Source organism: Galleria mellonella, unplaced genomic scaffold (assembly GCF_026898425.1).
Source record: "Galleria mellonella isolate WM207_F2 unplaced genomic scaffold, CSIRO_AGI_GalMel_v1 utg184, whole genome shotgun sequence".
NCBI lineage: Eukaryota > Metazoa > Arthropoda > Insecta > Lepidoptera > Pyralidae > Galleria > Galleria mellonella.
In genome coordinates, this window is record NW_026442025.1 from 1,562,294 (window position 1) to 1,804,030 (window position 241,737).

Consider the following 241,737-nt stretch of genomic DNA (forward strand, 5'->3'; position numbering starts at 1 on the left):
GGACATAACAGAGTATACTGTTTCGCTCATGATACCCCCATGCGTTGCCATTCCTGAGGACTCAGGTGTTATTCCTCTGTACCTAGTAAATTCACGCCATATCCCACCCTTCAAACCGAAACACAGCCATTCAGGTTCCTCATTCAGAAGGAGTGAGATAAAGAAAGATTTAGTACGAGATTGTATAATTAATAATATTTACAGTAAATAAATCCAGATATAATAAATCGCGATACAAAATATAGTTCGCTAAAATTGCTAAGACAATCAGATTGTCAAGAACGTCACTATTTATTTTTCTATAACTATGTAGGTTTGAAAGAGGTTGGTAGCCTACAAATTAAAGGAGCCTCACGCCACGATAGAGCAGCCAATAATCTCTAACACAATCCACTTACCGATATACCGAGGCGGTACACATAAACCGTTGCGGTTCACCCATAAAGTCGTGTTTGCGTCGCGGGCCGAAAGCCGTAGCCGAGGCCGAGGCTGGGGGCCGAGAGACGAAAATATTGTTATATAGTGCACCGCGGCTTATTTCTCCTGAGGCGTGTTTTATTGATAATATCGATATGAAAAATCGTTGGAGCATTTATTACCTGAACGCTATTGGTCAGAATAAATAAAAGCACGCTGTAAACACACGGGCGTATATTGCACATATTTGCAGCGAGTACGTGGGTATGTTACAGATTTTTATGTGTGCGAATGATTTTGGAACATATTATACTTATATTACTATATAAATTGTGACGATTTTTTTTTTCTTTTTTACCTGATGGAAAATGGTAACCGTCGCCTATAGACACGAGCAGTACCATGGACATAACAGAGTGTACTGTTTCGCCCATGATACCCCACGTGTGTTGCCATTCCTGAGAACTTGGGTGTTATTCTTCTGTACTCTGTACATTCACGCCGTGGTGGGACCATTCAAACCGAAACACGGCAATGCAAACACAACTGTTTCACGGTATAAACACGAATGGGACAGAGGTGCCAAGGGGGAAACCCCTGTATTGGGAGAGACTGTGAAGCTCACCTAATTGATGAAATAAATAAATAAATCATGGCCATGGCCATAATTGGCCCATGCGTATTATAATGGAAATAAAAAAGTTGACAGTATTTGTACATTTTGAAACAAATTTTTATATATCTATCTCTCTATATCTATCTATTCCGTATAATTTTTGACTAAAATTTTATTATTATTATTTTGGCCTAAATTAGTCTTATTAAGACTCCTTATATAAACTTATCTTGAATATGTACAGACATCATATAGTTACAATTACTATAGTTACAATGGTTTTACAAATTTTATTCAGAGATTTTTTCTCAACGAACACTCAGGTCTCTCAATGAGCTCCCTGCCGAGGTTTTCCCAAGAGATATATAAAAATATATATCTTAATAAGAACATAATTAAAAAGAATAATATTCTTCAGGTTTAACGCGCGCGAAACCTCTGGTATTGCAGGCGTTCATAATCTACTGAACACTTACCATCTGTGGGCCGTATGCTTGTTTGCCAACAAAGTGGTATAAAAAAAATATTAATTAGTAATACAAGTTTATTAATTAGGATTGGAACAAAGGTAATTTTGTCTCGTATGTATGAACGATGTATGGAATCCTTCGCATGCGATTGTAACTCGCATCTGACCATTTTTTTTTTCTTATAAAGTATCATTGTGCGTTGCGATGTCAAAATATATCGTCGTATTTTCCATACACACAGGAAATGACCACTTCCACACGAAACCTCATTTTAATGACAATCATTTTTTCCAACGCAATACTATATGGCAGGGGTGGTCGACTCGGATAGATCAGAGATTTTTTTTATACAACTTAGAATGGCAAACAAGCTGACGACCCACCTGATGGAAAATGGTTGCCTATAGATATGAGCAGTACCATGGACATAAAAAAATGATGCGAATGCCATTCCTGAAAATATCAGATGTTATTCCTCTGTACTGGAGAGATTCGCGCCTTACCTAACCCTTCAAACCGAAACACAGCCATGCAAACACAACTGCTTCACGGTTGAAACACGAATGGGACAGAGGTACCCAAGCAATGGACTTTTGTACAAAGTCTTCCTCTGGTAAAATCTACTGTTTACTGACGAAACCCTGTGCGATCTACCAATTACATACTTCTTGAAATCTCAAATGAAACGACATTTTTTGTGCATGCAAATGTGGGCCGATCGTAGTGCGTTGATGTCATCAAATTGTGGCCAAGGCTTGTATCGTATTTTCTCAAACACACGGAAATGAAAAAAACACAATTTTACTTTTTAGGTTCAATAACGAATAACGAACTATAATTATCACGCACCATATTTGCTAGCCAGTTCGAAATTTAAATAAAACCTTTTATTAGTTACAACTCCTTGGTAGCCATGTTTTAAATCAAAAAAAGGTCATTCCATTTTTAAATACAGGACAGATATGAATTTTTAGTAATTTATCTGGTCGCAAAACACGACAGATATGGATTTTCATATCTAAGATCCGTGCGTTTTGCAAGGCACTATCTTCCACGCACGGCAATTTTGATTTATCTCGAAGAAGATTGTCAAAATAATGCCCACATTTCCAAGCATATTTAAGAAAAAGAACATATTCCCTTTTAAAAGGCCGGCAACACACCTGCAATGCCGTTGGTAGTCACTTACCATCAGGTGAGTCACATATATATATATATATATATATATATATATATATATATATATATATATATATATATATATATATATATATATATTTTAATCTGTACTTTACTGTATTTCACTTGAATTATTTACATGTCATTGTTAATTTTTATATTTCTGGTGCAATAAATAAGTGATTTACTTAAATTATTTTTGACAACAGAGATAATTTCGACGACACCACACATCAGTTGGCAAAAGTTATGAGCACTCTTAAAATCATTTCCGTTTGGGTAACTTTTAATTCGGGTCGCGACCACATGTGGCAGTTTTATTGTTTCGCGTCTGATTTACGGTTGCAGCGTCCATCTGTCCATAATATGAACATTATTTCCATACGCATGATAAATATTCATTTTCATTTGTAATGGACGCTGTTTTTAACCGTGCGTGCGGGTTTATTTTTTATTCGACTGCCGAAAAGGAAAATAGTAAGGGCGTGTAATATGTGGTATTGTACTTATATATTGGCCCTATAACAGATATATTAGATGTTGATTATCCATACTTATAATAAATCTGTAGAGAGTGATTCAAATATGGACGTTTTCTTGTCGTATCGTTTACCGTATTACCAAAATTTCGTAAGCGAAAACTACTTAAAAATAGAATTCCGAATAGGTTAGGACATAAATCGGTCATATGTATAATTGTATTTTCCATTGAGTGACTATCTACAGTTACCTGTCGATTGAGGTTGGGAATTAGGGTTGCCAAATCCGGATTTTCGGTACACATTGCATAGAAATGCAGTGTAACGTAAGAATTGCATATCTCGGATTACGAGAACGAACAGACGATACAAATGGGTAATTTATAGTGGACTTGATAGACTAAGGTCTCGCTGCTGCTTTCTGCAGGTATATCACTTTTAAATAAAACTTTGTTTAAATAATATGTGTTAAAATATAATGCACAATGCACCCAAGTTACCTAATGGGCCGGTAAAGTAACTGAAAATATGGTTGAGCGAAATGATGAATAGCTCATCCGTCATACTCGTGAACGGGTGCTGCTTGTGGGGACTGGTCTGCTCATGTTTACTTGTTTATATTCCATTTTAATAATACATATAGATAGAACTAAATTCAAATTATAGTCGCAGTACCCATGTAAATGTAAAATTATCTTGTACATAATAATTTTCAAAGAGTAACTGTAGAGTTTCATGCGCGTTCTTCTCAGTAACAACATCCTTAACCCAGTAGTACATTCTTAAAAAAATTTAGGATACAAAAGAGCTTGTAAACAAGTCTCTTTGAATAACCTATGAGTAATGGTTAAAATATTATCAAAGCTTAACTACAATTGCAATCGGCCTGTCCAGCGTGACAACAATTGGCATAACTCCCCAGTCAATGAGGAATGCCTATGTCCAACAGTGGACAGTTGACAGTTGATATATATATATATACACAATAGATATTACTACCTACAATAGAAATTTATTTGAATGAGTTTAAAGTTTGACAGTTCAATTAGAAAAATGAAAAGTTAAGATTATGACTCAAGGGAAAGAAAATGTAATTTAGGTAGCTAAAAATTTAAAAATACATATTCACGGGTAACAAAACATAATGGAATTCCTATGGTAATTATATTGCGCAATATTGTAAAATCATTATGCAAGAATGAATAGAGATTGCACAATGATTTCCAAACATTATGCAATGATAATGTTATTTGCCAAGATAAAATTTCATGTTATTGCAAAATACAATGCAATTATAATATTTATTTATTTATTTAAAGGAACACCAACAGCATATTTCATTATAACAGACACATATAACATACATTAAATATAATACAATATTAATGCACATGCCTATTAAAGGTATTCACAGCATTTGCTTCAACATAATTATACAGTTATAGGAAATGAAATAGCATAAGAAATAATAAAACAATTTTAATACTATTGCAATTGAAATTTTATAAAAAATATTAATTTATAATATTTTTTTTTTATATATGAAACACTTTAAAAACTTTTTCTTTTTTTAATTTTTACTAAATTTATTTTATAACTTTAATAATTATGCAATAGCAACTAAAAAAATAATCAGTTTTTGATATTTTAAAGTTATAAAAATATAACAAATATTTCTTTAAATTTTCATCGTATTATTATTAAAATATATATTTATAATAAATAATATAAAATACGATTTTTTTTTATACTATGCAGGACTATGATTATATTGTTACGGTGATTGGTTATTTTTTTTTTTCATTTATTAAAAAAAATAACAGTTAAAATATATAGTAATAAGATAGGACAATATATAAATAGATAAGTGTACATAAAAAATCAAAACCAATTTCACGAAAAAAATACTCTAATCTGAACAGAAAAAAAATCTTATTCAAATACCCTTGTTTACAAGCTCTTTTAAATTATCATTTTTTATGATTTTCCTGCTGAATTCGGAATATTGTTATCTGTTAAAAAGACCCCACAAGAAACTCAACAATTACCTTTTCAAATCTTTATTAACATTATATGAATATATTTAAATGAAAACCATGACCATGTTTATTTGTCTAAAAAAACATGGTCATTTAAAAGTTTGTGCATGATCGACTAACACCATGCAGGTTTGTAGGCATTAAATAATCATATAGTGCATAATAATTTTAAATTTATTAAAAGATAAATCAAAATTGTCCTCTGATATCTTATTTATTACATTTAATGTCTATTCCCATAAAAGTATAATATATATATATATATAAAGCTACCATCGAAACGTAGTTTTTTATCTTGGCATAAATAAAACGTATTTTTCTTTATTATTTTTTCTTATTTTCTTTTATCTAAAATTATATGTAATTTATAACTTAGAGTAGATTTCACAATTTAGGGATAAATTTCATAATATTATGCAAATAATTGTATGTATATATATAAAGGCGTCACTAGATTACAGTATCAGTACGTAGGCAACATCGAAAGAAGTGACATCTCGTATTTTTTAGAATTAAATTTATATAAAAATGAGAGGACATTTCGTATGCGGTATGCGAATGCCTATGGACTTCGAAAGGGAAGGTTTTGGTACCTATCCAGATCATGGCTGTGGACACGACAGGCAGGAGAAACGTCCCCATGGCTGTCACCATCATCACCAATGTCGTGGACATCATGAGCGACACGGATCTCCTAACTGCAAAACATTTGGGCCATTCGAGTTCCCTGGACATTTTGGGCCTCAACGTAGGCCGTTTGGACATCACCGCGGTCTGTTTTGGCCATATCACGGCCCATTCCGGCATCATGGCCCGTTTGGACATCGTGGCCCATTTGGACGTAGTTCATTTGGTCCTCCCTGTGGGCCATTTGACTACAGAAGGCATGGATTCGATCAATTTGAACCATGCATATGCAGACCTTACAACAGATCAGATAATGAAAATGTCTGTGGCCATCGACGCCGAAAAAGTGCAAAGGAAAATAAGACTTGTATTTCTATTAATAAGGATAAAAATACCGAAGCAGAAGACACGGGTGACGAGACGGTGCTAATCCAAAGAATCGTTGTTGATAAGGGGCCACGCTGTTATTCAGTTTGAAGTGAAATATTTGTATATATATAGACTTATCTATATAGATTGATTATATTTATATAGATATAAATTTATTAATTATTAATTAACTTCAGATTAAAAGTTACTTTATTTTTTATTTTTAATTGATGCAACAATCTGTAAATAAATAAATAAATAAATAATATCAATATACACATTTTATTATTTATCAATGTTTTTTTAAACTACAAGAACGGCAAACAAGCTGACGGTCCACCTGATGGAAAGTGGTAACCGTCGCCTACAGGCATGAACAGTACCATGGACATAACAGAGTATACTGTTTCGCCCATAATACCCCCCATGCGTTGCCATTCCTGAGGACTCGGGTATTATTCTTCTGTACCCAGTAAATTCACGCCATATCCCACCCTTCAAACCGAAACACAGCCATGCAAACACAACCGCTTCACGGTTAAAATACGAATGGGACAGAGGTGCTCAAACAAAACGAGTTTTGTACAAAGTCTCCGTCTACTTTCACCCTCACTTATCATCCCGCACCTGTGCCCTGCCAGCGTATACCGATAGCGCAGACGGATTTACAAAACCATAGTCACCCATTGAAAAAAAACTATAAGGAAGTACTATCTGTACATTATCTGTATATTTTTTATCTATATTAAAATGATTATCCTATTTTAGCATCGTCCAAATTATACGATAAACTCAAGTCGTTCCAATACACTCTATAATTTGGAACGTACCTCATTACTGTTCCAGAGTAATGTGGGGACATAATAACAGACTTACGCATCGTAACTCTACGTGTGTTCGGTGCAGATAACGTGAATAAACAGGCTATTAACAGGTACACACGGATTGCGCGTTCGACGAACAGTACAGCTAATTCGGTGGAATTAATGAGGTACATGTATTTACTACTGAAATATTTATATAATTAATTTATCAAATATTGCTTTTTTTTTCTCTATTCAAAAATTCACCGCCTACGTATTTCTCGGTTTGCGCAATGGTTGACTGGTAGAGAACACCGTCCGATGTTAAATCCGCCAAATGTACATAGAATTTTACTATGCATTAATGTTTGAATAAATAAAATAAAGAATTAAATGTCAGAAAGACTAATATAGACTTAAAGTTTACTGTATTGAAAACCTTTAAGATAAACTTTAAAATACCAACGGGATTCCAATGAGCATTTCTCAGCTATCCGGGCTGAATGCCTTTCCAGTAACAGTACAGTTTATTTTTACATTTCGACTTATTTCTAAACAATTTCATTAAAGAGGATAATTTGTCTGCGTGACTGGGTTTATGTTGATTGCTTAAGATAAAAACTAACAGATCCTTCTTCATACTGAATGGTACACATGTGCCAAATTTCATTACAATTGGTTAAGCCAATGCCAAGTGCTAATAAATAAACACATCCATTTAAATTAATAAGAATACTCGAAAGTGTTGCCTTAATTATCGTTCTAAATTTAAAATTGTGTCCCACAAATTAACCGACTTCAATTGTGACAAAATAAGTTATTTTAATCTAAATACTAAACTGTTTAATCGGTTTTTTATAAAAAAAATTTAAAGACCAATCTTTAATTTTCCAAATCCGTTTAGAACTGACGGAGTCGTGATGTTATAAAAAAAACAAATAACAAACTTTTTTATTTATTTATTTAATACTTTATTGTACACATTAGTTACAAAAATATGACAGAGGTAAACAAAAGTACAAAGGCGAGCTTAACTCTGATAGAGTTTTCTTCCAGCAACACCCAAAGTGGAAAGGAGCATCAATGTCAGCGGATACAGCAATGTAGAAATTTTAAACAGCCAAAATTTATTTTTTTATTTTTAATGTAGTTTGTAAAAATAATCTTTACTTCTTTATTTTCATAGATCTGTGTGTGGCCGACTTGAACCGGGGTTAGTTAAATACCTATAACAACAGTAGCTATTTGCATAATAAATCGCTACATTCCAGTACCTGAAATAGCTTGTTAATATCTAAATTGCATCGTACTCAAACAAAATACTAGCCATATCATTTAACAAATGCATTATACTCCTTTAATAACACTATTATACAAATAGCCAATTAATTTTTATATCCCATTATATATATAAACTATTCACGTAATAGTGAAGGAAATAGAGGGAGACAAAAAACTAGACGGGAATATGACCTCAAGGAAGTAGCAGGACCAAAATGGCGTCAAACCGCACAAGGCAGAGAGAAGTGGAAACAGTTACAGGAGGCCTATGTCACAAGACAAACTGATAGAAAATAATATGATAATAAAAACGTAAATAGTTGAAATCCTTTATAATAATGTATTGTGGATGAACCATACAATGTATGTATGTATGTATAAATTTATCTATTTGTTAACAGTCGTGAAATATATATTTTATATGAAACTTTACTATCAATAATTAAAGACTATTAAATAAAAACAAGAACTAATCGACTATTATCGTATTATTGCCATGTGGTCCCGGCATAGAACAGGTTACTCCTTCCTATTCCACAGGTGTCGTAAGAAGCGACTAAGGGAACTTAACGGTCGAAGGATGAGCAACAGCGTCCTTCTTAAAACATCACCAAAACCTAATTGGCCTAACCTTCAAAGCGGGGGGGAAAGGGATTGTTAGCAATGGAGTTTGTCAGCCCCATTGCTAGCAATATGCCTTATTAGGTCGACCTTCACGTGGTTCCCCCTGAAAACCATCGTGAACAATTCTTGTTGAATTCGTCACGATGGGCTAACTGACCTACTTCATCCTCACCTATCATCCTTCACTGGTGCCCCGCCGGTGTATACCGATAGCACAGACGGGGTTACCATTCCATTATCACCCATTAAAAAAAAGACTTCCACTTGGTTCCCCTGGAAACCATCGTGGCTAATTCTAGTTGAATTCGTCACAATGGGCTAATAGACCTGCCTTTTCATCCTCACCTATCACCGCTCACTGGTACCCCGCCAGTGTATACCGATAGCGCAGGCGGGGTTACCATGCCATTTTCTCCCATAAAAAAAAACCTTCAAAGCGTGGCAATCACTAGCAAAATCTCCTTTTACATGGGAATTCTGTATAATTTGCTACACATTTTTACTGTCCGTGTGTCAGCGCAAGTAACTCTTGAATATTCGTACCTATAACGACAGCATTCATTTACATAATAAATCGCAAACAGATTTCAGACGTAACTTTCTTAAATAAACATCTAATTAAACGCTAAACGCTATTATAATGATACCACCACAGTTTGCTTGTATATTGTTTGACAGTTTGAATTAGTAAACAGTTTAGGTTAGGGTTTTATTTCTGGTTGAGAATGGAATAAAGAACGCGGCACATACCGCTGCTGAGTCTTTTAATGGGTGATAATGGAATGGTAACGGGGGGAAAAGGGATTGTTAGTAATAGAGACTGAGAATCTCATTGCTAGCAATATACCCAACCAGGTCGACCTCCTCGCGGTTCCCCCTGGAATCATGGTTAATTCCTGATGAATTCATCATGATGGGCTAACTGGCCTGTTTTCATTCTCATCTATCACTCTTCACTGGTGCTCCGCCAGCGTATCCCGTTAGCGCAGGCGGGGTTACTATACCATTTTCACCCATCAAAAAAAAACTCACGTTCCTATGGGTTTCGTAACAGGCGAGTAAAGTAATTTAATCGTCGAAAGATGGACAGCACCGACTTAAAACATCACCAATGTTTAATGCAATTATTGCATTTGCTTATGGGGTAGGACTATGTTATAGTCCTACCCCATAAGCAAATAGTTAATAGTGAATAGTTAACGGCTGATATAATAATACTAATAAATCTATAAAAATAGATTGATTTGGGTTCAACGTTCCCAGTAACTATAATAGGTATAAATACATACTTAGTTCTCATTAAAATTATTTGACTTCGAAGGTTCTCGGTATCAATCTTAATATAGTAAGAGAAATTTATTTGCTCAAAAACACGATCTACAAATGTTAGTAATAATATATTACAAACACGCGTGTTTTGCCAAAACAATGGCACAATATTTAGGTACAATAATCTCAATAAACAGGATACACCAAAAAAATTTCACAATAATTAAACAGACTAGGTCATGTAAGTAAGCTTAAGGCTCGACAGACATATCTATTAGAGGCGTATACAGCTATCTATGTTACAGTAACAATCATACAATTAACGAAGGCTCAGTTATTAATCTATATTATAAATAAGCTTAACAAATTGCATTAAAGTATTACTAAAGATGTCGATATCATGGTATCGTATCGGTAGCCCATTGCGATGAATTCAATGATAAATTGGGCACGATAGTTTCCAGGGGAAACCGCGTGGAGGGCGACCTGATATATATATGATATATATCTAATATATAAAATTCTCGTGTAGCGGTGTTTGTTACCAAACTCCTCCGAAACGACTTTACCGATTTTTATAAAATTTTGTATGCATATCGAGTAGGTCTGAGAATCGGCTAACATCTATTTTTTATACCCCTCAATCATAAAGGTGATCAACTCCTATTTTTTTTTTATGACCAAATTTTGTTTTGTTATGATTTAGCATTGAAAATACATACAAATTAAAATTTTCACGCTTTTACGATCAACTCCTGTTTTTTAATCGCAATTTTTATATGTCGCAATAGGGTTGCAAGATGACAATCGAATATAATAATTGTAGTACGCTTACATGCATAGTTCTCGAAATAATATATATGGTAAAACAACGTTTGCCGAGTCAGCTAGTATATATATATATATATATATGTTTCGATGTAGTCTAAATCCAAATTCCACCAAATCATACGATATTGTATCTACTTGTTAATAAACTTGGTTCATTAATAAAGTTAACGTACGTTCTTAGGAGGTCAGTGATGTCTTGCGGTTAAGTTAAGCAGATTTAAGCAATCATTCAGTAAGTATTAATACAGGGTGAATATATTATATATACAGGGTACAACTAAAATTATTGGCATTATTTCGAGGCAGAAACAATGTTTTTCTTAAAAAAACAATATTTTATTTTCTATAACACAGAGGCGAACGAGCATTTGGATCACCTGATGGTAAGTTACCAAGCGCAAGATTACCTGCAACAGTAGAAAGCATTGCAGGTGTGTTGCTAGCCTTTTAAAAAGGAAAATGCTCTTTTCCTGAAGGTTACGATATCGTATCGGTTCGGAAATACTGCTGCTGGAAGTTGGATCTAAAATAAAGTTGTACCTGAAAGAGTCTTAAAAAATGGCGGGTTGGCAACCGCGTTTAAGCTTTTGGTGATGTTTTAAGAGGGATGCAGCGGTCCATCCCTCGCCTACTACATTCCCTTAGCTTCTTACGATATCCACTGGAAAGAAAAGACTATATTTCTGTAGACTCTAAAAATTATTTGTCAATAAAAACTATTCTATCTAACATTTGTAAGTAACTAAGTTGGAGCAAAACTTATTGATGTATCTGCTACCCTCTTTTAATAATAATGTAGCATAATTATATCTACCTATATATATATATATATATATATATATATATATATATATATATATATATATATATATATATATATATATATATATATATATTAGTAATGGCAGACTTGATGCGCTGTCAGTAATAAACCAGTATTCTTTCATACCAGTTGTTATTACTTCGCAAACCATCCTTAAAACATATCACTTATACATTTACAAAATTTCATTAAAATCGGTCGTGCGGTCGTGCGGTCGTGCGTTTTTGGAGTCAAACGAACATGCAGCTCACTTAATGGCAAGTGACTACCGCCGCCCATAGACACCCGTAACTTTATAGGAACATTACATTAAGAAGAACAAATTTTAGACTTTTTTCTCCCTTGTTTTTTTTTAATACTTCTTAGAAGGCAAACAAGCTGACGGCCCACCTGATGGAAAGTAGTGACCTTCGCCTATAGACATGACATAACATGGACATAACAGAGTATACTGTTTCGCCTATGATACCCCCCATGCGTTGTCATTACCATGTACACACTTACCATCAGATAATTCGCAGGCTCCTACCCTCTGTGTTATAAAAAAACGTTTTTTTTTCGAAACGAGGTCAATAACACCCGCATAGTGAGAAATGGGTATTAAAAATTAACTGAATAGATCAATAATCAATAAATCCCCATAAAAGGGTTCGAACACGTAACACTTTAAGCCAAATGGATATCTCCTTAACATTTATTAGTGACAGTCAGTTAATAGTTTCCTTGTATAATCCTCAAAGGTACCGACTTAATTGAAAACTGTCTTAATTCGATTACGTGGGCTTAATAACTTATGTTTGAGATCGGCGTCATCGCTTTGTTTCCTGTTAATCCAGGATTTACCGGTGAACAAGGGAGAGTTTTGGATTGTGATGAAAATATTTTAAAACTGTCGATCCCGGCATAGATTTGGCCACCCTTTCTTTTCCTGTGGATGCCGTAAGAGGCGACTAAGGGAACTTGTGATCGAGAGATGGACAGCAGGCTCCCTCTTAAAACATCTCTAAAAGCCTAACTGCGGTTGCCAACCCGCCTGCCAAGCGTGGTAAGTACTGGCAAATCTCCCCTTATAGGGAAGGCTTCGGTGATGTTTTAATAAAGACGCTGCTGCCCATCCCTCGACCATTAAGTTGGTTAGACGCCCGTTACAATACCCACGAGAAAGAAAAGAAATTGAAACAAAAACCGTCGTCCATTGTGACAAAAGTAGTTATTATGATCTAAAAACTAATTTACTGAATTGTTTTTGATAAAGTTAGTCTTAGTTGCCTTCTTACAATACCCACAGGAAAGGATGGGGTAACCCATTCTATTCCGGATTACACGACATTTTTCCATTAGTCCCATAGAAACTTCATCAAAAACCACTTTAAATCAAAACTTGTTTTACCAAGGGTAGGATATGGCATTACTGGGTACAGAGGAATAACACCTGAGTCCTCAGGAATGGCAACGCATGGGGGGTATCATGGGCGAAACAATATACTCTGTTATGTCCACGGTACTGCTCATGTCTATAGGCTATGTTTACCACTTTCCATCAGGTGAGCCGTCAGCTTGTTTGCCCTTCTAAGTCATATAAAAAAAAAGTTTTGAAAACAATTGTTTTTCTGTTTTGCGGAAGAAAATCCATTATTGTATTAAAATATCAAGACAAAGTAAGGAGATATTAAATTGCCTTCTTACTTTATCTATAGGTATTCATGTCTGTAGATTAGGTACCATATTCCACCAGGAGCAGTGTCAGTTAACTTCCTATTCCCGGAGGTATGAAAAAAATACGCAGACATCTCATAAAGTTCCATTCAACCTCATGGGACATGGGGGGCTGAGCTATATCGAACTCTATTGCAAATATATTGTAGCTTCCATATGTCAACATGGAGGCAGAAATAAATATACACGTAACATGTATGGGCGTACCAAATACTCGTGTAATTTAGACAACACCCCTAATAGAATGAAACTTGTTTCTGAGAAACGATTTCTCTAGATTTTCTTATAGAAATATCTATTTTTTTATACAACTTAAAATGGCAAACAAGCTGACGGCCCACCTGATAGAAAGTGGTAACCGTCGCCTATAGACATGAGCAGTACCGTGGACATAACAGAGTATACTGTTTCGCCCATGATACCCCCCATGCGTTGCCATTCCTGAGGACTCGGGTGTTATTCCTCTGTACCCAGTAAATTCACGCCATATCCCACCCTTCAAACCGAAACACAGCCATGCAAACACAGCTGCTTCGCGGTTGAAACATGAATGGAACAGAGGTACCCAAGCAATCGACTTTTGTACAAAGTCTCCCTCTATTTTTCTAAATACAGAAATGAGTGGACGATCTCCTGGTTGGAGACTGGAAACATAAGCATGGACATTTATGCCTTAAACATACCATTTATTAGTATGAAGTGTTTCACGTCATCTTTAATCGTGGTACTACAGCATGGGGTTCTTCAAAAGGGGGTGAAGAGGTTGTTGGATGAAAATGGAGTGGTAACCCCGCCTGCGCTAATGGGATACGCTGGCGGGGCACCAGTGAAGGGTGATCGATGAAGATGAAAACAGGCCAGTTAGCCCATCATGATGAATTCATCAGGAATTATTCATGATAGTTTCCAGAGGGAACCGCGAGGAGGTCGACCTGGTTGGGTATATTGCTAGCAATGGGGGGTGAAGAGGTTTCTTCGTTTCGGCAACGCACGCGTAATACCCATGGTATTGTAGGCGTTCATAGGCCACGGTAACCGCTTACCATCAGGTGGGCCGTATGCTTGTTTGCCACTTCAGTGGTATAAAGAAAATAACAAATATTTTTTTATTTAAATTAAATATAATTATAAGCGTTTTTAATAGTCTTTTTTACGATTCTATCGCCTATTCAGAATACAACTTCGGTCAAGAAGAATAAACAAGGAACTCGGCTGTTTCCTTTTTTATAAAGTTTTTTATAAAGTAATTATATAAATAATGAATTTGTATGAATACAAACTATTAAACTGTATGAGATCATAAAATGAAAGAAGAATACAAGCTACTTTTTATCCTGGTCAGTGAACATACCCCGATTATGCGGACGAAGACGCAGGGAAATGCTAGTATTAACATATTATTGTACATTTGTAAGCACCTCTCAAATTACATACGTATTTATAGTCCACTGATACTTCCCGAGTGGATAAGCTTTGAATGCTGAAACCACTGCTAAATTCACTTTAGGAACGGTTCAAGTCATAAGCTGTAGCGAGAAATACTGCCAATTATAAAAAAAAAAGTCTAAGAAAGAAACAAACACAATATTGACATAATTAGTGGATATATTTATTTAAAAACTAATTTTAAATAAATGAATATAGATTTAATATTAAATATTCAACAAGAGCTCCCTGCCGAGGTTTTCCCAAGAGACTACAGCATGGGGTTCTTTAAAAGGAGTAAAGAGGTTTCTTCAGGGTCGGCAACGCGCGTGTAATACCTCTGGTTAGCAATGAAGTTCAACATTGCTAGCAATATGCCCTATCAGGTCGACCTCCACGTGGTTCCCCCTGGAAACCATCGTGAATAATTCTTATTGAATTCGTCACGATGGGCTAATTGGTCTGCTTTATACTAACCTATCATCCTTTACTGGTGCCCCGCCTGTGTATACCAATAGCGCGGGTGGGGTTACCATTCCATTATCATCCATTAAAAAAAAACCTAACTGCGGTTACTAACCTCAAGCGGGCATTAGTATTATCAAAATAAATAATAATAACATATTTACAATAGACTTCTTTAGAAGCTCTCTAAATTCGTCATTTTTTCATTCTATCGCTGGATTCGGAATGTTGTTATCCGCTGAGATTAAGCCATTGCTCTATAAATACACGCTACAGCTTATGTTTTGGGCCAGTACAGTGGATTAGTTCCGGCACTAGGTAGCAAATAGTCCCGCCCGATTTATCCGCACCTATGCTATAATGGACACGTTGCGGGCCAATTCTGATCGCATGAAATATTCTATATCTATTTTTAAGTACAGTCGAACACAATAATATGTGAATATTATAGTCTTTTAGAATTAAAAATTTATTTATTTACACTTTATTGCACCAAGTAAGAAGAGAAATAACAAATACAGTAAATGATAATGAGAAGTGATAGAAAAGGCGGCCTTATCGCTAAGCAATCTCTTCCAGACAAACTTTGGGTAGAGGACATTGAGAAAAAGACAAAGGGCAGGTGGCGCACTAATATATAAATATTATCATATACAAACATATATATATACACACATACACATACATATATAACATATACACAATCAAATATATACATAACATACACATACTTAACAGCACACATGCAACAGAAATAAATGACGAAGGACAAGGAAGAGAGAACACAGGAAAATAGTACTAAAGGGAGAGGTAGTAGGATTTAACAGAGGTTTTGAAGCAAGAGTTTGAGCGCACCCATATAAATTTATAGCAAGGCAACATATTGCAAGTTGATACATTTGTAAAATAAATATTACATGAAACGGCATTAAATTTGCACTCCAATAACTGCTCTGCATTACATTCGATATTATATACATTAAAAGAATAACAACTATAGATGTAATGTAAGTATTATAAATGTAATGTTTGTGTTGTGTTGCAGGTGTCTATAGGCTACAATGATCGTTTGCCATCAGACTGGCCGTATGCTTGCTTGTCACTTTTGTGGTGTCAAAAAAAGTAAAATTTTGATAAGAACGGATGAATAGATTTAGATAAAATTTAGTACCTACATGGAATAATATTAATATATAATTAATTAATTACTCTACATATTGCTTTAAATTATAATCAGTATTCACGAGAACAAACCACCTTTTTAACCGACTTCAAAAAAGGAGTAGGTTCTCCAACAACAACTTAGAATGGCAAACAAGCTGACGGCCCACCTGATGGAAAGTAGTAACCGTCGCCTATAGACATGAGCAGTACCATGAACATAACAGAGTATACTGTTTCGCCCATGATACCCCCCATGCGTTGCCATTCCTGAGGACTCAGGTGTTATTCCTCTGTACCCAATAAATTCACGCCATATCCCACCCTTTAAACCGAAACACAGTCATGCAAACACAACTGCTTCACGGTTGAAACATGAATGGGACAGAGGTACCCAAGCAATCGACTTTTGTATAAAGTCTCCCTCTGGAAAATTGCATTATTTTAAGTCTGTTACCGTAGAACTCCGTCATTTAAAATCTCATCTAAAAAATTCGTATTACTTGAAAAAATACATTTTCAAATTGGTTCCATAGAAATTTTATCAAAAAAGTCTTAATAATTTGATTTTTAAATAAAAATAAGTAGTTTTGCCACGACAGAAGCTGGTGTTTCTTTTTTGTCAAAGAATCTACTTGTCCAAATAAAAAGTGAACTAAATTGTGTACAAGATCAGTGCGAAAGTAACTGCATTGCGGAGATATCCATTCCCTGGATGCACTTTCATTAGGAATGGTCCATTGGGAACTTAGTATTTGGCTGGAACTCCACTAGGCATAATATTTACTAACATTATAAATCTGAAAATGAGTTTGTTTGTATGTTATTTCGTAACGTCTTAACTGTTGAATCAATCACTATGAAATTAGGTGTACATTTACTATATGGGATGGCGATGGACGTAGGCTTGTTTTTATCCTGGTCATATTTCGCGAACGACGAAGCGACGAAATCATGGGAAGTCTGAAAATCAGGGCTGCATATATGCATGCATATTGCTGGATGTATGCATACATTTTTTTTTTTTTTTATTTTTTTTTATACAACTTAGAATGGCAAACAAGCTGACGGCCCACCTGATGGAAATTGGTAACCGTCGCCTATAGACATGAGCAGTACCATGGACATAACAGATTATACTGTTTCGCCCATGATACCCCCCATGCGCTGCCATTCCTGAGGACTCAGGTGTTATTCCTCTGTACCCAGTAAATTCATGCATAATATATATAATATATGTAAATTAATACATATGCAAACAGCTGACCTATTGCCAGCAAAATGTATTGTTTTTTTTTATTTTATTGTTGTTTATTTTAAATTCAATTATTGTTTTTATTGCTGTTGATAATAAAGGATGTATCTTTCTATTTATTTATTTAAAAATTAGAACATAAACATGAAAATATATTAAGATATTTACTCAAATGACTGTACAAATTAGAATGAAATTTATCATATTATACCTTAGTTAGACCAGTTTTAGAGTAACACCAAAAACACTCTGTCCCACTCGGGTGTCTGCCGTAAATGAACCATGCTTGTTGTCTTTCAGTTTGAAAGATGTGACATGGCTGTGAAGTTACAGGGTACGGAGACCTAATACCATCATTATGAGGGGAAGGGATTGTTAGTAATGGGGATTAACAACCCTATTGCTAGCAATAAACCCTATCGGGTCGACCTCCTCGCGGTTCCCCCTGGAAACCATCGTGATTGGTTTATTGTTGAATTTGTCACGATGGGCTAACTGACCTGCTTCACCCTCATCCAACATCCCTCACTGGTGTCCCGCCAGCGTATACCAATAGCGCAGACGGGTCTAACATTTCATTACCATCCATAAAAAAAAAATACCATCATTATTTCATTATTAATTATCAACTTCTTTATCTCATTTATTTATGTAATATTTACATTTTATATAGCTTTCTAGTTGTGTGTATATATGTGTACGTATGTACGAGTATATACATACACTACTCGCAAAAATTAAGTAAGTTTTAATAATTAATTAATTAATTAATAATATATAATATTTAATTAATTATTAATTAATTAATTAACTATTAATTAAGTAATTAATTATTAATTAAGTAATTAATTATTAACTAATTAATTAATTACTATTTATTTATTTATTTATTATTAATTCATTAATTAATTAATTATTAATTAATTAACTATTTATTTAATAATTAGTTAATTATTAATTCATTAATTAATTAATTATTAATTGATAATTAATAATTAATCAATTATTAATTATTAATTAATTATTAAATAAAATTCAAAATTTTGAGCGATTTTTAACAAAAGACAACTCGGACATAAATCGTTGTAGATTATCTTTAAAAAAAGGAAATTGTAGTTCTGAGTGTTTAGTTTTTATATTTATTTTTTAAAATTCTCGGAACGGTGAGATCGCGCTAAGCGCCTAAGCGTAGAAAAGAGTCAACGGAATTAAAATTATTTAAATTTTTTGCTCGTCTAATGAGTTAAAAAACATAGAAGTGCCATGCGAGTTTAAGGAATGTTATGGTAAATATTGTGATCATATAAACCACAGATATATTATAAATAATATATATAAAAATATTGTAAACATACTATGCCAAGCTGCTACTAATACTTACATAAATAATATTAATTTAAATATGTGTAACAAAATGGGTGATAAACGCACTTTGGCAGGTTGGAATAGGCATGTGAGCGAGGCTCATTTGAGTGCCAGGCGACATTTTAGTGAGTGGTTATTCTTTGGAAAACCTTCCAGTGGGCCATTCTATGAACGTATGATCGAGTCACGTAAGATATTTAAGGGTAGACTGAGATGGTGTCAGCGCCATCAGGAACAAATCAGAATGGACCAAATAGCCACGCATCACTCTGGAGGTGACTTTAAGAGATTCTGGAAAGCCACCAACAAGCTGAATGTTAAGCCTGGCACTCCGGTGAGTGTTGATGGCGCTTCCAGGCCTGCACATATTGCTAAAATATTTAAGGAACATTTTACAGTGCACTCGCCTTTGGGACCATCGTCTCGGGGGTCTCTCATCGTCTCAATGTTAGTGGTCAATATACAGTGTCAACGAAAATTGTAACCAAAGACATTGAGTATGCAATTAATAAAATGAAGAAAGGTAAATCACCGGGGCACGACCACCTCAGCATTGAGCACCTGAGACATGCTGGCTCTCATCTTCCACGGGTACTCGCAATGCTATTCAATGTATGTGTGAGTCACTCGTATTTGCCTCCAGATTTGATGTCGACTCTGGTGATACCCATTGTCAAGAGCAAGACGGGAGATATAAATCAAATTATAGACCCATTTCCTTGGCAACTATTATAGCCAAGGTGTTTGATAGTGTGCTGAACTATTACTTACATAATCATATAAACCTTCATGACGGACAGTTTGGTTTTCGGCCCGGATTGTCTACCGAGACTGCTATATTTAGTTTAAAGCACACTGTCAAATATTATACTGACAGACAGACTCCAGTTTATGCCTGTTTTCTAGATCTCTCGAAAGCTTTCGATATGGTGTCGTATGACGTTTTATGGCAGAAATTAAATGATACCGGGCTGCCTCCAGAGTTGATTTCGGTTTTTAAATATTGGTACCTTGAACAGGAGAATCGTGTGAGATGGGCAGATGAGCTCTCGGAGCCATACAGATTGGAGAGTGGGGTGAGACAGGGAGGGTTAAGCTCACCTTTACTTTTTAACCTATACATGGATTCACTGATCGAGCGACTCAGTGGCATGCGCGTTGGCTGTTACGTGGACGGCGTTTGTGTTAATAACCTCAGCTATGCTGATGACATGGTGTTGCTGGCTCCCTCGGTCAGTGCATTAAGAAAACTGCTCGCTGTGTGCGAGTCGTATGCTATTTCACACGGTTTGATATACAATGTAAAGAAAACTGAGTACATGGTCTTTAAGGCGGGTACCAAGTGTCCAACATATATACCTCCTATTATGTTGGATAGTGTTCCAATTAGAAGAGTGCATCAATTTAAATACCTTGGTCACCTGGTGACCACCAGCCTTAGAGACGATGTAGATATGGAGAGGGAGCGTAGGGCTTTGTCGGTCCGAGCCAATATGTTGTCTCGCCGATTTGCGCGATGTACAGATGCAGTAAAAATAACACTATTTAAAGCGTATTGTACATCGTTGTATTCGGCGAGTCAGTGGTTCCAGTATACTCGGGGGGCCTGCAATGCCTTGCGTATCCAATTTAATAATAGTTTCAGGTTACTGTTGCGGCTTCCGCGCTTCTGTAGCGCCTCAGCGATGTTTGCCGACGCTCGCACAGATAGTTTTGACGCAGTCTGGCGAAAAAAGACAGCTTCGTTTTTACGTCGAATACGCGGGAGTAGCAACAGTATCCTGAACATGTTTGTTAATAAATTGGATAGTCCTCTCGTGAAAATGCTCTCCGAGAGGACTAGATCATTATTAGTAATTAAGTATTAACATAGTTTTTAAGTACACTTACTAACAAGAATGGATCCCAGTTATCTAAAAATAAATAAATAAATAAAAAATAAAAAAATGATCTGAGGACTTCAAAAATTTCTTTATTCACAGTGCGAAAATTTAAAAAGATTTCATTTGAGCTTTAGTTCAGCTCTGTATGATGATTTGGTGCAGTTATCAACGATCAAAGCAAAAAAGTCCATTTTAAGTTTGACAATCAATTACTTGGGAACTAATGATGGTACAGGAAATTAATGTAGGGTTTTGGAAACTGCGAAAAATTCTACGAAAAAATATTTTTTTTTCGAAGTGATAATGTTGACTGAAAAAAAGTTAATTTATTAAAATTAAAAAAAAGTTATTACAAATTGTAAAATTATTAAAAGTTATTTCTTGAATTTAAGTATATTCGGAAAAATTCGTATAACTTCGGATATAATGTACGAACGAAGGATATCGCCGATCAAAGTGTCCATAATAATCTCTCAAAGTTGCAAAGCGCCGCGATTTTGTTTTCTTAGTACCCCGAAAGTTTAAATTGATCGTTGCCGTCAAAAATTATGAAAACAAGCAATTTTTTTTCATTTTTACCGAAGGTGACAATACTCAGGCAGCTCTTTATCTAAAAGCTCATCAACAATAAGGTTCCACAACGTGGGTCCACAAACCGAATCCTGCATGCATCCCCGAGTGAGCTTTTTTTATGCAACTTAGAATGTTAAACAAGCTGACGGCCCGCCTGATGGAATGTGGTAACCGTCGCCTATAAACATGAGCAGTACCATGAACATAACAGAGTATACTGTTTCGCCCATGATACCCCCCATGCGTTGTCATTCCTGAGGACTCAGGTGTTATTTCTCTGTACCCTGTAAATTCACGCCATATCCCACCCTTCAAACCGAAACACAACCATTACATTGTGTCAAAATGTAAGATTTTACAATGTAGCATTAAATTGAATATTACAAATAATGAATAACATATATACATATATATTTATTATATTTTACAATCAACAATGCTACCTTCATCCATAATACATATACATCAAACTTATTTGTAAATTCAAGTATTTACGTTAATCACCAAGTACAAAAATCATTTACAGAGTAATAGCATTGTTCCAATAAAAGGGAACGTAGTTTAATTTTAAAAGAATTACAATTTTGTACAATTTTCAATTGTACAGGTAATCTGTTTAATAACACTACTATCTAATGACGTGTACTGTATTTGACAATGTTCAGACGAGATATAAACTTAGCACTAACATCCTACCTCCTAACGATTTTTTATCTCTTATTCTTTTTTTTATTTTACAACACATGGGACAAACGAGCATGCGGCTCCTCTGATGGTAAGTGACTACCGCCGCCCATGATCACCCACAACACCTACGGCTTTGCAGGTGTGCTGCCGGCCTTTTAAAAAAGGAATATGCTCTTTTCTTGAAGGTTATGTTGTCGTATCGGTTCGGAAATACTGCTGCTGAAAGTTGATTCCAAAGAGTGGTTGTGCGTGGGATAAAGTGCCTTGAAAAACGCACGGTGGAGAACCGCCACTCGTCCAGATGGTTGGGATGAAATTTTAATTTATGGCGGGTTGTTTTAAGAAGCGGTTTCAGTTTTAAGAAGAGTAATCAAAATCAGTAAGGACAACTAGTATATAAAAGTTTAGAACCATTAAAATTGCGATCTTTTTAAAATATTCTCTGCAGAATTTAATTTAATTATCTTTAATAGATTAGAAGGACAGTCTATATGTACAAATCTCTTGGTTATCGCCGGTCACCAAGCGTGGTCGAACGCGCCCTCAATATCCAATGAAATAACAATGGCTTGTTCTTCGTTGATCCGGAATTTCTTAATTTTATTAAATGCGCTAAGCAGGGCATCAATTGTGGAAGTGCCAGTTTTGAAGCCATATTGTTTGCAATTGTGTTTGTTGCACGTTTACATAAATCAGTCTCTGTATGATGAGCTTTTTAAACGTTTTAAGTTATTTATTAGACCAATGAATTTATATGCATTTAAGTTAGTCTAGAGCAATTTTTTAGGCGTCGGCAAAATTTGTATTATAGCCGTTTTCCATACGTCTGGAAAATAACCGAGTTCTAGCCAACAGAATCGCAGATAGTTGCTGCGTTCGGATTTATTCGTGTGTTATCAGCCGCTCTCGGTTACCATTGAAATGAAATTGCAACCGACGGCTGACTGGGCTGTACAGAGCGAGCGAATACAGTACATAGGGGGGAAAGGGGTTGTTAGTAATGGAGACTGAGAATCCCATTGCTAGCAATATACCCAACCAGGTCGACCTCCTAGCGGTTCTCCCTAGGAACTATCATGGTTAATTCCTGATGAATTCATCATGATGGGCTAACTGGCCTGTTTTCATTCTCATCTATCACCCTTCACTGGTGCTCCGCCAGCGTATCCCGTTAGCGCAGGCGGGGTTACCATACCATTTTCACCCATCAAAAAATAATACAGTACATAGGAGTTATAGCTACCTCCCGCAAATACTTAGGTTGTGGAATGATCTTCCTGCCGAAGCTGTCCCTAGAGATTACAGCATGGGGTTCTTCAAAAACGGCTTATCAAGGTTTCTTAAGGGTCTACCTTGATGTTACATGCATCTATAGGCTACGGTAACTCTGTTTACCATCAGATAGGTCGTATGCTTCTTTACCACTATAGTAATATAAAAAGAATAAATGGAATTTTTCAAATGGCTAAACCCATACAAACCCATAGAATACTTAAAATCCTAATTACGCGTCACAGGTAATAAATAATAATGCCATAATAAAGTAAGATTTACCCAAATTCACCCTGAAATATATTATCTTGTGGATAGCACTCGTTTGATATCGTAAATTATGACATGTCAGCCAAATGAAGCGATTAGGCGCGAGGGATTCACGTTCCACGGTACATATAATGCGATTGAACAATCTAGATAATTTCCTCTATTTAAAAATGCACCGCCTACTTATTTCTCTGTTCGCCCAATAGTTGACTGGTAGAGAACACCGTCCGGTGTTAAGTCCGCCAAGCAATAGTGTCTCTTTAAACATTACCAATGTATGGTAAGCGAAGAAACAATTTATGAAAGTTAATAGAAAATCAACTATTAAATAGATATATAACTGTAAGTATGTACATTATTCTAAGAAGATTTAATATTACATGTAAATAATATCATTAAGTCGTCAAACTGAGATACCCAAATCCCAGTAATTTCAGAAAAGTTCATTTTTTTACGCTACTTAGAATGGCAAACAAGCTGACAGCCCATCTGATGGAAAGTGATAACAGTCGCCTATAGACATAAGCAGTACCATGCACATAACAGAGTATACTGTTTCGCTCATAATACCGCCCATGCGTTGCCATTTCTGAGGACTCAGGTGTTATTCCTCTATACCTTGTCAATTCACTGTTATATCTCACCCTTCAAGCCGAAAGACAGCCATGCAAACACAATTGATTTAGGGTAGAAACACGAATGAGACAGAGGTACCCAAGCAAGCGACTTTTGTACAAAGTCTCCCTCTAGTCTAGTCTAGTCTCATTTGCTAAACTAGACTCGAGAGATTAGTAGATTGGCCCTATCAAGAGTCGAACTCAGGACCTCGTTTACGTAAATCAACTGTACATACTGGTTCTTTTATTTATGTTGTTATTAACTTTAAATAAAAATACAGTCTATTGACGTGATTATTGATGAATTATTGATATGATATTTATGTTATTAATCATTTATTTTCAATTTTCTTTTTATAAAAAACAAAAATTATAAATGTATATGAAGGTTCATTTTGTTCAAACAACAAAAAGTACCAAGACTGTTGATCGCCGTAGACGAAGCGGCAAGCTAGCGTTGGGATGCAGTTGGCGTGACACTGCAAACGTCCTTCAGGAATTAATTATGGTTGCATATCTGTTTTGACACTACTCCATACAGCTGGTAGCTATTTATCAGCTACTTACAGCTTCTATTAAAGGCTCTTACGATTAATAAAGGACAGCTGTGCATATAATTTATGTTATGCACTTACAATACTCGCCGTGTGGTTCCGGCATAGAATAGGCCATCCCTTCCTTTCCCGTAGGTGTTTTAAAAGCCAACTAATGGAGGGCGAGGGATGAGCAGCAGCGTCCCTCTTAACATATCTCTAAAGCCTAACTGCAGTTGCCAACTTGCCTGCCAAGCGTGGCATGGCAATACTGGCAAAATTCCCCATATGGGGAAGGCTTATGTCCAGCAGTGGACATTTAACGGCTGAAATAATAATAAAAAACTTACAATACAGTTTAAAAGTTTATTTTTGCCTATTTTAAATGGAAAACAAGCGACTGTACAATTAATGGGAAGTGATGACTGTTATTTATGAACATGTACAGTGGCATGGGTATCATGGAATAATTTACCCATGGTACTCTTACGCGTAATCAGAGAACTAAGGTATCATGCTTATATGCTTTATACCATATCAGCCATCATGATAAACATAAGCATCTGTCGTAGTAATTTTTTTTTAATGGGTGATAATGGAATGGTAACCCTACCCGTGTTATCGGTATACACCGGCGGGGCACCAGTGAAAGATGATAAGTGAGGATGAAGCAGGTCAGTTAGCCCATTCCGACGAATTCAACAAGAATTGTTCACGATGGTTTTGGTTTCCAGGGGGAACCACGTGGAGGTCGACCTGATAGTGTATTGCTAGCAATGGGTTCATTAGACGCCGTTACTAATAATCCCTTCCCCCCTGTCGTAGTAGTTGCTATGCTCAGCAGGCAGGTTAGCAAACGCAGTTAGACTTTGGTGACGTTTTAAAATGGTCGCTGCTATCCGTTCTTCGAGGATTAAGTTCCCTTAGTCGTCTCTTACGACGTTACTGGCAACATTTGACAAAACTTCCTAATTGGAGAAGCCTATGTCCAGCGGTGGGCAATTGACGGCTAATATAATAATGATAATTAAAAAGCGTAATGAGTTATATTAGTATAAGAGGATCAACATTTTTTTTTTGTGACAAAAACTACAACAAAATTGACATAAATTTTTTTTTTATACAACTTAGAATGGCAAACAAGCTGACGGTTCACCTGATGGAAAGTGGTGACCGTCGCCTATGGACATGAGCAGTACCGTGGACATAACGGAGTATACTGTTTCGCCCATGATATACTCCCGTGCGTTGCCATTCCTAATGACTCAGGTGTTATTCCTCCGTACCCAGTAAATTCACTCCATATCCCACCCTTCAAACTGAAACACAGCCATGCAAACGCAGCTGCTTCACGGTTGAAACACGAATGGGACAGAGGTACCCAAGCAATCGACTTTTGTACAATGTCTCCCTCTGGTAAAAATGTTGAACAAACAACACAAAACAATAAAGGAACATTCCTTTGGTGAAAACGTTTAGTTTAGTTGATAACGCTCCGTTTAAAGGATGCTTACTATTTCGGTATCACCCTGTGTATGTAGTAGGTGGGAGCCAATTAAGAAAAGCAAACTTGCTGTAACTGTAGACTCAGTTTACTTTTCCAAAGTGGCTCCATCTGGTGAGCTGTGGCCTCAAATGTTCATTGTTAACTTACTCATAATACTGACTATCTTAAGGGCTAGACGAATTATATAACTGTATGGTACATTGCAGATATGAGTGCATTAAATTTTATTTTACTTTTAACGCTGCAAGAAACACGTAGATTTTTTTTTTATTTTATTAAAGTTAACAAACAGTAATACAATATATAATTATAATAAGATTACATTTAAATGTGATTAATAGTACTACCAACAACGTTAACTACAGATTGCTATATAAAGAAAGAAAGTATATAAACATGCAAATATTGCCTAGAATAGGAGCTGACCATTGTATCTATTAATTAAGTTAAATTTATAAATAACATTGACACAACCACATCACCAAATTGTACAAATTGTATAAAACAAACAAAAGAAAAAGATATTTAAATATACATATGTATTTTATAATTTACTAATTATGTGCACGCATTACTAAATTCGTGAGAGAGGGAGGACGTTACTAATTGTTTAGCTACCATTTATTTTAAAGTTTAGTAGCAAATATATCAATATTATAAAATTTGTCAGTATATATTTTTAAAATTAAAATTAATTATAAAATAATAAATATATATAATAATATGGAAATAAAAATGACCAGGTCAACGCTTTATCCTATTTATTTTTAAACTTAACTTGCTTACACCTTCTCCGGCAAAGCAACCGTTTCAAATTAAAAAAATACTTGTTCATTCCGCAATTATGTTACATTTTATTCTTTCCCATACATCCATTTCCCTCATACATGTTGTGTTTCGATTCACTATATATATATATATATATATATATATATATATATATATATATATATATATATATATATATATATATATATATATATATATATATATATATATAATAATCTAGCCATGCAAAGCCGGGCCGAGTTTCTAGTTTTAAAAACGAAAACAGACCAATAGATTATAAAATATTTTATCTGAATTGAAAATCTAATTTATTCTTGTCTTATTTGATAAATAATATTGTCGCGTCACTTCAACGAAATTATTCTTTTAAATATAATATAAGACAGAAACAAAAAAATAATCCACAGCAATAAATAAACATTTGTTCTAATAATTTACTCAATTTATTACAAATAAGTATTTCAAATAGAAAAATATCCCGAGACTGTTTAGTGAAATAGGACAGTACGGATTAAGTGAGGATTAAGTTAAATTTACATTGACAGATTAGACAGATTCATATTCTGAAATGGCAAATTTTTTAACTGCCATATTTTTGTATCTATGATTCCCTCTATTAAAATAAACTATTAAAGTATTATTTTTACCAGAGGGACAGAGAGACTTTGTACAAAAGTCGATTGCTTAGGTACCTCTGTCCCATTCGTGTTTCAACCGTGAAGCAGTTGTGTTTGCATGGCTGTGTTTCGATTTGAAAGGTGGGATATGGCGTGAATTTACAGGGTACAGAGGAATAACACCTGAGTTCTCAGGAATGGCAGCGCATGGGGGGTATCATTGGCGAAACAGTATACTCTGTTATGTTCATGGTACTGCTCATGTCTATAGGCGACGGTTACCACTTAACATCAGGTGGGCCGTCAGGTTCTATGCCATTCTAAATTATATAAAAAAAAATGTATTAATATATTAAGTATGTGAAATACTTTTTAAAATTAGGGTACGATGGGACTGACATATCTTTATAGAATAAAGGCCTCTAAATAAAAAAAAAGATAAAAAAAAAAAAGATTAGATAGATGATAAAACAGCCAGACTTATCAGATGGAGTCTTTGTCCAATTCATGTTTCTGTCGTGAAGCAGTTGTGTTCGTATGGATGTGTTCCGGTTTGAAGGGTTGGTTATGGCAGTGAAAGTATATGGTACAAAGTGCATAATACCTTAATCCTCGGGGGGAAAAGGATTGTTAGCAATGGAGTTTGACAGCCCCATTGCTAGCAATATCCTAGCCCTATCAGGTCGACCCCCACGTGGTTCCCCCTGGAAACCATCGTGAACAATTCTTGTTGATTTCGTCACGATGGGCTAACTGGCCTGCTTCGTCCTCACCTATCATTCTTCACTGGTGCCCCGCCGGTGTATACCGATAGCGCGGTGGGTTATTATTCCATTATCAACCGTTAAAAAAAAATGAAAAATATAATATGTAAAAGTCATGCGAACAAAGTCGCAGGCACAGCTACTACTTTACACATTCATAGGCGTTTAGAAAAGTAATCTTGCTATTTTCGGTGATATCAAATATCTGAATACTTTGCAGATGACTTTGGCAGTCAATAATGGCAGAAAACAGTTTAGAATCTTAGCAAATACACCCTTACTGATCTCAAATACTATTTAGACACTTAACGCTGAGGTGGCAAGGCTCAAATTTGCATAACGATTTATTTTAGTATCAGTAGAAATTCATGTACTTCGTGGGATTTCATGTGGTCTCACTATAAGCGTTTTATCTTTATGCGATTTCTATGATGACAGTTCTTAATTCACCTACATTTTTTGCATATATGCTGCGTAATATCTTTAGCAATTCTGAACCGATATTTGAGTAAATCGAAGAAAAAAATCCCGTAATCGGTTTTTTTTTTGATGGGTGAAAATGATATAGTAACCCCGCCTGCGCTAACGGGATACACTGGCGGAGCACCAGTGAAGAGTGATAGATGAGAATGAAAACAGGCCAGTTAGCTCATTATGATGAATTTATCAGGAATTAACCATGATAGTTTCCAGGGAGAACCGCGAGGTCAACCTGGTTGGGTATATTGTTAGCAATGGGATTCTCGGTCTCCATTACTAACAATCCCTTCCCCCCTGTGATCGGTTCATATCTAATTTTATCACGGTAGATGCGGCTGTTTTTTATTCTGATGAAAATCATACCGTACCGACTTGCGAAACAGTATTATTCTGTAAAACATATAATTTAAATTAAGCGCATATTGTCTGTTCAACCTTGCTTTATAGCAAAATTTATTAATATTTACTAAATGTAAAATACCATATATAAATTTTATATTATATGTACTCACATTGTAAATTTCTTGTATTAAATAAATAAATAAATTATAATAAATAAATAAATCCGAGATGTTTAGGCGGTATCAAAAGTCTTATATTATGTATTTGTATACACTTGTATGATAATTACTCGTAAATTAAATAAAAAATAACAATTATCGCAAACGATGATTATAGTAAATCCATTAAATTCGTATTAAACTTATGAAAAACGTATTAATACCGTGTGGTTCCGGCATAGAATGAGCCACCGTTTCCTAGCAGGTGAGTGTTCTAAGAGGCGACAAAAGGAATGGACAGAAGCGTCACTGTTAAAATATTACCAAATTCGAACTGCAACTGCCAACCCGTTTGCCAAATGTGGCAACGACTAGCAAAACCTTCCAAGCAGAAGGCGTATGTTCAGCAATGGATAGTTAATGGCTGATATGATGACGATGATAAACATACAGTAATTACTGAAATTATTTTCAGATTTCAATAATAATTTAAATATATATATATATATATATATATATATATATATATATATATATATATATATATATATATATATATATATATATATATATATATATAATTCTACATTGAAATATTTATTATTAAAATTTATTAAATGTACAAACTCGCTATCACAGAGGCCATACCCGTAAGCGTCTTCGAGTAAACGACTCCAGACGCCATCTTGCGGCGGAAATTATCAGCTATGCGGCAAATGCTCTCTCGATACCGCTTATCTGCTCCGTAGTCTTGGTACCGATGAGCTGGATAAGGTTGGCCCTGGAAGGTAAGAGGTACCTATATCCGTTTTTGAGTTGATATTTTCTTGATGTCTCAACACAAAATATGTATTATCTATTTTTGGAAAAATACATAATGTCCTTATCATTTCAGCCTTTAATTGTCCACAGCTGAACATAAGCCTCCCCTTTGGGGGGTTTTACCATGATTTAGTAGTTGCCACGCTTGGCAGGCAAGTTACCACCGCAGTTAGGCTTTGGTGGTGTTTTAAAAGGGACGCTGCTGCCCATCCCTCGACCATTATGTTCTTTTAGTCGCCTCTTATAACACCCACGGTAAAGGAATAGGTAGCCCATTCTATGTCAAGAGCACACAGCATATATGATTTTTTTTTATACAACTTAGAATGGCAAACAAGCTGACGGCCCATCTGATTGAGAAAGTGGTAACCGTCGCCTTTAGACATGAGCAGTACCATGGACATAACAGAGCATACTGTTTCGCCCATGATACCCCCCCATGCGTTGTCATTCCTGAGGACTCACATATTATCCCTCTGTACCCAGTAAATTCACGCCATATCCCACCCTTCAAACCGAAACACAGCCATGCAAACACAACTGCTTCACGGTTGAAACACGAATGGAACAGAGGTACCCAAGCAATCGACTTTTGTACAAAGTCTCCCTCTGGTAGTACTAACATTCTACTAATTAAATTTAATATTTGTAAAGTTATTTATTACGCCATCACATTTCACCGACTGATCTGAATGGAACCCAATCATTATTGTGTTCAGGGACAAAACACCGTCACAGAATCACTTCGCAACGCTTGATCATTTTCAATAAAACACCATTGCTTATACCCGAAATTAAATAGAAACGAAACAAAGATAAATTTGGATCTATTCTACAACTCCGCCCGCAATTCCTAATTCGTTCGGACAAAAGCAGTCGGCTTCAATGGCGAATACCAAATAATATCTTAAAGCGAATCTCATTCGGCTAAGTTAAGACACTTATTTAATGTCCGATCATTTGGCCGATCGCTCTTCATTTCCTCACTAAGATGGGATCATTTGGGCACCCGCGTTTGCCCCGGGAAAATGATAAACCCTCCTTTGAGCTGAGTTTTTTCGACTTAGTCAAGATAATTAAGGTCTCACTGGTTAGATGGTGCGAATTCTGTTGACAAATCTAATGGTAATATGTTAGAAATGAAGACTCGACTGTAACATCTATTTTTTTATTACTTGGCCACAACAGAATATCAGAGTTTTTGCTCTTTTGAAGGCAAAGCAATAAACTGAGTTGTGACCTTTTTGTGTTACTATGGCACGTGCATGAAGAAAACAAAAAGGAAATATTTGTTTTATATATTTTGCTTTTCATTCTTTTATCTCTGTTATTATCTGTGTATTATGTGTATGTTTGTATTGTCATTTGTATGCTGTAAGTAATGTAAATAAATTACCTAATTAAATATTTTACCAGAGGGAGACTTTGTACAAAAGTCGATTGCTTGTGTACCTCTGTCCCATTCGTGTTTCAACCGTGAAGCAGTTGTGTTTGCATGGCTGTGTTTCTAAATGTGTGTGTGTCTAAAGTATTATTCATAACGTATTATATTTAATTTATCGTGTATTGCATGCTTTCTGTTTTTACTTAATAATTAGCTGATAGTGAATGCCCTACGGCATCAAGCTCGCCATCTGTACAAATATTATTGGGCAATAAAAAGTAAATAAATAAATAAATATCCGCGCAAACTTTCACGTTACTAATAGTAGTCGATTTCTTAATGTCTTACTCTATTAATTTACTAATGAGGGGTAAATTATAGAGAAGTTGCTCATTGTATTTTGCTACCAATTGTTATCAATGTACTAATCACAAAACAAATGATCGGTTGTTAATTTCAAAGAAAAGCTATTTTTATACTACCGAGAATAGGAAACGAGTTGACAGCCCACCTGCTAGTAAACAGTAACCGTTACAGTAGAGATTACAGAATATACTGTGCCACCCATAGTGTTTGTTCTTACATTATATTAGTAAGAAAACAGATCAGGTTCTTCTAAAATGAATTAGAACTGCTTCTTAATATTCGACTAGTTTGAAACTTTGCATACACCTTTAGTTCTGGAGTTCGAAACCGTATATTGGGAACTTAGATTATATAGATAGAGTGTCTTCATACAAATGTTTCTTGAAAAGCGGCTCAACTTTTTCATACGGGGGAAAAGGGGTTGTTAGCAATGGAGTTTAACAGCCCCATCCTTAGCATGTGGAGGTCGACCTAATAGGACATATGCCCTACACATGATTCCTCCTAGAAACCATCGTGAACAATTCTTGTTGAATTCGTCACGATGGGCTAACTGACCTGCTTTATCCTCACCTACTATCCTTCATTGGTGCCCCGCCGGTGTATACCGATAGCGCGCATAGGGTTACCATTCCATTATCACCCATTAAAAAAAACTTTTTCATACAGTTTTGTGTGATAAATAGTTATGAATGTTTCCTTTATAATTTCTATAATTATTATGTGTTATAATTTTTGCATCATTTTAATGGGTAAAAACTCGTTTTATTTATTAAATAATTTAATATAGATACGTCAAGATACATTATGTGCATAAGTATATAGAATGCTCATAATTTATGGTAACAATTAGCTGATAAAAACTTAACCCGTTTTTGAGACTCGATGCTCTAACTATATAATCAAAATAGAGATATTAACGAAATGGCCGTCGTCACAAGATGGCGGTTTGTATATATATCCACCTTACTAATATATATATTAAACAAAATAGCTTAGGTTTTAAAGACAAAAATCCTCAACAATTAATAAAGAAAAAGAAAACAATTAAAAAGTTTAAAAAGTAAGTAACAATAAAATAAATAACATAATTTTAAAATGGCCGCAGTCATAAGATGGCGGATTATTTAAAAGTTTGTAAATAAAAGGAATGTTTTTAAACAGCCTTGTATCGCAATATCATATCAGAATACTTCAGTTATCCGTTTATAAGCGACTCAAACATATTAAAACGACCAAGTCAATATAAGAGTTAATAAAGCCGGGCTGTTGACCGGATATATATTAAATTACGATACGATATTTCGTAAAAGCAAATAATATAAGAGACGACTCATTCGTTGGTTCAACTATGGGTACTCTCGTCCGTAGCGATGTTTGTCAATTTGTAATGTCGAAAGGTTGTAACGATGGATGAATGTTTGCTGTTCTTTTACGCAAACTCTACAGAATAAAACTAAACTAATTTTGATACAAAGGTAGGTTATATCCAAAATTAGTACAATATGATACTTTACATACTAATTGACGTAAGTATTGTACCAAACACAACTTATTGTTGTATAATATTGATATATTTGCTACGAAACTTTCAAAAAAATGGTAGCTAATAAACAATTAGTAACCTCCTCCCTCTCTCACGAATTTAGTAATGTGTATATATATATATATATATATAATACAAAAAGCTATTGTTTGTTTATTTAATCGAATAGTGGCGACTCGACCACTTAGACGGTATTACTCAGGTCGAATTAACCAATACATGAGATGGCATTGTACGAAACAACTTGTTATCTACAATATGAAAAGATCCTGTTTGTTTGTTTAATCGAATAGTGGCGACTCGATCACTTGGATGATATTAATCCGGTCGGGTCAACCACATCATGAGATGGCGGTGTACCAAACACAATTTGTTTCCTGCGATAAGAAAAGCTATTGTTTGTTTGTTTAATCGAATAGTGGCAACTCGACCACTTGGACGATATTACTCAGGTCGGGTCGACCAATACATGAGATGGCATTGTACCAAACACAACTTGTTATCTGCAATAGGAAAAGCTATTGTTGTTTGAACGATTCCAACAGGATATTATTTTATTTTTTACCAGAAGGTTACCACGCGGATTCGCTCGCGTGTAACCGGTAATCCTACTATCCCGATGAGTATTTATGGGAAATACACCCCCTTGTTATTTTTTTGTTTATAACCTTGCTGGCTGTCCTTCGCGGCTTTGCTAGCATGCTTCAGTATATAAATTATCCTATGTGTATTAATCCTAAATTTGATCCAAATCCGTATAGCAGTTTAGTCGTGATTGAGTGACAAATATTCAAACATTTTTACAAATTTTAAGTATTTATATATCAAAATATATAAATCTGTTGTATTTGTTAGGCTAGTGGTATATACAGAGCATCTTCAGTCATTTGAAAATCTACCTACCAACCAACATGTACCTTCTGCCAAAATATACAAATACACAAAATAATATATATTTTATATATTGTGTTTATTAATATGGATCTAAAAATATAACAACAAATGTAAGTAATTCAGTATCAGTACAAAACCGGTAGCAGTAATAGCAGTAAACGTTTTGACAACCCTAATAGTCAAAGAGCCAATCACTTAAATGTCCTTAATTGACAAAGTAATAACATTTTATTGTACACTATGTCGTAGTGTAAAACGTGTAATATGAATAGAACGTAATTCAAAATTTCAAACAACTTACGTTATCCCATATGGTCTAGTGGCTAGGATACCTGGCTTTCACCCAGGAGGCTCGGGTTCGATTCCCGGTATGGGAATTTCCTCTTTTATGTTTATTTTATACCCTATATACCTATATATCTTTTTTCAGCGAAATACTTTGATCTAATCTTAAATAAGTACAAATTTTGTTTAAGTACAAATCTATATTTTAAAATGACTACAAAATGGAAGGAAATTTTCAATTCGTCTATTTGTGTTTGTGTTAGATCAATATAGATGTCGCTATTCTGAACAAAATTTAATAAATTCTCTTTAAAATTGTTATCGTGCTTACGTATTTCATTGCGAAGTAGAAAAATATTTTGCTCCACAGCAATATGGAGCAAAATCTAGTGCAAACATTTATAATAAACATTATTCGTTTTAAATTAAAAAATCGTCCAAGTCAATATTATTTTCAATATATTATATTATTAATAATATATTACAATTAACTCTAATTATCATAATATATATTTTTTTAATATTTTTTAATTCAATTCACTCATAATTGTATTTTCTGATATTGCTCACAACTTGGGTTACATGTTTATTTTTATTATTTACTTAATTTTCTTGCACTGTATAACTATGTTAAAGTGAATGCTGTGAATACCTATAATAGGCGTGTGCATTAATATTGTATTATATTTAATGTTGTTATACCTATATGTTATAATGCAATATGCTGTTGGTGTTCCTTAAATAAATAAATAAATAAATAAATAAATAAAAATATTTTTTGTTTTTTTTTCCGCTTCTTGTTTTGACGTTGTTTGTCTTGAAACAAAATATACTGCTTATATGTATTGTAAATTATTACAGTAGTTGCAAAACCTATAACTTAACATAGAAATATATTAAGTGCCCAAAGCGATATAAAACTAAACTTGTTTGCATAGGATAACATGAATTTATGTGGGTTTATTGTATTTTATGTCTCTCGACCATTAAATTTGAATAACGCTTTAAAACACCATTACCAGAGAGAGACTTTGTACTAAACTCGTTTGCTTGGGTACCTCTGTCTCATTCGTGTTTCTGCTGTGAAGAAGTTGTATTTAAATGGCTATGTTTAAAAGGAGTAAAGAGTTTTTTTTTTTTTAATAGATTACAATAGAGTAGTTACCCCGCCTGCGCTAACGGTATACACTGGCGGGGCACCAGTGAGGGGTGATAGGTGAGAATGAAAAGGTAAATCAGTTAGCCCATCGTGCTGAATATACCTGAAATTTAGTGCGATTGTTTCCAGAGTGGACCACGTGGAGGTCGATCTGATAGGGTAAATTGCTAGCTATGTGACTGGTAGTCCGCATTATTAATAAACCCTCCAGGGGTAAAGAGGTTTCTTCAGAGTTCGGAACGCGCGTGTAATACCCCTGGTATTGCAGGCGTTCATAGGTTACGGTAACTGCTTACCATCAGGTGGGCCGTATGCTTGTTTGCCACCTGTTATAGTAGATACTTATCAACTATTACGACACACCTTCAACGGCGATCGGATCGGACCACCTAGCATGACGCAAGAAGGTGCGCTACCGAGAAAGACACCTGCGTCGAGTGAGCATTTCAATTCCCGCAGCAAAAACACCCATTTCCTTTACGTTTGATTTGATATAACTTCACTTACGGATCACACATCGATCTGAAGACACTTATTATTGTAATAATTAATTTTAGAAATAAATTTAGTTATATTTATAAAATTGGTTTTTTTTTGGTTCTTCCGCCAGCGACTTCAATAACTCACCTTAGTGGTTTAAAAAAATAAACATATATTATCTATACCTATTTAGAAACATATATGTATAATAAAATCGTTAACGATACAAAAAAACTACGAATGTACCGATACTATAAAACATATTGGGACAGAAATTTCACGAATCCAAAAATTAAAAAAACTACTTTTGAGTCTTCTTTTTGGGAGCGTATTTGGAAAGGTTGAAAACTTTCAACCGCTTTTCGACCAATGTTTCTTAGATAAAAATGTTCAGTTACGCTAGTAAAAAAAAACTCCTGATCAGTGCATCGATTTGACCCTATATTTACTGTAAGCACTACCATATATCTAAATTTCATACGAATATTTTTAAATAAACATGAATAACTATACAATCGCTCCCACTACACTTTGGTTCGTGTACCCTCAAATTTGATATCCATACATGTCCATGAGTTTACGGCCCAAGGCTCACAGTTTATGGCCACGTAAAAACTTCATTATTTTTTTTATCCAACTAAAACTTGCTTTCGGATAGTTTACGACTTTATGGCGATCGTTATTCGGCCGCTTTTGATAGGATAGGTGGGGTGTATTTTGCCTTTATTCGTATGTATATGTATATTAAAGCATCGTGGTAATTTATTTAATCCATTTATTACACATTGAAACATCATAGTGTTGCAGGCGTCTATAAGCTACAGTGACTGTTTACTATCAGACGGGCTGTATGCTTGTTTGCCTGCTTTGTTGTATAAAAAAAAACATTCACAACATTATGAATTATGCTAAAAATATGCAATACTAGCGGCCCGGTACATGTTTCGCTATGTATAAAGTGAAATAATAAAAAAATAATTTAATCACCGTTTGTATGAATGCACTCAACAATATGTTAAAAAATATAAACATAAAGCAATAATTATCGGTGACAATTTGCTTTAATCGAAGCACGTCCAAAATGAAATGCCCTCATGAATGACATAACGACATGCTTGTACTGTCAACACTGAAAAAAGTTTCAATTTGACAGCACAATCCCCATCTTAAAAAAAGTTTAAATTTGACACAAAAATCCATCAATTATTGAATTTTTTGAATTAATTTGTTAAAATATGTGATAAATGAAGAACCGCTCGACCGATTTTGTGCAAACTTCATCTACTAAATAGTCCGAACAAAGCGTAAACATTTGGTTTGGATAGGTGAGCACGTTCTTGAGTTATAAAATTACAACGAAAAGTGGCATTAATTTATATATATATATATATATATATATATAGATAAAGATTTTGACAAGTCCGTAGTGATAATAATTATAAATTTAATTAAATCCAGAGGGAGACTTTATACAAAAGTCGTTTGCTTGGGGACCTCTGTCCCATTCGTGTTTCAACCGTAAAGCAGTTGTGTTTGCATGGCTGTTTCGGTTTGAAGGGTGAGATATGGAGAAAATACATTACAATGGACGGTCTTATGGCTAAGAGCGATCTCTTCCATACAACTTTTGGATAAGTAAAATAGAAAACAAAAACAAACCAGCAACTAAACTAATTGCATAACATAACAAGCACGTGGTAATTACTAACCAGTTAATTTAGCTAACAGTTAGTTGTATGCGTTAATTACGATTTAACGAACAGCCGGCCTATGCGCGACTCGATTAATTTTCATTAAACCTTTGTACAGTCGAAAGAAAAGTTTAATTGACAAGACAATGATTAATTAAACCGGAACGGGTTGAGGTGTCCGAAAAAAATAATCGTAACCCTTTCATTTTATCAACCGACTCCAAAAAAGGAGGGTTTACAATGCGGTTGTATTGTTTTTAATGTTTGTTACTTTATAACTCGGTCAGCTCTGAATTGATTTGGCAAGTTCTGTTTTTATTTTTAAACATTTTAAAAAAGTTTCCTTGTAAGAACTGAGTGTTCGTACACGTATGATCGGGTTATGGAATGAGCTCCCTGCCGAGGTTTTTCCAAAGGGTTTTTCAGAAAAGGGGTAAAGAGTCTTTTGTCCATTAAGGATTACAATGGAGTGATTGGAATGGAAATTCCGTAAATCAAAAATTCAATAACGACGATAAATTTTGAATCTCCCATACAAATTTATTTGAACGCATATATCAATATGGAAGGCTTGATATTTTCTGTCATTTATCGAATCATATTCCTTTGGGAACAACTTTTTCATTTTGTGTTATGAATACAAAATGAAATCCAATTTTGGAAACTAAAATGCTGAAACCACTTTATTTTAGGCATCAATTCCCAAAAGTACTCAAGTTCGGCGATTATTAGATTAACCTTTAGAGTGGGGAACTAACCTGAAACCAATCGTGACCCAATTTAAATTAACGGTTATCGACAAAAGTATCAGATATTGGATACTAATGAATTATTGCCAGTAGTTTCGGGTCGCCAATTCGAATTTGTTCCCTTGAGGTATCGTTTGGTCTAAGTTATGAGATTATCACCAGAAAGGGATTGAACAAAGTTGTTTGATCAACTATGAAATCCGCTACAAGATATTTTATTCATATATTGTATTTCATACTATAACTCAATTGTGACCTTTTGGAGAAAACTGTGGTTAGGTTTTGGTGACGTTTTAAGAGGGACGCTATTATATCATCTCTCGACCATTGAACTCTCTTAATTGTCTTTTACGACGCTCACAGGAAAGGAAGGTGTGGCCTGTTCTATACTAGAGCCATACGGCTACAGGCTAATACAACGAAATAATTACACTTCTTCTCCCCCTTTTACAAAAGAACATTAAGGTAAAAAATAACCCTACTGTTCTCTTTTGTATGAAAGCATCAATACGCTATTTCGACATGACCTCGTTCATCTTATTTATTTATTCTTAAGTACAAATATGTGTACATGGCGGACTTAATGCTAAAAGCATTCTCTCCCAGTCAACCATAGAGAAGTGTCAGAATACTCGAATGCGGTACTACTAATTATTGATATACATACATACTAAAATTACATATATAAACGAATAAATATATATCATATATGATATATACTATATTATCATTTAAAAATTTTACGCCTTTTTTGAAAGATTGACAACAATGAAAAAAAATACTCATATAAAATTTTAGGAAATTAAAAAATTGCTATTAAACAATTCTTCTTCTTAAGATACCATCTCCTACCGGAGGTTGGCAATCACCTGGCGATCTTTATCTTATCCACCACCATTCTGAAAAGGGATTTGGTGCTAATTCAGAACCAATGCCTTAGCTTTTTTTTAACCTGGAAATTCAACATCTTCCCAGATGTCAGCATTCTTGGATTAAACAATAAAAAGGTTCTAATATAATTTAACTTTTGAAGTAATAAAAAAATTTATATAGAACCAACATGGCAGTAAACCCTAATTGAATGGATACAAACATTTATTTAGCCCACACATAACAATATCAAAATTGGTTTAGAATTAAGAAAAATCTCAGTTAACATACACAAGAAATACATATGCATGGAACAGCTACCTCCTTGAGGGGGGAAAGGGATTGTTAGTAATGAGGTCTAATAGCCCCGTTGCTAGCAATTGACACTATCAGGTCGACCTGGAAACCATCATGGTTAATTTTTGTCGAATTCATCATGGTGGGCCAACTGACCTGCATTCATTCACACCTATCATCGTTCCATTGATGCCTCGTTGGTGTATAACGATAGCGCGGGTGGGGTTACCATTCCATTTTTATCTATTAAAAACCTACCTCCTTAAAATCGATGAAAAAAATATGTCTTTCTGTAAACACTGTTGATTACTTATCACTTGTACCACACCCCAACCAGAAAGGATCACCCGAAACTTGTAATCTGAGGAGTAACTCTCAACATCTCAAATGTCTGCGCCTACTTACTTCCAAATGGAGATGACATTTTGATTTGAACTCTCAAGTGGGAGTGAGACGGTTTAATTTTGTACGCCATCTGCAGAACATGTAGGAACATTAGGAATGTAATAGTAATCCCATCAAAAACATAAAATGTAAAAAAAATGCCAAGTCTCCCAACGCAGTTCTTCTACTACAAAAAGTTGTGAAATTTCATATAAATCGATTACAATTATTTTGGTTAATGTCTATGGAAGTACTTATCCAAAAACTTTGTTATAAATTGTTATGTAAACAATTACCTATCAACATATACATACATATCTACATATATATATCAATAATGCACCATCTAATTATTTTTCGGTTTGCCCAATCGTTGACTGGTAGAGAACACCGTCCGGTGTTAAGTCCGCCAAATGTACAGAATTTTACTGTGCATTAAATTTTAAAAAAATATATACTACACGTTTTGGGATACTATAAGTGTGGTAAGTAATATATAAATCAATATAGTGGCATATCAATATTAAACGTTATTTCTATAATATTACTATAATTACTTGACAATTGCACAACAACATATTTTAACTAATAAAAGACACTATCCACAAGTACATTGTTCAGATTTTCTAAGTAATATTTTTTTTTTGTATATGTATGTTGTAATTTGTGTGCTGTAATTAATGCAAATAAAATTATCTATCTATCTATCTAATTTAAATAGTCGATTATGTATTAGATTGTTTTTATAATTATGGTGCTATTTTTTCCATTTTATGTAAATAAATAATGTATCTTCGGGATTTTTCACTTTTTCCCTACTTTATAGGCTAAACGCTAACTAAAATTCAAAATTTTAATTTTAATTGATTGCTAGAAGTACCTCAAACTTTTGATGATCGGTGAGTATTTCAGTGACAAAATAAAAAAAAAAATTGACTAATGATAATTTGTAAATTATAAAATGCAATTATTAAGTATATTAGCAATATATCTAGAATAGTATGCCCTCTTGATAATTAAATATTCAAATTTCTTGCTTTATTTACAATGAAGTCACAGATACATCAAGAGTGCCATGAGTCGCTACGAGAAAAGGATGGTACGGCTGCGTACTAGACTCGGCCGGAGCACTGCCGTGCCCCCTGATAACAATGCCTAGCTCTAGACATTGTAAATCTATCTTGTACTAAAGTAGGCGGAGTTTGTACTACTAACTTGGAACTAGATAATTAAGATATTGTTCTAAAAAAATCTACTTTAACGGTGACAAAACCAGTTATGTTGATTTAAAAACTGAACCGATTTTGATAAAACTTCTATAGGATCAATATGTAAATATATTAATTTATTAAAAAAAATATATCTTTTCATATAAAATAGAATTTTCTAAATTAATTCATAGATAACGAAGTTATGGAAGAAAGAAACGTTATTTTGAACAAATATACAACAGCACCCATACAAAAAAAAAAATATTAAAACTAAAAATAATAACAACAATAAAAAACTACGAAGCTAACTAAAAAAACTTTCCATCAGGTGGGACGTCAGCTTGTTTGCCATTCTAAGTAGCATAAAAAAACTGATAATTAAATACGTAGAAGAAAAAAATGATGACGAGGAAACAAAGAAACAAAAACATAATTGAATCCAGAACCTTCTTCTTTTTTGAAAAGTTTTCAAAAATAAAAAAAAAAAAAACAATGAAATAGAATACCTCCAGATAGAGTATCAAAATAAAACATACACTAGATTTTAAATCAAAAACTGCATCCAATTTGGTGTAATAACTTATGCATGATACTAAAACGGCATAATAAGAGCAAAGGAGCGAAAAAAGATTGATGCTCTCGAGATGTGGTGCTAGCGAAGGATGCTGAGAATTCCCTGGACAGCAAAGCGCACAAATATATCTATCCTGACGCGATTTCGCATAAAAGATAGGCTCTCGACAGTCTGCAACTTCGGTCATATTGCTCGACGACATCCGACAATCTGGACAAATTAATGGTTGTAGGCAAGATAGAGGGAAAAAAACCACGCGGACGATCGCCTAGTCGATGGTCAGACCAAGTAACCGCCGTTACGGGACTGTCGATTGCAGCTGCCCTACGTGAAGCTGAAGACCGTGCAAAATGGAATAACATCATAAGAGAGGCAACATATACCTTTCAAGGACACGACCTACAGTAATGAAGAGGACGAAGAGAGAGAGAGAGAGATACTAAAACAAACATACAAACAGACAGACAGACAAAATTGGACTGGCTGAAAACCAGCGCTGTGCAGCTGTACACATTGCGCTGGGACACTCACAGCTTCAGCTGAGCCGGTTCCTTTTGCCTAGTACGGGACACTTCTTGTATATGTTTTTTCTATATTTTCTATTGTGATTATGTGTTTACTGACCATAAATGTTTTCTATTCAATTCTAATTTCTAAAATTTATGGTTTAGACTTCCATTGGTCTTATTAAGACCCATAGGTACCCTTCTTTGCATAATGGTGGAAATTTCCATTGTAACATTGTATGCCCAAACATTATATAAAAGACCAAGTTCACTTTAAGTTGACCGTGTCTGATTACCTTTTTAATGTCCATTGCAGAAAAAAACGTAGCGGTCAAATTTATTGTTCAACCATTTTTCCTTTAATTTTGAAAGTGAATTATATCACCTTGATTTATTTCACTTATAAAAAAATTATACAAAGAAGGGTTAATGAACTTCGAATGTCACAGGACATAAATCATAAACCATGTCGACTTCAAAAATCTATTATGAATTGTCGCGCAACATGGCCACAAAAAAGACAAATTGAAAACCTGCTCCCTCCGCTCGGAAGCAGTGAGAAACTGAGAATGTTCGCCCCCCTTCACTAACGACATCATTAGGGTAAGTTCTTACCCAGCAGTATTACGAATGATTCCTTTCAAAGGGTCGAAGAAAGAAAATTATGAATAATAAATTATTTCCTTGGGGTCGCTAACAAGCGAGTCGCCTCAAAATAAAGGAGCCCCCGAATTTGGGATCTTTAGATATTCGTTATGTAATAATAATTGAATAAGACAAATAAAAAAAAATATTGATTTATTTAAAAAAAAAAACTAAAAAATAGCAAAAAAAATTAAACGAAAAATTTCATAGTATAACTAGCTTTGGAAAAAAAGGTTTTTTATACAACTTAGAATGGCAAACAAGCTGACGGCCCACCTGATGGAAAGTGGTAACCGTCGCCTATAGACATGAGCAGTACCATGGACATAACAGAGTATACTGTTTCGCCCATGATTAAGAGGCGACCTCGTATAGGCAAACACAGTGTAGGACGACGAAATCGGTTTACAACTAACGACGACGTCATGTAACAACATTTATATGTACAAAGAAATTCAAATTTAGAATTACCATTTCGAAGTAAACTGCATATCATTTTGGACTGTCATCAAATTATTTGCTAGCATAGTGCAGTCATTATCATCGCTCCGCATTGCATATTAATCAATGTCGGATGCACTCGGTGTCTGTGTGTCTGTCACTAAGAGCTCGTAAATTACAGCTGACTGTTATTACAATACTGTGTTTAATGTTGAAAGAGTTAAATAGGACACTTCTGTGTATCCGTCGACGGGCATAATTAGTTTTTAATTACGTGTTAGCAACTATAAACTCAGTTTTATTTTTAAAATGGCTTAATTGAATACTTTGTAACTGAAATATTGTTCTTCTGAACTGAAACTCTTTGAGTTGTAGAAAACATTTTTTTACACAAGTTAAAAATAAAAAGAAATTTACAAATAGATACTACACAAAAAAAAACTGGCGACTTAAATCGAAAAAAGTAAGTTAATTTTGCTCCACTAAAATGGCAACTGCAATCGTGGTCAAATAATTATAAAACAAATACATTTTACTCAAATATTGACATTATAATAAATTAAGCACATTTCATTCCGTATGACTTATCGATGATTTGATTTTTTTTTGTTATTAAAACATTGTTACAGTAAATAGTAATTAATACTACTCAAATAATTTAATTTAAATATATATATATATATATATATATATATATATATATATATATATATATATATATATATATATATATATTATACAACGGAGAATGGCAAACAAGCTGACGGCCTACCTAAAGTAGTAACCGTCGCCTATAGACATGAACAGTACCATGGACAACAGAGTATAGTGTTTCGCCCATAATACCCCCCATGCGTTGCCATTCCTGTGGACTCAGGTGTTATTCCTCTGTACCCTGTAAATTCACGCCATATCCCTTCAAACCGAAACACAGCCATGCAAACACAACTGCTTCACGGTTGAAACACGAATGGGACAGAGGTACCCAAGCAATCGACTTTTATACAAAGTCAAATTTAATTATTATTAGCCTCCTTATTAAAGTCGGTTAAAATTACAATTAAGTAGGCGAATCCATTATATAACACAATAACGAGTTCTATACAAAATTCATATTGAGAGAACTCCTAAAATCAAGGAGAATATTCCAAGAGATTGGTAATAAACAACGTCATACTTGTTAAACAAACTTTCTGGAGCATTAGTAATTCGGAAATATTGATCTACAATGGCATGTAGATGGAGTAACTGCCAACAAATGCTTCGACAAAAACAACCTGACGTTTTTGAAAATGGCGCGCTTTTAAATTTCTATTAAACTTGTAATTTTATATTCCCTTTTTAATTTCGTCGCAACGCGCTTGTAATGACACTGGTATTGCAGGCGTTCATAGACTACGGTAACCGCTTTGTATCAGGTGAGCCGTATGCTTGTTTGCCACCTCAGTGGTATAAAAAATTTGAATGTTCAATATGAACTTTAATGGTGAATGTACCGATAAACAAAAAAACGTTCCGTTCCGTATATATATATATAGATAGATAGATACTCTTTATTATTTCCTCCAAACGATCACAATAGTAAACTTATTATAAATATAAATAATTACAAGAAATAATTACAATGAGAAAACAATAGGCGACCTTATCGCTAAGAGCGATCTCTTCCAGGCAACCTTTGGATGGAGAGGAGTAATTATAAACAATTTGGTGGGAGGCACGATGAAAAATTTTGTTAGTTCTAAATATGGAAGATGTGATATATATACTACTAGTCATTTATTGTATTTCTCATACGTATTCCAGTCATATTTATATATTTATGCATTGTAGCCTGTTTTAACTCGTACCTGACTAATTTTATTTTAAATCTAAACAACTTTATTTAAAGTCTAAAAACTACGTACTTGACTGTCCGTTTTTGACACTGTAGCATGCTCCATCTAAAAGTGTACAATCTATGACAAATACTAATAAATAAGTGTGCGCGAGAATCATTAAAGGTGTTACATACTTTGGAAAACAATATGCATAAATTTTAAACAATAATTACGCCATGAATAAAAGATTCCCAAAGTTCAGTTAGTAACTTCAGTCTTCATATTAAATGTACAATTTTGTAAATTGCCACCGAACGGTATTGTTGTATTTTAATAAGCGGCGCCCTTCAATACGCACTGGACAATTTTTATTCAATCAAAATTTTTCTAAATCTAAAAGACATCTAAAAGAAGAAAGTTCGCTATAATTGGTTTGTTTTTTTTTTTATTATTATTTCATTCTTTTATACGTTGACAGATATTTTCATTAACTCTGGTTGGATTTTATTAACATTTCAATTGACTTTAAAATGGTTTATAATTGTATTGTATTTTTTTTTTTACGTTTTTTACTCTCATTACTCCGTCAGCACAATTGAAGTCAGTTTAATTTGTCTAATTTGTATTAAATTTAATTTATAATAATTTTTATATAGATTTATATATATTATAATTTTATATTTTTATAATAATTTGTAATTTGTATTTAAAAATGTTTTTAAATTATTTCTAAAATTATAAAAGATTGTTTATTTATAAATAAGGGCTACTATATATATGTACATTTAGTAAATTAATATAATATAGGGAAATTAACTAATAAAGGAAATTTAATGTTCATAGTAAATAAAATGGTAAAAAAAGCAAAATATATAAAACAAATAATAATTTCATATAATTTTAATATAAGGTGACTAACATGCAAAAATACAATCGAACTGAGAACCCCCTTTTCGAAGTCGATTAAAAAGCTGACTACACTCATCTTAATTTTGACCATGCTACTCTAGCTACGAGAGAGTAATCTAAATTTACAAATAATTAATACCTGACAATGATAATAAAAATCTGAGATTTATAGGACAAGAATGAATGGAGATGTCGGTAGGGATCGCCCTAGATGGACATACGAGTATGTCGACCAAATAGGCGACGTGCTATGAAAGAGCCAAATTAAAAGTACCCGTAACCGGCGAGCGTGTATGAAAAGCTTGATGAATGTGAAAGAAGCGAAAGAGGCTTGTTTAAATCGAAATAATAGTAAAGGCATGACAGATATATATTGTAGCCTAAGGAAATGCCCTTTATTGAATCCTGAAGTTACACATTAATAATCGCCGAGGATAGCCGTGGTTTGGTTTTGGCATAGTTCCGCAGCGACATAAAAACTCTCCAGGCGCCCAAAATTAGTTTTAGTCCAACATAGATTTAAGTTGTGGTTTAATTTAAGTTATCAGTTCATCCATTATATTTTGTACAAAAGTCGATTGCTTGGGTACATCTGTCCCATTCGTGTTTCAACCGTGAAGCAGTTGTGTTTGCATGGCTGTGTTTTGGTTTGAAGGGTGGTATATGGCATGAATTTAATGGGTACAGAGGAATAACATCTGAGTCCTCAGGAACGGGAACGCATGGGGGTATCATGGGCGAAACAGTATACTCTGTTATGTCCATGGTACTGCTCATGTCTATAGGCGACGGTTACCACTTTCCATCAGGTGGGCCGTCAGCTTGTTTGCCATTCTAAGTTGTATAATATATATATATATATATATATATATATATATATATATATATATATATATATATATATATATATATATATATATATATATATATATATATATATATATATATATATATATATTTGTAAAACCTGACACTGGCGTGGTAACAGTACAAAATCAACCAAACGAAACTTGTAAATTCCTTGACTGGAAATTGACTACACGGTTTTTCAAGTCCACTTGTAACATAATAGTTTTTGAGTTTGAGAGTCTCGCCACTATCGCATTAAGAATTGAGAAAACAATGATACAAAACCATTGATATAAGACAAAAGCATAGATTCACAATACCGTCAAACAGAGAATTAATGTAAAACCATCCCAATTCTAACTGCGCTGTCGGTATTCGCTAAAAAGCAGCTGGGCTCACAGAACTGTCGATTTGAAGACTAGGATGTGGTAATTTTTTAACTTAGAATGGCAAACAAGCTGACGGTCCACCTGATGGAAAGTGATAACCGTCGCCTATAGACATGAGCAGTACCATGGACATAACAGAGTATATTGTTTCGCCCATGATACCCCCCATGCGTTGCCATTCCTGAGGACTCAGGTGTTATTCCTCTGTACTCCAGTAAATTCACGCCATATCCCACCCTTCAAACCGAAACACAGCCATGCAAACACAACTGCTTCACGGTTGAAACACGAATGGGACAAGGGTACCCAATCAATCGACTTTTGTACAAAGTCTCCCTCTGGTATGTAATGAAATTATAGAGCAAAGAAACATAATGTCTCAGTCCACAGGAATGGCAACTCGTCAGAGCTATCACCTCAAATCACCAGCATTAATGTTTCCGAAGGATAAGCAAGCTGAAATGGCAATGGGCTGGTCATATAGCTCGAAGAACCGACAACCGATGGGGAAGAAAGGTTCTTAAGTGGTGACCGTGTACGGGTAAACGCAGGGTAGGACAGCCCCTCCCACTGGATGGAGTAACAACCTGAAATATGTTGCATGGAGTCAGTGGATGCAGGTGGCTTAGAACCGTTCTTTATAGCAGTCTATGGGGGAAGCTTATGTCCAGCAGTAGACGGATAATGGCTGAAATGATGAAGCTTGTTTACAATCGTGGTAGTAGAAAAAAAAGGCGCTCTATTTCGCGTAGAAAATAGAGAGCATTTTTGAAAGCCGATTGTGTATCTAGAGTTTTTTTGTTTATCAATGTAAAAACACAATTGTACCTACGTTATACCCTTAAGAATACTTCAAAGGAAGTTAGCTTTGCCGAGCTCTGTTACTAACAAACAGTTGCAGTGTTCTTGTACTATTCTTTGAACTACAAAAGTTGTTAAGGCAGCATACAAAGGGAGTTACGTCGCTTCCTTATTCGAATTAAAATCCAGTCTCGGACTCACGCTGTGGTTCATAATTGAAGATTTTTTTGCTCCACAAAAAGGAGCTACTTAAAAAAAAATAAGTAAATAATGCCTAATTAAATCCTTACTAATATAATAATGATAATAATAAGAAATCTAAATAATAATAACTTTATATTAACTTAATATAATAAAAATGAAATTGAGTTTTTTTTATACAACTTAGAATGACAAACAAGCTGGCGGCCCACCTGATGGAAAGTGGTAACCATCGCCTAAAAACATGAGCAGTACCATGGACATAACAGAGTAGACTGTTTCGCTCATGATACCCCCCATGCGTTGCCATTCCTGAGGACCCAGATGTTATTCGTCTGTACCCTGTAAATTCACGCCATATCCCACCCTTCAAACCGAAACACAGCCATGCGAACACAACCGCTTCACGGTAGAAACACGAATAGGACAGAGGTACCCAAGCATTCAACTTTTGTACAAAGTCTCCCTCTGGTTTGTTTGTTTGTTACGTTATAGAGCCCTAAACAGAATTAAACAATAGATGCTGCTGGAATCGAGGCTTACGGTTTTTGTCGATTATTTTGTAATTAAAGATAATTTGAAAGTGGCAGATGATACGCGAACTTTTCCTGAATGAATTATAAACCACACAATCGCAATATTTATTGCAAATATATGTGTTTTATTTACAAAGTTGAAAAATACAAAAACATAGAAACACACATATATATATATATATATATATATATATATATATATATATATATATATATATATATATATATATATATATATATTTAAAAGTATATAAATACAGTTAAAAAAATTTTGCCTCAAATTTTCTTTAATTAGATAACAATCAACAAAACATTCTAGTCTCGATTCTAGCGCCATCTTATTTTTCGTGTCCAGGGAGCCTACCATGAAATGAAATTCCGAAGTTTCGGACTCAATTTCGTGTTTTCGTTCATACCTAATATGGCCCAATTAATGGAGTTTTACATTTTGATCGTCATAAATCCTATCATAAAAGTCCAAACTAATAATATTTTAATTGTTTAATGTTTTTAAACGGTATGTATTATGTAATTTGAATATCAAATTTGTGTTTCGTTCGGCTCCGAAATTTCGGAAAACATTTCATGGTAGGCCCTCAGTTTTGTTTAGTGACCAACCACCTCAACCATTTCATTAATCACAATGAAATTTAATATACACGGAATATACAGTGTACAAAGACGTAGGTAAAATCTAGTAACCTACAATAGGTTATTAATTTATTATTTGTTATAATTAGTTTTTTTTATTTATTTCTTTTTTTTTATTTATAATGCAATGTGCATTATAAATAAAAAAAAAAGAAATAAATAAAAAAATCTGCAATAAAATTCTGTAATAAAATTTTATTTCGTAAAATGCAGTCTTTTACTCCGCAAAGTAAAACTTACACGGAATAAAATTTACACGGAACCAACACAAGCATATTGTTTATAAAAAGTATTATACCCAAATTGATTCGAAATTCGCTTCACAAACGCGTGAAGCAACCACAAAAAATACGAACGAATCGAGACTCTCCTCGTTGTGGAAGTCGTTTCAAAATGTGTGTGAGATCTTTAAATGCCTTACCTTTTATCCCAACGGAAGCTCCATCAAGTTTAGCACGACGCCATTAACTTGCCGGAAACGCGGCCATTTTTCCAGTTCCTACTTCCTGTTGCTATCTTGATTCAGTAGTGGTGTATGTACCAATTGTTAGGGGATAGCGGATTTATGAAACAACATCGTACGCGTGATCAGGTGGCCTACCATGAAATGAAATTCCGAAATTTCGGGTTCAATTTCGTGTTTTTGTTCGTATCAAAATAGACCCAGTAAATGGAGATTAACATTTCGTTCATCATAAATCTTATTCTAATAGTCCAAAGGAACGATATTTTACATTTTTAATAATTTTAAACAGCATGTATTATGTAATTTTGACATCAAATTTCTGTTGCGTTCGTGCCCGAAATTTCGGAAAATACTTCATGGTAGGCCCTCAGATTATATTGAATGATCGGTTCCCTCTCTCTCTCTCTCTCTCTCTTGGTCCTCTTCATTACTGAAGGTCGTGTCCTTGAAAGGTGTCTGTTGCCTCTCTTATGATGTTATTCCATTTTGCACGGTCTTCAGCTTCTCGCAGATCGATTCCAATGTAGCCTATATCCGTCTTCATTTCAAATACTACTAATAATAATTAATTATAAACGTATAACATTTTTTACATCGGTACGTATATATTTAAAAAAATCATTTCTTTAATTTTGATTTATATCAATCAACTACTAAGGGTACAAAATATCATTAATTTTTTACCAGAGGGAGACTTTGTACAAAAGTCGATTGCTTGGGTACCTCTGTCCCATTCGTGTGTCTACCGTGAAGCAGTTGTGTTTGCATGGCTGTGTTTCAGTTTGAAGGGTGGGATATGGCATGAATTTACTGGGTACAGTGGAATAATACCTGAGTCCACAGGAATAGCAACGCATATATAGGGGGTATCATGGGCGAAACAGTATACTCTGTTATGTCCAGGGTACTGCTCATGTCTATAGGCGACGGTTACCATTTTTCATCAGGTGGGCCGTCAGCTTATTTGCCATTCTAAGTTGTATAAGAAAAAAATTCCTTTACATCTATTCTCCGATATCACATTTCATGTTTTTTTTAAAGTTAAATAAGTATCTATTATTCTATGGTGCACGATCTCCAATTTTATTTCATTACCTCACATCAAGTGGGATTGAGATTACTCTCTACTGTAGTAAAATATAAAAGTAAAATAAAAACAAAATATAAGTATACCTGTAGTTGAAATGAGAAACTGCTTCGTTATCATCATATTAGCCGCTATCTATCCAGTGAAGAACATAGACCTCCCATACATATACATATATACATATGTATGGTATTTGTGTGTATGTATGTATATATATATGTGTGTGTGTATGTGTATATATATATATATATTCTTATATATATATATATATATATATATGTATATTCTTATCTTTCATGTTTATATATATATATATATATATATAATGATTTATAATTTATGTAAATATTTATTTTAACTTCTGTTTTAGCACTACTACTGCCCACTCACTACTTCCTATGCCACTGTGTTAGGTTGACTGGAAGAGATCTCTTTTAGAGATAAGTTCGCCTTTGCTAACATTGTTATTAACTTATTGTTGTTACTGAATGTTTTAGTGTAATAAAGAATATATATATAGACTGGCATAAAGAACGGTCCTGCGGTACCTGCATCTACTATAATGTAACTCCATCTAGTGGGGATTTTTTAAACTAAATTGATTACTATAAAAATTACACTAATAATTTATCCAAATTATCATAATTATTAATTATTCAAGTTGTTATATTAATTACTATTATTAATGCAATTAACAATGCGATTCGATGTAATATACATATGTTACTTATTATTTAATTTTATCTATATGTAATCAAGTTTTTTTACTGAAGTATATCAAAATCAAAGGTTCCGAATCTACAGGCACAAATTTTTGATAAGATAAAAATATTCCTAGACTGTATAGCTGATAAATAAAAACTCCCTTTACCAAGATATTTATCTAAAAAGATTAGATTTTGATTAAGAAAGATAAAACCAGTTGTTAAAATATTTATTATGATTTTTTTACTTAATAAATAAAATAAATAAATAAATAAAATGTTTGGCCACCTACTATTTCAGACTTTATTCTTTCTTTATTGTACACAAAACATACTGTTAATCACAATTCATTATAAACATAATGTACAAAGGCGAGCTTATCTCCAATAAGAGATTTCTTCCAGCAAAACTTTTCCATGTTAATTGTTTTATTTTAAAAATAAATATATAATGTATAAACACATAAGATCCACAAAGAATAATACAAACTACACATTATAAATTACACTTTAATTCCTTCTACCCAAAGGTTGTATAAAGGAGATTGCTTATCAGTAAAACCGTCTCTTGTACTATACTAAATTTATTGAGACTCCTTCTTCAATTCATGTAAATTACTGCAATAAAGTACTAAAATTGCAGTGTCGTATTTTGGAAACACCGCTACAGAAATTGTGTGTTTACAAAAAGCTTTGTACTTCAGGCAAAGAATAAGTTACCCCTTCTATTCCTGTAGGTGTCGTAAGAGGCTACTAAGGGAACTTAATGGTCGAAAGATGAGCAATAACGATTCTCTTAAAACATCACCAAGGCTTAACTGCGGTTGCCAACCCGCTAGCCAAGCGTGGTAAGTACTGGAAAATCCTACCAATAGAGATAGGCCTATGTTCAGCAGTGGAAAATTAACAGCTGATATGCTATGGGGTGGTAATATGTTAAATAAATAAATAATAAAATTCAACGTGTCCTCAGTTCTTCTCTATAATTATTATAATACAAGTAACTAACAATTGTCGTAAAACGACAAAAAGGCAGTGAGTTCATTAATTTCCCATTACTTATGTATATGGACTAAATAAAAATAAATAGCCCATAAAAAGCCCTCTAACAACCGCATTCATTTTTCAAAACCTTCCCATCTCTCAAACACATTAGATAGATACATAGATACTCTTTATTGTTTCCTCCAAAAGATTACAATAGTAAACTTATTATAAATACAAATAATTACAAGAAATAATCACAATGAGAAAACAATAGGCGACCTTATCGCTAAGAGCGATCTCTTCCAGGCAACCTTTGGATGGAGAGGTACATACACATTTACGAAATTTTATTAAAATCGGTTAAGATATCCTTTATCATAATTCTTCCAGAATTTTGTTTTGTCGCTGTCGCTTATAACTTAGGGCTCTGCATCTAGTATGTAAGGATCCATGGACATACTTAAAAATAACAAAACAAAGATGACCTGAAGTATTTGTCCTGTCTACTTATTTTCTTTTAATAATTTCCCACTTATATAAAGCTAGTTATACACATAAAGTATCCAATAAATTAAGTTTTAAAATGTAACCTATTCGTGTACTAAATTTCTTTCAAATCCATTTATTTGCGCTTGTGTGCCCATTAAAAAAAATATAAACAGGTTGTGTCGAGCTATTATTATTGATATAGCTATTGATATATAAATATCATTAATATATACCATGGACTGCAACAGAGTATACTGTTAAATGCTTCTGAGGACTCGTATTATTTCTTCCTCAGGTGTAAATTGTGACAAAACTTGCAAACACAATACTTTACGAATGGGACATAAGCCAATCGACTTTTGGTCTCTCTCTGTGCTAATAGACAATCTGAATATATTTTTCGAGAACATATTCGCATTCAATATATATTTAAAATACCTGTGTTAATATCAGGCATAAAAATATCATTTATATTTACTCAAATTAAAAGTTTCTTCCTCATTGTAATTTTTCTTTTTGAGCATAAGCCTAATGTGCTTGTTTTTTGAGTGTCCAGTAAACTCCAAAAAGCCCTTGTTAATATATCAAGGCTTTTTACATTAATATTTAGATTTTTTAATAAATGTAATTTTTTTATACCACTGAGGTGGCAAACAAGCATACAGCCCACCTGATGGTAAGCGGTTACCGTAGCCTATGAACGCCTGCAATACCAGGGGCATTACGCGCGCGTTGCCGACCCTGAAGAAACCACTTTACCCCCCTTTCAAAAAACCCCATGCTGTAGTCTCTTGGAAAAACCTCGGTATCGAGCTCATTCCATAACCTGAGTGTGACTAAAACCGCGCAATACGTGACCATCTAGACTGTAGGGTATGAGGGTGAACTCCCTATCGATGGCGAGCCTTACGATGGTAAAAAGTGACCGTGGGCATCATATTGAACAATTTCTCTTTGCACAATCCGTTGTACACGCAGAGTGAGGCAAAATCTCTTCTAAGATTCGTCTTCTTCTAAGATTAAAAGATCTTCTAAGGGTTCGATACCACTTGCAAGCATGGGATCATCGACAATTCTCATAGCTCGTCGTTGCACTGAGTCGAAGGGTTCAAGCTGGTATCTAGATGCTCCCGCCAATAAGTGATAGCAATACTCCATATGGGGCCGGATTTAAAAGTGTGTTTGTTTGTTATGACATAGTAGACCAAACCAATCATTATAAAATTTGAAATATATGGGATGGAAAAGGATATAGATTTACTTACTTCTTGGCTACGGTCAACGAATATACGCTCACGCGAACGAAGTCGATGATAAAGGCTAGCCAAATACATAAAACTATAAATAAATGCTCAAGTTATTATCCTACCGCAATCTTTTATTTCCCGTTTGTTTATGATACTCTATAGAGGAATATTACGACAACAAAAACGGCCATAAACTCTAAGTCGTCCAACTAAGAACTTTATTCAAAGTAGAACAATGAAAGCGACTTATATTGCTTCGTCTAGCCTTAACTATTTAAAGTTTCGCCATAAATTTAAATATGAATATGTCGTTTCAACAAGAAGGAAGTACCGAGCGAGCTTGGAATAAAATAAGGTTTAAATCACACCATTGCGTAATTGTGGGGTCTTATACACAAATCTTTACTAATATTATAAATGTGAAAGTGATTTTGTTTGTTTGCTACCTCTTATCGTCATAACTGCTCTACTAATCACTATTAAGTTTGGTATAAATGTACTATATAGGACGGAGAAGAGCATAAGTTACTTTTTATCTCGATATATGAATATATCCCAGTTACGTGAAGTCGCGAATGACAGCTAGTTTCATTTAATTTTTTTTTCATTTCATTTCATCCAGAAATATTTCATTTCATTTCTAGTAATAAATAAATAAGTTTTAATAAATAAAAATTGTGTGTGTACATAATCTGTATTATCTGTATCATTCTTTGAAGAGAACAGTAAAGTTTTCAATCATTCATTCATTTACAACAATAATCTTTGATATGGTAGTCAGAGATATTGTTGTGTGTGTGTGTGTGTGTGTGTGTGTGTGTGTGTGTGTGTGTGTGTGTGTGTGTGTATGTGTGTGTTTGTGTGTGTGTGTGTGTGTGTTTTGTCGTTGTGACGAATGTAACACGTTTTCAGATTTTACAAAGCATATTAGAATGAATCGTACACAAGCGCTGTCACTTGGATTAATTTTCTATGCAAATTTGCCGTCACGCTTGCAGTAGTTGCAAATACTAAGCTCCGAGTAAAGATCTAATAATTTGCCTGAAGATGCTTCATTTAGAGGTAAAAGAAAATGGTAGTAACAGTGATGGTCATTCTTCGAGTGTTGGTCGTTAGACAAACAGTAACGGTAGAGTAATTAAACAAAATAATTCTAATCAAATAACCAGTAATATGGACTTCCGCAAGGTAATACCTAGTTCAGTAAAATAAAAAACGAGATGAACTTGACAATGTGAAGGTTTCCTTATGGCAACATAAAATAAATGTTACTATTATTAAAGATGATACTAACTATCTACTTCAAAAGATGCTCAAGAATCTTTAATTACTCTTCGAAGAAGTTTGTACAGCAGGTAACTGGCTATCAAGCACAGAAAGGAGCAAGCAATAAACGTTAGCGAAAAATAAATATACAAGTCTTTAACCGAGTTAACCGAGTAACTCGCTAGTTGTGCTTTCAACTTGTTTACGGTGTAACAGGCGGTTGATTTTAACTTTAGCGCTAAAATTGTTTTCTATAGAATATTCTCAACTAACATCCAGTTATAATTGTTTAATATTTCAATTTTATTTAACTGCTTTAGTTCCGTCATGATTTTATATTATTCCAGCAATTGTAATGCACGCAACATTATTCATCAACTGCTCTGTGAAGTTCGTCCAGATTAAATTCGAATATTCTCTATTCTATTTGTACAAGTTGTGTGTACGTTTAATCAAAGTTTAACAGAAGTAGAATAGTAGTTTCTATTGTCAGAGCTGTTTTTTTTTTATCGTGAACTTAAAATAACACTCAATTTCTCTAAATTTCACTAAGCATATTTCAATTTTACATTATAAGCGAGTAAACTTAGTGAACTTGGTCCATAATGATATTTGCTATATTTAGTGAAAAAAATTGACAAATTAAAAATTACAAGATCTTTTTACGACGTGGGTACATCTATCAGACTGGTACCAGCTAAAACATGATGGTGTTCTATGTTTTCAAGGCCATAGATTGGTTTTAGCATTCGATCCTAATCTATGTAGTAACATAGGTTAGGATTCGGATTATATAATAAACCTGCTTCTCACGTATGATAACATTTCCCAGTTTCCCTTGCTCCACCGTCATTCTTTGGACACCTATAATGAAGATAAACTAAGCAAGAGCTTCCACAATATAATATCCCAAGACAAAAATCGCTTCTCGATAAAACTTCCAACTAGATATTTGCCTATAGCCAATAATATTTTCGAAGAGTTACTTACTGCCGCTGAGAATACTTGTACACATATAATCCCTTATAGAGATATCTAGGAGAACAAGTGGTCTAAAAATAGTTTAACAGACACCATTTTTCAATCACAAATTTACAAATTTGAACAAAGTAATATTTTATTATTATACATATAAAATGCCACGGTACACATGTAAGGTACAAAACCTTATCTATATATGATTATATTAACAATTAGAGATCACTATCAAGATAATTTATAAAATGCATTAATGTTATTAATAGATAAGTATATTAAAATAAAACTATATAAAGACAAAGCTTCCGAAACAGTATTGACAGTGATAAAATGGCGCTCTGTAGAATTGTATTTGTGCTTGTTTTATTTGGTTTGGTATCGGCCAAACTTAAACAATACGATGGGTAAGATATGTGCTTATTAATTAGATAACATAAATGAGATATGAAATACAATAGATTCGAAATAAAGCAGTAGGCTTAATTTTTACCAGATTGGATTCAAACTTGCCTTGAGAAATGTTGCAAAATTGAAATTAATGTTCAATTTAACGACAATAATAGATATAATTTTGTTTATTATTTACAGTTTCACACTATACGAAGTTGTAGTAGAAAACACAGAACAGGAGATGGTGTTTAATAAACTGGAAAGTGAGTTAAATTTGGATGTGTGGTCTCGTGCAACGCCAGAACAATCGGGGCGGATTCTTGTATCAAAAAGTGAAAAGACTGAATTTGAAAATGAACTTTCCACAGCTGGAATAAAACACACAATTGTAGTGGAAAACATGGAAGAGTATGTATGCATTAATTAATTAATTTTAACATTTTTAATTGTATCTGTTCCTAAGATCTGTCTAAGGATGTAAGCGAAAACTAACTAAAAATCCACTAATACTGTCAATTTTTAATTACAATACCATTAGGTTCCAATGGGATTAATATTTTTAAAAGTATTGCTATCTCATACAGCTAGTTCTTATAATTGATTAGTACTTCCTAAAATTCTGACTAATCAATATTGTTGATAAAAAAATAGTTAATTATTTTTACAATTTCATTACCATTAACTGATTATAAGTACGTCTAATTACCACAGAATAATTTGCATTTGCACAAGTCAGAATTACAGGTCAAGACAGGTCAAACCAGAGGGTGACTGTACAAAAGTCGTTCGCACACGATGATACACGAATGGAATAGAGATGCCCAAACCTCTATCCCATTCGTGTTTTGGTTTGAAGTGTAGGATATGGCAGTTAATTTACAGGGTACAGAGGAATAACACCTGAGTCCTCAGAAATGGCAATGCATGGGAGTATCATGGGCGAAACAGTATACTTTGGTCATTGTACTGGTCATGTCTATAGGCGACGGTTACCACTTTCCATCAGGTGATCCGTCAGCTAGTATGCCATTCTAAGTTGCATAAAAAAGGCAACAATTACTACTTTCTAACTAGTAATCGACTTGTTTAATATTCTTGAATTAACAGTCATGTGAAATAAAAATTAAATATTGCAGACTTATCGAGCTAGAACGAAAACAATTGTCAGAAGCTGACGAAATGAGTGCTGGCATAAATATGTATGGTATTGCTATAGATACGATGCATACGTACGATCAGGTAAAATATAAATTCTTATTTCTTCCCATAAATATGCCTGAAGATAATGTTTCGGAATCAGTTGCTAGTGTAAATAATTAAACAGTCAGACTAAGTTAAAATGTTTAAATCAAGAAGTTTGGCTATAAAAACTAAAAATAGAGTGTCTATCTGGTATTCATAACTACAACATAAGACATGATAAATATTTATCGCGTATATGGTAAACTCAATATCGATTAAGATGTAAACGTTAACAGAGATGAGACCTTATTTCAAACAATATATTACCACAGGGAGACTTTGTACAAAAGTCGATTGCTTAGGTACCTCTGTCCCATTCGTGTTTCGACCGTGAAGCAGTTGTGTTTGCATGGCTGTGTTTCGGTTTGAAGGGTGGGATATGGCGTGAATTTACTGGGTACAGAGGAATAACACCTGAGTCCTCAGGAATAGCAACGCATGGGGGGTATCATGGGCGAAACAGTACACTCTGTTATGTCCATGGTACTGCTCATGTCTATAGGCGACGGTTACCACTTTCCATCAGGTGGGCCGTCAGCTTGTTTGCCAATCTAAGTTGTATATAAAAAAAAGAAGAATCCTTGCAAAAAGACAACAAAAAATCAGTCTTTAAATGAGACTAATACTAACAACCTAATTCATTTTCAAGGTTAACTCTTTTCTTGAACAATTGGCGAATAACTACACATCTGTCAATTTACTCAGCCAAGGAACGACTTTTGAAGGCAGACCAATTAATTATATCAGAATATCGTCATCAAATTTCACGGTAAGTTATGGTAAGTTGTTATGCCATATGATCGTACCTTCAAACTTTTGGTACTTTGGTACTCTCCCTCTCTATATCTCTCTATTTTTATATTGTAAAACGTTTATTATTTTAATTATTTTAAATGTTAATTGTATTAAATGTATGAAATGCTATCTTTTCCTATATGGAGAAGATTTTAGCTTTTATTTACAAAACTGGGCTGATTTCTTGGAATATTTTAACTTTTCCTTCTTTTGCTCTGTTAAATGTTATTTTAGTTCTTTACTTGTCACCTATGATATCCAAGAATTAAAAAAAGTCATTTTTTATTCATTTATTTATTAAACAAAGGAAATATACAACAGGAGTGCATTGGTCTCCGCACTAAGCAAACCTGTTTTGCGGGAGTCCATAAAAGTTTTACCAAGACAATGTTTTACAAATATAGAACAGTTAATCAATTTTACAGAAGCAAATATGACAGAAGGACATCGTTGTATGATAACATTGCTTAACATTTGTATTCAAGCCTACCTAGATGGTGTGACGACCCCAAATACATTGTAGGGAATCAGTGAAGTGCAAGTTTTTTTATGCAATTAAAAATGATAAACAAGCTAGCGGCTCACCTGATGGAAAGTGGTAACTGTCATCTATAAGCAGTACCATGGACATAACAGAGTTGTCATTCCTAAGGACTAAGATGTTGTGGCTCTGTGTACTGTAATTTCATTACTATATCTCACCATTTAAACCGAAACACAGCTATGAAAACACTACTGCTGCAGAAACAGGAATGGGCCAAAGCAGACGAGTCTTACAGAAAATCTCCCTTTGATAAGTGGCTTAAAACCGTTCTTTTAGATAGTCTATGATGGATCCATGTATTCAGCAGGGAACAAATATTTTTTTATGGTCCTAATTTTTTTTTTAATTAATTTGTTAACACACGAAGTTATATGTAAAAGGCGCTTGAACCTAAATGGTCATGTACAAAAGAATTTTTTCCGCGAACGCTCAGGCTGTGAAACGAGCTCCCTGCCGAGAAGATTGGTATATTAAGGTTTCTTCACGATGGGTAAAGCGTACGTGACACTCCTAGTATTGCAGGCGTCCATAGGCTATAGTGATCGTTTACTATTAGACAGGCTGTATGCTAGTTTGCCACCTTCAGAGCATTAAAAAGGAAGATCAATAAACTAAGAAGTTTTTTTCAGGACTATAATAAGCCAGTTGTTTTCATACAATCTCTAATACAAGCCCGAGAATGGATCTCATTGCCGGTTGCATTGCATGCAATAAATAAATTAGTTACAAATATCACTGACAGTGACCTCGTCAACACCATTGATTGGATCATCTTACCAATAGCCAACCCTGATGGATATCATTACAGTTCGGTAAATAATACAATTATACTCATATATTGTAAACTATTGAAAATTATAATCGATACTGTTGAGGCTGAACACGGTGTCATAGGGAGAAAAAGGATTTTTATTAACGGTGGTGTAAAAGCCCCATTGCCAGCAATATATAATAAGGTCAACCTCTACGTGGTCCCCTTGTAAACCTTTGTAGTTAGTTTTCATGGAATTCATCACGATGGATCAACTAATCTGCTCACATTCTCACATCTTATCTCTCTGATTGCGATTGCCAAAGACGGTTACTATTTTAGTTTTTTAAATTTACCAAAAATTCACCACGTTTTCAAGAAAATGAAATATTTTCTCCAACAATTTCATTTCTCCAAAATTTACCTATCTTACGAAAAAAATATCCAATCTGGCGGTGCTGCAGTATACGACTCACCTAATGGAAAAGAGTAACAGTCATCTATCAAAATATAGCTTAACCAGATCATCTATTTACCGTACTTCTTTTCTCATTTATTCATTTTTATTTCACACATTTCTTGTCTGACAAAAAGTGGTAACCATCCCCTGAAGTCATAAACATTGTTGTACTTCTTGAGAAATAACATGATATCCCTTCGTATCCACCTACAAAACTGAAACACAACCATGATAATACAGCTGTTTCATGGCAAAACACGGATGAAACAGAAGTGCCTAAGCAGACAACTTTTATAAAGATTCCCTCTACATAATTTAGGATTTTATTATTATTATTTCAGCCGTTAACTGTCCACTGTTGAACATAAGCTTTCCCCATAAGGAGGGTTTTGTTAGTAGTTGCCATGCTTGGCAGGCGGGTTGACAACCGCAGTTAGGTTTTTAAAGATGTTTTAAGAGGGTCGTTGCTGTCTTATATTGTGTACATATATAATTACATTGTTATTATCATCTAATATATAAAATTCTCGTGTCGCGGTGTTTGTTACCAAACTCCTCCGAAACGGCTTTACCGATTTTTATGAAATTTTGTGTGAATATCGAGTAGGTCTAAGAATCGGCCAATATCTATTTTTCATACCCTTCTATGATAAATATATTTTTTAATTTTTTTGAAAAATATTTTTATTTTTATTTTATTATGATTTAGCATTGAAAAATACACCCAAGTTCAAATTTTCACGCTTTTACGATCAACCCCTGTTTTTTAATCGCGATTTTTATATACCGCAATAGGGTTGCAAGATCACAATCGAATATAATAATTGTAATACGATATATTTTTAGATATAATGTATATGGTAAAACAACGTTTACCAATTCAGCTAGTCTATTTCTAATATTGTTTGTTTTCTAGATTTTTCTTTATTCAAAAAGTCAGTATTGTTAGTGTTTAAAACTTTATCATAATTTTACCTTTCTGTTAACAGACAATTTCAAGGCTGTGGACTAAAAATCGACGTGCCGTTGGTAGTGAATGTGTTGGCGTTAACATCAACCGTAACTTTGATATCAATTTCGGTGCCCATTCCAGCAGCAATATTTGTTCGGACAATTACCATGGGCCCGATACTGAGTCCGAAATAGAAACACGCTCGATACGTGATATTTTGATTTTACACCAAGGCCGCATAAAACTGTTCTTAAATTTACAAAGTTTCGGCAGTCACATTTTGTATGGATTTGGCACTGGCGGATTACCAGGTAACGCGTTAATACTCAATTTTCTTGGCGTCCAAATGACCAGTATTATCAATGCATTCAACAGTTCCAAGGATAATGATTATACAGTTGGCAATATAGCTGCCGTTGTAGCAGCGGAATCTGGTAACGTTATGGACTACGCGACACTTGTACGAAATGTACCATATTCTTATACAATCAAACTGCCGAGTTACGGAAATTCCGGAAGTGTTAGTGATAATGGTTATATAGTAGATCCGAGCTATTTCACCCAAGCTGCTGAGGAAACTTGGGAGGCGATTAAATACTGCGCTAGATTTGTGCGCGACAACCCATTTTAAAATATGTATTTTTAAAATAAATTATTTCAATAATTCAAGTTGTTTTTTACTTTGCACGCTTTATATAGATTTGAGACCATAGTTTCTCAACCTTATTTTGCCCATCGCCCACTTTCCCAATGTGTTTTTTCTAGAATTCCTTATCTTAATTTTGTTTTCTAACTGTCTTTTTTATGATCTCATCTCTTGTCCCCCTCATCTGTCGTCCTTTAGAATAGAATAGAAAACCTTTCTTGCCAGAAAAACATAATAACGACAGAAAATACATACACAAGAAGTGTCCCATACTAGGCAAAAGGAACCAGCTCAGCTGATGCTGCGAGTGTCCCAGCGCAATGTGAACAGCTTCACAGCGCTGGTTTTCAGCCAGTCCCTCTGTTAACAAATTATAACAAAAATGCAGGCTACAACTGCAATTGTCTCTTACAAGAATTATTTCTTAGATAATATACTAAGTAAAAAGAAAAGAAATTATCATTTGGGCTTACATTTGGCACTTACAGGATAGGCTCAGCTTATAAATATTCATGTAATGTATATTCATGGATTGAGCCTGTCCTGTAAGAACCAGGATGACAATTAGCTGAGAAAAAGTTGACCCGTTTTTGAGGCTCGGTACTCTATCTATATAACCTAAGACATTATTGTAATTTTCGTAGAAATCCCTATTTTTTTTAATAAATATATAGCTTATTTTACTCGCTGATTGTTTAGCTTTCCATAGGTGAAATAATTTTAAAATTGGTCATGTAGTTTTTAAATTTATCAATTATAAACAAACAGTTTTAAACAAATCTTTCCTCCTTATTATAGTTAGTTTAAAAGTAAATAAAATTGTGTATATACACACACACACACACACACACACACACGACACAACAGTCGAATCAAGTAAAAGTACTCGTAAAGAGTTTGAGAAGGCAAGAAAACTGTTACTTCAAATATTTGATACTGCAATGTTCACGATTGGTTTTTATTCCCTACTAGCGGCCCGTCCCAGCGTCGCACCGGTGGACATTTTTACATTTTAAAAAGTGACCAGCTGCACACGCGACGTAAGCTTAAAAATGGAGTAACTTCTCCCGTTTTCCCAACATTTCCCTTCACTGCTCTACTCCTGTTGATCGTAGCGTGATAAAAAGTATACTATAACCTGTCCAAGAGTATGAAGAATAATTGTACCAGATTTCATTAAAATCCGTCGAGTAGTTTTTGTTTCTATAACGAACATACAGACAGACAAAAATTTTACTGATTGTATTTTTGGCATCAGTATCGATCACTAATCACCCCCTGATAGTTATTTTGAAAATTCATGTACAGAATTGACCTCTCTACAGATTTATTATAAATATAGATAGATATAGATAAATATATCAATATGAGGAGTCGCATGCCTGCATTTAAGTCCAGATGCAATTAAAGGGGTGCATCTCTAAACTAGGTACTCGAAAATTTAAGAATAAAAATTTGTTCAAAGTTCCTTCTCGTTGAACCAATTTGGGGTTACATGTACCAACACTGGTAATCACTTATAATAGTCTGCATAATTTTTTTAAATATATTTCATGATAAAACACAATCAATTAAGGCTAAAATATTATCTAAAAGTCTACTCCAAAAATTTTTTATGTAATTTTTAATACTTATAAACTTTTTTTTGTGTCGATGTATTATTTCAATGTTGTTCATGTCATCATCATACCAGCCTTTAACTGTCCACTGCTGAACATAAGCCTCCCCCTTGGGGGGTTTTACCAGTAGTTGCCACACTTGGCAGGCGGATTATCAAGCGCAGTTAGGCTTTGGAGATGTTTTAAGAGGAACGCTGTTGCCCATTCCTCGCCCTCCCTTAGTCTATTACGACATCCACGGGAAAGAAAGGGGTGGCCTATTCTACGCCGGGACCACACGGCAAATGTCTATAATTGATGTAAATACTATATTTTGTTTCTTAAAGTATGTTGTATGTGTGTATTTATATTGTTGATATGCCTAAATAAATAAATCTTTATAAAAAAAAAGTAAAATGAACTCAATGTAATTGATTGAATTTTAACTACAACTACGAATAGGTAGTTTTTAGATGGTATTGGTTATCATATAAAAAAAAGGCCGTCAAGTGTAAGTCGGACTCGCGCAAAAAGGATTCCGTAGGTACAAAATTATCAAGATAAAAAAAAAGTGAAATAACTACAAATTTACTGCTTTCGGATTTTTTTCCTTTACTTGTGCTACATAATAATGCTATTTACCAAATTTCATGATTCTAAATCAACGAGACCTACCCTATAGGTTTTTCTTTTTATACAACTTAGTATGGCAAACAAACTGATGGCCCACCTGATGGAAAGTGGTAACCGTCACCTATAGACATGAGCAGTACCGTGGACATAACAGAATATACTGTTTCGCCCATAATACTCCCTATACGTTGCCATTTCTGAGGACTTAGATATTAATCCTCGGTACCCTGTAAATTCACGCCATATCCCACCCTTCAAACTGAAACACAGCCATGCAAACACAACTGCTTTACGGTTGAAACACAAATGAGACAGAGGTGCCCAAGCAAACGACTTTTGTAAAAAGTCTCCCTCTGGTAAGATTCTCTTTGATTCCCTCCCCAAAAATTTCCTTTACGAACGTCAAAATATGCGGTATAAATGAAACATAAACGGCCGTATCTTTTGATCGCGTCGATTTAGAAGCTTGATTTTTTCACTGCTTTAAGAGATTGCATACCTGAATATATGGAATTAATTTCAACTCGATACCTCCACGCGTTCCTAAGAAAAAGGGTCTTGATAGACGGATGGACGGACGAACAATGAACGGATATAAGGGTTCCGTTTTTGTCTTTAGAGATACGGTACCCTAATTAATAAAAATGCCTTCCTATCGAATCTGAAAAATCAAGTTACCGATTACAGATCATAATCATACCACAATCAATTTATAAATTATTAACTGATAAATAAAATACAGTATATAAAGGCAATGAATTCAGAATATTCGAGTATTCACAATTACAAAATGATCATAAAAGCTTTATATCTATTCATTGTATTTAGTTTGGTGTTCACCAAACCAAATCCGGAAAATGGGTAAGATATTTTCTTTAATAAAATCTAAAAAAGGAAGAGATTTTTTTATGTAACTTACAATGACAAACAAGCTGACGATCCACCTGATAGAAATTAGTAACCGTCGCCTATAGACATGAGCAGTACCATGGAAATAACATAGTATACTGTTTCGCCCATAATACCCCCTATGCGTTGCCATTCCTGAGGACTCAGATGTTATTCCTCTGTACCTTGTAAATTCGCTGCCATATCCCACCTTTCAAACCGAAACACAGTCATGCAAACACAACTGCTTCACGGTAGAAACACGAATTGGATAGAGGTACCCAAGCAAACGACTTTAGTACGAAGTCTCCCTCTGGTATACTAAATATCAAACATACAGCCCGTCTGTTGGTAAACGTTCACTTTAGCCTGTAGACGCCTATAACACTAAGGCCGTCAGATACCAGATTAAACATACAGTAAGACAGCTAAATGGATAGTAAAATTTCTAAAAAAATATTGTATTGGCTTCTATGGCTCATATTAAGTCATAACAATTTTCTTATAGTTAATACTTCCCATGTACAGACATCGTCTAGTTACAATTTTACATACATACATATCTGTCACTCCTGTCTCCCATTAGGGTAGGCAGAAACAATGGAAGGCCAAATGCTAAGTTACAATCAAAAGTTACAATTTTATTATATTACTAATATAAAAGCAATACATTTAGCCAAAATTAATGTATTAATATTATTTTTAGTTTCACTTTATATGAAGTCGCAGTAAAGAATGTAAGGCAGGTAAAGATTTTAAGTGAACTAGAGAGGAAGCTCAACTTAGATGTGTGGTCCCATGCATTGCCGAAACGTTCGGGAAGGGTGCTCGTACCGAAAGATCAGAGGATGTTATTTGAAAATGAATTCTCTGCAGCTGGAATAGAGTACAAAGTCATTGTGCAAAACATGGAAGAGTATGTACACTTTATTTTTTTTTAAGTAATCTTTAAATAGTGTAAAACATAGTCACTGTACGCGTGTTTGTAGCTCTGTCTGCTTCATCTGAACCTCATAACGATTTTGATATTTCATTATGTAAATTTTTTATATAAAAAACAACCTAATTTATTAGATCAAAGTTAGGGTAAGACTGAATTTTTTTAATAAAGTACCATACAAAGTTATGTACCTTTTTATCCGGTAAACCATTACCTTTCGAAATAAAACTCTTGTAAACAAATTTGAAATATTTTTAATTAAAGGCATTTTGTTATTTTTTATATTGAACACTTATTGAATATGTACTAAACATTAAATTATATAATTACATAACTATATATATATATATATATATATATATATATATATATATATATATATATATATATATATATATATATATATATATATATATATTGTTTTTAGATTATTCGAGCTGGAACGCAAACGGTTATTAGAAGCTGCAGAAAGGAGCTCTAGCAGAGATGATAATGGGAGTATTGCTATAGATAGGATGCATTCATATGACGAGGTAAGATCACTTTCATCATCTCAACCATTCATCTATCCACTGCTGGACATAGGCCTGGCCTATAACTATAGACTGCTATAAGTCTTGAGCCACCTTCATTCGATTACTCTCTGCAATGCATTTGAGGTCACTCAAATGAGAAGTCATACTACACTCAAGAATCTTTCTTCACTTTAGTTTTATGTCAAATAAATATGAAGATCATATAAAGCTAACTGCCCATTATTTTGTTTGCAGCTATCACGACACACAAGAATTTTTCTATTACAAATAGTAATGGATATAATAAAAGATAAACTATTGATGTAACTGTTGGCCTTTCATGTGACGTTTTTTTTTTGTACAACTTAGAATGGCAAACGAGCTGACGGTCCACCTGATGGAAAGTGGTAACCGTCGCCTATAGACATGAGCAGTACCATGGACATAACAGAGTATACTGTTTCGCCCATGATACCCCCCATGCGTTGCCATTCCTGAGGACTCGGGTGTTATTCCTCTGTACCCAGTAAATTCACGCCATATCTCACCCTTCAAACCGAAACACAGCCATGCAAACACAACTGCTTCACGGTTGCAACACGAATGGGACAGAGGTACCCAAGCAATCGACTTTTGTAAAAACTCCCTTTGAAACTGTTCCCTTTATCTAAAAACCTCTGATCTTTTAAACGTAGCGTAAAGAAAAATTTCTTTTAAATCGGTCCAATATTAACGAAGAAAGCGGTCGGTATACATAAACAATATACGGTCTAATATAGAACCTCCTTTTCTGAAAACAGTTAAACAGCGCTTAATGAGTTGACCAATCGTAAAAAGTTTAGAGTACGAGAAGACCATAGTATCCTTGAGTTCGCTTAGGATGGTGTGGTCAATTCAAAGACTAATCATTTGTAAATTATTTTTCAAGGTTAACGCATTTCTCGAAGAATTAGATAAACAGTATCCAACTGTTAATTTACTTACTCAAGGAACAACTTCCGAAGGCAGACCAATTAATTATATAAGGATATCGTCATCAAATTTCACGGTAAGATGTTTATAATACGCTATAATACAAAATTGCTGGGGAGAAAGGGATTGTTAGTAATGGAGACTGAGAATCCCATTGCTAGCAATATGCCCAACCAGGTCGACCTCCTCGTGGTTCTCCCTGGAAACTATCATGGTTAATACCTGATGAATACATCATGATGGGCTAACTGGCCTGTTTTCATTCTCATCTATCACCCTTCACTGGTGCTCCGCCAGCGTATCCCGTTAGCGCAGGCGAGGTTACCTTACCATTTTCACCCATCAAAAAAAAATACAAAATTGCTCTAACTTTATTATGCAATGGCAAACAAGCTGACGTCCCACTTGACTGAAAGAGGTGACTGTCACCTAGAGATATGATATGAGCAGCACCATGAACCTTCCAGAGTGTACTGTATATTTACAATTTACTGTTTCCTAAATTAGGGATTTAGAATAGAGGCGAGAGAGATCTAAAAAGTCAAACATGGCAGACTTTAAAAATAATAACTTAGATATATTGCAATGAATCCGTAATTCTTGGTTTCAGTTCCATAACTGACCACAGACTTTACTAAACACGAAACAAACAAGTCCTCAGGAATAGCAACGCTAGGGGTATCATGGGGGAAACAGTATACTCTGTTATGTCCATAGTACTGCTCATGTCTATAAGTAACGGTTACCACTTTACATCATGTGGGTCGTCAGCTTGTATGCCATTCTAAGTTGCATAAAAAAAACTGATCTCAAATACTGTCTAACTTATGTTAGAAAGAAATAGCAGTTATTATCTGCTTCCCCATAAGGGAAATTTTGACAGTAGTTGCCACGCTTGGAGGGCGGGTTGGCAACCACAGTTTGACTTTTGATTATGTTTTAAGAGGAACGCTGCTTATCATCTCTCGCCACCTTAGTTGCCTGTTATAACATCCACGAGAAAGAAAAAGTGATCTTTTCTAAGCCGGGATCTACACGGCTATTCATGTTTCAGTTTCAAGTTGTACGAGTATAATTCAGTTGTGTGAAATGATTGGCTTGACAATTACTATTGTTCTTGTATTTTTATAAGTAACATATATCTTGGTCTACACCAATCCTATAGTCTTAAAGCTAAGGTACCCTGTCTAATGAGGAATCGCATTCAAAGTTAGGCAGCTCGAATTGTTGACGATCGGCGTCTTACTGTCCGACTCGACCCACTGAAACTGCGTAGAGATGTTGCATCTCTATGCATCTTCTACCGAATTTATCATGGGGAGTGCTCTGAAGAATTATTCGGATTGATACCTGCTGCTGATTTTCATCATCGTACAAACCGCCATAAACTAAAATTTCATCCCAACCAGCTGGACGAGTGGCAGTCCTCCACCGTGCGTTTTTCAAGGCACTTTCTTCCACGCACAACCACTCTTTGGAATCGACTTCCAGCAGCAGTATTTCCGAACCGATACGACAACATAACCTTCAAGAAAAGAGCATATTCCTTTTTAAAAGGCCAGCAGCACACCTGCAATGCCGTAGGTGTTGTGGGTGACCATGGGCGGCGGTAGTCACTTACCATCAGGTGTGCCACGTGCTCGTGGCACACCAATTCAGAGAGGTTCGTTTTCTAAATTGGCCCGAACGGGTATCGAACCTCATCTTTATATTCAAACTGTATGATGATAATATGAGCATATTTTATTTTTGCATCTTTGTGATAGCAATGCAGACAGATAATAATGGTTGACTGGGAGAGAATACTATGTAGTTAATTAATCTCGCCTTTTGCTCCAAGTATCTTTACACAATGAGGTTAATTAGAAATAAATAAATAATTAAATAAATGAATAAATATGATTTCCTTAAACATACTCGTATATTTTCAGGATTACACCAAACCAGTAGTATTTATACAATCTTTAATTCAAGGCCGAGAATGGATTTCTTTGCCAGTCGTGTTGCATGCGATAAACAAATTAGTCACAGACGTCACTGAAGAGGATCTCGTTAAAGATATTGATTGGATCATCTTACCAATAGCTAACCCTGATGGATATCATTACAGTTCGGTAAATATATGCTTTTTATATATTTCTCTATCTCAAATAGCATATATATACTAAATATACTATACTATAAAATATACTGGCCGTATGGTCCCGACATAGAATAAGTCACCCATTCCTTTCCCGTGGATGTTGAAAGAGGCGACTAAGGGAGCTTATGGTGGAGGGATGGGCAGCAGCGTCCCTTTTAAAATATCATCAAAAGCGAAAGTGCGGTTGCCAATCCACCTACCAAGCGTGGCAAAACCCCCGTTATGGGAGAGGCTGTGTTCAGCAGTGGACAGTTTACGACTGATACAACATGATGACGATGTTTCATAAATTTCAATTTCGATCTTTCAATAGACAAACTCAAGGCAGTGGACTAAAAATCGACGTATCGTCGACCAAGAATGTATTGGTGTTAATATCGACCGCAATTTTGGCATAAACTTTGGAGATTATTCCAGTGATAATCCATGTTCAGACAACTACCATGGGACTAGCGAGGAATCGGAAGTAGAAACACGATCGATACGTGATATTATGATATTAAACCAAGGTCGGATAAAACTTTTCTTGAATTTACAAAGTTTTGGTAGTCAAATTCTATATGGACTCGGTACTGGCGATTTACCAAGTAACGGATTAATATTACATCTAATCGGAATGCAAATGGCTACAGTAAAAAATGAAATCTTCACATGTAAAGACGATGACTACGTGGTTGGTAATGTGGCTGCTGTTTTAGAAAAGGAATCTGGTAGCGCTATTGACTATGCGACGGTTGTACGTAATATACCATATTCATACACGATTAGACTTCCAAGCTATGCTAATGGTGGAACTGTGAATAATGATAACGGATACATAGTTGATCCGAGGTATTTTAAGAAAGCCGCTGAAGAAGCATGGGAAGCTATTAAAGTCGGCGCCGAATTCGTGCGAGATTTTGCATAATTTCTACTGATTTTTTTTTTCTGTTTATGAAGAGTAAAACAATTTCTTAATTCAATTATTCATTCCATGTACATAAATACTGTCATCAATTTCTTTAATATTCCGAAGCAATTTCAGAATCGGTAAAACAACAAAATTATTAATACAGCTCGAAACTTAAATAATTAGCATGTTTTAACATGATACTGACTGCCGTGTAGTCCCAGCATAAAATGGGCCATCCCTTTCTTTTCCGTAAGTGTCGTAAGAGGCGACTAAAGGAACTTAGTGGCCGAGAGATAGAGCAGCCTTCTTAAAACATCAAAATCTAACTGCGAATTCCAACGCGCCCGTCGAGTATGGCAACTATTAGCATAACTCTCTCAAATGTGAGGCCTATATATTCAATGGTAGTTAACAGCTAATATGATAATGCACATAAAACAGCAAGACCAATAAAAACAGACATACAAATACAAATGTCTGTTTGTGCAGGGTTCGAACCTACAATCAATGAGCAATGTGTTTAACCCCTAGACCACCAAGGTCATTCATAATTTAATTAGGAAATTAAAAATTGTTCTTTTTCATCTCATGTTTCTTCAAGGAATATATTCAATTTTACTAATAGAAAACTTTCTTAAAAGAAAAATGTTAATAATTTCGACTTCTGTATAAATTCAATGATATGCCAACGCAATCACTAATTTCACACGCTTTAGTTACCTGGAAACAAAAACAATAATAAGGACAGACAGGGGCACTAACTCCGGGGTGCTCGGAAACTCCAGTACCTACGAGAGGTAAATAGCCAATGCGGAGCACCCATGACGATAGACGTAACTAAAGTAATCCTCACCTCATTATACCATATATTATTTAGGTCGCGCTTACTTATCTACCAGCTGTGTACGTCTTACCAAAAAAGAATGAGCATCCATGAAGTTTTCTAGAAGCCGGTGCGGCTAGAAGAAGGATAGAAGTACCAACTCGATTGTCTTCTTGTATAAAGATATTTCATTTGCAAAAAAAAAAAAAACACGTTCATGAATTATTTATGTCTTGGTCCTACGAGAATACAGAGAAAATCTTAAAAAGCGCATTGTGATTCATGTGTTAGAACTAGAAGTTTGCGACCTTTATATATAGACACACCCACATACTTACGCACACATACACACGTACACACCTACACCTACGCAAATCCAAACTTACATTAAATGTTACATATTTAAATTAGCCCTGTTCGCAGCACCATTATTGTTAAATTTCTTGCTTTGGCTACCACAATACAGTCTTTGCCTAGTGTGGAGTCATAGCTATATTGTACCATGGGCTAATTTTGTTTAAGGAAATAAAGTTATTATTATTATTATCAAATACAATAGGAATTTATCAGTTCATTTTTTCTTATGTATAAAACCCTGCTAGTTGAAAAGAAAGAAATACAATTCTACATTCAAAAAATATGCCATTTAAGTATATACAGACATTTTGTATTAAAATCAAAAAAATAACATCAATCAATTATGTTTAACGAATGTTCACTGTGCATTAATAAATTAAACTTACAATACAATTCCTAAATAATATTTAATTTAATTATAAATATTCTCCCAACGCACCACACCTAGGCAACGTACCCAAGAAACTGGCAACATAACCGCGGTAAAAACCAAAATTGTACGTTCTAAATTCAAATAAATAATTAATTAGTGAAAATAAAACGATGTCCTAGTACAATTACTTTAAATGACGGGATACCAGCAAAGTATGAAATAATAAGGATAAATTTAGGTTGTGAATGTGAAATTAACCACAAAGGTTTTCCGAAAACCATGTGGAAATCATCCTGATAAGGTACAGTCCTTTCCCCACTACTATCCAAACATTTATAATACATACATAGTTATCACGCCTGTCTTCCATTAGGGTATACAAAAACAATGGAACACTAAATACTACGATTGAAACGTTCATTCGAAACTCGACTCATTCGCTTCTTCCACGTTCATCAACCCTTTCATACACGCTCACTGGTTACAAGTACGTTTAATTTGGCCGTTCTTCTGAACGTCGTCTGTTTGGTTAATATGTCCTACTAGAGCAGTCCCTCCTGACATCCCCTTCCATTGGTGCTCGATAAATCTCTTTCGTAATTCTTCTTTCATTCCCTTTTCCATCTATATCATTATTTCGTCTTTCAATATACATATCTCTCTAAACACTATTTCTCACTCTTTTCCACTTTTTTATTATATGGGAAAACAAGGGAGACATGACTTGAGTCGTGGCATAGCGGATCGCCGCCGATGAGAAATTTGCCCCCCTCTTATTTATAACATTAGTACAGTAACTATCATATTATTAAAGGGGCAAAACCTTATCAATGCATCAATAAAATTAAAGATTTCTAATATGATAATATACAAAAAAAAAACATTAAAATATTAATTGATAAGTATAATTTAGTAAAAGTATTTCAAACCTTTGTTATTAAAGTTAATACTGATAGTTTAAAGATGGCTGTCTTTGGAGTTTACTGTGTCCTAATTATTGATTTAGTGTCTGCTAAATCGAAAACAGAAGACGGGTATAACTATTTTAGAATGGACTTAATTCGTAGTTTTATTTAAATATTGGAAAACTTTGTTTTGCATCACAGAAAGTCAATTAACGTAAATTATTAAACTCGATTTTCCATCTCAGTATTATTAGTTGTTTCGAAAGAAATATACACTAATTATTTTCCTAGATTAGAGAGTTTTGTGAAACAAAGAGAATTTTTAGTTACAAAATAATGATCACTTGTTTGATATATTGCGTAGCGCCATCTAGTTATCTTTTTAAAGAGTTTATAATGTAGTTATTAAATAATTAATCATTATCATTATGTTAGCAGTTAACTGTCCACTGCTGTACATAGACCTCGCTCTTGAAGAGTTTTGCCAGTAGTTACCGTGATTGGTATGCGGGTTAGCAACCGCAGTTAGGCTTTCGTGATGTTTTAAGGGAGGCACTACTGCCCATGTCTCGACCACTGAGTTCCTTTAGTCGCCTTTTACGACACCCACAGGAAAGGAATGGCCTATTTTATGCCAAGACTAAACAGCTTATATAATATAATAATAAATAGATATACATAAATATATGTTTTTTTTTTATATATACATTATAGATAGAAAGTCTGAGTCAATTCATGATGAATACAATTTTTTGTTATTCAAAAATCTACAACCAACAAAATTTGTGAATTAAAGAAAGAAAGAAAGAAAAAAATAAATATGTTTATTCAAATAAACTTTTGAATTTTGAACATTTTTGTATATTTATTTTTTAATTACTTCTAAACAAATTATTTTTGCTTATATTTTAAGTTATTTATTCAATATGACATTTCCTACCAATCACAACAGTACTACATCGTATATTATACTCTTAGATTATATAGATAGAGTATTTCCATACAAATATTACCAGAAAAGCGGGTCAACATTTTCATACAATTTTGGGTTTCATTTATAACTTCTACATTTATTTATTATTTTATAATATTTTTAATGCGGGAAAACTTATTTTGTTTATTAAATAATTAAATAGAGATGCGTCAAGATACATTATGTGCGTAATTACAGTAAGAACACTGATAAAAAAAAGTAATTTTTGTGCAACTTAGCATGCAAACAAGCTGACGACCCACCTGTTGCAAAGTGGTAACCGTTGCCTATAGACATGAGTAGCACCATGGACATAACAGAGTATACTGTTTCGCCCATGATACTCATGCGTTACCATTCGTAAAGACTAAAGTGTTATTCCTCTGTACCCTGTAAATTCACTACCATATCCCACCCTTCAAACCGAAACATAGCTTCTTCACGGTAGAAACACGAATGGGACAGAGGTGCTCAAGCTAACGACTTTTGTACAAAGTCTCCCTTTGGTAAAAGTCAGCTAATTTGACAATTAGCTGACGAAAAGTCGAACTGTCTTTGAGACTCGATGCTCTATCTATATATTCTAAGATTATACCATATTCATTGCAGTACAACACTACAATTCACAAACAATCCCTTCTCCGTACAGTCTATTGATATTGAGGTTTCTTATCTCTGTAACTATGCGTTACTTATCAAATGAATTATTATCACAATGGTCATAATTTATTGTAGAACAAAAATAATTACTATTAACTAACTAATATAGAAAAAAAAAATATCAACAAATATTGAATACAATTTGTTACTAAACACATCACTTGAAAATTCTTTGTTTTTGTATTTATGTTATACCATGATGCCCCACATGGAGTATTACTGTCACTTATGGGCGGAAGCACCTAGATACCAACGTTATATGTTGTATAAAAATAAATAAAATAAATTTAAACTACAGTGAAAAAAAAAAGGTTCTTTATGAATAACAGATATCGTCTCTGTTGTATGAAAAATACTATTTTTCGACACAAATTGTTTGCTACAGAAATACGACTTGTGCCACTCGACGTTCGAAATTGATCTCAAGATAACAATATGAATATACACAAACATATTAATCGCGGATCATCAATCATTATCTAGAGTTTTATTGTATTTTTATTTTTTAATAATATACAAGTACATTGATACACTAGTGTAGAATCGTTGTTGGACATGAACGGACAGTAAAAATGTTAATTCTGTTCTTTGTAATTACTTATGTGACGTTGGTGTTTGGAAAGAATGACGAGTACAAAAAGTGAGTTTGAATAATGAATTATTTACTAATATTTATCCGACTTTAAAAAACAAATAACCAGTACTCGTTTGAAGGTGTCTTCTTCACGTGTCGAGGGCTGCAAGACCACTATCTTTGTACGCTGAAATCTTTGATGTGGCTTACGTAAGACCGCTGCTCGTGGACCCGAAGCACGAAGCGGAATACAAATTAAGCAATTATTTCTGATTTTTTTATACGAATTACTATGGCAAACAAGCTGACAGCCTACCTGATGGAAATTGGTAGCCGTCGCATGTAGACATGAGCGAAGATACGAAAGTATACTGTTTCGCCTATGTTACCCCCATACGTTGACTTATTCCTGAAAACTCGTTTTTTTTCGTGTTTAGTAAGATCTATGTGATCAGTATTCTAAGTTATATTTTTAAAGCCTGCTAAGTTTGACAATTTAGATCTCTCTTACCTCTATCCTAAATCCCTAAATATATAATGACATTACAGAGTATACTGTATTGCCCTTGATACCCTTCATGCGTTGCTATTCGTGAAGACTAAGGTGCATTGCCTCTGTACTGCGTAATTTCACTGTCATATCCCACCTTTCAAACCAAAACACAGTAATGCCTAAATATCTTATAAAATGGGATTGGATCTAAAAGCCACGTCACATCTACTATATATATATATATATATATATATATATATATATATATATATATATATTATTGCGCTTATAAAAAAAGATAAGGTGAGGATGAAATAGGTCAGTAAGCCCATCGTGACGAATTCAACAAGATTCAACAAGAATTGTTCACGTGGAGGTCGACCTAATAAGGCTATTGCTAGAAATGGAGCTATCAAACTCCATTGCTAACAATCCCTTTCCCCCCACTGTATAATATTAGGTATATTATGCATATGCGAGAAGCTGAAGACCGTGCAAAATGGAATAACATAAGAGAGACAACAGACACCTTTCAAGGACACGACCTTCAGTAATGAAGAGGACCAAGAGAGAGAGATGCATATTAGATCTACTTCCATGTGGATAAAGTACATAATACATCTTTTTTACAGTTATAAAGTGTACAGAGTAACTTTTCATGAGCAACAGCAGCAGGATAATTTCACATTGTTAAAAGACGATCTAATTGACTACTGGAGACTGCCCTCTTTGGAGTATGGAATCACTGGTCTCGCGATGGTCCCACCAGCACGTATTGATTGGTTCGAGAACAAACTCCAACAATTGAATATCAACGTAGATGTGCATATAGAAGATTTGTACGGGTAAGTTTGTTCATTTCAAACGATTTCCAAAAGAAGGTTGTACCTTCTTAATTTGGTTGTATTTCCTTTTTATGTTTATTGTCACATAACTCCGTCATTTTTTTATACAACTTAGAATGGCCAACAAGCTGACGACCCACCTGATGGAAAGTGGTAACCGTCGCCTATAGACATGAGCAGTACCATGGACATAACAGAGTATACTGTTTCGCCCATGATAGCCCCCATGCGTTGCCATTCCTGAGGACTCAGGTGTTATCTGTACCCATATCTCATCATTCAAACCGAAACACAGCCATGCAAACACAACTGCTTCACGGTTGAAACACGAATGGAACAAAGATGCTCAAGCAAACGACTTTTGTACAAAGTCTCTCTCTGGTATATGATTTGAAAGATTCTTGGTTTTATCTGAAAGGATATACTTAATTAGATTGGTGTCATAGATATTATATCAAATACGCTACAGTAGTTCAGTTATTAAATCAAAATGACTGATTTTGCCCCAATTGAAGTCGGTTTTTTGTATAATATTGTAGAATTTTGTATTGTCGTGTGGTTCCGATATAGAATAGGCCATCCCTTCCTTTTCCATGAGCGTTGTCAGAGGCAACTAAGGTAGGACGAGGGATGGTCAGTAGCGTCCCTCTTAAAACATCTCCAAAGCCTAACTGCGGTTTTCAATCCACGGACCAAAACCAAACGTGGGAATTACTAGCTAAATCCCTCAAGGGGTAGGCATTAGGGGTAAGTATTCGGCAGTGGACAGTTGAAGGGTGATATGATGAATCTTTCTCTTTATTTATTTTTTCTTTTTAATAACCTCAGTAGTGTAGTAAGTACACCCCCTCATCCAACATTTGTAAGTTCGATCCTCGCACAATACAAGCATTGTGTATTCATAAATATGTTTCTTTGCTTTGGTCGGGGTGTTTACAATATATAATATATATTTACCTGAGGGAGACTTTGTACAAAAGTCGATTGCTTGGGTACCTCTGTCCCTCAGGCGACTAAGGGAGTGCGTAGGATAGGCAGCAGCGTCCCTCTTAAAACACCTCCAAAGTCTAACTGCAGTTGCCAATCAGTCGGCCAAGCGTAGCAATTACTGGCAAAACCCCCCTTGGGAGAGGCTTATGTTCATCAGTGGACAATTAAAGGATGATATGATAATGATGAAAAAACATACAAAATTGTAAAAAAAAATCATCTCACCAAGCTACTAGCAACAAAAATATTATTTAAATAAATTAATGAAGTTCATTTATTTTTTTCAGTTCAGTATTTTTTACTTACATTTACAAATTAGACTTATTACACGAGTAATAATAATGTTTTTATTTACTCGAATTTACATTATAAACTCATTGTAACGGTGATTATGATCGTTATCAGGATTAGTGATGTTATATTTAATATCGTCACAGTTATGGTGTGACCACAGTAACCGAGTCTATCAAGACTGATGTTTACTTACTAATATTATAAATATAATTACGAAAGCGAAAGAAAGTATTTTTCGAGTAATAATAAATGTTTTTATTTATTCAAATTTACATTATAAACTCATTGTAACGGTGATTGTGATCGTTATCAGGATTAGTAGTGTTATATTTAATATCGTCACAGTTATGGTGTGACCACAGTAACCGAGTCTATCAAGACTGATGTTTATTTACTAATATTATAAATATAATTACGAAAGTGAAAGAAAGTATTTTACGAGTAATAATAAATGTTTTTATTTATTCAAATTTACATTATAAACTCATTGTAACGGTGATTGTGATCGTTATCAGGATTAGTAGTGTTATATTTAATATCGTCACAGTTATGACGTGACCACAGTAATCGAATCTATCAAGGCTGATATTTACTTACTAATATTATAATAATAAATGCAAAAGTAAAAGAAATTATTTTACAGGTAATAATAAATGTTTTTATTTATTTGAATTTACATTATAAACTCATTGTAACGGTAATTATGATCGTTATCAGGATTAGTGATGTTATATCGTCATGATATGGCGTGACCACAGTAACCGAATCTATTAGGACTGATAATTGCTTACTAATATTATATATATAAATAAGAAAGAGGGTTTTTTGTTTGTAACCTTATAGTGCCTTAACAACCTAACCAGTTACTATGAAATTTAGTATATACGGACTGTGTGAGATGAAGAAAGATATAGGCTACTTTCATCCATTTATCAAATTATTATGTAATTATTCTGAAAGTAACGTAATATAAAAAATAAAATAGTTTTGCAAATGGCATATGGAATGTATATTTGAACTGGCTGTATACCGCGACTACGCTCGCATATATCAATACATAAAGTATCATACAAACTATGTTAATATATAACTTACTCATGTACTAAATTTCATTCAAATCCATTCAGTCGTTTTTCCGTGAGAAAGTAACAAACATATATCCATCTTTACAAACATTTTCATATATAATGAATTACTGAAAACCCCTGTATTGTTCCCTTCAAAGAATAATACAGACTATAAAGGTTAACAATATGTACACAAACAAAATGAATAACTAATTACATAAACCTAATAACATATTAATAGATTTTTCTTCTGAATTCAGTATAGGTGTATATTTGAAATTGTGTTAATAATATCATGTAAATACATAACAATATTCATGTTATCTGTTGTAAATAAATTACGATAAGTTTATAGTCTAGGATATTATCAAAGGTCTTTTTTTATAAGTGCAATAATAATAATAATATATATATATATATATATATATATATATATATATATATATATATATATATATATATATATATATATATATAATTAATAATAAATATTTTCATATTAATATTAAAATAAAGGATCCTAGAAATTAACTATACAAATATGCTTAAAATTATTTATTTCTGTTATATTTTTGACTAACTTTTACATGCAACTTTTTACGCGTGAATTTTGGAAGTACGAGTAAGCAACCATTTCTCTAAAATACATGTACTTGGCGTACCAAGATACTATTTCCATTCTGTTTATATATATATGTAAGTTTATATATGTATATAAACTTACAGCACATTTCAAGCTAAATCTTTCAGAATAAAGCTGTAATAACAGCATTCAATTTATTAATATAATACAAGAATAAACAAAAAGACAGAGCAAATTACAGAAATAACTTGTTTTATATTTTTTGTTCTTATTATAACCTCCAGTTACGATATTATTACATTAACAAAAAATTATTAAAAATTTAATAAAACTTAAATTGAACAGATTTTATTATAATTTTTTTTATGCAACTTCGAATGGCAAACAAGCTAACGGCCCACCTGGTGGAAAGTGGTAACCGACGCCTATAGATCATAATTTAGATTAACATATAAAGTTTTTATAAATTAAATGCTTAGTTAGCTAGTTATTTATATTTATACAATATATTTATTATTTTCAGATACTTATTTGAAAAGGAGAAAGCATTGTCGAAAAGATTAAGATCGGATAGCGAAAGCACGTTTAATTTCGAAGGATATTATCGCTATGATGAGGTAAATAGTTTTTTTTTAAGACATTGAATAACAAATTGACGATTCAACTCATAAAAAAATATATACAGTAGAGTCTGGAACTAAATAAAAACACAGGTATTCCATATAATCGAAAATCCGGATAATCGAATTCCGGAATTCGAATTGAATTTCGAAGTCAAAACAAAAAAAATTAATTTTAATATGTATTTTTTTATTATGTAAAAAATTTTACACACGTCATTTAGACAACACGATATCAAAAAATTACGAGCTGTTAAGATAATGGTTAACATAATACCTATTTACCCAACTAATACATATTACTATTTCTAAATGTGTAATTAAAGTCATGAAGAATGAGTCTGAATAATCGAATATTCGGATAATCGATGTTCGAATAATCGAGTCTATACTATACAACAATTTGGGTACCATGGCAAGGTATTAAGAAAAGTATTAAGTATGAATGTGGATAACTGTAAGAACAGAGGAAGACCCAAAAAGACTTGGATGGACTGTGTTAAAGATAATATGACTAAAATTGGAGTGAATGCGAAAATAACTGCGAATAGAGACGAATGAAAAAAAAAACATGTCTACCCAAAGTTATAATTAAGATAAGATGAAGAGACAATGATGAATTTTGGGACCAATAAGTAGGTTCTAACAAATTGATATTAAGACTCGCGGTAATCTTTACTGATACTCCAAATTTGAAAGGGAATTTGTTTGTTTGTTATCACTTAGTCTCAACCGCTCAATCAATCGTGATAGAATTTATCATATATGCAGTATATATGTATATATTATGTTTATCAAACAATATATCTCGATTACACGAATAAAGTCAACAGTAAATACTAGTTATAAACACATACCAATAAGTGTTATTTAAGTAATCATACTAATAAAATAAAATAGACTTCTTTACAAGCTTCGGAATGCTGTTATCTAATCGCTTGATCCACCAGCTAGACAACTAGCGTTATGAAAGAACATGTAATGTATATACAGGGTGAAATAGAAGTTGCTATCGGTATATGGAACTAGGAATTTGCCCATGATATATAACATATTAGGGGCAGAAATTTTGTGAATCAAAAACACAAAAATTTTGGGTCTCTCATACTAACTTAAGGGTTGAACAAGAATACATGACAAAAAATGCTAAACCTTAATACTAATATATGCCATATTAGTTTTTTTTTTTTTACAACACAGGGGGCAAACGAGCATGCGGCTTACCTGATGGTAAGTGACTACCGCCGCCCATGGTCACCCACAACACCTACGGCATTGCAGGTGTGCTGCTAGCCTTTTAAAAAGGAATATACTCTTTTCTTGAAGGTTATGTTGTCGTATCGGTTCGGAAATATTGCTGCTGGAAGTTGATTCCAAAGAATGGTTGTACGTGGGAGAAAGTGAAAGTGAGTTTAGCATTTTTTGTCATTTATTTGGTAAAGATATTTAGATTAGCTGATAGAACGCGCCATTCAAAAGTTACAACCTGTAAAACTAAACCATCAAACCGACTTTGATAAATTTCTATAGAACCAATCTATAAATGTATGCTTTTAGATAAAAAAATATTTTTTCCAAATCGGTTTCACAACTGACTACATTATGAGGTGACAAACATAAAAAATACAAACTAATTGAGAAACTCTATCTTTTTGATGTCTAACCAAAATCCAACCAGGAATTTATTTTGCACAAATTATTTTAAGTACCTACCTCTGCGGTGTAAAGGCGTCAATTATATAGATATAAAATTAATACATTTTAAATTTATTATATATAATAATTTATCCTTTGTTCCTACAGAAGAAATCGATTGAAAAAACGAATTCTTAGTTGAAACCATTCGATGTGAAAAACCCTACACATGATGTACCATCGTTGAAAAGTTAACGTTGCAGACAACTACAATAATTTACAATACTAATAAGGTATATCTTATTTATTTTCAGATACTGAAATATTTATATACATTAAAAGAATCGTACGCTGATTCAACTGAAGTTTCTTTAGAAATCATAGAGTATGGTTCAACAGAACAAAATAGACCTTTAGTATATTTGAAAATAAAGTCAAGAAATGATAATTCTGAAGATACAAAACCGCTAGTAGTCATAGAAGCTGCAATAAATCCAAGAGAATGGATAACTGTACCTGCCGCTATAAACATTGCAAGCAAACTATTAGAGAGTGATCAACGAAGATTTTTGAATGATTTTGAATGGATAATAATACCGGTTGTCAATCCCGATGGATACGAATATACGCATACAAATGTGAGTAGAAACAATTTAGTAAATATATAATCGAATCAAAAATATAAATGTGAAATGTGAACCAAGTTCTATATTACGAATATGTGTCGTTTCGACTCCGCCGAAAACAGAATTGATACCTATATAGATGCAAAGTTCTGTGTAGAAAATCTTAAAATTTACAAGTTACATGAACGTGCAATGTTATAAAATGAATCTATATATTTTCTTATTTCATGATACCAGTATCATATTTGCTACTTAACAGATATTATAAATTTATAAATATTAACAGACAATTATTTATCTAATGCATTTATTTCACTTGGGACAGTTCAGTTTTTGTACACATAGATATAGAAATAATTTCCTAATTGGCGAAGGTTATTTCATGTGCAAAATAATATCTCCACAAAAATCGAATGCGGTCGTAATTTTTTTTTTGTAACTTAGTATGGCAAAAAAGCTAACGGCCCACCTGATGAAAAATGGTAACCATCGCCTATAGATATCAGCGGCGCCATGGACATGACAAAGTATACTGTTTCGCACAAGAAACCCCCCATGTGTTGCCATTCCTGAGGACTCAGGTGTTATTCCTCTATACCATGTAAATTCACTGCCATATTCCACCCTTCAAACCGAAACACAGCCATTCAAATACAATTGTTTCACGGTAAAAACACGAATGGGACAGAGGTGCTCAAGGAAGAGACATTTATACAAAGTCTCCCTCTGGTAAATATACATATGCCCTCACATAAGAACAAATAACAATATGTCTTGTAATTCTTTTATACTGTAACTGTTCAACCATCACGATTTTGATTCATACCGACCAATTTTTTACTTTTACAAATAACTGCTTCAGAAATGCCGGAGTTCCCGGAGATTCCCAATCGATTGCAAAAAGATTTATGAAAATCGGTTCAGAATTGGTAAATTAATCGTGTAATATATTTGCACAAAAAATGTATAAATGAATGAGAATCACTTTCTTTTGTATGGAACTTAAAAACCATTTGCGAACATGTTTTCAAGTTTGTTAAAATGTGATAATTGAATTGTCATTAGAGGAGGGGAGAATGGTAAAGGAAATTACGCTAACTTAATGAGACCTAATAAGACGGTTGAGAAGGCATAAATAAAAGATATACCTGTTTATCCGCATTATTTATTGCATTTGTTTTGCCTCTATCATCCAATCCACTTAAGGATACTAATTTTATATAATTGCTTCTAGCTAAGGTTCTGGATGAAAAATAGAACTACGAGGAATCTTGGTGCTCTTGACTTTATGTGCCCTGGTGTGAATATAAACAGAAATTTTGATATTGAATGGCGAACATCTGGAACCAGTACAAGTGCATGCAGCCATCTCTATGGAGGACTGGAATCTTTTTCAGAACCAGAAAGCCAAATGTTGCAGTCTATAATAGACGAATATGGCTCAAGAATTCGTCTTTACGTATCACTTCAGAATAACGGAGGATTTCTTTCTTATCCTTGGTATTATGAAAGAGCTGCTACTGGTTTATTCAGATCTCATCACTTATTGGGTCTTGAAATTGTTAATTCAATGAATGGTGATTATAAATTAGGTGTGGCTTCCATAAATCTCGATCCAGCTTCTGGTACGAGTAGCGATTATGCTAGAAGCAAAGCAATCAACTATGCATACAACATAGATATAATACAAGACAAAGAAAACGGTGTTGAAATACCAGCAGAAGATATTGTATATATCGTCGATGATGTATGGACAGCTGTTTCAGTTGCTGCTGACAATGTGTTAGAAAAATAAAAGAATTTTCTCCAAGAAGTGTTTTCTTAACAATTGTTGGGTGACACTAACCTAACTGATATTGCCAATCTAATTCATGAGTTGAACTTTTTAATGTAATCTTTATGTAAAATAGTAGAGAAAAGAACCGTAAATTTAAGTCCGATTATTTTTCTAATGATGTGTTTTTAACATTGTATGAAAAATTTAAATAATTTATAGGAACACGATAGATTTTAGTTAAAATATTATAGGGATATTTAGGGATTATCAAAGATTAGCTATATAAGATTCTTATGGGATAACTCCGCCATTACATATATACCTACTTGTAAGTAGACTTACATACAAATCTTTTTAATCTATTTAATGTATAGTATACACGATTATTATATTATATCAGCCGTTATCTGTCCACTGCTGAACGTAAGCCTTCTCCATAAGGAGAGTTTTGTTAGTAGTTGCCAAGCTTAGCAAGCATATTAACAACCGCAATTATACTTTTGGATGTTTTATGGAGAACGCTGCTGCTCATTCCTCCATATTTAGGTTCCCTTAGTTGCCTCTTACGATACCCATGGGAAAGGAAGGAGTGGACCTTTCTATACCGAGACCACACAGAACGGTACATAATTAGCAATATAGAAATTAGGAAAAATCAGGGTACTTCTATCATCTATAACTTTATTAAAAAGTGTATACTCTTTCGAACAGAAATGACCAAAAATTGTTCAAAATCATTGTTCTTTCACAAACTCCACATCTGCTAAATGTAGTGACAAAACTATACAATATAGTGTTGTCCCGGCATTGAATAGGTCAGCCCTTCTTTTCCCGTGGGTATCATAACAGGCGACTAAGGGAGGACGAGGGATGGGCAACAACATCTTAAAACATCCCTAAAGCCTAACTGCGATTGCCAATACGCTTGCTAAACGGGGCAACTACTGGCAAAATCCCCCAAGAGGGTTATATTTAGCAGGGGACAGTTAAAAGCTGATATGATGATAATAATGATGATAAATACAATATAATGCAATACAGTACAGTGCAGTGCAATACTAATAACATGTAGAAGGCATCACAGCTTGATATGTATACTATAAATTGTATAGTATTATTATTACATATTCGGTACAAAATATTTGATATTTTGGAGGAACTTGTTTTCTATTTTGTAGAATACGATTGAAAATATTTTTTTATATATATATATATAGTTTTATCTTTTATATATTTATATAACATTTTAAGTATTTCTATTTATATTATGCGTTTGCTTTTAATGAATTACTCAAGCTGTGCACATCATGTAATTGGATTATAACCTAGCCTTAAGTTCTTTATGGTTGTAATCTGTTTTATGTGGCAATAAAATAAAAATAAAAAAATAGTCGACCGAATAAATGAAAGGCGTTAACACTCAGTATAATTTTCTCGCACCAAAATCTGAGTTGAAGACAATAATGTTGTGGGATTCAATCAAATCACTTCCGAATCGAAAATTGATCAGTGTCCACCCCCGGCAAAGGGGGAATCTAATTTTAAAACACCCTCAGAACGAGAGCGGCCGCAAGATTTAATATACCGAGATAAAACTCGCAACTTGAATGCTCTTTATGAAAGCAACTTTACTTTTTCAGCTCATTTGGAACGGTGTCAATTTATTGAACGATTTCGATTCCAATTAGAGGAGTGTATTATTTTGTAATTTCAATGATGATTCTGATATAACAAACTACCTAATAATACTGATTTCTGTTTAAAATGATTTAATAGCAAATTATTCAAATGGCTGACTAATACTCGTAAATGTTTTTAGCCCATTATGAATACATAATTTCATGAAATTAATGATATAAAAATATTAAATTGTATATTGAGATGAAATACACATTTTTTGGATAATCGTTATCGTATGTCATAATCCAATCGCAAGTCCCAATCGATTTCTCTTTGTAATGTTTTTTTTTTAAATTAATGATTTTACAATTGTAATTTAAAAATATTGTAAATTTAACAAAATTGTAACTCCAAACCTTAATAATGCATTAATTAATTGCATGGCTGTGTTTCGGTTTGAAGGGTGGGACATGGCGTGAATTTACTGGGTACGGAGGAATAGGATATAGCGTGAATTTACTGGGTACGGAGGAATAACACCTGAGTCCTCGGGAATGGCAACGCATGGGGTATCATGGGCGAAACAGTATACTCTGTTATGTCCATGGTACTGCTCATGTCTATAGGCGACGGTTACCACTTTCCATCAGGTGGGCCGTCAGCTTGTATGCCATTCTCAGTTGTATATAAAAAAAATAAAAAAATCTTAATCCTATACACTAAATATCATCAAGTTTCATTTATTTATTGTAAAAGAAGCGAGGAATTTCGTTTAATACGGAGCGTGCCCGGAGGAAAATCTTTTGTTGCAAATTTGAATGTATGAGTACTTCCAGATGCTGGAGTCACATAATTATTGTACATTATATTATTTGCAATCGTCTTATCTTACAAATATAATAAAATTGCAACTAAACGACGTTTGTACGTGAGAGATATTTAAGAAGAAATAATATGGGTGGTCTTGGTAAGGGTAATGCCAAAACAATTTTTTTTTTTTAAATTCACATCAACATCTGTGTTTATCTGTTTGTTTGTTTCAGCATAACGCAAACTACAGCATCAAATTAGATGCAGCTTTCCCAGTTGTATTCCTGAAGGTCAAGTTGGGCCTTAGAAAACTAAACTATTATTAGACCTAAAATTTTGATACACCATCTAGAATGATCTGTTACATTGACTTATCTACTTTTGAAATCCACGGGAATGAAATAACGAACAAGAAGCTTAGTTGTTTTTTATATATTAATTTTTTAAAGATGAAATAACATTTGCTTCACGTTTACTATTTCCGAACCAGTACGACATCATAACGTTCAAGAAAAGAGCATATTCCTTTTTTAAAAGGCCGGCAGCACACCTGCAATGACTCTGGTGGTGCGCGTGATCATTGGCGGCGGTAATCACTTACCATCAGGTGAGCCGCATGCTCGTTTGCCCCTATGTTATAAAAAAAGGGACCATTTTATATTTTCTATTCGTATATAACTTATCAAAAGTAACGTTCCAGTTTAAATATATTAACTGCAAACTCAATTGGATAATGTATAAGAATTTGTAGTTTCCTTTAGGCTTGACATATTCGTTCGAACTCTCTGAACGTGTTCTCGCTGCATTTCTAGAATGTTCCACGAAGGATAGAGTTGCGACAGGTATCGATAAAATGTTTTTAATTTATATATATATATAAATTAAAAACATTTTATCTATATATATATATATATATATATATATATATATATATATATATATATATATATATATATTTTGTTTTTATATTTTTAGAAAATAAGAATCCTAAGGTTGACTGGGAGAGAATGCTTTTAGCATTAAATCCGCAGAGACAGAGAGAGAACAGTTTATTATATTGTTACTTTTTATAAAATTTTAAAGTATATTTAACTATATATACTTATTGGGCATATGGTCCCGGCATAGAATAGACCACCTCTTCCTTTCCCGTGGATGTCGTAAGAGACAACTTAGAAAACTTATGGTATAAGGATTGGCGGAATGCCAACCAGCCTGATAAGCATGGCGGGGGGAAAGAGATTGTTAGCAATGGATTTTAACAGCTAGCAATATATATTGCTAGCAATATATATATATACTATATCAAGTCGACCTCCACGTGGTTCCCCCTGGAAACCATCGTGGATAATTCTTGTTGAATTCGTCACGATGGGCTAACTGACTTCATCTTTACATATCATCTCTCACTGATGCTCTGCCAGTGTATACCGATAGCACAGATTGGGTTACATTGTCATTCATTAAAAAAAAAAAGATAAGCATGGCAAACCCCCCTTACAGGGGAAACCTATATTCAGCAGTGGATAGTTAGGGACTGATATAATTTTAATAAAATCCTATTTCGTTATTATTATTTTTTTTATACCACTGAGGTGGCAAACAAGCATACCCACCTGATGGTAAGTGGTTACCGTAGCTTATGAACACCTGCAATACCAGAGGTATTACGCGTGCGTTGCCGACCCTGAAGAAACCTCTTTACCCCCCTTTTGAAGAACCCCATGCTGTAGTCTCTATTAATCGACAATCACAAATTCCAATAATATCCAATCGATATTTCAAATACCTATCGATAGTACAACACCACTGCTACCCAGCGGACAGTGTCACGTCTTAGCTAGAGGCAATATTTTCCACTGAACGAACCCCTCCGAACCCCCTTACCCCACCGATACCCGACACGCGACGGCATCCAACGAATTCTTTACTTATTGCTTACCTGAACAGGGCAAACAATGCTAGATTTTCTTACAGTGATGTCTATTTTCCCCTCAGACTTTACTGTGATCCCTAAATACTTTATCATGAAATACGGTTCTTTTATTTTTATTTTACTGAACTAGATGATATCCTGCGGAAGTCACTGGTTATTTAATTAGAATAATTTTGTTTAATTAGTGGTAAATATAATCTCATCATTTGTAAACTAGTAAATAACTCTAAAGTTTCATCCCAATCTTCTGGACGAGTGGCGGTCTTCCACCGTGCGTTTTTCAAGGCACTTTCTTCCACGCACAATCATTCTTTGGAATCAACTTCCAGCAGCAGTATTTCCGAACCGATACGACAACATAACCTTCAAGAAAAGAGTATATTCCTTTTTAAAAGGCCGACAGCACACCTGCAATGTCGCTGGTGTTGTGGGTGATCATGGGCGGCGGTAGTCACCATCAGGTGAGCCGCATGCTCGTTTGCCCCCTGCGTTGTAAAAAAAAACATTTTTAAACATTTCCGAACACAATATTCTTCTACCCTCCTTACCTATCCATATTCCCTATCAAATCTGGGATCACATTGGAGGGTAGATGGACAAAATCAGTCTATAATCCAACTGCGCGTCGAGCTGGTCAAGTTCCGCCAAAATCACGAAAAATCTCCGCCAGTTGCGAATTATTCAATCGGCCACGATCTCCGCGCAACATACAGTGGTACTTAAGCAAAATCAACAAAAGTGTTAGATATTTAGAAGAGAGAACGAGAACGCGTACAAAAGACCTACACGCGGGGACTAAGTGAACCAGGTTTGTCATTTACCCTTCTTTTTATCCAACAATTAGTATATGTGTGACTGCCAACAGCCGAAGGTTTTTTTTTAATGGTTGATAATGGAATGGTAACCCCGCCCGCACTATCGGTGTACACTGGCGGGGCACCAGTGAAGGATGATAGATGAGGATGAAGCAGGTCAGTTAGCCCATTGTGACGAATTCAACAAGAATTGTTCACGATGATTTCCAGGGGGAACCACGTGGAGGTCGACCTGATAGTGTATTGCTAACAATGGGTTCATTAGACCCCATTACTAACAATCCCTTCCCCCCAACAGCCGAAGGTTGACACCACTATCACTACCAGGATTGATCTACCACAACCTTTCATATTAGCTATCAATCGCCCACTGCCATTTTGTTCACGCACGTTTCGCGACATGTGATTGGCCTAAACAAGGCATCTTCAGTCAAATTATTAAATCGTTGCTCGGGTCCTAACGTTAACCATTCGGGGTCCAAACTGCGAAAATAATCCTGTGTTTATATCAACATTGCTCTTATCGAATATTTTTTTCTGTACAACTTAACAAAGTAACTGATGGACCCCACTTGAAATTCATCAATGTAAATTATTAATTTAAACATCATTCGGATCAATATTATTGATAATGATTGATGATAATAATGATTTCCTTGAGTCTCGGAGGTTTTTTATTTATTTTTTAAATTGTTTTTCTTTTAAAACCCTAATAACAAGTATATACTCGTAGATATTTTTTAATGATTTCTTATTTAATCTTACTTATATAATAAAATTGTAAATAAAAACTAGAGGGAGACTTTGTACAAAAGTCGATTGCTTGGGTACCTCTGTCTCATTCGTGTTTCAACCGTAAAGCAGTTGTGTTTGCATAGCTGTGTTTCGGTTTGAAGGGTGGGATATGGCGTGAATTTACTGGGTACGGAGGAATAACACCTGAGTCCTCAGGAATGGCAACGCATGGGGGGTATCATGGGCGAAACAGTATACTCTGTTATGTCCATGGTACTGCTCATGTCTATAGGCGACGGTTACCACTTTCCATCAGGTGGGCCGTCAGCTTGTTTGCCATTCTAAGTTATATAAAAAAAGAAAAAGTAAATAGATGTGAAATATTAAAAAATAATAAGAGCAATAAGAACTAAAACAATTTTTTTTTCAATCTCTCCATCATTCTGTCTGTTTGTATGCACTTTACAGTTGTATTCCTAAAATTAAAATTTGGTATTTGTTTTATTTTAATATACCATTTTTTTTGATGGGTGAAAATTATATGGTAACCCCACCTGCGCTAACGGGATACGCTGGCGGAGCACCTGTGAAGGGTGATAGATGAGAATGAAAACAGGCCAGTTAGCCCATCATGATGAATTCATCAGGAATTAACCATGATAGTTTCCAGGGAGAACCGCGGGGAGGTCGACCTGGTTGGGTATATTGCTAGCAATGGGATTCTCAGTTTTCATTACTAACAATCCCTTTCCCCCCCAATATACCATTTAGCAGTGGCCAACTTCATTGGTTTTCTTACGGAAAGTCTGCACGTATGAAGTGTCGTACAAAATGCAATTTTTAATTACCTACGATTAAAATGTATTCCAAAAGAAACTGTAAAACAAGTCCTGTTCAACAGTATAACTTTTTCATTCAGGATTTAGCGACATCGTATCATTACGGGCTTTTTGCTCGTGCTAAGTTAATTGGACGTTCGTCTGAATATACTTTAATAATGAACAACTAAATAGCCTATTAGTTGTAATAGAGCCTATCTAGGTTCAGTCTGTATGGATTAAAGATATTAGAAGGGAACGTTGATGATATTATTTTCACGAAAATGTACATTATATTAATAGATATACAAAAATGCTCCTAGAATTCGTGACGTTAAATTACCAGAGGGAGATTTTGTACAAAAGTCGATTGCTTGGGTACCTCTGTCCCATTCGTGTTTCTACCGTGAAGTAGTTGTGTTCGCATGGCTGTGTTTCGGATTAAAGGGTTGGGATATGGCGTGAATTTACAGGGTACAGAGGAATAACACCAAAGTCCTCAGGAATGGCAACCCATGAGGGGTATCATGGGCGAAACAGTATACTCTGTTATGTCTATGGTACTGCTCGTGTCTATAGGCGACGGTTATCACTTTCTATCACGTGGGCCGTCAGCTTGTTTTCTATTCTAAGTCATATAAAAAAAATATTTATTTAACTATTTGTTGCACCAAAAACATAAAAACAAACAATTTAACTGAAATACAGCAGCATGGAGTACATACTAAAATATGCATATAAAGGTACAAAAGGCGGTCTTATCGCTAGGCCAAATTACAGGCCAAAACGCAAGTCTAGACTTGCCCCTTAGTTTTATACTTTCAACAAGTATGCTCATAGTAAGGTCTATATATATATATATATTTACTAGCGATCTGCCCCGGCTTCGCACGGGTGCAATATTTGCTTGTGAAACTTTTAAACTGTTCAACACATTTTAATAAGGCTGGTATTTTGGCGTGTCTGAAAATACTACACCAATATTCTTTAAGATTGTAAAAAGAATGGCTTGTAACATTTATTTTACTTTCAACATAAAAAGAATCTTTTTGATATTAAACCGTTCAGGTAATGCACACTATATTATAGATTGTTTGCCGACTTCGATTACATTTATTACGATTAATTATTGAAAATATATAATTACCAAAATAGAAAGTAGGCTACAGCAGTCAGAGATAATATATTTTTCTCACAGTGAAAGAATTACCAGAGGGAGACTTTGTACAAAAGTCGAATGCTTGGGTACCTCTATCCCATGCGTGTTTCTACCGTGAAGCAGTTGTGTTTGCATGGTTGTGTTTCGGTTTGAAGGGTGGGATACGGCGTGAATTTATAGGGTACAGAGGAATAACACCAGAGTCCTCAGGAATGGCAGCCCATGAGGGGTATCATGGGCGAAACAGTATACTCTGTTATGTCCATGGTACTGCTCATGTCTATAGGCGACGGTTACCACTTTCCATCAGGTGGGCCGTCAGCTTGTTTATCATTCTAAGTCGTATAAAAATAAAAATAAAAAAATTTTCAAAACCGGAACAATAGTAACGGAGATTACACCGAACATCAAAACTCACAAAGTTTACCTCTTTATAATATTAGTATAAATATAAATGAGAAGTCATTGTTCAATACTGGGCAACAATTAACGGGTGATGTGATAACGTGAAGTGGTTGTTTGCATGGCTGTTTCAGTTTGAGGAGTGGAATATAGCAGTGAAATTACAGAATACTGAGTTAAAATTTTATTCCTCAGGAATAGCAATACATGAGCATGCATCATAGGCGATGCAGTATAATTCAGTTATGTCCATGGTACTGATCATGTCTATAATTGACGGGTACCACTTTCCATCAATTGGGCTATCAGTTTGTTTGCCATTCTAAATTCCATAAAAAAAATATACGGTGTTACCTGTGATTATCTATATCTGTGATTATATAAATTCCCTTTTAAATCACAGATATATTATATATATCTGTGATTTAAAAGGGAAGAACTTGAACTCTGATATAGTTTACTATACAGCTGCTTAAGGAAGAAATGCTTATTCCGTAATCCACAGTTAACAAACAAACAAACAAAAACTATTCTGTAACAAATAATAACTAAAGGGTTACTGGTTTCGCTTCAAACTCTTTTCTCCTACATTCTTCGCGGCTCTGAAACGCGCTTCCTGATGCCACTAAAAGATTAACGACTAAACCGTCTTTCAAAAAAAAAAACGTTCACGCTCACTTTAATCCGAGCAGTAAGTGTTTTATAGTATTCTCAGTTTCGTGTATAAAATAATATATATGATATATGTGCAAGTATATTTGTTATTTATATATATTTATTCGTTTATATATGTAATTTTAGTATTTATGTATGTATGTAATTACTAGTACCGCATTCGAGTATTCTGACACTTCCCTATGGTTGACTGAGAGGGAATGCTTTTAGCATTAAGTCCGCCATATACACATATTTGTACTAATGAATAAATAAATAAAATATGAATGACAGCTTTAATAAAAAAATGTAATAACTTTAAGACACTACAATATTACACGAATGAAACAAAACAAAATATACAAATTTTTACTCGCAAATAGAATTAAAATGGAACAAATAATAAAAGCAAATCTATACAAGTCTCAATTCGGTGTGACAAAATATCATCTAACAATCAATAAAAATGAAATTATTGCATTGAATTACATTTTGCAATTAAAGTCATATACAAATTAAAAAGACATACATTTATAAATATAAATCAATAACCATGTCTCCTCCTAAAATTGTCTCTCGCGTATCTAGCTCCCACTTTAATACCTTCCCAAGTTTCAAATCCAGCCTGTTCAATGAAATCAGGGTCAACAAGGAAACCGTTCAAGCCACTGCTACCTCTGTATCCTGGCAGTTCATAAGTGTAGGATAAAGGTGCACCAATACCCAAACCATAATCACTGGCGCTACCAGATGCAGCGTACAATACGTAGTAGGTATTACCTACGGTATAATCAGCATTGGATGCCCATTTAACATTGTCAATGGCTTGAGCCATAATAACTCCAACATAATTGATGACTAGAGCATTTGGTGGTAGTGTTCCTGTTCCCCAACCGTACAAAATCAAACTTCCAAAACTGTGGATGTCGAGGAAGAGCTCCACACGAGATGCGTCCTGACCAACAATGTTTTGAAGTACAGTCGTTTCTGGCTCTGAAGATGGACCTCTGCCGTGGAATGTTTCGGAGCAAACGTTGCTGCTAGAGGCTGTTCCCCAGAGGATATTGAAGTTACGGTTCAAGTCAACACCGATGCAGGCGTTTCCAGCTGAATAACCGGTGGCACGGTTCTTCCTCCAGAATCGGGACTGAAAAACAAACGTACATAAATATTTCCTTTTATTGTTATTTTTGTACGTGGAGAAAGATGTGAAAGACATGAATTTGGATTGGATAAAGATGCATGTAATAGAAATAGCTGACCTCGAATCGGAAAAGGCGAGGCAAAGGAAGAAGAAGAACACAGACTTGGATCGTTAACATGACTAGGATAAATCGTGGTATACTACTCAACCACTTATATAAAATATATTAAAAGATAGTTGCTTTAAAATGGCCTTTGGAATACTTCAATGTGAGCATTAGATAAATAAACATTCTTAAACAAGTTAAAATTAAATGAGTAGGTAATATATATTAGATGTACTATCGTTAAATGAATCAATTTTATGTCTTCTGATACGCAGCCGAAAACTAGATTAATTCTTTCAAAATGATATAAACATATCAGAACAATTATTAAATAAATTTTTATCGGATAATCTGCTATTTACTCTATTTTTAATATTATACTTATATTATTCAACTACTATCTCTTTTGTTTTCTTCTTATTTTATGTCCCAACCCTAATATGATTGTTACAAATCTAAAACACCAATACTTAGGATTTTAAAAGAATTGGTGACATAAGGCTACTCATCACCTCAAGTCAAGTCAAATGTCCCATACGATACTATTATTATTATCCATATGTAAAATATGTGACGCAAATTAAGCATATTCTCTCTCTCTCTCATTGGACTTACACTGGTGTGCGTGTACTCATATCCATCAGGGTTGGCAATAGGCACTATGATCCAGTCAATATCCTGCAGCAGATCCTGCTCAATTACATCGATGACTAGCTTTTCAATGGCATATAATGTTGCAGGCAGGGTAACCCATTCACGAGCGTGTAGAAGTGACTGCATGTACACGATGGGCTTAGTTCTATCCTAGAAATGTAATTTATAAATTAACTAAGAACTAGAAGTAATGTTTAAATTTATTTTAGAGATTCAAACCAACTCATTACCATCAAATTGTGCGATAATTATAAGGTAATTGTGAAAATACTTTATTGGGCATACAAATTTTTTAATTTGCTACCCTCATTCTTAGTATTAAAATTTTTGAAACATAGTTATATGTTATTATGTCATTTTACAAATCTATATTATCACGTTATTATTCTAGTATGGGATATCCAAGAAATCGAAATCAAATATTATTTGCTTTAAATATAAAAAAAAATTATAATAAAGGTCAAAACAAACAAAAGTTATAAATTAAATAAGTTGACAGTTTCAAGAAAAGGTGACAATACTAGATTATGAAACGTAAAGACAGATGATGCTTGCATGCATTTCTTTCTGTTTACGCGGTAACCATCTGAGATGTAGACAATATGGGTGATTTTCAGTAAATGCAATTCAAGTCTTTAAAAAAGTGGGTATCCCCAAAAAGTATTTCATAAAATGATTCCTTCAATATTTCTGGAATATTGGCTTTTCTGAAGACTCAAACTTGAAAGCACAGTTGAAAGTCCACTGAAAAAATTACTAAAAGAGATTGCACTTGCTGAAAATCACCCAAATAGATACATTCAAATTAAATACAAACCTGGAAGTTGGTTGTGGAGATTCTCAAGTATTTAATATCCCTGCCTTCAAAACTTCTTCCACCAGATACAACGGTGACAATATCAGGATACTCGTTGGCTAAATCCACTAGATATTGGTCAACCTAAAAATGTTGTACCATTTTATAATTGATATGAATTTAGAGCTCCACCGACAAGAGCGCAGCTCTTAAATAGATAGATAGATGAATTTAGAACTATTGCAGTAGTTATATCTAATATAGATTGCTTATAATATATATCGGTAGCAATCTATATATGTAAAAGAGGATGTTGATTTACTGACTGATCCGTAACAACGCACAGCCGAAAGCGTGCGTTGTTACGGATCCAGAATCTTGAAATTTTGCAGATCTTTATCATTATCACCATTATCATTATGTCAGCCTTTAACTATCCACTGCTGAACATAAGCCTACTCCTTGGGGGTTTGCCATTAGTTGCCATGGTTGGAATTGATGACTACAGTCATGCTTTGGAGACGTTTTAAGAGGAATGCTGCTGCCCATCCCTCACCCTTTCTTAGTTGCCTCTTACGAAAGGAAGGAGTGGCCTATTCTATCGTGGAACTACACAGTTAGATAGGTTCTTTATAATCTAAGTTATTTAAAAATATCCTAAATTTCTACAGAGGTCGTCAAATTATATACTCACAACTTCATATCTGTGAATTGTGTCGAAAGAGAGACCAATCCTACTAGATTTGTTACTTTTTTTCGATGCAGCGGCCAGCATTTCATCTTCAAGACGTAGTTGTCTGTAACCAACAATTATGCCATTTTATTGTAAAATGTCTTATAAATGCACATTAATCTTTTCTTAACACAAACAATATTTTTTAGAAAATGTGTCTGTTTTTGTGCTTGTTCTAGTATGACGCAAAATCTACTATATTAAATTAAATGTGATTTTTACAGTTGTTTTCGAAGTTCTAACTTAAAATCTGGTATATATATATATAATAATACGCTATCTAGAAATAGTATATTTTATATCATTGGTTAAACTACTTCTGGATGCCACGTTTCGAAAGTAGTGAGCGAAAAGCTATTTATAATTTATTAAGGAATATTTACACGAAATATAGACGAGGTTATTTACTTACTCAACAACATTTTCAGTTACAATATTGAACTCAATCCCAGAATTTAATAGTTCATTTTGAAATTGCTCCCGCCGATCTTTTGGGACAAGAACTTGTCCAGTTCTATCGGGTCCGACGTAAGACAGGATGTCGATTTGAAGCTGTTCTTCTAGCTGGTTCACGAATAGTCCTTGCTCCCTAGTTGTAACTGTTACATCGTACACTGCATAACTGTAATAACAATATAAAATGAGAGAAATACAATTATTTTGTTTTCTATCACTATAATCGTCATCAACATATCAAACGTTATATTATTATTATAGAAAGATGTACTTTTACAGGCAGAAAAACTAGTGACGTTGCGATTTTTCCATAATCTTTTGTGCATGTTCTTTTTTAAAGTTCGCTGCTAATTTCTATTAATGATAGGAATCCTAAGATGTATTTTGTAACGATTTCTTTATCTCCTCAGGATATAGAGTGTATCTTTCAAATGAGATATATCGTTTATGTATGAGTGGGCTACAGCCACACTTCAAGTGCTGCGGCGTTTCTTCCTCACTGTGACAAAATCTGCAAACTGGAGACTGTATTAATATACACACATTATTTTTACTCAAGATAATTAATTTCTTACAGTAATTTTCTGAAAACTTAAGAAGTTTTATCAAGAATCAGACTTTTGACTGATTTAATTCTGGCAACAAGAGCCAGCTATTATTTGCTGCTTCTAAGCTATCAAGTTTGAGATGTCTGAGCTTTAGGCTACGAGGTATACCACAATAATGTTCTGGTTTTATTTGGATATTCTTTGCCCCATTGTTTTGTTGATTATCAGGCGCGTACTGTCCGTCATTTAACATAGGTCTCCCCATAGACTGCCATAAGAAACGGCCCCGAGCCACCTGCATCCATTGACTCCCTGTAATGTATTTTTGGTCATCGCTTCATATAATAGGGGATCGCATTTCAGTTGTTATATTATTATTATTACCAACCTCAAAACTTTTTAAAGACGACTGCAAATTAAAAAAAACCTACTTAAATTTCGTAAGAAGTCGATATGGGACTTATGTACCTTCGCTAGCGTTCGTCTCATGTCGAGTAAACTTCTTTTCGTAAAATTTCTTTTATAAGTAGTCATTTTAACATTTTTGTCTTAATTGGATTTTTTTATATTTTTTTATACAACTTAGAATGGCAAAGAAGCTGACGGCTCACCTGATGGAAAGTAGTAACCGTCATCTATAGACATGAGCAGTACCATGGACATAACAGAGTATACTGTTCGCTCATATATGTTTCGGATATGAAACGTGCGAGAAATGCAGAAATTTTGTAAACTTTATGTCTTCTCTTAAGATAGTATGAAGATACACTTACCATCAGGTGGACCGTCAGCTTGTTTGCCATTCTAAGTTGTATAAAAAAAAATGTTGAAGACTTTCGAAGAGTATTCAAATCTTTAGTTTGCCAAATTGTGACAACGTTACATTTATCTGTCAATTATGAAAAACAGTTTAATAATTTACACTCTTTCTGCTGATTATTCAAAAGTTTTCTGATAACGTTCTAAAACTTTAATTATGCAATAATCTTATCTAATATTTTAAATGCGAAAGGAAGTTTGTTTGTTTGTCACACTTTCACGCTTAAACCTCTGCATCGATTATAATGAAATTTGCTATAAAGACAGATGTGACCCTATAAATGGTTATAGCCTACTTTTTCTTGAGAAAAACTTATAGGTTAGGTTAGGGAAGGGTATTTTTTGTATGAAAGTTTTTATAACGTCGTCGGTTTGCTTCATACTCTGCAGAAATATTGTTTATAATTTCTAATCAAAGTATTAATTAGAATTGTTGAACAAAATCAATATTAACGTTGGCAAAGCCGTGAGTAAAAGCTAGTATTCTTATAAAGGCTGCATTGAACGTATAGTACTAGATACTAAGAGTGTATTTGAAAAATTCCGAAGAAAAATATGAAGCAGGTGCCAAGTTCTTAATGGTAGATTTATATTATGCGACGTATTTTATTTCTTGACATTGTGGCTCGCTAGCAGAATAACTAAAATATAAAAATAACTGAAATAAATCAATCAGAAATTGGAAAATACAATTCAGTAAGTTAAAGTATGGTCGCTCTTAGTATTCTTTGGCAATTGGCAATAAGTTGATATTTCACCCGACTGAGTAATTTTAATCATTTCAATGGAAAATCCTTCAGTTTTATACGAGTTTTTATTCATAAAAATCTTTAAACATCTAATAAATCTATTTCAATTGTTCAACTGTTTTAAACACTTTTTTCTTTATAATAAATTCTTAATATTTATCATGTGAAAAAAGAAAAGTCTGTAAGAAGTTTTCATTGTTATAACAATGAAAGATCAGTTACTAAAGAGTATCTATATTATTGAATAAAACACGTTTCTACTTGACTAATCCGTATTTTATGGTGAAATAAGAAGGAGATCTATATTCATTGTGATGATAATGACTATCTAGAATAATCATAAATAATAATAAATAAGCAAATACAAAACAATCTTATCAATCGCTTAATTTCCGGGAGAGACATTGTTAGTCATTATTTACCCCATTTATACTGAATCTACCCCATTTATATCAAATTTACCCCATTGGTATCAAATTTATTCCATTTATATCAAATTTACCCCCATTTATATCAAATTTACTCCATTTGTATCAAATTTATTCAATTTGTATCAAATTTACCCCCCATTTATATCAAATTTATCCCGCTTATATCAAATTTAACCCATTTATATTAAATTTTACATACAATTATTTATTATATATAGAATTTGATAGGGTATAATTCTAGCAATTATTATCATCATCATATCAGTCGTTAACTGTCCACTGCTGAACATAGGCCTCACCGATAAAGGGGATTTTGCCAGTAGTTGCCACACTTGGCAAGCGGATTGGCATTAACTCTTGATTAATTTGTCTTTATGAGCCAATTAACCTGCTTTCATTCACACCTACCACTTCTAACTAAAATTGGTGGAGCAGACAACATCAACCAGAATATCATATATCGTCATAATCGTAGAATACCGACGGATCTTTATATGTAACCTTTGTCAGATCCGTCAGTATTCTACGAGTATGACGATATGACAGACGGGACTACCATTCCGTCTTCATTCATTGAGAAAAAATTGCATGATCCTCGACCTAAAATATTGCCTGGTTCCTCATATCACAGAATGTACAATGAGAAATCAGGCAACAAATACCTGAGGGTACAATCCAAAACAAAAAAAAAAATGTTGGCCTAATTTATTATTTTATTCTAAGGAATCAATACCCAGCAGCATTATTTTCGAACTAACAAGATATTGAAATCTTAGAAAAAATATGTACCTGCCTAAAAGACCGTCGACACATTTGCAATTTCTCTGATGTTGCTCTGATATCTGTTGATCTGATAGACGTCCATGGAGCAGTATTCACTTACCATCAGGTGAGCCACATGCTCGTTCATCCCCTATATATATAATAAGGCAAAATATAAAAGAAAATATTTAGAAATACATACCCTTCATATTGCTCGTGTTTGGCGAACACCACATAAAATGACAAACAAATAAGAAATATTGTCTTATACATTGTACCCTAGTATCCTCGTGGACTCTATTGTGAAATGTGACTCAAGTAATGCAATAGGTTCCCTTGTAATCTTTATTATCTAACAAAGTAGACAGTTCTTACCTAACATTTATTAATTAACTTGATAAGTCATGATCAATTAATTCAGATTAACCTAATCTCTGTCTACATATTTTACTAGTTTTTTTATCGTGTATTTGTTTACGTATTAAAATACTATCTTCTGCATGCAAATTTGTTTGCTTGATTGCTATTTTTTATACTACTATGGTGGCAAATACGCATACGATCAGTCTGATGGTAAACGGTCACTGCAGCCTATGGTCGCTAGTAACACTAGGGATATCTCGCAGGTATTGCTAAATCTTAAGAAACCTTAATACGTCCTTTTTGAAAAACTCCATGCTGTGGTCTCTAGGGAAAATCTCGGCAGGAAAATTATTCTACAACCTAAGTTTCCGCGGGAGGAAGTTCCTGTGAAACCGCACTATGCGTGTTCATTCTGGTTCTGTGGTGTAAGGATGGATTCCCTGACGATGACGAGTGGTACGATGGTGAAAGGTAAGTTTATTATTGACTGAGATCAAGTAAACAATAACAGTTCAACCGATCGTCTTGAAATTTAGAAATGAAAAGCACATACGCTGTTTTAATTCGGTCAGTAAACTTATTCCGGTCACGTGAACGAAGTCGCGGGTAAAAGCTGATATCTTTGTTGATAAGGAATACTGAGTTATCTCTTTCTGGAAGTCGCTAATAATTATATTAATATTACAATTGCGAAAGTTTGTAACGACGAATGGATGGATGTTTGCTTTAAACGGATGATAATGGAATGGTAACCCCGGCTAAGCTAATGGAATACGCTGGCGGGGCACCAGCGAAAGATGACAGATGGGCATGAAAAGGAATGACAGTTAGCCCATCACGATGGTGTCGAGGAGAAACCGTGAGGAAGTCGACCTGACAGGGTTTATTACGAGCAATGGGGCTACTATCCCTATTTTTAACAATCCCTTCTCCCCTCGACGGATGTTTGTTACTCTTTCACGCAAAAACTACTAAACGGATTTGAATGAAATTTGGTAGGTTATATCCTAACTTAGCACATATGATATTTTATGTACTAATTTATGTGAGTGAAGCCACGTGATACAGCTAGTAACAAAATATGTATGTATTTAATTTCATTTATTTCACAACTCAAACATGATTGATAAAGTTTTTCACAATTTTTAAATAATACTACCCCGCTTTGTCTTCACACGTATGACCTATTAAAAAAAATACAACAAACTGTTTCTTTTACAGCACGACCGTCTGTCAAATCTGTCAAAATTTTTAAAGATCACCCACTGGTTTTGTATCACACATGCTCACGTTTTACATGGATTTTTTTTAACTTTTCCTTACGATTTTTTATTTTTTTTTTTTTATATATACCTCATCCTGACAATTAGGAACATAAGTTCAAAAATAACAAATCAAATAGGTGTCTCCGTTCTGAAATAATGCACAAACATACATTTAAAAATATACTTATATACATTATTAGGATTACGCAGTAGATACGTTACGGATGTCGTTGCGATCGCTAATCGTAATTATCTTTAAAATACATATGCAGTACGATGCTACATCATTATCTCTGATTAAAAACAGTACTGGATGAAAATCGTTGATTTTTAAAAGATTTTTTTTTTATCCAACTTAAAATGGCAAACAAGCTGACGGCCCACCTGATGGTCGCCTATAGACATGAGCAGTACCATGGATATAACAGAGTATACTGTTTCGCCCATTATACCCACCATGCGTTGCCATTCTTGAGGACTCGGATGTTATTCCTCTGTACCGTGTAAATTCACGCCATATCCCACCATTCAAACCGAAACACAGCCGTAGAAACACGAATGGGACAGAGGTACCCAAGCAATCGACTTTTGTACAAAGTCTCCCTCTGGTGAGAGAGACTTTCAGAAACAAAATATTTTTCTAAAGAAACTTCGGTTTCAGAAGCACAAATATTATTTGTAATGTTGCATAGTCTTTTACCTTCCTCAATTAAACAAACGAATACAGGAACATTTGAAAGAAGTTTTTCAATATCTACTGGTAGTTTTAGAGGTTAGCAATGTTCATACAAACATACAAACTTTTCCGCTTTATTGTATTAACATAGATTATTTAAATCAGTTTAGAAGTATTGAGGATAGGGTGTAACATAGACACCAAATTTGAATTTTCCTTCAAATATATCGTAAATAAAAAACATTTGGTGGGTCGACATAATGCAGGCAACCTTCGATGGCCTTTAATGAATCATATAGTTATATTCTTCGATGGATAATATTGTCTCTATTGTCAATTTGGTCCCAGCATAAAATGTCTACCCTTTTCTTTTTTTCCCGTGGGTGTCGTAAGAGGCGACTTAATGGTCGAGGGAAAAGCAGCAGCATTCCACTTAAAACATCACCAAAATCTAACTGCGGTTGCCAACCCGCCTGCCAAGCGTGGCAACTACTGGCAAAACTCCTCCTTATGGGAGAGGCTATATTTAGCACTGCTAAACAATTAACGGCTGATACAAAAAAAATCATTACATTTGACTACAAATCTGTTTGAGTCTTAGCATCACAGTCAAGCGTTGTTAGACTATTAGCACCCAAAACCTACCGTATTTTAAAAAAATCATCAAAATATTCCATCTTAAAATCAATTTAGGCAACAAGTAACAACTGAATAAATTATTGCAGCGGTTACCAAACAGTTTATAATTAGTTCTCTGCGTTTAAAAGTTCTTTGGAAGAAAGCATAGCGATGAAGTCATCCATTGTTTTCTCTACAGAATCTTTTTCTCTTATAATTTTTATGCAATAAAGAATATTGCACTTGAAAATTATATTGTTAATGTATTTATAAATATTGCGAGCAAGGGTAAACTTATCTCTGACAGAGATCTCTTCCAGTCAACCCAATACAGTTGGAAAGCGTGTCGTTAGCGGGCAACTAAAGTGTAACAACTAACTAGAAAATGTAATTCCAACTTTTTCTTGAAAGAGGTAATAGAATTGTCAATTTTTGAATGAAATAATAAATAGGTGTATAATAAAACAACATATATTTTTACAAATTATAATAATGCAAAAAATACCCTTGTAATTATAAGACAAATAAATCTCCAGCCATCCTTGCACCCACGACAATCCCTTGCCAAGTCTCACGGCAAACCTGCTCAATGTATCTTGGATCTAGAATGAACCCCTGACCAAGACTCGGTAGCTCAATGGTATACGATAGAGGAACGCCAATAGAATGAGCATAATCTTCAGCTGCTCCAGATGCTGCATACCCAATAGCTAATGCAGCATTACCTACCACATATCTAGGGAAGATAGGTAACGTATGAGCCAAAATCTCATCAGCTATAGCAACACCTACCAGATGGAGGTTCAAGGCATTGTGAGATAGACTGCCATCATTGCCCCAAGGGTAGAGAATTAGGCTTCCAAAACTATGCATGGTTAGGTATAACGCTATTCTGTCAAGATGCTCGTGAAGAATACTACGAACTACCCTCGTCTCAACTTCAGAGAAAGGTCTGCTGCCCGCGTAAGTGATAGAACACGGATTACTGCTAGTTCCAACTGTATTCCAGAAGAAATCATAATTGCGGTTGCCGTCGACTCCTGGGCATGTTATGCTTGTATTGGTTTGGTCAGTGGAACGTGTTTTGCGCCACATGCGCTCCTGAAATAAAAGAGCTGATGAGTGTTTTTAATCAACATCCAAAACAACTAAATTCTCAAATTTTATAGATTTTTTTAATAGATGATAATGAAATGGCAAGCCCATCTGCACTAACAGTATAAACTGACGAGGCACCAGTGAGAAATGAGAATGAAAAAGACAGGTAAATTAGCCCATCGTGAAGAATACCTCTGGGATACAGTATGACGGTTTCCAGAAAGGACCAGGCGGACCTGACGCGTCGACCTAAGAAAGTATACTTCTAACAATGGGACTGGTAGTCCGCATTACTAAGATCTGTTCCCCCATAATCTTATAGATGTTACGTAATTACAAAATTCACAACTGATTCTCTTAATTATATCTGCTGCCAACAGAAATCTACTTGGCAAAAATATATTTAAAGTCCCAATGTTATTGTTCATATCGAATGAAGTCTATATTGAATTTAAACAATTTCTATATATCTGGATCACGCGGCCTCACTCATGTACTGATCCACATACTCATTAGATATAACCTTTTAAGTATATTTAGGTATTTTTTTGTAAGAAAGAGTATGAAACATTCATCCATCCACCTATCTTTCATATAATATCAATAAGATTACTCACATTTGTAAAAGTGTATTTATATCCATCTGGATTAACTACAGGTAACAGGATCCAGTCGAAACGTTCCAGAAGGTCGGGTTCCGTCACATTTTCTAGAAGCTTGTGTATGGCCCAAGTGACTGTAGGCGGAGAAATCCATTCTCTTGCGTGAATGCCACCATCAATAAAGATCACCGGCTTTCTGGTATCTTCGAAGTTAGTAGTAGAGATTTTTAGATAATAAACCGGTCGACCTTCGAAGGAATCGGCACCAGAGACTAAAGTAGTTCTGTCTGGATATCGTTCAGCAATATCAGTGAGGTAAGCCGCAATCTAAAACAATTGTATACATATATCTGTCTAAATGCCAAGTCCCATGTGAGGAAGACAGAGAGAACCCAGTGCCAAAAACCTTTAGCCCTTACATACATGTCTTGCTTCCTGGGTTTTCATAAGTCACCTTAAGCAGGCATGCCGGTTCCTGAGACTCTTGTGCTATATATTTTCGGATAATAAAAATTGCTCCAAAACCTTTCGCTTGTATAACTTATAGAAATATTTGTGTAAAAACAGTGGGACTAAATACAGATATTTTGAATAATATTACCTCAGATTATATAGAAAGATACACAGACAAATACTTCGAGGAAAGCAGCTCAAATTTTCCATTCAATTTTGCGTGATAAATAGTCATGAGTGCTTCCTTTATAACTTCCATCTTTATTTTATTTGATAATTTTTCCATCTTTTTAATGCTTAAAAACTCATTTCATTTATTAAATAATCAAAAATAGGTACGTGAAGATACATTATGTGCGTAAGTACATAGGATACTTATAAAAAACGAGTCAGCTAATTTGACAAATTGTTGACCCGTTTTTGAGACTTGACACTCTATCTATATAGTCCAAGAATATTACATAGTCAATGTAATGAAATTCCATCAAGAAGTTACAACACAAACAGAGAATTAAATAAATAGTAGCAAGTAATAATGGTAGTTATTATTTGAAGCTATTCGGGAATCATTTGACTGCCCAATATTAAAATATTGGGTTACAGTTAATTTTAACCGTAATCGTAAGTGATATTGTGTTTGTTTTTTTATGTGATAACATTTTATATGGATCAGTCAGTGCCTGAAATAAATGATTAATGATTATTTTGAACTTTAACAAAATTTAACTCCCCATTTAAGGAGATTATTATTATTATATAAATTAATACAAAATACACTACAGTACGTAGAAACATTAAATTTGTAACTTTTCGAATATAAAATTAATATGGTATAATTATGGGGATAAAAATTCGCCTTTGTCCTTCTTCATCCCAAATATCTTTTCATGGCGTTTGCTTGAACCTTTAAACCGGCGAAGAGATAACTAAAGATTTGAACACTCATAATATTAACAAGGATTTTAAAACGAATAATGATAATAAATGCATTTTTATATCTGTTTTATTTATTAATATATTTCATTTAGAAGTACCCGAAATTGTTTTATTTACACTTACCTCTTCTATTTCTTGGTAATTGTCGTAAGGCAACTCTTTGCCTTTTCGTGCAAGATTTTCACGCCTTTTTATCTCAACAGCTATGTCGTCATATTCAAGAGCTCTGAAATATACATGTAAATGGGTACGTAAATATACACAATATATTTGGTTGAAGAACGGAAAAAATATTTTCTATTTATGTTTTTCAAATGTTAATAATGGTTGCGAGTCTAAGTGGAATGTGTTTTTTTTTTTTTAAATATTAATTGGTCTCCTTACGCTAGTATGCCAAAGAACTTTTGAGTGAGGAAGGAATTACCCTATTACTGTTAGCGGCTCTAATCTTTCAGAGGCAAGTACTATATAAAATTCATCTGTTTTTTTTTTTTTTATGGGCGAAAGTGGAATGAGAATCCGCCTTCATTAACAGTTAACGCTGGTGGAGTACCAGTGAGGGATGATAGGTGAAAATGAAAAGGTAGATTAGTTAGTATCATGGGCGAAAAAGTATACCCTGTTATGTCCATGGTACTGCTCATGTCTTAAGGCGACGGTTACCACTTTCCATCAGGTGGGCCATCAACTTGTTTGCCATTCTAATTTGCATAAAAAAAACTCTTATTCCCAATTCTAAATTGCGTAAAAAATATTGGAATTGTGAAAATAACAAATTTTTACATTTTACCATAAATGTCATGTCCTTTTAAATAAATAACTTTCACTCACGTCTTCACATCAGCAGAATGGATCCTGTAAGCAATGCCCTTCTCTTCCAATGCCCTGGTGAATCCATCTTGGTGTTCTGGCTTCACGAGGACCACACCCTCTCGTTCCAAGTTTACGTAGCTGAAAACGTCTAACTCAAATTGCTGGACTAAGGGACCAATAGATTGCAATTGCTCTTGGGATTTTGGTCCTAAGTAATACGATTTCCACCTGAAATTTAATTAAGTTGTAAATAAACAAATAGCCTCGGGGAATTATCATTAGTTTATTAATTATTAGTTTACCTCAAACTCTAGCAGAATTTGTGCTACAGACAAACAGATAGATGTACTTACATTATTTTTAAAACATATGGAAGTGATCATGCAACCCTCGTTTTGCATTGCAATGCAAATCGTAATGCTCGTTTGCCCATTATGTTAGAAAAAAAGAAAAGTAAACTTAGATTTTCTAATACATTAATACAGGGGGGAAAGGGATTGTTAGTAATGGAGACTGAGAATCCCATTGCTAGCAATATACCCAACCAGGTCTACCTCCTTGCGGTTCTCCCTAGAAACTATCATCGTTAAATCCTGTTGAATTCATCATGATGGGCTAACTGGCCTGTTTTCATTCTCATCTATCACCCTTCACAGGTGCTCCGCCAGCGTATCCCGTTAGCGCAGGCGGGGTTACCATACCATTTTCACCCATAAAAAAAAAAAACATTAATACATAGAAGTACCAAAGTTGAAAAGGTTTTTTTTTAATAGATTATAATGGAATGGTTGCCCCGCCTGCGCTGTGATACCATGGCGGGGTACCAGTGAGGGATGATAGATTTTAGAACAAGTTAGTTAGCCCATCATGACGAATTGAACAATAAATCAGTCAGATTGGTTTCCAGGAGGAGGAACGTGTAGATCGACCTTGCTAGCAATGGGATTGCTAATCCCCCAGTTGAAAAGGTTAGAAAAAGCTGAATCCCTCAAAATATAAAAGCAACTAACCCCTCGTACTGGTCATGCTTAGCGTATACTATCACAGAGAGAAGCAACACCGCCCACGCCTTCATCTCCTTACCACAATGACGATAATACAAAAAATGACTAGAAACTCTAATGATATAATTATACAATTTCTGTTATTAAATTCTTACACTCCTAGTATCACTATGTATCAAAGATAATGTGATAATTATAGATTTCTGTTAATGTAACATAAGACGATTTAAACGAGGGTTTTTACCATATTAATGTATAGATAAGGACAATAGAGGACAAACATACCTGTGTTTTATCGACGTTCGATACAAAGTAGGGTAATTTGTTATTTATTAAATTAATAGGGGTTAATTTGCAATATTTATTAAAGTTTTAACGGAGGGAGAATTTGTACAAAATTTTCATGGGTATCTCTAACTTCATCATCATCACATCAGCCTTTAACTATCCACTGCTAAATATTATTATGCCTCCCCTTCGGCGGGTTTTGCCGGTATTAGATTTTGCAGTATTAGATTTGCATGCCTACAATTTTAAGGCAATTAAACAGATGCCAAAAAGCTTTGTCACATGGCCCTTATAATGTCAAATGTCTGTTTAAAGCAAAAAAAAATTAATAAAACAAAAAGTAATTGCTTATGTTTCTGAAGATCTAACATCTGGTATATGTTTTACTAGAGGGAGACTTTGTACAAAAGTCGATGGCTTGGGTACCTTTCGGAATAGGCTAAATAATAACTAAATTTTGTTTTAGTTTCTATTGCAGCCTTTAACGTTACATTGCTGAACATAGGGAGGCTGAAAACCATCGTACTGAATTCCAAGTGTATTCGTCACGATGGGCTAACTGACCTGCCTTTTCATCCACACCTATCATGGTTCCCTGGTACTCCGTCAGCGTATACCGATAGCGCAGACGGGGTTACAAATCCAGTATCATCCATTAAAAAAAAACACAGGGAGGCTTATATTCAGGAGATGACAGTCAAAGGCTGTAATAGAAGCCAAATCGATAATCAGTTATAATTTTGCCAATTCCAAAGGCGTAAGAATATAATAAATATATACATTTATATCAGTAAAAGGTCACGTTTATACTTGTATTTTATTATCTCACTTTTATACTATGTTTATTTGGTAGTTAGGCACGTCGGAATGGGACTGAAAAGTGGCTACGTGCTTCAAGTCTAAATGATTTTACCTTTTATATAGCTAACTTTAATCCCGATTATGGAAAATGGAATGGTCGTTTTAGGTTTATTTTATTAGTTTACGAGTATTTCAAGTAAATTACTGTTAACACGAGCGTATATTCAGTAGTAAAAAGTGAAATTGATTTGTGAATAGATTAAAAAATGTTTAGATATACAATATTTGAATTTAGAATGCATTATCATCATCAAATCATCATCATCATCATCATCATATCAAGCCTTTAACTGTCCACCGCTGAACGTAAGCCTTGGGCGGGTTTACCAGTAGTTGCCACACTTAGCAGGTGGATTGGCAACCGCAGTTAGGTTTTACAGATGTTTTGAAAGGGAAACTTCTGCCCATCCCTCGACCTTCCTCAATCGGCTTTACGACACCCACGGGAAAGGAAGGGGTGGCCTATTCTATGCCGGGACCACACGAGCATATAATTGTATGTTTACAATTTAATTTTGTTACGTCACAATCAGTTTTTGCTCCGCGAAGACAACAGCAGCTTCAAAATGGACCAACCAATACAGAAGGAAACCCTAACAATTGCTAAGACACTGTATACCAGATTTGTGCCCGCTACTTCGTACGTATGAAATTCGGAAGTAGGAAATCTAATATAATGAAGTAGACAACTTCTAGACAGCTTATGAAGTTACAACAAACAAACTTTTATACAACTTAGAATGGCAAACAAGCTGACGGCCCACCTGATGGAAAGTGGTAACCGTCGCCTATAGACATGAACAGTACCATGGACATAACAGAGTGTACTGTTTCGCTCATGATACCCCCCAGGCGTTGACATTCCTGAGAACTTAAGTGTTATTCCTCTGTACCCTGTAAATTCACGCCATATCCCACCCTTCAAACCGAAACACAGCCATACAAACAAAACTGCTTCACGGTAGAAACACGAATGAGACAGAGGTATCCAAGCAATCGAATTTTTTGTACAAAGTCTCTCTCTGGTCAGTTAGCTCATCGTGATGAAGTCACTAGGAATTCATCACAATGATTTCCAGGGGGAACCGCGTGGAGGTCGACCTGATAGGGTGTATTGCTGGCAATGGGTTCATTAGACCACATTACTAACAATCCCTTTCCCCCGAGGTTCTTGTAGTATTTCGCTTAACACCTGTCAAGTGGCACCTGGCAGCACTAAACTGCTGCTAAGATTAAACGTTATCGCAACAAAATTAATAGATTAGGATTAACCGGATCGATTAATAAAAACTGGGTTGAACTCTGTCTACTTATATAGATAAAATAGATTACAATAAAACCGTTTGTTTTGTTCTATATACAGTTTATTTTTGAAAAGTGGTCAAGGACATCGGTCTGCAATGTTGAAGACAATATTTTCGACTTGCCTGTTTTTTTCTGTGGTGATCGCCAGGCACGAGCAATATGAAGGGTAAGAATACTTTTAAACGAATAACAAAAAGAGTATATTTGTTTATTCACAAGCTGTATCCTGCAGCTTTGCCCGCATGTAAGTATATAAAATATCCAAAGTTATAACCTGTATATAAACTTTTATTAAAATCCGTTCAGTTGTTTTTACATGAAAATGTAATAAACATCTATCTATTCATTTATCCATCGTTATAAACGTTTGTATTTATTATATTAACCAGCTTTTATTTGCAACATCGTCTGCATCATCGGTATACGTTCTCAGACCCGAGATAAAAAGACTTTTGAATAAATATTAACTCAACTAAGAATATATTTTGCAGTATATCTCCGTGAGTGAGTTGGTTATTTCTTGGCATCTTAACTGCTCAAACAATTCCTATAAAATTTAGCACACATATAGTATTAGTAGCCATGTAGTCCGGGCACAGAATAGGCCACCCCTTCCTTTCCCATAGATGTCGTAAGAGGCGACTAAGGAAACTTAATGGTCAAAGGATAAGCAGCAAAATCCTTCTTAAAATATCTCCAAAGCCTAACTGCGGTTGCCATTCCATCTGCTAAGCGTAGCGACTACTGGCAAAACTCCTTGAGGGGAGGCTTTTGATCAGCAGTGAACAGTTAAAGGCTGGTATGATGATGATGTAGCTTAGTATAGAAGGATTTATACTGCTTTTAATCCCTGTCAATTAAAATACCTCGGCCGCATGGAGAAAGTCGCAGGTATAATAAATACACATACATTCCAGCTATGCCCTGTATGAAGTTACAATAACCAATGAAGAGCAAGCGAAACTAATCAAGCAGTTGGAGAATCAGATTCCTGTCGATGTCTGGACTCATCTTGTACCCGGTAATACTGGACAAATCCTCGTCCCAAAAGACCAGAGGAAGGAGTTTCAAAACGAACTCTCAGCTATTGGAATAGAATACAAAATTGAAACAGACAATATTAGAGAGTAAGTATATAATGTAGTTTCAGTAATTATTAATCTTTAAAGCTTAGATTGTATAGATCATGGAATGTAAAAAACACGTAAAAATTTACTCTGCTAAAAATCACTTTGATTGAATTTTGACTCATTTTTTTAACATCAAAAGAATGCGCATCATTTTTTTCAGTATTCCAAGTAATTTGAGTACAAATTTCCAAGATCAGTATTAGAAACTACTTTTTTTATATAGTAAAAACATACATATGAATATTTCTTTGCTGTATGGTTACGGGATAGAATGGGCCACCCCTTCCTTTCCTGTGGGTGTCGTAAGAAGCGACTAAAGGAACTTAATGGTCGAGGAATCGGCAGCAGCGTGTCTCTTATAACATCACCAAAGGCTAACTGCGGTTGCAGTTGCTTATAGGTAGCGATAATCACTTGCCATCTGGTGAGGAGCATACTCGTTTGCCCCTATTCTATTGTTCTCTTGTCAACCCATGGTATCCTACTACTGGGCAAAATTCTCTCCCATCTCTTTCCAAAATTTCCAATTCTGCGCTACTTCAAATAGCTATATTAATTCTTCCTTTTGGAAACGGCTTTAAAAGGATATATCTTTTTATCTGTTATAGACAACTGCTACTTGAAGATGAATTGCTTGCGGCTGCATCGAAAAATAGGAACGGGTTCAGTTCCAGAATTGGTCTCTCTTTTGACACCATTCACAATTACAGTGTGGTACGTAAAAGTATTATGTATACGAGCTTTATATACATATTTTTTTTTTTACTTTTTTTTCAGTCGATCTATCTAAATTTGAGGTCACATTATTTTGCTTTTCTATTCCTTCCTTTCCTTTGTTTATCAGCCGTAGTTTGTTTATCTGTTTTTCCTTTGCCTAAATATTAGTGTAATTCTTGCTACAAAAATTAAAGGTAAAACATTAGATTCCTTTCGGTATATTCAAAACCAAAATGGTCTGGTTATACGAGAAAGGACACGTCACAGCAGTTTGCATCAAATGATACCAATGAAACTTCAATGCGTCAAAATAAACAAATTCCTTTCGTCATTATTAATAACTAATTTCCAGGTTGATCAATATCTGGTGGACTTGGCTAGTCAGTACCCTGAAACAGTCACCGTGGTATCAGGTGGAAGAAGTTTCGAAGGCAGGGACATTAAATACTTGAAGATTTCTACAACTAACTTCGAGGTACATGTAATAATTGCATACATGCAATATTTATAATAAGAGGAAATAGTCATGCATGTGATATTGACGTTTTAGGTTATACGATTGTTTACTGTATAACTAGCTCCAATCCTGATGATTCTTCATGATTTTCTTTGTATTAATCTAAGTTTCTTTACCACATCACCAAAATTACCTTGACTTAAAAATGTCCTTTAAATTTTTTTTTTATACAACTTAAAATGGCAAACAAGCTAACGGCCCACCTGACGGAAAATGGTAATCGTCGCCTATAGACATGACCAGTACCATGGACATAACAGAGTATACTGTTACGCCCATGATACCCCCATGCGTTGCCATTCCTGAGGACTCGGATGTTATTCTTCTGTACCCAGTAAATTCAGGCCATATCCCACCCTTCAAACTGAAACACAGCCATGCAAACACAACTGCTTAACGGTTGAAACGAATGGGACAGAGGTAGCCAAGCAATCGACTTTTGTACAAAGTGTCCCTCTGGTTTTTAAAGTTCTCAGGATTATATTCAATTGTAATATTTCCTTAAATAAAATAATTATCAATTAAAAAAAAATCTTAGTGGTCATAGATCAAAATCTGAGAGGGCAATTAATTCTGACATTGGCAACAAATTTGGTCCAAATTGTCTAATCCATAATCCAAAATGTATGTAAATATTAAATATCTTCTTTTATAACGATAATTAAAACTCTTCTATAAATATTATAGGAAATTATAAAAAAAAATTTAAATACTTAAAACATTAGTACTCTCACAGTAGATGGTAAGAATTCTCACGAATTTTTAAGAATTGACGAAAGCAGCGATAAAATATATTTACAATATTACAAAGCAATCAATTCTCTTATTCGTATTACTTCTAAAAGCAATACTAGTGAAAATATTTTCAGAATGTTCCATTACCGCTCTAATATATTTCTAGGATAGAAGCAAGCCCATCGTATACTTGGAATCACTTATTCATGCTCGCGAGTGGATCACTCTCCCCGCAACCTTATACGCAATTGAAAGACTCGTCATCGATGTAACAGAACAGGATCTTCTAGAGGATATTGACTGGATTATTTTACCTATTCTTAACCCTGATGGATATGAATTCACCCACACCGAAGTAAGTTTGATGAACTAATTTTATTATTACCATTTCAGCCTGTATTTATTCACTGCTGGAAGTAGGCCAGCCCCAATACTTTTCACTATAAAAAACTAAATTACTTTGTAATTGTAAAAAGTGTGAATTATTTTAAAAGATAAAAAGGAAATGCTGAAAATTTTAAATGATTAGAGAATATAAATAAGTGATTAGTATAGGGTCTAATATTCTAAGAGCTTCCTATTTGTTAAATAATAGGTGAAATTATATGAAAATTTTGTTAAGTTAGAATTAAAACTATCCATGTCGTGACGGAGTAACTATTATAATATCTCACCACTCCTTTTGATTACCAAGATGTCATTAAAACTGCCTAGGGGACCTGCACACTACATTAATACAAAAAAGGAGACAAAGGAAACCACGAGTGGAAATTGAAAATATATTATAAGATGGAACTTAGAAGTCTAGAGCCATGAAGGGAAGCCAAAAGAAAACAATAAAAAGATTTTTCAGTTTCGAATTTAGTAAATAATAATATTAAAACTATAGATAAAATAGTTATGTGGCCTGTATTCCTACAGAATACTCGAAATTAAACCCCATACTATGCTTCCTATCCAATATAATATGATAGGCAAATTGATCATCTGGTGGAGAAAAGCCCCCAGCAGTGAAATGTTATAAGTTGTTTTGATGTCTTAAAGTTTTAATCTTACAAAGTAATAGTAATAAATATGTGATTTTGGAACTAAAAATGTTATTATTTATATTTGAAAAACAGAATCGATTTTGGAGGAAGAACCGTGCTACTAATTACACGGATGGAGACAGCTGTTTGGGTGTGGATCTCAATCGCAACTTCGGTATCTTCTGGGGGGAAGCATCTAGTGTTAACGTTTGTTCTGAGACCTTTCATGGTTTGGGACCATTTTCCGAATCAGAAACATCAGTTGTCCAGAACATTTTAGCAGAGTACGGTTCTCGAATTGAAATCTTCTTTGACATCCACAGTCATGGTAGCTTGATCTTGTACGGTTATGGACTAGGTGCATTGCCCCCAAATGCCCTTGTTATTAATTATGTTGGAGTTACTATGGCTCATGCGATCGACAATGTTAAATGGGATTCAAATAAAGATTATACTGTTGGTAATGTTTACTATGTACTGTACGCCGCATCAGGAATTGCCAGTGATTATGCTCTAGGTATAGGAATACCACTATCATATACTTATGAGCTACCATCTTACAGAGGTAGCAGTGGTTTGAATGGTTTTCTTGTTGATCCTGAATTTATTGAACAAGCTGGCTTCGAAACATGGGAGGGTCTAAAAGTAGGAGCTAGGTATGTGAGAGATCTTGATAAAAGAAGACACCGTCATTGATGTATTATAACTGATTTTATATTATACTGGTTATATATTATATTGAGTGAAATAAAATTTTAAATGAATTAACAAATTTATATTGTTTCTTTTTTATTTCCTTATATCCTTTGACATATTTCTAAAAAGTACTTCGTTTCATTATACTTTATATTATATATTTTTCCTAGAAATGTAATTTTGCAACTGATCAAGTTATTAATGCTAGTTCCGGCATTATCTCTATACCTTTCTTCGAAAACTTCTAAACATTAATAGGATTTCCTCAGTTTAAGAGCTAAGATGTTGATTTTTAATTATTCTTTCATAAAAATTACTTTATCGTATTGGTTACCAGTAACCTCAGATATATAGATGGACTATTTCCATATAAATGCTTCGTGAAAACTTCGTACAACTTCGGATCAACTTTTTCATACAATTTTGTGTGATAAATAGTTAAATGTATTTCCTTTAGTACTTATATTATATTTATTTGGTTCTATGATTTTTACACCTTTTTAATGCATAAAACTCGTTTTATTTATTAATTATTTAAATATAGAAACGTCAAGATACATACTTACGCACATAGAATACTTATAAAAACGAGTCAGCTAATTTGACAAATGGTTGACCCATTTTTGAGTCTTGACGCTCTACCTATATAGTCTAAGAAAAATGAAATGAAATTCTATCAAGAAGTTACAACACAAACATGGAATTAAATAAATAGTAGCAGGTAATAATGGTAGCGATTATTAAAGATATCCGGGAACAGTTTGACTGCCCAATATTAAAATATCTGATTACAGTTAATTTTAACCGTAATCGTAATAATATTGTAAGTATATAGGACAACAATAACGCTCAGCACACAGGCTTTGCACACCTGCAATGCCTTTAGTGTTGTGGGTGATCATGGGCGGCGGTAGTCACTTACCACCAGGTGAGCTGCATGCTCGTTTGCCCCCTGTGTTAAAAAAAACTAATTTGACAATTAGCTGATAAAAAGTTGACCCGTTTTTGAGACTTAATGTTCTATCTATATAATCTAAGCCTGTAACCTACAGTTTAGCTTTATTAATAAAATTGTCTCATCTGTATATTAAAGTCATTATTGTCTTGCTCTTTTATTTGGACAGTTGGCACAGTATGTCTCTTTCTTTCACAAATCTCTGCCAACTATCATTTCATTTATTAGTATTATAATTTAAATATTCATTTTAACATTGACCAGACTAAATTCTAGATTAATACGTCCAAGTGTACCAACTTAATCAGCATATCAGCTTATGCCTAATACTTTACCAGAATTTGATTGATTCGAAATATTTATTCTTTTACAATAATTGTTTTTTTATCAAAATTCATAATGATTTTACACAATTTATAGAACAGCCATAATCCTATATTGCCTGTTTGAAGAAACTCAATTAAGGGTGTATGTGTTTATTGCGTTTGCGGGTAGTTAATAAAATACTTTCTTATTATTCTCGATTTGTTCTGTTGATAAAATAACATGATCATACAGCCCATGCATGATCGACTACCAACATGCATGTTTGTTATTCAAGTAAGCATTTAGTGCATAAAAGACTTTATGCTATTAAACAAAACCTATTAAGAAACCTTATTATGTTTCTTAATTACAGTTTATTTTATTTTATTTTATAATAGTTAACAAACAGTAAAATATAATATAATTATAATAAGTTTACATTTCAATGTGATTAATAGTACTACCAACAATGTTAACTACAGATTGTTGTTTTAGTTTTAAATATATAGTTATTTTAAATATATTAGTTTTAAATATATTAAAAGGTAGATCCAAAATATCCTTTGGTACCTTATTATAATATTTAATATCTACCCATTCCCATAAAATACCTATTAACTTTTTCCAAACGATACTTCGGAACAGCGAGTTTCTATTTGTGTCTATTAAGATTGTTGAGAACACTTATTGCTGATTTACGGTAAAATCAAATTTTACAATTCTAAATGTCACCATATCGTCCCATATTATTATAAATATGAAACGTACTTAATCACGTTTTACATTATCACGGTTAATCGCATTGGATAATACTTTAATTGGAAAGATAACCTAAATCCAAGGTTATTCCAAATCACGATATGAAACTCAGAGAAAAAGATATTAAATTGTTGGGTTTTTCTTCCTTTTATGTTTTCGTACCTCTAAAAGAAAAAACAGAACCCTTATAGGATCACTACGTTGTCTGTCTGTCCGTCTGTCAAGACATTTTTTCTTAGGAACGCGTAGAGTTGAAATTAATATCATACACTTAGGTCTGCAATTTCTTAAAGCAGTGAATAAATGAAGCTTCTAAATCGACGCAATGAAAAGATACAGCCGTGTATGTTCCATTTAATTCGTATGTTTTGACATTTACAAAGGGAATCAAAACCTGTTGACCTAGAATCATGAAATTTGGCAAGAAGCATTGTTAGATAGCACAAGTAAAGGAAAAAAATTCAACAAACAACAGAAACTATTGTGTGATATTTTTATAAGATCTACTAGCTGACCCCGTAAACGTTGTTTTACCACTTATTGCGAAATATAAAAATCGCGATTAAAGGACAGGGGTTGATCGTAAAACGATGAAAATTTAAAGTTGTGTGTATTTTTCAATGCTAAATCATAATAAAATAAAAATGGAAAAATTTGTTAAAAAAATAAAAAAAATTTTTTTGGGGAGGGTCACCCTTATCATTGAGGGGTATGAAAAATAAATTTTGGCCGATTCTCAGACCTACCCAATATGCACACAAAATTTCATAAAAATCGGTAAAGCCGTTTCGAAGGAGTTTGGTAACAAACACCGTGACACGAGAATTTTATATATAAGATTTATAAGTTGAAAAAATGACTGAGTGCAATCACCTATTCATCTTATATTGTAAATAGATGTATTTCCAAGTTTCACGATGATACCTAATCCGAAGAGTCACGTGTTGACTGCACAATCAATCTTATCCTACACATACAATCTTGCATGCCATTCGTCCACATTATTTGTAACCTATTCATATTCAATATTATATTCAATTTTATTTGAATACCCTTCCTTTACCTTTGTTGTTAGAGGTAACTAAGGGATCGATCGATGATCGAGAGATAAGCAGCAGCGTCCCTTTTAAAACATCATCAAAGTTGTTTATCAGACCACCTGTCGAACATGGCAAATACTCAACAGTGGATAGTTAACAACTAACACGATGATGATTTCTCGTTTAAGAAATATTAAGATTTGCTAGAAACTGAAATCAAGAAGGGAAAATAAATATGGCATATTCTGATAATTTCTGAGTATTTAATAAAACATTGCAAAATATGTCACAAATTACAAATCAAGTATATTCAATTTATGGAACAAACAAATCGCCAGCTCGTCTTGCACCAACTACAATACCTTCCCAAGTTTCACGGCACACCTGCTCAATGTATATTGGGTCCAAATGGAAACCATTAAGACCCCCGGCGAGTCCAGGCAACTCATAAGTGTAAGATAGAGGAACACCAATCAAATGAGCGTAGTCCTCGGCTGCTCCAGATGCTGCATATCCAATCGCGAGTACAGCATTACCCACTACATATCTTGGGAAAAAAGGTAAGGCATGGGCAGCGATGGCATCGGCCATAGCGACTCCAACCACGTGGAGTGCGAAGGCGTTATTGGACAAACTACCATCATGACCCCACGGGTAGAGAATCAAGCTTCCGTAGCTATGCATAGTTAGGTACAGAGCTAGTCTGTGGAGGTTCTCCTGCAGAATACCCTGAACTACTCTCGTCTCAATTTCAGAGAAAGGCCTGCTACCGGCGAATATATCGGAGCATGGATCATTGCTAGTACCAACTGTGTTCCAGAAGAAATCGTAGTTGCGGTTACCGTCGACTCCAGGACACGAGTTACTTATTGGGCTCTGATCAGTAGAGCGAGTTTTACGCCAAAAGCGAGTCTGAAATAAAAAAATCTAGATGTTCAGAACTGCTTATAAAATTATAAACTTGCAAAAATAAAATTTATATTTTGTGTCGAATTTTGGACGAAATTATTTGAAATATTTAAGGAAACGTGGCAATGAAAAGTCAATGAACAAAGACGAGTTCAATTATGCAAGAGTTCTCTTGCAGCAAACCCAAAGCGGAAAGGAATCTTAATTATAGGCCATTTCATTTCAGAAATTATCACTGATGTTCCAAGTTTCATGACTCATAGATTTAAATTAAAAAGGATTTTCTACAATATCACTCACAGTAGTAAAAGTAAATTCATATCCGTCTGGATTAACTACAGGTAACAGGATCCAGTCGAACCGCTCCAGAAGGTCGGGTTCTGTCACATTTTCTAGAAGTTTGTGTATGGCCCAGGTCACTGTGGGAGGAGAAATCCATTCTCTTGCGTGAATGCCAGCGTCAATGAAGATGACTGGCTTGCTTTCATCCTCGAAATTGGTGGTAGAGATCTTCAAGTAATTGATCGGACGGCCCTCGAAGGTATTACCTCCAGAAACTAGAGTGGCTCTGTCTGGATATTGTCTAGCAACATCAGCGAGGTAAGAGTTAATCTAGAATGAGTAAAAATATTTTTTTTTGTACTACATCCCTGTCTGATGGTAGACAGTTATCGTGGCCTAAAGTTGCCTGTAATACTAGGGGTGTCACGAATGTGTCACTACCCGTTAAAAAACCTTATAACACCCTTTTTTAAGAGCTCCGTACTTTAGTCTCTAGAAAACAGCTCTGAAACCTCATAGACCTTTGGAAGTCATTCCACAACCTGAGTACCTGGTTCGAGGGTCCGTTTATTAATTATTAATTCCCTGTTTATCTCATTATCCCTTGGAATTTTAATCTACAGATAGTCGCTTATAAAATTCTTATTACAATTGTTCAAATACATATTAATGAAAAATAATTTAATATTGTATTCTACAAAATAAATCCACTTTATTTGTGGCAAATTAAGTTATTTTAATTTCAAAACTAAGCCGATGTTGATAAAATTTCACTGGAACTAATTAACTATAATCTTTCAAATAAAAAAAATTTTGCCAGTCAGTTTACTTATGAGGCAACAAATATAAAAAATACAACCTTTTTATTTTTGAATAAATAAATATCTTTACAGATACAAAATAAAATTGTATAGTATATTAGCTTCAATTGGAAAATAACTAAATAAAATATACTGGTAAAATAAAATATGTAAAGAAACTATATATTCAACCTCATTATTTTCCATTATCATTCTCCCAAGATTTAGCTTCACTTCGGTAATTTCTTTTTTGGATCATAATATGTTCATAAACTTTAATAACAAGAGTATCACTGTAATATGTTCATACATAAAGAATAATTATGATTTACGGAACTATAAATTGTTTAATAAATACTGTTCAAAATAAAGCCTTAATCTCTTTGTAATAAAACACAGATTGTTTACAATATTGGAGTCCGTCATTATTATTTTTCTCCCACCTTAGTTTAACGAATAAAAAAGAGTACTGAGTGGAGGCGTGTGCGCGGACACTTGCTCCTCTAAAACAAATGTAATTTGTATGTTTTAAACTGTATGTGCCCTGAAGAACCTGTAAGAATTTGTGTGTGCGTGCATATAGGAGTTGAGGAAGAACTGCCGATCACCTACAGCAGAAAAACTCACGAAGCCAATGCCAGGTTAGTCCTCCTCGACAGACAAAATCTTTTCCTTATAAAACACTTTTACTGCGATGTTTTACCTTACACAAATACTAATAAATTGTTCTCAGTTTTTGAAGCTGAAGTTAAAAAAAAATTCTCGACTGATCAAATTGACCAAGTTGAGCAAGGTTTAGTTCATTTTGTTTACTTATGAGTAAGTGTAATTTCTATGATAATTATATTTTCACTCACCACATCTAAATTTGGATAATTGTCATAAGGAGATTCTTTGCCCTTTCGGGCAAGATTTTCACGTCTTCTCGATTCGATGGCTATATCATCTAGATCAAGGGAACTGAAAATATATACAAATAAATGTAGTTTATAAAGCTATTTGGCCACTACTTCATACTCGTCGTTTGAGGAGGAAAATCAATTAAACAGCTCACTTTTAAATAAAATATAAAGATATAACATTTCAAATTTTAAATTAGGCTTTCAAAAATACAACTGTGAAAACCGTATTCACTTTGGTGTAGTAATATTTGCATTTCATTTTCATTTAAGAGTTTCCTCTTGTCGGTGCAACTAATTCATGCATCTTCCTCCAGCCAGCTCTATCCCAGGCCATATCCTTTATCTCCCTATACGACATGACGCCTAGTGTTTCCTTTATCTGTCCCATGTAGTTAATCCTCGGTCTTCCTCTTCCTCTTTTGCCCTCTATCTTTCCTTCTATTATGCTCTTAAAAAAATCGTCATGTCGTATAAGGTGGCCCAGCATTTTGCCAGTAATATTTGCACTGACAATTTTTTTTAAATTACTATTTTGACCTCTATTGTTCATATTAATACTACTCATTTTAATTTTTCTTAAATTAATCGCGTGAAATATTAGTAATATGAGATGAATTAAAATGCAAGTATTAATAAAAGACCTATTATTGATCCCTGTGAAACCACAAATGTAATCTCAGAAGTACACAATGTTTACCAGAGAGAAACTTTGTACAAAAGTCGTTTGCTTGAGCACTTCTGTCCCATTCGTGTTTCTACCGTGAAGCAGTTGTGTTTGCATGGCTGTGTTTCGGTTTGAAGAGTTAGAATACGGCAGTGAACAGAGTACAGAGGAATAACACCTGAGTCCTCAGGAATGGCAACGCATGAGGGGTTTCATGAGCGAAACAGTATACTTTGTTATGTTCATGGTACTACTCATGTCTATAGGCGACGGTGACCACTTTCGATCAGGTGGGCCATCAGCTTGTTCGCCGTTTTAAGTTACAATGATTGATTAATAAACACTCTTGAAATCAATCGGTTCAAAAAGCTTAAACTTGAACTTGGTCATTAATTATGCATATATTTTTGTAATCTCTTTATGGACTGGTAGATACAGTTTGTACCAACCTTCATACTTTAAGAAAGAGAATTGTACAATACAGTGATAGCACATTCTAAACCAGATTTCTCTGTGATATTATTGTAAAATAATTATTTGTGATTTACTTTATTTATTTAATTAAATTTATTTGCATGCCACATGGTGCAAATTAGTTATTATAATATAATAAGTAAGCATATAAGACATGTGACATCCCGTAGAGGTACTGCAGTTTACAAAGAGAGAGAACCATTCACTTTTGATGACAGTTGTAACCATACATTGTATCATGCATTATTTATTCATACTTTAACATAAAGTTTAATTTAATTTTGTATATATATGTCTATAGATTAGATTATTTAAATAGAATGTTTCCATACAAATGCTTCGAGACAGCGGGTCAACTTTTTCATACAATTTTGGATGACAAATATGTGCGTTTCCTTTATAACTTTTTTTATACTACTTAGAATGCTAAACAAGCTGACGGCCCACCTGATGGAAAGTGGTAACCGTCGCCTATAGACATGAGGAGTAGCATGGACATAACTGAGTACTTATACTGTTTCGCCCATGATACCATCCATGCGTAGCCATTCCTGAGGACTCAGGTGTTATTCCTCTGTACCCAGTACATTCACGCCATATCCCACCCTTCAAACCGAAACACAACCATGTAAACACAACTGCATCACTTCTAAGTATATTTATTTTACTTTATAATTTTTGCGTCTTTTTAATGCGTTTAAACTCATTTTATTTATCAAATAATTAAATATAGATACGTCAAGATACATTATGTGCGTAAGTATATAGAACGTTGATAAAAAAAGAATTAGCTAATATGACAATTAGCTGACAAATAGTTGACCCGTTTTTGAGACTCGATGCTCTATCTATATCTAAATTCTGTAGCTATTATCTTAATAAACTCATTTATTATACATGTTGACTCGATTGTATATTTTCTGTATTATTAAACTATATTTATGCTAATATTTTAATAACTTTAACTCACGCTTTCACATCAGCGGAATGAATCCTGTATGCGATGCCTTGCTCTTCCAATGCATTGGTGAGTCCATTTTGGAATTCTGGCTTCACAAGAAATACACCCTCTCGCTCTATGTTTGCGTGGCTCAGAACGTCCAACTCAAATTTCTGGATTAATGAACCAATAGACTGCAGTTGCTCTTGGGATTTCGGTCCTATGTAATAAGATTTCCATCTGCAATTTGATGCATAAGTAAACTTCTAATATTAGATTACCATGTTTAAAAAAAAGGAACCCATTTACATCATCACTGCTGGACATAGGCCTCCCCCATAAACTACCAAAAAGAACGGTCCTGAGCCACCTGCATCCATTGACTCCCTGCAATGCATTTAATGTCGTCAATCCATCTAGTGGGGGGTCGTCCTACACTGCATTTGCTCGTATGTGGTCGCCACTCAAGAACCTTTCTTCCCCATCGGTTGTCGGTTCTTCGAGCTATGTAATCAGCCCATACATTTACATTTACATACATACATTTAATTACACTGATATGACAAACTTCAATAGATACAATTTCGATATATTTTAAAGTATAGGTAATATGAACTACATATGTATATATATATATATATATATATATATATATATATATATATATATATATATATATATATATATATAGGATAAAATATATAAAATTTCTAACTGGAATTTTTATATAATATAAACACACACATAATATATTAAATTATATATATATATATATATATATATATATATATATATATATTTAAAAGCTAGTTTACTTGGAGCAGATCTGGCAAGCGGGAGTGCGTTACAGTGTTTAATAGATATAAAATTAATAAATAAATATCTATGGTAAGAAGAACAATGTTTTACATTTCATTTCTAACGGGATTGTAAAAATAAAAACTGAAGCAACTAACCCCGCGTACTGTTCATGCTTGGCGTACACCGCCGCGCAGAGAAGCAACACCGCCCACGCCTTCATCGTTCCACCACATCCACTATTTAATAAAAAAATCTACAACGTTATAGGCCTTATAACGCTTCGTACTGATAAAATAATATCAATTAATTAGATTATGCATGTATTATAATCTGATAATTGTGACTGTAAAATTAATAGAATTCACCAGAGGGAGACTTTGTACAAAAGTCATTACCTCTGTTCCATTCGTGTTTCAACCGTAAAGCAGTTGTGTTTGCATGGCTGTGTTTCGGTTTGAAGGGTGGGATATGGCGTGAATTTACTGGGTACAGAGGAATAACGCCCGAGTCCTCAGGAATGACAACATGGGGGTATCATACGGTGTACTCTGTTATATATGGTACTGCTATGTCTATAACACACACTTTCCATCAGGTGGGCCGTCTATTCTAAGTAGTATAAAAAAAATTAATAAAAAAAAATGTATAAACTAAAGGCCACGTATTTGTTAACAGCTACTCGCTTGGTTATTATTTCTATTTATAGTATAGTTACTTCTGTCTAAACTTTGTGTAAGTGTAAAGTAATAAAGTATTTTCCTATGGAATTCTTCATCATCATCATATCCGCCTTTAACTAACCACTATTGAACATAAGCCTCCCCATTAGGGGGTCTTACCAGTAATTGCCACGCTTGGCAGACGGATTGGCAACCGCAATTAGACTTTGGAGATATTTTAAGAAGGACGCTACTGCCCATCGCTCGCTCTCCCTTAGTCGGCTCTTACGACACCCACGGGAAAGGAAGAAGTGGCCTATTCTATGCCGGGACTACACGACTATCACGTGTTCATCATATCACATCCTTTGGAATTACTATAGACTATCAATTGGATCCATCTGTGACCTACCATAATGAGTACTTTTTTTTTTAATGGGTGATAATGGTATTGTTACCCCGTCTGCGCTATCGGTATACGCTTGCGGGGTACCAGTGAGGATGATAGGTGAGGATGAATTAGCCCATCGTGACGAATTAAATAAATATCACGATATGGAGGTCGAAGAAGAATAATGTATTTGACCCCATTACTAACAATCCCTTTCCCCCCAAACCATAATGAGTACTATCTACAGCTACAGTCTCGAGGAATTAACAAACCTACAAAATATATAATACCTACGCATGAACATACTTACGTAGAAAGCATTATTCAACTTTAATGGACAGCACTAATGCTGTCCATCAAATCGCATCCCTCTCTCTCCCTCTCTCTCTCTCACACACTCACTCAGTAATCTTAAAAGATTCCGATACAATCAGCCTACTATAATTTTAAGCCAAAATACAGGTATTTTTTTAATAGTTACTACGTAACCCAAAGTACATTATAGTTTAAGGACGCTCAATATATATATATATATCTGATATTAAAATCCGTGCCATTCAGCAAACTGCTCGAAGATTTCAAATAACATCGTATTTAAATTACAAGATACAGATACATAACGCTTTAGTTCTCAAGAATAGTAATACAATACGATGTCGTCACAGAGTATTCTGTATTAGCTATGGTGCTATTCATATCTGTGGACATCAATTTCTGCATTCTATTAAATAGCTTCACGTACGCCTATTAGACTTTCTAGACCACACTGAACCCCTTAAAAAAGAACAAATAAGGTGTTTTATTGAAATAGAAGTACAAAAGAACAATAAATAAATGTTATTTATGTTTATTTATATGTTTTTGTACATTCACTTATAGATATGTTTTTTCTTTAATGGATGACAATGGAATGGCAACCCCACCCGCGCTAATTGAAGGATGATAGGTGAGGATGAAGTATAATCGTGATAATTAAACTAGAATTGTAAAATGGAGGTCGACCTAATAAGGCATATTGTTAGCAATGGGGCTGTCAAACTCCATTGCTAACAATTCCTTTCCCCCCACTTATAAATATTAGGTTATATCAAAAATGTACTTATCCCTTAAAGAGATTTCTCCTAGTAAATATTGAGAACCCGAAAGGAGTAAGGAAAAGGGTTTTTATGTAAAGCATAACATTGCTATAGTATAATCAAATAAATTGAAAAGTGTTTAATTTAATAAAAGATTACTTATTATTATTATTTTATTTTATTACTATATAATTATGGAACAAATAAATCGCCAGCTCGTCTTGCACCAACTACAATACCTTCCCAAGTTTCACGGCACACCTGCTCAATGTAAATTGGGTTTAGATGGAAACCATTAAGACCCCCGGCGAGACCAGGCAACTCATAAGTGTAAGATAGAGGGACACCAATCAAATGAGCGTAGTCCTCGGCTGCTCCAGATGCTGCATATCCAATTACGAGTACAGCATTACCAACTACATATCTAGGGAAATTAGGTAAGGCATGGGCGGCGATGGCATCGGCCATAGCGACTCCAACCACGTGGAGTGCGAAGGCGTTATTGGACAAACTGCCATCATGCCCCCACGGGTAGAGAATCATACTTCCGTAGCTATGCATAGTTAGGTACAGAGCTAGTCTGTGGAGGTTCTCTTGCAGAAGGCTTTGGACTACCCGTGTCTCGACTTCGGAGAAAGGTCGGCTGCCAGCGTAATTGTCAGCACAAGCAACATTGCTAGTTCCGACTGTGTTCCAGAAGAAATCGTAGTTGCGGTTACCGTCGACTCCTGGACAGGTGGTACTAATACTGCTTTGGTCAGTAGAACGGGTCTTACGCCAAAAGCGAGTCTGAAATATAATATACCAGAAATCAAAACAAAATTTTAAAACTAGAAAAGTTTATCAGTAAAATACCTATTCAACAACATTGAAAGACTTAAATAAATCTTACTAGCTTTTACCCGCGACTTCATTCGTGTGATAGAATTATGTTCACAGTTCGTGATGAAAGGTAATATTTGTCCTTTTTTTTTTCATCTCATATTTTTTTTTTTTTTATATAATTTAGAATGGCAAACAAGCTGACGGCCCACCTGATGGAAAGTGGTAACCGTCGCCTATAGACATGAGCAGTACCATGGACATAACAGAGTATACTGTTTCGCCCATGATACCCCCCATGCGTTGCCATTCCTGAGGACTCAGGTGTTATTCCTCCGTACCCAGTAAGTTCACGCCATATCCCACCCTTCAAACCGAAACGCAGCCATACAAACAACTGCTTTACGGTTGAAACACGAATGGGACAGAGGTATCCAAGCAATCGATTTTGTACAGTCTTCCTCTGGTAAATGCTTTGTTTGTCATCTCTTAAAACTCTAAGTGGAAATAAACAAACTGACTTTCTTATTTTTTTTTTTTTTTATAGAACTTAGAATGGCAAACAAGCTGACGGCCCACCTGATGGAAAGTGGTAACCGTCGCCTATAGACATGAACAGTACCATGGACATAACAGAGTATACTGTTTCGCCCATGATACCTGCGTTGCCATTCCTGAGGACTCAGGTATTATTCCTCTGTACCCAGTAAATTCACGCCATATCCCACCCTTCAAACCGAAACACAGCCATGCAAACACAATTGCTTCACGGTTGAAACACGAATGAGACAGAGGTACCCAAGCAATCGACTTTTGTACAAAGTCTCCCTCTGGTAATAATATTTATAATATTAGTACAGATTGATTACGTTCTGTTTTTTTTGTTGTTTATTCGTTGCCCTTAATCTGGGAATGCTCTGATTTTATTTCCTAATCTCACAGAATAGAAGTTATTTTATTATAGATATACTTACAAATGAAATTGGTATTTTTTTAATGGATGATAATGAAATGGTAACCCTGCCTGCGCTATCGATACACGCCAGGGCACCAGTGAGAGTTGATTGATGAGGATGAAAGGGCAGGTCAGTTAGCCCATCGTAATAATTTCATTAGAATTAACCACGATGGTTTCCAGGGGGGACCACGTAGAGTTCGACCTGTTAGGGTATATTGCTAGCAATGAGTCCCCGATTACTGACAATCCCTTTCCCCCCTGAAATTGGTATTTATAGGAAACAAAGGTTTAAAAATGCTCTAAACGACTAAACCGGTCAGGTATTTATTATAAAACATTTTTTTTTTGGACAAGCACAAGTGTTTTATATAATCAATATGTACACAAAATTCCACCACGTGCCCACAGTCATGACTGTTGACAGAAATCGTAGATATTATTTACAATTTGTTTACGAAAACAGATTACCAAGAATTACGTTAAAAATGATTTGCAAACACTGAAGTTAATGTGAACTGAAATTAACTCCACAACAAAACTGAGAAGTCGAGGAATCCTTTGAAATAAGCAACTGCCGTTAATTCGCTTCCGTTTCTACATATATTTTTGTGCATTTATTTTTAGATTATTAATATAAGCTTTTTTAAATTATTCATGCAATTGTCTTCATGTGTATTTATCGGATTTAAAATGTATTTCATATATATATATTCGGTAAAATATGAAATACCAGAGGGAGACTTTGTACAAAAGTCGTTTGCTTGGGCATCTCTGTCCCTTACGTATTTTAACCGTAAAGCAGTTGTATTTGCATGCCTGTATTTCGGTTTGAAGGGCATATGGCAGTGAATTTACTGGGTATAGAGGAATAACACCTGAGTCCTCAGGCATGGCAACGCATGGGAGTTTCATAGGCGAAACAGTATACTCTGTTATGTCCATGGAACTGCTCGTGTCTATAGGCGAACGTTATCACTATTCCATCAGGTGGGCCGTCAGCTTGTTTGCCATTCTTTGTTGCATTAAAAAAATATCAAGCAATGCATTCTCCACAATAAATAGATAAATATATAGTTAGATATTTAATACTTGAACACAACATACATGAATGGTAAACACAGCACAAATAACAAAACTTATAACTAATTATTTAAAAAAATATGCATATACATATATACATACAAACACATACAAAAGCATACAAAAAAAAAGAAAGAAAAAAAAACAGAGTAAATATAACAAATAGGAGTGATTCTGTCTATGCAGTATACACTTCTCTTTATTTTTGGAGCGATGGTCAAAGTATGGGACCCGTCTCAGCATATGTCACGGCTGGGCACAACAAAGCCGCAACGTTGGTTTTCAGTGGACCCCAGGTGTAAAAGATGTGAATGACGGACGGATGCGCCTGTTTCGATTTATATGTATTTTACATATATAAACCATGTTAACTAAACGTGATATGTTTATTGACATATGTATCTCAAATAAAGATAAATAACATGCCTACCCAAAATGTTAAGAACTTTAAGTGTTAAGAAATGTGGACATGAAGGAGAATGAAAAGGGCATGCTGGACAGAAGTAACGAACAAGGAAGTCTTGACAAGGGTAAATGAGAAACGAATATTAATAAAAATAATAGAGAATAGACGAGGCCAAATACTGCGTCACCTTATACGACATGACGATTTTTTAAAGAATATAGTAAAAGGAAAAATAGAGGATAAAAGAGGAAGAGGAAAACCGAGGAATATCCTTATAGGACAGATAAAGGAAACACTAGGTGTCATGTCGTATAGGAAGGTCAAAGATATGGTCTGGGATAGAACTGGCTGGAAGACGATGCATGAATTAATTGTACCGATAAGAAGAAACTCTTAAATGAAAAGAAAGATATAGTATCTAAATTGAATGTGTGCATTTTTTTTGATGGGTGAAAATGGAACGTTAACCCCGCCTACGCTAACGGGATATGCTGGCGGAGCACCAGTGAAGGGTGATAGATGAGAATGAAAACAGGCTAGTTAGCCCATCATAACGAATTCACAAGGAATTAACCAAGATAGTTTCCAGAGAGAACCGCGAGCAGGTCAACCTGGCTGGATATATTGTTAGCAATGGGGTTCTTAGCCTCCATTACTAACAATCCCTTTCCCCCCAAATGTGTGCCATTATTGTACTTATCATTTCATCATATCAGCTATTAAATATCCACTACTGTACTAGACATCTCCCATAGCCTTTGGGGGTTTTGACAACAATACCCTATACCATATACCATACCATAGTAAAATTTGATAAATGTCTCTGACTACCCCAGGAGTTATAATCATTCCAATGTTTATCTTATTATTAAATTAACAATACATCCGTTGAAAATATCTATAATTAACTTAGCAAAGAATTTAGCGCTCATAAATCATGCAGCGCAAATGTCTAAAAGTTAATTTAATTCTCTCCAACAACTTACTTGCAAGTATTGTACGAAAAGGTGAAAATCGTTTTTACCAACTTGCGGACTCTGTACACTGATTAAGTAAATCGTCAGATGTAAAGTAATATAACAACAAAGAATTGTTTCAATACATAAAACAGTCTTTAATGAGATTGGTCACTACGCAAAATTGGACACGATATATGTACTAGATGGCGCTGAAATCGCGACTTGTGGTTTTGTTGATTATTTTGTAATTATAGATAACTTGAAGATAATTACTAATTTCTAAATTAGTGAGTGGATTTCATTATTATGCATTATTTGTGAAGTGACAGATAAGACGCGATCTTTTCTTTTGTTCCCGATCATCGCTCTCACAGACTTTGTAAATAGTTTGAAATGTTTTTTAAATTTTTCTTAATAGACATAGTTTATAATAGTAACATTATAATAGTACAAAATAGTTAATAGTTTATAAGAAAATAGTGATAGAGACAGAAAAAATAGATAAAGATAGCTGATATGTAATTATAGGGATTGGCTATCGACCCAACGTAATCTCGTAACAGGTTGGGAATAGTGATTCGAATGGGTACATCTTTATTGCATTATAACTCACACACTCGCAATGTTCCTTACTAGTACGTGTAATACAAAATTGTAACATACAAGAGAATAAAGACAAACATTATGAAATAATTATTAATAACCACAAATGTCGATTCTAACGCCATCTAGCATTTTTATGTCAATTTTATTTAATGACCAATCGCTTAAGGTTACACTGAATTCTTTTTTTGAAAAAGGGTTAAGTCGTCATCGTATTTCTTTTATAAATATTACTCACGTCTGTAAAAGTGTATTTATATCCGTCTGGATTAACTACAGGTAACAGGATCCAGTCGAATCGCTCCAGAAGATCGGTTTCTGTCACGTCTTCTAGCAGCTTGTGTATAGCCCACGTAACTGTGGGTGGAGCGATCCATTCTCTTGCGTGAATACCACCATCAATGAAGATGACTGGCTTGCTTTCATCCTCGAAGTTTGTGGTGGAGATTTTCAAGTAATATATGGGGCGGCCTTCGAAGGAATTGCCACCAGAGACTAAAGTGGCCCTATCGGGGTAACGGTTAGCAACATCAGCGAGATAAGCATAAATCTGGAACAAATGTAACATTATTAGTTTCTCGCGGATTTACCCGCGTACATATGTATATAAAATATACTTATCCTATGTTACCTTTTTTTTATGCAACTTAGAATGGCAAACAAGCTTACGGTCCACCTGACTGAGAGTAATAACCGTCGCCTATAGACATGAGCAGTACCATGGACATAACAGAGTATACTGTTTCGCCCATAATACCCCCCATGCGTTGCCATTCCTGAGGATTCAGGTGTTATACCTCTGTACACTGTAAATTCACTACCATATCTCTTTCTTCAAACCGAAACACAGCCACAACTGCTTTACGGTAGAAACACGAATGCGACAGAGGAACTCAAGCAAACGACTTTTATACAAAGTCTCCCTCTGGCAAACAAGTACAAATAATTACAAGAAAATATTACACTGAGAAAACAATGGGCATCCTTATCACTAAGAGCGATGTCTTCCAAGCAACCTTTGGTTGGAGAAGACCAACTGACTTGCATTCATTCTCACCTATCATTTCTACTGGTGCCTTGTCGGTGTATACTGACAGCGCAGGCGAAGTTACCATTCCATTATCACCCATTACAAAAAAGCTGGTTGGAGAAGAGTCATTCTTATTTCATACTCACCTCGTCCAAATCTTGATAATTGTCGTATGGCAACTCTTTACCATTACGAGCGATGTTCTTTTGCCTTCTTGTCTCGATGGCTATATCATCCATATCCAAAGCACTGAAATATTCAGATAAATGATTAGATACTTATTTATTTATGAAATCTTTTTTCTTGTCAACAATTTGTATGTTATTTAGAATTACACATCTCTTTAATTGTGTTTGAAATCTAATTATGGACATTTTTAACTTGGTAAGAATAGAGATACTGCTTTTAAGAACTAGTGATTAAATTTCTATAGTTACTGTAGTTAACTTTATTGAGGTATTTTTCCAACCTAACGCGTTCAAGGAAGAAGGAAATTTTCAATTCGGCTTTTTTTTTGTTTATTACCTCATAACTCCGTTAGTTCTAAACCGATTTTTTTTTGTTTTATCTGAAAAGTAATGCTTACAGATTTGTTTCCTAAAAATCAAAATAATTATTTTTGCCACAATTGAAGTAGTTTTTGTAAAACATGATTTAATTATAAGTTGATTACAATGATTCCCGACCAAATATCTCAGTATACCGATCGTTAGTCTTCCATATTAAAGGCTTTGTTTCAATTGTAACGGAAATTTAAACTTTAATAATGTAAAAATAACTTCAATTTTTAAATAAATTTGACACCGTATAGATAATAAAAACTCAAAGTTTGAAAACGAACGTCTTTAACCAGTGCGTTTTGCCAGTGATGACTTATTAAACCGAAACATAATCCTGCTCAATTGCCCGTATGCAAAAGCTGCAAAATTACTCAGTGGGCTATGGCGAGGGCTATGCTTGAAATTTTTTTTTATACAACTTAGAATGGCAAATAAGCTGACGGCCCACCTGATTGAAAGTAGTAACCGTCGCCTATAGACATGAGCAGTACCATGGACATAACAGAGTATACTGTTTCGCCCATGATACCCCCCATACGTTGCCATTCCTGAGGACTCAGGTGTTATTTCTCTGTACCCTTTAAATTCACGCCATATCCCACCCTTCAAACCATAACCCAGCCATGCAAACACAACTGCTTCACAGTAGAAACACGAATGGCACGGAGGTTTCCAAGAGGTTCTTTACGTATTAGAATCCGAAACGAGAATATTCGCAAAGGAACCAAAGTAACCAACATAGCCCGAAGGATAAGCAAACCGAAGTCGCAATGGTCTAGTCACGTAGCTTGAAGAACCGACAATCGATAGGGAAGAATGTAGGAAGCTCAGGACCATTCCTTATGGCGGTCTATGGGGGAGGCCTATATCCAACAGTGAACAATGGTTAAAATGATGCTGACGAATGATGATGTAGATAATAAACAATAGAATTATGTACATAAGGAAAGTTTTCTATTATACCATCTTTTTCTATTACAATGAGCAGACATCGATAACTATGCTAGTATCTTTACTAATTAATGACGTTGGTGTTAGTATTAGTAATCAGTGTTATCTAATTGTGTTACAAATAAGTTATAATAACATAACATATCTTAAGTATTTCCTGATTAACGTTATTGTAACGTCAATGAATAATATAAATGAACTAAATAAGATTAGTAATGACTGTTTCACAATTATTTTATTTTGAAATTATGGAAAAAATCAATATTTATAAAATATATGATAATATTTACAACTTAGTAATTAAAAAAATATTTAATATAGAATATGAAATGTAAAAAACACTTAAAGTTTTTGAAAATTTACATATATTTTTAGTAACACAATATGACCTAATAGAATTGTTAATAAATAACTGTATGATTTTAAACTTTCGCGTTGTTAACACATATTTTTAAACCACTCAATCGGGACTTAACGCGATGAAAAAGCTTTTATAGATAAATAGTATCTACATACCTGGATAGATGATACACACCTACATACGTCGATTGCACCACGTCATGTCCTGTCGTGACCACGACGTGGTGTAATCCACATCGAAATGTTGGCAATAACGAAGCAGATATGTACGTACCATTTACCTGTAAAAGCTTTTTCATCGCGTTAAGTCCCGATTGTGTATTTAAAACTTTATGATTGTAAAAAAGTATAACATATCAGCATTTTATCTCGAAGATTTACCCGAAGAGAAATACCGGATCAAATTACAACATATTAGTGCAAGAGAAGTAAAATACAAATAAAACCCTAAGGCAAGCTACTTTATCAGTTATAATAGGCTCATATCAACCTCTTATGGGAAAAGACCGTAAATTATTACATTTAGCTTCTTTTCGATTGTAAATTTGATAAAACAATCTACAAGTCCACTAAACGATGTTAAAATTTTTCTTTCATCATTTCCAAAATTTAAGAACGTCAACTCACGCTTTCACATCAGCAGAGTGGATCCTGTAAGTGATGTTTCTTTCCTCCAGCGCTTTGATGAATCCATCTTGGTGTTCTGGCTTCACGAGGACCACACCCTCTCGTTCTAAATTAGCATATCCTAGAACGTCCACCTCAAATTCTTGGCCTAAGGGACCAATAGATCGCAGTTGCTCCTGGGATTTTGGTCCTACATAGTAGGATTTCCATCTGAAATTTTTTTAAGAGTAAACTTCTAAGTTATAAATATAATAATAATTTGCAAATTTAAACAAACAATAAAGTTATCGAAAAATAAAATTATGCTAATATGAATGAATTAAGGATAAATAATCATATGGAAATTCTAACTGTAACGAGATCAGTTCTAGGCAAAGTTACATAATTTCGTAAACATATATAGAATTATTTAGATAGTTTTCAGAAAATGTAATTCCTGTCGAACTTCGGTGGACCTTACAACTATGCTTTTGACTTCGAGTCTTCAGACAAGCCGATGCCCCCAAAATATAGAAGAAATCATTTTAAAAAATACGTACATTAAATTTTCTAAGGACTTAGAACCAAAAAAAATCACAAATTACAAATCTGACTTGTCGAAAATCACTCTTTCATGTTTATATCAAGAAGTTAAAAAGTCACTTTACATGAATCATAATGCTATTGTTTTTATATAATCACCATCAAGTTTAATAGTCATCTACCGTAAAGGCATCTAAATTTTAACGAATGATTACAGAAAAATAATAGTAATAATGATTCTTGCAAAGAGATTGCTTTAACTCCAAGTCGTTTCAAGTTTATAAATACTAAAAAGCAACTAACCCCGCGTACTGTTCATGTTTGGCGTACACCGCCACACAGAGAAGTAACACTGCCAACACCTTCATCGTTCCACCACATCCACTATTTAACAAAAAGTCTAAAACGTTAGTCTTTATATCTTCTCATGATGCTGATAAATTTATAAGTATCAATTAATTAGATATGCATACATGTACCATAATCAGATAATTGTTGATTTCTATAAAATATATCGTGATTTGTAAATAATTTGATCCTAATCATTTTTGATTGTGATTTCCAAGTCATTTTACGATAAGCATTCTATAGAAACGCATCAACCAATAATAGCTTTAAAAATGACTGAGAAATTAGCTAATTGATAGTATTCCTTTCGTGTTGTGAGAATACCATCTGAGAATACATCTGAGAGTACCATCGACTCCAATAACTGAAATATCCGGATGCGAATCCAGTAGGAACGAGTTATTGAAAAGTAAAATATTTCAACCTCTTAATCGCTTTAAGACTCTAAATGCAGACTTACGCACTCTAAAATATTTATAATAAATATATATCAATCAAATATGATCATTTAGATTCATTACTATTATACAAATCAGCTATCATGTTTTGTTAAATTAAATCTAGGATGTATTAGATGAATATATAAACATAATCGATGTAGCTTAAAAAAATATACAGTATGGCAATTGACAGATAATATATTTCGTAGAATCAATGACTGATTAAAAAGAAAGGTCCTTAAATTTTGAAGACAAACCAATAATAATATAATATAGGGCATATTAACATATGTATGATGGAAGCCACATGATGGAAAATGACTACCATCGTCTATGAAAACCTGCAGCACAAGAAGAGTTATTTATACGTTGCTGGTCTTATAAATATTTATAAGCACATTGTTTTAAAATATTATATTATAAAAGGGAAACTAAAAACGGGATATGTTTCCATAATCAATCAGATGTATGAGATAGGAATAATTAGAATGCACTGCCACTGGTAGTATGCCATGCACCCAAGGAATGTGGGTAAACTCTATGGTGTGAAGCATGATGGTAAAAAGGTGATGATGGCATTAGGTCATAATATCAGGTCGGGTAATATAACAAGACAGAACAATAAACTTCTTGTTTTCGTATTAAATTTTATGCCACTAACTATTAATGACATGGTTAAAGATGTTACAGTTTGTCAATGATCAATATATTTGATACAGTTTTACAATTAACTTTAAGAGAACTCCGTGAATGTAATAATACAACAAAACAAAGAGGTTTCATAAAAGAAAAACGATATTTTTATTTCAATAATAAAACATGTTTGTATATGAATATTTAATAGAACATTACAAAATAGTATTTACAATATTGAAATTTAATTACGATGTGCTAATGAAACGAATAAATCTCCAGCCCTTCTTGCACCTGCAACAATGCCTTCCCAAGTTTCACGGCACACCTGCTCAATGTATATGGGATCTAGGTGGAAACCATTGAGACCACTAGAGAGTCCGGGCAGCTCGACGGTGTAGGATAGAGGAACACCAATATAATGGGCGTAATCCTCGGAGTCTCCAGATGTTGCATATCCAATCACCAGCATAGAATTACCTACTACATATCTACGGAAATTAGGTAAAGATAATTCGGCGATTGCATCGGCCATAGCGACGCCGACCACGTGAAGAGCTAATGCGTTGTTAGAAAGACTGCCATCATTTCCCCATGGGTAGAGAATCATGCTTCCATGACTGTGCATCGTTAAATACAGGGCCAGTCTGTTGAGATGTTCATGCAGAATACTTCGGACTACCCTCGTCTCGACTTCAGAAAATGCTGTACTGCCCGCAAACGTGTCAGAACATGCATTGTTGCTTGTTCCAACTGTGTTCCAAAAGTAATCATAATTGCGGTTACCGTCGACACCTGGACATGACGTGCTTATACTGGTTTGATCGGTCGAACGTGTTTTACGCCAAAAACGAGTCTGAAAGAAAGAAGAAAATAAATTAAAAGAATGGTTTTTATTATACCACTAAGGTGGTAAACATATAACTTGTCTTATGGTAAACGGTCACTATAGCATAAGAATGTCATGTATTCTACCTCTAAAAGCGGAAATATTCGCATTATTTATGAAAATAAAAAATAAAATAAAAAGGTAAACTAGAGTATCTTATTTTTTAAATTTTACTAACAGTTGTAACAGATATATAAACAGAAATTTATTTGAAGGGGTACTTCTTTAAGTATATTAGCAAATTAACATTAAGTATATTCGTTGATAATATTAACATAAGACTCTCTAAATCGCTAATGGAACATCATATTTTAATGTAATAACTACCACACACGTACGCACGCACGCATGCACGCAAGCACGCGCGCACGTATGCACGCACGCACGCATGCACACTCTCTCTTTCTCACTGCTCATGATCAAAGGTCACGAATTGATTCAGAAACTAGTCCAGCTTATTCGATTTAATGACACGTAAGTTGATCCGATAGTAATTACATTTAAAAGATAAAAATGTGTCAAAAGAATAATTTTGGAAAATTTTATAAAATTTCTTCAAAAAGTCGAACGACTATATTTTATAATACTACTCACGTTGGTGAAAGTGAATTTATATCCGTCTGGGTTAACTACAGGTAACAGGATCCAGTCGAATCGCTCCAGAAGATCGGGTTCCGTCACATTTTCTAGAAGCTTGTGTATGGCCCAAGTGACTGTGGGAGGAGAAATCCACTCTCTTGCATGAATGCCACCGTCAATGAAGATAACTGGCTTGCTTTCATCCTCAAAGTTGGTGGTAGAGATCCTAAGGTAGTTGATAGGGCGACCTTCGAAGGAGTTCCCACCAGTTACTAGAGTGGCTCTGTCGGGGTAACGACGGGCAACATCAGCGAGATAAGCATCAATCTAAAACAAATAAAAATAATAAAATTTAAACAAAAAATATGCTCACGACTGTAATCTCTAATGAGTAGGCATGGGCAATATGGATACCGATCCGATATCTATACGAGTATATTGGGTTCCTGTACGCATTGATGGCGGAGAAAAGGTTATCATCCATTTAAATATCACTCACAACAGTCGGATATCTATTTTCATATATGTTAAAAAAAATCTGTTATCCAATATTATTTTTACGATAAAAAACTTTTTTTACAAGTACACCAAGATGGATCCACCAGGGCATTGGAGGATTGGGATTGCTTACAGGATAGATCCCACATAATAATAAATTTCATAGTGATTGATTAAGCTGTTAAGAACACTATAAGGTAAAAAAAAACAAACAAACAAACAAACACACTTTCACATTTATAATATTAGTGAGGGTAATAATTAATCAGGAATAACAAACATCGATACAGTATAAGTATTAACGCCTAAAAATTGGATAATTTTCCATAGAAATTGGAATAGATTTTAATTAAGACTTAGATCATAAAAATGACTAATAAGGAAAAACAGTTAAAGAAATAGTTTTATATATTTTCCTACTAGCCTTTAAGTATCCACTACTGAACATAAGCCTCCCCCTTAGGGGATATATATATATATATATATATATATATGTATATATATATATGTATATATATATATGTGTATGTGTATAAGTTTTTATTTATTAATGTTATATTATTATTAATTTACTTTTATTATTTACATATGTAGGTATATAGAGCTGTTTTTATTGTGTTATATATTCAATTTTTTTTTTTTTACTGGGTATTATTTAGTTTATATTTAATTGTACGGTTATTACCCTTATACATTCTACAGTTTTATTTCAGCTTCTCAAAGGTTGACTGTAAGAGATCCCTTTATGGGATAAGTCCGCCATTGTATACTAAATCATTTACTAGTATTTAATCTGAGTTATGTACAATAAAGATTTTTACAATTACAATTACAACTATTTATCACGGAAAATTTTATGGAAAAAATAACCCGTTTTTCTCAAAGCATTTCTATGGAGACACTTTATCTATATATTCTAAAAGTACAACAAGTTATCTAAAAGTAACTTCTGAGCATTATTATTGACAATGCTGTGGTTTTTAATAGTATTTGTTTGTTTAATTTTGTTTATATTTGTTTAATTTTAGTATTGTCTAATTTTGTGTTTTGTTTACTTGTGTTTTATTTTGTGCAAATTCTAGTGGCTACCAAATTACTATTTAAGTATATAATTATGTATTATTTTAGCTGTTTGTTTGCCTTAAATAAATAAATACAATATATCAATATGTTGTTGCGAATGCTACATTTAGACTTACCACTTCAATTTCTTGATAATTGTCGTAAGGCAACTCGATACCGTTTCTGGCAAGATTCTCCCGTCTTCTCGTCTCAATGGCTGCGTCATCAAAATCTAGAGCACTGAAAATATTTATTAAAGAAAATATTTGAATAATCACTATATAGTATAGAACAAAGTCGATTCCCGTCTGTCTGTCCTTATGTATACTTAGACCTTTTTTTTTTTGATGTGTGAAAATGGTACGGTAACCCCGCCTGCGCTAACCGGATACGCTGGCGGAGCACCAGTGAAGGATTATAGATGAGAATGAAAACAGGCCAGTTAGCCTATCATAATGAATTCAATAAGAATTGTTCACGATGGTTTCCAGGGGGAACCACGTAGAGGTCGAACTGGTTAGGTATATTGCTAGCAATGGGATTCTCAGTCTCCATTACTAACAATCCCTTTCCCCCATGCTTAGAACTTTAAAACTGCGCAACGGATTTTGATGCGGTTTTTTAATAGATACGATTGATTCAAAAGGAAGTTTTATATGTATAATACATGCATAATAATAACATTATAATTTTAGAGGTTTCTAATGTAATGTCGTAATGTAATGGGGGATCGGCGACGCTATTTAGTTATTTAGTAACAGCATTGCACCCGTACAAAGCCGGGGCGGTCGCTAGTATCTACAATAAATTAAACTAGGAATTAGCATAATCATAACTCTTCACAATTAAGCAGTCTGTTTTGAAAATTTATCTTGCTAACAATGTAACTTGGCTCTAAAAAAATAATTGGTAATTATATTTCTGCATTTTTTATAGCATCTGGAATCGACTCTTCTGTAACAGCCATAATTATTATGATATCTTGGCATCATTAATATTGTAAAAAGCAAAAACAGTTGACAACTCTCTCACAATTAACCAGTGTCCAAGTTCAATTAAATTATTTTGGTTATTAAGAAAGCAGTCCAACATTGAATGGACTGCATTTTTAGTAAACATATTTAACATACCAGATTTTATAAATCATATAATCACAAAGAATACTATCAAAAATAAGAGTGCCTAATAAAATTTATGCTTTTCTATGTATTCTAATTGTTAATGTTTTATTTTATGTATTATATATTAGCTATTGTCCACGGCTTTATATATTTGATGCTGTGTTTCCCTTTAAGTTGAAATTATCAAAAATCCTTTCTTAATGGCAGCATCCATTTATACCATCCATTTATACGTTATAAAATAAATTTATGTTTCAAATCTCAGCATTCTAGACATAGTAGTTTTGGATGATCATTGATAGCTGGTCAAGACAAACGATTTTATAAATATAGATTAAACTAGATCAAAGAATTCATAATTCAACTCACGCTTTCACATCTGCAGCGTGGATCCTGTAAGCGATTCCCTTCTCTTCCAACGCCTTGATGAATCCATCTTGGTGTTCTGGCTTTACGAGAACCACACCTTCTTGTTCTATAATTGCATGGCTTAGAAAGTCCAACTCATATTCCTCGACTAAAGACCCAATGAACTGCTGTTGCTCTTGGGATTTCGGTCCTACGTAATAAGATTTCCATCTGAAATTGAATTTGTTAATATAACCCTTAAGTCTTGGGAGAGATTTTGCCTCACTATTTGTATGCTACCGCTTGTACATTAAACTATTTTTTTTTTATTGTTAGGGAGGCAAACAAATAGGCGGTCCACCTGATGGAAAGCGGCTATTATTGCCAATAAACAGGTGTTTATAAGAGATACAAGAAGAGTTGTTTGTGCATTTCCGGCTTTTCAAATGTTTATAGGCACATTTTTCGAAATCTCTCATATTTTTTTTTTTTTTTTTTTTTACAACACAGGGGGCAAACGAGCATGCGGCTCACCTGATGGTAAGTGACTACCGCCGCCCATGATCACCCACAACACCAGCGGCATTGCAGGTGTGCTGCCGGCCTTTTAAAAAGGAATATACTCTTTTCTTGAAGGTTATGTTGTCGTATCGGTTCGGAAATACTGCTGCTGGAAGTTGATTCCAAAGAATGGTTGTGCGTGGAAGAAAGTGCCTTGAAAAACGCACGGTGGAAGACCGCCACTCGTCCAGATGATTGGGATGAAACTTTAGTTTGTGGCGGGTTGTACGGTGGTGAAAATCAGCAGCAGGTATCAATCCGAACAATTCCTCAGAACACTCCCCATGATAAATTCGGTAGAAGATGCACAGAGATGCAACATCTCTGCGCAGTTTCAATGGGTCAAGTCGGACAGTAAGGCGTTGACTATCGATAATTCGAGCCGCCCGACTTTGAATGCGGTCTAACGGAAGGAGTTGGTACTGTGGCGCTCCTGCCCACAGGTGAGAACATATTATATTGAACTCAAAGGAATCGTTTAACTTGATGCCTACGACCACTTTCTACCATCATGCAGTTCGCCACGAACAGAAAGTTCAACCCCATACCTTATACATCACGCTTCGCATACAAGGCGATTTCAGAGATATTTACTCTTACAAAAGCCTAGGTTATGGAATGAGGAGTCCATTTCACTGAAGTTTTTCAAGAGACTACAGTAAGAGATTCTTCGAAAAAGGAGTAAAAAGATTTCTTCAGAGTCTTGCTTCGCAATTGTAATGTTCCTAGTGTTGCAGATGTTCAGAAGCCATGTTTGCCACCTCAATGGTATAAAAAAAAATACAAAATAGCAAATATCAATAAAATCTTTTAGTCTTAAAAGCAACCAAAAGTAGTAACGATTTGTTACAATTGATCAGAATAATTGTGCCGATTAAAGAAACTAGATAGGTAGAATATATACATTATCTCGTGCATTGTTATCAATAAATCTGCAACATGATGCAATGTTGCGTTATTATTGCAGAGTATTTAGATATCAATCAAGCTATTGGAACATTGAAAAACTATTGGATAACCTAGACACAGACCTACGTTCAGAAAACACTTTAGAGAACACAGGAACTATAGACTACATCCTGAACTAATTAAAAGAAAGAGAACAAAAAGACGTATCGTAAGCATTTTTTTTTAAGAATAGTGGATTTTGATCAGATTGGATCATTAACAGAAAAATGTCAATAGGAGCAGAAAATGATACTTAAATATACAATAATGATGATGATAATAGTCAATATTACACTAAAGCTCCTTGCGTAATGTAAGAACGTACTAGAAAAGGAATTTTGGGATTATCACAAAACGAGAGACATATCATAATTTACGTACCAATGTAAATTATATTTTCAATAATAGATCTACTCTTAATCATCTCTATCGGGTCCTTTGACTAATAATAATAAGTGCCACACCAATCATCTAGTTGTCAAGTTCGGATACTTCATAACAATGAAAAATCAGGAAAAAGACATTTGAAGACATAACCCAGAACACCAAAACCTAAGCTAATTGAGAAAAGTTAGTATACTAAATTAACCCAACTGGAAATCTCGGGACCTCACCGGACTTAGGACGTGCCTGCTATTACGCCATGGAGGTAGCGGAATAATATATATAAAACACTGAATTTTATTCCCTTAGTATTTTTGCAAGAAAGATTATAAATATACAAACAAACTAACCCTGCATACTGTTCATGTTTGGCGTATACCGCCACACAGAGAAGTAACACTGCCAACACTTTCATTGTTCCACCACAATAAACAAAAACACGATTAAACAACAAGTCTAAACCGTTATAGGCTTTATAGGTTCTCGCGGTGCTGATAAATCAATATCAATTAATTAAACATGCATGTGACATAATCTGATAATCCATTTCTGATGTAAAATTAACAAAAATTACATAGTTACATGGAACGATTGTGATTTTCAAGTAATCTTTTTATATGAACTAGTAGAAATAGAAAAAGCTGACGACTATTTTGTTAAATATGGTGGCGTCATGTTTAGGAATGTATAATATCATAGATAGCAGCAACCTTCTTAAAACATCACCAAGGCATAACTCCGGTTGCCAGCCCTCTTGCCAAGCGTAGCAACTACTGGCAAAACCCCCAACAGGAGAGGTCTATGTTAAGCAGTGGACGATTAATGGCTGATAGAAATCACCAAATATAACATATTATGCCATTCGTGCCCAAACATTCAAACCCGTGTGATCCCAATATATTAAAAGACTAGCAACGTAACGACAACTTCTCTATACGTTTTTCACTCTTACCAATTAAAAAAAGAAAATTAATCCATCTTCTGAAGTAATGTCAAGCAGTTATGCATTTTGTTGTATAAATTTGTCTGGATAAATTCTCTTTATCCATTCAATACCAGTTCCTCTAACTAAATGACCAGTTCAGGATCACACTTTTTCCGTATTACAAATCTGAGTATTGCAAAAATATTGCAACAACTTGATGCTTTCTCATATAGTTAGTATATTGACCATTTTTCTGTTCTATGGAAAAATGGAACTAAATGGATGGTGATTACTAAAATGTGGTATTGTGGAATGGCCTTTCCCATGACGTGTTTCCTTTATGTCCTATAACCTCGGTTCGTTCAAATGTAGTGTGAAAAAGCACTAAGTAAGCCGGTATAGTGCAGCCAACCGTTGAGAGCACAATATTCTTTTCGGTTGATCTTGGTCCTTGTGTTCGCTCAGGATGGTGTGGTCACATATCGTGCTATTATAAAACAAAATATAGTCGAAATTTGATTGATATTCGGGACTTTAATTCCGCTGATATATTTCTGCAACAGTCGAAGTTAACTCGGAAAACATTGAAGAATATTCTCGTTGCTATGTATAGGATAGTTGTTCGTTGTAATATTGGGATTTCGGGTCATATCATTCCTGATATCGTATGTGTTATTTGATATATTTAAATTTAAAAAACTATGTCATATTTCATTCAGGTCATTTCAATCTATTAATGTTTTATCAACTGATCTCCCCGTAAGAAAAGATATTTTTTAAATGAATGATAATGGAATGGTAGCTTACGCTTTATACGCGGTATATCCTGATGGAGCACTAGTAAGCAGGTTAGTTGGTCTACTTTTATCCTCACCTATCATCACTAGAGGACAATTTGTTCCCCTAGTCACTTCACACGACATCCTCCTGAGAACATAAAGAAATAATGAAATATTTTACTCTACGGACACGAGAAGACCCGTGACACGGTTTACTTTTATTCATGTGTTATACATATGTATCATGTGAGCTTCCTAGTAATTATTGTTGTTAATCGTGATTAGATATTAAAGTCTGTAGATAAATACATAATGATAGATAATTATATAATTAACATTAATAATAATGTATTAAAATTGGCGTGAATTTACTGGGTACAGAGGAATAACACCTGAGTCCTCAGGAATGGCAACGCATGGGGGGTATCATGGGCGAAACAGTATATTCTGTTATGTCCATGGTACTGCTTATGTTTATAGGCGACGGTTACCACTTTCCATCAGGTGGGCCGTCAGCTTGTTTGCCATTCTAAGTTGTATAAAAAAAAAAAAAATTAAAAATATTGATTACTAGCGATCAGCCCCGGCTTCGCACGGGTGCAATGCTGATATTAAATAGCGCTGCCGACCCATTAGAAACCTCTAAAATTATCAGTGTTTCTCTACAATATTATGAATGTATTATACATATAAACCTTCCTCTCGAATCACTTTATTAAAAAAAAAACCGCTTTAATATCCGTTGTGTAGTTTTAAAGATTTAAGCTATATTTCCCTATGTATATAGGGACGGACAGACAGCGACAGCGACTTTGTTTTATACTATGTAGTGATTATTAGTCGTATCACATTTAAATTCTTGTTTTTCCTTTTTTTGCGGAGCAAAAATATAACAGGGTGAATCTTTTCTACTACTTCTTTCGTCCTACACTGCATTTACCTGTACACGGTCGCCACTGAAGAACCTTTCTTCCCATCGGTTGTCAGTTCTTCGAGCTATGTGACCAGCCCATTACCACTTTAGCTTGCTTATCTTTCGGGCTATGTCAATTATTTTGGTTCTTTTGCGGATATCCTCGTTTCAGATTCTATCACGCAAAGAGACTCCGAGTAAAGCTAAGTAATTTGAAGCTTTTGCATACGGCCAACCGTATAGGAGCACGTTTCGGTTCCATAAATCTTCACTGGCAACACGCACTAGTTAAAACGAATACAATATCCCAGTATTCTTTCAAATAAAAAAAGAATTTTTCATATCACTTTATAACTAACAGAATTAAGAGATAATAAACAAACAAAATGCAACAGAATTTAAAACCTCCTTTTTTAAAGTAGGTTAAACATTGAGATTTTTTTGATGGATGAAAATGGTATGGTAACCCCGCCTGCGCTAACGGGATACGCTGGCGGAGCACCAGTGAAGGGTGATAGATGAGAATGAAAACAGGCCAATTAGCCCATCATGATGAATTCATCAGGAATTAACCACGATAGTTTCCAGGGAGAATCGCGAGGAGGTCGACCTGGCTGGGTATATTGCTAGCAATGGGATTCTCAGTCTCCATTACTAACAATCCCTTTTTCCCCCAACATGGAGATATTAAGTAATCCAAATTTAATTAAGTTAAAACTAAATAAGTAATGTTTCTGTAAAATTGCATCACTATAGATAAGTGTGTGGGATTAGGGATTAAGAATTAAGGGCATATTATGAAATATTAATTTCCTTTACAAAAGATAGTAAAGTATTTATTATAGATAACAATCTGTCTTGACAGTGTGAAATGCCTGTTTGTTTATTAATTATATTTTAATAGGGTAAAAATTTGTACACTAGACATGGGTAGGGTAATATGGATACCGATCGGATATCTATATATTGGGTTTCTCTGAATACTGATGGCGGAGAAAAGGTCATTACCCATTTTGTTATCACTCATATCGGTCGAAAACCTTTTTATTAAACGGTTTTATTTAGCTCGACCTGTACGGTATTTATTTATTTGGGTCAAAATTAGAAATAGGAATTTAAGCACCTTCCCGTTGTCAGATTGATCTGAAATTTGGTACACACATTTACTTTAGATGACAATACAATATAATAAAATCAATAACATTATAAATCTAAGATGGCCGCCGATACAAAATGGCGGATTACATATTTTTCCTTAACCCCCGCAATATGGGTATCAAATGAAAGGGCTACACTAGTAAAACACGATGATTATGTCAAAATTTAAAATTCAAGATGGACGCCGTTCCAATATGGCGGACTAGGTACATATTTTTCCAGAACCACCACAATATGGGTATCCAATAATAGGACTACACTGAGACACCCAGACACTAGACACTCGGACACTAGACACTCAGACGCTAGACCCTCAGACACTAGACACTCAGACACTCAGTCCCTAGACACACAGACACTAGACACTCGGATACAAGACACTCAGACACTAGACACTCGGACACTAGACACTCGGACACTAGACACTCGACACTCGACACTCGACACTCAAATACTAAACACTAGACACTAGACACTCCGACACTCGGATACAAGACACTCAGACACTAGACACTAGACACTCGACACTCGACACTCGACACTCGACACTCGACACTCGACACTCGACACTCGACACTCGACACTCGACACTCGACACTCGACACTCGACACTCGACACTCGACACTCGACACTCGACACTCGACACTAAACACTAGACACTAGACACTAGACACTAAACACTAAACACTAGACACTCAGACATCCAGACACTAGACACTCAGACACTGGACACTCGGATACAAGACACTCAGACACTAGACTCTCAGACACTTGACACTCAGACACCCAGACACTAGACACTCTGACACTCGACACTCGACACTCAGACACTAAACACCAGACACTAGACACTCAGACACTCGACACTCGACGACACTCGACACACGATACTCGACACTCGACACTCGACACTTGACACTCGACACTCGACACCCGACACTCGACACTCGACACTCGACACTCGACACTCGACACTCGACACTCGACACTCGACACTCAGACACTAAATACTAGACACTCGACACTCGACACTCAAATACTAAACACTAGACACTCCGACACTCGGATACAAGACACTCAGACACGAGACTCTCAGACACTTGACACTCAGACACCCAGACACTAGACACTCAGACACTAGACACTCGAAACTCGACACTCGACACTCAGACACTAAACACCAGACACTAGACACTCAGACACTCGACACTCGACGACACTCGACACACGACACTCGACACTCGACACTCGACACTCGACACTTGACACTCGACACTCGACACCCGACACTCGACACTCGACACTCGACACTCAGACACTAAATACTAGACACTAGACACTAGACACTCAGACACTCGACACTCAGACACTAGATACTAGACACTCGACACTCGACACTCGACACTCAAATACTAAACACTAGACACTCCGACACTCGGATACAAGACACTCAGACACGAGACTCTCAGACACTTGACACTCAGACACCCAGACACTAGACACTCAGACACTAGACACTCGAAACTCGACACTCGACACTCAGATACTAAACACTAAACACTAGACACTCAGACATCCAGACACTAGACACTCAGACACTGGACACTCGGATACAAGACACTCAGACACTAGACTCTCAGACACTTGACACTCAGACACCCAGACACTAGACACTCTGACACTCGACACTCAGACACTAAACACCAGACCCTAGACACTCAGACACTCGACACTCGACGACACTCGACACTCGACACTCGACACTCGACACTCGACACTCGACACTCGACACCCGACACTCGACACTCGACACTCAGACACTAAACACTAGACACTAGATACTAGACACTCAGACACTCGACACTCAGACACTCGACACTCGACACTCGACACTCGACACTCGACACTCGACACTCGACACTCGACACTCGACACTCGACACTCGACACTCGACACTCAAATACTAAACACTAGACACTAGACACTCCGACACTCGGATACAAGACACTCAGACACTTGACACTCAGACACCCAGACACTAGACACTCAGACACTAGACACTCAGACACTAGACACTCAGACACTAGACACTCAGACACTAGACACTCGAAACTCGACACTCGACACTCGACACTTGACACTCGACACTCGACACTCGACACTTAGACACTAGACACTCAGACACCCAGACACTAGACACTCAGACACTAGACACTCGGATACAAGACACTCAGACACTAGACTCTCAGACACTTGACACTCAGACACCCAGACGTTAGACACTCAGACACTAGACACTCGACACTCGACACTCGACATTTGACACTCGACACTCGACACTTAGACACTAGACACTCAGACACCCAGACACTAGACACTCAGACACTTGACACTCGGATACAAGACACTCAGACACTAGACTCCCAGACACTTGACACTCAGACACTAGACACTCGACACTCGACACTCAGATACTAAACACTAGACACTAGACACTCAGACACTGGACACTCGGATACAAGACACTCAGACACTAGACTCTCAGACACTTGACACTCAGACACCTTTTTGGCCTCAGTTCCGTCGAACCCAAATGTACGAAACAGATATATCATCAGGTTTAATTGACTTTGGCACAGACGGCATGCACGTTATTTACCCTAAAGCCATACAGTTTCCAGCAAAATTCAATTATGGTACGGCTGAAAAAAGGATGTTGCCCTTAGTTTTGTCATGGGCATTCACCGTCCATAAAATGCAGGGCAGCACCGTCGACCATGCAGTAGTATATTTGGGCTCAAAATGGTTTGAGGAAGGACAAGCATACGTGGCTCTAAGTCGAGTCAAGTCTCTGGAAGGGCTATGTATTGAGGAATTAGATTGTACTAAATTATCAGGTAAGAAACCATGTAATAATGATGCACTGAATGAATTAAATAGAATGAGGAATATTCGGTAAACAATTTCACTAAATACTAAAAACAAGAAAATAAAAATCGGTAAAAAAACTTTTAAGTTAAACGGTTTTATTTTATGTGCACTGAAAACTACAAAATAAATAAATAGTTACTTACCTATCAACCTACGTAGGTGATCTCGGTCAATAATATCTCTGATGGTAGTGGTTGTCATAACATGAAACATGTCAGCGGCCGAAAGGCAGTTCATGAGAGAACACTAACACCAGGGTTTGCTTGGTAGGTAAACTAAGCAGCCCACACTATAACAAGTAGGTATTTTGACCTTCTAGTTCAGAAATATTTTAGTACTAGGCAGAATAGCTTTTAGGCATATTAGACTAAAATAAAAACGTGGGGCCCATTAACTATATCTGTATTACTTTCTACTATACTTAGTGTGGATTGCATCGACTTATTATAATCGTCATCATCATCATCCTAGCGGTTTATCCCGGTCGCATCCGAAACCTCATAGCTCCGGAGTCCAGGGTCCGCTGAATCGACTTACTATAATCGTAACTGAAGGTTTTGACCATCAATAACCAGCCGTTACGGCTTCACCAGCGAACGCCGAGCTCATGATCTACCAAAGTATAAGATATGCTCTGCTATAGGTATGATTTCAGAGGGGCCCCACGTTTTTATTTTAGTCTAATATGCCTAAAAGCTATTCTGCCTAGTACTAAAATATTTCTGAACTAGAAGGTCAAAATACCTACTTGTTATAGTGTGGGCTGCTTAGTTTACCTACCAAGCAAACCCTGGTGTTAGTGTTCTCTCATGAACTGCCTTTCGGCCGCTGACATGTTTCATGTTATGACAACCACTACCATCAGAGATATTATTGACCGAGATCACCTACGTAGGTTGATAGGTAAGTAACTATTTATTTATTTTGTAGTTTTCAGTGCACATAAAATAAAACCGTTTAACTTAAAAGTTTTTTTACCGATTTTTATTTTCTTGTTTTTAGTATTTAGTGAAATTGTTTACCGAATATTCCTCATTCTATTTAATTCATTCAGTGCATCATTATTACATGGTTTCTTACCTGATAATTTAGTACAATCTAATTCCTCAATACATAGCCCTTCCAGAGACTTGACTCGACTTAGAGCCACGTATGCTTGTCCTTCCTCAAACCATTTTGAGCCCAAATATACTACTGCATGGTCGACGGTGCTGCCCTGCATTTTATGGACGGTGAATGCCCATGACAAAACTAAGGGCAACATCCTTTTTTCAGCCGTACCATAATTGAATTTTGCTGGAAACTGTATGGCTTTAGGGTAAATAACGTGCATGCCGTCTGTGCCAAAGTCAATTAAACCTGATGATATATCTGTTTCGTACATTTGGGTTCGACGGAACTGAGGCCAAAAAGGTGTCTGAGTGTCAAGTGTCTGAGAGTCTAGTGTCTGAGTGTCTTGTATCCGAGTGTCAAGTGTCTGAGTGTCTAGTGTCTGGGTGTCTGAGTGTCTAGTGTCTAAGTGTCGAGTGTCGAGTGTCAAATGTCGAGTGTCGAGTGTCGAGTGTCTAGTGTCTGAGTGTCAAGTGTCTGGGAGTCTAGTGTCTGAGTGTCTTGTATCCGAGTGTCAAGTGTCTGAGTGTCTAGTGTCTGGGTGTCTGAGTGTCTAGTGTCTAAGTGTCGAGTGTCGAGTGTCCGAGTGTCTAGTGTCTGAGTGTCTTGTATCCGAGTGTCTAGTGTCTGAGTGTCTTGTATCCGAGTGTCTAGTGTCTGAGTGTCTAGTGTCTGGGTGTCTGAGTGTCTAGTGTCTAAGTGTCGAGTGTCGAGTGTCGAGTGTCAAGTGTCGAGTGTCGAGTGTCGAGTTTCGAGTGTCTAGTGTCTGAGTGTCTAGTGTCTGAGTGTCTAGTGTCTGAGTGTCTAGTGTCTGGGTGTCTGAGTGTCAAGTGTCTGAGAGTCTAGTGTCTGAGTGTCTTGTATCCGAGTGTCGGAGTGTCTAGTGTCTAGTGTTTAGTATTTGAGTGTCGAGTGTCGAGTGTCGAGTGTCGAGTGTCGAGTGTCGAGTGTCGAGTGTCGAGTGTCGAGTGTCGAGTGTCGAGTGTCGAGTGTCGAGTGTCGAGTGTCGAGTGTCGAGTGTCGAGTGTCGAGTGTCGAGTGTCGAGTGTCGAGTGTCTAGTGTCTGAGTGTCGAGTGTCTGAGTGTCTAGTATCTAGTGTCTAGTGTTTAGTGTTAGTGTCTGAGTGTCGAGTGTCGAGTGTCGAGTGTCGGGTGTCGAGTGTCGAGTGTCGAGTGTCGAGTGTCGAGTGTCGTCGAGTGTCGAGTGTCTGAGTGTCTAGGGTCTGGTGTTTAGTGTCTGAGTGTCGAGTGTCAGAGTGTCTAGTGTCTGGGTGTCTGAGTGTCTAGTGTTTAGTGTTTAGTATCTGAGTGTCGAGTGTCGAGTTTCGAGTGTCTAGTGTCTGAGTGTCTAGTGTCTGGGTGTCTGAGTGTCAAGTGTCTGAGAGTCTCGTGTCTGAGTGTCTTGTATCCGAGTGTCGGAGTGTCTAGTGTTTAGTATTTGAGTGTCGAGTGTCGAGTGTCGAGTGTCTAGTATCTAGTGTCTGAGTGTCGAGTGTCTGAGTGTCTAGTGTCTAGTGTCTAGTATTTAGTGTCTGAGTGTCGAGTGTCGAGTGTCGAGTGTCGGGTGTCGAGTGTCGAGTGTCAAGTGTCGAGTGTCGAGTGTCGAGTGTCGTGTGTCGAGTGTCGTCGAGTGTCGAGTGTCTGAGTGTCTAGTGTCTGGTGTTTAGTGTCTGAGTGTCGAGTGTCGAGTTTCGAGTGTCTAGTGTCTGAGTGTCTAGTGTCTGGGTGTCTGAGTGTCAAGTGTCTGAGAGTCTCGTGTCTGAGTGTCTTGTATCCGAGTGTCGGAGTGTCTAGTGTTTAGTATTTGAGTGTCGAGTGTCGAGTGTCTAGTGTCTAGTGTCTGAGTGTCGAGTGTCTGAGTGTCTAGTGTCTAGTGTCTAGTATTTAGTGTCTGAGTGTCGAGTGTCGAGTGTCGAGTGTCGAGTGTCGAGTGTCGAGTGTCGGGTGTCGAGTGTCGAGTGTCAAGTGTCGAGTGTCTAGTGTCTGGGTGTCTGAGTGTCTAGTGTCTAAGTGTCGAGTGTCGAGTGTCAAATGTCGAGTGTCGAGTGTCGAGTGTCTAGTGTCTGAGTGTCAAGTGTCTGGGAGTCTAGTGTCTGAGTGTCTTGTATCCGAGTGTCAAGTGTCTGAGTGTCTAGTGTCTGGGTGTCTGAGTGTCTAGTGTCTAAGTGTCGAGTGTCGAGTGTCAAATGTCGAGTGTCGAGTGTCGAGTGTCGAGTGTCTAGTGTCTGAGTGTCAAGTGTCTGGGAGTCTAGTGTCTGAGTGTCTTGTATCCGAGTGTCAAGTGTCTGAGTGTCTAGTGTCTGGGTGTCTGAGTGTCTAGTGTCTAAGTGTCGAGTGTCGAGTGTCAAATGTCGAGTGTCTGAGTGTCGAGTGTCGAGTGTCGAGTGTCGAGTGTCGAGTGTCGAGTGTCGGGTGTCGAGTGTCGAGTTTTTTTTTTTTTTTTTTTTTTTTTTTTTTTTTTTTATAGAACTTAGAATGGCAAACAAGCTGACGGCCCACCTGATGGAAAGTGGTGACCGTCGCCTATAGACATGAGCAGTACCATGGACATAACAGAGTATACTGTTTCGCCCATGATACCCCCATGCGTTGCCATTCCTGAGGACTCAGGTGTTATTCCTCTGTACCCAGTAAATTCACGCCACGAGTGTCGAGTGTCGAGTGTCGAGTGTCGAGTGTCGTCGAGTGTCGAGTGTCTGAGTGTCTAGGGTCTGGTGTTTAGTGTCTGAGTGTCGAGTGTCAGAGTGTCTAGTGTCTGTTTGTCTAGTGTCCGAGTGTCTAGTGTCTGAGTGTCTTGTATCCGAGTGTCCAGTGTCTGAGTGTCTAGTGTCTGGATGTCTGAGTGTCTAGTGTTTAGTGTTTAGTATCTGAGTGTCGAGTGTCGAGTTTCGAGTGTCTAGTGTCTGAGTGTCTAGTGTCTGGGTGTCTGAGTGTCAAGTGTCTGAGAGTCTCGTGTCTGAGTGTCTTGTATCCGAGTGTCGGAGTGTCTAGTGTTTAGTATTTGAGTGTCGAGTGTCGAGTGTCGAGTGTCTAGTATCTAGTGTCTGAGTGTCGAGTGTCTGAGTGTCTAGTGTCTAGTGTCTAGTATTTAGTGTCTGAGTGTCGAGTGTCAAGTGTCGAGTGTCGAGTGTCGGGTGTCGAGTGTCGAGTGTCAAGTGTCGAGTGTCGAGTGTCGAGTGTCGTGTGTCGAGTGTCGTCGAGTGTCGAGTGTCTGAGTGTCTAGTGTCTGGTGTTTAGTGTCTGAGTGTCGAGTGTCGAGTTTCGAGTGTCTAGTGTCTGAGTGTCTAGTGTCTGGGTGTCTGAGTGTCAAGTGTCTGAGAGTCTCGTGTCTGAGTGTCTTGTATCCGAGTGTCGGAGTGTCTAGTGTTTAGTATTTGAGTGTCGAGTGTCGAGTGTCTAGTGTCTAGTGTCTGAGTGTCGAGTGTCTGAGTGTCTAGTGTCTAGTGTCTAGTATTTAGTGTCTGAGTGTCGAGTGTCGAGTGTCGAGTGTCGAGTGTCGAGTGTCGAGTGTCGAGTGTCGAGTGTCGAGTGTCGAGTGTCGAGTGTCGGGTGTCGAGTGTCGAGTGTCAAGTGTCGAGTGTCGAGTATCGTGTGTCGAGTGTCGTCGAGTGTCGAGTGTCTGAGTGTCTAGTGTCTGGTGTTTAGTGTCTGAGTGTCGAGTGTCGAGTGTCAGAGTGTCTAGTGTCTGGGTGTCTGAGTGTCAAGTGTCTGAGAGTCTAGTGTCTGAGTGTCTTGTATCCGAGTGTCCAGTGTCTGAGTGTCTAGTGTCTGGATGTCTGAGTGTCTAGTGTCTAGTGTTTAGTGTTTAGTGTCTAGTGTCTAGTGTCTAGTGTCTAGTGTTTAGTGTCGAGTGTCGAGTGTCGAGTGTCGAGTGTCGAGTGTCGAGTGTCGAGTGTCGAGTGTCGAGTGTCGAGTGTCGAGTGTCGAGTGTCTAGTGTCTAGTGTCTGAGTGTCTTGTCTGAGTGTCTTGTATCCGAGTGTCGGAGTGTCTAGTGTCTAGTGTTTAGTATTTGAGTGTCGAGTGTCGAGTGTCTAGTGTCTGAGTGTCTAGTGTCCGAGTGTCTAGTGTCTGAGTGTCTTGTATCCGAGTGTCTAGTGTCTGTGTGTCTAGGGACTGAGTGTCTGAGTGTCTAGTGTCTGAGGGTCTAGCGTCTCTGAGTGTCTAGTGTCCGAGTGTCTAGTGTCTGGGTGTCTCAGTGTAGTCCTATTATTGGATACCCATATTGTGGTGGTTGTGGAAAAATATGTACCTAGTCCGCCATATTGGAACGGCGTCCATCTTGAATTTTAAATTTTGACATAATCATCGTGTTTTACTAGTGTAGCCCTTTCATTTGATACCCATATTACGGGGGTTAAGGAAAAATATGTAATCCGCCATTTTGTATCGGCGGCCATCTTAGATTTATAATGTTATTGATTTTATTATATTGTATTGTCATCTAAAGTAAATGTGTGTACCAAATTTCAGATCAATCTGACAACGGGAAGGTGCTTAAATTCCTATTTCTAATTTTGACCCAAATAAATAAATACCGTACAGGTCGAGCTAAATAAAACCGTTTAAAAACAAACTTGTTATTATCAGATACTTGAATTGATAACAATCAGATAAATTCGAGTGCAGCTAGAGATGGGCAATCCACCTGGGTGGGTTTAAAGTCTGGTGGGTAAAAACCGGGTGTTTTGGGTTTATTGGGTTTAAACCCCATAAACACCCAAATTTTTGGGTGTTTATGATTTTGTACTTCATCATCGTCATCTCAGCCGCAAGACGTCCACTATACTGGACATAGACAATATTATTATGCAGCCTACAGAATAAAAAACTTTTAATTTGATTTTGAGTTTATTAAGAAAGAGATGAAAGTAAAATGTAAAACTACAGTCAATCACTGTCAGATTCAGAGTTATTACAAGCGATGAATTGTATAGGTTCGATAGGCTCTATTTCGTCTAAACTGTTATGTTCATTTACTTGCTCAATGAAAGCTTCTAAGGTATTTTCTTCATTAAACTGAATGTCCTCGCATTCAGCTTTATGTTTAAGATTCCAGTTATAACAAATGAATGAAATTTTTTCAGTTCTTTCAGTTGTAAGTCGATTTCTTTTGTTATTATGTATGTAGCCTTGGATACTAAAGGAACGCTCAGTGGCTGCCGAAGTACAGGGAGCTGATAGAATACGAATCGCTACTTTGCTTAACTCAGTGGAACCACAAATACCTTTCCACCATATTAGGGGCTCAATGCTATCTAATGAGCTCCATACAAATCCTCTGGCCCAAAAGTTTTCTTTAGCTTTATAACACGCCAAATCTGCCATTACATTTGACAAACTTAAGTGTTGGCTTAAATTGTAGATTAACTCCATACCCTTAAGTTCTTCCTCTTGAGTAAGTTCGACTCCTAGAGTCCTGGGGTCTAGAATATATGCTGCAAAATGTATTGGCCTCATTGCCATATTGCATCTTGAAGATACTGATGTTAGAATCTGCTGTTTGCTTTCTTCGCTCAATGTCGAAATCTCATTTAATGCAAAACGTATCTTAGCTTGTACATCTCTAAATGTAATGTATGTGCGATGCAAACGATTCTGGTCGCTCTCTAAGTAAAATATGCTTTCAGTGACTGGTTCCAAAATACTTATACATTCCCCTGTCTTCGTCCAGAAATCATCACTTAGAATTAAATCTTTAATATCTCTTGAAATTACCACATCTTCTCTAACTGTTAATATTTGCAAAGCTATCTTATTTGCTTTCAAACTTTTTAACGAAGTAACATGACTTCCCCATCTTGTAGCACAAGGCAATTTTAGTGTTTGTGTAGAATCTTCACCCTGCCTTGATTTTATCAACAAGGAACTTAATCGTTGACTCCTTTTAACAGTTTTTATTATATTTATGGCTTGCATAATAAACACAGTTACTTCTTGTATCTTTACAATATCTTGGCACAACAAGTTAAGGATATGTGCACAGCAACCGAGAGGAACAACATGTGGATATTTGAGTTTTGTTAATTCGAATGCCTTTTGTATATTTCTAGCGTTATCGCCAATAAGTACAAGAAACTTATTTGCTCCATACACTTTCATTACTTTTTCAACTTCTTGGCTAAGGTATTCACTAGTGTGAGGATTACTTTCTGTATTCAAACTTTTAACGTATGCAGGTTGAGGTTTTGATATAAGAAAGTTTATTATTCCTTCATTTCTTAAATTAGACCAGCCATCGCACTGAAGGTGTAAGTAACTACAAGCATTTAGTTCCTCATTTAACTCAAAACGCATTTCTCTATATATTTTATCTAAGTATTTTGTCGCTAAAGCTTTACGTGAAGGTATTTTAAATTTTGGTTGCAATTTTTCGAAAAATTGTATCCATAAAGGATGTTGCACCATCGATAATGGCGTCCCTGTTACAAATATAGCTCTCGCTAATTCTGTTTTTATATGATCATCGGTGTCTTGAAACTCAGCATTTATTGTAGTGTTAGCAGACGACGAGGGGCTTATAAAAGAATCATTTGTCTCTATCTCTGACAGTCCAGACATTTTGGTTTTGGACGAGCTATCTTTTATAAGTTTCATAGAGTCTTTTAATGTTTCTGGAGATTTTGGACAAGTGATAAGATGTTGAAGCATTTTGGCAGCATTACTGAATTTGTAGACCTTATTACAAAGCTTGCAAGAAACAGACTTGTTTGGTAAAGTACGGTAGTGCTCCCATATGCGTAAATCTTTAGGTCTCCCCATTGAACCTAAAAAAATGAACGATGATTAGTTGGTCTGACGAAAATTCAACAATAGAGTGCCTATTTTTTTACAATGATTATTTCTTGTTATTTACAATAAATTTATTAAAAAAATAATAAAATAAATACAAAAAACCTTTGTAAAATTACATCTCCTCGGAGGATTAAACGCAGACGCTAGTTTATTATCGTATTGTTCTGTATTTTTCTCAGCAACTTCTTTAATTCGATTAGGTACTTACGCATATTATGTTAAAAATAAATATCTAGTACACATCTTAGGCTATCCACCATTATTATCCAATGACGACTCTCAGCTAACTATGCACTATCATCCAAAATAAACGTGTATGGAAAATTTTATCCCAGTCGGTTGAGGATTGAGGATAATTGCATCAACATACGAACATACCTACATACTTTTATTTACATAACGCAAGCTAAATAAAAGCTTGTAATAATACATCTAATTTTAAGTTAAAATTGTTAAGTGATCATGATATAATTGTATCATTCAAAAATCCACTTACCTTTAATTATTTCTTGTTAAGTATAAATATTATTTCAAATCTGCTCCCTTAATATGCACTTTTTTACTGCTTTTCCTACCTAACACGTTACCAGGAAGTCACGTTACCAGAGTCAGAGTAATAGTGAACACGTTTGACAGTGATTGTCGTCGCCTCATATTCAGCGTCGACGAATAGGGGAATCCCCAGTCATAATGTATTGCATGCGTGGCGGTCTTACTTCAAATCCATAAACAAAGAGATAATTACAGAACTCGATACTAGATGGCGCTGTTTTTGTTTGAAGAAAGTTTGCGGGCTAAAATACATAGAATTTCATCAATGACTTCCACAAAGAACAACATTTCTGTTTTTTCTAAGTCCGTATCTCTTCCGTATATTTCATAAGATATAAGCTTGGGCTACATTGTTATGCAACGTGATTTTGTCGCTGTCTTGCTAGCAGGGTTGACAGATATACGATTTAAATCGTACTCATACTATTATTTGTCTATTTTTTAATGTACGATCGTAAAGATTATGATCGTAATTCGCACAAAAACATACGACTTTTTGGTTACCTGGCAACATTTTTATTATGAAACGAACATGCTCACATCATCAGTCACATGCAACAATTTATTGGGGATTTCCCCTTCACATCTGGCAGTCCTGCTTGCTAGAATATAGGTAAGTCAGCCACAGTTACTGACGATCGATATTTAAAGGGTATTGTTTTTGTGCTAAATATTTCATAAAAACGTTATTTAATACTTTGTGGATTATTAATTTAGTTGATAATCACTGGAAGTAAAATGGATGCTAATTTGAGAGATCAAGATCTTCGTATAAAACAGTTAATAAAAGAAAATCTACGTAAGTACTCTTTTTATACCTAGGTAGGTAAGGTATAATAAACACAAAAGGTACTTAGATCGCGTGTGTTCGAAGCATATATTCTAATAAATTTAATTTAAAATTGTAGAAAGAAAAAAATGTCTGCCAAGCCGTAGCCGAAGCCGATCTCCAAATATATTTGGCGATAGTGAGACCCAGTGTCCAGATGATTTACCCAGCGTCGTCGCAACAAATAAAAAAAACGAGGATAAAGTAAAAGAAAATTTACTGAAAGAAGAAACAAACTGTTCTAAATGCTTAATTTATGGAGAAGAGGATAAAAGAAATGAGTATTTCGGACTGTTAGTGGCTCAAGAATTTAAATATATACGGCCATGTGTGCGAACGAGGTGTTATGAAGAAATTTTAAAGTATCTACGGGAAGCAAAAGGCCAACATGTTGATCAACTGCAACATGAAAACACTGAAAATTAATTACTTTCATTTTATTATATATAGATTTTTAAAATTTCCTGAAATATTATTAGTTAACGTTTTATTTAATATTGTAGAATTGATCAATACAATTTATAAAAATAATTTATTGGTATTACTTACATATTTTCAAAAAAATACGTAAAAACCTATTTTTTTGGGTGATTATGGGAGTTTATGGGTGTTTATTGGGTTTTTACCAAAGCACCGGGTTTAAACCCGGTGCTTTGCCCATCTGTAAGTGCAGCACTATTTCACTGTGAGTACATTTGGGATTTTAGTTGAATTAGACAACACAAACTATTGCATCGCTCGTTGAAATGAAGTTTTGGACAGTGTTTTTTCTTTGTACGATTGTTTGTGCCAAACACGAACAATATATGAGGTAAATCAGTGACTTTAGATAGTAAAATTGCTAACAATTCAAGATGGATTTAGACAAAGCTATAAATTCTTAGTTCTCTTATATATATATTTTATATTTTTGTCCAGTGTAAATGAACCAAATGTGTTTTAAAACTATTATTAAGTTCTTATCTATTTGTGAACATATGTTATTCTGCGTTCTTTTCAACCGACTTAAAAAAAATAGAGTATTCTCATTTCGGTTGTATTTTTCTTTGTATTTGTCACGTCATATCCCCGTCAATTCTAAACCGATTTGGAAAATTCTTTTTTTATTCGAAAGGATATACTTACTGGTTGATTCCATAGAAGTTTTATCAAAATCGGTTTAGTAGTTCAATTTTTAGATTAAAATAATTAGTTTTGTCACAATTGAAGTCAGTCTTTTTGTGAGACACAATCCTTAATTATAATAAACACTATATTCCGCGGCTCCATTTACGTAAATTAGTAAGCACATAAAGTATCCTGTGTACTAAGTTAGTATATAACCTTTCAATGTACCAAATTTCATTAAAATCCATCGGTAATTTTTTTTATACAACTTAGAATGACAAACACGCTGACGGCCCATCTCATGGAAAGTGGTAACCGTCGCCTATAGACATGAGCAGTACTATGGACATAACAGAGTATACTGTTTCGCCCATGATACCCCCCATGCGTTGCCATTCCTGAGGACTCAGGTGTTATTCCTCTGTACCCAGTAAATTCACGCCATATCCCACCCTTCAAACCGAAACACAGCCATGCAAACACAACTGCTTCACGGTTGAAACACGAATGGTATATTTTGCGTCAAAGATTATTTTAGTCTTTACGCTTGAGTAATATGAATATCGATCCCATATCTATATATCGGGTTTCTCTAGACATTGATAGCGGATAAAAGATCAGTACCCATTTCGATATCGCCCATATCGGTCGGATATTCGAATATTATTTTCGAATATGTTAAAACTCTGTTAACTGTTTGTTTTAACTATTCTTTTTTCATGAGTGATAATGAAATGGTAACCCCGCCTGCGCTAACGGTATACGCTGGCGGAGCACCAGTGAAGGATGATATGTAGGTGAGGATGAAGCAGGTCAGTTAGCCCATCGTGACGAATTTAACAATAAATCAATCACGATGATTTCTAGGGGAAACCACGAGGAGGTCGACCTAAAAGGGTATATTGCTAGCAATGGGTCTACTAATCCCCATTACTAACAATCCCTTCTTCCCCTTTTTTTGAACTATTATTCCATGCTGTTTGGAAATTAAATTTAAATCCACCTTTCGCGTTTAAAATTATTTAATCACGTGAAATATGTTATAGTGCATAGTAAATTATATTACTCATGGCTTTGTTTATAAACTAAAGTGGTTTGGTAGCATAGACGTCACAGAGTATACTGTATCGCCCATGATACCCCTCATGCATTGCCATTCCTGAGGACTACGTTGTTATGCCTCTGTATCTTTAAATCCGAAACACATTTAAGGTGGCTCTGCTAGCTGCTTCATGGCAGAAACTGGAGTGGGACAGAAGTACCCAAGCAAACGACTTTTGTACAAAATGTCCCTATATGTAATAAAACTTGTGTGGGACCACGCGAACACACAGAATAGACCATCCCTCTCTTATGGGTATCGTAAATGTGGAAGACGGCTAAAGGAGGGCGAGGGATGGGCAGCAGCGTTTCTCTTAAAACATCTCCAAAACCTAACTGCGGTCGCCAAATTGCCTGCCAAGCGTGGCAACTACTGGCAAAACCACTTTAGGAGGAAGCTGATGTATAGCAGTGGACAATTAAGAGTTGATATGATAAATGTGGTGACAAGAAATAATACTTTCATAAGTGATGTCAAAGCTGTATATTTGTTTTAATAAAATAACTAAATACATTTCAGGTGGAGATCCTACTACATAAGCCCTAATTCCCAAGATCAACTCCGAGCAATAGGCGCAATACTACAAGACTTCGAAGCAGATGTCCTAAGCCGTCCAATCTTAAAGCGGGAAGGCCTTGTACTCATCAAACCTGAACAGCAGGATGGTTTCACGAAGATGTTAGAAGAAAAAGGAATCGAGTACAGGATCCATTCGGCCGATGTGAAAACGTAAGTTAAAGTATTAACTTAGACCTTTACATTGAATATTTTATACTAATTAAGAGTATGTGGTCCCGGCATAGAATAGGCTATCCCTTCCTCCCCCGTGGATGTCGTAAGAGGCAACAAACGGAGCGCGAGGGACGGGCAGCAGCGTCCTTCTTAAAACATCTCCAAAGCCTTACTACGGTTGCCAATCCGCCTTCAAGCGTGACAGCTACCAGAGAGAGACTTTGTACAAAAGTCGATTGCTTGGGTACCTCTGTCCCATTCGTGTTTCTACCGTAAAGCAGTTGTGTTTGCATGGCTGTGTTTCAGTTTGATGGGTGGGATATGGCGTGAATTTACAGGGTACAGAGGAATAACACCTGAGTCCTCAGGAATGGCAACGCATGGAGGGTCTTATGGGCGAAACAGTATACTCTGTTATGTCCATGGTATTGCTCATGTCTATAGGCGACGGTTACCACTTTCCATCAGGTGGGCCGTCAGCTTGTTTGCCATTCTAAGATGTATAAAAAAATAAAAAAGTCAATCTAAACCTAGTCTATCCTATTAATATACGTGTAATAAATGCACAGATTTGTAACGATGAATGGACGGATGGAAACGAATGTTTGTTAGTCCTTTACGCAAAAACTACTGAATGTATTTGATTGAAATTTGGTACGCGAGTAGTTTATATACTAACTTAGTACATAACTTAATACTTTATGTGCTAATTTACGCTGGTGAAGCTGCAAGATACATAAAATATTAAAAATTTTTAAAGACCCAAATTTTTTGTTTTGACACGCCATTAAAAAAAAAGAGATTAGCCTGTTTCATTCGAAAAGTTAATAGTAGGGAAACACTCGTAGGTGGATTTAAACATAAGCTTGTGCTGTTTAAAAAAAAGCACAATTCGATTTTTATTAACTTTCATTCAAAAATAAAGGGAATATCAATACAGCGGGCGTATCACTGACGTTGATTAATTGACACGTCGTTAACACGTCATTATAATTTATCAAAAGCGTGAATTAGCTAAGTGTAATTAATAGACAGGCAGATAAACACGTTTAGATAGATAGATAGATAGATAGATAACCTTTATTACCAATATTAAGAAAATAACCAGAGGGAGACTTTGTACAAAAGTCGATTGCTTGGGTACCTCTGTCCCATTCGTGTTTCTACCATGAAGCAGTTGTGTTTGCATGACTGTGTTTCGGTTTGAAGGGTGGGATATGGCGTGAATTTACTGGGTACGGAGGAATAACACCTGAATCCTCAGAAATGGCAACGCATGGAGGGGTATCATGGGCGAAACAGTATACTCTGTTATGTCCATGCTACTTACTTATGTCTATAGGCGTCGGTTACCACTTTCCATCAGGTGGGCCGTCAGCTTGGTTGCCATTCTAAGTTGTATAAAAAAATTAAAACAATAAAAAAAAAACAATTAATGTTGCTGGTAACAGGAGCCGCCTCAGCTGTTGCTATATATAATATGTACAACTCCAGCGAGAAGTACTTATATAGCGCTGATTTTCAGGCGGCCCCTTAACTCCTTTACCTTTAGCATGCGTGCGGGTCGCCAATACCTATTTCTCGGATGGGAGACTCAACACGCTTAACAACAAATACATAAAACATTACAACCAAAACTGAAAAGAACAAACTGAATAAATTATCGCACTTTACAATGACAGTATCATAAAAAAAAATATCTTTTTTGCGTTTAGCCTGCCCATAATAGTACATTATTGCAGCGGCCAGCAACTGAGGCATTGATGGACAAACGTGCGAACGTACGTGAGTCCATCAATGCCTAGTTGCAGCCAAAGCTTGTATAGTACTTTTCTCAAACAATGCGCGGAAATCAAAAACACAATTTTACTTTTTAAATTCAATGACGAATAACGAACAATAATAATTTTTCACGCGCCATAATTTTCCTTTGTTTTTTTTTCAATAAACAACTTTCTATTTGCAAGCCAGTTCGAAATTTAAATAAAACCTTTTATTATTAACTTCTTGGCAGCCATGTTTTGAAGTAAAAGGTCATTCCATTTTTAAATTACAGGACAGATATGAGTTTACATAGTAATTTATCTGGCCGCAAAACACGACAGATATGGATTTTCATAAAACTTTTGCCGGCTGCTGCCCGTATGTATCTGGCCAATACGGCAATTTTGATTTATCTCTAAGAAGATTATCAAAATAATGCTCACATTTCCAAGTATGTTTGAGAAAAATATTTATTTATTTATTTAAACTTAAATACACAATTAAGATGCATAAGTATTATGACGACGATACTGGTCTTATTCGACATTGCATTTTTTTACCTGTACGTCTGCAATCTAAATACACATTTCTTAAGTGACCTTTTTTTCACTTTTTTGAAAATATTGGAATGAAATTAATTTTAAATGCTTGTGGGTACTTATTTCACCCATATTATATTATAAAGGGTAATTTTGATGAAAACAAACTACTCAAACGATATTAATGAAATTTCTATAGGACCAATTTGAATGTATATTTTTTTTAGTTACAAAAGAATTTTACAGATGCATTTATAAATTACAGACTTTAGATGTTGAGTTCGACTTGATTGGGAATTTTCTCCTTTTTTGAAGTTGGTTAAAATGAAATAAAATATTTTTTTCCAAGCAATATCTATATATTGTTTTTTTTTCATATATATATATATATATATATAATTAATGGAGATCCCCGACCGATATGAGGTAATGAACCTGTATACCGCCATAAAATTTAGAGGAAATATATACTGAATATAGATATCGGAGCGATATATATGTATAACAGATGCCTGTTTTAAACGCCAAGGTCGTATCGAAGATGGTCCAATTAATTTTAACAATTGGCAAGACGGCATTTACGAAAAATAATCGAACCCTTCAAGTTTAATTTAATTTGATCCGGCTAATAAAGTTTGATGGACACTACAACGGTTGAGGATTTCTTTCAATAAATAGCAGACGAAAATCCCATGAAAACTACAAATTTCGAGAAAAAATATCTACTCTCTCTATTTATAAACTAGCATCTCGCCGCGGCTTCGTGTGTTAGCAAATTAAGATCTTAGATTAAATAGATAGAGTGTCTCCATACAAATGCTTCAAGAAAAACGCATCATCTTTTCCATACAATTCTGCGTGATAAATATTTATGAGTGATTCCTTTATAACTTCTATATATATTTTGTATTATAATTTATGAATCTTTTTAATAATCTTTTTAAGGTGCCAATGTCAAATAATAATCACATACAAGTAACAAATACAATAATATATAGATTTGAATTCAATTTGTACAATTTTTTTTTTAAACTTAGAATAGCAAACAAGCTGACGGCCCATCTGATGGAAAGTGGTAACCGTCGCCTATAGACATGAGCAGTACCATGGACATAACAGAGTATACTGTTACGCCCATGATACCCCCCATGCGTTGCCATTCCTGAGGACTCAGATGTTATTCCTCTGTACCCTGTAAATTCACTGCCATATCTCACCCTTCAAACCGAAACACAGCCATGCAAACACAACTGCTTCACGGTTGAAACACGAATGGAATGAATGAAACACAATACGAGTATGTCACAGCTCACATTTATGTCAAGTATCATACACTAAATATTATCACGTCTATACTCAATAAATTCCCTTACCGTGTAGAAACACTTTTTTAAGAGCCACTTCGACAAGGTTTGTTTGAATTGTTTAAGACCTAATTCTTTGAATTCTTTAGGGATTGATTTAATGCGTAGATACTCATTATATTTATTAAATAATACGGCAAGATACATTTTATGCGTAATTATATATAGTAGAATACTGATAAAAAAACGAGACAGCTAATTTGACAATTAGATGACAAGAAGTTGACTCGTTTTTTAGGCTCGATGCTCTATCTATATAAGATTAAGATCTATTGTACAAACAAAACCTCAATATAAAAAAAAAATTGAATGACAATAAAACCCATCAAAATCCATTGCGTTGTTTAGAATATTTAAACGGTGTAACATACAGACACGAATAACAATTTTATTCTATATTATCTATATTAATATTATAAAAAGAAATTATTTGTTTGTAAACGCATTACAAAGTCAAAAGTACTTGACCGATTTTTAAAAAAAAAATCCCGATCACTAATATCATTATTATTATCTCGGCCATTATCTGTCCACTGCTGAACATAGGCTTCTCCATGAACAGCCATAACTGCCATGGGGAGGCACCTGCGTCCACTGACTCCCTGCAATGCATTTGAGGTCATCACTCCATCTAATGATCGTCGTACACTGCGTTTGCTCATACGGGATCGCCATTCAAGAACCTTACTTCACCATCATCCGTGATGCTATTTATGTCTTTTTTTATGCTACTTAGAATGGCAAACAAGCTGACGGCCCACCTGATGGAAAGTGGTAACCGTCGCCAATGGACATGAGCAGTACCATGGACATAACAGAGTATATTGTTATTTATATATCTATATGCTCCAGTTACCACCTTTCATCAAATGGACTATCAATTTTCGTGCCATTGAAAAACAAATAAAACAAATTATTTGAATAGATAGATAGATAGATACTCTTTATTGTTTCCTCCAAAAGATTACAATAGTAAACTTATTATAAATATAAACAATTACAAGGTAATAGATGTTTTTTATTGTCCCTGTTTAAAAGGAGTTTAAAAGCACAATCATAATATAGGCTTATTGCATTGTCCATGTTTCAGAGCTCTTGATAAGGACGATATACTTATCCAAGCAAAAAAGAAAGAAAATCTGGCAAGAGGCAAGAAAGAATTACCCTATGATAATTATCAAGAGTTAGAAATTGTAAGTATAAATGTTCCTCTTCAACCTACTTAATAAAAAAGAAGATTCTGAATTCGGTTATATTTTTTATATTTGTTACCTCATAACGCAATCAGTTATTCAATCGTAACCAGCGGGAGACTTTGTACAAAAGTCGATTGCTTGGGTACCTCTGTCCCATTCGTGTTTCAACCGTGAAGCAGTTGTGTTTGCATGGCTGTGTTTCGGTTTGAAGGGTGGGATATGGCGTGAATTTACTGGGTACAGAGGAATAACACCCCAGTCCTCAGGAATGGCAACGCATGGTGGGTATCATGGGCGAAACAGTATACTCTGTTATGTCCATGGTACTGCTCATATCTATAGGCGACGGTTACCACTTTCCATCGGGTGGGCCGTCAGCTTGTTTGCCATTCTAAGTTGCATAAAAAAAAAGAACTCTTGTACGGTCTGATATTTATTTATTTAAATAACTTTATTGACCAAATAAAAGAATGATACAAAAGGCCGACTTACTGCTAGTAGTATTCTCTACCAGTCAACCTTTGGAATGAATATAACCTACCTACCTATAATTTGAGGACTTTGGTGATACAGCAATTTAACATATTACAATACTATATGAATGAATGAACGAAAAGTCTTTGTTGTTTCGTTTAAAAAAGGATAAAGATGTAAAAGAAACAAAATGTACACAAACAAAATTAATACTTAATTACATAAAAGAGAAATAAAGAGGCAACAGTAGGCAACCTTTAGATGGGGAGAAATAATTAAAATTGTGTTTGATCAAGACATATGTATACGTATATGATGTAACCTAACCATTTGTTATCTAGTACTCATAATATAACTTTGCTAAGTTTATTGCCAGATAGCGTCGTGTAATTATGTACAATGATATTTAAGAGTATTCTTATTAATAAACGTATTTTAACTAAAATACTAACTACAATGATTACTAATACAAATTACTTTCAGATTAACACATATCTCGTTGACATTGCTAATCGTTATCCGGATAAAGTCACTCTAGTATCCCCCGCCAATTCCTTTGAGGGACACCCTATTCAATACTTGAAGATATCTACCACCAACTTCAACGATACCAGTAAACCAGTTATATTTATCGACGGTGGTATCCACGCCAGAGAATGGATTGCACCACCCACCGTCACTTGGGCTATTCACAAGCTTGTAGAAAACGTAACAGAACCAGAACTCTTGGATGATTTTGATTGGATCCTTTTACCGGTCGTTAATCCTGATGGATATAAATACACATTTACTAACGTGAGTATATAGATAAACAAAAATATATGAATATATTCATAGAGATATCATTAATAAAGTAATATTACATGAGCAAGTTACGTGAGACTCATGCCAAACAATAGATGGAGCAAAATCTGTTAATATTAGCGTCCTGTAAATTTAAAGTAGCAAATTCAAAGGCACCTTACACGATAAAAAGACGATTTCCATCTATTCCCCAAAAACTAATAGTCCTTGACTAGCGATCGTAAAAGCTGCAAGCAGTTTGGCGAGACGTTTGCCCAGTAGTGGAAATCCACATGTGAATGAAAATGCAATATCTGCTATAAATGAACTAAGGAGATTAGGGATATACAAAACTATAAAAGAAGAAGAGCTGGAATTAAAACCCTGTACCAAACAAAGTGGCAAAGGTGGTAATGGTCTGCTAATATGCTCCTTTTATGGGGACCTTCTTTACCCCAATCCTACAGTTTGCTGTGATACTATATTACTACATAATAATGTAGGATTTATTTATATTAATTGACTTAATTTTTAAAAGCATCTCTTGCTTCATCATTTATTAAGTAAAGTAATTCACTCTGTCTATCTCACAAGGAATTTTGCACAAAAATATATAACTAAATTTTTATGCCATACTTGGCATTCTATTTTAATTTAATGTCATTCTATTTTAGGCCCGTTTCTGGCGAAAGACACGTTCAATTAACCAAGATCCTTCAAGCATTACCTGCCCTGGAGTAGACGGCAACCGCAACTACGACTTCCTTTGGAACACAGTTGGAACTGACAATAGTCCTTGTGCCGATACATATGCTGGTAGTGAACCATTCTCAGAAGTAGAGACAAGAGTTGTCAGAGATATTCTTCATGAACATCTTAACAGAATAACTTTGTACATCACCATGCATAGTTATGGAAGTATGATCCTTTACCCATGGGGAAACAATGGCACCTTGTCCAATAACTCCGTAGACCTCCATAGAGTTGGCTCAGCAATGGCTGATGCAATTCATGCTAAATCTCTATCTGAATTCCCGGAATACGTTGTTGGTAATTCTTTCCTTGTTATCGGATATGCAACGGCTGGGGCTTCTGAAGACTATGCGCATTCTATCGGCGTCCCTTTAACCTACACCATTGAGTTACCTGGTCTCGGTATGAGTTTTGAAGGGTTTAATTTAGATCCAAGTTACATAGAACAGGTATGTTCTGAAACTTGGGAAGGGTTTGTTGCAGGTGCAAAATTAGCTGGTGAATTATACGTAAAATAAATGTAAAACGGAATCAAAATGTATTTGTTTTACTTTATCTATATCTCAATGTCATTATCAATTCAGACGCGACAACTTGAACACTGCTGCTGAAGTTAGGCTTCTCGAATAGAATGTTATAAGTAATGCTTCTGAGTCGCCTGTATATTTGAGACCAGCACTTTATCAAGTGAAAGGTTGTTGCAGACTGCATCTGTATATAGAGCAAATGTGTATGTGTACCCAAGAACTTTACTTCCATATCACATATCATTGAGCTATATTATCAACATTTTGCCATTTCAGTTTACTTATTCTAATTTCTACATTGATTTTAGACCTTGAATTTACTGTGAAATATTCTTTGGCAAAAGTGAAGGCATGAGAAAATTATGTCTAAAATAGTAAAAAAAAAGTTAGTAACTGATGTAGGAATCGAGTTAACTGTCCTGTCTCCGAGGGTCCATGAAAAAATATGTCTGGACACGAATTAATGGTTCCACGAACACGGACACGGAATACTAATGCAAGGGTTCCTTGAGAATGTGGTCATGTTTAATACTTCATTTATTTTTTTCTGTCTCTGATCTATATGTATAGTTACGAGTACATACGTTCTCATTTGCTAGGCATACTATTATCCTGAAATCCCTAATCCCTGATGGGGTTACAGGAATTCATAATAATATGAATTCCTCTAACAGGACCATTTCACTGAATTACAAACTTGTTTAGAATACAAATGAGTTTTGAATGTGAAGTTTATCATTTAAAAACATTAAATAATATATATATATATATATATATATATATATATATATATATATATATATATATATATATATATATATATATATATATATATATATATATTAACATAATGCTTGCGATAAAATACTTATGTCATTGTATTTATTGATTTATAATGAAATATTTTGAAATGTAATTAAAAAATATTTTCAGGATTACAAGAAACTATAAGGAATTACCTGTTTTGTAAAAAAAATATATATATATGACACAATTATTACTCAGTATCTATTTACAATTAATCACATGACTATTTCATGATTTTATATATTAAAACCATTACGCGTTAAAGAGTTCAAAGTGAATCAAGATATTTCCCCGATAATTAAAGTTAAAGAGTAAATTAACATATTCAGTGGTTTAGACTCTGGTGCAAGTAAACTTTCGGATTTAATTGAAATTTTCGCATCGTGCCTGGGGAAAGTTTTGAGCGCAGCGCTGATCTATTACCAATTCAAAATATTCTATTCAAACCAACTGAGAGTAGAGCTGTGACTTGATTGATGATATTTATACATATTTTTAATCTATATATTAGAGGTCACCAATTGGTCGATCGTGACTATTAGACCAGTCGATCGCGGCAAGGCAAAAAATATAATATTTTGCTAATCTAGCGAAAGATGCTCAGACGCAATGCTCACGCTAATATAAATAAGTAGTTACTGAGAATAATTTTCAGTTTTGTTTTTTCTTTTAATAAAATAAAAAATATATATATATAATACTACGTAATCGAGTACTGAACTATGTTATTTCATTTAAGATTTTAATAAGTATATAATTTGTAAATCGAACAGGGTTTCGCCAGTAAACTTTATAATATAATATGGGGCATTTAAATCGGTCAGATGGAGACTTTGTACAAAAGTCGTTAGCTTGAACACCTCTGTCCCATTCGTGTTTCTACCGTCAAGCAGTTGTGTTCGCATGGCTGTGTTTCGGTTTGAAGGGTGGGAGATGGCGTAAATTTACAAGGTACAGAGAAATAATATCTGATTCCTCAGGAATGGCAACGCATGGGGAGTGTCATGGTCGAAACAGTGTACTCTGTTATGTCCATGGTACTGCTTATCTCTATATGCGACGGTTACCACTTTCCATCAGGAGGGCAGTCAGCTTGTTTGCAAACATTTAAAATGCCAGCAACGCACCAGCGACTCCCCTCACGTTACAAGTGTTCATAGGTGACGGTAGCCACTTCCCATCAGGTGGACCGTGTCCTCATTTGCCTACCTAACAATAAAAAACTGAGGTGAATAACTTATCTTTCCCAATAGATATTTGTGGATTATCTGTATAGATAAGAACAAAATAACTGTGATAAAATTAACGTATCTCACGTTTACCTTGAAATAAATTTATCACATTTAGTATTTGGGTTTTTCTGATTACTGTACCTTCACAAAGGTATTGTGTTCTATTTAAAATGTTGTATTGTGAAATATTTCACGGGATATTATCTATGGAAAGGGAGATTTGTATTTTTATTTTTATAAATCTAGTTCTTACCCGCGGCTTCGACTGCGTGACAGCTTATGCCCCTCTCCATCTCTTAATGGATGCCAAATTTCATAGTGGTTTGTTTATTAACTTTTAGCGTCGTCAAGGTGCTTTAACATTTATAATATTACCTAATTTCTTGCCCGTATTTACGAGTATTTCAGAAGTAGGAAAACTAATGAATTAAACCACATGTAGATAACATTTCTCGATAAAACATACTCCAGATTTTAAGTTGGTACAAGGAATGTGATATGAGAAACTCAAATATGAAAACTACAATTACTTTGGTGCGATATTAGCGTGATGCCAGATTAAACATATATACATCTAGACAGGCCAAATTTCCAAAAATTAGTTTTTAGCTTCTACTGCTCTTATTAAGACCCCTTATATATATATTTTTTTTTAATTATCTCTCATGTACTGGATGTAATGGAATGATAACCCCGCCCGCACCATCGATATACACAGACAGGGCATCAGTGACAGAAGAAAAGCGAGGAAAAAGTCAAGCCAATTGGTCCATTCTCACGAATTCCACAAGAATGATTTTGTGGCAAGGCAAAAATATATATACCAAAGTGAGACGTTGTACAAAAGTCGTTTGCTTGGATACCTCTGTCCCATTCGTGTTTCAACCGTGAAACAGTTGTGTTTGCACAACTGTGTTTCAGTTTGAAGGGTGGGATATGGCACTGAATTTATAGGCTACAGAGGAATAACACTTGAGTCCTTAGGGATGGCAACGCTTGGGAAGTATCATGGCCGAAACAGTATACTCTGTTATGTCCATGTCTATAGGCGACGATTACCATTTTCCATCAGGTAGGCCCTCAGTTTGTTTGCTATTCTAAGTTGCATAAAAAAGATATAATTATGTATATATATTTTAAAAATCCCATGTTTATAATTCCAAACTTTGCATAGAGAGCAAAGTGTAACCATATCAAAGACTACGTAGTTGTCACCGCAGCATAGTTGTGCAAAACTTGAACTAAACTCTATAATCGGATATAATTGTTGTTGAGTAAACTGTGACGGTCCGTCCACTTTGCAGTTACGGTTAAACTGTGGTTTTGTTCTAATTTAAGTGTTAAAGTTACTTGTGGTTATAATCGAACCGGAATTCCGCCGTCTGTTGCGTTTTGCGCGGAGATTTTGAATGGGAAATAAGTAAATTAGTATTTTATGTACACAATTAAGACTTAATGCGATGAAAAAACCTTTGCAGGAAAATAGTACTTGCATACCTTCTTCTTTATTGGCAACGTTTTTTTTTATACAACTTAGAATGGCACAAAAGCTGACAGCCCACCTGATGGAAAGTGGTAACCGTCGCCTATAGACATAATCAGTGCCATAGACATAACAGAGTATACTGTTTCGCCCATGATACCCCCCATGCGTTGCCATTCCTGAGGACTCAGGTGTTATTCCTCTGTACCCTGTAAATCCACGCCATATTCCACCCTTCAAACCGAAACACAGACGTGCAAACACAACTGCTTCACCGTAGAAACATGAATGGAACAGAGGTACCCAAGCAATCGACATTTGTACAAAGTCTCCCTCTGGATGGTTTAAACGACATGGATTGCACCACGTCGTTTAAACGCCACACAGTAAATCTTTAAGTCTCTCTTAAAATTAATAAATTTTTCAGTTAATTGGAAACCGTTGGAAAAATTAAAATGAATTCATAACTTTCTCATTTGAAGTCGATTAATTGCATCCCAGATTAGAATCTTGTCTCAAAGTTACTCCTTCCAGTTAAAAGCAAAGGCATAAAATGAGCCAAAGTGCATTTCAACTGAAGAACTACGTACGACGTTGTGAGCACTCAGAAGTGCTTTCAGATGAGAAATTTTAATGAATTCTTACCATCTTCTTCAACTATCATGGACATCCAAAATCTAGATATGTCGTTAAATGGTGACAAATGTACAATATATACATATATATATGTATATACATATACATATATATTGTACGTTTGTCAACATTAACTGTCCACTGCTGAACATAAGCCTATCCCGTAAGGGGAGTTCAGACAGTAGTTGTCAAGCTTGGCAGTAGTTAACCGCAGTTAGACTTTTAGAGAAGTTCTAGAGGACGCTGCTGCCTATCCCTCAACCATAAGTTCCCTTAGTCGCCTCTTACCGTACTCACGGGAAAGGAAGGGGTGGCCCATTCTATGCTGGGGCCACACAGCCATAATATATAATGTAACGGGAATAACGCTATTATGTAATCAACGTACATACCCATAAGAAGACTTCCGGATAAACTGGAAACAGTTTGCAGAAGCGACAAACCTTTTTTTTTATACAACAGAATGGCAAACAAGCTGACGGCCCACCTGATGGAAAGTGGTAACCGTCGCCTATAGACATGAGCAGTACCATGGACATAACAGAGTATACTGTTTCGCCTATGATACTTGCGTTGCCATTCCTGAGGACTCAGGTGTTATTCCTCTGTACTCAGTAAATTCACGCCATATGCCACCCTTCAAACCGAAACACAGCCATGCAAACATAACTGCTTCACGGTTGATACACGAATGGGACAGAAGTACCCAAGCAATCGACTTTTGTACAGTCTCCCTCTGGAAATGTGGAAAGTGCATAAAATTCTCTGATATATATATATATATATATATATATATATATATATATATATATATATATATATATATATATATATATATATATTATATATATATATATATATATATATATTATTATTATATTATATATATATATATATATATATATATATATATATATATATATATATATATATATATATATATATATATATATATATATATATATATATATATATATATATATATATATATATATATATATATATAAGACGATCGCCTAATCGAGGGCCGGACCAAGTAACCGCCGTTATGGGACTGTCAATTGCAGCTGCCCTGCGAGAAGCTCAAGACCGTGCACAATGGAATAACATCATAAGAGAGGCAACGGACACCTTTCAAGGACCTTCAGTAATGAAGAGGACGAAGAGAGAGAGAGAGATATAAGTCAATGAAGCTAGCAAAACAGGCTACTCTTCCACTGACATTGACTCTACGGTGTCATGAACCAGTGTCCGAACTTGACTTGTAAACTTCTCGAATTTCGCAGAATGACAATAAATTATTTAGAAAGTATCCCTTTGATTTAATTTTATTTTGTTTAATATTTTGTGATTTCTAAGAGAGCGAAATAGGAAATTGTCAAACTCTCTAAATTGATAAATAAAATAAGCAAATAAATCAACTATTTATTATATTTTTTTTTTTTATCCTTAAAATGTAAAGAAAAAAAAGACTTTACTAACCTTCATCATCATTTCAGGCTTTAATTGTCCACTGCTGAACACAAGCCTCCCCCTTGGGGGGTTTTATTAGTAGTTACCACGCTTGGTAAACGGATTAGCAACCGCAATTAGGTCTTAGAGATTTTTTAAGAGGTACGCTGCTGCCCAGCCCTCGTTTTCCCTTAATCGTCTGTTACGACACCCACAGGAAAGGAAAGGATGGCCTATTCTACGCTGGGACCACACGGCCAACTTTACTAATACAGCACTGAAATTAATAATCAGTACTGATTTTATAATGATCAAAGTCACTGCTTGTTGTAAAGTGAAAAATGTACATGTTATGCCATTTTGACAATGGATGACGATGAATGACAAGTTTTGGTGCCAAACGGTTAAACCTAGGCTTCGAGCAGTGATCTGATAATTTGCTGGAATATGCCTCGTTTAGAGATGACAGACGTGTCGCAAAACTTGCGTGAGCAAAACAACAGTCGGAGATTGATAACTAATATGGAAGGTTGTGGAACTTCTAGTAGAGGGAAACTTTGCACAAAAGTCGATTGCTTGGGTACCTCTGTCCCATTCGTGTTTCAACCGTGAAGCAGTTGTGTTTGCATGGCTGTGTTTCGGTTTAAACGGTGGGATATGGCGTGAATTTACTGGGTACAAAGGAATAACACCTGAGTCCTCAGGAATGGCAACGCATGGGTGGTATCATGGGCGAAACAGTATACTCTGTTATGTCCATGGTACTGCTCATGTGTGTAGGCGACGGTTACCACTTTCCGTCAGGTGGGCCGTCAGCTTGTTTGCCATTCTAAGTTGTATAAAAAAAATAGTAATAGTGGTGGTCAATCTTCGAATGTTGGCAGTCACACACGTACTAATGGTAGCGGAATTAAACAAAATAATTCTAGTTAAATAACCAGTGATATGGACTTCCATATAGTAACAGTTCAGTAAAGTAATTGACAGTTTTACGATATTTCAATGCATTATTAATCTCCAAAAATTGAAGTTTATTTCTGAGCAAAATATACTTATTTCATTAAAGATTCGAACAAAAAGACTTTTCTGTGTCTCAAAACCTAAATAACGGAACGCAAAAACACTGACTAGTATTTCAAAGGCAAAGTAATCAATGTTAATGATCGTTAGTTGGAAGCGTCTAGAACGGGCGCAGGATTAGGCGCATTCAGTGCACCCAGCCATTTGTGTGATTAAACTGTATCACAGGCGCGCATCTCAAAGGCTGGCTGCTAGAAGCATCAGTTTTCGGTGCAGTAAAGAAAATACATTTCCTGCAATATGGTGGAAGATTAAAATTAAGTCTATTTATCCGATTACCTAAAGGTGAGTACAGATACGCTTATTTATAATCTGAAAATATTAACTTGTTTGTGACTTTGTCATAATTGCTCATTTATAACTTTGTCCCTTACACTTATTAGTGACTGTCACACTCACTTGCTTTATGACTTTGTCACGCTTAACATCACAGTGATTTTTCTGACATAATCTAAATACTTAATCACTTCTCATCAGGTGAGCCGCATGCCCGATTGTCCCCTGTGTTGTAAAAAAAAATAACACAATGCACAAACAACAATTTTAAAAGTAAACTATTCATCATTCATGACGATTTTTCTTTTATGTAATATTTTTTTAATAATGTACTTATTAACTTAATAATTTATTTTCCTATTTCCACATATTTATAACTTACTATATAGCCAATAGTACAAATATATATATTTAACTGGTGTGTATATATTACAATGTATAATATATAAAGTATGGTGTTCTAATGACATATTTGTAATACTGTCGATGTATTAATATATAAATGATTCATAAAATTATTTTAAAAGAGAAGTAATCAATAATACTGATGATTAGTTGTAAGCATCTGTAATGTGCGCAGGATTAAGTGCATTCCGTGCAGTGCTTTTGTGTGATTAAACTATTTATTAAGGCTGACTACCTTCAGTTTTTGAAATAGCAAAGGAAACACATTTACTGCAACATGATGGAAAGTTAAAGTCTCTTTATCCAATTACTTAAAGGTGAGTAATGTTTTTCAAATATATGTGAGTATTTTTTGTTAGTTTTATTATATTGTATCACGTATACTTATTTACGACCTTATTATTAACTTATTTATGTCTTTGTCACATTCACATAGTTGACTTTGTAACATTCATCTTATTTATAAATATTATGTTTATTTATTTATTTAGTATTGGGAATTCTTTCCTGACGTATATTCTAAATGACTTAATGAGTCATTAAATTCTTTTTAATTTTACCTTCTATAGTGTTATAACGCTACATGATGACTAAACTTTCATTTTCGTATCTTTGTCATCTGTACTCGTAGAGTAATTTGGTTTTATTAGTTTATTCACCATCATCATCATTATCATAACCAACCTACTCCAGTTCACTGCTGGAGATAGGCCTCTCCTGATGAACATGAACAGCCTTACCTGGTAAAAACTCTTTATTCTCAATTTTTATCAGCCGCTCTATGTACGTCGACGCTCCATTACGTTTATTTACTACATTGTCTTATATATTTGTGACGTTGTCATATTTACTCATTTGTGACTTTGTCACTTTAACTCATTTGTGACAATTACATATGATTTCGAGATAAAATTTATTTGTTGTATCATATCCTTAAAATAATAATAATAATGACATATTTTCTCGAAATGTGGTACAAATAGTCTTAAATGATAACAGAGCTACACATTTCGCCTTATGTGAAGGCATGCAGATATTGTCTCAGCACATGTTAGTTACTTTTAAGTGACTTACATTTTTAAAGTTAAAAACAATAGAGAGGGCCTTCTAGTTGTCCATAATTCTTTGTCACAGCCCCCGTAGGGCAGGTAATTAACTGAGAATTTAATGAAAATTATTATTGACCCAGCTCCAACTGTTTGCAGGTGATTATGTGAATCCCGTTTAAAAATGCAAATAATACAGCGCTATTCAAAGTAATTGTGAGAATGTTTTAACTTTTCTATTACTAAATTATTTTTTATGCAACTCTAAATGGCAAACAAGCTAACGTTACATGGACATAACAGAGTATACTGTGTCACCAGTGATATCCTTCATGCGTTTCCATTCCTGAAGACTTAGGAGTAATGCCTGTGAACTCTATAATTTCATTATACTACTAGCCTTTAAACCGGAACACAACCATACTAACACAACTGCTCCACAGCAGAAATACGAATGTGACAGACGTACCTGATGAAAACTACGATAATTGCGATGCAAATGCGGCTAAACTATTATATATTTATAAGGACGACGAGATAAATAAAATACATATTATGTTTTCGACACCCATTTTACTAAATTTGAATAGAATCGACAGAATGCATTACATTTTTAATAGTAAAAAAAAAGTATAAGTGGCCAGTACGTGCAATAATAAAAAGAGTTCATTCTTACATATTAAATTTTTTTTTGCAACACAGGTGGCAAACGAGCATGCGGCTCACCTGATGGTAAGTGACTACCGCCGCCCATGATCACCCACAACACCAGCGGCATTGCAGGTGTGCTGCCGGCCTTTTAAAAAGGAATATACTCTTTTCTTGAAGGTTATGTTGTCGTATCGGTTCGGAAATACTGCTGCTGGAAGTTGATTCCAAAGAATGGAAATGTGCGTGGAAGAAAGTGCCTTGAAAAACGCACGGTGGAAGACCGCCACTCGTCCAGATGATTAGGATGAAACTTTAGTTTGTGGCGGGTTGTACGGTGGTGAAAATCAGCAGCAGGTATCAATCCGAACAATTCCTCAGAACACTCCCCATGATAAATTCGGTAGAAGATGCACAGAGATGCAACATCTCTGCGCAGTTTCAGTGGGTCAAGTCGGACAGTAAGGCGTTGACTATCGATAATTCGAGCCGCCCGACTTTGAATGCGATCTAACGGAAGGAGTTGGTACTGTGGCGCTCCTGCCCACAGGTGAGAACAGTATTCCATATGCGGCCTGACTTGGGCTTTATATAATTTCAGGCGGTGTTCTGGCATGAAATATCGTCTCACCCTATTGAGCACTCCTAACTTTTTGGAAGCTATCTTAGCCTTCGCCTCCAGATGACCGCAAAACTGGACGTCGCAAGATATATCAACGCCCAGAATTCCTAGACTCGACTTTTTATCAAGGGAAGTGCCCTGAAAGTGAGGAGATACGACAAACGGCGTCTTTTTTGCGGTAAACGCGCAGACTTGTGTCTTTTTGGGGTTAAATTGGACAAGATTTTGTTCACCCCAGATCGAAACTTGATGGAGTGAAGTTTCGATTTCAGACACAAGTCTATTCCGGCACTCATCGGTATGTGCCCGCGAGATCTTTGCATGACCGGTATATTATGTATCTCCTGTACTGTCGTCTGCATAGCAATGAATATTACTTATCTGTAAATTGAATCTGCGACAGTACCCAAGCAGAGGACTTCTGCACAAAGTTCCTATATTATTAGTTAGTATTCCTCTAGTATAAATTATACATGTTCACTGTCTTTAAATTTTATATTTTTACCATTCAATTTGTTTATACAAAAAACATTCAATACGTCAAAACGCTCATTATAATGCCATTCATAATGTGAAACATTCAATTCAAATATAAATCCGAATCGATTCATACAAAAAATGTTCAACACGTCATAAGTTCGATTTTGCAAAATACATTATATGAAATACAATAATTTGAATAGAACAAAATACATTGATGTATAGGTACAAATTTTTTTTTTTTGTTTTATTTTTATACCACGAAGTTGACGGTCATTGTAACCTATGAACGCCTGCAACATTAGGGGAGTCGCGGTACCGACCCTGAAAAACCTTAATACAGCCTTTTCAAAGAAGCTCCAACTTACTAGTACTTCATAATAGCAGCCGTTTAATTGTTCAGTGCTGAACATAGGCCTCCCTCTATTGGGGAGTTTTGCCGGTAGTTGTCACACTTGGCAGGCGGGTTAGCACCATGGCGTTTTAAAAGGGGCGCTGCTGTCTATTCCTTGTCTATTAAGTTCCCTTAGTCGCCTCTTAAAACACCCACGGGAAAGGAAGGGATGGCCTATTCTATGCTGCGACCATACGCCAATACTGTAGTACTTACCGGACTATAATTTTAATATTATAATAAAACATATTTGAATTTATTTATTGACAAACTCCCTTATACATTAAAACATTTCGTAAATTCTCTGAAAAAAATTAAATATTTTTCTCCAACATGCTTGGAAATTTGAGCATTATTTAGACAATCTTCTTCGAGATAAATCAAAATTGCCGTACACGCGGGCAGCGGGCGGCAAAAGTTGTATGAAAACCCATATCTGTCGTGTTCTGCGGCCAAATAAATTACTATGTAAACTCATATCTGCCCTGTAATTTAAAAATGGAATGACCTTTTACTTCGAAACATGTCTACCAAGGAGATAACTAATAAAAGGTTTTATTTAAATTTTGAACTAGCTTGCAAATACAAAGCTGTTTATTGAAAAAAAAATAAAGGAACATTATGGCGCGTGAAAAATTATTATTGTACCTTATTCGTCATTAAACTTAAAAAGTAATATTGTGTTTTTGATTTCCGCGCATTGTTTGAGAAAAATACTATACAAGCCTTGGCCACAACTAGGCATTGATGGACTCACGTATGTGTGCCTCGGCTACGCCTCGGCCCACATTTAGCCAATATTTTAGTGTTAATAATGACACACATACTGATGGTAGCGGAATTAAATATAATAATTCTAATCAACTAACTAGTTCTCTGAACTTTTTTCTACATTACATATAAGTGCTCTGCATCTAAAAGTTCTCTCATTTCTGGATCTACATGTAAGTCGAATTCATTAAGCTCCTTTGAACTTATTTAGAGTAAAAAAATATATTTTAAATTAGTATTTTTAATGAATGAACTGTGTAAAAGATGATATGGCCAGAATGGGAGTACATGAAGAAATTACTGCGAATAGAGAAGAATGAAAGAGAAAAAACATATTACGCCAAACCCATGTAATTAGATTAAGGGTAGAAATATAATAATGATTTAAAGTTAGACAAGTTTAAAAATTTGTTCACTTCATTGGCCAATAAATATTTGCTAAATCAGATTGAACAAACCCTTACATAGGTGCGTTTAAATTAAGGTTTCAATAAATAAATACACCCTTGAACTGTACCAGATGAGATTTATTATTATTCTTCAATATACTCTTGACCTTATATAGACAGGTTAGAAATCTTAATATCGCGTTGTAGGTAACAAATACTAAAATAAGAACTCCATCTAGTGGTCAACGTGAGGAGTATTTCTGTTGTTTCCATGGTTACAGCATTTAACTTAATACGGATTACAGATATTTCATATAAAACGTATTAAAGTTGGCCAAAATCATAAATATTAGATGGTCAGAAGATGTGAAATTGAATTTTTGAACATTGTAGTGTGTATAACGGAGCCCCCTATCGCGGTTCGAGTGGAAACTAAAGAAAAACTTAATAACAGACTGAAATGAAAACCGCTCTGCACTTGTGTACCAGTAAGACTGGGATTTATACAGAGTTGTCTTATACCCCATGTTAATTATATAAAATACTAACGTTCTAGCTCAGTTTCGCACGGATAGATAGAATTTTCCAAAATAATATTTCTATAAGTGAAAAAATTTTAAAATCGGTTTTTTATTAATTTTATTTAAATATTTTTAGAGTTTTATTTTTTAATTTTATCGATTACAAACAAACAATCATATCTTTCCTATTTATAACATTAGTAAAAATTGTTGAAATTTGATTTATTTACTATAAAACCTATAGTCTTTCATGTATTATCATATTGGCCGTTATTTATCCACTGCTGGAAATCGGCTCTCTCTAGCAGACAGGTTAATAATCGCAGTTAGGCTTTGGTGATGTTTTAAGGGAGACGCTGCCGCCCATCCCTAGAACATTAAGTTCCCTTAGTCTTACGATACCCACGGGAAAGGAAAGGGTGGCCCATTCTATTTCGGAATCATACAGTACTTTATATATATATATATATATATATATATATATATATATATATATATATATATATATATATATATATATATATATATATATATATATATATACATACATACATACATACATACATATATATATTATAGTAGTTAGTCACTCCATCAGATGGTCAGCAGATAACGTGGTCCAAATATGACGGTCGCCGTCACAGAAATTCATACTGTATTGCTGATCATCTTGGCAGCCTGCAAATTTATTTTCAATGAACTTCAAAAAAAGAAGTCCACAATTCAAATGTATTTTTTTTTTCTTTTTTTATGTTTGTTACCTCATAACTCCGTCAGTTATAAACCGATTTGGAAAAGGATAAACATTTAGACTGTTTTTATAACAACTAAGCAATTCTATTTAAATAAAGACTCTTTCTGTTTTATTCTATTTGAACAAAAATAATATAATTTCGTATTATCATCTCCTAGTGATGTAAATGTAATATATAATACGGTAAAATTACATTAAAAGTTTGAGGCGAACTTTTTTTTTTTTATTAACAGTCCAGCCAGCCGAAGCCACAAATCCAGCATTCTCGATAATCGAACAAACTCGAAAGAAAGGACCGATTATTGGACCAATTTTAATAAAACTTTTCCTCAACTTCATAGATATATAGTTGGAGATGTTTGCGCGAACTCTCAACTGCTAAAGTTATATTGAAAATTCAATTTGCTCTGTTATTTAAAATGGACTATTTAGTCGAGACTCTCTGTAGGGAGGCCTCGATTTTTATAAATATGTATATAAAACAAAGAATAAACTTAAAATGGAACTTAAAAACTGTGACTTTGTGGATTATTGTAATATCTTGTAGCATACGTTACTAACTATTTTAAACTGGGGGGAAAGGGATTGTTAGTAATGGAGACTGAGAATCCCATTGCTAGCAATATACCCAACCAGGTCGACCTCTTCGCGGCTCTCCCTGGAAACTATCATGGTTAATTCCTGATGAATTCATCATGATGGGCTATCTGGCCTGTTTTCATTCTCATCTATGACCCTTCACTGGTGCTCCGCCAGCGTATTCCGTTAGCGCAGGCGGGGTTACCATACCATTTTCACCCATCAAAAAAAAACTATTTTAAACTAGTTTTAACTATTGCCTGATAATTCGTATTCGTGATATTCGGGAATAGAGAATACCAATAAAATAGTATAGTATAACATATTATATTAGTCTATTCGCCTTTATATATGTGTATATATGTAATTAGGTTAAATTTAATAATCATATTTATGTAAAGGGAACACGTGGCGCCATCTGTTACCGCTTTGAGAATAACTCTGCGCACGCCATTTTGTATTTCGCTCTCTGATTTCCTCTGTCACTTGCGTCGCATGTCTAGAATATGTATTAGAATAAAATATAAGAAATATTAAAAGTTCTCGTCTATTTTTCCATCCAACCATCTCAACAATATGTATATTCATATGTATTTATTTACTTCTATTTATATATGTATAATGGTTGTTTGGAAGGGCGAAGGGACTGTTAAGTCTACTTCTCATGTTATTCCCCATGATGTTAGTCCCCACTGCCATCAATATATCCTATCAGGTCGACCTCCACGCGGTTCCCCCTGGAAATTATCGTGACTAATTTATTAATTTGGCACGATAGGCTAACTGACCTACTTCTCAACTATCATCCCTCACTGGTGCCCCGCCGGTGTATACCGTTGGCGCGGGTGGGGTTACCATTCCATTATCATCCATTAAAAAAAATGGTTGTTTGAAAGAGATTTCTTAGCAATAAGACCGCCTTTTCTACTATACTTATTGAAAACTCTTTAACAAGTCCTGTAATATTGTTGCAATAAAGTGTTAAATAAATAAATAAATAAAATAAATATATTACAAAAAATTCTTTTATTATTATTATTATATACAAGTATATTATTATTTATACTGCATTTAATTTTATTTTCAGTCACATTTTCCCTCTTTTTTTATTTTATTATTTTTCTGCTACTGGTCAAATAATAAAAGATGCAGCTCGGCGCAGCTTTAATTATTCCTTCCCATTCTAACGTTGCCTGCAAGACATCCCTATTTAGCGATAAGGCCGCCCATTGTTGCCTCTTTATCTCAACTTTGTAATTATTTTTTGCAATTAAGTTAATCATTATTTTTTGTGTATATATTAATCTGTATCATTATTTCATTGTTCCAATAAAGAGTTTTCATTAATTCATTCACATTTCTAGATGGCATTACGTATCAGGATATACGTAAATCATACTCCAGTTTATAAGTTAGTTACTTTTTTTTATTTTATTTTTTTTATACAACTTAGAATGGCAAACAAGCTGACGGCCTACCTGATGGAAAGTGGTAACCGTCGCCTATAGACATGAACAGTAGCATGGACATAACAGAGTATACTGTTTCGCCCATGATACCCCCATGCGTTGCCATTCCTGAGGACTCAGGCGTTATTCCTCTGTACTTAGGGAACGTAAAAATATTTCAACAAAATCATTATAACAATGACAAAATTTATAAGATCAATCTGACAATATATCCTTGCAGATGAAAAAGAAGAGGGTTCTAAATTCGATTATACTTTTTTTCTGTTGTTATTTTTTTTTAAATCTATCTTTTATAAATAGATTTGGAAAATTCTTAATTATCTACATAAATTAATATACACTCTGATTGATCCTATATATATATATATATATATATATATATATATATATATATATATATATATATATATATTATGCATATGGAAAATACACTTACTATATCTTTCTGTATCCATTTTTATATATCTATTTATTTATTTATTTATATGCTTTTGTACATTGCCTTGTAATCTAGTTAAGAGTGACCACAGACGCAGCCACAATTTGTATATATTTTTATATTATTAAAATATATAGACATAGTAAACTGCAAAGCTAACTAACTAAGTTTATAAACTAATTTTAAGATTTTACCTAAGTTCGATTTCAGAAGAACTCATCATCAGAAGGAATCATCGTCTCTGAAGACTTCTGCTGTAATCAAACTATCTATTTTCCTTTAGATAATTTTAACCGACTTCAAAAAGAACGAGGGAGGCCCTTCATTCGGTTGTAATTTTTTTTTTTCATTATTTACCTCATAACTCAGTCAGTTGTAAACCTATTTTGAGAATTCCTCTTTTATCTGAAAAAATATACTAACAGAGTGGTCCCATAGAAATTTTATCGCGTTCAATTTAGCAATTCCTTCTCCAGTCTTTAAAATCAAAATAACCGTTTTGCTACAAATGAAGTGGGCTGTTTTTGTAGAAAACTAATTATGTTTGCAAGGTTTAGAACATCTCGACTCCACCATGATTATTATACCATTATTTATTTATTTTTTATTGCATTTCATAATATAATTTGTAGATAACATTTCAATTATGAACCCTGTTGTGCACAGCAAGTAGGAGAGAGGAGGACAACACTTTTTTCACTTTAGAAATAGTCTAAGGATCTGTTACAACATTATCCAGTCATTGAAATTGTATCACTACAGCTACGTATTTTCTTACTATTATTATTATTCATTATTTAAGTATTGGTGTGTATCTATTCATATCGTAATTGTTATTAGTATTATATAGTTATTTAATATATTCTGTAGTTTATAATTATTTATATTGTAAAATTATTTAATAAATAGTTTGATAATAAAATTTCAGCAATGTCAGTTTTAGCTATGTCTTAAATCATTATCAATTCATAATTAGTTATTTATTTATAAATTACAAGATAAATTCTGCTTGTCATTCAAGTGTTCGTCAATAGTATAATAGCATCTAGTAATTAATAACTTTTTAAGATTTTTTTACAAAAATATTGTAATTTTTTTCATTTATTAATAATATTATTCTCTACAAGTAAGCTAGTAACAAAACCAGTCAGATTATTACGTAACAATTTTATAAAAATTTTAACATCAATTTTTAATTAACCGGACGAGAACAATGTATACATAATTAAGAGCGGTCCACCGGGATTATACGGTCGTAATGTTGAAAAATACAGTATCAAGCAAAACCTCTAGGCATTAAGAGAGGGAGCTTCGAGGAAACAGAGCGTGAAAGCATTCTGTCCTGACCCAGAAACGTTCAATATTCCAGTAATATTATTTTGATAAGAATCATTCAATTACACTTTACAATTCAATATTCCTCACCTTTCATTTCTTTAAGGATTTTGAAGGATTTCCCCTGAATTAGGTTTGAGTGAACGTAGTCATTCAGATTCTTTCCATAATTCTTTGGCTGCGGAGCGAGTTACGGGCTGAAACGGTGGCGATTTAAAATTTTAACCGACTTTAGAAAAGGTGAGGATTCTCGATGCCTCGAAATCTTATTTTTTTTATTTTACCAAGACCGGACTGGACCGATTTAGATTTTGTTTGCCTAAAGGAATACACTTTTACTTTGGTCTCATAGAGAATTTGTTAAAATCGGTTTAGTAGTATAGTTTTTAAATTATCATAAATTGAATTTATATATATATAAACTATGTAACCTGCCACTATCCACTGTCAACTGTTAAACATTGGCCTCCCAATAAAGGAGGCTTTGGCAATAGTTGCCACGATTGACAGGCGAGTTGACAACCGCAGTTAGCCTTTGGTGATGTTTTAAAACGGACGCTCCTATCCATCCCTCAACTATTAAATCCTCTTAGTTCCCTCTTACGACAACCAGGAAAAGGGGTGGCCCCTTCAATGCATGGACCAGGGGGGAAGGGATTGTTAATAATGGGGATGTTAGTCCCCGTTGCTATCAATATACCCTATCAGGTCGACTTCCACGCAGTTCCCCCTGGAAATTATCGTGACTAATTTATCGTTGAATTCGTCACGATGGGCTAACTGACCTGCGTTTTCATCCTCACCTATCACCTCTCACTGGTACCCCGCCAGTGTTTACCAATAGCGCAGGTGGGATTACCATGCCATTTTCACCCATTAAAAAAAATGCAAGGACCACACGACCGGGACCAAATTTTTATTTATTTATTTATTTTAATAATTTTGAATATTCACTTTTAATATTGGCATCAGGTTAAATCAAAAATGACAAGCCAATCAGATGGACTTATCCCTTGAAGTGATTTCTTGCAGTTATTCTTGAGAACTAGAATAGATTTTTATTTATTTATTTATTTTTTGGAAAACGTACAGCTGAATTACAGTCAATACATAATCAAATTTATATCTATGTTAAGCCATGAATCGTTTTCACATATGCAAAATATATACATACATATACATACATACATATACACACATATACATATATATATATATATATATATATATATATATATATATATATATATATATATATATATATATATATATATATATATATATATATATATATATATACACTATATATATATACACACATCTATAATAACTAAAAAGTTATAAATTTTATAAATTTATGTTGCTATACCATAGTAGTATCACTTGGACCATGAGAAAAATTGTGAAAATCGTATAATCTTCATCCCTTTACGAGCTGGTTGGGTAACTGTTGATTGAAATCCTTATTGGCACCCATTTATACCATCGGAAGTGTGCATTTAAAATTTTAATAAGTATAACATACGATACGTGTACGCTATTTTTGTTCTACTTTTTAAACAACTAAAAAAGAAGAAGGTGTTCGATTTGAGTGCATTTTTTTATGTATATGTTACTATTTAAAGCCAGTATATAGATAAATCTAAGGTTTAACTAATAAATCTTAGGATTTCCCAACACGAGTTGTTACATGTAATAATTTTATAACAGAAAAAAAAGAAAATTTTTCTAACTTTAGCTAAACCTTTCTAACCACGAGTGATGGAGTTATATACTTGATCACACAAGCGAAGTTGCGGGTAAAAGCTAGTATTTAATCATGTAACTGGTAGATAACACCATATTATATTAAATTGGGGGGTATCATGAGCGAAACAGTATACTCTGTTATGTCCATGGTACTGCTCATGTCTATAGGCGACGGTTTCCACTTTCCGTCAGGTGGGCCGTCAGCTTGTTTGCCATTCTAAGTTGTATATAAAAAAAAAGACATCAACAGTGTAAACACAGATATTAATTTTAATTAATATGAAAAGCTTACATTTTGCATTTACACCAATTGCAGATGTATCGGAGAGTATGTAAATATAACATGTGGTCCCTATTCGTGATGGTTACCGTTCAATATTTTCAAAATATAAAAATGTTGAATGGCACACAAGAGAATATTGTGTATATTCTCTTGAGACATAGATGGACCATTCAACATTTTTATATTTTGAAAATATTGAACGGTAACCATCACGAATAGGGACCACATGTTATATTTACATACTCTCCGATACATCAAACCTTGTATATGGTAAACTATAATATCATATGATTTTGTTATTCATTAGATCCTAACCAAACAACTGTAGTTGAAGAACTAAAATAAAGTACTTGAAAATAACAATTTATCGAAAATAACAATCATCCTTCTATGATTTTAATGTTACAGAAATAAATTGCTGAAACAATTTGTACGATAATCTATTTTTTTTTATACAACTTAGAATGGCAAACAAGCTGACCGCCCACCTGATGGTAAGTGGTAACCGTCGCCTATAGACATGAGCAGTACCATGGACATAACAGAGTATACTGTTTCGCCCATGATACCCCCCATGCGTTGCCATTCCTGAGGACTCAGGTGTTATTCCTCTGTACCCAGTAAATCCACGCCATATCCCACCCTTCAAACAGAAACACAGCCATGCAAACACAACTGCTTCACGGTTGAAACACGAATGAGACAGAGGTACCCAAGCAATCGACTTTTGTACAAAGTCTCCCTCTAATAAATGATCTGATACTTAGTAACTCTAATTACCATAATATACAAATAAATTATATTAGAGTTACTTATTATTAGTGTATCATGGGCGAAACAGTACACTCTGTTATGTCCATGGTACTGCTCATGTCTATAGACGACGGTTACCACTTTCCATCAGGTGGGCCGTCAGCTTGTTTGCCATTCTAAGTTGTATAAAAAAAAATATGATAATTATTCTACTTGTTCTCTTTAGGCTTGGCTTGCACTTTATACATTTATATTATACTACGATTTTGAAATTGATAATACTGCTTAACTTGCTAATTTTTGGATTTCCAATTTTAAGGTGGTAAGCGGAAAATTTCGAATTACAAAAGGTGAGCCGTTATTCGGGGCGAATTAACTTCATCAACGATACGCTAATATTGATTCTCAATCAATCAACGAATACAGTCCCCAGCCGTTCCGCGTCTCGGCCGATTTCGCTACATTTTATTTTGTCTCCCTTCTCATACCTGACGTGAATATACGAGTATTGTCTTTTGGAATTTTTAATAAGCCGAAATTGAGATATCTCGTTTGCGACAATTTTACATATTCTGTCACAAAATAATTGCGTGGAATTAGAATTTACATTTTTTTTTTTATATATTAAACAACGCCATCTAGTGGCACTGAGCAGACTTAATATCGATATCAATCAACTGAGATTTACAATTTTCAAAGACGATAAACAATTTGAGTTAATATGGATTTATGTATATAATATATCGTAAATTAACACAACGCACTGCCACTTGATATAAAGTCTACTCTAAGCAAGCTAGCTTTTAAACATAAATTGCGCACCTATTTCTTAGAAAAATCACTTTCCCTCTAAAATTAATCTTGCTGGTTACTGTGTTTGAGGCATAGATTACCATTTGCTCTTCTATTAGAGTTAATTATTTAACAGTTTTATGTAGTAATATTTTATGTATTTATTTATGTATGTATTTATTATATGTATACATTAATTTATTTAATATATTATGTGTATGTTTGAATTAGTTTATTTATATGTTTATATTATATGAGTATGTCAAGTATTGCTTTATATTTCCTCTATTCAATAATGCACCGCCTACTTGTTTCTAGGTTTGTCCAACGGTTGACTGGTAGAGAACACCGTCCGGTATTAAGTCTGCCAAATGTATATATATAGTTTTACTGTACATTAAAGTTTAAATAAATAAATAAGGTGTTTTATAAATGAGCTTTTGGAAATGGAATAAAAAGTAGCCTGTATTCTTGTCCATCCCATCTACTACATATATATATAATATTTCACTGTGATTGATAAAGACGTTAAAGTAAAAGAAATATAAAACAAACACATTTTCACATTTATAAAATTAGTAAGAATACGCAGGTAATTTATATTTAATTTAAAGAAATATATAACGCTATGGCCGTGCGGTCCCGGCATAGAATGAGCCACCCCTTCCTTTCCCGTGGGTGTCGCAAGAGCCGACTAAGGGAATTTAATGTTTGAGGGATAGACAGTAACGTTCCTTTTAAAATATCACCAAAGCCTAAGAACGGTTGCCAACCCGCCCGCCAAGTAACCCCCCTCCTTATGGGGGAGGTCCACGTCCAATAGTAGACCATTAACGACTGATATGGCATGGTATGTAATACTAAATCAAATCAACTTTTTGTGCGTAATTGGGTAAATCCAATATTTCTCAAACTTTCATTCTTTCATTTTTCTATTATTATTGGGATTATCTGATAATACTGTCAATAATAAAATACAAAAACTGTCCATTAAATTTTAGGTGACAAGGGAAAACGAAATTGGCGTTAAAAGGGAACACAATTAGGGATTCGACGGAACCCTTGTGTCGGTTGTTTGCATTCCTCTTCGAATCTTCAACAGATCAAATTATTAGGCACGGAAATTATTGCTACCTTTATTTCGTTATCATTTTATGAAATTATTTTTTCATTTTCACAGTTATAACACCTGTGATAAATGGTAGTTGTGATTTTCGCTCAGTGACCTAATATCACAATTACTACAATTTGCTTATTTAAAGTGAAACATATGGTTTTTGATTTAAATCATAATTTCACATTAAATAATTTCAACGTGAAATTATATATTTATTAATGTTGCTATCTGCTTATATTCAGCAGTGGACAGTTAACGACTGAAATAATAATAAAATGGGTATTGTGGCTATTGAGTATTGAGTTCTATTTATATGTATTAACAACGTTCCAAACCCAGTGTACTCTATACGCTTGATTTTTACAGCTAATTAAGCTAGTCGTCTGCTGAGATTTCATTACACTGTTACTCGAACACAGCCGATGACCAATAAATCCGAACACAGAGACTATCAGCAGTTTCAGTGCATGATACTATTTTGTAGCAAACTATTTTTTTTTTATACAACTTAGAATGGCAAATAAGCTGACGGCCCACCTGATGGAAAATAGTAACCGTCGCCTATAGACATGAGCAGTACCACGGACATAACAGAGTATACCGCTTCGCTCATGATACCCCCATGCGTTGCCATTCCTGAGGACTCAGGTGTTATTCCTCTGTACCCAGTAAATTCACGCCATATCCCACCCTTCAAAGCTATCTATATGAAGCCACGGAGCAGGTGTGAATTATGATTTTGCATATCACATGCTATTTCACTTGCTACTTGTGAAAATACTCCATATCTTACAAATTTATTAACATCTAACGAGCTTTGAATTTCACTCATCCGATATCGAACGATAAAAACCGTACTTTTAACAGTCTACAATAAATAATGATTTTGTCGATTTGTTTTAAGATTATTGTACATCATTATAAAAAATAAATTTGGTACATAAAAGAAATCACAGTATGTACCTACACAGAGTGAGTTATCGCATATAAAGAGTAGATGTCTTCCAATCAAATTTGTGACTTATATACATATATTTTTTTTTTTATTTTTACAATGATTTAGTACATATATATATATATATATATATATATATATATATATATATATATATATATATATATATATATCATATTTGTTAGTATGAATGGACCCCTATTTAGGTGAAGGCCTTCCTTCAAAGATTTCCATATGTGACTGCTCTGTGCTGTCTGCATCCAATGTGATTAAATAAGTAGGTAACTTAATTAAAAATACGCTACCAATGGTGTCGAATAAAACAACATTCGTAGGAATGACGGGGTAATTTAGAATAGTCTCATAAGGCCGGTCGTCAAATGCAAAGAATCTTAATAGCAACATGTATTTTGTTAACAACGCCATCTAGTATCAAAATTCAGGACTAAAATTTCTTTATAAAAGTACATTTCTTAAACGCTAATCCTACTATTTTTATGTCATCTTCCCAACATGTATATGGCCTACTTATGCGTTTTTTTTTTCAAGAAAATTTATTAAATACCTTTTGTTTTTCAGAAAACAGACTTTCTTTTGTTTAGGTATAAAAATTAAAATACGCTTTTGTAGTGAGATGTATTGAACATGTTAGATATTTATTTTAAATTATATTAATTTTCTTAAACGTCTTGTGTTAAAATGTGTACCTATATTTATTAATAAAAATCAGACTAACTACTTTAAATATAATATAACGTTAAAATTGTTATTATACCAAATTTGGCAATAAATTATTCTTGTAATGTATATAGAACACTAATTTGTATTTTAATTGATTTTATAATTATTTATTATCATGATACTTGAATAAAAAGTAATGAAATTGTAAGAACACGTGGTCTCACTGACTTGTTCATTCGAATTCGGCCCTGTAGATATAAAAGATTGTTATTTAGGCGGGGGACACTTCTTGTCCAACCGTTGAACAGAGCGGAGCTCCCTGACGTATCAAGAGTGAACAAGTATAGTAAACCCACGTGGTCATTATATAAAATATATCACAATTATTGTTGATGGAAGTCCTAAAGAAGCTATAGTTAAATAAGAGTGAATGGATTAACAGAAGTTGGGTATTTATGTTATATTATTTGTTATATATCAAATATAAAGTAAAATAAGTAAATATATGATTTAATAGTATGATATCTAAATTAAATGAACTAAGTGAACTTGTGCTTTATTTCTATTTATTACTAAGAGGCTTACAACATTTATATTGCTAAAGAATATATATCATACTAGCTGGCACCGGCAAACGTTGTTTTACCATATACATTATTTCGAGAACTTTATATGAAAATTTATCCTACTACAATTATTACATTCGATTGCCATCTTGCAACCCTATTGCAGCATATAAAAAACAGGGGTTGATCGTAAAAGCGTGAAAATTCGATTTTGTATGTATTTTTCAATGCTAAATCACAATAAAATAAAAACAAAAAAATTAATGAAAAAAAAAAAAAAGATTCATAGGTAGGTCACGCTTATTATTGAGGGGTATGAAAAATAGATGTTGGCCGATTCTCAGATCTACCCAATACGCACACAAAATTTTATAAAAATCGGTAAAGCCGTTTAGGAGGAGTTTGGTAACAAACACCTCGACACGAGAATTTTATATATTAGATATACATATAAAGTTAGGATTACGTAATTTAATTACCATATAAATCTATTACCCTACAGTTATTTATCCAATTTTGATAAACGCTTGTCTATCACGGGTGTAACTTTTTGTGCTAAGATGAAAATCTTATAATCTCTCTAGATATAGTTATTAAACTCTAGTACAATCGGTTCTCTATCAGAATTATATGTTTGTAATCTTTCACGTGCCAATGTATTTATATTATATATGTTACAGGCAATGTATATAATTCAGGTATTTCACAAAATATCTAGCCAATATATATATATATATATATATATATATATATATATATATATAGAACATTTACAAAGGTTTAGGCAATGTTTAAAAATTGATTTATTTACTAAGACATTCTACACAATATCGAGTAAGCAGCTTATAATAGTGAAAGACGAGATCAAGGGAGAGATACCGTTGATTATCAACGATATGAAGAATTGTTAGAAAATAAACAGACAACAATCTGTCCCATTCGTATTTCTACCGTGAAGCAGTTGTTTGCATGGCTGTGTTTCGGTTTGAAGGGTGGAATATGATACCAGGGTACCACTCCATTGTCACTAGCTAGATTGTTAAGAATGCGGACCACAAATCCCATTGCTAGCAAAATACCCTGTCAGGTCGACCTCCAAGTGGTCCCCCCTGGAAACCATCGTGCTGAATCCCAGGTGTATGCATCATGATGGGCTAACTGACCTACCTTTTCATTTTCACCTGTACCTAACAAAGGACGGGATAAGAGAATGAAATGGTAAGATAATCATTACCGCTTACCATCAAGTGGGTCGTATGCTTGCTAAAGTAGTGAAAAGCATTACAGGTTTGTAATTAGGTATAAGTCCTGGACATCGTATCAATTTTAATATATTACCTAGGTATTTTACAGAATATCTGAATTATCCAAACTGCTAGCAACATATATACATTGGCACGTGAAAGATCAGACTCGGGCTTGTTTCCATAGCTTCTCGTTGCCTTATTTATTACTCGTATCCGCATTTTCGTCTACGTAACCGGGATAAGATAAGATAAAGATATATTTATATAACAAAGTATGTTTGAATAAGTACAGAATTTATCATTGATCCCTACACTAGGCTGAGCCTGTCCTGTAGGAAACAGGATTCGTATTACCATATACATGCATATAGATATTAAATATAGGCTTTTTTTTATTTGTGCATGCTGTAGGACATATATGAGTAAGTATTATGTATGTGCGTGAGTGCGTGCGTGCGTGCGTGCATGCCTGCGGTCATGCATGCGTGCCTGCATGTGCGCGTGTGTGTGCGTGTATGGGTGTGTGTGTGCAAGTGTGTGTGCGCGCGTGTGTGCGCGCGCGTGTGTGCGCGCGCGTGTGTGCGCGTGTGTGTGCGCGTGTGTGTGCGCGTGTGTGCGCGTGTGTGCGCGTGTGTGCGCGTGTGTGTGCGCGTGTGTGCGCGTGTGTGCGCGTGTGTGTGCGCGTGTGTGTGCGTGTGAGTGCGTGTGTGTGCGTGTGTGTGCGCGTGTGTGCGCGTGTGTGCGCGTGTGTGCGCGTGTGTGTGCTATTATTATTTCAGCCGTTAACCGTCTACTGTTGAACATAAGCCTTCCCCATAAGGAGATTTGCCAGTAGTTGCCAGGTTTGGCAACCGCAGTAAGGCTATTGGAGATGTTTTAAGAGGGACGTTGCTGCTTATTCCTCGCCCTCTCTTAGTCGACTCTTACCATACCCACGGGAAAGAATGGGGTGGCCTATCCTATGCCGGGACTACACAACATTTAACTGTGATATGTTCACTCATTTGAATAAAAATAACTTATGTCCTCCTTCACCCATACAGTATGTGTATATCAAATTTCATAAAAATTGGAATCCCTTGCAGTAGTAATGGGCACAAACAAACAAACTCACTTTCACATTTATAATATTAGTAAGGATTAAATACAATACTGTGCAACTAACACCACGCAAGAAAAGTTATTTCATTAAATCAGGTTTCTCAAAGTGGGGTACCTACGTGATCCAGTTGGGGTACACCAGTTAATCGTAAAGGGTACCCGACAAAATTTACATAATATTTGTATCTGAGATATAACAAGCAAGATAGATAGACGAATGAAGTAATATGAAAATTAAACTACAAGCTGATTTTAAAAAAATCTTTAATTGAAATTTTTTTATACAACTTACAATAGCAAACAAGCTGACGGTCCACCTGATGGAAAGTGGTAACCGTCACCTATAGACATGAGCAGTACCATGGACATAACAGAGTATACTGTTTCGCCCACGATACTGAAATGTGAGTGATCAAATCATAAACACAGCCAAACAAGTATGTAAACACAACATAGTTTATACAACAAAAATTTATTGGGGAGAAAGGAATTGTCAGTAATGAGAATTAATAGCCCTATGCAAGCCCTGTCAGGTCGACCTTCACGCAGTTCCACCTGGATACCATTATGACAAAGTTACAAGTCCATTATCATCCATTAAAAAAAATTATTTAACTTACACAAATAAATACGTGAATATATATGAATATGAATATATATATATATATATATATATATATATATATATATATATATATATATATATATATATATATATATATATAATACATAAATATAACATACATTTATTCTGTGCATTAAAGTTTAACACTTATCTATTGTATGTCTTTGTATTTCTTTTAAAAAAAAAACACCTTATTTTTTCCATCGATACTCAGTCGTTTTTAAGGGGTTCGCCGTGGTCAATAAAGCTTAATAGGGGCACGTGGAGCGATAAGTTTGAGAAACCCTGCCTTATATATCTTGTCGTCGTGTCGTCTATTAAATTTACGCTACACTAAGCGTTAGCAATGACTTCTTATTACTCGCTTTTTATTCTACGCCTTACTCCGTCTCTTATTGACTTACACTTGATTTTATAATAAAAAAAAATGTAAACATTTTTTTTTATACAACTTAGAATAGCAAACAAGCTGACGGCCCACCTGATGGAAAGTGGTAACCGTCGCCTATAGACATGAGCAGTACCATGGACATAACAGAGTATACTGTTTCGCCCATGATACCCCCCATGCGTTGCCATTCCTGAAGACTCAGGTGTTATTCCTCTGTACCCTGTAAATTCACGCCATATCCCACCCTTCAAACTGAAACACAGCACAGTAATTTTTATAATATATTTTTTTTTTTTTACAACACAGGGGGCAAACGAGCATGCGGCTCACCTGATGATAAGTGACTACCGCCGCCCATGATCACCCATAACAGCAGCGGTATTGCAGATGTGCTGCCGGTCTTTTAAAAAGGAATATACTCTTTTCTTGAAGGTTATGATATCGTATCGGTTCAGAAATACTGCTGCTGGAAGTTGATTCCAAAGAGTGGTTGTGCGTGGGAGAAAGTGCCTTGAAAAGTGACTAATAGCTTTTACTCGACTTCATCCGCGTGATGAGAATGTTTACCGACCGGGATGAAAAGTAGCCTATATCCTGAAATTATCATCACCATCTCGGCCATCATCTGTCCACTGCTGAAGCTTCCCCCATAGATTGCTATAAGGAACGATTTAGGTATATTTTACATATCCACCGCAACGAGCACGTTCTAATTTCATCGTAAAATGATAAGGATGATGTTGCACCATAGACGTTAATTTAAATAGATTGCGCTAGAAAAAAAGAATATATACTTCCATAAAAAAATATGAAAAATGTAATTATAAATAAATTGACTGGTGGAAAGTGAGAATCCTTTAAGTGCTTTATATTATTCTCATTTTTGTGTATAATATAGTATATGTCATACATGTGTAAATATATTTGTTATTAATATATATCTATTCGTTTATATATGTAATTTTAGTATGTATATATATATATATATATATATATATATATCAATAATTACTAGTACCGCGTTCGAGTATTCTGACACTTCCCTATGGTTGACTGGGAGAGAATGCTTTTAGCATTAAGTCCGCCATGTACACATATTTGTACTAATGAATAAATAAATAAATAAATTCTTCCCCATAGACATGATTAGTGCCATGGATATCAGAGTACACCGTAATGCCTATGGCTCATGCTATTTCTGAACATTACAATGTTATCTCCGTACCCTGTAATTTCACTGTCATATCTGCATAATGACATAAATACTCGTAACAATATAAATGACATTTTCGAAGATATTCCTAAACGTCACCAGAGAGAGACTTTGTACAAAAGTCGATTGCTTGGGTACCTCTGTCCCATTCGTGTTTCAACCGTGAAGCAGATGTGTTTGCATGGCTGTGTTTCAACGCATGGGGGGTATTATGGGCGAAACAGTATACTCTGTTATGTCTATGGTACTGCTTATGTCTATAGACGACGGTTACCACTTTCCATCAGACGAGCCGTCTGCCATTCTAAGTTGCATATAAAAATTTCAATAATTATCGTGTAATTCTAAAAGTGTTGAAGCTTTTGTAAATATTTAAACTCACACACACCATACTTTTACAAGTATCTACCCAGTTACTGCTTCGCCAGACTAAATACAAATTCAACTTTTAATTATTTTAATCTAAATAAATAACTTTTGCAATATTACACTAAGTAATTTAGTAGCAGCACACTTAATGAGGTGCTTGCGTCGTCTATAACTATGTGGGTCTATGTACATCCTCTCACATCCCTTCATATTGCGGCTGGTGTACAATGCACATTAAATTTCACGTCAAAGTACCCCGTGATTATACAGCGTGAAATACGATTTAGCATTATGTTACTCATGTACACACAGACGGAGCGTTCAACCAACTCAGTTTCAAATCAACTTCAAGAAGAGGAAATTAAAAAATTAAAAATTAATCATATGAAACAGAATACATTGAGCAACATGTGTTAGAGCGAGATAGATAAGTAGGGGCATTCGAGTATACGCTAATAGCACGCAGTGGTGAAAATTACATGCCACAGTGATGGTGGATATACATGGATATACAAATCAAAATTAGTTTATTTAACGGCGATGGCGTATTTATATATATATAATAAATAAACTAATTTTAATTTGTATATCAACCATCACCGTGGCTGGCAGTGGAGAAAATAAAAGCTAATTTCAATTCTTTACTTGTACATGGAACGTCATCAGCAACCATAACCTGTTATTAAATGACAGTAGCGACATCTAGTTACTTCTACAGAAATTAACACGATATAACTAATTAATGAAAACAAGTGTATTTACTATGAATTTAAACATTTAGTACATACTCGTTTACGCCTATATTATAAAAAAAAAATAACTACTGCTTAAGTAAATATTAAAGTTTAATAATGACTGAATAACTGGCACTATAATTAATATACGTGACACTGAAAAAGTTTTATGGATGATAATGAAACGGTAGCCACGCTTACGCTAACGGTATACGCTGGCGGGGCACCAGTGAGGGATGATAGATGAGAATGAAAAGGCAAGTTAGTTAGCCCATCGTGATGATTATACCTGGAATTGAGCACGGTGGTTTCCATGGAGACCACGTACAGGTCGACCTGACAGGATATATTGCTAACAATGGTGCTGGTAGTCCACATTACTAACCCTTCCCCCTTACACTGAACAAGTAAGCATGTTTAGAAAAGTTTATTTGCGTGCTTCACCTAAATATATTTTGTAAGGAACTTTCATTTTATCAAATGTTTTATACCCAAAATCATCTATACATATAAATAAAATTGGAGTGTCCGTTTGTAATATTGAAATAACCGTTTTAATTACATATAATACGGAATATATACGGTACATACACCAAAATATTTTTTTTTACAATTTTTGTCTGTCTGTTTGTTCCGGCTAATCTCTGAAATGGCTGGACCGATTTTGACGGGACTTTTATTGGCAGGTAGCTGATGTAATAAGGAGTAACTTAGTCTACATTTATTTTAGAAAATTTCTTTTATTTAAAATAAATAAAGTAACGCTAACGAAACGCTTTCTTACTGTACTGGGTTGACTGGAAGAGATTTCTGTCAGAGATAAGTCCACCCGCAAGGGTGAGCAATCACAACATTTATAAATAGATTATTTTATATGTAACTTACAAGTGCAATAAAGAATATATATAAAGTAATGTTGCAATGTCTAAGTACTATCCAGTACCGCGCGCAGCTCACGCGCATGCCACCACTGGGCCGTTACGTGCGGAGGAAGCCGCGGGTACAGCTATTGTCAATAAAAATATAACTTAATTTGGAATAAGTAAAAATAAAATGAAATTAAGTAGGTATAATAATAAAAAAAAAAAACTAAAAAATTAAAGAATCGAATGTCAGGCGAAACGAAGTTCGCTGGGTCAGCTATATTATATTATTATTATTTAAAAATTCACAGACACGTACACTAAACGGCAAATCCGTGTGTCACCGGTGAGGCTCTGAGGCAAACGGAATTAGTTATTGGCCACTGGCCGCCACAGCGTGAGACGCGTACTATGTACTTATTTGCACATATTAAATATTAGGAGTAGGTGATATATAGAGATATCTATTCATTTATTCATTTATTCATTTATTTATTGCCATTACATGTTGTAACAAAATTGGTCTTAATTTACTAAAAGTATAGAATCAAACATGAACCCTGAAAGGGCACAGCAACCACATTAATAAATCTTATATAAACTACATAATTAAATTTTTACATTATATATATGTATCGTCGATTAGTATAAAAAATAAAAAATAAAAAATCATCATTAAATTAAAACAAACAGGCACAAACACAACTAACTTTTTTCCTTGAAAAATTACTGTAGCGCATAATAACTCTTTGCGATTAAATATTTTTTTAGAGCTATTTTAAACTTTTTAGAATCATCCTCACCTTTTAAGTTAATTGGTATTTTATTGTAAATTTTTATTGACATTGCGTAAGGGCCAGAATGGAATAACTGTAGCTTCGAGAATGGTCTTGCTAATCTACATTGCGGTCGCAATGCCTGAGGGCGGGTATATTGTGGAAATAGGTGCATATTACATTTAACAAAATGACACGCTTCTAATATGTACATTGACGGTAAAGTTAAAATTTTATATTTAATAAAGTATGGTTTGCAAGTTTCCCTGTTATCTATGTTAGCAATTATTCTGAGACATCGTTTTTGCAATTTAAAAAGATCAATCACGTTTGTACTATTACCCCACATCAATATGCCGTACTGGAGCAAAGAGTGGGCATATGCATAATAGGCGCACATGGCTGTCTTGGTATCAGAAGATATCTTTAGTTGGTGTAGTGCATAAGTGAATCTAGACAGCTTGGTAGCCACACTCTGCACATGCGCTTTCCAATTAATATTCGAATCTACATTTACACCTAATAGTGAATATTTCTCTACGCAATCTATTTTAATATTATTGAAAGAGTAGTTAATTTGCAGCGGGTTCTTTTGGAATGGACTGAAAACCATTAATTTAGTTTTATTAAAATTTACTTTTAAATTATGTGAGTGTAACCAGCTCACTATTTTTAACATACTACCATCCAGTGTACTTTGTAGGTTTAGGTTATTTTTACAGAAAACAACAACAGAAACGTCATCTGCAAACAATGTGCAGGGGCTGTCTATCACTTCAGGCAAATCATGTATGAATATTAAAAATAATATACATCCGAGGACGCTTCCTTGAGGTATTGAATTTATTAATTTTGAATGTTGAGATCTTACTGTTTTTATTTTTCCAGTTTGATTATTTACATGGTCTATTTGTACATATTGGGATCGATTTGTGAGATAAGAGGTAAACCATTTATAAGCGGGACCTCTTACTCCTATGTTGTATAATTTTTTCAATAACGTTTTGTATTGGACGCAGTCATAAGCCTTACTCATATCGAGCAAAATGCCTACGGCATATTCTTTGTTGTTTATGATATTAATTATTTCGTTAATATACTTGAAGACTGCTAATGAAGTTGACCGATTTTTCCTAAAACCATACTGATGCTCGCTGAAGATATTGTATTTTTCGCAAAATGAATATAGACGGTCACACATTGCAGTTTCAAATATTTTTGAAAACGTTGGTAACAAAGAAATGGGACGATAATTATTTATATCTAATTTTTCACCTTTTTTATAAATTGGTTTGATTAGGGAGATTTTCAGAGGGTCTGGGACTATACCTTCTGTAAATGACTGGTTAATAAGTAAGGTTAAAATAGGCGTCAATTCTTCAGCACATTTTTTAATTAAGACAGGTGGAAACTCATCGTAGCCATAGCTACGCTTATTTTTTAGTTTTTTTATAATAGTTTGAATTTCTTTTAAGTCCACCGGTTTGAGATACATAGAGTTTTCGATGGTGCTACTCATACATTTATTTAATTGTAATGGCTGACTTTGGTTTACATTATCATTTCCAATAGAAGCAAAAAACTGATTAAATGAGTTTGCTATTTTTGTGGGATTGTCTGTGATATTATTTTCAATTTTTAATTTTATATTTTTTTTAATATTTCGAATACTTTTATTTGTATTTTCCTTAACTATAGACCACATTGTTTTAATTTTATTTTCAGATTTCTTTATTCTTTGAATATTTTGAAACTTTTTTGATAATTTAACTGATTTTTTCAAAATTTTTTCATATTGTTTGTAATTTTGATTTAAAATAGGACTATCAATTTTACAAATAAATTTTTTTAACAAACGTTTATTTTTACATGATGTTTTTATTCCTTTCGTTAACCAAGATTTATTTTTCTTATTTTTAATTGCTATTGTAATTTTAGGTATACATTTATTTAATATTTCCTGTAATGTTTCTATAAATATACTATAATTTTGATGTATATTTTTATTTATATCGATTATTTTGTTCCATTTAACATTACTTAGTTCAAATTAAAATTTTTGTATATTTTTTTCATTGAATATCCTTTTATCTAAGTACCAACATTTTTTTATTTTATTTTTATCTGTCGGTATAGTCATTAATATACCTTTATGATCTGAGAAACCATATTCATGAATTTTTAACTGGAAATTACTTTTATGGAAATTTGCAAAAATGAGGTCTATACATGTAGAACTTTTGTTCGTCATTCTGGTAGGCTCATTCACATATTGATGGAAGTCCGAACACCTCATAAGATCTAATAGATAATTAGATGAAGATGATTCTAAAATATTTATATTGAAATCTCCTCCTATAACTACATTCCTTTTATTCTATTTTATTTGTAACAACTGTAAGAGATCTTCCAGTGATTTATAGAATATCTCTGGCATTCTGTTTTTATTTGGCCAATATAAATTAATTAATATTAAGTTCATTTTAGGTATCTCTATTCCACTTAACTCAATAATTGACTCAATAGACAAATCCACAACATCCTTAAGCTCCTTACACTCTATATCTTCTTTCAGTAAGATACATACTCCTCCTCCTTCTTGGTTACTCCGACAGTATGCTGAAACCAACTTAAAACCATCCATATGTAGTAAGTCCAATTTTCTTTCCGTGATCCAAGTTTCTGATAGGCAGAGAGCTTGTAAATTTCCATCTTCCTCGATTGCGGCTTCCAGTAAATGTTTTTTATTTTTTTATGCTTCTTATATTTTGGTATAATATATTGAATTTATTTTCGAAATGTTTTTTGCATAGAAGATGTTTCAGGATTACTTGCAGATAAGGAGAGTCTGGCGGTTGCTTCATTGTTTAATTTCTGATTATTTTTTTGTTTTAGGTCAATTGAACTAGTATTAAGTGTATTAAGTGTATTATATTCTCTACCATCGATTATTAGCTTATTATTTATAATCTTTGCTCGATGACCATTACGTCGAGCATCAATAAGGATTTCTATATATTTTTTCCTATTTTGTAGCATCTCGTCATCTAAAAATTCAGATATAGACAGACCAGTGTGCTTGAAAAGACGTCTATTTTGAAGTATATGTTTGGTTATATTTTTACTTAACAATTCGATTACTACTGGTCTTGCATGGTTTTTTCTTCCGATTCTCTTTATGTCTTCAATATAGGTAGTTACATTTATATTCAATATTTCGTGAAATATATATACAATTCGGTCAAATAATTCATTATAGTTTTCCCATTCTTGTTCACTAAGACCATAAAGGACTACTTTCTTTTTTATATCGGTTATATTACTTTTAGATTGCGAGAAATTTAAATTACACTTTGCAATTTGTTCCTGTATTTCTTGTAGTTGTTTACAAAGTTTTGTATTTTCTGCTTCCAGTTTAATTATCGTTTTGTTCATTTTATTAATATCTTTTTTGAGGCTATCCTATTCGCTTGATAAAAGACTTGTAGTTTTTGTTAACTCTAATTTCAATTTTGAAATTTCACAGGTAGTTACTGAGATTATTGTTGACCTTATATCACTCAATAAAGATTGTTTTATTTTTTCTAACTTCGTATCCAGAAGTACACTCAAGTCTGTCGAATTCACTGTAAGCTACAATATCTATATATTTGTAGCTACAATATCTATATATTTGTAGCTACAATATCTATATATTTGTAGTTGCCGTATCTATATATTTGTAGCTGCCGTATCTATATATTTGTAGCTACAATATCTATATATTTGTAGCTGCCGTATCTATATATTTGTAGCTGCCGTATCTATATATTTGTAGCTACAATATCTATATATTTGTAGCTACAATATCTATATATTTGTAGCTGCCGTATCTGTATGTTTGTAGCTACAATATCTATATATTTGTAGCTACAATATCTATATATTTGTAGCTGCCGTATCTGTATATTTGTAGCTACAATATCTATATATTTGTAGCTGCAATATCTATATATTTGTAGCTGCAATATCTGTATATTTGTTGCTGCGATATCTGTATATTTGTTGCTGCGATATCTGTCTATTTGTAACTGCAATATCTGTATATTGTACCAAGAATACGTGTATTATATGTAATTGTTTGTATCTATAATCTGTTTACTACTGTAATGTTTTGAAACAAATAATAATGAGCGCCACAGCGCCAGCTTATTACGTTTTTTTTTTTATTAGTTGATAATGGTATGGTAACCCTGCCTGCGCTTATTTTACTACTAATAATGACACCATTACTAACAATCCCTATATATATATATATATATATATATATATATATATATATATATATATATATATATATATATATAGGGACACACACACACAGTGTACAAATAACACAACATAATCATAGTAGCCAAATAAGCATGCGGCTCACCTGATCGATTCGCAACACCAGAGGCATTGCAGGTTACGTTACGATGTCGTATCGGTTCAAAAATTCTGCTGCTGGAACTTAATTCTAAAGCGTGGTGGTGCGTGGAAGAAAGTGTCTTGAAAAACGCTTGTTTCTTTGTTATATAAAATACTATCTATCCGTGCAAAGCCAGGCCCCGGATCGCTAGGATTCTATAATTTGCACTTCGCTACTAGCTCCTTGGCGGGTTTAATTATGATTTAGTTGATCCTTGGAGATTATGGAATGCTTGTAAAACACCATAGATACGCGTAGGCCTCTCGCCACATCTCATGGGATAACAACTAGGTCAGGAGGTCAAAACAAACAAACAGATTAACAGCCAGTTTAATCAACACGAATCCGGCTCGGAGAGGATTCTTAATTCGAATGCATTTTATATGTTAAGCGATAACTCTAATCTACTGGTTGTATTCTACGGCTTCGTCTGCATGTTTCATTACACGAAGTATCTTATGTAGTAATACTATTGCCAATAATATACGTATTTTACTCATTAAGTACATTTCCATTTTAGTAATAATATTTCCCATAACATGTGTATTTTTCTCATTGATATCATCTAAATTTTAATAAAAATATTGTCTATAATAAACATATTTTACTCACTAAGTACGTTTACATTTTAGTAACAATATTGTCTACAATATTCATATTTTACTCACTAAGTACATTTACATTTTAGTAACAATATTGTCTATAATAAACATATTTTACTCACTAAGTACATCTACATTTTAGTAAAAATATTGACAATAATATACATAGTTTTCTCACTAAGTACATATACATTTTAGTAATAATGTTGTCTATAATATACATATTTTAGTCACTAAGTACATTTAGATTTTAGTAAAAATATTGTCTATAATACACATATTTTTCTCACTAAGTACAACTAGATGTTAGTAAGAATATTGTTAATAATGTACATATTTTTATCACTAAGTAACATTTTAGTAAAATTATTGTCTATAATATACATATTTTTCTCACTAAGTACAACTAGATGTTAGTAAGAATATTGTTAATAATGTACATATTTTTATCACTAAGTAACATTTTAGTAAAATTATTGTCTATAATATACATATTTTTCTCACTAAGTACAACTAGATTTTAGTAAGAATATTGTTAATAATGTACATATTTTTATCACTAAGTACATTTTGGTTTTAAGTAATGATATTGGCAATAATGTACATATTTTTCTCACTAAATACATATACATTTTAGTGAAAATATTGTCTATAATACACATATTTTACTCACTAAGTACATACCCATTTTAGCAATAATATTGCCAATATGTACGTATAATTTCAAGAACTTCCTCATTCTAGTCGATGACGGAGATACCCACGGTCATTCATCAAAGTCATGGCGTGGCCCCGCAGACGTTAATTACTGCGTTTCAGCGTCATCCAATGACACCATAACAATGAAACGATAATGGACTTGACTAATATTACACGCGGCGTTGCTTACTAAATCCTTAAATAGTCTAGGGAAATGAGAGTCTAACGCGATCTTTTACGTTAATATTAAAAATATACATACGTGATGGTTTAAAAAAAAATTTCGATGTTAAAATACAAAGTTGTTAAGTTGATTGAGACATGAGCAAAGATGGGTTGAATAAACAGATACGTCTCGGATTTCAACGTATATTTTATTTAAATAAATTAACGGAATTTTCGAGTTATTTTCGAGTTATTTTCGAACTTTGTACTTAGTAACACATTTAGGAATATATTTTTATTTATCTAGAAAGATTTTCAGAGACCTTTGAAGATCAGAAAGTTAAAATTTACTTCGTGTGTTCTTTAAAAATTCAAAATTTTGCTCAATATATAAATAAATATCTTACGTTATCTTTGAACTATATATGGCTCTTATTAAAATGGTTTACAATTGGTGTTACACAACTAACCAGAATAAAAGGAAACCCCATTATCCTTTTTCCCGCCTACCGCCAAACCGATACAGAATCGTTCACAATATCCAATAACAATGCGATTTTATTTCAATCACATCATATACCACCCTTTTCCACACATCTTTCTTATATACTAGCTGTTACTGTAGCTACGTTCGTTTGTTGGTCAAAAATTTTATTTATACAACAAATTTTAGTAGTTCCATTATTTGAAAACAGATGGCGCTTTTACAACTTAGATACCGGTCATATTAAGGAACTACTCACACTTATTCAGCTCCATTCGCGTTTCGCTGAACGATTTTGATCACACGTATACTACTCTGCTTCTATCAACCGCGTACGACGTCGTAAGAATGAGAAAAGCTGTCATAGCATGCTATCTCCGCTGAAACGCTTGTGTACTGCGTACGGTGTCGTATATGCTGCATTTCGTAAAAATAAAATAATTCTAATTACTATAAAATACGCCTGCACTCTTTAATCCTTGCGTACATAATGATTACGCAATAATAAATCAAATCAATGCAGAAACAATACAGGTCGCAACTTGTCGACAAGGAGTCGCGAAACATTCCTATAATGAGCTGTTTCGCCGCGTTCGACGGTGAATGCGGCTTATCAGCGCTGAACGTGGCGGAACAGCGCTGAATGCTTTCTATAGCATTCGCATGATACATACACATTTATATACACAACACACATAAATATAAATACACATTTATCCTCATTTAATACTGAGTTGCCGCGAAAGTAGAATAGACGCGGAAAGCTGAATGGATGCGTACACGTCTCCATACAAAATCGTTCTTTTCTATGGACAAAAGCCGAATAGAACTGAATAAGTGTGAGTAGTCCCTAAATTAACATATCTTTTGATTAAATTAACCGATTGTATGAAATAAAAATAAATATATGACAATGTCCTAACATATATGTTATATTTTCATTATTATATAGTAGTTTCGATGATTAGCGGCAACAAATGAACGAATAAGCAGACATGAATCCTGAAATACTGAAATGAAATTTTAGTCTTTCCATTTTTTTCTTACAAATCCAAGCAATCTATAGATACGAAAACGAATGCTTAAAAAAACAAAATTTATTGGTTCAAATATATGTATCGATGTTGCAGGAAAATTAGAATACTAGGCATTTGGGAAAAATGCCTTTTTTTTACAACTTAGAATGGCAAACAAGCTGACGGTCCACCTGATGGAAAGTGGTAACCGTCGCCTATAGACATGAGCAGTACCATGGACATAACAGAGTATACTGTTTCGCCTATGATACCCCTCATACGTTGCCATTCCTGAGGACTCGGGTGTTATTCCTCTGTACCTTGTAAATTCACGCCATATCCCACCCTTCAAACCGAAACACAACCATGCAAACACAACTGCTTCACGGTAGAAGCACGAATGGGACAGAGGTAACCAAGCATTTGACTTTTGTACAAAGTCTCCCTTATCCATCCCTCAACCTATATGTGTATTTAAATTAAAAAATTACATATTTTCAAATAAAAAAAAAGAAATTTTCCATACATACATACATACATAAAAACTACAACCGAATCGAATTTCTCATTTTTGAAGTCGGTTGAAAAGCGACTGTAGTACCTACTAAGTCGATGTTACAAGTTTGTGGCGACCATTCCTATATTATGTGCGAACACAAAGTCATTCATAAATAAAAAAAAAAAAGTTCGCAGCAATATCTCACTCATGTATAACATTAGTGGATGATATTTTTGCTAAAACCATCAATAAATCATGTAGCTAAAAGAGAAGCGAATGCCTTGGTACTAAATTACATTAATGATTCAGATAGCAAAGTTCTTCGGGTTACACCACTGTGTGTGACGACTTGGTACGATTTTTTTTAGATTTAAATAAAATAATGTAATTAATATTATGAAGACAACATATGAAAATACAAATATAATTAAAAAATTAATTACTTTACATTGAATAATACAAAAATGCGAAACAAATTACTAGCTGTGATCAAACAAATATTACATGAGGATCTTATAAAAAAATGAATTAACTTTTTAAAGGTCAATAACCTGTAGTGCTGCTCGATGAGTCCATCTGGGTGAGAAAAAATGCTCCCAATAGATGACGACAAGGACAATACAATCCTTTCCGAGTCAACTATTTACTTACTTTTGTATTATTAATAAGTATATTACTATTATATGACCTGAGGTCCTACCATGAAATGTTTTCCGAAATTTCGGAGCCAAACGAAACAGAAATTTGATGTTAAAATTACATAATACATGCCGTTTGGAAATATTAAAAATGTTAAAATTATGTTCCTTTTGACTTTATGATAGGATGTATAACAAACGAACTGTTAAACTCTATTTATTGGTTCGATTTTGGTATAAACAAAAACACGAAATTGAGTCCGAAATTTCGGAATTTCATTTCATGGTAGACTCGCTGATATCTTCGTAGCTCTTTTACTCTCGTACCGTACCTACTCGTAGAGCTTGAATTCACCTATTTTTTGTGTGCTTAGCATACTAGCATTGTCCATACAATCCGTTCATTCCTACCTTGTACATCTGGGTTGTAAAATGAGCTCCATTTTTCAGTTTTCCCCCTACAATATAATATGGGACTTTTTAAAAAACATGCCTACAAACATTTAAATGGCTGACAACGCATAAGAAACTCTTTTTGTGTTGCAGGTGTTCATGGACGACGGTAGTAGCTTTGCATCAGGAAGTCTGTCTGCTCATGCGCCTCCCTAACAATAAAAAATAAATTTGAATGTATTTAAAACAAGAACGGTCAAACTTTTGGTTACTAACTCCTCGCTCCCGAGGCATATATCTTACTTTGTTATCTAATAGTAAGACTGAAATTATAATACATAGAAAAGTCCAAGAAATTTCTATTATCTATTATTTTTTAAAAACAACAAACGCGTATTTATTATAATATTTTTTTTTTATATAAAAATATCTGAACTTCATAGTTTCTGTAACGAGACCCCAGCAGCTATTCCTCCAGATTTAATGTCAGATATAAATCAAAACTGGGCGAATACAGAAGGGCCTACCGACCAAAGGATCATGTCGTAATATACAGCCGCATACCCTGGGGATGTTCAGGCCCTGATTACCCTTTGAACTGAGTCTTTCTAGACAAAATTTACATGAGTGCATTTTTTATGGATGACAATGGAATGGTAATCCCGACTGTAACTAACTAACGGTATATATTGGCGGGGCATCGGGGATGATAGGTGCGAATGACAGCAGGTCAGTTTTTTTTTTGATGGGTGAAAATGGTATGGTAACCCCGCTTGCGCTAACGGGATACGCTGGCGGAGCACCAGTGAAGGGTGATAGATGAGAATGAAAACAGGCCAGTTAGCCCATCATGATGAATTCATCAGGAATTAACCATGATAGTTTCCAGGGAGTACCGCGAGGAGGTCGACCTGGTTGGGTATATTGCTAGCAATGGGATTCTCATTCTCCATTACTAACAATCCCTTCCCCCCCCCCCCCCAGCAAGTCAGTTAGCTCATAGTAACCAATTTTACAATAAATACCCATGATAATTTACAAGGTAGTCTTCCAGGTCCAAGGTTTGTCGACTTCCACGCAGTATACTGCGTCGACCTGTTAGAGTATACTGTTAGCAAAAGGACTATTTATAATATTAGTACAAAAGTATAGATAGAAATTACCCAATCAAAAAATAATAAAAGTAATTGTATTATACGGGAATCGAATCCACTATTATTAAAAATTAATTCATCACGATGGATCAATTGGCCTCACTTCATCCCCCATCTATCACCTTTCACTGTTACTCCACAGGTAGGCTTACCATTTGATTTTCGTCCAAGAAAAAAAAACAGATCTTACAAACATAGAAGGAGCATCGATTACGCCCCTAATTGCTGCATTCGAGACGCTTACCTATCATCAATTTCTATTCATTATAGAATAAAACAATGGCCGTTCAAAAACAAACTCGGCAAATTATTCTCCATTTATTTATGGTAACACCGCCTAACGAGGTCCTTGTCCTTTATTCTGAGGGGAATTAATGTTTTTAATTAATGCTCTGAATAATATCAATCCATAGTACGGATACCTACGGAATATATACGGAATCCATAGTCCGCCATTTTTACAAGTGCAACGGTATACGCTGACGTACTAATTTTTTTTTAATGGATGAAAACGGAATGGTAACCCCTCGCGCTATCGGTATACACCGACGGGACACCAGTGGAAGATGATAGGTGAGAATGAATGATGATGCAGGTCAGTTGGCCCACCATGTTGAATTCAACAAGAATTAACCATAATGGTTTCCAGGGGGAACCGCGAGGAGGTCGACCTGAGAGGGCATATTGCTAGCAACGGGGCTATTAGACCCCATTACTAACAATTCCTATCCCCCCCCTCCCGTACTGACTGATAGATGAGGTCAAAAGGCAGGTCAGTTAGCCCAATGCGATGAATACACCAGGAATTCAGCACTATAGTTTCCAGCGGGGACCACGGGGAGGTCGACCTAATAGAGTGTATTGCTAGCAATTGGACTGATAGCCCGCATTACTAACAATCCCTTTCCCCCCTAGCTTTATATAGATAGATAGATAGATTATCGTTTCCTCCAAATATGTACTTATTATTAAACCCACGTTTTTTTTTTTTTATACCACTGAGGTGGCAAACAAGCATACGGCCCACCTGATGGTAAGCGGTTACCGTAGCCTATGAACGCCTGCAATACCAGAGGTATTACGCGCGCGTTGCCGACCCTGAAGAAACCTCTTTACCCCCTTTTGAAGAACCCCATGCTGTAGTCTCTCGGGAAAACCTCGGCAGGGAGCTCATTCCATAACCTGAGTGTTCGTGGGAGAAAGCATCTCTGAAACCGCGTTGTACGCGACCATTTAGGCTGTAAGGTATGAGGGTGAACTCCCTGCCGATGGCGAGCCGTACGATGATAGAAAGTGGCCGTAGGCATCATATTGAATAATTCCTCTGAGCACAATCCGTTGTATAAGCGGTAGAACACGCAGAGTGAGGCAAAATCTCTCCTAAGACTTAAGGGTTCGATACCGCTTGCAAGCATGGGATCATCGACAATTCTCATAGCTCGTCGTTGCACTGAGTCGAAGGGTTCAAGCTGGTATCTAGGTGCTCCCGCCCATAAGTGACAGCAATACTCCATATGGGGCCGGATTTGTGATTTGTAAAGCATTAGTCGCTGATCCGGCGTGAAGTAATGCTTCGCTCTATTGAGCACACCGAGTTTTTTGGATGCCAGCTTCACCTTATCTTCGAGGTGGCCACGGAACTGTACGTCACTAGAGATGTCGACACCAAGGATCCCAATGCTTTTAGAGATGTTAAGAGACGTGCCTTGGAACTGTGGGGCCACAGCAAATGGGGTTTTTTTAGCGGTGAACGCGCAAGCTTGTGTCTTAGAGGGGTTAAATTGGACCAAGTTTTGTCGTCCCCAATCAGAGACTCCAGTTAGTGTTCTCTCGATTTCAGACACAAGCTGTTCACGATTGTTCTCCACGATGGAACGGGAGACATTGGTACGACCCGTATAAAGGGCATCCCCGGTGCTGTCATCCGCATAACAATGAATGCTACCGAAGGTTAACATATCATTAATATGCAGTAGAAATAGCGTTGGGGACAGCACAGAGCCCTGCGGGACGCCAGCGTTAATATCCATGCTATCGGAGCAGCAACCATCTACAACGGTTTTTATACGTCTGCCGGATAAAAAACTGGCGACCCATTTACAGAGGCTGTCGGGAAGTCCATAGTAGGGCAATTTCGATAGAAGACCCCGATGCCAAACCCGGTCAAATGCCTTTGCAATATCAAGACCGACAGCAAGCGCCTCACCTTGACTCTCAATGGCTGATGCCCATCGGTGCGTAAGATATACCAAGAGGTCACCAGTTGAGCGACTATGGCGAAAGCCATATTGGCGGTCACTCAATAAATCGTGATCCTCTAGGTATTTTAACAGCTGTGCGTTAACTATACGCTCCATCACCTTAGAGAGAAGGGAAGCGATCGCAATCGGTCTGTAATTTGAAGGGTCCGACTTATCGCCCTTTTTAGGTACAGGATGTACAAGGGTGGTCTTCCATGTCGAAGGAAATTGCCCTGTGGAGTACGAGATCGTGAAGAGACGCGTTAATACAGGACACAATTCCGGAGCACACTGCTTTAGGACCACTGCCGGTATACCGTCAGGCCCACTCGACTAAATCACACAATGCTAGCGAATACATGTAGAAAACAGGTAAATAAATAGAAAAGGATAGATACAGTCATAAGTCCAATGCAGGATATATATAATACATATGGATGACCCGGTTTCGTACGAGTAAATAGAATTGTCGCAAATATATAGACTATGTAACTCGCTGACAATGTAGCTTTCTATAGGTGAAGGAATTTTTAAAATCTATTGAATAGTTTTTGAGTTTATTCATTAAAAACATACAAACAATAAAATCTTTTCTCTTTATAATAGTATTTATCTATGTATCTATCTTATTTAAGAGCTACGCTCTTGTCGGTAGAGCTCTTGCCACTCAATACGATTATCAGCGAGTCTCTTCGCCTCTTGGCACGACGTAGCTGCGAAAAAAATATCCAATTTCATGCAGTAATTTTTATGTAATATCGGAACAAACATACAGACAGACAGGCAAAATTTCTAAAAATAATAAGTCTTATTAAGACCCTTCATGACAATTTTTCTTTTAAGCTAAACCTTTACGAACCCAACTATAAAAATAAAACCGTTTAAAAACCATATCCAATTTGGTACAGTAGTTTTTGCATGACGCCGAAACGGATAGAGAACATTACTAAAAGGGGGGGAGGGATTGTTAGTAATGGGGACTACTAGTCCCATTGCTAGCAATATACCCTGCCAGGTCGACCTCTCCGTGGTCCCCCCTGGAAACCATCGTGCTGAATACCAAGTGTATTCATCACGATGGGCTAACTGACCTGCATTTTTATCCTCACCTATCATCCATCACTGCGTTAGCGCAGGCGGAGTTATCATTCCATTATCATCCACTAAAAAAACATTCCTAAAAAAATACTGATTTGACATCTATTGGTTTTGTTAAAATCTTTTATATATTTATTTCCTAACTACCTACCATGTACAAAACAATGTCTAGTTACAATATTATTACATAAACAAAATAAATTAAACAAATACACATGCAATTTTTCATTACTAACAGTAAGCATCTAATTTCATAAGTAAATACATCCGCTTCACTGAACAACTGTACCCGCGTTGGTGCAAATTAAAACCCAACAAATTAAATAGCTACCAAGCCGGCTGAAACAAAAGCGTTTCGGGGACAAACTTAATTTAGAGGCGTAAACAAACGGGCCGCGTCTCGAATGCGCCATCTATCAAATTAATGATCTCTGCCAATATCAGGCGAACGCCCCTGAGTTGTGGCTGAGTTAGGCCCCCTCCCCCTCTCCTGCACATATCAGTCAAACTTGAATGAAAAACGTCTAATTATACGTCCAAAAATGCTCTGTTTTGGTTTAAATTCAAAATATGACAGTGCAATTACAGGGGCAGGGGGTTGTTAGTAATGTAGTAGAAGCCCACCCTTGTAGGGAAAAGCGATTGTTAGTAATGGAGACTGAGAATCCCATTGCTAGCAATATACCCAACCAGGTCGACCTCCTCGCGGTTCTCTCTGGAAACTATCATGGTTAATTCCTGATGCATTCATCATGATGGGCTAACCGGCCTGTTTTCATTCTCATCTATCACCCTTCACTGGTGCTCCGCCAGCGTATCCCGTTAGCGCAGGCGGGGTTACCATACAATTTTCACACATAAAAAAAGCCCACCCTTGCTGACAAGTTGTTAAACTAATCGCTTACTACTTTTATTTTTACAAAAGCAATAAAACAAATATATAAAGTTGCGTATACAATGCAATAGCTTTATATATACTTTTTTTAATGGATGACAATGGAATGGTAACCCTGCCTGCGCGAACGGTATACACTGGCGGATACCTGTAAAGAATAATAGGTGAGAATGAAAAGGCAGATCAATTAGGGCATCGTGATGAATATACCTGGAATTCAGCAGGATGGTTTTCGGACGGGACCACGTGGAGATCGACCTTTTTTTTTATACAGCTTAGAATGGCAAACAAGCTAACGGCCCACCTGATGGAAAGTGGTAACCGTCGCCTATAGATATGAGCAGTATCATGGACATAACAGAGTATACCGTTTCGCCCATGATAACCCCATGCGTTGCCATTCCTGAGGACTCTGATGTTATTCCTCTGTACCCTGTAAATTTACGCCATATCCCATCCTTTAAATCGAAACACAGCCATGCAAACACAACTGCTTCACGGTAGAAACACGAATGTGGCAGAGGTACCCAAGCAAACGACTTTTGTACAGTCTCCCTCGACCTAATACTATTTATTACTAACAATCTCTTCCCACCAATACTTTTAGGTTGGTCTCATAAGATTCAGTAGTAAAATTAAAATAGCTGGCTCTCTTAATTCTTCTGGTTAATTTATTTATTATAAAAAAACTTATCAGTTACAATTATATTTACAAAAATATTTAACTAAAGTTTCATCCCAACCATCTGGACGGGTTGCGGTCTTCCGCGCGTTTTTCAAGGCACTATCTACCATCGTACGGCTCGCCATCGACAGGGAGTTCATCCTCATGTCCTACAGTCTCACTGGTCGCGTACTGCGCGGTTTCAAAGATGTTTCCTCACACGAACACTCAGGTTGTGGAATGAGCTCCCTGCCGAGGTTTTCCCAAGAGACTTCAGCATGGGGTTCTTCAAAAGGGGGGTAAAGAGGTTTCTTCAGGGTCGGCGACGCACGTGTAATACTTCTAGTATTGCAGGTGTTCATAGGCTACGGTAACCACTTACCATCAGGTGGCCCATATGCTTGTTTGCCACCTCAGTGGTATAAAAAAAACAACCACTCTTTGGAATCAACTTCCAGCAGCAGTATTTCCGAACCCATACCACATCATAGCCTTCAAGAAAAGAGCATATTCCTTTTTAAAAGGCTGTCAGCACACCTGCAATGCCGTTGGTGTTGTGGGTGACTATGGGCGGCGGTATTTACTAACCATCAGGTGAGATGCATGCTCGTTAGCCAACTGTGTTGTAAAAAAAAACGGTATAATTAAAAACATTGTGTGACAGTCTGTTTTTTTTTTATTTATTTATATTTATAAGTTTTTATTTCTTTCTTTTCTATTTCTTTTTTTATATATGTAACAATAACAAACGATTATGCGGTTCACCTGATGATAAGTGATTATCGCAACCCTTAACTATAATAATAGATACATAATTGGAGATCATCATCAAAAATACACCACAGAGGGCAAACCCCCTGTATTATAAAAAAAAAAAAAAACTTTTTAAAAAAATCTACTAACTTTTATGTAGATAGGTCCTTAATGTATACAAACCTCCCTTTGTTTACTCAATCGCGTGCAGCGCACGATGTGTTACAATTTTCACACACGTAAATACATACTTCATAAGTATGTATTTATGTTGTGTACATAAATACATACTTCATAAGTATGTTTTTGTGTTGAAAAGAGGCTTTCATTATGTCTATTTGTTTTGCAATGGCGTAATTTCATTATAAATTACAATTATTTTTGCTGCGTTCACGATTGCAATCGACACATCGTTGAGAGACGATATGTTTCTTAAATATATATTATTGAAAATATTTGAATATATACTATAAATCGCGTGTTTACAAGTAGATTTAGGTAGAAATATATTTTATTCTGCAAAAAAACGACTTCATTTGTAAAGAGACCTGGACCATCTGGACGAATGGCGGTCTTCCACCGTGCGTTTTTCAATGCACTTTCTTCCACGTACAACACTTTGGAATCGACTTACAGCAGCAGTATTTTCGAACCGTTACGACATCATAACCTTCAAGGAAAGAACATATTCCTCTTCAAAAGGCCGGCAGCACACCTGCAATGCCATTGGTGTTGGGTGATCATGGGCGGCGGTAGTCACTTAACATCAGGTGAGCCGCTCGCTCTTTAGTTTTTTTTATGGGTGATAATGGAATGATAACCCCGCCCGCGCTATCGGTATACACTGGCGAGGCACCAGTGAGAGATGATATGGCTTTACTGTAATATCATCAATATATTAGTCTTTAAATAACCAGCGCTGAACACAAGCCATCTCCCATAATGCTGGCAGTTCTCTCCCATAGTACTTGCTTGGCAGGCGTGTTGGTGACCGCAGTTAGGCTTTAAGGCTAAATAACATTATTTATGTATTCGAGTGAGCCATAAGCATTAAAAATTGACACCTGCAACACAAGAGTACAGAAGTAAATTCAGAGAGGAGCTGCGGTTTCCCATATCTATTCAGGAGGGGCTAGTTCGCTCGAGTGGTGCTTACATGCGGGCGACGGCATTTCAAGTGTAATCGGGGAACTTTATAGTGCTGATAATCCTATTGTTATCCTTTCAATTATATCTATGTACGGATAATTATAAGGAGTGCTCAGTCCTCAGTCCTTAGCTCATTAGCGTCATTTTCTTTCACTGTATTTACTCTTTTGTAATTTTTTGGCCGTACTAGTATGTGCTGTGTATGTATTTTTATGTGTATGTTATTATATATATATATATATATATATATATATATATATATATATATATATATATATATATATATATATATATATATATATATATATGTGTGTGTGTGTGTGTGTGTGTGTGTGTGTTTTTTTTTATAGAAGTTAAATAAATGAATTTTGAAAGGAAGTGAATTTACAAAAAAAAAAAGTATTAAATTAAATCAAATATTAGAAGTTGTAATAATAATAAATATATGTTTAAGAAATAACAATGTCAAGTACACCACATTTATCATGATACCATAATTTAAATGATTTAAAAGATCTTTTTAAATACACAATCGTAACTTAACGCGCTAAAAAAGCTTTTACAGGTGAATTGACGACTTCCGACGCTTCGACGTGGATTGCACCGCGTCGTGACCACTACCACTATTTACCTGTAACAGCTTTTTCATTGCATTAAGTCCCAATTGTGTATTTAACACAATAAACATAGGTAAACAACGCGAATGTTTAAAATTAACTATATAAAAGATCAATAATGCAGGAGTGGGGGAAGGGGATTGTTAGTAATGGAGACTGAGAATCCCATTGCTAGCAATATATCCAACCAAGTCGACCTCCTCGCGGTTCTCCCTGGAAACTATCATGGTTAATTCCTGATGAATTCATCATGATGGGCTAACTAGCGTGTTTTCATTCTCACCGATCACCCTTCACTGGTGCTCCGCCAGCGTATCCCGTTAGCGCAGGCGGGGTTACCATACCATTTTCACCCATCATAAAAAAATGCAGGAGTATTAGCCACTCTATATATGTCCCAACTGTCTAGTCATAATACTACAGTTATGTATACAAATTTCATTATGCTCACTGCACACGACATTAAATTCCAAACAGCTCTAATGTAGTGGAATACGTGTAATAAATACGTGTGTTCATAACTGTAACCTGAGTTTTTTTTTTATGGATGATAATGGAATGGAAACCCCACCCGCGCTATCGGTATACACCGTCGGGGAACCAATGAGGGATGATAGGTGAGGATGAAGTAGGTCAGTTAGCCCATCGTGACGAATTCAACACGAATTGTTCACGATGGTTTCCGGGAAGGTCGAGCTGATAAGGCATATTGCTAGCAATGGGGCTGTCAAATTTCATTGCTAACAATCCCTTTCCCCCACTGTAACCTGAATTTAAGTAGACAGGTTTCACGTTTTCAGACATGTGTGACTGCAGTAGCCGATTTGAGTGTAATTTTAAAATCAATTTCAATTGAACTCGATGAAAAAATAACTAAATTTTATTGATATTGTCACAGAAGGGCTCTTTAAATTAAATTATACAAAAATGTAAATATTTTTATATAATATAATATAATATAATATAAATAGATTTTTTTAAATATACTACCCTTTTGTAATGGGGTGAAAATGAAATGATAACCCCGCCTGCACTATTCAATTCAATTCAATCATTTATTGCTATTTCATATTTTTTTTTGGTGGATGAAAATGGAATGGTAACCGCGCCTACGCTAATGGGATACGCTGGCGGAGCACCAGTGAAGGGTGATCGATGAGAATGAAAACAGGCCAGTTAGCCCATCATGATGAATTCATCAGGAATTAACCATGATAGTTTCCAGGGAGAACAGCGAGGAGGTCGACCTGGTTGGGTATATTGCTAGCAATGGGACATTTAGTCTCCATTACTAACAATCCCTTTCCCCCGACTGCTATTTCATGTCGTAACAATATAGTTCTTAAGTTATTAAAAATAAAGAATCAAAGTGAACCCTGGAAGGGCACAGCGATCACATTAATAAATATTTCATGAAGTACATAACTAAATTTTTATATTATATATATGTATCGTCGATTAACATAAAATAAATAAAACATTATTGCATTGAAACAAATAGGTACAAATACAATTAAATTTTCTCATTGAAAAATTCCTGTAGCGTATAATAACTTTTTGTAATTAAATATTTTTTTAGAGCTATTTTATTAAACTTTTTAGAATCATCTTCACTCTTTAAGTTGGTATTTTATTGTAAATGTTTATTGACATTGCGTAAGGGCCTGAATGGAATAATTGTAGCTTCGAGAATGGTCTTGCTAATCTACATTGCGGTCGCAATGTCTGAGGGCAGATAGAGGGTATATATCTGTCTATCTATCAGTATACACTGACGGGGCACCAGTGAGAGGATGGGCTAACTGGCCTGTTTTCATTCTCATCTATCACTCTTCACTGGTGCTCCGCCGGCGTATCCCGTTAGCGCAGTCGGGGTTACCATTACATTTTCACCCATCAAAAAAAATACGTTCAAGTATATGAAGTTTCATAGGGATTAGTTAAAGTGCTAAGGAGCTGTAAGGCAACAAACAAACGGACAGAGTTTCACGTTTATAATACTATATAGTAAGAATTTATAAGAGTATCAACAACGTATTATTACACAGTTTTACTACATGAAACCTAAATATTAGATTACGATTAGAGGGAGACTGTACAAAAGTCGTTTACTTGGGTACCTATGTCCCATTCGTGTTTCAACCGTTAAGCAGTTGTGTTTGCATGGCTGTGTTTCGGTTTGAAGGGTGGGATATGGCGTGAATTTACAGGGTACAGAGGAATAACATCTTAATCCTCAGGAATCGCAACGCATGGAGAGTACCATGGGCGAAACAGTACACTCTGTTATGTCCATGGTACTGCTCATGTCTATAGGTGACGGTTAGTACTCTCCATCAGGTGGGCCGTCGGCTTCTTTGCCATTCTAAGTTGTATAAAAAAAAATGTAAACGTAAATGTGAATTCATTGAAAGGAAAACAAATGGATTACAGAAAAATTATACCAAGTAATAATCAACAATGTTGCGTACGTGCATGCGTGCGTGCGTGCGTGTATGTGCGTGTATGTGCGCCCGCGCACGCACGTTTTTCAACTCGTTCGAACTACAACCATTTATTGTAAAATTTTCAAGTACTGCTATATTTTATTAATTTATCTTTCCTTACATTTTCCAAATTAGCGTAAGCCTAACCTTTAGTATATTTACAGTAGTAAAATATACAGATTAAGTTGGTATTATCAACTCTGTATACGTGATCTATACTGCGACAGTTGCTACCGCAAAATGTGTTTCGATTTGAAGGGTGGGATATGGCGTGAATTTACAGGGTACAGAGGAATAACATCTGAGTCCTCAGGAATGGCAATGCATGGGGGGTATCATGGGCGAAACAGTACACTCTGTTATGTCCGTGGTACTGCTCGTGTCTATAGGCGACGGTTACCACTTTCCATCATGGTATTATCAACTCTGTATACGTGATCTGTACTGCGACAGTTGCTACCGCAAAATTACATTACATCCGTGATTTATTCACGTAATTTTATACTCCAACTAATTCTAACTGAAGTTAATCGCTGTGATTTACTTATCAGTACTTATTTAGTCATTTGTTTGGGTAATATTCAAGTTATGAACGTGTTTCGAACACATGAGTAATTAAATTACTCGACGGAGACTTTGTAGACGAGACGGACCTTTGTGCTATTCGTGTTTCGATAAAAACACGAATGGGACAGAGGTACCCAAGCAATTGACTTTTGTACAAAGTCTCCCTCTAGTAAATATGTATATATAGGTATTGCTATATATGACCCAGCCAGTGCCAGTCAGCCTGTATTAGTCAGTGAATGAGAGTAGCTCAAGACAATTCCTTAATGGTCTATAGATAATAATTGGTAGTAGGTTTAAAAATATCGTTATTAATTTTTTTTTTTATACAACTTAGAATAGCAAACAAGCTGACCGCCCACCTGATGGAAAGTGGTAACCGTCGCCTATAGACATGAGCAGTACCATGGACATAACGGTGTATACTGTTTCGCCCATGATACCCCCCATGCGTTGCCATTCCTGAGGACTCAGGTGTTATTTCTCTGTACCCTGTAAATTCTCGCCATATCCCACCCTTCAAACCGAAACACAGCCATGCAAACACAACTGCTTCACGTTGTGCCTTTTATATTAAAAAATATGTTTTCGGTGACTATAGTGATATAAATCACAGAACATGAACTGATATTGCGTCTAAATATGGAAAAAGGCGACAAAAATATACCAGAATAAGCAATTAACAACATTATCTGGAATAGTGTAGTGATAACTGTAACGTAGAATGACATCGATATAAATATAAATTAAAAGTTATATTAATAAATAATATAACAATTTATATTCAAGTAAACTCAATAATAAGAGTTTTTGAAAAATGATTTTTTCATGTACACGTATCTACCGCTCATTTGGAATGCAATTTCAGCTAAAAATAATGAGCAAGAAACACAGCTACGTCTTTACAGATTAAAACTTAAGTTTACACCAAATTTTCCTTTGATAGAAATTATCTTTTTAATGAAAATGGTAATATAAAAAAATCAATGATTAAATACCAGTAGCTCCTTTTTTAAAATATTTTTAAAAAAGGTCAGACATTTTTAAAATAGCACACACACACTCACTCACATGCACTCGCTCACTTTTCACTTACCCTCTCATCCATACTAGTACATAGACGTAGTTTAAAAAAATTTACCGATTTATGAATATACTTGTATACTCTTACCTTAACAAATCCAATCAAGTAGATATTATTATTTTGTGAGAGAAATAAATATATATTTAAATATTTAAAAAAAAAGTCACTAAAATATGTTGTATGTTTGTTTATGAGTTGAATTTTTTTTTTCTACTTTAATATATATATATATATAATATATATATATATATATATATATATATATATATATATATATATATATATATATATATATAATATATATATATATATATATATATATATATATATATATATATATATATATATATATATATATATTTAACATCTTATTGCAAAACATTTTAAACAATATATGTCACCAATATATATCTTTATTGACGTTTAGTTTTACAACATGTTAGCAAGGGAGAACTTATCTCTGAAAGAGATCTCTTCCAGCCAACCCAGTGTAGTTAGAGAGACAATAATTTAATTTGGGTAATCCAGCGCAGGTACCAGTAAAAATAATGTAAATACAACAAACACAAATTGTGAATAAATATATAAATAAATAAGTAAATATATTATTTATTAGATAGTCTAGTTAGAATTTTATTATAATAGCAAGATAAAATGACTTGATGAGAACTTGCCTCTTAAAACATTAGCAAAGCCTGACTGCGATTGCCAATCCTAAATCCTATTTTATTTAATGTAACTTAGAACGGCAAACAGCTGACGGCCCACCTGATGGAAAATGGTAACCGTCGCCTATAGACATGAGCAGTACCATGGACATAACAGAGTATACTGTTTCGCCCATGATACCCCCCATGCGTTGCCATTCCTGAGGACTCAGGTGTTATTCCTCTGTACCCTGTAAATTCACGCCATATCCCACCCATCAAACCGAAACACAGCCATGTAAACACAACTGCGTCACCGTAGAAACACGAATGGAACAGAGGTGCACAAGCAATCGACTTTTGTACAAAGTCTCCCTCTTCTAGATCTGAATTTATAAAAGAAGTTCACTCCACTAGTTTTCCTACTTATGAAACCACGGGTACGTAGAGAAAAGCTAATTGTAAACAAACCTATAGTAAAATATTTTTGCTTAAATTTTATAAAAATTATAATGTATAAACTATATATTTTCTTATACCATAGTAAAGTATGGTTTTACAGTTTCATTTTCCATAACAAAAAACCAATAATGGTGTTAAATAATATTGATAAATAACGGTACTACATCACGAAAACGTGAAAGACCGTTCGGCATTTGCCTCAATCCGACGAGGACAATAATTTACATGGCCCCCGTCCGCCGCCGCCCCCGCGCAACCCCCCTCCAACGTCCAGGGAATTCACAATAAAGGCATTTTGCACAGCAAATTGCATAGGACTTTTTGTTTTATCCAGCCTTTATATATAATGCCTTTGTAATCTACTATAGTATAGTTTTTTTTTTTTTTCATTAAAACGCATGTAAATTTTAAAAGGGACATTGTTTTTTTTTTTTGATGATATTAATATTAAATTCTTTATTGCACTAAAATATACAGTAATAGATATATAGATACTTTATTTGTATTATTTTTTACCAGAGGGAGACTTTGTACAAGAGTCGATTGCTTGGGTACCTCTGTCCCATTCGTGTTTCTACCGTGAAGCAGTTGTGTTTGCATGGCCGTGTTTCGATTTGAAGGGTGGGATATGTCGTGAATTGACAGGGTACAGAGGAATAACACTTGAGTCCTCAGGAATGGCAACGCATGGGAGGTATCATGAGCGAAACATTATACTCTGTTATGTCCATGGTACTGCTCATGTCTATAGGCGACGGTTATCACTTTCCATCAGGTGGACCGTCAGCTTGTTTGCCATTCTAAGTTGTATAAAAGAAAAAAACTTACAGCACACATAACAACACACAGTAAAAAGAGATAAAAGAATGCTTATACAAAAAACAAGCAAAATATATAAAACAAGTAACAGTTTTATTCCTTCCTTACCTTTTAATAACCACCGATGAGGAAAAATGGTTCTTGAGTGGTGACTCCATATGATCAAACGTAGTGTAGGACGACCCCCCACTAGATACGAGTGACAAATTTTAATTGCATTGTAGGAAGTCTATGGATGCAGGTGGCTCAGGATTGTTTCTTATGACAGTCTATAGGGGACGTTTATTTAGCAATGGGCAGTTAACGGCGGGAATGAAAAAATCCCCTCCCATAAGCGAGAGTTTTGCCAGGCGTTGCCACGATTGGCAGGCGAATTGACGAGCGCAGTTTGGCTTTTGATGGTATTTTAAGAGAGACGCTGCCGCTTATCCCTTCACCATAAGCTCCCTTAGTCGCCTTTTCGACATCCACGGTAAAGAAAAAGGGTGATCTATTCTATGCCGGGACCTACAGGACGAATTAAAAATAAATATTCATTTTTATTTATTTATTAGTACACATACTTGTCCTAATGTATAAATAAATAAATAATTGGGGGGAAAGGGATTGTTAGTAATGGAGACTGAGAATCCCATTGCTAACAATATACCCAACCAGGTCGACCTCCTCGCGGTTCTCCCTGGAAACTATCATGGTTAATTCCTGATGAAGTCGTCATGATGGGCTAACTGGCCTGTTTTCATTCTCACCTATCACCCTTCACTGGTGCTCCGCCAGCGTATCCCGTTAGCGCAGGCGGGGTTACCATACCATTTTCACCCACAAAAAAAAAGTAACAACACAGTAAAACAATTAAAATAGTTTAGTTGGAAATTTTAATTTTTATAAATTAGGTGATAAAACTGCAAATCCATCGTTAACTGACGGAGTTATCATCGTTGTTTAACGCTGAAACGTATTTTTAACATTCCCATTGTCTTTTAATATATAAAGCCTCGCCATACTTTGCTATTGTAACGAAATAAACCTATTTTTATTACATTATGAATGTTTTCTTTTGATTCGAGAGGATTTGCTCGGTCTTTTGTAAGACACGCGTCGGGGTATTGTGAAGCCCAACACGTAGGAGCCCTTTGAGTCTAATGAAATGTATGTTACCCTTCCTGGAAGACATAAATAATGTGTGTCGTTATGTTTTCACGGACACATTGAATGTGAAATTGTTTTTTTTCTAAATTTAAAATAATAATATGGACGCTTATTCGAATGTGGAGAACTATTATAGTCAACTGTCGTCACGTCAACACTGTATTAAAAATGCACCGGGTATAAGTGAAAACAAAAGTTAAAAGAAATATACTTATATATATTTATTCATTTATTTATTCATTAGTACAAATATGTATACATGGCGGACTTAATGCTAAAAGCATTCTCTCCCAGTCAACCATAGGGAAGTGTCAGAATACTCGAATGCGGTACCACTAATTATTGATATACATACATACAAATATATATATATATATATATATATATATATATATATACTACATACAACTATAAATAAATATACATACATATACAAACAATAAATTTATGAGGACAGAATTTATTATTATTTTATATTTCTTTTATTTATTTATTTACACTTCATTGCACCATTTATAAAAATATGTAGTAAATACATTTAACTGTAATGAGAAATGATACAAAAGGCGGTCTTATCGCTAAGCAATCTTTTCGAGACAACTTAACGGTAATGGACTCATTAATTAATTATATTAGTAATTAATTATATTAATAATTATTGAACGAGCACATCAATTAAATATATTATAGTGGGTAATCATAATAAAACTTCATAATGATTGTAACAGCTGGCAAGTTGGCAACTGTTTGTGGTTAGCCACGCATAAAAGTTATGTAGTAATTTACACTACGTCACTTTGAACGTTCAAGTCCACTTATTTCTGTTGCTTTAATGATATTATATTGTTACTTTAATATCCATAAAATATTTGGGGGGAAAGGGATTGTTAGTAATGGAGATTGAGAATCCCATTGCTAGCAATATACCAAACCAGGTCGACCTCCTAGCGGTTCCCCTGGAAACTATCATGGTTAATTCGTAATGAATTCATCATGATGGGCTAATTGGCCTGTTTTCATTCTCATCTATCACCTTTCACTGGTGCTCCGCCAGCGTATCCCGTTAGCGCAGGCGGGGTTAACATACCATTTTCACCCATAAAAAAAAATATCCATAAAAATAAGAATATGTTTATTATTTATTACTACTGATTTTTAGAGTTCCGTACCTCCAAAGGAAAAAACGGAACTCTCATTTGATTTGATCACTTCGTTGTCCATCCCTCCGTCCGTCCGTCTGTCAAGACCCTTGTTCTCAGGAACGCGTGGAGTTATTAAGTTGAAATTAATATCATATACTCAGGTATACAATCTCTTGAAGCAGTGAAAAAATCAAGCATCCAAATCGACGCAATCAAAAGATATGAACTTTTATGTTCCATTTATATCGCATATTTTGCCATTTGCAAAGGAAATCGAAACCTATAGGAAACTTTCCGTTGACTTAGAATCATGAAATTGGATAAGAAGCAGTGTCGTGGAGCACAAGTAAAGGAAAAAATCTAAAAACCGTAAATTTGTAGTTATTTCACAAAAAAATATTAAACTTAATGATTTTGTACCGATACCTTATTGCGCGAGTCAGACTCGCACTTAAATAATCGCCCATTGTTTTCTCATTGTGGTTATTTCTTGTAGATGTTTATATTTATAATAAGTTTACTATTGTAATCTTATGGAGGAAACAATAAAGAGTATCTATCTATCTATCTATCTATGCATCGAAATTCTTAAATTTCCGCTACCAAGCTACGAAATGCTGGAATAATATACCACCACCAATAAGATTGTCTAAAACTAAACATATATTTAAAAAAGAACTTAATTTTTTTATATATAGTTATATTTTATTTATATATTTATTATAATTATAAATAAAAAATCATAATTTTCAAGTAGAATTAATATAATAAGCTATGAATATAAATAAATAAATAATACATTATTAAAACATTTATAATATTGTATATGTGTTTTAATTTATATACATATACATATATTCACTTGTGTTTATGGTAAGATTTATCCAAATATAAAGATTACGAGACTGGTAACGCCATCTATTAGTTCCGCGGTGAAACTAGTACGAAACACGTATTTTCTATTCTCTCATTCTCACCTTGGAAACGGATCGTAAATTTTATTTTTATTGTACAGTTATTGTATTATTTTATTACTAATATAATTAATATCAGTCTTATTTATTGCTTGGACATTATGTACTTTTGTGTGTAGATAATTAGATAGATTATTTATTGACATTACTTACAGCACACAAATTATAATATAAACATACACATAATACACAGTAGAAGAGATAAAAGAATGAAAATAAAAAAGCTTAAAAAACAAAAAAAAAAAAACAAAAAGCAAAATATATAAACCAACAATTTCCTTTCTTTCTTTTCCTTCATGCGTGTGCCATAGTAACACAAAATGGTCACAGCTCAGTTTATTGCTTTGCCCTCAAAAGAGCAAAACACTGATATTTTGCTGTGGCCAAGAGTCAGTCGCGAAATTCCTTATTAAAAATAATAATAAAAAGAAATAAACAATGTAGTAACAATGGAATTATATTTCATATATTGTGATTTCTAAAGGAACGAATTGAGAAACTGTCAAGTTTCCTTAGTGGGTAAATATAATAAATAAATAAATATTGTAAGAAATATGTTATTTTTTATGCAACTAAGAATGGCAAACAATGTGACGGGCCACCTGATGGAAAATAGTAACTGTCGCCTATAGACATGAGCAGTACCATGGACATAACAGTATACTGTTTCACCCATGATACCCCCCACGCGTTGCCATTCCTGAGGACTCAGGTGTTATTCCTCTGTACCCAGTAAATTCACTGCCATATCCCACCCTTCAAACAGAAACACAGCCATGCAAACACTTGCTTCACGGTAGAAACACAAGTGGAACAGAGGTGCTCAAGCAAACGACATTTGTACAAAGTCTCCCTCTGGTAAATCAATTAAGTTTGAAACGAGTGAAAATTTGCTACTTTGTTCGTGCACGTTTTACGACGCTTGTTTCACTTTATATTAGTGTTACAAATAAAATAAATATTATTATAAATTTTTCATAATGTAACTTGATATAAGCTCTAATGTAAGTAAAATTCTCGTTTTGTTCTCAGTCTTTGTTATTTGTTTTTGGTAATAAAGTAAAATTCTCGTCTTGTTCTCAGTCACTGTTATTTGTTTTTGGTAATAAACGCAATTTAATTATGTTTTTTTTATTTAATTTAAAATGTAAAAATGAGTATGTTTGTTACGTCTTATTGCCTTAACAATTTAATCAATCACTATAGAACAAGGGGAAAGGGATTGTTAGCAATGGAGTTTGACAGCCCCATTGCTAGCAGTTACTATTTTATTTATCACTTATTCACACATCGTTGTCACTATGGAATTTGGTATGTTAGTACTATTTAGGATGAAGAAGGATTCTTTTTCTTTTTATCCCAGTCTGTGGACATATCCCATTCAATGCAAGCCTAATTGATACGCCAATTGAATTTTTTTTTTCATACAACTTAGAATGGCAAACAAGCTGACGGCCCACCTGATGTAAAGTGGTAACCGTCGCCTATAGACATGAGCAGTACCATGGACATAACAGAGTATACTGTTTCGCCCATGATACCCCCATGCGTTGCAATTCCTGAGGACTCGGGTGTTATTCCTCTGTACCCAGTAAATTCACGCCATATACCGCCCTTCAAACCGAAACACAACCATGCAAACACAACTGAAACACGAATGGGACAGAGGTACCCAAGCAATCTACTTTTGTACAAAGTCTTCCTCTGGTAATAACTTCATAATAGATAAACTCTTAATAATCGATAAACAAATCTATACCACGGGATTTTTATATATTAAAACAAGCTTTATTCTGTCTTCTGTTAATCGGATCACCAGATCAAATGGCGAGCCATGCCCAAACGGATCGCCTTACAAATATTTGAGTTAACTTTAATTCAGCGACTAGCAACTCGAGCCAAACAACTCGAGTTACTTGAGCTACGAACAAAGCGAAATGTCACAATTGTACCAAATCTAATAAGATTATCAATAATTGAAAATCAACCGTGATCGCCCATGGTGCGAGGTATCGCGCTTGTCCTATTATGAGACTTATTTATTTAATTGCCGTACGGCCGTGTGGTCCCGGCATAGAACAGACCACCACTTCCTTTCCCGTGGTTGTCGTAAAACTAAGGAAAAGCAAGGGATGGGACAGCAGCGTCCTTCCTAAAACATCTCCAAAACCTAACTGCGGTTGCCAATCCGCCTGCCAAGCGTGGCAACTACTGGCAAAACTCCCCTTATAGGGAAAGCTAACGTCCAACAGTGGACAGTTATCCTAGTCACGCTACTAACATTAAGTCCGCCTTTTGTAACTTATTTCGGTCAATAAAGTTATATAAATAAATAAATGCCTTAGATATCTTAATTACATGTAACTTTTAATAACTTTTTTCCTCAATAATAAATACATACTATCTAATTTATTAATTAAACGTCTTTTTCCTGCCATATTAAAATTATCCTCTTTTTTTCTAATTATCACCAAAGAGATTTACATTCGCCTACAAAAGGAGCCTGTCGTCATATTCTCGTGTTATTATTTATTAAATTATAAGAGGATTTCAATAATTAGCGATACGTGAATTTACTAATACGATTACTGACTATTCGAACGAGGGATTCAATCGAATTATTCGATCGATTTGCAAATTATTCGACTACTAATTTTGTTCACTTCACTATACTGCTATTACTAATCGCTAAAATCATTCATTAGTCTTTGTTCATTTACGAGTCGGTACGAATGTAATCGACTGCTCAAATAATTTGACTTTTTAATATTTTGTAGTATTTATGCAGTAAAAAATAGCTTTTATTATCAGCTTAAAAAAATGAGTATTAGTATATTTTTAAAACATGTTGGAGTAATTGTTATTATTGATTTTTTTTAAACATAAATACTTCCACCTTTTTTCTTTATTAATGGTTCAAATCGAATTACTAATTATTCGAATAACAAAATCATTCGGATTCGCGGACTGCTATTAATATTATTTTTTAATGGAAGATTTAATTGTACGTATCGAGATGGCGAGACACTAATCAACTGCAGAGTTTTTTTTCAATCAAGCAGAGGGACCACTTGATGACTGTCAGGTCGACCTCCTCGTGGTTCTCCCTGGAAACCATCATGATTGATTTGTTATTAAATTCGTCACGGTGGGCTAACCGACCTGCTTCGTCCTCACCTATCATCCCTCACTGGTACCCCCGCCAGTGTATACCGACAGCGCAAGCGGGGTTTACTGTTCCCTTATCATCCATTAAAAAAAAAATAACATGCCGTCCAATCATACTTGCCAGTTCAAACGATCCTCTGTTTCTTGACAAAAACTTAATATCACAACGCCTATCTCTTACATTTAATTTCAGCGAAAATTACTAATTGCTTAAAGGGACAATGCTCATGATTATACCAAAAACTTAAGGCTGTTCAACTAATTTATGACTGTCCTCTAAAAGTCGATCCGAGAAAGCCCGAAATAATCAGCGGCACTGTGATTCGTTGGCAGTTTTAATGTTGGGTCAACTGTTTTGGGTGGGGTCCAACAAGTAGATAAAGAACGTTCAACATGTGATTTGGTTTATTGAAAGATATTATAAGTTATTCATTTATTTAATATTTTATTGTACACACAAATTATACATAAAAATATGACACATTTAAACAAATGTGAGTGTCAGTGTCCGAGTGTCTAGTATCTGAGTGTATAGTGCCTGTGTGTCTAGCGTCCGAGTGTCTAGTGTCTGAGTGTCTAGTGTCAGTGTGTCCGAGTGTCTAGTGTCAGTGTGTCCGAGTGTCAAGTGTCTGAGAGTCTAGTGTGTGAGTATCTAGTGTCTGTGTGTCTGAGTGTCTAGTATCTGACAGTCTAGTGTCTGAGTGTATAGTGTCTGAATGTCCGAGTTTAGTGTCTAAGTCTCTAGGTGTCCGAGTATCTGAGTGTCTAGTGTCTAGTGTCAAATACTAGACATACAGACACTAGACACTCACACACTAGTGCCAGCGTGTCTAGTCTTTGAGTGTCTAGTCTTTGAGTGTCTAGTGTCAGTGTGTCTAGTGTCAGTGTGTCTAGTGTCAGTGTGTCTAGTGTCAGTGTGTCTAGTGTCAGTGTGTCTAGTGTCAGTGTGTCTAGTGTCAGTGTGTCTAGTGTCAGTGTGTCTAGTGTCAGTGTGTCTAGTGTCAGTGTGTCTAGTGTCAGTGTGTCTAGTGTCAGTGTGTCTAGTGTCAGTGTGTCTAGTGTCAGTGTGTCTAGTGTCAGTGTGTCTAGTGTCAGTGTGTCTAGTGTCAGTGTGTCTAGTGTCAGTGTGTCTAGTGTCAGTGTGTCTAGTGTCAGTGTGTCTAGTGTCAGTGTGTCTAGTGTCAGTGTGTCTAGTGTCAGTGTGTCTAGTGTCAGTGTGTCTAGTGTCAGTGTGTCTAGTGTCAGTGTGTCTAGTGTCAGTGTGTCTAGTGTCAGTGTGTCTAGTGTCAGTGTGTCTAGTGTCAGTGTGTCTAGTGTCAGTGTGTCTAGTGTCAGTGTGTCTAGTGTCAGTGTGTCTAGTGTCAGTGTGTCTAGTTTCAGTGTGTCTAGTGTCAGTGCGTCTAGTGTCCGAGTGTCTATGTCTAGTGTCTAGACTCTCAGACGCTTGACACTCAGACACTAGACACTCGGACACTAGACACTCGGACACTAGACACATAGACATTGAACATTCGGACACTAGACACATAGACATTGAACACTCGGACACTAGACACATAGACATTGAACACTCGGACACTAGACACATAGACATTGAACACTCGGACACTAGACACATAGACATTGAACACTCGGACACTAGACACATAGACATTGAACATTCGGACACTAGACACATAGACATTGAACACTCGGACACTAGACACATAGACATTGAACACTCGGACACTAGACACATAGACATTGAACACTCGGACACTAGACACATAGACATTGAACACTCGGACACTAGACACATAGACATTGAACACTCGGACACTAGACACAGACATTGAACACTCGGACTCTAGACACAGACATTGAACACTCGGACTCTAGACACAGACATTGAACACTCGGACACTAGACACAGACATTGAACACTCGGACACTAGACACAGACATTGAACACTCGGACACTAGACACAGACATTGAACACTCGGACACTAGACACAGACATTGAACACTCGGACACTAGACACAGACATTGAACACTCGGACACTAGACACAGACATTGAACACTCGGACACTAGACACAGACATTGAACACTCGGACACTAGACACAGACATTGAACACTCGGACACTAGACACTCGGACCCTAGACACTCGACACTCTGACACTCGGACACTAGACACTCGGACACTAGACACTCGGACACTAGACACTCGGACACTAGACACTCGGACACTAGACACTCGGACACTAGACACTCGGACACTAGACACTCGGACACTAGACACTCGGACACTAGACACTCGGACACTAGACACTCGGACACTAGACACTCGGACACTAGACACTCGGACACTAGACACTCTGACACTAGACACTCTGACACTAGACACTCTGACACTAGACACTCTGACACTAGACACTCTGACACTAGACACTCGGACACTAGACACTCGGACACTAGACACTCCGACACTAGACGCTCCGACACTAGATAATAATAATAATAATAACTTTATTTCCTTAAACAAAATTAGCCTGTAGTACAATATAACTATGACCCCACACTAGGCAAAGCCTGTCTCGTGGAAGTCAAAGCTGGAGATTTAACAGTTATAGTGCGGCGAACAGGGTTAATTCAAATATGTGACATTGAATGTGAGTTTAGATATGCATAGGTGTGTGTAAAATAGTAAAATCGACTAAGCATTTTAAACAAAAAACCAAACATTGAAACTCATTCATTTAATTAAATTATTATAAATGCCAATTCAATATAATAAATTTGAGACCTATCCTAACATTACGTTAAAATAAATCTAACCAAAATGGACTCTGAACCAGATGTATGACAAAATATAACGCGAATTGTAAATAGACGACAATAGTATAGAGTCAATGAGCACGTTTTATAAAATGTTCACAGGTATACACTATAACAACATAAATGATTTCGAGGGTTGTAGTGTATTAAAGAATGTTACGGATCGCTAAAGGGTCCCTATACTATACTCTGACGTTGAACCAGACTCATAACGCATCTGTATGACAATAAGCCACTATATAAAGCAGCAATCGTCCCACAAATGGATAAAAGAAGTCTTGATCTCAGAGTATTACGAATCGTTTTTAATATTAAAGCAACACTAAACCAAATTATGAAATAAGAAATGTAATACACATATGCACATGAATATTAAATTGGCATAAAATTAGAATAGAGTAAACTTAGATGATGAAATAGACAACTTATAGGTAAACACATACACATAAAATCGTATTGCTGAAATAAAATTAATTTAAGTAAATGCTGAAAGAATAAGTAGATGCTGAAAATAATATTATCAGTCATACAACTAATAATTATGCGAGTTACATAAAGCATTATTGATTGCAAATTATCTGCTTCCTCCATTTTTGTGAACATTTCCTTTGATCATTTTTATGTTTTAATCTCTTAAATATTTTCCTACGCTAGCTGAAATCCCTAGCAAAACCCTAGCTAGTCCTAAATTATTTAGCAAAATCTATTAATATTTAACTACCTTCTGAATTTATTATTTCTAAAACTATACTTAGCTATTTGCTAAACCTAATGATAAAAGTTCTTCTCAATTCCAATAATCTTTGCTAGCTGAAAACCCTATTAAAACCCTAGCTATTCCTATATCTAATGTAAATTTCAATTTAAATAATTAAACTTAAATTTTGGTAAAAATGAATTTCAAATACTCTAAGCTGATTGAATCCTATTCTAAATATCCTGAAAACACAGGAAACAGTACAGTCAGGAAAATGAAACAGACTCACTGGATTGCGCCAACCTCGAACCTGCTACACGCCAGTCGGGTACCAGCAATCAGGAACCCGCATCACGCCAGCCAGGAATCACTCGCGATTTACTTCCGAATTTAATAAAATTTAACACTATAGAATTTAAAATAAATGAACCAAGCGAATCGGGCAGAATCTCGACCAGCACGGAGGGGAGTCTTCCTTACGGACCTGATGAGTGTTCTTCCAATTTTTGCAGCTAGCCCGCCGAATCAGAAAAGAGAGCGAGCCCCTCCATTCAGGCTCTTTTATAGAGTCCCCCTCGTCATTCCTTCGTCACTCTCTCCTTCGTTCATTTTTCCCTCCAATATCCCAAAAACTTCATTCAATTCATTCCTATTGGTAATCCCCAATTTAGGTTACCTATGTGCTTTGTTTCTATTGGCTCGCGCCAAATACAACGCTTTTTCGTCATACAAATACCTTCATAATTTATAAATGTATTATTCCTAAACAAAATCATTCAGAATCAAAACATATACTAATATCATAGTTTTATTAAATTTATTAGATATATAATATAAATTTTAATCTACGATAACATTCATTATTATTGAGCCAGATAGACATGCAATCATACCCTTTCTTTCATTACTGTACCTAGTCAGGAGATAAATTTAAATTCTTCCCGCATACGTACATAAAATATCATTCAATTCATAGTTTATCTGTGGTAGTAAATTTAGTGTCTGATTAAGTAGATTTTCCTTTTTAAAGATAATTAAGTACTTATATTTTCACAATAATGCTTTCTTATTTTATTGCTAACTTTTGTCATAAAATAATAACTTATAATCAATAAATTTCTATCAATTTATATATGCAAAGCGCCCTCTTCACGTAAAAATGTAGAATATGTTTCCAACTTCCTACTCTTCTGTAAAATTTGACAGAGAAATAATTAATGTTAATTCCTTATTGTATGCCTATAAATTCACTAAATCCTACTTAAAATTTATTAAGTATTCTAATTTATAAATTTTGTAACATATATGATTTTCATATGAAAATAGTAGTTTTATTTATTCAGATCCATTATGACGTACAATGTTTTTTATACCACTGAGGTGGCAAACAAGCATACGGCCCACCTGATGGCAAGTGGTTACTGTAGCCATTTTGTACATCGATTTAACAATCAATCATTATAATTTAATATTAAATTGACATTCATATAGTATTAATTTTGTTAGACCGTGTTCTAGCTTTATACATTTTTCGGTAATCATTAAAATATTAATTTATTATTTAAATTTCTTACAAGTTCAACACTTCTCCGCAAGATGACGTTAAATGTATTTTTACACATACGGCGAACCATTACAATAGACACTGAACACTCGGACACTAGACACTCGGACACTAGACACACTGACACTAGACACTCAGACACTAGACACTCAGACACTAGACACTCGGACACTAGACACTCGAACACTAGACACTCGGACACTAGACACACTAACACTAGACACTCAGACACTAGACACTCAGACACTAGACACTCGGACACTAGACACTCAGACACTAGACACTCAGACACTAAACACTAAACACTCAGACACTAAACACTCAGACACTAAACACTAAACACTCAGACACTAAACACTCAGACACTAAACACTCAGACACTAAACACTCAGACACTAGACACTCACACACTAGACACTCGGACACTAAACACTCAGACACTAGACACTCGGACACTAGAGACACAGACACTAGACACTCAGACACTAGACACTCAGACACTAGACACGCAGACACTAGACACTCAGAGACACAGACACTAGACACTCAGACACTAGACACTCACATACTAGACACTAGACACTCAGAGACTAGACACTTAGACACTAAACACTCAGTCACTCAGACACTCAGACACTAGACACTCAGACACTAGACACTCGGACACTAGACACTCAGACACTAGACACTCAAACACTAGAGACACAGACACTAGACTGTTATATATCTTAATAAAATGAAAAAAATAACAGATTCTACGAGTAATATTTTTTTACCTCCAGCAATGACACTAGAGACACAGACAAGATGGCGTTAAATGTAGACACTCAGACACTAGACACTGAACACTAGACACTAGACACTCAGAGACTAGACACTTAGACACTAGACACTCAGACACTAGACACTCAGACACTCAGACACTCACTAACACTAAACACTCAGACACTAGACACTCAGACACTAGACACTCGGACACTAGACACTCAGACACTAGACACTCAAACACTAGTCCTTTCCACTCAGGGTTTGCTGGAAGAGAACTCTTACAGAGTTAAGCTCGCCTGTTATATATCTTAATAAAATGAAAAAAATAACATAATTCTACGAGTAATATTTTTTTACCTCCAGCAATGTACCTACAATTAAGATACTTAACACGTATACATACCTATATATTTAAAGGATATATGTACACAATATATACTATATCAACCGTTATATAATCATGTATATTTCTATGCAAATAATTGACACTCTTCCTCTTCCTTGGGTGTCGTAAGAGGCGACTGCGAGGGATAGGCAGCAGCTCTCTTGAAACATCACCAAACCTGCAGTTGACCACCCGCAACGGCGTAAGTGTTGCAACTATTGGAAACCCCCTAATACAGGGATGCCTATGATCAACAGTAGTGATGGTAAGTGGTTACCGTACCCTATGAACACCTGCAATACCAGAGGTATTACGCGTCCGTTGCCGACCCTAAAGAAACCTCTTTAACCCCCTTTTGAAGAACCCCATGCTGTAGTCTCTTGGGAAAACCTTCGTACAAAGTACAAAGGAGAGCTCAACTCTGTAAGAGTTCTCTTCCAGCAAACCCTGAGTGAAAAGGAGCATTAATTACCAACGGGCAGTGTGCTTACAATAAGAAGAGGCAACAATATAGTTTTTTTATACCACTGAGGTGGCAAATAAGCATACGGCCCACTTGATGGTAAGTGGTTACCGTAGCCTATGAACACCTGCAATACCAGAGGTATTACGCGTTCGTTGCCGACCCTGAAGAAACCTCTTTACCCCCCTTTTGAAGAACCCCATGCTGTAGTTTCTTGGGAGATTGAGTTGTTTCTATTAAGAAATAATAAATATGTTGACATATATACAAAGTAACTCTTGTTTTTATATAACTTAGAATGGCAAACAAGCTGACGGCCCACCTGATGGAAAGTGATAACCGTCGCCTATAAACTTGACCGTGGACAAAACAGAGTAATGTTTCGCCCATAATACCACCCATGCTTTACCATTCCTGAGAACTCAGGTGTTATTCCTCTGTACCCTGTAAATTCACTGCCATATTGCTACTCTTCAAACCGAAACACAGATGCATGGGCAAACATATAATTGTAATCAAAATACATACATATCTGTATGCAATATATACACATATACATTGTTGTATGTTGATATTAAAAATTTCATCTAATTCTGCTTAGTTTTTGTGTCCCATTGTTTATACGCTACTATTTGTTTTAATGAGAATTTAATGAACTCAATGCGTTTCTCGTTTCCTACAATTGTTACGACTTTATCCGGAAATCTTAACGGTGCTTACACTGTAGCGTCTCGTTTCGCACTGCGGGCATCTCACTGTACATACTCTATTGTTAGCAATGGGTTAATCCCCATTACTTAGACGGATGATAATAATGGGATAATATCCTCTAAGCTCAGCAGTGGGACACGCATTTCCTCAAGTATTACGATACTCTTGGACGGCGGTAGTCACTTACCATCAACTGTACGAAATTCTATAAAATTTCGTACTGAAATCCGCAACCTATTTCATTCAGCGGGTTTACCATGAAACGACATTCCGAAATTTCGTACTCAATTTCGTGTTTTTGTTTATACCAAAATCGGAATAAATAAATGGAATTTAATATTTCGTTTGTCATACAAGTCCAAAGGAACAATATTTTAACATTTTTAATATTTCCAAACGGCATGTATTATGTAATTTTAACATCACATTTCTTTTTCGTTTGGCTCCGAAATTTCGGAAAACACTTTATGGTAGGCCCACAGTTCACCTAAATTTCCACATCGTCAAATTTTCGTAATTTCATATTTGTAAGGTTATTAGTTTTTTTTTTTTTTTTTTATTTTAACGGGCTTTCCCCTTCTTTAAGTAAATCAACCCTATCAAATTCAAATTATCTTTATTAAAATAGATTTATTTATAAGCACTTTTAAATCGCTATTTCTTTTTAAATCTACTGCAGGATTCGGAAAATAGTTATTTGCTGAGAAGAACCCGCGAGGAACTCAACAGTTACTCTTTTAAATCTCTGTCCATCGTACCCTGGAATAAAATTCCGAAGTTTCGGACTCAATTTCATGTTATCGTTCATACCCAAATTGACCCAGTAAATGTAGCTTAACATTTCGTTCATCATAAATCCTACCCAAAGGAATAATATTTTAATATTTTTAATGTTTTTAAACGGTAAGTATTATGTAATTTTAACATCAAATTTGTGTTTCGTTCGGCTCCGAAATTTCGGAAAACATTTCATGGTAGGCCCTCTGTTATGATAAGATTTTATCTAACTTGCCTACTTACGGAAAGATGTATAGAGATGTTTAAAATTTTTTTATTTAGGTTTAGTTTATTATTTTTATTTATTATTTTACTTATTTAATCTACTAATATAGATTGAATAAGACCAATATTTAATGTATTTAAGTGAAAATAGCATATCTGTAAGCTTTTATAACTACAAATGGGTTTCCCTTTTGAAAAATTTGTGAGTTCCTAAGTACACTTTTACGCTCATTCTATGCCGGGACTACACGGCACGCTTTCCTAACTTAATGTCAAAATTGGCAGCAACGCCTCTCTTAAAATAACACCAAAAACCAAACTGCTGTTGTCAATGCACTTGCCAAGCGTGGCTACTACTAGAAACACCTTCCTAATGCTGACAAACTGCCATGAGGCACGATCCCGTTCCTTATGACAGTATATAGGGGAGGCATATGTTCTTCCCCATAAGGGGAGTTTTGCCAATAGTTGCCACGCTTGGCAGGCGGGTTGGCAATCACAGTTAGGATTTTACAGATGTTTTAAGAGAGACGCTGCTGCCCATCCCTCGCTCTCCCTTAGTCGACTCTTACGACACCCACGTGAAAGGAGGGGGTGGCCTATTCTATGCAGGGACCATTCAGCGAGAGATGATAGGTGAGGATGAAAAGGCAGGTCAGTTAGCCCATCGTGATATATGGCACCTGGAATTTAGCACGATGGTTTCCACTGGGGATCACGTGGAGGTCGACTTGGTTGGGTATATTGCCAAAAATAGGGGTGATAGTCTATCTGATAGTCTGATTACTAATAATCCCTTCCCCCACAAGCTTACAGTAGTATACAGGTGAGTCGCATGCTCGTTTTCCCCCTATGTTGTAAAAAAGGAATTATAAATATATATTACCAGAGGGAGACTTTGTACAAAAGTCGATTGCTTAGATACCTCTGTCCCATTCGTGTTTCAACCGTGAATCAGCTGTGTTTGCATGGCTGCGTTTCGGTTTGAAGGATGGGATATGGCGTGAATTTACTGAGTACAGAGGAATAACACCTGAGTCACACACCTCAGGAATGGCAACGCATGGGGGTATCATGGGCGAAACAGTATACTCTGTTATGTCCATGGTACTGCTCATGTCTATAGGCGACGGTTACCACTTTCCATCAGGTGGGCCGTCAGCTTGTTTGCCATTCTAAGTTGTATAAAAAAAATTACTTTATAACACAGTGGGCAAACGAACATGCAGCTCACTTGATGGTAACCAACTACCGCCGTCCATGATCACCCGTAACACCAGAGGCATTGCAGGTGTGCTACCAGCCTTTAAAAAAGGAATATGCTCTTTCCTTAAAGGTTACATCGTTCCAATTCTATGTCTATTCATTCGCTATTTTCTGTTACTCCTGTCTACGATCGACTGGTGATTAACGCCATATGGTTGGGGGGAAAAGGATTGTTTGCAATGGAGTTTGACAGCCCCATTGCTAGCAATATACCTTATTAGGTCGACCTCCACGTGGTTCCCCCTGGAAACCATCGTGAACAATTCTAGTTTAATTCGTCACGATGGGCTAACTGACCTGCTTCATCCTCACCTATCATCCTTCACTGGTGCCCCCCCGGTGTATACCGATAGCGCGGGTGGGGTTACCATTCCATTATCATCCATTTAAAAAAAAAAAAACGCCATATGGTTGTAAGTACACCATTTACACTAAGT

At 34.9% G+C, this 241,737-nt stretch overlaps 12 protein-coding genes, 1 long non-coding RNA gene and 1 other non-coding gene across 15 annotated transcripts; 7 read left to right on the plus strand and 7 right to left on the minus strand.

Annotated features, from left to right (window-relative positions):
• Positions 1-24,481: 24,481 nt before the first annotated feature.
• On the minus strand, positions 24,482-57,570 carry LOC128200439 (uncharacterized). Its single transcript, XR_008252724.1, has 3 exons — positions 57,403-57,570; positions 30,355-30,487; positions 24,482-25,375 (listed from the first exon to the last, which is right to left on the minus strand). It is a non-coding gene; the product is annotated as an uncharacterized LOC128200439 (long non-coding RNA).
• Trnae-uuc (transfer RNA glutamic acid (anticodon UUC)) lies at positions 35,024-35,095 on the plus strand. The gene has a single exon. It is a non-coding gene; the product is annotated as a tRNA-Glu (tRNA).
• Positions 57,571-57,679: 109 nt separating the features above from the next.
• LOC113520040 (carboxypeptidase B-like) lies at positions 57,680-63,193 on the plus strand. Its single transcript, XM_052893843.1, has 6 exons — positions 57,680-57,794; positions 57,979-58,188; positions 58,917-59,019; positions 59,672-59,791; positions 60,991-61,173; positions 62,562-63,193. The coding sequence occupies exons 1-6, from the start codon at positions 57,721-57,723 to the stop codon at positions 63,153-63,155; spliced, it is 1,284 nt and encodes a 427-aa protein (XP_052749803.1). The 5' UTR covers positions 57,680-57,720; the 3' UTR covers positions 63,156-63,193.
• Positions 63,194-66,152: 2,959 nt separating this feature from the next.
• LOC116412958 (carboxypeptidase B-like) lies at positions 66,153-74,892 on the plus strand. The gene is made up of 6 exons (XM_052893844.1): positions 66,153-66,262; positions 66,996-67,205; positions 67,657-67,762; positions 68,673-68,792; positions 70,648-70,830; positions 71,173-74,892. The coding sequence occupies exons 1-6, from the start codon at positions 66,156-66,158 to the stop codon at positions 71,764-71,766; spliced, it is 1,320 nt and encodes a 439-aa protein (XP_052749804.1). The 5' UTR covers positions 66,153-66,155; the 3' UTR covers positions 71,767-74,892.
• Positions 74,893-76,340: 1,448 nt separating this feature from the next.
• LOC113513689 (carboxypeptidase B-like) lies at positions 76,341-85,382 on the plus strand. The gene is made up of 5 exons (XM_052893845.1): positions 76,341-76,482; positions 77,542-77,754; positions 81,212-81,305; positions 83,258-83,581; positions 84,804-85,382. Exons 1-5 carry the CDS (start codon positions 76,415-76,417, stop codon positions 85,362-85,364), a joined length of 1,260 nt encoding a protein of 419 aa, XP_052749805.1. The 5' UTR covers positions 76,341-76,414; the 3' UTR covers positions 85,365-85,382.
• A 9,203-nt stretch (positions 85,383-94,585) lies between these two features.
• LOC113513300 (carboxypeptidase B-like) lies at positions 94,586-101,841 on the minus strand. The gene is made up of 6 exons (XM_031909177.2): positions 101,696-101,841; positions 98,141-98,350; positions 97,690-97,792; positions 97,017-97,139; positions 96,161-96,349; positions 94,586-95,442 (listed from the first exon to the last, which is right to left on the minus strand). The coding sequence occupies exons 1-6, from the start codon at positions 101,764-101,766 to the stop codon at positions 94,840-94,842; spliced, it is 1,299 nt and encodes a 432-aa protein (XP_031765037.2). The 5' UTR covers positions 101,767-101,841; the 3' UTR covers positions 94,586-94,839.
• A 3,048-nt stretch (positions 101,842-104,889) lies between these two features.
• Positions 104,890-109,494, minus strand: LOC113509451 (carboxypeptidase B-like). The gene is made up of 5 exons (XM_031909159.2): positions 109,328-109,494; positions 108,336-108,545; positions 107,628-107,730; positions 106,131-106,442; positions 104,890-105,516 (listed from the first exon to the last, which is right to left on the minus strand). Exons 1-5 carry the CDS (start codon positions 109,390-109,392, stop codon positions 104,929-104,931), a joined length of 1,278 nt encoding a protein of 425 aa, XP_031765019.2. The 5' UTR covers positions 109,393-109,494; the 3' UTR covers positions 104,890-104,928.
• Positions 109,495-111,798: 2,304 nt separating this feature from the next.
• LOC113514648 (carboxypeptidase B-like) lies at positions 111,799-116,674 on the plus strand. Its single transcript, XM_026898747.3, has 6 exons — positions 111,799-111,941; positions 112,693-112,902; positions 113,514-113,619; positions 113,975-114,097; positions 115,041-115,229; positions 115,996-116,674. The coding sequence occupies exons 1-6, from the start codon at positions 111,871-111,873 to the stop codon at positions 116,596-116,598; spliced, it is 1,302 nt and encodes a 433-aa protein (XP_026754548.2). The 5' UTR covers positions 111,799-111,870; the 3' UTR covers positions 116,599-116,674.
• A 3,227-nt stretch (positions 116,675-119,901) lies between these two features.
• On the minus strand, positions 119,902-125,742 carry LOC128199967 (carboxypeptidase B-like). Its single transcript, XM_052893846.1, has 5 exons — positions 125,586-125,742; positions 124,660-124,869; positions 122,507-122,609; positions 120,868-121,179; positions 119,902-120,570 (listed from the first exon to the last, which is right to left on the minus strand). Exons 1-5 carry the CDS (start codon positions 125,648-125,650, stop codon positions 119,974-119,976), a joined length of 1,287 nt encoding a protein of 428 aa, XP_052749806.1. The 5' UTR covers positions 125,651-125,742; the 3' UTR covers positions 119,902-119,973.
• A 1,973-nt stretch (positions 125,743-127,715) lies between these two features.
• LOC113522131 (carboxypeptidase B-like) lies at positions 127,716-136,862 on the minus strand. Its single transcript, XM_052893847.1, has 5 exons — positions 136,738-136,862; positions 135,913-136,122; positions 133,561-133,663; positions 132,623-132,934; positions 127,716-128,345 (listed from the first exon to the last, which is right to left on the minus strand). Exons 1-5 carry the CDS (start codon positions 136,800-136,802, stop codon positions 127,749-127,751), a joined length of 1,287 nt encoding a protein of 428 aa, XP_052749807.1. The 5' UTR covers positions 136,803-136,862; the 3' UTR covers positions 127,716-127,748.
• Positions 136,863-138,044: 1,182 nt separating this feature from the next.
• Positions 138,045-144,723, minus strand: LOC113522132 (carboxypeptidase B-like). Its single transcript, XM_031909174.2, has 5 exons — positions 144,596-144,723; positions 142,374-142,583; positions 141,021-141,123; positions 139,339-139,650; positions 138,045-138,711 (listed from the first exon to the last, which is right to left on the minus strand). Exons 1-5 carry the CDS (start codon positions 144,658-144,660, stop codon positions 138,100-138,102), a joined length of 1,302 nt encoding a protein of 433 aa, XP_031765034.1. The 5' UTR covers positions 144,661-144,723; the 3' UTR covers positions 138,045-138,099.
• An 11,970-nt stretch (positions 144,724-156,693) lies between these two features.
• On the minus strand, positions 156,694-160,011 carry LOC128200441 (uncharacterized). Its single transcript, XM_052893849.1, has 2 exons — positions 159,352-160,011; positions 156,694-158,827 (listed from the first exon to the last, which is right to left on the minus strand). Exon 2 carries the CDS (start codon positions 158,820-158,822, stop codon positions 156,951-156,953), a length of 1,872 nt encoding a protein of 623 aa, XP_052749809.1. The 5' UTR covers positions 158,823-158,827; positions 159,352-160,011; the 3' UTR covers positions 156,694-156,950.
• Positions 160,006-160,803, plus strand: LOC128200442 (uncharacterized). Its single transcript, XM_052893850.1, has 2 exons — positions 160,006-160,206; positions 160,316-160,803. The coding sequence occupies exons 1-2, from the start codon at positions 160,146-160,148 to the stop codon at positions 160,660-160,662; spliced, it is 408 nt and encodes a 135-aa protein (XP_052749810.1). The 5' UTR covers positions 160,006-160,145; the 3' UTR covers positions 160,663-160,803.
• A 111-nt stretch (positions 160,804-160,914) lies between these two features.
• LOC113509223 (carboxypeptidase B-like) lies at positions 160,915-171,302 on the plus strand. Of its 2 annotated transcripts, none has more exons than XM_026892545.3 (5): positions 160,915-161,047; positions 162,965-163,174; positions 167,935-168,037; positions 168,998-169,309; positions 169,972-171,302. In XM_026892545.3, exons 1-5 carry the CDS (start codon positions 160,983-160,985, stop codon positions 170,566-170,568), a joined length of 1,287 nt encoding a protein of 428 aa, XP_026748346.2. In that variant the 5' UTR covers positions 160,915-160,982; the 3' UTR covers positions 170,569-171,302. The 2 variants fall into 2 exon arrangements, with proteins under 2 accessions (XP_026748346.2, XP_052749811.1); XM_052893851.1 differs by lacking the exon at positions 160,915-161,047 and adding an exon at positions 162,004-162,155.
• Positions 171,303-241,737: the final 70,435 nt, after the last annotated feature.

Excerpts from the sequence above, each read along its gene's own strand:
- LOC113520040 (XM_052893843.1), top strand. The coding sequence starts at position 57,721 with ATGGCGCTCTGTAGAATTGTATTTGTGCTTGTTTTATTTGGTTTGGTA. Across the intron at positions 57,795-57,978 it reads AAACTTAAACAATACGATGG|TTTCACACTATACGAAGTTG; the intron begins GTAAGATATGTG and ends TATTATTTACAG. Across the intron at positions 61,174-62,561 it reads ATGGATATCATTACAGTTCG|ACAATTTCAAGGCTGTGGAC; the intron begins GTAAATAATACA and ends TTCTGTTAACAG.
- LOC116412958 (XM_052893844.1), top strand. The coding sequence starts at position 66,156 with ATGAATTCAGAATATTCGAGTATTCACAATTACAAAATGATCATAAAA. Across the intron at positions 67,206-67,656 it reads ATTGTGCAAAACATGGAAGA|ATTATTCGAGCTGGAACGCA; the intron begins GTATGTACACTT and ends TATTGTTTTTAG. Across the intron at positions 70,831-71,172 it reads ATGGATATCATTACAGTTCG|ACAAACTCAAGGCAGTGGAC; the intron begins GTAAATATATGC and ends ATCTTTCAATAG.
- LOC113513689 (XM_052893845.1), top strand. The coding sequence starts at position 76,415 with ATGTTAATTCTGTTCTTTGTAATTACTTATGTGACGTTGGTGTTTGGA. Across the intron at positions 76,483-77,541 it reads AAGAATGACGAGTACAAAAA|TTATAAAGTGTACAGAGTAA; the intron begins GTGAGTTTGAAT and ends TCTTTTTTACAG. Across the intron at positions 83,582-84,803 it reads ACGAATATACGCATACAAAT|CTAAGGTTCTGGATGAAAAA; the intron begins GTGAGTAGAAAC and ends AATTGCTTCTAG.
- LOC113513300 (XM_031909177.2), bottom strand. The coding sequence starts at position 101,766 with ATGTATAAGACAATATTTCTTATTTGTTTGTCATTTTATGTGGTGTTC. Across the intron at positions 97,793-98,140 it reads GTAACTGAAAATGTTGTTGA|ACAACTACGTCTTGAAGATG; the intron begins GTAAGTAAATAA and ends TGTTGGTTACAG. Across the intron at positions 97,140-97,689 it reads CAATTCACAGATATGAAGTT|GTTGACCAATATCTAGTGGA; the intron begins GTGAGTATATAA and ends CAACATTTTTAG.
- LOC113509451 (XM_031909159.2), bottom strand. The coding sequence starts at position 109,392 with ATGAAGGCGTGGGCGGTGTTGCTTCTCTCTGTGATAGTATACGCTAAG. Across the intron at positions 107,731-108,335 it reads CATTCTGCTGATGTGAAGAC|AGCTCTTGAATATGACGACA; the intron begins GTGAGTGAAAGT and ends TGTATATTTCAG. Across the intron at positions 106,443-107,627 it reads ATTACCAAGAAATAGAAGAG|ATTGCGGCTTACCTCACTGA; the intron begins GTAAGTGTAAAT and ends CAATTGTTTTAG.
- LOC113514648 (XM_026898747.3), top strand. The coding sequence starts at position 111,871 with ATGTTGAAGACAATATTTTCGACTTGCCTGTTTTTTTCTGTGGTGATC. Across the intron at positions 111,942-112,692 it reads AGGCACGAGCAATATGAAGG|CTATGCCCTGTATGAAGTTA; the intron begins GTAAGAATACTT and ends CATACATTCCAG. Across the intron at positions 113,620-113,974 it reads CCATTCACAATTACAGTGTG|GTTGATCAATATCTGGTGGA; the intron begins GTACGTAAAAGT and ends ACTAATTTCCAG.
- LOC128199967 (XM_052893846.1), bottom strand. The coding sequence starts at position 125,650 with ATGAAGGCGTGGGCGGTGTTGCTTCTCTGCGCGGCGGTGTACGCCAAG. Across the intron at positions 124,870-125,585 it reads AAGCATGAACAGTACGCGGG|ATGGAAATCTTATTACATAG; the intron begins GTTAGTTGCTTC and ends ATCAAATTGCAG. Across the intron at positions 121,180-122,506 it reads ATTATCCAAATTTAGATGTG|ATTAACTCTTACCTCGCTGA; the intron begins GTGAGTGAAAAT and ends TACTCATTCTAG.
- LOC113522131 (XM_052893847.1), bottom strand. The coding sequence starts at position 136,802 with ATGAAGGTGTTGGCAGTGTTACTTCTCTGTGTGGCGGTGTACGCCAAA. Across the intron at positions 133,664-135,912 it reads CACTCTGCTGATGTGAAAGC|TGCTTTGGATATGGATGATA; the intron begins GTGAGTTGACGT and ends TGAATATTTCAG. Across the intron at positions 132,935-133,560 it reads ATTATCAAGATTTGGACGAG|ATTTATGCTTATCTCGCTGA; the intron begins GTGAGTATGAAA and ends CATTTGTTCCAG.
- LOC113522132 (XM_031909174.2), bottom strand. The coding sequence starts at position 144,660 with ATGAAAGTGTTGGCAGTGTTACTTCTCTGTGTGGCGGTATACGCCAAA. Across the intron at positions 141,124-142,373 it reads CACGCTGCAGATGTGAAAGC|TGCTCTAGATTTTGATGACG; the intron begins GTGAGTTGAATT and ends AAATATTTTCAG. Across the intron at positions 138,712-139,338 it reads ATAAATTCACTTTCACCAAC|ACTCGTTTTTGGCGTAAAAC; the intron begins GTGAGTAGTATT and ends TCTTTCTTTCAG.
- LOC128200441 (XM_052893849.1), bottom strand. The coding sequence starts at position 158,822 with ATGGGGAGACCTAAAGATTTACGCATATGGGAGCACTACCGTACTTTA.
- LOC128200442 (XM_052893850.1), top strand. The coding sequence starts at position 160,146 with ATGGATGCTAATTTGAGAGATCAAGATCTTCGTATAAAACAGTTAATA. Across the intron at positions 160,207-160,315 it reads GTTAATAAAAGAAAATCTAC|AAAGAAAAAAATGTCTGCCA; the intron begins GTAAGTACTCTT and ends TTAAAATTGTAG.
- LOC113509223 (XM_026892545.3), top strand. The coding sequence starts at position 160,983 with ATGAAGTTTTGGACAGTGTTTTTTCTTTGTACGATTGTTTGTGCCAAA. Across the intron at positions 161,048-162,964 it reads AAACACGAACAATATATGAG|GTGGAGATCCTACTACATAA; the intron begins GTAAATCAGTGA and ends AATACATTTCAG. Across the intron at positions 163,175-167,934 it reads CATTCGGCCGATGTGAAAAC|AGCTCTTGATAAGGACGATA; the intron begins GTAAGTTAAAGT and ends TCCATGTTTCAG.